Source organism: Strix uralensis, chromosome 11, assembly GCF_047716275.1.
Source record: "Strix uralensis isolate ZFMK-TIS-50842 chromosome 11, bStrUra1, whole genome shotgun sequence".
Lineage (NCBI taxonomy): Eukaryota > Metazoa > Chordata > Aves > Strigiformes > Strigidae > Strix > Strix uralensis.
In genome coordinates, this window is record NC_133982.1 from 24,750,496 (window position 1) to 25,035,810 (window position 285,315).

Here is a 285,315-nt window from a genome sequence, read left to right on the forward strand (position 1 = left end):
TTTGCTTAGGTCTGGGGCTGCTGTGCTTTGGCATATGCAATTGCAATCCTTCTTTTTTAGTCCGATTACTTTGAGTTTCCTGCCCATGTGACTTTTCCCCACGGGCTGTATTTATTTCACTGAAGACAGCTTTTTCCTGGCAGAGTACTGTATTGTGAAGTCTTTGGTGGCTTCTACAATTTAAACACTGTGGATTACAGACTGTCACCAACGCCTCCAGCAGACAGATGGGATGTGAGAGCACAGTGATACTACAAGCATTTACAATTGGATTTTTTTTCCCCCTCCCTCCTTTTTTTCATATCAAGGCACTAATCTCTTCAAGTATAAGCCATCATGTTGTGGACTTGAAGTGCTTATTCCTGACCTAAAAGGCAATATAGATTGAAGGTTGCTGGAGCCAGAACCCAGATTAATTATCAAAAAAGAGTATGTACTTCTACTCCATTAACAGTTATTCACAGACAGAATTAGGTATCCAGCTGAACTGCCTCACTGGAAGAGGTTTTGCAGCAAACTGAGTGGCTCATTTATTTGATTTTTGACAGAAATCACCACAGCAAGAATTGTTTCACCAAACATCTCAACTCAGTATCTTAAACTCATAGCAAATCTCTGGCCTGCAAATATTTACATACTTGTCCAAGTTTCCTAACAGAAGTAAAAGAACTCTCATATACAGTCATATAAAAGAACTGTCAGGCATGTGCACTTGCAGGATCAGGTTCCCAGAGCATATAATCATTTTGGTTGGAAGACACTTCTGGAGGTCATCTAGACTGAAGTCCTGCTCAAAGCAGGACAAATTAACACCAGGTGGCTCAGGGCCACATCTAGTTGAGTTTTTAGTGTCTTCAAGGATGGAGATTCCATAACCCTCCTCAGCTCCTGACTACTTGTACAGTGACAATTTTTTCCTAATATATAATCACAATTTTCTATACACCAACTCTTCTCTGCTGCCTCTTTCCTATCCCTGTGCCCAGCTCCATCTTCTGTATACCCACCCATTAGACAGTTCAAGGCAGCAGAAAGGTCTCCCTTAGCTTTCTCTTCTTAAAGCTAAGCAAACCCAGTTCTCTCTCCTCCCACCCCTTGTGCTCCAGCCCTCTCATCTTAGTAACATCTGCTGGACTCACTCCAGTATGTCAATGTCTTTCTTCTACTGGGGCGTCCAAAACAGGACACAGAACTCCAGATGTGGTCTTATAATTACTGAATGTAAGGGAAGCTTCCTCAACCTGCTGGCTTCATTTTACTAATACAGCCCCAGATGCAGTTGGCTGCCTTTGCCACAAGGGCACACTTCTGGTTCCTGGTCAACCTGCTTTTGAAGAGGATGCCCATCCCCTTTTCTGCAAAATGTTTTTTGAGCCAGTACTACTGCACGGGGTTATTCTAACCTAGATGGAATACTCAGTCACACTTGCCCTTGTTAATGAGGTTTAGTTCCGTTCACTTCTCTTGCCTGTCAAGGAACCTCTGAAGAGCAGCTGTGTCCTCCAGCATATCATAACCTACCTGGTAATCTACACTGCTCTTGATGGAATCAGCTGTTCTGAAAAATTAGGCTCCTTACCTTTGTAGAGCAATAGATTTTACAAAATGTACTGCTTGATTCCCTTTGTTCTGAACATGCTACACGTGCACATTAGCAGCTTTGAGAATATCTTATGAATACAGAAGTGTTGCCTCTATTTTCTTCTATGGGTTTGAGTTCCTTGTGGCATCACCCAGGATGCATCAGGCCTCCAGCTGACTGGTTCAGTCGGTGCAAGAGGGGAAAATCAAGTACGACCTAGGTCACAGAAGAGAACTTTAGATGCATTTGAACTAAAAAAACCACAACACGTAGGGACAGTGCAGAAGGACACAGACTGATATTGAACTAAGACAACAGGAAATGTTACAATTCAGTTCAACAAATGCTGACGAGGTTCAGATCAGGAATGTTTAACTATTTTATATTAAAAAGAAATCCTGGGATAAATCATCATAATGGAAATCCTTTCCACAACTTTGTTCCATTACAGATCAACATTTTAATCTGACACTGTATGGGAACAACTTTTCTTGAAATAACAGTATCTTACCACATAAGAATTCTTTGGTTGTTTGTTTTTTAAAGACACTGCTAGACTAGTGAGAATAGTGTAATTCACTGACAAGAAACATTTATCATGACTGGGATGAGAGTTAAAAAGGGAACAAAAGTTGTCACAGAATAATTCAACCAGATAAATCTTACGGCACATTTCAAAGGCTGACATCAAAGCAATTTTATGTAGACACTCTTTATACGGTAAATAATTGCATATAATATGCATGACAAATATATGACAGTTTCAGTATTTAATATTTAATATCCAATATCCAATTTAAACATAAGTATTCAAAAGAAAATATTTTTACACCATTTCAGTAGTCACTTAGCTCAGTAGTTGATTGCAATAATCTTTAATATTTTCAGGAACTAGATGGAGCTGTAAGCACAAAAACTCCCGTTAAAGTTAATGCATGACAAAGTTCCACTGCAACCCTCTGAAAAGCAAAGAGTTACATTAAAAGAAATTCGGACACTGAAGTATATTGAAAAGTATTGTGTCCTACAGTAGAGTTTGATACTCTACTGGTCAGAAACATGATGGTAACTTCAAAAGGCACTCTGAGTTAAACTACAGTAACTTGGGTCCACAAGCATTTTAGAATCTTGTTATTGTATAGTAGAAAAAAACTCCTATATTTATTCAATATAAATTGCTTTCATCTCTGTCCTAGCCCTAGAGCAGTCAAATTATATTGCACTTTTAAAATATTCTGTGTAGGCTGTGATAAAAATCTAATATTTACATGTTGTGTTTGTTAAAGAACAATGCATTACTTTGTAAAATATTTTAAGAACCAAGTTTTAACACTTGTATTATTAATATAATCAGAGGCTACATTTTTTTTTTTATTAGCTCCTATTCTAGGAACATTTTTGGTCCTTCAAAAAATTTGTTATGCTGCAGTTCATCTTCACAACTGGTATCAATGCTTGCCTGAAATTGCAGTAGTTAGAATGTTTAATTAAATAAATACATAATTTCTAAAGGAGTAATAACTTTGGAGTTTTGTAAACAAACTGCTGTGGAAAGTCTGTATCAAGACTCTATTTGGCATCTTATGACTTTAAGTGGCAATACTTTACACTTATACCACCTCTGCCAGGGTAGAAAACAGTTTAGTAGGCACATCTTATAAATCAGTCTGGAAAATGACCCCAAAAATACTGATTGTTCCTTAGGTTGTATGAATAAATAAAAATGATCAAAAAGCAACTCTATTCTTTTTTAAAGACAACCTAAAAGATATTAACAAGACATAAGTGAATATATGATAACCAAGATGTACAGGACACAAAGGCTGGCAGAATAAAGTGAGCATTATAGATTTATAGAAGTACTAATCTAGACAGAACTGATATCTTAGCTGCATCTCACCAGAAGAAAATCATAATTCATTTTTCAATCCAAATTTGAAGAAACATTCCAAATGTGTTTGGTAAAACAAATTCAGTGCAAAGCACTAGCTCTGATGAAGTTTTGCTGACAACTAGGTTGCCCTACATTCCTGTTAAAACATGAGTGGTGAAAAGAAACGTAACAGATGTACAGTTATGCCATTTACATATAAATATATGTATATGCATGTTCTAGAAATTCAAATGACGTCAGGAGGTCTCATAGCCTGCGTTGAATATATTTTATATAGTACAGTTGTAGTTTACATGTTCAATTTCATGACATACCCAAAGTGCTCTACATATGCACTCCTGTGCTTCTCTGTAGTTTTTTGTTCTATACAGAATAGCTTTCTTTGGGTTTTCATCACTAAAAACTGATGGTTTGAGAGAGCAAGGAAAAGCCACTTGCAGGTTCTTGTGGAAAACACAGGATTTGCTCTTTAAGATTGTTATTGATTGATGAAAAGATTAAGTGATTCTGTTCAAAACCAAGAACCATGTTGCTAAGCTTGCTGTTAGTAGAGACTAAGAGCTATCACAGTACCTAATCTAAATGCCTAGTCTGTGTAGATAATAGAGTCTTCAGAGGGCAGTTGAAAATCCGTCAATTCAGAAAGCTACCCTTTCTCACTGCCCATACAGAGGGATGTTTCTAAATTTGGTAAAGAAAATTCCTCTCCTTCCCTCCCCTCCAAAGTAGAGACTTAAAGGAATATCCAGTGCTACACCAAATTAAACCTCTGTCCTATCAAACTGCATACCTCGCAAGCAAAGCTCAATGTTGTTTGAGAGGAAAAAAACCAAAAATTAGTATCAAGAATTAATATAACTAAATAACTACACAGTGTGATTTGTCCATAAGTTAAACACTTAAGCTGCAACTGTACTATATCATATGCATTGAAGTTGATTGTAACTGAATTAACAGCCACATTTGCCTTTTTCTTGCTCCTCGTTCAGTTGTTCTGTAGAGCTGTGCCCATTGGAGCGCACTACCCCTTCTGGGATCCAGGATTTATCCACACACCGTTCCATGCGCTTCATAATGAGGTCAAGCAGAGTTTCAATGGCTTTGCTTACATTATTCCCATTAGCTGCGCTGGTTTCAAAGTACGGTATTCTGTAGAAGACAAAAAACACAAGCTTACATCACAGAGTTTATATTCATAGGAGAAAAACCAATACACGATTATTGCCACATACTTAAAAATCACACAAATGCTGTTACTGCTACTCCATAGCAGAAAGACACTAAGTATTCAGTGGTCTGAAATGCAAAAGAAATTAATGAAATAGCTGGCTCTGTAAGTAGGGCAGAAGCATAAGCTTTAATTTACATCATGGAGTCCACAATTTACAGAGGCACTGGTCAGTATGAGTTCCCAAAGTTATGCTCCAGAGGTCCAGCTTTTTCAGCTCTGTTCCCCACAAGAGATGCAATTACTTTATATGGCCTTGTGTGCATAAGTCTTCTCCTTACATATTTCTATCTACATCATCTAGGGAGTTGTTGCAAGAGAGAGAATACTAGCATGGACGCTCCCCTGCAGGCAAGGCAGTAAAGACTCCTAATGTGGTACTCTTATCACTACAGAAGGGTTTCTTCTGCTGACACCTCAACTCTAAACTCTTACATGAAAAAAATAAATTAGAAAACCCATAATCTCAGTGCTCAGACTACCTATGTCTTTGTTAACAAAAGTTTCTGGGCACCTTGGTATTGAAAATACATTGCTAGTTTTCATTATTGTTGTGGATCAGGATGTTTCAATGGTGGGTCTGTAGGCTTCGACCTTCTGTGCTCGCTGGTCTCCACAGGGTGGTGCTACATTAGTGCTACTCCTCAAGTGACTGATACAATCACTTCATAACTTTAAGATTTCTTACTTAACTTGCAAGATTCAATGAGCTGTCAAAATATTAACTTTCTGTCTCAGTGTGTAGGTCTCCTGCAATCATTTTCAAAATACATCACTTACCAGTACAAGGCCTTTCCACAGAAAGAGGATATTCACTATCTCACGCTCTTCACTCCACTAGGATTTATCTTGCTTCCTCTCAGGAGCAAGTGACCCCTATCAGCTATCCTGTCTCATCTCTACAGGGCAGAGAACTTTGTAACCACCTATAGACTGAACGTGATCTATTACTTTGACTTTTAGCTCCCTATTCCTAAATTAAGTTAGTGTTTTCAGCCACAAAGATGAATATTTCATGAATTATTTCCAGAAGTCACATACAGAGATCTCTTTCAGATCTTTTAAGAAATGACTACATGCCATCTGCTGCTGTTTAGAAGTTTTTGCTCCTTCACAAGCAGCTACCATATGCACTTGCTGTTGTCTGTGTGACATGGACTTCAAGCAAGCATTTTCACAGGAGAAGGAAAAAGAAAGAAGGTAATATTGCACTAAACCAGTTTGTCTCTAATAGACAGATTGCTTCTGATTTGCCTCCAATGATTCCCTGAGGTCAAGGAAAGCTAATTTGTGACTATGTGATAAGAAACAGCACAGCACAACAGGACTAGACCTGCAGAACAGGGCAGTTAGCACTGAGGGCCTCGTGTTCACACTGTGCATGTTTTATGGGCTTTCCTTTGGACCAGCACTAATCTCTTCCCCCGGACTGAATGCAGATTACTGGCTGGAACACATCATCTAGTTTAGTTTTCAACTGAGAAGGAATCCAGTTCACATGCTAGAAAGTTGCTCCACTATGTGAATCAACTCCAATAAATGGTTCAGAAGATTTGCTTCAGAAGTGCACTTCTGATCCACACTGAAATGCAAATGTAATCCAGAGATGAGACCCACTGAAGAGTTAAAGGGGTCTAAGAGTACTATGGGATTAACTAGTGTCTGATAGGAATAAAGATTTCACACAGTTCCTTTAGGGACACATGACCTGTGACTGCAGGGAGGGGTGAAGGGCAAGGCTGCGCTGTCTGTCTGCTGGTCTGACTCGGTTTTCAGACTCCCTGGGAGTCTGTGAGAGTCCAGATGCCTGCAAGAAAACACAGCTGATGCCTTTGAGGCTAAGTCACTATGAATTCACCTAAGGTACAGTCCTAACAAAACTGCTGGAACAGTTGAGGGAAGAGTGAATGGGGAGGGGACAGAGAACTGGGGAACTGTGGTCTGGACCAGAACTGCTCTTCTGCAGGAACCCAGCACTCTCTACGCAGACTCTCTGAACGCTGGTGAATGGGTCCCAAAGCTCTCAAAGAAACTGAGGCCGCATGTTTCCATGGCCAAGCCAGAGACAGGTTGTAGGCTGCCCTACAACAAACTTCTGTAAAACAACTCAGCTTATAAATTAGGGCATTATTGTGTGGTGATATTTTTGTTTCCCCTGAAATCTGATGTGACACTCATCACCTCACCAAATGCTCTTCTGGATTTCACTTTGTAAGTGACCTGGGTTTTCTCTGCCCTACAGAAAGCCTCAGCACAGGCAAGAGCAAGGAATTAGACCCCCCTCATTCACCTGCCTCTCCAGCTTCATTCTATCTCTTTTCCAGAATGTTTATGAAAATTTATTTGTTTACTGCCAAGGAAAGAAGAAGATTAACCAGTCTCCAGTGCAACATTATTGCAATACTAAGTATGAGTTTTTAGGCAATGCAGAAAACATTAATCTCTGACAGAAAAAAAGATGCCGGGCAGTTAAGCATTCTACAATGCTCACACAATAACCTTTCAGTATACAGAAAAGCCATTACAGACATTTCATTCTGCTTTAAACACAGCACTAACTGGAAGGAAGTTACTTACCCATATTTTTCTGCAAGTTCCTTAGCCTCTTCTTCTTTCACCATTCTTTGGTCTTCTAGATCACTCTTGTTTCCACATAATACAATGTCAGGGTTTTCACAATATGCATGCATTTGTAGCTGACCTAACCGCAACAACATGAATAGGGGTTACAACTTACTGTCACACACAAAGCTTAGTAAGAACACTACCACATTTCAGGGTCACAAAGCCCTTCAGGAAAATGACTCTTTGAAAGACAGAAAACAGGTATGTTCTCTGTTATCTCACAGGACTTCTGCTATGACACTGAGGAGCCAGAGAACAGTTGGACATCCACTACCATGTACCCAGTGAAAAAGCCAAGGAACAAGTCGGGGGAGCAGAAGCCTGACAAAGTAAACACAGAAGCTGTGTATTTGTAGCTTGAATCATGCTCACCAAGCATCTTCAGTGAGCTGCCAGTAAAAGATATACTTCCCTCCCCTGATAGATGATGCAGTTTGGGAACTCCTTCACCTAGATATACCAGCCTAGTAACATCTGCCTTCCCTTAAGTTTTGCTGACAAAGCTTCAGATGAGTCAGAATAGAGTTTTGCATTGGCTTTCACACACTTAAATTACTGAAGATCACCAGAGCCAGGGATATGACGTTCTCCCAGCTTGCTTTTATGTAGGCTAAGATTCAAGTTCAGTAGCAAAGCTGAATTTCAGGTAGAACGCTAGAAGCTACCACTACCAGCTCTTACAATTATGAATGCAACATTTACTTTCTTTTACTGAAAGCTATAAAACAAGTATTTTCAGTTCTATTCTCAGTGAGACTCCATATTTACAAACACAGCCCCCTTCCCACCCATGGGAGAAAGAAAGAAAAAAAGAAAAAACAAAGAAAAGCCATACTTATCCAGTTCCTGACATTCAGAAAGCTTTGCTCATTTGTCAGATCAAATAGCAGAAGAAACCCCATGGCGTCTCTGAAGAAAGCTGTTGTCAAGCTACGAAACCTGGACCAGCAAAGTGAAATTAGTTGGCTGACAAGTTACTTTGAAAATATAATTGCATACAGTCATAAAACTGAGGTAACTTAAGACTGAATTAACTAGAATGAAATACTCATCATAAATGTTTTGCTGATGTAGGGACTGCAACAGGAATTGCTAACATTACTATGGTCTAATCAAGGCCTAAAGAAGGAGACAGTTCACTTGACTGTGAGAGCTTTAGATAAAGTCTTCTACTATAAAGCATGACTTGATCAAGATTCAGAAATTAGAATAAGAATGAAGTTCAATCCTTGAACAGAAATTTGCCCCCTATACACACCAGTGCTTGATTTTAAGACTTTCAACCACTAGGATGCTAGTCTTTTGATAGACAAATAGAAAAGAATCCTTTGAGGTGATTTCACCTGTCTGACTTTCCCAAGACCTCAACATATTTACAGAAATTTAAGGAAAAGGGGGGGAAAAAAAAAAAGCTTTAAAAGCATCTATATGCGTGGACCACAAAAAAATAAACCGAGAGTTTCCAAAAGACAAAAAGCAACAATTACAGTCTTAATGGTCTACATCTGTAAATTACAGTTGTAATTTAATGGGTATTCATAGGAAAGTTTCCATCACTGCTAAAATCGAGGTAAGTGCACTTTCACATCTTGAGTCCTACAATTAAAATGTAACAATCAATAAAGGGAATTAATGTACTTGGTTCCATTTGCATCTAGCTTGATGACAACTGCCTTACTTGCTAGGTGGGGGGGTGGAACATACCTTTCCTGCCCTGCAGTATCCCAGAGCTGAAGATGTATCCTCTGTCCTCTGCCACCAATGCCATCTGGCCCATTGGGTCTATACACCTGTAAAAGGTAAAAATTTGCAAGACTGAGTGTTAGCAGTCCAGCCTCTACAGAACACAATATAACTGACATTTAAAGTCATTAAATGCAGCAAAACTAGCATTGCTGATGAAAAGATCCCAACTACAACTCAACCCCTCTGTTTCATAAGACAAAAGTAATATGGGTTGCAGTTTAATTTTTCATCCAATTGAATATTTAAAAATAAGGGAAAAAGTGAAACTGGAAAAACATTATCCAATAGACCAGGGACTCCACACAGATATTTAGAGTGGCCATTACGTTTCATTAGACAAGCTTAATTTTAGTATTTTGATTTTCTCTTTTTTGCGATTATCTTGTACCCTGTTCAAATTAAAATGTAATTATAAGAAAGCAACAATAAAATCATGCAATCTGGCAGTACATTTGTACCACTAACAGAACGCTGTTAGCAAAACAGAATATACTTATAATGACATCTCTTCTTAGCTGCCAAAAGATTGCTGAAAAAGAGCCGAGGGTAGATCTTATCATATCATAGCTTAAAAAGCAGAAATTGGATGATAACAATAAAAGCTGAAAAGTTTATTCAACATGAAAATATAAATAAGGGCATCTGTTAGCTTTGTAAGGATCAGATAAAAATAGACTCATTTCCTGTTTAGAACACTCCACATTAGGTTGTCTTCTTTACCTTCAACTGTCGTTGTACCTAAGATTACCAGAGTTACAAAGATATCTTTAGAGACACATAAATCTGCTGAATTTGTGGATTATATGAATCAGGTTGTGAAACCTAAATCTTATCCTGAGTTATCAAATATGCTGATCAAGTTAACCCACCATGTTTACTACACCACAGAAGGAATACTAACATTCAGGAGACCAGTTTCACATTCATTAAGATATTTACTCCTTACATTACTGTGGTGCATGTCATTCATCAAAAGCCAGCCTGCACAATGCCTATTACACCATCCAGACTGATGGACACTTGGGAAATCATCAGACTACACTGAAAGGCATTTAATACTTCTACGTAAGAATGAAAAAAAAAAAAACCCCAAACTTATGCCAACTCAATTTCTCAGTACAGTAAGGACTAGCATCAATTGGTTATTGTAACGCAGCTTCATATCAAAAGTACGTTTGCCTAATTTAATAACAATTCAGGGGTTAAAAATCCCCAAACCCACCTACCTTATTTCTTCACAATTCTTCTCTGATAGAGAAGCCAGATCAGCTCCATGTACCATGCTATCCAATTTCATTCACGTTTTAAAACAATTTTAAAATCAACATTGCAGTCTTTGTTCACTAGCCATTTCAGCTCACAAACAGCAAAACCATTTTTACTACAGCCCAATCCTTGATCAGAGTTCAACAATAAAAGTCCTACTCCAGGTACTATGTGCACAACTCACAAAGTAGATACACTCATCAATATTTGCTGAGCAGTGAAGAAGTAGTTCCTTAGAATCAGCTCTTCTTACTTTAACTTTGGGTGAAGTGGGGGGGACAACACACAACAACAAAAATAACCAGGTAAAATGAGATCACTTCCCTGTCACAAGATTAAGTGCACAGTAACTACTGATTGCATGCCTACACGTAAGGATCGGCAGGTCACATTTTTAAAAAACAGATTTTAGCCATCACCAAGACAGATGCCATTTAAAGCAACACACTCTTTGTGAAAACTCACCACTCTCTTTTCCCGAAAGTCAATGCCCACCGTTGTGATAAATTTGGAATTAAATTTGCCATCCGTATATTGGTAAAGAAGGCTGGTCTTTCCTACTCCAGAATCACCAAGTGCTAGAAATTTTATGAGGTAATCATAGTCTCCATCAGACATAGTGATAATTCAGGAGACACCTTAAAAAGCAAAGCAAAAAGGATTCGTTAGTCAACAACTCTGCCTAGGCTTCTTTTGACAAGTGCTTAAATACAAATCACTATCTGAACTACAAAGCATCCAGCAGTGAGACCAGTTCTGTATGCTTCTACACTGGTTTCACCTTAAACTCTCAATTATGCTAATTATCAATATGGAATTCAACTGTACCTGAAAAAGTGCATAATTAATTTTGCTACATTCCTCTTACTAGAAAAAGAAGGCAACACAATTTTAACTTCTTCAGAAAAGACTGAAAATCAAGGTCAAAGTATTCAAGACATCTGGAACATAAACTGCAGAACTGTTTTTAATCTGCATGGAAGCTGGCAAAAGTTATGTCAACACACCAGCAATGCAGTTCTGACCTCACAGTCATTGTGACATTATTAACATATGCAAAAAAATTTTTTTGGAGACTGTCCACTATATTTAAATAAAAATGACAATCATTTTCTATCGTAATAGTTATTTTTAAGTCCTGAAAAAGTTTTTTTCATATGAGGAGAAAAAATAACCAAGCAGCATTTTGTGGTTGGGGTTGGGTTTTTTTTGTTTAGAGAACCAATTTTCAAAGTTTTTAAAGTTTTTATCATGATGCTAGTTAATCATTTAAACTAAATCTTGATCCTGAATTGCCATTAACCAACACACATGTTTTCCTGTGGCCCATACACATGTAAGAAATTTCTCTCTATCCTTTTTGTTGCCTTTGAAAAAATAACCATATTAGATATAGTCTGATCAAAGTGCAGGAACAGCTACAACATATAACAAAAGTCCCTGGCAAATTTCATATATACTAGAAAGACTGATATAAGTGCACTAGTACTTTTCTGTTGAGTAGCTACTGAGCCTCTCTTCCCCCAAAACAAACAGTAGAGAGCTGCCTTATGTTGTGTTCAAAGACATGAACATGAAAAGATAAGCCCAAAATAGCCATTCTAAAAGCAACATAAAACTGGCATTAAATTGCCTCTTATGAAGGAGGGAAATAAGATACCGAAATACAAAAAATATTGATGTTGAAATAAAATACCAAAAAAAATTAAAACCTGCTGTTTCAATTGTAAATAAGTATTTTTGGGACTATTTGTTGCTTGAACTAGATAAAATTATTCACTTCAAGTCAAACAGTGCAGTAGTTTGCATCAATGGCAAAACACCAATTCATTTCTTGAATATCAACTCACAGCTTGAGGTTTGGAAGAAACTCCCTATCTCAAGTATGTGAATGTCAATCACCACCATTAAGCTAAAGCCATAACAATCTTTAGAGCTTCAACTTTATGTTAATACTGCTCTTGGTTAAAAGACAGAACTGTGATTAGTCGACTTAGCCATGACTGGACTTACCACGATCAAACACAGACTATGGTCAGATTTATACCCAGATACTCTCCAACTGAAAAGTCAGTGAAAAGCATCTGATACTTTTTTGCCATTTCCAGTTTTGAAGTCTCCCTTTCCCTAGACAAGGCATATTTTACATTATGCCATCAACGACAGTGAAACCTTGCAGGAAGGCGTTTTAGGTGACAGAGTTCACACTCACTACAACACCACAGCCAGCTCATTCACTTGCCCCTGTTGTGTTCCAATGCAAAGTTTTGCAATAGAGTAAAAGATTGAAACAAAAAAACCCCACAGTAATAGTTACCAGTGAGCTTTTTACATAAATACACCACAGCTGCAGGCCTGCAACCACCACACAGGTCTGAAAGAACAGCGTATTCAAGTAAGCAAGTTGAACAGGCAGCCACACACTGATGTAAGAACATTTTTAAAAGAAATTAAAAGCCCCGATCCATTAGACACACTCATACATACCAGCAAGAGGGGTTTGGGTGTTTTTGTTTTTTAAATCCTCTCTCCTGCTGGGGGGAAAAAAAGAAAAAAGTAAAATCAGATTGCCTACCTTGTAGCTCTACAAAGTCATTTCATTGAAATGCACTAGAAGAAAGGGAAAAATATTTTTAAAAGCAAACAAGGAGGTTTTTACGAAAGACTGGATTGGATTTAGACTTCCATCTTGTATATAGTGTTTCTTTTACCCTCAGATGTTCTCCAAGGGCAAAGGGCTGTGTAGGCTCCCCCTCTGCTCAAGTACAAGTTCTTTCAGCTTCAATACTCCTAAATAAATTGTTGCTTTGGAAGGCTTAAATGCAAATCTAAGGGCCAGTATTTTATACAAAGACAAGCTAGCTTCATGTCTTTTACTATGCATTCCACCCATACAGAAGTATTTGCCTTGTTTTGTTGGTATTTTATTAACTAGCTATAGACACCTAGAACATATTTTAATAACAGATACAAATGATAGTGCCACCTAATCACTGCTAATTTATGTTGTAAGAAAGCTAATTTATCATGTGCCCTGTGCGAGACCTTACAGAAGAAGAAAGGGCACTACAGCTCTTACTTGGAGCTATAAGGAGCTGTTACAGTTCAGCTGCACTCTTCCACTGGACAGAGCTGGGTGAAAGCTCTGGTTAAAACAGAAAGGTCAAGGTAAGACCTTGGGGAAGTAAAACCTAAAGTCATTGCTAGTGTCATATCTGATCTGTATAGTATCTGTTTGGACAAACAATCCACATCACTCCGACCACTTAAACCTCAATTCTCCATAAGGCTGGTAACAAATACCATTTGCAAATAGAAGACTAGGAGTCCTTCACAGGAAGGCCATAAAAACGCCTTCTAAAGGATTTGCTTGAGAAGGAAATTTCTCCTTAGGGTTTTGAAATGCACACACCTTTCACTGCACCCCATAATGTCAATCTATTATTCAAATATCTCCAGGGAGTGGTTCCTGTGAAACCCTGCACAGTTAACCTATCCTGGGAGACATGCAAAGAGCTATTTTCATAGCAGTTTCAAGCCTTGTCCTCCTCCCTGTACAAATATTTAAAAAGTGATCTCCACCCTCTACTTCTGAGACCTGCAGTCCTAGTGCCCAGACACATCCAACTCCACATAACAGAAATAAGAATATAGTCACAGCAAAGCATATTCATAGCTAAAACTGCTGTGGAGTTTTAAAAGTCATGGCCCTGTTACTAAAAACCCATCCCATTTTTTCCTTCCAATTTTGCTTTTTTTAAAATTAGGCTTTATAGCTTCGCACCTTCCAGTCCTTCCTTCCATATTTCTATACCTCATATATCAGGACAGTGGGAGGTAGAAAAGAAAGAATCAGAAAAAAATTGATGATACAGTTAGAATTCATCAGGTCATCAAAAGAAAAAAGAAATCTAATTCATTTTAGAATGATCATTCCCAAATCTTGCTTCTAAGAGTAAGAACCCGTTGGCTGAAAAAAATTCACTGATGGACACAGTTTTAGGCTCCAGATCAAGCCCACCAGGGTTTTGCCTTTTGTAAACCCCTCCTTAAATCCCCGTCAGCTCTGGCTTTGCACTTTGCCTAGCATGCGGATGGACAGGGGCTATGAGCAAGTGCTGGGAAAACTCCACGGGCCTTTTCCATTGCTGACAGGAACACCACAGCCATCACTTAAGCTGAGCCTGTACAGCTGCCACTCTGGAGCCTCCACATACACACATGTCCAGATCGTGGATTGCTAAGAAGGGATGCTCTGCAAAGCAAGTGCTGCTCTTGTTCTGTGGATTTTTTAGTCCAAGGTACTGTCACATTAACAGGCATCAATGCTAACAGGCTCATATTTTTGCCTCCAGGACACAGATATCACAACCCTATTGTGTGATAAAACATTCAAGACTACAGCAGTGTTGCTCCTGTATAAATTAAGAAAATTGGCTTGGCATGCAGGGTTTCCCCTGTGCAGTATGGGGACAGGAAATATGCTTTCTTAACTGGCCTTGCACAAAACATGCAACTCCTGGGCTGCTACAGAACCAATGGAGGGGAGAAAGAAAGAGGAAGAAGGCACAAAGAGATGAATAAATGAAAACACAAGCCAAAAAAAAAAAACCACCACATTGAGCTGCAAATCAAAATGTGTACACACACACACAGAGTGTAAAATTCAGGAAATCTGAACATGCTCTTAATCAGACAGTCCTCAAGCACATCAATTTAAAGTAAGTATACCACTTACCCCAAACACTGCTAAAGGAATAGTTAGGCCACACTGGAGATAGTACTTCCAGCAGGAGTATTTTTCTAGCACCACCTTTTTAGCACACAGCCAAGAGGCTTACGTGTCACCTGTTTGCATTCATGTTGATGGGTGCTCAGAGATAAAGAGGTGTGCCTCATGTCTCCATGTTTAAGGAGGGTGCTGCCTGACAGCATGGCTGGGAAGCAATTATATAGTTCACATCCCATTTATTCCTAGAGGCAAACAGCATTTCAGAAGAGATTTGTGCATGACCTACCCAGGAGCAGATCTAAAGTATCTGCCAAATCACCCACACGCCCTAACACAATTACATTGTTCCTAACAAGTGTTTTCATGCAAAAATGTATTAACGATGGAGTATATGGATCACAGCTGTTCAGTTCCATTTCTTCTCTCTCCAGTTTGAGGAGGATACAGCAGTCTCTAACGTAAATTGCTGTTTTCTTTCTTTCTTGTACAGACTGGAAGACACTGCGTTGCCCCATGGGTACCACAGTGAAAGCCATCTTTACCACAGATTGCTAAAGAAGAGAAAAATTATTTTTTGGCAAAGACTGGAACATAAGGTATTATTACATGTGACACGACTTCAGACCACACCTGCAACACTACCCCATTTTGCAGAGAAGCAGCTTTGGGGCAGGGGGGGTTGCCCTCCCCACACTATACCACCTAGCCAGCCCTCCCAAGAGCAACAAAGCCACTATTTTCTATGGAACTACTCAAAACCATTTGTTTGACTCAACTTGCTCTTCCCCCTCATACCAAGTGAAATGACTCTCTGTATAACTCGGACATCACCTCAGCATCCCAGACCTGCAGTCTAGCCAGCCATAAAGCCAGTGACTAACATGGTACCATACCACACAATTATACAGAGGCATACTAATTCAAGTTTGCCAAAATACAGCTATTAGACCAATAATTAATTCATATTTTAAGATACCACAGGATTTCGTCACATCGTCCTTTTGGGGATGGACAGCAGACACTCAAGGGTTACAGCTTTTAACAGGGTCCACCTTCTGAAAGTGTCACTCAGCTTTCAGGTAGATCTGACAGACAAAGACAGATGAGTTGTGTCTTGGCCTTGTCTTCTTTGCTTGGGAAAACCAGAGTTTTGGTCCAGTCCCACTGGAATAGTGGGACATTCACTAGGCTGTGTCCTAGAGGTAGCAGTGAAGTCTGCATATTCCTCCTGCGATGGAGATCCAGCCCTCAACAGACAGAGCAAGCACAGTGAAGGGGTGACATCTCCTGGCATCTGTCACAGCAAGAGCAGTGCACAACAGGCGAAAAAGTAGCAGTCTACTTAAGAAGGTTCCACTGTATTCATATATAATAGAGCCATATTTTTAAATACACCATGAAAACATCAATGCTATTTAGAGTTCAAAAACGCTTTGCAAATGAAGGATTCCACAAATATGGCTTTATCCTTGAAAAGCAAGTGAGGCTGCATGATTAAAAGGAGTTGACATGGGCATTGGGGGAAGAGGAGTCCAAATCCCACACAGACAGAAAAGGAAGATACTGCAGGTCTCTTGATGGACAATGTGTAAATACAAGTACAAGGGAATAATGCATTTGTACAAGTTTAGTCATTATGCAAGTGCAAGTAAATTCATAATAAAAACGCTCATTTGGGTACTACACAGACCTAACCTCAATAGCTGTTTCATACATCACCTGATCTGTTACAGCAGAAGCACTGAGAAAGTGATCTGGACCTCAAAGAAATAAGTTCACTAATGCTGTCATACCAGCACTCCCATCACACTCCAGCAAAGCAATAACCACATTCTTGCCTAGCGTGGGTGAAGCGTAGTGAACGGCCTCACCCTGCTCTAAGGCTTCAGCAGCACCTTAGTGCTTGCAGAACTGGTCACCATCAGACACTTGCCAGCTCTGTCGAAAAAAGGGACAGAGAGTTAAACAACGTGCCTGTCTAGTCAAAACTTTATTAGAAGTGCCTTTGGCTAAAAGCTGCCAGATAGGTACAAATGTAATATAAACAAATTACTACAACAATTTTTTATAAACTCAAGTAACTGCTACGCTGGGGGAAGAGCGTTAATAAATAAGCACTTTAATGAAATATTATGAGCTGCACTATTTTTTTCTTAGGAAAATGCATGACCTGTCTTGCTTTAATTTTGGCCAAAATGACACTTTATGCAACTTCTGGGACTTTTCTGTAACATAAAAAGAAGGAAATCAGAGGAGGAGATTCAGTTGCTCTGAGCATTTATCTTTTGGTTACTCTCAATTGCTTTACTTACATTTTACCATTATGACCTTTTTAGTTTCAACTATAGAGGAACTCTAAGGAATTGTAGGGTCAATGTCTAAGGATTGTCTCTTTCTTGGAAGGATCTAAGTCACTTTAAAGGTGCTCAGGATACATATAGGAGTCTGTAAAAATACATTAAAAAAAAAAATAGGCTGCGAGGCTTTAGCTTCCAAATGCTGATGTCACTTCTATCAGCTGTAGGTGCTCTACGACACTCCATCAGCTGTCAGCATTGCTAGAAGTGCAGAATTTTGCACGTTAAGAATTGACAGGCACACAAAGCACTCTGAGAATGTTATAATGGGAGATGCCAGCATAAAATCATACCCAGAAAGGGGGCACAAAAAGGATAAGTGAAGCAACACAGGTCTGCAGATGTGGTGAGAACCTTGCACAACAGGCCAGGCAAGGAAACAGCAGATTCTGGATTTCATTTCTAGAAAACCAGGGGAAACCGGGAATGGAGAAGCCAGGAAAGGAAACAACAGTTAGTTTTGCAACTACATCTGCATTTCAGCATAACCAAACCAACAAAAGGAGGCTGAATTTCAAAGAATGGCTCAGTTACATAAAGGAGTGGAAGGCAGCATGGAACTGGAAAAAAATGGAAAACAAAACTAGGAATGTGGCAGGTGATACTCTAACATCATCCATATGGAAGTATCTCCATGCAGTTTCAACTTCTCTCCAAAGAGCACAGCACCATCTCTGTTCCCTCATCAGTTACTAACATTTTCATGCTTCATGGTTAAGAAAATACTGTAGATAAATAAAGATTTGCAACAGTAGCTGATGAAAATAGTTTAACTCTCTCAGAGGACCTGTCCCCCTCCTGGCAACGAGAGCTTTTGCCTCCCAAGTTACCTCTTTGAACTCTCATCAGAAGCTGCTTTCAAGTTGTAGCAGTGAAGCAAACATCTCTACCATGTGAATAAACTCCAGAGTAGTCTGGGAAAAATAAAGCAAAGATTTTTTTTTTTTTTTTTTTAAAACAGCTCCATACTACTTATTCCCTCCTCAGCCATTCAACTGTTTCTCTAATAAATACATTAAGTCACAATGCCTTACAAGTTAATGTGCTATGCTTTTTCACTAACTTACAAACAGGAAATTCAGAGCAATGCCCAGCATCCTTCCTTGATGTGACAATTCTGACCGCTTTGGGACCCAGCCCATAGCTTACCCACAGCCTGACCTTACATTTGTAACACATCACTACACTGTACCTGCTCTTGAGAGTATCAAGGAACTAGGAATGACAGTCTTACACAGATTTACAGAGTTTCCAACTCTTTCAGTCAACACAGCAGCCACCAGAATTTTACCCACAAAGCTGGTTGTATTCATGGAAGGAGGGAAATATCCAGAAGTTTGCCCATCCACTCATTCAGCAACACTTACAACTCCAGAAGGGTAAGGAAAAAGAGTACACCTCTATTTCTGCCCTCAGAAATAGCCACTGAAAGATAAAAGAGAAGATAGTAAGAATCACACAGGATCATAAGAATTGTGCATTTCTTTAAGGAATGGTTTGGTTTTCCTGTAGATAACAAAAATCTCCAGTAGACAGCTAGCATAAGCAGACACATGAAAAAGCAGAATAAAAGGACTAAGAAAAGGCAAAAAATCTAAAAACTGAAAAGGAAGCAATTTAATATGCGCAGTTAGAATATGAATGAAGAGACACAGGAAAACCATGCGCGTGCACTCATGATAAAGAAAGCATTGTATTTTTATGCTCTGCCTATGTGGGTGATTCAGTAGGCTGCAATACACATTAGTCAGGCCAGGCTCTTAGCCTGTTAAAGCACACACTGTAAACAGCCAGAAGAAAATATTTGAAGCTTTTTTTTCTCCTCCAGGGCAGGGAAGTTGTCAGCTGCCTTCCACCTTGTTTTGTAGGACAGATACCTGGAATACAGATAATGATCCTCCAAAAGGTCACACCGCCAAGTTTATGAAGGATATAAGATATATGCTGCATTAGAGGGAAATAATCTGGCAAAAATAAATTATCATGATTAGGTCAATTAAAAGTCTGTGGAGAAGGTCAGGCAACAGACAACCTGAAGATACCTCTTAGTCACTGTTATAAAAAAGCGAAACCCTCAAAAATATGATACAAATGGGACTATAAAACTGTATCATTCATCCAACATGATGTGGGGAAGCATAAAAAGGGGTGAGGCAAGAAAGAATTTCAGTGCAGAATTCAATCCACCTTTCCATCCTTTGGATTGTGAAATATCTGCTTCTCTTGGTTTTCATAGGAGGTAAACTCTGTTCCTTGCTACTTGATGGGAAGATGCAACAAAAGTTACTTTTTTTTGCAGCTTCTGTCATTCTTTAGTATTATTGCTTTTCTAGAATATTGTCCTTATTTTTGATGCAAGTTACTTGATTTAGTTCAGCAATAACTAACAGGGAAACACAGTATATACAGCATTTCCTACGTTTTGTTCTGGCTGTTTATTCCTCAGGAAGTTAAAAGTTTTCTCATTACTTAGATGACATTGAAATATCCAAAGATTTTTAAGCTCATCAGAAATTAGTCTGTCTACACCTGCCAAATGGAAAGAGCTAACCACAAGGCATCGTGGCCTTTTGGAGCAGGACTGATGTGTCAGATCACACTTCCAGCCACCAGTGAAAACATCTTGTTCCTCAGAAAACTTACTGGTTATGAAAGTTATTGACTGAACAACTAATCAATATCCATTTCTAGTGAGCTGGAAAATCTCTATTACCTATGAATATCAGGCATGACATTAGGAATAATAAGTTATTTGTGGAAATATTTAATCAGAAGGGTTTTTTAAATGGATCTAGCAAAAAGGGCAAACTAATGTATAGCTATCTGGGGGAAAGCAAGGGAAACTGTCAGTTGAGAAAATCCCTGTCCAGTAACTAGAAAAGGTTATTCCTTCTACTCCTTAATCTCAAATCCAATGTGCTTGGACTTGAAATGCAAGGGACAGTCAGAGATGCTAAGCAGGAAAGTGGTGTACATGGACAAAGATGGAAGGATGTATCTACATTGATAAAACTGAGGCTCACAGCTATCACTCACTTCTCCCAAACTTTTAAAAATCATAAAATCTTGACAGAAGCATCCCTGCAGGTACCAAGCTCACTGGGCCTACTCCAGATCATGCTGGCAACCACTGCAATGTGGAGACAGTCAGAACAGTGCAGGCTGGCAGCATGACACTTCAAAGAAATTGAGAGATAGGTCAGTTGTGAATAATCTGCTCTTAAGAGGTCTCAAAAAGGAACTGAGCCTTTGATTTCAGAGCCTGTAATAGTTACAGTCTGAGAGAGAGATTTTCAGCCAGTACTGGGCAGGATTTTTTAGTAAACATGTCTGGAAATAGTAAGCCTATGTGATGCTTCCATGTTTCATAAATGCTACGAAAAGGTGAGAAATAACTTAACTTGTCCATTACATAATGAAACACCACTTCTGCCTGAAATAGAGCCAGGCGGTATTCAATAGGCCATGACCTGTTCTCTTCAGGAAATTACTAATGTGCGACAGTAAAGCAGAAATCTTGATCTGTGACAGCAAGACACAGTCATTTTGGAGCACGCTTGTGGCTCAAAATTATCACTCTTCAACTCTTCTAACAAAGCAAAGCTAAAACTACAGGTTGGGGTTTTTTCACTGCAAGAATTGAAAAATAAGACCATACTTTCAACAAGTCAACAAATCTTTCACTTGAACAGCTCCAGAACTGCAGCATGTATTAACTCTGTCCAAACTTTCTACTGAGGCTCTGCAGTCTGCCAAAATATTCAGACGCTGCCTTGGCAAAATATTTGCTTCAATTCGTATCCTAGCACAGCTTCTTTTCTAGAGCCTCAGGGAAGGGATAATTCAAAAGAAGCACTGATTAAGCAGGCTGAACTGCACAACACAAAGCTTCCATTCACAAAGCCTGCTGTTTTCCAATCTGAGTTGCCAACACTATTTATCTTACCGCTCTGATCAGAATCCCATATTACAGCGTGAATTATAGTTAGATCTTGATATACAGCAAAGCCTGCTCAGATGAATGGCACAGCAAACTAGAATTCCTTACACTAATTCTTGTCATGGAGATATGCATGAGCCCTGCAAGGAAAGCAAAAAGAACCACAAGTCTAATGCCATAGTTTGCCCATACTATTTATTTTAGTTATTCCCTGATTGAGGGAGGGCCCAAGATGCCTGCAGAGCAACCCGACTGCAACCTGACAGCTTTTGCCAGCTTTTCATCCTGTAGATGCCCTCCTGCAGAATTCTTTCGTAACATTTCATGCAGACATACAGTGTCCTCAACTTTGACTTTAACTGACCTACAGTAGGCAATTTCCTACCACTCCCCCCAGAAGTCTTCAATTAAAGTTATTTTTCAGAATGTTTATGCTATAGCTAATAAATGACTTAGCAGCACTGAGCTTACAGAACAACCACCTCCATAACCCAAGTTCCAGAAAAAGATATATAGTTATTCTAGGAAAATAAGTTGCCAGTCAGACTGCTCTAATTGATCCAAGCAGCACAAGTTCGCTGTAGAAAACTGCCTCAAGGAAATGCGTATGCAGTTTTCATACCACAGAGGATTCGGACTGTGTTTTCTTAATTTAACACTAAGTATAAAACTTTGCATACTTATGAAGAATCCAAAAAGCTCATGCAAACTGACAAACCAACTTCATATAACAAGTTGCAATTTTTTACATTCTGCATTATGACTGAGAAAGGCATCAAACCTCCAAAATGATAAACAGGATATAAAGAGTAAGTAGATATGATATAAAGAGTAAGTAGGTATGAAAGAATCTATTCAGCTACACACTTCTGTGCACAAGTCACAAGAAACTGGGAGTATGCAATGGTACTGTGTAACAGAGGTTCTGTGTGAAACGACTCATTAAAGTAGGTGCTGTTGTTTAATCTTCTATTAAAAGACTGACTTTGGCTTGCAGTGTTTGCTTTGATTTTAAACCAGCGCATACGATTTCCTATAAAAGGAAATAAAAATCCAATTACGACATTCTAGTAAAAACAAATTCAGTATGTGAAAAAAGAAAATCTCAGTGCTAATCAGTACAGCTGCAGTACCTATAGTGGAGCTAACATACACCAATCCGCTCACTCCCAAAGAATTCCCACCTCACCAAGATCTGTTCTGCTTCAGTTTATACTAACAGTTGCACCATAATGAATCAAAACTGAATTTTTGTAAAGAAACTTTATCCCTATGACACAATATTTAAACAAAATTCAGAAACAGCAGCTGTATTATTTCCTAGTTATGAAGTCAAACATTTTAGACCAAAGAAAAAGTTACTCCTAACTTTTTCTCCTTAAAAAGTTATTTCTACTTCCCTTTGACTAGCGATTATTTCCCTCATTCCACTAGGATACGTTCCATATCTTCTTCCAGGAATTCATTCATTAATTTTGTATAGTTTCAGAATTTTTGTTGATATTTTTTCAATTTTTTTGGAGACAAATTACAATTTCTCTTTGATGCCATTCTTAGTGGCATGTTTAAAGAATTCCAGCTGAATTAGACTCCTAGTTTGTCTTTACCAAGCTTAATTACTAAGGATGCTTTGTTTAAGATAGTGCTGTAAATGAAAAAATAGCAAATATACTGAAACCCACTTGGAGTATGGCGAGGGCCCCATGTGCTAGAATATTCTTTTGCTCTATACAACATAATCCCAACATTATCAAAATTTAATCCTCAAATAACTTAGACTATTAGAAATCACCACCCTAAAACATGCTAGAAATTTTCTGTAACACACATTCAAAATGTACATGCAATGCAATAATTGAAAAGCATTATATAACAGTAAATTACAATGAAGCAACTATGACAACCAACCCATCCAGCAAAGAAAAAAAAGGTACTAAGTCAAGCATCAATGTTTATAAAAATCCTTCCTCCCAGTTATTTTATATAAGCTTTTCAAACACTGAGGATGTCTATAAGGAAACAGCAAGGAAACATATTTATTTAACTGCATTTATGAATTTGTCACTTCATTCTCATAAACACAAGTCAAGGGGTGATGATCGGGACTAGAAAAATCATCTTGAAATACTCTGTGCTAGACAATAATTAAAACCCTGGGAAAGCCTTGTGACATTCCCACAGAAATAGAGGAGAATATTGTTTTCTGTTCTCTGAACAACTCCTTGGTTATCTGCAGCCAAACTCCAAGCTGGAGTTTTGGTTCATGATTAGAAAAACACTGTCTGTCAAACACATGGTCTAGATGGGATGCCTGATTACAAATTCATGCCTGGGGTGGCAAGGAATGACCTAGTCAGATGGGCAAATACATTTGGAGTTTCTTCCAGAGAAGATACAAAACACAGTAATAACAGCCCACCCCCATACTGCCTTTACCATAATTAAAGACTGAAACCATTACTATCTGATTGAACAAGCAATGTGAAATAGATGGACTCTCATGGTTCCTTCCAGTGCAACTGCTTTTGATAATCAACTGTGCAACACACCATTTTTATTCCTTTTATCATCAATACATTTAGTATGCATGAGAATAAACATGCTGGTGCGGAACCCAGTTAAAAAACCACCATTCTAAAGGACTGTTTTATTAAGTATAATTTATCTTTATACGTTAATGAGAACACAGGAATAAATAGAGGGGGAAAAAAGTTCAAGCAGTACAACATGTAAAAACACTGAGTTACTTTGTTCTGTATTATGAAATGTTATTTGCACAGTACACTTTATTATCAAAGCTCTAATTCCACCTCCCAACGTAGAACAAGTTTGACTTAACACAGAAGAAAATGTAGGCTGATGACTTGGGACCAGAAAGGGCATCTTATGGCTACTGAACCCACACACTGGTCACTGCAGTCATTTATTTTAATCTTATTAACTTGCCTAGGTTTGTCATTAAATCTGACTGATTCCTTTGTGAAAAGCAATGACCAAAGACATACCAAAGAGCTGCAGTTTTGTCATTTAAACCCAAAGCCTATGTTTTACATAAGCCAGCGTAATTCCCAGTTTTAAGTTAACTTTTCCCTCTAGAACATGAGGATGCAGCAATGCTAAACTGTCTCCCAAAATCAAAGTATTTCAGGCAGTTTGTCAAAAGTACAGCAGCTCTTAACAGAGGAACAGTTGGCCTACAACAACTGTCAGCTCAAGGAAAACAACGGAATAAGTCTTATGAAAATAAATAAAAAAGAGAAAGTGTTTACATACCTATGCTTAACACCTGCAAATGGATCTGTAGTTTTCCAAGGGTACTTCAGTGACGAGTTTCCTGACACAGTTCAGATCTCTTGAATACCATAGTCATGCAAAAAGAGCCATTTCTCATCTACGGGTAGTATCAGCAGAGAAAGAAAATAAAAACAAAATAGTGTAGTTCAGAATAACAACTCTAAAATTCACACTGACATGCAAAGCTGCCAGCCCCACACAACCACCCTACCCACGTAATTACATTCAGCTGCTTGTCATGTGGTCTTGCTGACAGATCAAGTGATCTCTTTTCCTCCCTTTAAAACTAAGCAACATAGCTAGATCTCTCTAAACCAGGTAACAAACATTGAGCCTTTGCATAAACTACTGACCCTCCTCCTTCTTGTCATAAGGAAAGGAAGTTGCAGTTACAAAAAAATAAAATAAAATACAGCAAACACAGTAGTCTACTATAATGAAACACAGCGAGTACTAAAAGCTCCCAAAATTAATGGAGAATTTGTATTTTGAGCCTGGTTTTATTTTATGCCTTTACAGATGGGAGAAAAAGTTACTGATAACAAAATTGGCACAGACACCAGAGTGAGACCACGTGAGGAGGAGGTGGAAGGATTTGGGAGGGCAGTGGCACCAGTACTACAGGGCTTTGTGGGCATCCATGTCCAGCCACTTCTGCGGCACCACTTCTGACAGGAACAGGCTCCAACAGAACACCACAGTTGAGATGTTGACAGAAACTTTCTGAACCACTGCAACTAGATCTGCAAGTGTGTCTGTCCCCCCCGTCCAATCCTGACACACATGCAAACGTTTTAAACATTTAAATAATTTCAAGGAAATAAAGTTATTGATTTAACATGTAAACCAACTCTTCCTCACCAACCAGTCCCTTCATTGGGGCCTATGAACACAGACACCCAACAGGCAAGATTCACATTGTCTGCGCCAAGGCACTCGCTGGACAGAGGTCCCTGAGCTGGGTCCAAGGGATGAGAGAGGAACTACACAGCCACCTGCAGCCACCACCACGCCTCGTCCCCTCTCACAAACACCCCTGACATTACAGATGCTAACAGGCGTGAACAAAGCAAGTTTTGCACTCACCATGTAAGATTTAGCAGATGTGAGCTTTTACAGAGGACGGGCCACCTTGCACAACCCTTTCTTGTCTCAGTTTCTTTCCTCACAGTGTTTCAAGAGCAGAGAAGTAAGAAAGCAAATTAAGGTTTCTAAGACCACTCTCCAGTCTTACCATTTAAGAAGTGCTGCAGACAGCCTGCTACAACATTTAACATATCCTTAATGCATTCACCTATCAGTCCCTTTTTTGCTTCCACATACAATAAAAAAGTTTGTGTTCAATTTTCAGCAACGTGAACATTTTTAATCTTCACCGCTTTCCTGATCAATACCAGCACATTTGCTTACTGTGAAGAAATATTCAGACCACAAGCACCCAAGAATTTCTGGTAACTGCTCCAGAGTGCAGAAGGAGGAACAGGATAAGAAGTGTTGACAGACAAAGCAACAACTCTTCTGCCGTGTTGCAAACAGCCCTGGGGGGTGGCTACACAAACTCCCTGTCTGGAAGTCTCAACCAGCAATGGAAATGGAGTTCAAACGCTTCCACACAGTAAGATTTTTGCCATCTTTAAGGGGAAAACAATTAATAAATAATTCCCAGACTTCAGCTTTTGATTTCAGGACAAAACGAGGCTGCTTAACTTTCCTCCTACCAACTTGGTGTGAGGAATACCAACTAATTTTCCCTTCCCCCTTCCAGGAAAGGGTTTTATCTGAAACAGGAAGACTTTGCTAGGAAGGTACAGCTGAAATAAAGCTTATTTTCCGAGGGTGAAGTTACATTGATTTCAAACTGCAGAGTTAGTACCAAAACAGAAGGCCTCAGTTTACAAACCGATGGACATCAGTGTTTGGTTACTTAAAGTCTCTATTTTTAAACAAACACATTTCCAGTCTCAGCAAATGCTGCACAAACAGCTGAGCCAACCCTACTTCAGTGGCAGGAAGCGCCTGCAAACGGTACGGCAGCAGCTGGAACAGGAACCACTGCAGCCAGCCCAAGGTAAGCCTTCCTCCTGCTGCTGTCTGGGGGTTGTAAGAGCTTGGACATTTTCTAAGTTTATGCAGGGGATCAAAATTACATCAGTTAAGTCCTGGAACTGTGCTTTGAAACTGTGTAGTTTTGAAGCTACAGCTCTACAAAGGAATGGCCAGCTATTTAGTTACTAAATCTTCCCGTCGATTTTACAAACAAGTTTTATGAACAGGTTGTATGAACAAGATGACCTGAGTGCATGGAATTTATGGCCTTCTTGTAAAAATGATCTACGCTATACAGGCCTAGGAAATTTGAGGAGAGTCAAACACAGTGGACATTGTGGAGCATTCTTCATCACAAGCATCAGAGTATTTGCCTTCACACATTCCATGCTCTTGAGAAAAGCTTCAAGTGTCTGAACTGTCCTGTAGCAGGTGTTTCCCCTAGAAGAAAATGCTGGGTTGTTACCTGTCTTGACCACGGTTCTTGCAGGAATTAAGACATCTGCCACTGGAGACGGAAATAGAGGAAGAAAACCATCTAGCAACAGTCCATTTCAGGTAATACCACAGAATAACTCATCTCTCTTTTCAAAGCCAAAAGCTGTGCCTGACATCAGTGCCAACTGCCTCTACTCTCTCCACTCCTCAATTACCCAGTTCTGTCGGAGGTCTCATCTTCAGCACTCTGACCGGTTAATGGCTTCTCCAACATGCACTAAAAACTCACCATGCCCTTACCAACAGCCATAGCTTTCACACGTGCGTTCAAGAGATGACCTGCAAGCCTATGGAATGAAAACCAACCAGCAGGCAGCCAAGGGTAATGTTATTTGTTAACGTCCACAAATCTTGTCTGTGCCACAAAACCTCCACTGGCAATCAAAGAGGAAACTTAAAAAATGCAAGAGGGGGAAAAGCAGCCACTGGGACACGCTGCCCATGAACTGTTTTGCATATACAGTGGCAAACTTCAAGAAGAGCCAGAGCACATGCTATCCAGCAATTATTTCACAGTGAAACAAACACCCTACAAAATACAAAAAGAGATGAGAAAAAAGTAAATAGGAAAAATATGACTATTAATTGGTACAGGCAGATTCCTACAACTGTAAAACAGAACTATAGTTGTTTCCTGGGAAGAAAGTCAGCTGCACACAAAAAGACACTGGAAAAAATTAAGACAGGCTGATGGGATGCTTGCAAAGGAAAACTGACCCATTGTCATGTGAATGAGCTTGCTACTTACTGCTGCAACAGTCCATAAATGCAGCAACATGCCAATATCTCAACACAGAACTAAAAAGACCTGAAGGGAGGAGACAAAATCCTTTACACAGACTTTTTTCTGTTTTCCACTCACCAATATCCTTCCAAAAAAAACCCCAAAACCGACAACCCACACTCAGATGATCAGCTTGCACACCAGAAATGTAATAGCTGAACTTTGCCAGCATCAAATCATGAAATACCCCTTCAGTGATTAAAATGAAAGTAGGTCAGGCAGGCCTTCCTGCTACCCAAAAGGCACATCTGCTAAATATTTAGTAATACTACAGATTAAAATAAAACTTTCATGTTTTGTTCTTTCAACTATAAGCTGATCTAGGCAGTTTCTAGTAATGGTGACAGCTTTCTTTTAGCACTGCAAGAGATAAAGTATTGGTATGTTTAAGGTCAGTAGCATTTTACACAGAAAAGAGCTTCTTCAAAATAGTCCCCACTCCAAGACAGGCTCTAGATGACTAACTTCCAAGAGTTATCAGGGTCTCTTCAAGAATAAAAAATGTTAACACTCAAATAATTGACAAATTAAAAGCATCAGTTTTGTTTTCACGGAACATCCTGCTGCCGACAGACAGAAAACCTTCCCAGCAATTGGGCACTTAACATCAGCACTTTGGAAAACTTTAGACCAAACTCTTCACAGGAAAAACATCAAAAGATTTTTCCCAAAAATAAAATCTGGTTATATTTGAAGAACCTGTTAGTATCTCCAAAAAGACTAGTAAAATTATCCCAAACAAGCAAATTAATTGATTTCTCAATTCTGTTGAACTACAAGTTTACTGCCTCCACATCACTTTCTATTAATGTCAGCGTAGGCACAGTTTATCCTGAGGCAAAGCCAAGAGTGTAGGTGCTTGCTTCAGATCTGAATGAAAAGGGAAGGAAAAAAAATTTAAATCAGGTTCTCTCTTATTACAGTTCTGCAATATTAGAAAGAAAATAATAGAAGAAAATACAGTGTTCATGTACGAGGTGTTAAGACACCAAGAAATGGTGAATAAAAAGTTGTGTACTTAAACCAGCAATAAAATGTATTAGTGTAAGAACAAATGTGATTCTTCATTTTGACTGAATTAACAAATTTCATCCGTTTGCATGTAGGAAATGGTATTTTGGCAATATTCACATTACTCAGATTACATCATCTTTACTTAAAAGAGGAATATTTAACCTAAAGATGAATTACTTGACATGCTACAGCTCTTCTGTGAGACTTATGTTGGTTCCACATTTTGTAAAACTTACGAAGTGAGTGCTTGATTGCATGAACAGAGCACCTAGAACAGTAATGCATGCAGACAGAAGTGTCCCTGCGTTCTGGTAAGGAGCTGTAAAAGCACACTAATAATCTCATGTCTCTATCTTCAGTCTGAAGAGTTACAAACCTCATTGTAGATCAATGACCTTTATCTATGTATTAAAAGGGTTGATGACTAAGTGTTATTTTTTTAATTAAAAAACATAGTGGCTTTACAGGAAGCTGTTGTACCAATGTAAAGGAACATGTGCATTACAGCTTCCTTTGAAAGGATTTTCAATGTTTTACAATCCTATATTAATACAGTTTTGAAAATTGTATTTTTATTCATGCTTAAGCTTAATCAATATGCATTTGTGCTTTGCACTACCTGATCAAATATGTCATTGCCAAGTAAAAGACACTGCTTTTCAAAACTTATCTCAGCAGAGTTCCAATTTGGACACAGCTGGGTTTTCTTTCCAGCACAAGAAGACCCTGTTCGCATCTTTTGTAAATCTACTTAATAGGGCAAGTGGTTCTTCATTCTCTTAATTCAAGCTGACAACAGTGTCTTTTACACTTTAAATTTGCTCTCAGGAGGAAAAATTAAAAGGTTAGTTATTAGCAGTATTTGACAGATACAGAAGTATGCCTCTTGTGAGCTACAGCGAAGTATTTCTTTTGTCCTATAGTACTGTTTGATCTTCCACGCAATGAAGCATATGAAACCTAACTAAACACCTGTGGTGCCTACTCTTCTCCTCTACTATTTCTTAAACCATGAACACCATTAACATTAGAGCACCTTCATTTTCACATTTATTCAGTGAGTCCCTAAGTTAACTAACCTGACTGGTTGATCTTATTTCCTTCAGAGTGTGCTAGAGGACTGGGTGGGCTCGTAAAGGCAGTGATTCTGGAGCACATTACCAAAGTAGGTCTTTCAGTTCCGTTGGCCCTATTCCACTCCCTGCGCGACTCCCAATTATGAAAAATGTTGCTGCTCTCATTCCTCGTGATCCCTCAGGATGCCAGGCTGAAGAAAAAAATCCCTAAGGCTCAACACACCACACTAGAAATTACAAATGCAATAAGGACTTCTTGGAGCAAAGCTCCAAATTAGCAATGCAGAAAACAAAACTGAAATGAGGACATGCCTCTGAGCCTGGTTTCCTATGGAAACAAAGCTATTAGAGAGAGGGGCGGAGACACTGAATTTCTGTCATTTCTGCCTTCTCCCCCAACATTTGAATCTGTTCATCAGTTCTAACGCTCATTCAGAGGGGAAGAAGCCACAAAGATAGGAAGTTCCTTTATACTTTGTGAAAAATTGGCAGCTGGATAAAGGAAAGAGTCCGACGCACACCTCTACTGAAAGCTGACAGTTACTGGTTTTCAGTTCTATAAGGGGCACCCACTAGCTGACCAAGTTATACAGGCATTGCTCCAGACCAGCTGCAGCACATACTGTGACAATGATTCAATTTTACATTTACTTTCAATTTGGATTTAAAGACAACTTCTATTTAAAAACAAATTAAATTTAAGCACATCTATTATTAAAAATAAAAAGTTGAGTTTCAACTGTATTAACAGTTCAAATTTTTTTGGTTTTTTTGTGTTGTTTTTTTTTTTTCATTTTTAAACCTACTAGAAAGCATGATTCTACTTTTGCAGCACATTCTTTTCATAGGTCCTCCAAAGCCTGCTCTCCAGCTTCTACTGACACATAGCAGGATCTCAGGCCCTGTCCTGTGCACTGGGTACTATATCCGAACTGACAATTCTAGAAAACTATCAAATAAAGATTTATAGTCACCTCTTCTACTCCATAGCTAAAGAACATTGAAAAAACTACTTTAACAACTCTGACTTAGGGCTACATTTATCCAAACTAAAATGATGGGAGTTTTGCTATCAAATTCAGAAGAAATACAATCAAATACAGACAGTATAGTCTTCAAACTTGGATATCACCATCTCGGTACAGAGATGTCTACCCTGACACCATTCTCATGCAAGAAAGAATATGGAAAAATTAAGTAGAGCCAGACAGTTCATGCCCCAGCAGAAAAGGCCTGTCAAGTTAAATCATTGTTAGAGGAGAAAGTCAGAGAAGCATTTGCTGTTACGCACAGGATCTTAAAGCGCTGGATGAGAAACACTCTGTTGCAGATGGATACTAGCAGGTCTAGAACCCAACCCGCTACCTGTATTTTGGGTCACATTCACTCATGCATAAAGTTTGGTCTGGAACCAAAGAAGTGGGGGGAGGGGAATTATGATTAACATCTGCAATTACCAAAAAAACCCCAAACCACCTATCCTGCTTTTTGCTATAATTCACATTCTGAGTGTTAGCTAGGCTTTAAAGTAGACTTGGAAAACACCACCCATGGGCAGTAACTGTAACAGCAATTCATCCCTCATGCAAACCTTGCATACAACAGTTTCACAGCATAAGCAGCTCCCACAGCTGCTAGCTTTGAGTGATATCCTGAAGTTTTCAAAATGTATCACACTCTTTGTTAATTATGCAGTTATCAGCAGGGATTTCCACAAGGAATGTAATTTCCCTCAGCAACTACTAATATGAAACATTATACTTGCAAGACTGGCAGAGACACACAAGAAAACCAGAAAGCTGACATTTTTTATCATAAAAATGAATCCACTTTTCTCTTCCTCCTCCCCAATATACATGCTTTATTAGTCCTTATCACTAAGAGCAGCCTTCAGTCTAGTTCAATTATTCCCATTCCCCAAGGATGTTACTGGAAATAATTTTTTTCTTCCTTTTCAGTTCGTAGAGCAACCTTTTTCCTTATAGTTCTTTGACTGAACAGCTCAGAGAGCAAAATAAAATATCCAACAGTTATGAAAATAATGAGATAGGCCCTCAGAATGAAACTTCATTGACTTTGGAGAGCACATGCTGTTCGCTTTCACGGTTGTATAGCAGCTACGGTGAAAGCACTGCCATTCTGACGTGTTTAATTAGAAATGGGAGGATGCCTTTAAAACAGTAGTACTAATGCAAGAGAACCTTCATCACCTTGTAATGACATCTGCTGCCTCATGGGTTCATATGCTTAACAGAAGTACTATAAAAATCATGTATCAATTGTTTTCAACTTTATTTTGCATTCTGCTGTTTTCAATTCAAACCTGAAAGAGGTTTACATACCCAAAAGCTCAGCTACCCTTTCCAACCAATTAAGGTGTCTATTAAAAGGCATCACTTCTAACCACGGAGCTCACCTTACCTGAAAGGAAAAAATCTGAACCTTGAGTAATATTTAACCTTTTGCTATTTATTCCTTTATCCTTTTATCACCTTTTCAGCTGATAGATGTACACACAAGCAGCAAGATGGCCAGCTGCAAAACTGCAAACACAAACTCCAAAATTATTCTGGAATCAGCTACTTGATTTGGGTAGCAGTTGTCCTTATAACCACCCAGTGTTTTATTTGCATATAAAATATTTCAGTTAGGTATACTCTTTACAGTCCTTTCATTCACGTAACTCTTTTACACAAATAATCAAGGCAGAAGCATAGAGTGATTTTCAAAATACTATTTGCAAGTGCCCAAAAATTTAACTTTTAATTTAAAAGCACTGCTCATGTCCTTTTTTCCACTGCAAACCACAAATTTCTAGAAAAGCTGTACTCCTCCTACTAAGCTTCTATCTTCATTGCTGCTTCCTGCCCCTTTCCTACCTTAGTACCAGTCTTCACACTGTCTTCCAAAAGTGCTTTTATCTAACATGGTTCAGTCTTACCCATTTCTCATCACTGAAAGTATCAGAGAGAAAGGGAACAGCTATGGGAAACGGGTTTGCAAACTCAGGAAAATAGCACTGCATTGGTTTACGCTTTGATATTATCTTCAGAGCCGTAAAAGCAAGGACATTTGCTTTTTTTTTTTCTTCCCCCTGCAATAGTTTAAAATACTGAAGAACTTGTCGGGTCAGCTCCAAAGTGCTGGCCAGTACATGAAAAGGATTCCAACGCCCAGTACTATGCAAAACTGTCATACCTATATCAGAGTATTTTCAACCCCTTGAAGCCACAGCAACATCACAGGAAAAAATTATGCTGGTTATATGTCATATTTTAATCTATATGCCATAATTTAATCTTCAAAGTTTACTAGATTGGAAAATAAATCACAGACGTTGCGACTACTAATTACAATAATCAAAAGTAAATTCTCTTGTATTATGTATGAAAACAAAACAATATAAGGACGCTCCAGGAGAGAAATTAGGAGCTAGGACTTCTTATTCACTAGGGTTTTACCTCCACTGGAGATAAAAGGGTATGATCTCATGTGATTTAACTTGCTTCAAGTTAGTCCTGCCTCCTGACAGGGATGCAGTTTTCAGACTAAGAAGACCAAAAAAGAAATGAGGAAATGAAATCTCACAACCAGATGCTATTCCCAGAGGAAGACTGGGAATATAGTTGTATGAACAGAAGAAAAAAAATCTGTTTCTCCTATAAAAAGCTGCCTTTTAGATAAGTATTTCTTAAACTATGTGGTATTTAAGCAAGTTTTCAGCCATGTTTGAAGTCAGTTCTGTAAACATGATATTATCTTCAGCACAAGTGGTATCTGCAAGACAAGCGGAGCGAAAGCAAGTCCTTGAGCAGTTGACATGCCCAGCCCAGCAAACGCTTAGATATAAATATGTAAGTAACCCTCTGAATTTACTGAAGAACAAACTTAACTACCTGCAGGACCAGCTCACATGTGCAGTGGAGTACAATAACACAGCTTTAATACAGAAGAGAGCATCTGATGATTAACTAATTAAATCATAAGCTTAATACATTCTAAATGCACCCTGTTATAATTATTTGCTGAGACATTAACAGGGGAAAAAGAGTTGTAATTCTTTATATTCCATCTCTAGTTCCAATTTTGCCTAAATGAAATTCCTACTAGCCCTCTGTTGACTATGAGACTGGTCTTCCTAATGGTGTTGATCTGCAATTCCAGGGTTATGCTGAAAACTGACAAGACTACTCAATGGTCATTATGCCAGCACAGTGGATACCTGGCAGTAACAGAAAAAACAAGAATCCAAAGAAGACAAACAGGGATTATTGCTCATAATACTTGTTTCTGTAAATGTCAAAAACTACTTAAAAATTCTTTTATCTCAGCAATCTTCTCTTTGAAAGAAAAGGAAATGTGTAGTCAAGTGATAAAATAATGTGTTCCCATGTTTAATGATAGAGATGAAAACAAACTTACTAGTTTTAGATATCTGGTTGCAGATGAGAAATTTTATTAACTGTAAAAATAAAACAGTCTTAAGTTGTAGCACATTCCCCCCACCCAGAACTCCTTTGTGCAAGAGATTAAGTAGAGATAAAATTAGAACCCTGAACTAGACATACAGGAACGTGCTGTTCTTTTTCCCATCTTTCTAACCATGCTTTTGAGACATCCATTTAGCATCACAAATACTATTCCTACAATTATGTATCAACGTTTGAAATGCATATTGTACTATATGCTTTTCCCTGGCTGGAAAATACTTGGAACAGTCACAAAAGTAGTATAAGTCTATGAAAAGAAACAAGGGCTGAGAAGACAAGCCTACATAAGAATAAATTTCCAAGAAAAGGCAGACAATAGATTTTAGAAACTGATTAGTGCCACTAATGCATTTTGTAGAGTTTCAATAAAAACTGTAAGTACAAAGAAACACCAATAACACCTAGCAGAACTCCTAACTCCAAACAGCATATGTGTTATCCTGATGAAAAACTCACAAGCACGAATAATTAGGGAAAGTTTTTGAGGAATCATATGATCAGACAGCTCAAAATAGACCTGATTCATCTCCAAGGAGAGATAAAAATTAAAGTTGGGTGTTTTTAACAGTTCTAGGCATGTCCTTTATACTTTGCTAGCACCATAAAAAAATACCACTTATATATTAATATAATCTAGTCACTTACAGAGCTAGAAAAACCAAGACATTTTTCTGATGGATTTAGCTTTCTTTAGATCCAAGATCATCAAAGTGTTAGGTGAGCCCAAGCATTGCAAATGAGAAGAGATCCCCTGAACCCTCTCAGCAAGCAGACTGTGTCAGACAAACACGCAGCGTTCAGAGAGAAGCAACAGATCTGCTGATACTCAAATACAGAATTTAAGTTCTGGCTAAACAGATAAAGCACACTTGTACTGCTCCCTCGACAACTTACCATTTTTAAAGGCTTTTTTTTTTTTTTAAATCAGACATGCAATCCACCTGTCCTTTTTACAAAAGAAATGCACGGCCCGAGCTGTGGGAAACTTGCAGTTCCTACAGGTGCTCCATGCGAAGGCCTGAGCGGGCCCGTTGGCGGAGCCGTGCTCGCGGCAGCAGTTGTAGAGTGAAGCACAGGCACGGACAGCCGAGGGGCCGAGGCTTCAGGCTTGTTCCTTCACCCTCACGAACGAGCCCCCCCTGTGAAGCCCCTCGTCGGTTCAGCGAGCGGCAGGCGCGGGGCCGGGGCGCTCCCGCTGGTTCGGACTCGAGTCCCCGCGGCACAGGGAAATCACCTTTTTTCTCCCCAGTATTTCGAGCTCCTGCCCAAACCACTCGTCCAGAGATTATTTATTAACTCCTCTTGCAGCGGAAGCGTTTCTCTGGAGCCCTCCGCCCCCCGTGCCTCCTGCAGCTGCCCCTTAGGAGGGCGACGGGGCGGCGAGAGCGCCGTGCCCCTCCCCGGCCCCGCCACCCCTCAGCCCGGCTCGCCGCCCTCCTACCTGCTCGCCTCACACGGCCACCGGGGCTCCCGCAGCGCCGCGTCCCTCCGCACCTGCCCTTTTTTGGGCTGCAAGCGTGCCTTTTCCGTCAAGGCAACATCACTTCCCGTAAGGCCCGAGGTAGGGGCGGGAACGGCTGGGCTGGGCTGGGCAGCACCGCCCCGGCTCAGCTCGATCCCCCCCGCCCCGGGCGCCCGGTCCGGCGAGCACGGCCCGAGGGCTGCACCGTACCGCAACGATGCGATTTTGCTCAAATCCCGAAGGCCATTTTTAATGGAACAGGCTGGCCCCCCAGTCTGGTTGTCCTCCTCACTTTTCTGGAAGATCACACGCCGTTTCATAACAATGCATGAGAGGCAAAACAGGTTTTGAAGAGAAAATACGTGGTGCCAGGTCATGTCCATCACTGCAGATTAAGTGAGTTTTTTCTGCCGCCTGCTGGCTACCTTCCCTCACCAGAGGAACGCACTTTCTCTGCTCTCTCGGCAGCTGCTCAATAAGCACACTTTAAATCCAGCAGTCTCAAGATTTCAGCAACCCGTCTTAAGCTGTTGCATCAATCCCCTTCTGTCTGCATCAGCTCAGGCATCCCCTTTCGTGAGACTTCTCGAAATCAACTGCCATCTTTATGGACGAACTTCCAGCAATTATGCTTACAAAGGAAGTGCCTGCTAGACTTCAGTTACGCCTTTTCAAAATAGCCTTTTCAAGATATAATGGCCTTGTAAACAAAGGAAGCTGCTGGAGTCACCACAGTAGCTCTTCTGCCTTTGCACTCATCACAGACTTGGGGCATTTCCTCATGTCCAAACCAGATTTATCACGCACTCAACTGCGCCTCCCAGGCCACCTTCTCCTGCTATCCTCCCACCTTAGCTTCTGTAAAGTCCACCCACTGCCTCCAGCTGTCACATCATTCCTGGCTTTAAATAAAAGCACATCCAGGGAAAGGATTTCTTCCCTCACGCAGTCCACAGACTCAAGGGTTAAAACCCGAATCTGACAGAAGTTCCTCCCGAGGTCTGCAGGTTTTAGTTTCTTTTTAGTTTTCTGAAGTCTTGAAATATCTACTGCTCTAGTTTCCCTGAGTCTCAGATTTTCTTTGTCAGACTGATCCACACCTATTGCAAGATTAATGCCGACCTACTGAGCTACACGCTGAAGCACTTCTCCGCCACATCATCTATTAAAGCCACTCTAGTCTCATTCTGTCAGGAATGAAAGATGCGTGTATGCCTGTGTGGAACACGTGTGTATGTGTGTGTGTATATATACGGGTATGAATGTAAGCCAAGGACACCAAAGTTGGGTGCAGTTCCCTTCTCGGCCACCAGTACAACTGCATTCCCCACAGAACTGAAGTATTAAGAACTGAAACTGTGACAAGTACGTAAAAATGGTATTTATCGCTCGGAGGATCAGATCAGAGGCAATCCAGAAAGAAACCATTAAGTGTAACCGTACAACTGCGGCTTTCTTTTTCCACTTCCCTGGTGGTTATTTAGACTTAGTCGTGAAGACGTACCTTTCAACATTCAGAATTTTATACATATCTCAACATTCACGTCCCTACAGGCTGGTACCACGAGCACACGCATGCGGTGACACCTTCGGCTGGCGGATGGCTTCAGGGCAGGGCCGGGCTGCCGAGGGGCCGCTGGGGACCGCCACGGCCGGCGCAGGGGGCACCTTCCCCGGCAGGCGACGAACGCTCCGGCTTCCTCAGCGGCTCGGGCGCCATTTCCTCCGCCGCGCGGCGCGGAGGGCCCGGCTGCCCGGCGGTCCCGGCGAAGGGCGCCAGGGCAGCGGCGCGGCTCACGCGACGCTCTCAGGGCCTCTTCTCCGGCGCGGCGTCCGCCGGCGGCCCCGCCGTGCCCTCGGGGGGCTGCCCGGGTGCGGGGGGCCGGAAGACGGGCCGGTAGATGTAGATGCCGCTGGTCACGCCGAGCGCCACGGCCAGCACCACCTGAGGCAGCGGCAGCCGCCCCCACATGCCGACAGGCGGCGTCGCCGCGCCCGCGGACACGCTCGTGAGGCGCCGCGGCCTCTCCGCGCTCCTCGGCGGCGCCTTCGCCCCCGGGCGGGGAAAGAGGAAAGCGGCCGGGGGCAGCGCGCTCGGCGATCCCCGCCTCGGGCGCGCTTGGCCCCGCGGGCAGAGCCGGCGCCCCTCACCGGACGGGAGAGCACAGAGCGCGGCCTCCTGCTCGCTAGCGGGACCGGAAGGAAGTGCCGGCCGCGTCCCCGCCGCCGTGAGGTCGCGCATGCGCCGCCGCAGGCCCGCCCCGGCGGATGGCGGCGCCCGGCGGGCTGCTGGCGCGGAGGCCGGCGGCGGTGCGGCTCCGCAAGCGGCGGTCGGTGCTGTACGGGGCCCCCGGCGGCGCCGCCGGGCAGCGAGGCGCCGGTAAGCGGGGCGGGGCGGGGGGGCGGGGCGGCGCCCCTGGGAGGGCCCCTTGACGGACACACGCTCCCCTCCCGCAGGCGCTGCCGGCGGGCCGGCGCCGCTGCTGGCGCTCACGGTGGCGCTGCGGGCGCTGAACTGCTCCCTCGTCCGGACCAGCTTCGTCCCGGACGAGTACTGGCAGTCGCTGGAGGTGGCGCACCGCATGGTCTTCAAATATCCTTCGCGGTGCCCGGCTCCCGCCGCCCCTCCCGGCCCGCTCGCTGTCCCCTCGCTTCCCGGGGCCCGCCCCTGCGGGAACGGGGGGTCCCGGCCGCCGTGTCGCCAGCGCGAGGCGCGGCCGGGCGGACAGTTCCCCGGCAGGAAGGCGTGAGCTTGGCCGGCAGCAAAACCCCCACCGCTTTTGGCCGCAAGGGTAAATGTCTCAACGCGCGCAACTCGGACAGTGACACAGCTCGAATGAAGCTTTTTGTTTCAGTTGTTCATGATTTATCCTTAATATTAATAATTATGGCTACTTAACTTGGGAATGGACGAATGGCTTAAGGGGCTATTCATACCCACTGATCTTTGCAAGCATCTACAAAGCGCTACAGCTGTTGGCCCAGGATGATGTTCAACTTCTGGTGAGTATAATCAAAAAATACCTCTGCTACTAAAATTCAATTAAAACAGTGTATTCTTGTCATTGGCCAGGTAAAATATAAAGCCTTGAATCTGGCAGTTAGAGATGTACGAGCACAGAGACTTCACTGAAGGGTTCTGCGAGGGTGCAGAACTCGTCCAAAGATCTCCAGTCACGGTACTGCTGCCTGTGACTGCAGAGGATTATTCCTGGCCTCCATCAATGTCCTTGAGTCTCATACTGGTATTGTTTGCCACTGCATCATAATTGCTCAGTGGTTCAGTTTTCCGGAGTGTTTAATAATGTGTATTATTACTGAGTTTAGTACAAACAGCTCCTTTTGACTTCTTCTGGAGATGAATGGCAAAGAATTCTTTCAATTTCTGAATACTTTCAGCTGAACTTTAGACTTTGTTTTGGCAGAAATACTAGTCTCACCAAAGGACCTTACTATTTAAAAAAAAAAAAAAGTCCACATCAAAAGCTATAGAGAATATTCACTAATTCACTATTTTCACATCTGAACAGTCATTCACTAATTCAGTAGTCTTCTCTTCAAACTTAGAATTTAACAGGTTTGCTGCAAGTAAAATTTTCTCTGCTATAGATATGGGTCCCTAGACTTGCACAGGCAGTGCTGGCAGCTTTTGCTGATGTGAAGCTTTACTCATTAGTGCAACACCTTGAAAATGCAGAAACAGCAAAGTGTGTGGTGAGTCTTAGCTTTTAAAAAATTTTTATGCATGTTAATAAACACTGTTGCTTGCAGTGTAAACAACAGCAAAATGATAGTAAGTCACACCTTGAAGAACTATCACCTTCATTTAAAACTACAGAATTTGTTCTAACATTTCTTCCTATGCATCCTGTTGTTTGTAATTATTTTCAGTACTTCTGCCAGCTGTGTTCCTGGTTTACGTGGTATTCCTGTACCAGAACTCTAACAAACACCATGGAAACTCTTCTTACCATTTTTGCTCTTTCCTACTATCCAATAAAAGGTTCCAAGATGGGGAGCAGGTGAGAAACTTTCTATTAACAGTACTGATAATATTTGGCTTGATATAACACCAATCTACTGATACAGTTTAAAATGCTAACTTCTATTTTAAGATAAAAGGCAACCAAAACTATCTCATTCATGCAGCAAGAGCTCTAGATCATGGAATGAACAGGAAGCGTGGTATTTCCTCTAAAAACACTATAGCTGGCATGTAAAATTACTATTCTCTAGTTCCCTTACACAAAGTATCACCTTAGCGGAAACTTCTAATTTAAAGGACTGAAATCTGTAGTAACTTGGGAAAAGATTAACAAAAGCTTGTTTGGGTTCAGATATAGGTGAATTTGTGGTCACAACTTTCTTTGCCAGCTATCTATTTTAAAGCAAGTACGTGCTTCTAGTTAGCAACTCCACTGCTAATAAAGCTATTATACAGCTGGCAGCCTCCCAAGCAAAACAGAGTATCTGCACTGAGAGAATCAAAGTTATCTACAATATGAAAAACTTCTGGTCAGAGACATGACAGTACTTACATTGTTGAAATGTCACTGTCTGCAAAAGAATTGACCAGACCTTTTAAAAAAACCAAACTTAGGGTTTTCTTATGTTCCCTCATTCTAGTTGCAAATATTTAGCTTTGGTAGCATTTGCAATTGTTATTCGTCCTACTGCTGTTATCCCATGGATACCTTTGGTCTTCAGTCATTTTTTGCAAGAACAGAGGAAAGCAGACCTTATCCTGCACAACTGCATTCCAATTGGGTAAGTTCTTACTAAATTTAAACTATGACTGTGCACAGCTATATCTTAAGATTGATTTTACCTCCACAAAGGCAAACAACCCAAAAAGCCAATTTAGTGTAAAAAAACCCAAGGAAAAGTCCTTTTGCAAAAGTTTAAATAAGGGACATGCTTCCTTTAAATTAATATATATGCTAAAAGAAAGCACTAGGAGAGATTTGATAAGGGTGAGATGTGAACAGCATTCCAGCTTTGTCTGGGATTGTGCCAAGGATACTGGGTAATGGCAACTGGTCCCTGTAAAATGGTCATAACTATGGATAATCTCAAAAAAAGATTAGGAATCGAGGAGTTTTGACAGCTATTTAGAGAACAGATACAAAAGCAATTCAGGCAATATCAGTGCAACCAACTTTCCATTTTTGCAGACTGGTCACAGTAGGAACGTCTTTAATAATTGACCGTGTGTTTTCTGGTGAGGTAAGTTGTTTTAAACTTGACTTATAAGAAAAAGGTTGGGTTTTAGCATTTTAACATGGACGGATGTTTCAGATGTCTCTAACTTCCATTATTTCTGTGACTGTGTCTGGCCTATGATCTCCAAATAGATCCTAAGCCATAAACCCTTAAACACTGACTTCTCAGTTATTTTAAATGACAGGCTGTTACTTAAAATCAGTATGCTCAGCTCTCAATAAATCAATAGTTATCAACAAACTACAAAACACTACCGTATTTAATTGCTAAATATAGGAAGTCTCTGACAAGTCTTAGTCGAAAAAAATGTAAGTATGAATGAAAAGGCACTATCATTTAAGGCCAGTGATAACTGTAATTCAATTTAGCTGTTGGTTTTCACTTTGGATTTGTATTTAACTTTCCGCTCCCCTGCCCCCCCCCCAAATCTCCCAGTGGGTACTGGTTCAGCTGAACTTCTTGAAATTCAACGTGCTGCAGAATTTGGGAACATTTTACGGATCTCATCCTTGGCATTGGTACTTCACTCAGGGACTACCAGTCATCTTGGGTACCCATCTGCCTTTCTTTATTCATGGCTGTGTGCTGGCAGCAAAAAGGTATCGCATCCTTCTAATGGCAGTGATTTGGACAGTGTTGGTATACAGGTAATTTTTCCTAAGTGTAACTACTATCTTTCACTGGTTGTGTTCTTTTCAGAGCTCATATCCTATCTAGAACAAAAAAGCACAGTATTCAGGTTAAGCGATGGAAAACTTTAAACTATTCAAGCACTCCAAGAAATGCAGTCAATTATACATAAAATTGTAGAAACTATTGTAATACTACTTGTATCATTACCAAACATGTATTTTTAGAATTTATTAGACCCTTAAAGAATAAAATAATTCAGCATAACTTTCAATGGAAAATAAAATAACCCACACTCAAATCACCTAACAGGTGTTTAAGCAACAACAGAAGTAGTTAGAAAACTGTGTTTACTAGACGCTTGTTAACGAAAATGTATTTGGTTCTTCAATACATCCCCAGTAAGATGGGAGGTTCTTAGGCCTCTAAAACTTACTCCATTCACAAGTCTACACACAGCTCTTAACATTTATCATATGACTGTATGTCTTATTTTGAGAAGTAGAAGAAAAGGTAAAGTGTTTCTAAAGCATCAGAATTAACTGTACATTAAACATGAGACACTTTCAGACAAGAAAAGATACAGCAAATTAATAAATACTAAGTAATAAGTTATGGTATTAGACTATAGTAGTAACAGAATACAGCAAAACGGTAGCGAGGCCACAAATGCCATCTCTTCTTTCCGTCCAACTCAAAACTGGATGTAGCTCTATTAGTTTTAGGCCTTTTTTATCTCCCTTAGTCTTTTCAGAACCTGTTTGGTTCCCATGACACCAGTCATGCAGTAATCTCCAAAAAAGCCCCTAAAATTGGCATGGGAAATTGTGTAGTTTTACTAGTAGAGGTGAATGTTACTTAACAGTGTGTGGTTGAGTCTTAGCTTCTCATCCACGCTTTTTATTGTGTTTTATTACAGAAAGCAAATTGGTGAAGTACTAGCTAAGTTCTATCTAGTAGTTACAGAATCAGACCACTTAATCACTAGAGTAGTAGCTAGGTACTTTTATTAGTGCTTGGTTTAAACTGACCAAATAATCTTAATTTGAATGTACTCATTAGGTTCTTAAAAAGCAACTATTTGGATTTTGACTCTAAACTGCTTCAATGCCGGAAGCTTTTTAGTACATGCAAGTGCTTTTCTTCCAGTCCTTCATGCTCTGAAACACATTCTGTCAACAGAACTGATGCATTTAACTTTCTTGCTGTAGTATTCTATCTGTTTTATTACAGCATGCTGAGTCACAAAGAATTCAGGTTCATCTACCCAATACTGCCATTTTGCATGGTTTTCTGTGGTAAGCAGTCATTTCAAATGTCTTGCAACCTTCCCTGTATATATTTTTTATCTAAAGAGAGACTGTTAAAAGTCAATGTAGGTATTTGACAAAGAATTCTTAGAATTAGCCTAACCTTTTCTTACAGTTAGGAAAAAAGAAAGAAGCGGGGGGGGAGGGGGGGGGGGGGGGGGGGAGATGAGGAACAGCAAGTGACTGAAACACAGGATGGGGAGTCCTTAGCAGGGCTGGAAGTACTTCCTGCAAAAAATACTAAAATTGCCTCAGTGACTCCTAATTTTTTAGCAATGCCACCCTTACACTGAATTTTGTTCCTTGGCTCCTCTGCAGTATTTTTCCACCCAGTTCTCTTGGATATTCCTGACAGATGCCTTTGAGTTAAGGAGATGATGCTTGTTTTCTGTCTGCTCTTGATCAACCACTAGGCTGGAGGCTACTTCCCACAAGTTTTAAAGCAGTTACTGCAATAGCTTTTTCCTTCAGGCATAGTAAGGTGAATTTGTTAAAACACGAATAAGGTCCCTAAACTAATGTGGTTAACTTTAATTTTTAAGAGAATCTGTCCACAGTTTAAACTGGAAAGCGCATTGCCTTTGCTAAAAAAGATTTTTCTGATACTTTAATAGAAACTTTTAAAGTATTCCTTTATATTTTTTCTTGTTTTGTGTGTGTTTTTTTTTTCTTATAAATACACAAAAGAGCCTAATAAGGAAGTGGTTTATATTTTACAAAATTAGGTATTACAGTAGTGTATCTATACGAACAGTAAAATCACAATGTAAAGTCTAATATGCTGAAAAGTTAGAAAGATTAGAACTTCGAAACATGAAGCTGTACAGCTTTAGCTTAAATACAAATTCAAAACAGATGAATTGATGAAAAACAACTTTCTTTAACCTGTTTTGCTAGCCTAAACAGAAGTAAATCTTACTTCAATAATTTTGATCTCAGCAGAGATCAAATATGTAATATGTCTTGACTTGATTCAATAGCAGATCTAGATTTAAGGTGAACTAGTTCTACCTCACATGCAGAAAAATTCCAGACCACTACTTTTTGTTAATATCCCTCAACTTTCATGTCTATAAGGGAATGAGGTCATTATGCAATTTATCAAGAGCTAATTATGATCTGTTTGGATACTTTAGTAAAGAAAAAAATGACAAAAGTTATTTCTGATAACTCAGTGGTTATGAAGAGGTCTTTAAATTACTCAAAACATTATAAATAAAAGCAGAAAAAACCCCACATGAATTTCAAAGTAATTTCCAAGCACACTTAAAGATAAGCTAAGAGCATTTCACAAAAGCAGTAAAAAAATGCCTGTAATAGAATGTTTCCACTCATGTTTAAACCACAGACTAATTAGTAGACTTTGTTTTCATCTGAGATAAAGATTTGCAATTTGACAGAACATACCAACTGAATACTAGTATAACTTGTTACTGACTTCTGAAACAGGCCTATTCAAACTTGATTCTTGTGATTCAGTCAACACGGTCACAGAGCTAGGCTGCATAAAATATTTTTATCTCTTAATACTGACAAGCACATGACTTAATAAGGGTTTCCATACTGGTTGCAACATCCTGTGCCAGGTTCATCTAAGTTGTGGTTGTGAGAAACAGGTTTATACAGCTATCTTCCATCAGGAGAAATGTCTCTTTCTGTTATTAGCTCCTTCAAGAAAAGTTGGGGGGAAGGAGCGGAGATGGGAAAAGATGGAGGAGTAAGCTTTTCCAAGGATAATAGCTCAAAAATGAACAACAAGGGAACGCTGTAGCTTTCAGCGTGTTGGGGAAAAAGCATACCACAGCCATTCCAAGGCACACGTTACCGTTTATTCTTGCTCTACTTGGACACGCGTGAATCGGAACGCATCAGTAAGCCGCCAACACACCGTTCATCTAAACTACTGAACAGACTGTTTTTCTCCACAAGCGGTTAAAATTAAGCCGTAAAGAGACAAAGCATTAGCTGTGAAATCGTACCTCTGTACTTCAAAAGATAGGTATTGGGCTTAACATTTACACCATTAAATCCAAGAGTTAATAAGGGCAAAGCCTAAGTTTTGAATTTCCATGCAAAGAGTAAAGACTAAAAGAACACTGTTAAAATATCCCAAAGCAAGGTACTGTTACCAAGTCAGTAATGCCTTTCCAGTAAGTTACGGTACTTTCTAAATTGCTGTGTGGAACTGTTAGTATCTGCTTATCTCTAAAACTCACTCAAATGTTTCCATAGGATATTCTTTGAAACACCTGAAAGCATGGAAGAAATCTGCAGCAAGTTTCCTGCTTTTATCAAACTTGCTCCCAGCCCTGTATACAGGCTTGATTCACCAGCGAGGTGCTCTTGATGTTATGAGTCACATACAGCAACTCTGTAATAACTCTCACCAGTCACAAGCTTTTGTCTTCATCATGATGCCATGCCACTCTACTCCATTTTACAGGTATTAAAATAGTTAAGAGTGTACTACATTCCATACACTTAAGCATAAATTAAGATTATTTTTTTCCCTAAGCTTAACAAATTGAGATGGATAAACATTACAGGAAAAGTTTGGATTTTTCATACAGTTAATACAGAATAGGAAAACAAGTCAAATACTTATACCACAGAATAAAATTCAGCATCTAAGCTTTATTCAGTTTTTGTAAAATAACTTTGTATGAGGATATGCACTAAGTCTTAGGACTTCTGAAAGTCATAGTGCTTCATTACGGTAACTTTTGTAGCAAAACTGAAGACTGATTGTTACAGTCAAACTATTAATTTTACCTTTACTTCTGCTGCTAGAGAGTAAAGAAATGTAATTTAACATATAATGACTAAGGTCACTATTCCCAAAAGTTTGCAATAGATCCTGGCACATAAACAAAACATAAAAGCAGATATAAACCATGAAGCTGATATGGAAAAGTACCTTTTTAAGAAACTGCTGTTGTGCATAAATCTGTTTTCTGTGAAAAGCTGACAACATACAGCAGTTTGGAGCTGAATCCACTTGTTCTACTTTTGCTTTCACATGAAGTACAGAAGGGAAAAAATAAGACTCTGAGGGAGAAAACCCAATATTCAATTTTGGTTTTGACTGAGGTATCTTTAAGTGATGAGTCATTTCAAATCTTAGATACTGGTCAGTTTATCCTGAAGTGTTTGTTTTGTTTTTCTCCCCAGTCATGTTCACTGTCCTCTGAAAATGAGATTCCTTCAGTGTCCCCCAGACCTAACTGGAAATGAGAGCTATATTGATGAAGCAGATGTATTTTACTCTAATCCCCTTGGCTGGCTTAATAAGGAGTTTTACAATGATTCGTTATTACCCACTCACTTGATCTTCTTCAGTGTGCTAGAACAGGTATGGTAACTGCACAATGAAACAAAGTAGTTTTGAGGTCAAGTTACAAAATAAGTTAGGGGAGAGTTATAGGTAAGATTTTTGAAAACTGTTGTTCACAGCTTTTAAAAACACAAATTAGAATTGAACCCTCTAGTCCATAATATAGTATAGATGCCATTCGAGTGATACATACTTAACATATGCCCTCTCCTCGTGTGTGAATTCTACATGCCATAAAGTAATCTTTTATGGAATTCTCCTCAAGCGACATTAAAACAAATGTTGTGGTCCATTCCCAGAACCATACACTTTTAAGTAAGCAACAAGGACAAGGAAAAATGCCTGCAGTCAAGAGTACCTTTCCCCCTCAATTCTTTTATGAAGTTCATGTACCCAAAACAACAGTGTCTGGTGGACATCCACTCCGGACAGGATCAAACAGGATAGGTACCTCTTTTTCTAGCAGTCTTTCCTAAAATAAAGGATAAAACTTCCAGGGGACAGTTGAACTGATAGTTTTCAGAAGACTTTGGAACACTGTTCTGATGCTCCCAACTGCACTTTCTGACTGGAAACTCATGTATGTTCATTTACAGGAAATATCATCATTTCTAGCTTTAAGGGGCTATGAGAAAACAGCTACTGTCTTTCACACTCATGTACCTCAAGGACGAGTTGGAAGCCACATCTACGTCTACAGGAAAGGAACTGAAATGAATCATACCTGAAGATCAGTTTCTAGACTAAATGAGATCATGATCTAGACCTAATGAGATCAGTTTTGCACAGCAGTACCAGACGATCCTGTACTGCAGACAGGAGAGCGTAGTGAGTCTGAAACTGGGGAAGTCAAATGGGGAGGTCTGATTAGGCAGCCACTGGCTGTCTGGGAACACTTCAGGCAACTTCAGTAGCAGTGTGGCAGGATGGGGGTGCTGACTTACCTTACAACACTAGAAAACATCAGGAAGACCAAAGTTACTATATGACTACTTAAACAGTAAGAAACTGGACAAGACTAGACCATTTTTATAGAACTGTACAGCTATACTAGGTTCGTTTTATAAATAAAGACTTTTACCCACAATGTCTCTTTATTTTTTTCTACAATATGCAGATATGCAAGACATTTCAAGTGCTTAAATCAGCAAGCTGATTAGAATGCAGCACAGCAAATTCTTCACAATTAACAGGCTCTCGAACCGCTCCCCCCCAAAGACAAGAAGCAAGTATAAGATTACAAAACACTAACAAATACATTACCATAATGTAGACCTTTTTGAAGGATGAGATGAAGTTAGTATATCAAACATTGGAGTTAATTATTGGTACATTATGCATGACTCAAGCTTGAACTATACTAATGGAATGCAGTTAAGCATATTTTTCATATACAGGTCATTCCATGCCTAGTTTCTGCAACAATACTGCTGGCACCCAAACTATGATAACTTCCAAAGAACAGTTAAAGCAACAGTACAGAATATGCAAATTAGAAAGCTCGACTTCTGCCTTTTAACAAAGGTGTGTAAAAATCAAATTATTTAGAGAAAAAACTTGCATCTTGCTGCTTTGTTGAAAAACAATTAGTTTCTGGAGAGGATGTGAATTCTAATCTTATTTTTACCATAAATTACTCAATATTTTGGATCAAAGGGTAATTGCCCCAATTCTATTTCAAGATTTGCCATGTGTCTTCCATTAGTGCGACCGTGTTTATGCCATTTACCTTCTCTTTTATTACGGTGGTGGTACTTCTGAGCTGGTTTTTCATATCTGGAATTTTCAGTTTGTGTAAAAGGCCTTTTAGGTCGACTGCAAGGAGTAAACAAAAGCTTATTACTACTCTTATGAAAGCATCTCTCTAAAAGCATTCTGAAACACAACTACATTGTCAAGAACAGCTTTTAACATCCCGAGGTTGACTGAAAAGAAAACAGAATTTGTATTAAGTAGTCCTTTCTCTTGTAAGCAAAACAGGGGGGGTGTGGTGTATTTAAGTCATCAATAAGATGGTGTATTTAAAAGAAATCCCTTCTAAAAATAAAAATGCTCTGCAACTGGTTGCCCAAAGTTCTTTTTAGAATAAAGCCAAGAAAACAGGCTGTTTGATTATCCCTGCTATGATGCCTGAGGTAGGTCTCAACCTATTTTTCAGTTATTCTATAAAAATAAAACTTTACAGACCCTTAGGAAATGCTTTGTGCAAACATGGGCACTTCAGAGGTTTTCATACACGATCCATTTATACAGAGAGGAGGCACTGACAAAACACTTGCTCACCTGTTGCAGTTTTTGATGCAAACAGTCCCATTATACTACATGCTGTTACCATACGACTAGTGTACCTTGCCTTCTGCTAAGCTAAGGCTATTTTCATCCTCAGTATCATACAAACTTCTGTATAATACTCTAAGTAAACGAATTTCAAATTCTCTTTCTGCAAACTGAATTAAAGTGCTCAAAAATTAAGTATTTAAATTAAAAATTAAAGTTCATTTAGTAAGAAGTATTTGAACTATAAATAAAAACATAAAACTTATGCCAAACCTACACATTAAAAAGGCTACTTGCTAACTGATAACAGGAGTATCATCCTCATGGTTCAACTTCTAATAAGAGAAAGTACTACCTCACATGGTATTTAGTAATCCCAAAGTAGTTAAGTATTCAGACTTCCTGCTGCAATAAAATGCACGAAATAATAAAAAAGTCCAAAAGAGAAACCTGACTGAAGAACTGCACCTTGATCTAAATATGCTTTGCACTGAATACCAGCACAGGGAAAAGTTCTATTATGACTACAAGGACAACTTCTTATATATTAACTAATTCATAATACACCACATTTTTTCCTTACCTGATCAGAATAAGCATTAGCACAAGAGACTATATTGCAAATCTTGTAATAGCAATGATATTAAAAGCCACATAAAATAAATACAGAAGTGTTCCAGAAAGAGCAAGTTTCACACATTAAGGCTGCTTGCTTCATTTTTGTTCATCAAAGTCAACGTGGTAGAAACAGTCCACCATATCTAGCTCCCTTGGGCCAGCCAGGCAGCATACCACAACTGCTCTGCAGAAGCCCTGAGAATACCATTAGGTACAGGAAAGTAATATAGGAAACAATTCATGCCAAAGACCTTGGTAAGCATGTCTGAACAAAGTTTAGTCAGGGTCGGGATCTGAACTAAGGCCCACCATTTGAGTATCTCTGATCTGGGCATACAGACTCACCAGTATACTAAGCTACGAGCGTAGTGAAGTTCCTGAAAAGCCAGCAGGGAACATACCTGCCAGGACAGGACTCAGACTGCTCAAACATACTCCAAAACCTTCTCGTTCAGGTAAGGACAACAAGGAAGTCCTAGGTAATGCTTCTTCTGAGATAGTTATTCATTCCATCAGATAGGCAATCAGAGCTGTTCACTCTAAAGTAATCCTACTTGCAGTTACCCGGTTTTCTAAAGAACTCTAGAAATATTAGATTGCATACACTGGATCTGTAGTGCCTCCCAAACTATTATCACACACACACAGAATTTATAAGGTACTACAGGTCCACTTTGTATAACACAATCTAGTATTTCCATGGAGTCCTTCAGAAAGTCTTTTAGCCTATATATATATATATATAAACACCTGTTCAAACAAGGACAGTAGTTGTCTTTACAAAGACTACTTCATTGTGTTAACAAGTTCAGGAAACATGGAAACAAACCTGGGTCCATATTGAGGTGAATTATCATAATGAAAGTAGTATCTATAGACGTATTTGTCCAAATCCTCAAAAACCTTTTCATTATTATTTTGGTATTCCTTCATATCTTCCAGGTAATCCTTGACATCATTAACAAAATCAGTGAACAGCATCTGGTCATGTATAAATACCCCATTATGAAAAAACTTATTGATGAAATTTTCTAGTTCTCTCCAGTGATGAAAGTTATGTACAACTTGTTGCAAATACTTTTTCATTAGCCGATTAAATTCATCCACCCTGATGGGATCCGATACTCTGTTAAAAAGACTAATGAATTCTTGATGAGCACATTCAAAAATACCAGAGCAGCCCTTTAGGACAAACTGATGTCTTCTATTACACAAAGGATCATTGAGACATTTTGGTGAATCTGTATCTTTTTCAAATGTTGTAAACTGGTGTTTTCTTCCATCTTTGAATTCTTTCGGCATGTTAGGTCCCCTGTAATGCATGTGCTTCAGATTCTCGTAAGAGTTATGTTCTCGGTAAAAAGTTCGAGCTTTCTTGTTTGCCTCACGTCTTTTATCATTTGACCTCTCCTTTTCATCAAAGATGGTTTTTGTGGTATCTTTGAAGTGTCTGAATGTAGACTTTACAGAATCAGAGAATTTTTTCAGGTTTTCTTTTACTGCTTCTTTAGCCTGCTTAATCTTTTCTTTATGGTGTCTTACAAACTCTTTTGTGGAATTTTTCATAGCATCAAAAGTTTCTTTAACTGAACCAAAAAATGATTCCTTTGATTTCTTTTTGGTCTTACTTTGCCCTTTAGCACCTTTCTTTTGTCCCTTTTCATTAATTTCTTGTTTTTCAGTTTGGTCTTTTGCTTCAACATACAGCTTCTCCCATAAGTCAGAGCGTTGTTGCTCAAAGTTTAGCTTTTTTTCTAGTTCTACTAGTCTTCCTCGCAGAGTTTCTATTTCTTGATTTCCTCTTAATGTATCATCATCATTAGCACTGTCAGCTGTTTGACGAGAACTTAACTGTTCCAGTTCTTTTTTTAGAGCTTCTGTAACATGACGTTCTTTGTCCAGTTCTCTCCTTAACATCTGTGCCTCTGCGAAGAGTGTTTCCTTTTGCCTAAGAAAGTTGTGGTTTCTTTGCTTTTCCTCTTCCAAATGTTCCCTTAGTTTCTGATTTTCCATTACAATAGACTCAGTGCTAGTACCTTTATCTTCTAAGTTTCTGATTTGTTGTCTTAGCTTCCTTAATTCTTCCTGAAGTGAGGCCAAAGCTTTCTCTTCCTTCTCTAAAGACTCTCTTAAGTGCTGATTTTCTGCAGCAAGACTTTTTTTTTGAGATTCAAAGGATTTCTTCTCCACCTCAGTAGAGGTCAAACATGTGGCAACATCTCCCTTGAGTGACTAATACAAACAAAAAGAAAACAAGCAAAAATACTACCATTAGAATTGTTACAATTTCACCTAGAAAGATGAAAGACCAAGGTAGTCCAGACAGAGCTTCCTTGTCATCCTGGATGCAGTGACACATGTTGCAGCAAGATGCAAAAATAGAGCTAGTTTGTTTATCTCAGATACACACAAACACTTTCTTGGCAACAAAGACCATGTGAGAGGCTCCCTCTTCCAACCAGAGGTCATCACCTCTTGCTTGTATTGGTTAAGCTAGCTGAACGATAGTAAACTGAGTACATGAATTGTAACATCTTAAAAGGAAATAAAAATATGCATGTTTGCTGTTGATTTACATTCAGCAAACTGGGTTTACAGATTACAAAATGAAATACATTAGCAGAAGCAAGGACATTCAACAGTCGGGGCAGAAATTCAGGAACTGATTTTGAACCAAATCTGTTGCTGAAAATACATGTTCATGTAACTATATCCTAACACAAAAGGATCTCCCCAGCCTCTTGGCATCCTTGACAAACTCTAGAACTAAACACATCAAATTATGTATAAGTGCTGCTATTGGCAACATAAAAGAAAACTTAAAAACAACCCTACAGACATGCACACACAAAGCACTCCCTAATGTTCTCTCTGAATGATCCAACAGTAACAAACTAAAAGTACAAGTACTTAAAAAATTAGTAACTGTTGACAATTTAGAAAGCAAATTCATAAGACCTGTATGTTCAACCTATAACAGGTTTTTACCAGCATGTTCTACTTCAGCTGTCTTCATTAATGACAACCTGGCATTATGTCACAGGAAAAGAGACCACCTCTGTTTCCAGATAACTCCTGGACTATATATACATAAAACCAGCATGTTTAAAGGCATTCCAATAACAAATTTGATCAAAATACAAGATTTTGATCAAGAATTCATGGGAAAGAAAAATTACATTCTCAGAACTTACTAAAGAAAAAAATGTAATGGATTTGTGTGATAAATTAATTTCACTTTGTGTAAGTTACACACATAATGACAGAATAACCGAATGACTCCAGCTAAACTCATACCTACCCCCACTTTATGATACACTTTATCTCCTTGCTCTTGTTGGCACTGGAAAAGGTCATCTTTCATATCTTTTAATTCACGCGTCTTTGTCACCAGCTGCTGACGTTTCTGGATCTGTATTGTACCTACAAAGATAAAAAACTTTCTTTTGATAGTCTGACTTACATTAGTAGTTACAGGAACAGATGAACCTAAACATCACCTTCGTTTTCCCTGCAAATTCAAAAGCATTCTTACCTTGCAATTTCTGTCCAGTATTTACTAGCAACTGTTTAGCTGTAACAAAATAAAGATTATAAAACCAGATTGCTACATGCAGATTTTGTTTCTTCCAGTGATAAACAATTTCTCAAACAGACCCAAAAATTTGCTATTACACTGTCTCTTATTTGATTATAACACATGAAGGAATTTTGAAACACTACCAAAACAACAAAAGTGATGCAGGAAAGGATATGTGTGACGACTTTGTCATTTTTTTTAGTAGCATGCAAGCCACTTTAGATCCTATAAGGGAGACCATTAGTCCATGCACTATCTATTTCAGAACTACAACTTTTATTGTTAAGTAAAGTTACATGAATAAGAGGATATTGGCACAATATTTAAACTTCCATGCAGAAACACCATTACTACACACTGCTCACAAAGCAGCAAGTATTTGCAGGCTCTATCTTGTCATTCTTATCCATGAGTAAAGGCTGAAGAGCAAGCAAATATCCTTTCAATTGTCAGATAACGGCTGAGACACACTTTCTGAAAAAAGTATCTTCATTGTACTAGACACCAATTTTTTGTAACAAGTAAAACTTCTTTACTGGTACTTCCCTACTTACACACATGTTCTGTAAATCCTAACACTGATGTAGTTTTTATTTCTCTGCTTTTAAGATTCTCTTGAACAGACTTTACAGCAGATAGCAACATCAAGTTTTAGGTGTTTCTTTCAAAACCAAGGCAGCATAGGCAGAGTTCTATTTCTGTATTTAAAGGAAGGGCAGATGTATTATTAAACAGAAGAAATTCTATAAATACTATTACACTGAGGAATTTTTTTGTGCTCTTAATTTCCATTTAATGTATTGTCGAGTATGAACTTAAAAACAGACAGTGCTCTATTAAACCAAGTTGAACCTCGATAGTTCAGTTCAGCTAAGGGAAAGCAAGGCTTTTACAGCAGTGATTTTAAGTTTGCATAGTCCTAATAAACACTTATTGGAAGCACAGATCCTTGCATAAGTGAATTTAAATATACCGACAGTAAATCTGTTTTCATATTTATATATATGTATAGATACTTTTGAAGAAGTCCATTGATCCTAAGGATCTGAACACTGCATCTGAAAAATCATCTGTTAGTGTAAATGGTTCATGAGGAACCTGAATTACAGAAAAACACTTAAAACTGTTTCCTCATCAAGAATCATAATTTAGATACAGGAAGCAGAAATTACATTTAACAACACAGAAAGGCTAGCAAAGACACTGAAAATGCACCTAATGAGGCACCATTTCTCAGTCAATAGTTTGTGTTTCCAGTTGGTACTCTAAGTCACAGTATCCTTCAGATTCTTTAAGTAATCTATCCAAATCCCTAGCATTACATCAATATCCCCTTTTGCAGATTCTGGTTAAAGAAAAAAGATACCTGAATGTCCATAAGGAGACATTCTTCTGGCAAGGACTTCCTAACTTCAGATTCTCCACTTACCTATTTTCCTGGAAAGCTTGCCCTCTTTCAGATCTCCTTCCTAGAGCATCATAAAGCCAGCTAACTCAGTTTAATACTGATTAGGATACAGTTATTGATTAAAATCTAATCCTAATCCTAGTTGCTTTCTACATCTTTAGAAGTCTTAGAGGTCCTGGAGCTCTATCTAAAGGGAAAACACAATATCCTGATATTGATACCCCCCCCAAAAAAAAAAGTAATTTCATAAAAAGTAACCCTTTCCAACCCTCTTACATGACAATTAGCCTAGCATTAAAAGACTGCTGTGGACAACATTCATTCCAAGCTGAATCACAAAAAATACAAAGTAGTCCTCTACGGAGATGGACTTCTCTTTGCCAGTTTTTGTTAAAAAAAAAAAAAAACACCACAAAAAAACCCAAAACAAAACAAAAAAACCCAGGAATATGGAAAGCAGGGTTTGATTTCCTTTCTAGTGGTAGAAAGATTAGTTATAAACATGAAGAACTTCCACTTTAAGAGGCAAAACGTAAAGCCACACAAGAGTAGCCTTCTTTCTGCTGAGAATACTGTCGTCCCTGTCATCAGCAATGACAATTTTTATTTAGAAGTACGGATTCAATAAATGAACAAGTCAAAGTGAATCCCTTAATAAAGATATGACCCTGAGTACATTTCCAAAATGTCTGTCTCATACAGAGACCTCAAAGTTCTTTAAAAGTAGAGTAGTTATCATTAACCCCAACTTAAACACAGTAAAATGATTAACAGAACTGAAACCTCAAGTTACCACCACAAAGCACTATCAAAGACTGGTCTAGTCATCGTGCACCTCTCTGCTTCTAGAATGCCAATATAGATCAATCAGTTTTTACATTGGCTACTACTAGCTGCAGCTGATAAATAAAAACTATTTTATACAACCAGATTAGTCGTTCCTGTAAACCCACATACACTAGTAATTCTTAAGACTTGATTAATTTTTTAATATAATTATGCATACATATATGGATGTGTGTGTACACATACACACAATTTAAAGCATAAATCTGAATGCAAGCACAGCATCCACAATACATCATCACTCATGACTTACCTTCAGGTTTCCCTAAGAACAAAAAAAAAAATAATCAGGGTCGAATGAAAATTACTATAATCTCAAAGTAAATGTCAAAATTTAGACCCCTAACAATTAGTCAAAAATTAAATCCAATTAGAATCATATTCCCAGTCTCAAACTGAACCACAAGTCATTTTATGCAGGCACATTTTCATATAAAACTAAAACTACTTAGGGAAAATTACTATTAAAAATACATGCCCTCTATAATTTTTATCACAACACGTGCATCTTCGTAGATCAGGACTGCACTATGTAGATTTAGATCTGGAATGAGTTCTGCTGTTAAATGCAGTAACAATCTGTGCAATGCTTAACTTTAGGCAATGCACTGAACACAGGAAAACTGCCATCCTGGATTCCCTAAACCACTTTGGAACTGCAAGGATAACTGCAGTGTATTCTTCTCCACCACAGAGAGAAAGATATTGATACTATGAACTCCTGTAAAAAAAAAAATGCCTTGCTCTTACACTTACCAGATGAGTACATGTGTGACAAAAGCCTGAAATAACTCTCTGAACAATGTTAGGAATGGTAAGCACTACCACAAATCTATTTCAAAAGAGAAGAGGTGAAAAATGAAGGGTACACATTGCATTGAGAACAACAAGAACTTTCTATCTGGAAGGGCAAGCAAAAACTAATTTCTTTTTATTTACTTTAAAGTAGCATATATTAAATACAACTGCACTGCTGAAGAGCCTCGCTGTATTATCCACGTATTAGCAGTTGCTTTTCCTCATTTTTAGGTTTAGATTGTTAGCAGAGAACAAGAAAAAATTTAGAGTCACAATAAAATGGTATTTATTATGGAAGATGCTAATTCTATGTATTTTGTTTTCTATAAACTCACCATAGAAGTGTCCAAAGCCCATGCTGATCGCAATCACCAAAGCTAGTACGATGCATCTGTTAAGGCCACTACTGAACTGGCGTTTGTGCTGCTCTTCTCTGGGAGGTTCAGATTCTGGTTCAGCAGGTGACCCACCCTCAACCTCAGAGCTAGAGATCAGCCTCTTCTTAGCCCGACGTTTTCGTACTGTAGGACTGGACTGATTGCTAGTTTCGTCACTACTTGACTCATCATTGCTAGCCTGAGATGAAAAAACTGAACACCAACATAGAACAGTCTTTAAAATGCACTAATTGTTGCTTTAAAAATCAAATTGAGTACCAAAATCCATCATATTTATGCAAAATATATTCAGTATTTAACTTAGAGAACATTAATAAAACAAAATAAAAATTCTAGATGTGATAAGTTTATGCTGGATATGCAAGGAATGCTTGATCTCCAAAGTTAAAAATTCATTTTTTAAAATGAAAAGATAGAGAATCAAGAAATGATCACCAAAAAACTATGGCACTTCTCTGTATCTTATCATTCACTCACTAGGAAACGTTTCTTTCAGATAATCCTGCGTCTTAAAGCATCTGCATGTACTGCCTCTGCAAATTATTGTGAAGTAGGAAGGTTAAGGATTCCGTTTTCCTTCTCTCACAGATACTGAGACTGAACTATTTATTAATAAAAGAGCAACATAAAGGCTTGCAAAAAGAAAGACCTCCTAAAAGACAGACATGGTTTTACTGTATTCTCTCAAAAAACTTCATTCTGTGATCTACACACAGCTGCAGACAAAATTCCATTAAAGTTCCATTAATGTAGGTATTATAAATTTGCAATGTAAAGCTTTAGATATTAAATATGTAATTTTGTTTACTCTTAATATCTACCATATATTACCTATTAACATCTTTATGCAACTTTCAAAAAAGCTATTTTCAATTCTATTTCCAAATTGCTTGTTGCTATTAGTGGTACAAATGCTTGCTGCATGTACTGCAAACTGATTTATATAATCCAGTATGTAAGTAATGATTATTTAATCTCCCTCCTTTGAAAGGATCATTTTCAAGTGTAAGGCAAGTATCAAGGGGAAGCAGTAGCAGGGTGAAAAAGCAGCTTTCAAATACTGGTGTTCGTGTACCTAATTTACATGCCTGAAATACATTCAGTGTGATCAATGAAGTCTCCAGTACGTGACAAAGTGCTCCTGCTTGGATACTAAATTTGATGCCCACAATTACACAATGCTAATGCCCCTTCTAGAAATATGGTTGTTCATTCTTGTATCAGATCATCACTCAAATGTAAAAATATAAATACTGAGCTGCTGCTCTTGAACATTTCACAACTGAAAACCATTTGAGCAGAGCCATGCACACATCACTGAATAGACAAGAATGTCAAGTAGTGCCAGCCATTATCTATAGAAAACATTACCAATTAAGATTCTTCACTTAAAATAAATTCCAACTTAATATAAGTGATTGCATCAACCCCAGAAAAGATTACCAATTAGTAACTGGAATATGTCTAATTTCTGACTGCACGGACAAGCAGCATGTCAGATAATGAAAGATAACTTCCCCTCTTACTAAAAAAAAAAATCCATTTTAGTCAATTAGTCAAACCAGACTGACCAAGCAGACATTGCAATAAAGACAAATCACTTAAACAGCTACTTGACATGTAGATTCTTAAATTAATTTATATAGCTTGGCAGAAAAGGACACTATTTTAGGATCAGTCATTTAAGCAGATGCACTCTTCCCCAATCCTGGACAATAAAGACAAGCATTCCGAAATTAGTCAGGCGAGAGGTATTTTTACTAGAATGCAGAGGTCAGACATTATAAAGGATTATACAGGACACACTTGAGACAGGTGTTATTATCACTTATTTGTGTTTTCTAGTGTTTTTTCAACAACCAAAGAAGCTTACACATACAAAATACAAAAGTGGTTAAGGAACAAGCTACTTCTAGCCAAGTGGAAAATTCTTTGATATACACTGGACAGCAAAGAATATGAAAGGAAAAAAAAAAATAGCCAAACAGAAAGCAAAGAGAAAAAACTGTAAGACACTTAAAGCCATTCATAAGCACGCACTGGCAAGCTGTCAACAGCATTACACTTTCAGGCAAGAATGACACTGCCTTACAGCTGCAGTAAGAATTCAGTACAAAGCTGTACTCTTAACATTCACGGGATGAAAAGGAGTATAAAAAATGTGACCACAACAGCAGTCCAAAATTCTAGCTTCTGCTAAGATTTTGAAGTGGCAGATCTACACTAGAAACCAGATGAAGTGACAACGTCAGTTAAGAATGTGATTTTCTTTGACGTTTCTGCACAGACATGACTCAAGCCTAGATGCAGTTTATCTCAGTATATGAATGCTTCTGCTAGTTAACTTCATTCATGAAGCAGTATTAAAACATTTCAGTTTGCATGGTGAAGACAGCCTAAGCAGGAATTGGTTTGTAAGTAAAAGTGGCAGAAAATCCTTGTAGAACATTTTAGTATCTACATTAGGAAAATCAGAAGCTCATCCTTTTCCAACACAATAGAAAACTTGACAAGAAGTGGATGGCAAAGATTTCCACTGCCAAAAAGTGGCATGAAAATTCTGACTGCTAAAACTTTGGCATTTGAAACAAATGCAAAAGTAGTCCAGACATTTTCTATAATACTTGTTCAATTAAATGCACAGCACCGAAGACCATGCTGAAATCCGCTCAAGTCAGAAAGAAGAAATTCTTTTTGCCAGTCACACATAGATTTGGAATCCAACAAGAACCATTAATTTAAACAGTCAAGCATACGTATTACAACGTATTACAAAGCTTACTGATGACCGTTTCAAACTTAAAAATGTAAGTTTAACATTTTTCAAATAAAACACTGACACCTTAGCCAAATTCTTCCGTGAGGACTGGCTTTCAGCATCTGTTTGGAATATCACTACTATAAGATCAAGTCAGATTGCTACTGGTAACTTTAAGAACACTCCATGCAAGCCATAAGAAATCAGCTTTACACAAGCTGATCAGATTTAATCACACCACCTTGGAAAGGAAGACTGCGAGACACATGCTCTTTCACCTCATTTCCCCATCCCCTTACACAATCAGGGATCTTCCTCAGCTTCTCCAGCCAACTGACTTTTGTGTACAAAAACATGAGGGGGGGAAAAGAAAAAAGCGTTTTTAGAACTCAGCCCTAAAAGAAAAAAGAAAGTCAACTAAATTTTAAATTAAAAATTAATTCAAGTCATCCAGAAGACTTAAAGAAAGCAACAGCTTTGTTATGAATCATCACTGGTCATAATTAGATGCTAAGCTGTCACTTTCTGATTCCAACAGATACTATACAGATACGTGAACAGTTAACGATGCTTTACTCCTAAGATAAAACAGTATTTTAAGAAAAATCCTGCTCTTGTAATAAGCTTACTTTGAAAGGTAAAAATCAGTAACACAAAAGTGTTAGAGAATAAAGAGAATAGTAAAGATTACAAATAAGCAGCCAAACAGAATTAAAATGAAGACTAGAGAACTAGAGAAGAGTAAGTTTTTTTGTTTGGGTTTGTTGGGGGCTTGTTTGTTTTAATTGGCCAGATATTCATACCCTTCCTCCTGAATACCATGCATTGCATATTTCTGACAAGTTCTGGGAGTATCTTAAAAATAAAAAAAAAAATTTTTTTTTTTTTCCCTACATGTCTATCTATGAAGGTAAGCAAAAAGTTTTTGTAATCATGCTGCTAATCAGTCCTCATGGCCCCAAAAATCAATTTTCTCCCAGTTGCTACTTATTTATGCCAACTTACAAAAGCCAAAAAAATTGCCAAGAGAAAACTTACAGTTATTCTATGAACTAAAAGTAATTTTAATTCTCCAAAATACACTAGAAATTTACTTTCTTTTTAAAATAGTGAACACTTAATGGAAGAGAACTCTTTCAAACGAAAAGATTGCAAACATGTATTTGGACAAAGTTTTAGAATTAGGACAACCAGAGTTGTCCTAGAGACTGCCAATACTTGGATATGTACTCAACAAGACCGTTTTTTTCCCTTTCCACACAAAGAAGGTTCCTTCAGCAAAGATTTCTTTTTGTTTTTTTTTTCCTGGTGACATTTTTGCACACAGTTGCTTAGTAATTTATCACTCTTACCAGTTTCTAGATGGGAAAACGCATATTGACTGCTAGAGGAGGAGCCCATGTTAAAATCCTCTGAACTTCGAGCTTCTTCACCATCAGCTGGAGCTTCCTCTTGACTTTGAGTTTCGTCTGGTTTTGGAGCTTCAAGTGTAACAATGTCAGAATCATCACTAACAGTTCCAATGCAGGACCCATCATCAGGGATTTTTTCTTTATTTCCCTAGTGAAATGGACAATGTAAAAATTATTCAGATACATACGATATAAAGTAATTTAAAAATAGCAAGAATTCTTAATGCTTTAAAGAAAAGGAAAAATCAGTATCTTTCTTTTAATGCCTTCAAAACATTGCCTGGCATTGTCAGATGGGGTTTATAGAAGCTTCTGAATAACGTAACATAATTTACCTCTGGAACTGTCCGAGTTTCCACAAAAGCAGAGAGAGTATTATCTACCACTGGTATCTCTCCATCATTGGTGCACTGAGCTATATAAATAAAAACAGTAAAAAACAAACAAACATGGGATTAAAACCAGTAACCACAAATTATGCCCACTCCCATATAATATTAAAATATGTATAATTGTGACATTCCTATTATCTAGTCATATCAGGGAAGGTTTTCTAAGGATACACTAAATCTCATTTTTAATATCTCTCTAACAAACACCAGAATCCTATCTGTCATTATGTAATACAATGTTTTGGAAGATATTTAAATTCAAATGCTTACATTGATCATAATGCAAGTAACCTATAAGTGAAAAGCACAGTTAGATAAAAACCAACACTATACTGTAAATTGATACCACAGTACATTTGTACTCTAGGATAATTAAAATATTTTCACTGGAGTTTAAGTGTCCAGTCCTGTTTCTACAGGAGAGGTTATGAATTTGGAAACATGGCCAAGCCCAAATTTAGTCCACTGCACACTGAACCTGTCACGTCTGTGTTCTCATATCAGTATTTACAAACTGAGAATTAAATCTAGTAATTAAAATAAGTGGATTTTCATTATATTAATATGCATCAGACTTACACTTCCAACTCAAGAAATGCTCACAGTGCCTTGATGTTATTTTTAGGTCTATAAGCACTGATGATTCCTTGCAAATTACTCTTATTTGACTTATGACATTATCAAGGAAGGAATATTTCTTTTATCAATAGCACTTCCATACACTATCTTCCAGCAACACCAGTGCCCAGTATTTTATAAACACATCCAAAGTACTGACAAAATTGAAGACATTCTCCTAATTTCATCTATTTCAAGAAAAAATACTTTTATAAAGTTGATGACTGAGTATTTTCCATATTCCGATACTGATGAAGCAAGTACTTTGACAGAGGCCTACAGAGTATACAAACTCTATTAAAAATACTGATTTTGTGCCAATGCCACAACAGATACCTACCTATTTTATGGAACTGCTCCTCTTTTAATATCTTACCTTGCGAATCAATTGGTTGCTCCTCTTCTTGCAAAGAAATGTATTCTTCTGAAACAAACTCATGGTTATCATTTGTGCTTCCATTTTCTGAAGTCACTGTCTCTATGTCAGAACCCTGGAGTTAAGAGTTTTAAATGAACATTACAGTTACTGGGGTTTCCATCAACAAAGGAGAAGGAAAGGGTCACAAGAAAACAGAACATTAATAATAAAAACAGAAGAGAAGAATAATAACCTTTAGAACTGAAGAAGAGTTTAAGCAAAGAAAAGCAAGAGAAATATCAAGTAATTAACTAGAGGGAAACAACTGTTAGCGTGTAATACTTATGACTACCATTGAAAAAAGGCAGAGAAGGACAATTCTAGGTAAAAAAAGAGGCAATTTAGGCATCAATTAACAATTATGCTAAATATTTTAAATAACTATTTTCTATTAGCTTTATTAGACCTATTTATTAAACAGAATTTAGAGAAACAGAGGAGGTTGTTAAATGAGTTTGGAATATGGCATCTAATTCTTGCACACATGTCCATGTATCGTATGTAAATACACACACCTGCCCCAAAACAGAACTTCGTACCACCACGAACGCTAATAAGTACTACTACTGCCAGGAAAAAATATGCATAGCTCTACTTCATCTCAATTCCTGTCCGCAAATTTGAATGGCTGTTCTAATAGTACATCTCCAACACTAGGAAAACAAATATTTATACAGTCTTCAAATCGGCTTGCTTTCTGTAATCCAGAAAGGAGACTTAGTTATTACTCAGCTGCCAGTCAGCAACAACCTCAGAGCAAAACAGGAACTGAAGATAAACAACACTCAGAGGTTGCAGGGCACTAAAGGCAAGCAATATGGTTGACAATTCTAAATATTTAATATATATATACATGTATGTATATATATATAAAATATATACACAAGTAAGGTTATTAGAAAACTATAAACATGCAAAACATAACTCAAAAATACAAAGTCACTCTGATCCATAAATAACTTGAGCTGTTTTTGTAAACAGAGATAGTTATTTCTGCAACAGCAGGTGTGAAATTACAGTAGTAGTAATACTTCCAGATCAGTTTCCCTCGATGCCTCATTTCAGGACTCAAGCAAACATGCATGTTTTTGTTTTTAAGAGAAGACTGTCTTCAGGAAGATTAGATACCTCAAGAAGAGTTGCATAAGATACATTCTACCATCACATTAGAAAGTTATGTTCCTTTTAAAACGCTGCAAAAATTAACTGCTTTAGTAATTTGACAAATAGTTTGTATTTTTTTTTCTTTTGACTACAAAAGTATCACAATTTTAATCTCAAATGTTTTTCAGAAATTCACCACTCAATTATAAGTAACTTATTAAAACCTGAGTGAAATCTTGGGAAAGAACATACAAAATTAACTGGTTTTTTTGGCTTGGTTGGGTTTTATAGATAGGTATACAGATTTATTATGTGACAATTGTTCTCTGGCATAACAGAACCATTACTTTCATTTCTTAAGTTGTGAAGAAGAAAAAAAAAAAAAACAATTTAGATTGCCCAGGCTCCACAAGAAGACAAACATCAGGAATATAGCTTAAAACAGATTACAATTTTAGCTAAAATACCAAGAAACTGGGCTAGCTGAGTACAAGGTAAGCCATCCTGTTTCAAACACACGCAGTCTGGTGTTGATGTCTGAACTCTCCAATTCACTTTATCTGTTGCTACACCTCTATCACCCTTCCATTTCATCAACAGCAAAGAGGCTGAGAAAGGATACTGTCTCCTCACTACACTCCTACAAAAATTAGCAAGTCCTTTCTTAAAAGTAGTCCAACAATACACAGCATCACTGCTCTGTTCAAAGCAGATATTAAATGCAGCATAGACAACTCAGTTCTCTGCAATCACCATCTAGTCAACGGCCGTTTCTTGCCCCTCTTAACCCAATGCCTTTGTAAATGGCAAAACAAATCCAGAAACTGATTCTGTTGTGTCATCATCAATACAAGTCACGATAATATGCAAGAAAGCAATACTAAAGTATTCCAAATTTGTCTAATCCTTAAATTCTAGCCCTTTCCTAAATATCATTTCCAGATCATTTTCCCAAAGTATACAGCAGTCCACATGTCACCCCCTCCCTGGATAACAAGTGTGTGAAGGGTATCTAGCTACCCCATTCATTATACTTTCTTCACACTCAGAATCAAAGCTGTCTTGCCAGCAGAACACCAATAATGGGAGCTCTTAAAACACCTGTGTTTTCCTACCCAAAGTGAATGATTTTATTTCTTTTAATCAGGGAATAACTGGGAACAGAAAATCTCTACACCGTAGAAATCTGTTCTGATTTGGCTAGACAAATTCCTGCCTTCTTGTACTATGTTAATTTATTTAGCCTGCATAATTCATTTTCAGTTACAGTGTAAAATAACCATTCCAAGTATGAAAATAAAGCCTGCGATTCACAGCTGAGTAACCCAACTGTTGTAGTCAACTACCAAATCCTTTCACTTTTATTAGAAGTCTGTGAAGTCCAGCAGCCTGTGCACTCCTGTATCCCATCCCACCTGCTCTTGCGGACTGGAGTGAGTTTTCTGTTTCTCTTTTGGTGACAGGATTCCCAACTTGTCATCCAACCCAAAAAAGGAAAAGTAGTTTTAACCATCTCTTAAATACCACCTTGCTGCCAACAGAAATGAAACCATGGCCCAACATTTATAAGCCACAAACCATATCTCTTGCCCTTTTGAAATTGAACTGATCTTTCAAAACTTGAGTACAATCACAAACTTGTAATGGCTTGCCTTTTGAATTACCAAGATTTTCATTATAATCAGCAAATAGAAGAGTGTGCAGTGAAGGAGAAACAGCTTATCCTTACTGTCCTGTCTACACCTGAGCAAATTATTGAAGGCACCTGTACAATCAATACAAGCAAGTCATTTGATCAAATGTAAGTGTTGACCTTCACATAAGAATTACCACACTCTGGACTCCATTGACTGCACTGATTTAATCTATACACTGAAAGCTTAGAAACCAACATCAGATTCAGACATCTACCCCATAGACACCTAGGCAACAACAAATCCGATCCCAACAGACCTTTAATTGCTTCTTTTTTTTTTTCTTTTGTCTCAAGCTTTATTCTTCTAGAGGCTAAAAATTACTTTTGCTTTAATAAACCCATTGTCACTTTATACAACTAGTCAAACATCAGAAGATAGGAAACACAAACACACAAATTAAAACAGGGCTACACAGACATAATAGTGACTTTGCAAATAGCTGTACCACATGACTTGATCAAAGAATGAGGGAATTCTAGCATTTCATCTCAAATAAAAGTATGCCTAACAAATGAAGCTATAGCAGAGATCAAAAGATGGGCAGAAGCACAACTGAAGCCATACAAATTTGGTTGAGCTCCACACATCAATTGAATATTCTAATTTTAACTTTATTCTAATATTCTATTCTACAATATTCTAATATTCTATCGTAATTCTAATATTCTCATCATTGAGCATAAACTTGTCCCTATCCTATTTTTTCATAGTAAGGAAGACAGAATGTAAGGACAGAGGGCTGTTCCTAAACAGAACTGCCAAAGCTAGGATCAGATACCTTAGAGGTAAAAAAGACTTGGAAAAATCATGGAATCATTCCCTTCTGCATGATAATTTTTGCCTGCCCATTATTCCCAACCTTTGGGGGGGGGGGGCGGGGATGGGGAACAGGGCAGGGTGGTGTGAATTTGGAAGGAAAAGAATACATTAGCAACAACAGACAAGTTACATAGAATGTCAATGTTTTCACGAAAGATGGAACAGAGGACAGCATCTCACTAAAATTCTAGCAATTCTTCAAAGTAAAACCTTTGTAGAAAAAAATTATTTTTAAATAACAAAATTTATGTCAGCTATAGTAAAGGATACACATTTTTAAACAGTACTTTTATGCTTTCTTATTTCTCTCTTCTATATTCTCTGTTGAAATGCAACATACACACAAAAACTACAAAGTTGAAATAATATTTTACTGCATATGGCTAGTCTTAAACTGAAAGAACTTTATTAATTTGAGATTGGGTACCTCATGATTGATGACAGTCCAGCCACAAGATGAATCACTGTCACTGGAATTTTCAGACATTTTCAAAGCACGCTGCAAGTAAAAGTAGGTTCTTTTAACGTGCAAGATATGCAATTTCACTATTGCCTTGAAAAACAATAAACAGAAGACTCCAAATCATGATGTTACAGAACCCTACACTAACTCAAAACTGTTATTCTGGAATTAAAAAAAAAGAAGATAGAATAAAAGCTTAGAAAGAAAATATATTCTTTTGTACATAGTTCATATTATCTTTTTTATACTTGGAGCAAATATGGCTTTGCTAGGTACCTACCTATTTTAGGCAGCCAAAAAGCTCTTAGACTAGCTAAACACACACAGTTAGCCAATAAATCAATAATCAAATTTAAAATTTGTCTGTAGCATCATTGTTTAAGACATGTTTCAGTAGACGAAGCCATTTCTGAATTCATACATGGCAAGGAATTCAAGGAAAACACTGCGGTATTTTTGAAAAAACACAAATTAGGCTCTTTTGGAAGTAATTCTCTTTAACTACTGGGCAAAACAAAGTTTTGTGTTTCTTTCACTCCTTTCAAATACTCTCAAATATAGTGATTCTGAAGAAAATTGAGAGAGTACCTGGAGAGTACAAAAACAGAATGAAAAAACCTGAAGTACAAATTGTTACAACAGTACTGGATGACTTTGGTAGTTATTTTCATAAGAGAGCCATCTGGCTGCAGCTGTCTGTTTATTCTCTCTCCTGTACCAGGAATACAGAGTATTCATTATTGTTACACATTCGGATTATTTTTTAAAGTTCTTAACTAACAGAAATTCTAACTTTAAAAAGAGATGTAATGCATTTCTCGTTCCTTAAAATAAAAACGTATCAACATGTTAAATAAAAATTTACTACAGATTTATCTTGGGGAAAAAAAACTTCTGAAAACCAGAATAATTTCCAATCGGTTGTGTGTTATTTTATGCATCCAATGTAATAAAACAACAAAAGAAATCATGGTTCAATAAGGCTTCTATAAAATGACAATATTGACAAAGCAGAGAGTTCTGAGAACTTCAGACATCTGCTTTATTTCCCATACTTTGTTACTTCCAGTAAGAACACAGAGAAAAGCACCTATTTGTTCAAATTTATTTACTCTCTACTTTATTATCAATCCTGCCTTTACTCCCAGTTTGTTAACACAGAAAATATACACAAACCTTGAATTAGAACATCTAAATACGTCAGTGTGGCTAGAAATTTGCACAGCAAAACACAAAATTTCCCATTCCATTTAGGTTTCTTACAAAATACAGTAAACATTTATCTCATATCTCTGCGTTACGGTAGTTATCATACTTTTTCTAATATAACACTTTTTCCTCATCAACTTCAACTAATACATTTGGGGTTACTCTGTAAAAAAAGGCAATGGTGACAATCACAACCACAGTTTATAAAGCAAAAATATTCACTAACAATCAACTTAGGTATCAAACTTACAGAGAAACTGGATTTCCTTTTATTATAAAGCCCTACTTTGAATATGGTTGTCATTTTCCTTTAAATTCTTTCTTCCTTCATTAGTGCTCTTCCTGGAATCTCAGCTGGGGAACATCAGGCAGGGAGTATTTTGTTTTGGGGTCATTTGGTTTGGGTTTTTTTTAATCATACTGTATTCAATCATCAAAATCATGATTTTTTTTTTTTAAATTATACTTCTTCAATCATCAAAATAACAAATGCCCAAATGGCAGAGACGGAGTTCCCCAATTCTCATAAGATGATAACATCTGCTTGCTGTCATTAAATTATTTTGACTTTGACCCGGCATTCAGCAGCAGTATTCCTTTCAGAGGAAGGTAACTACCAGCATCAGAACTTGCCACCTAACAGAAAGATCGCTGGCTACGTTGCAAAAACTGTACTGGTAATCTGAAATTATCTTTTAAGAATTCTCTTCAGTATGAAAACATTCCCATTTAATTATTCTACAGTTCAACAAACAGAGCAATCATAAGAGTACCACATTTACTGTCATTGAAAACCAGGCCTTTTGTGTAACCACAAACAACACTGTTTGGGGCAAATATAGTACAGGTGGCTACCCAGTCCTTACTAGTAAGTCTGATCTCCACTGTGGAAATTCAGGCTGTGGTTTCATAACATGGCAATTCCTGCTTTAGTGCACCTCAGTGCTAGATTAAGAACAGTGAAGTCACACAATTAAAATCCTTTAATACACAAAAAAAACCCCAACCTGTTGATACATGTGCATTTACAAATTTTGCAAGGGCAAGTTTTAACAGCAGACTGTACTGGACATGGTAAAGTATGTTTTCCTCTAGCTAGCTCAGCATTTCACTGTGGGCCCCAGCTAACTCAACATAAATGCTGGTGTGTTCTCCCTCTCCATCCAGATCACAGACTGACAGGTAACTGAGCACTGCATAAAACCAATTCTACTGAATACCTAACCATGGCCTCAGGTTCCATGGAGTACTAAACATCTGTCTTCCCCTCCTAACTGAAAGCTTCAGGACCTAACTAGGTGGGTATCGGCAGAATCAAAAAATATTAAAAAAAAGAGGAACAAGCAAACAAACAATCACTACTTTCTATTAGTTGCTGGCCTTGAATTAAGTTATTTATCTTGTGTTTAACCAGATTATTTTACATTATAATACTGCATATTTAACTGAATACAGGTAATCAATCTCCAAAATAGAAAAGTTTTTAGTATCAAGAAAAAGAATAGAATAAAAAAGAATAATTACAAAATCACTGAGATTTACAGGTAGAACCGCTAAATTTATCAAATATGATAGAGAACATGGCATCAGACTGAAGGTCATCTCTAGGGTCGCTATATTCCTACAAGCACATTCAGCAAACATACATGAGTAACACAGCTATCAAAAGTAAAGCATTATATTAATTATAATTAGTGCTAAAAGAGCAAAACAGCCTAAAAAGCCTTAATAAAAAAACACCTAACTACAGGGCTCATAAACTTCAATCAACACCTAGGGTTAACAGCTTATTTCTGTAAAAGATTAATAAAACATACCTAGTCATAAGTAAATCTAAGGTCAAATCCAGTCTCTTAAGGAAACTGAAATACAGAAGACTAATCTGAGCCCAATGGCTAAACTGACCAACTCACAAATTCTTCACCAGCTTGTATTCTCCACCACCAAATGACCAAGAATGACCAAGAACCAGTATGCTGTTCCTACCCACCCAAAGGTGCTGGATACAGTTACCACTGTCTTTCTGAATGCAAGCTATTAAAAAAAAAAAAAAGAAGTAGCTTTGGGCAGGAATTAAACAGACATGAAGCCTGCAAACTTCCTAACTAACCAAGATGATGCTAATGGGTTCTAGTCCAGTAACAGCAAGGATAACTGGAGGATACAGTGGAGTATTCCACATCTCCTGTACGTCAGGTCAAGCCAGAAGAAAAGTTTCAAAAAACAAAAAACAACTCACCCCATACGCACAGCTTCACTCACTTGGCTTCTCACTAAACACTTTTATTGCCACTATTTTTCAGAAGAAAGTTACAGCTCAAGTTGTTCTGTACTCTAGTCTAAACTGCAAAGCTGATTCTAGGCCTGCAAACGTCCTACACTCTCAGTGACATCACCTTTTAAATTTCTATCTAGACAAAATAAATATCTGTTATATTCAGAGTTCAACCTCTACATATTGTTGTTGGGGGAGTGGGGGAGGTGGGGGGGCGGGGGGGGGGAGGAGGGGTAAGGGAACCAGGAGTGTGAACTACTTTCCTAACCTTAGTGACATGCAAACCAGAAGCACAAGGTGTAGAAGTTTACAGTCATACGTAATGCAATACCAAGTTATTCCACATAAAAATGAGATACCACATCCTATTTATCCACTGGTGAAGAATAAATACCAGTCTCAGAAAGAATAACTATTCCAGTCTAAACAAACCCCTAAGTTCTTCTGTCTTCAAAGAGGATCTCCTAGGCTAAAAAAACCAGCTCGGTAAGTGTAGACAAAGGACAAGATGAATAACAAGGCACGGATAGAAATCGGCGTTCTTTAGAGTTTGTTGTGCTGTCATTCCAAGTAAAAACTCATGGTTCTCTTCTACAGCAGCTTCTCTGTCGCACAGCAGAAATAAAAACATGCTACAGTGGTATCACACTTCAGGGTTTTCATGCAAATCTATTATTTCTACTGAGCGGTGTAATTTCTTTCCTAAAGTAACATTCTTCTTCATGAATATATTTAGCAACCCATACCGACTATTCCATCGCTACGACTTCCAGCCAGACAAATGTGGCTTCTAGGAGCCAACCCACGCCAGGGCACTCGCTCCCTGCTGAGCGCTCACGACCTCTCTCCCACACACCTGACACAGAAACCGGCCCGGTACCGGAACAGTTCAGGGCACACCCCCCCACTGAGGAAACAGAACACCTTGCATCAGCCGGAGAGACAGAGGCAGATGATGAAAGAGAAGGAAGTTGGCAAACGCCATGGCCAGGGCCGGCACAGCGGGCAGTGCCGCGCGCCGAGCCCGCCCGGCCGCCGCGGAGAGGCGCGGCCGCCCCGCACCGCCCCGGTTGCTCGCTCCCTGCGGCCAACAGCGAGCGGCTGCCCCCGCCCCAGCGCCGCCGGGCTCTGCCCGCTCCAGGCAGCCCCTCACGCACCGCCGGCCGCCGCGCTCCCCGGGAGGCCGCGCACCGCGGCCAGGCCGAAGGCGGCAGCTCCCCCGCGGGCCGCTCCCACCGCCTCACCTAAGCGCGGCCCCCCGCGGGGCCCGGCACGGACGAGGGGACACCGACCGCGGCCGCCAGTGACGCCGTCAAAAACAACACCGACCCGGGCCGACCCGCCCGGGCCGGGCCGCGCCTGCGCAGGGGGGCGGCGCCCCGCAGCACCCTGGCGAGCGTAGTCCGAGCGTAGGCCGCGGCCCGGCGGCCCGCCCGCCCCGCCGACTGCAGCGCCCAGCGGGCACCGCGGCGGGAGGCCCGCCCCGCCCCCGCTGCTATGGCAACGCCGCGCCGCCGCGCTCGGACCGAGCGGCCGCCGCGCTCCCGGACAGCGGTAGCGGGTCTGGGCCGGGCCGGGCCCGCGGAGCTCGGGAGGGAGCGCGGCGCGGAGGAGCGCGAGGGCGGGCCTGCGGACCGGCCGCGGACAGCGAGCGCCGAGGCACCTGCGGCGCGGGGAGCGCCTCGCAGAGGCCATCCCGGGGTAGCCGGGCGAGGGCCAGCCGCTGCGAAGGGACGCGCTCCCTGACGGGCGAGTAGTGCTTGTGCTAAGGGCAAGGAAAAAACCCACAACGACAAAACCACAAAAAAGCCCCACCAAAGAAAAACCCACAAAAAAAAAAAAAAAAAGGCACAACAGACGGAGACTAGAAGTATTTGATCTTTCTGGTTTTGGACAGGTGGAAGAACTCTGATGACTGTGAATTAACGCATTTGGAAAGTTTCCCAACAGCACGGGCTTGGAACCAGACGGCTGCGGCCGTGCTGCCTCCGGAGAAGCTGTCCTTTCCCCGAGAGCCGCTCGCAGCTGGGGGTAAGGCAGCTCCTACACCACATCCCATCCACAATACACACAGAGCAGAGCCTAAAGCCCGGGGAATTGGGCCCCACCAGTGCTCTAATACTGGTGCAAAAACTAAACGGGAGACAACAACAGGCCTCATTAATAAACAAAGTAAAGGAAAAGCCAGGATTTCTTATGTGAGTTTTATCTAAGCTAGCAACTTGAATGTTTTCTTCATCTCTTACACGACTGAGGTACAAAGAAAAAAGATCTCATGGCACCTCTGAAGACCAGCAGGTTTTGAATGGCTTGCTCAGCAAAACTAAGGGAGGTGGCCTTTCAGGGCAGTTTTACTGCATGCTCACCAACACTGCGTTAGAGCACCTACCACCAACAGACTAAGGAGTATCTGTCATATGTTAATTCACTCCCTACAGAGGGAAAAAAAAAGTAAACTCATGCATGCAAACATGAGTGAAGAAGTACAGTCATTTGGACATTTCTTTAGGGCTCTATTTTAGCATACATACTTCTGTATATTAGAAAAGTCAAAACCAAAACAAACTATCCACAAAACCTCACTAGATTCTTACTCTCATTCCTATTTTTATTATCTATACTATTTCTACCACACATATTAAGATATTTTCTATGCTCAAGATTATCACTAATGCAGAAGTTGATGCAAATTCCAAATTTTTGCTGCTACTTCATAGTTAATGGACTAATTTATCACTGACCACAGTTTACTAAATAAGGTCAAAAGTCAGCAGTGTTAAGTTCCTCACTCTCCACCGTGCCTGTATTTCAATACACATCTTGAGCAACATTTGCTCTGACCACAATCATTTGACAAATTTGAAATGCTTTGCCCTGTTATTTGAAAGGCTGAATTAAAATATGTCTCCTGAATAGGGAAAGAAGATGACTTCTGCCGAGGAACTGCCATCAAGTCTGAACACTGAGCAAAACCAATCTCTTCATCTGCCCCTCTGCACAAATCCTGGCAACCCGGTGTTTTCCTGTATGCTGGACCCCAAAACACTCATGACCAACAGTTCTTTGACAAAGCCTCAGGTTTTACTGTTTAAAACAACTTCAAGTGAATATGGTGCTATACCACCTATCTCGCAGATGGTACCCTGTATTTATCATCCAGTGGATCAAACCTTTTCAAAACACTTACTGACTTGTGCGTCATTTCAAGATAGTTATTTAAACACTGCCATTGACAGAAGTAGGGTATATGACTACCCCAATTTCCAGCATACTCTATAAAAACGCATCTCCATCTTTTTTTCATAGACTTAGATGAGACACCTAGCTTTAAGAAAATAAATCTGTTATTTCAGTATTCTGGGAATAACTGTCAATATCTGATGTATTTTGATTTTGCTGTGTTGTCATGGTTTAACTAAACCAAATTAAACAGTTTCATTAAACTGTTTTCTAATTTTAAAACATAAAGTCAGTCTCCACATTCTTACATCTCAGGACCAGCATAACGCATATGACTTTGATACAGTACACACATCATCAGCTCAGGTATTGAAGTCAAAAGTGTAACATCCAACAATATAATCAGATGAAACAGGCAGATATTGTTCATGCCACCAATTTGCTTCCCTAACCTTTAAAGAGGGCACTGTTTCTATTTCATAGCAGTAGAAAAAGGTGCCTGCCCACATCAAAACCAGCCTTGAGCAGCTATAACAAATCACTGCAATACAAACAGCCTATACAGATGTATACAGAGTGTTCTAATAGGCTCTGGAACCAAAACAGAAAATCAGGAACTTACAACCAGCACCTACTCCATTGCATGTTCTTCTTCCCATTGCCAGCGTCTCTCCTCCTTAGCCCCCGCTTCTCCTCAGTAATTATACGAAATAGCCTTATTTTGGCAAGTATACCATTACACTCAACTGAGGCACTAAAGCTCCTGCATTGCTGTCCTTCCAACTGCTATAAAAAAGTATTTTCACCCCCTTCCATTGCAATGGAGTAGGTATCTGTAGGAAAGAAGAAACAGCAGCTACCCCAGACGTTTCTGACTCACCTCAGCACGCCTCTCAAGGCTCTAAGTAAAGCAACTGGAAACAACGCCTGCACCTTCTCCCTGTTCCTAGAGTATAAAATTTACACAGAATAACATATATCTGCATAAAAAATATTTTCTTCTAAAGACAGAAACCTGTCATAAATGGTATTCAGGAAACAGACTCGTGGAAAATTCAGAAGTCTGCTAAAACTGCTACTGAAAGGAGTGTAGTTGAAACAGTCACAATTTGGACAGAACGCCTAACAAAACAGAACCACTTCGAGTCCCGTGTTTCGGGTTGTCACGCTAATACAAATGCTAACATATATACAAACAATAAAATTCTGTATTACATTCTTCCGCTATCCAGAACAACAGGTGCAGGAATTCAAAGGACAGTGTCATGCTTCATGTCATTTTACACCACTTGTAACCTCACCAGGATGGTCCCTTTTTTGAGAATCTGTAATCACACCAGTATTCCTGAGATACCGGCCAGTGTCAACAGAGTATAAATTAAAACACTAGCTCAAGAAAAATATGTATTCTCATATAAATAACAACGGTTTTGATTTAGAATATGCTATTACAGCACTACACTGTAAGATTACTAATTGTAGTAGTATGGAGGAAGTCATATTCATTGATAGGACTATTTATCACACGATTCATTAACCACTACAATACAACACTACAGGTTTATAATTTTTCCAATTACCTTGTTTGGTCAGCCCAAACAAATGTTTCAAAATAGTCTGAAAATATTCAGTGTACATTCCTTAATGTCAAAAAGAATGTTCTGCAGGACGTAACATCTACCTCTATGCTAACAGGTGGAGGTTTTCCAAATTAGATGCCTGAATTACAGTATCTAAATTCACTTAGTTTCAGATGTGCCAAACACTATGAACAATAAGAAAAGAGGAAAGCATATAACCATAATGAAACACAACTCTTTCAGCTTTGGTGGTGAACAGAAAAACAAGAAGTTAACAGGTATTGACTACATGGAGCTACTGAAGTTGTTTGAAAACCAACTGTCTAGCTTCAGTAGATATTTCCAGACAAATGCTTAATTTAGTTATGAGTAACTTTAAATCAAGTACCAAAAGCATGTTTTAATATTCAGCCCACCAATATATCACAGAAAGCAAAAATATGACAACTTTGTATCAAAATGATATAAAATATATCTAATCATATTTGTTATAATACTACACTTTCCAAAAATAGTAATTCATATATCCAATCTTTTATCAATTCTGTAGGTGTTCTGAGTGAAACAGAAAAATGTCTAGTTAAGAACATACTGAAGAGAACTAAGATTCTTTCTGATGCCCTCAAAAGGTGTCCCTGTTAAAAAGTTCCTTTTTTTTTTTTTTCTATTAAGATTCTTGTGTTGTTTCTTGAATTAGGTGTCGAATCTTCTCAGCATCTTTTTCTATAGTTTTATTTTTAGGATCAATCTTGAGAGCTGCTTCATAATCCTGGAGACCTAATACAGATACATTTAAGAAGAAGGTCAATCAATAATGCAAGAGCATCCTCTTTAGCAACTAACTGGAAATAACTGCTCCCTAGTCATACGCATCATGTATTGATCTTGAGTTTTGCTATGGAGCAAGACGGAATCAGAATTACATTAGGCTTTGTCAGTAAATAAATTTATATTTTGTTTACATTATTTAAAAAACATTTTAGTGGAAACACTGTACTACATAAACATTTTCAGGTATTGAAACATGAAAACACATATATACACACATATATGCATATGTGCATAAGGGGAGTGTTCAAAAGTGTTCTGCAGATGAGTAAAATTGAAGAACAGAATGAAAGTGCATGAAAACAAGGAAAAAAAGACATGAACTGTGAATACTGGAGCTTGGGGAGAAAAAAGGCAAACCATGAGTACAGGAAATAAAATAAAATCTTGTTTAATTGTCTTTTTTATAAGGTTTCCAAGTGCAAATGGAGCTGTAAGGGAATGACAAAGTGATTCATAGGTAGAAAAAGGTAACCGATGAGAAAAGCTTAGTATTTCAACACTAACATTCTTTATATTCTTCGTTTTCTATTATCAACATTCACTTTTACAATTTTACAATTCACAATTACAAAACTAAACTGGTACTCTTAGAGAACTCAGTAGGGACACTGTTAATTCAGCTGTTTTCACACAAATCACATGTACTTGATGAAACATTTTGCTCATCAATACAGGTTTCATAAATCATTTTACAAAGATACATTACTAAGCACTTCACAAGCAAATATTTTAGAAGTATTTCAGGTTAATTTGTTCCACAGTTGAAAATACTGTAAATATAATCTCAAAACCAATAAAACATTGCTTCATGAACAGAAAAACTAGCGCAACCTAGTTTCATATCAGTTTGCATCCTACATTTGAATGCTTCCCAACACAAATATCTCATCTCCAACCTCTTATTCATTCCTCACTAATACCTTCTGTGGCCACCAAGCTGCCATGGTCAATAGCTGGCCACTACAGACAAGAAAGACTGACCCAATAGACCAAACAGAGGATACACACTTCCCTAAAGCCTTTTCTTCAATAGAAAAACTGCGTACTCCTGAAATTCGGAATACAATCATTTTTTTCTTAAAACTTGTAAAGATTTTTCAAGTGGAATTGCAATTATCCAGTAAATTAAATTAAAAAATTAGGGAATGTGGTATGAAGGCTCGTAACAAAAGAAACATAGGTTGTACAGGCCTCCTTTAACGTCCCTCTTGAAAAATTAAAGGTGTGAGCACTCTCATTGAGCTAAACAGAACTACCTGAATGTCAGTATAAATCCATGTGCATGTTTTCACAAAACCAAGGTCTCACCTTCAGTATATAATTCCAGCTGACAAAATGCTGTTCCACGTCTCACATATGCTTTTACTCGAGCATTCTCATTATCAGGAACAGGTGGTGTCAGCAGTTCTAGTGCCTTTACAAATGAAAACACACAAAATATTTAGAGGTAGATTTTCCATAATTTTGTTTTCTTCTCATTTACACACACTTCTCTCCCCTAATCCCTATTATTATGCAGTAACATAATAACTATTCAAAGAGAAATATAAAATAACTATTCAAATTTAGCTATATGGCTTGTGAATCTAGTCATTAAGATTTGTCACCCCACAGTTTGATAAATACAGTTTCATTGCCATGGCTAAAAACTGACAAATACTGGATTAAATGTTTATTACAGTCAAATAATGTATTCTATTTTCATACATGATATTCCATAGCATGCTACCAAAAAAAAAAAAAAAAAAAAAGCAGCCCTAAGAAAGCATGTGTTGCAGTAGTAATTACTAGAAAAAAAAATAGAAAAAATAAGTTTCAAGCCCCAAGTACTTATTAGTTCAAAAAATAATAACTCTGGGAAAACTTTCTCCAAATTATTTCAGGTGCCATTTGAGATAGCTCTTCTCTCATTGCACAAATAATGGCTTCTAAAACACCAAGATGATACAGCCCTTCTTTAAAAACATCTTGTTGGGGTTTTTTTAAGGTATCCTCCTCATCACCACCACCTTTTTTCTTCCCACCAAATGAACACCACAACATAATACAAAAGGTATCTGTGTATATGTTCTTTTCTTTTCTTTCCTGCTCAAAGTTGTCAGGTTTATATATTGCTACAATATTTCACCTGTAAAGAAACATGTACTGAATCTACTTATGGCCATTCCTCCCAAATGTCTGGAAGCATGGTTTAGGGTTTTTTTTGTTTCTTTGTTTTAAATTTCTGAAAGTTCATTAATTAATCACTGTCCAGTTTTAACCTTTCACCATGACTTCATTACATCAATTTTGAATTAAAAAATTTGGAATTGCACTAATAAGTATTTACAGATCTGCTTGAAACAGAAGCATCACAGTAATAAATCACAATCATGTATAAGCTGACAGAGAAGCTATGTATTTATACCTTAGAGGAATCTTCAATAGCTTTATGTAAATTTCTCAGTTTAAGGTGGCAAGCAGCACGATTGAGATACAGTAGGGGAAGTTTATTGTTTAGTCGCACTGCGAGGTTATATGCATTTACAGCCGCAAGATAGTTTCCCGTTGCAAACATTTTGCTAAGTATAAAACAAAAAGTGAGACACGCACTTTAAACAAGGTGATAAATCACAAAATAAATACCTAATTATTGTTAACAATTTCTTTTCAAAAATTTGAAGGTTTAGGAGCTTTTCCTTGGAAATGGCCATTTATAGCCCTTTCTGAGAACAACACGGCTGACAGCTCAGTCAGACTTGATGCTGACAATACAGCATATAGACACACAACTTAACAAAAACAGTCACTGCTTAAAAGCAATGCAGAACAGTAAGAGGCAGACACATCTATGCAGACACAGGACTAATTCTGAAAGCTATGTATCTGATTATGATTGCCTAATCAAACCTTTTTGTATAACACAGCTATATAAACATACCAATATTTTTATCAAATTCCTGAAGTTTTAGACAGATGTTTAACCTCTTAATAAAAAGTACAAATTCAAGGAAATCCACCTAAGTATAATATTGCATTGACTTAACTATCCTCATAGAAAATTATGCATTATATGTTCACAATTATTTTGTCCATCATGAGCTTCAGCAATTGCATCTCATGACTTTATCAGATTCAAACCCCATAAGCTGTCAATAAATTCTCTACTACGTAGACATTCACCATCTGTATCTAGGATAAATAGAAAATATCAAAACTAAACAATAGATATACACTATATAACTAATATTTAATTTTATATACACCTTCAAATGGAATCTAACTTACTTTCCTTTGTCCTTTAACCAATCTGGATTCTTCTCCTCTTCTTTTAAATCTTCCAGCTCAGACAAATCAGCACTTATTGTTCTTCGAGCTTCCGCTTGTTTACGTAGCCACTGTAGATATACAACGTGTAAGTATTATTTCTGAAGAAAAATTCAAATCCAAAAAAGGATTTTGCTTTGATCTCTTCACTCACTCCTATCAAAAGAATTCTATTTGCCACATATTTTGTACAGAGAGAAATATTTAATTATGTCAGATATGAAAAACTTTCAAGTTTCCCCACATATTTTATTACTGTGTGAGCAGTAAGGTTACTGCATCACTAAAACATTTTTGTTTGCTTGTTTTGGCATTTCTAAACTCTTTATGCTCATTTAATAGAGCTCAAAAGACCTAACTGTGAGCTTCTTTTTAAGAAGACAGAACTTAAAGAATCTGAAATGTAAGAGTAAAGACATTTCAAATTTTGTACTTCAAGGAATTAAAATAATATTGCTGCCTTTTTTTTTTTTTTGCTTCCCCAAAAAAGGAACATGCTATTTATTAATCTGCATAATCACATGCTTGGTGAAAATAATTTTTATATAGAAGTGTGTCTTTAAATCTTATGTAAATAAGACTGCATTCCTTGGAAGATAAGAATATTGCACAGGTAACATTTCTGGGCACAGGTAACATTTTTGTCAACTTACTGAATTCACGGTAAGTAATTTGCCATCTTGGAAGACAGTAGAAGCATCATACTAAAACAGAGAGCAAACCTTACCTCCTCCTCTTCTGCAATGCGAGATTCTCGCAGAGCTGTAGGAAAAACTCGTGATGTAAAGTTGATTTTAATTGTAGCAGCAGATCGAGGAGCTGGTAACTGTTCTTCCTTTAAATTTTCTGAAAACATACTACAGGAACCATGACCTATGAAAAGAATTGGAGTACTGGAAATGAAAAATGAAACAAAAAAGGTTTTTCTGATTTTCTACCAAAGTCCAAAGTACACCTAATTTAGAAATTCTGCACATTAGAATTAAACCTCTAATAGCTCCTCTCACACACTATCTCTGTTATTTATATGATTCTCTGACAGGGCAACTGCAAGAACTAACACTAACCTCACCAAAACACACAAACAAAACAAAAATGAAATATTTTCTGTTGGTTTAGTTTCCTGAATTGGCTCTCTGTGGGGCCAAGACACGGGATAGAGAGAATGAAAGAAGATTGTGTATTTCTATGAAAACCAGCAGTTACGTAACTTAGGGTAACATGAACTCCACCCTTACACTGTCAGAAAGGCTTTCTGTTTTACTTCTCTAAAGCTTAGAACAAACCTGCCCTTGTACTTCCAAAGACTTAAACGAGAGCTAAGAACTCACATGCTTTAGCTCAATAAATTGCCTGAAAATAACTGCAAACTAAAAGAATTAGTTCAGTAGAGAGAGAAAAAGATAAAAGATGAATTAGAAACATCTAGGAATAAAGTTATACCCATATTTTAAAGAAGGATAAAATGTATTTCAATAATACAACCTTTTGTAGGTTTGAGTGCAGTCTTAGAAATTCCTTCATTAGGAATCATAGTTTTGTTCACTTTTTCCTTTTTCTTCGCCTTTAATTTCTCTACTTCATGATGTAGTTCCTCTTCTTTTTGTACCCCCTTTTGTTTCTCAGCATCTTTTTGCTGTTTTTTCCATAACTCCAACTCCTTAGTGACCTTCTGCCGCTCCTTTTCTTTCAGATCTTCAATTCTTTTTCTTTCTTCTTCTTCCAACTGTTTGAATGATAAACCTATGAGATATGTAACATCTGATAACAGTAAGATGACTAAGTCACCATTATCTTCCCAGTTTCATATACCAGGCATAACATCATAATTAATGTGATTGTACAAACAGAGTTATAAAAGATGCTTTAAAAAGATTGGGAGAGTAAAGATTTCTGATTAGCTTTTAAAAGTCATATCTTTTAACTATGTTACTAAGGTTAACTATCATACTAAGGTATGATCCAGAAACATTCATAAATAAATATTACTTAAAAACAATGAAAATTCTAGCCATATTCCAATGCAGATCTCTGGAATATATAGAAATGTAAAATATATGGCTTCATTTTAATACACTATTTCTTATTTTGCCTCTTCTCTTTGAGATTATTACATAGGCAGAATAGGTACAGCGTTGCTACTAAGTCACTAACTGCAGTTCATTTTAGTCCAAATTGTACATGCAATCTTAAAATGGCACTGTATACCTTAAAAAATCCTTTTAAACACAAATGAAGTGACCAGAGTTTTTATATACATAAACATTTTGAAGAAAAGAAGGTACCTTAAAATATGCATAAAATGCAGAATGACAAAGATACACACAACAGACAATCAATAGCAAGTCTGATATAAAATATAATAATGAATAATTAAGATTTTTTTTAATCAGTATTTTTGACAGTGCTAATGCAAAGGCCCCAAAAGATTACAGTTTTACCACATTACCATAGTCTCCTTCCAACTGACAAAAATCTGAGCTCCTCACCAAAAGCTTTCACTCGTATTACTAATGGAAAATGGCAATGTCTAAGTATTTTTTCTGTATCATTTTCATATTTGGTAATAGATATGCTTTAAGCACAAAGAAATAACAAGGTTCTCCCACTACTGTAATAAAAATGAGTACTTTTCATATTTTTTAAGGTACATTTAACCAAGCAGCTGCCAGATTAGTTGGTAATTGTTTACATGTATATGTCTTGTAGGGTTCCTTCTAAGCTTACCTTCATTGTGGCCTCCAAAGCATATTTTCTGTGTTCCTGTTTTGTAACTTTTTTTGCTTCTGTCTCCTCTTTTGCCTTTTCATGGGCTTTTAGAACAGCATTCTCTCTTAAATACTGCAGTTTCTCCTTGTTAGCTTAAAAAACAAACAAAAACTACTGTTATGTACCATACTCATAAAACCAGGATTCCTTTTGCTACTTTGTCTAGGAAAACGCAACATGATTCAAATTCCACAAAGCAGTTATCAAGCACATCTCTAAAAAAAGTTAAGATTTGCTTACGTACAAAATGTAACTTTTACAATATTGTTTTGTTTTGTGTGCACTAGCCAGTAGATGTTCTTTGTCTGTTTTCATATACTTTCTGTTTTTAACAACGAACAACAAGGTTTAACCTAGCAGACATCTAGCAGCAGAAGTTTCACATTGCTTATTGTAAAGTTTTGGCACAAAACTTACCATTTGCTAGTGTCAGGGAATCCCACATAGCCACTTCTTTTTTATACAAAGTGAAGAAAATGATTCCATTTCCAATCTTTGCTGTGCTATTTGTGTCATCAATAGGAGCATATAAAATGGCTTCAAATAAAAAGGGAGGGATGCTTACCTATAAAAATATAATTGATTTGTACTAATATTTACAATTTTTAATTAAATCTCACATAATCAGAATACTCAGTACAAGCATTCAGTAAACCTCAAGAAACACATGCTATTGACAAAATTAATTTGCTTAGTATCCCATATGGAAGTTATGTATTTTATTAGACTAGATAAAAGAGATTGAGAAAGTTGGTTCTTCAGCACTGCAACAGAAGCCGTGGACCTCAAATTTAGAACAATTATTCATAATATAAGCAGATGTGTTTAATTCAGGCCATTTATAGAGAACGGGTAGTTGTCACCTATTGAGTAGCAAGAGCATTAGTACGGAGAATAATGAACAGTAGTAAAGCCATTAACCCTAGTGGGATATTTAACAGCCTGCAGCATATAAAGGGACATTACAGATTAATATAGAGGATTATAAATTTGACAGCGCTGCCATGGTGTATTAAGCGGGTGCTTCTTAACAGAGCTATAAAGTACGACCAAGCCCCAGGCCCACGGGCACAACACATCTCCAGGCGGCGATACCGCACGACGTGGGACGAGCGAGGGCGCGGGCGCGGCCGCCCCACCTTCAGGTACTGGTCCGTGCAGAAGATGTTGGCGGAGGTGGCCCGAACGCCGCGCAACGGCAGCGAGAGGTACACGGCGGAGCCGGTCTGCCGCCAGCTGTACTCCCGCAGCCACACCGGCATGGCCGCGGCCTGTTGCTACGGGCGCTCCGCCGCCGTTGCTAAGGACAGGGGAGCTTCCGGGGCTCCCCAAGAGCACTTCCGGGTCAACTCCCCCCCGCGCTGCCGCCGGAAGGTGCCTTGGCCAATGGCGCCCCGCGCGGGGCGGGCCGCGGTGCACGCCGGGAGCTGTGGGCCCCGGGGCGGCGGGGCCGCAGGCCGTACTCCCTCGCCTCTCCCCGGCACCGCGGCTCTGGAGCGGAGTCCCCGGGAGCCCGCGGGTCCCCTGCACCGCTGCTGCCGCCGAGGAACGCGGCGCCAGTAGCGCGATCCGCAAGGCGGCGCGGGAGCGGCGGCCTGGCGGTGCCGCGGAGGCCCCGCGAGCAGGAGCCCGCCCCGCCGCGGCCAGCCCCGCTGCTAAGAACGGCGGCACAGGGTGGCCGCGGCTCCCAGCGAGCCCGCCGCCGGCCCGGCCCGGCACGGAGCCAAGCGCCACCCAGGGCCGCCCCTCCCGCCGCGCCGCCCGTGCTGGGCGAGGAAGGCGGGGTGCAGGCTGCCTAAGGCAGGGGTGAGGCGCTCTTTGCTGCGGGTCCTGGACGGAGTTTAAAACAACGCAAACTGACCCGGGGCCTCAGAGTAACAGTGCAGGAAGTGAAGCAAACGGACAGTACTTTTGGCTTCCTAAAACTTAAGAGAAACCCTCCTGTAGGTACTGGCTCACTGACTTACCACAATCCAGTGAATGTAAGGCACGGTTCTGGTTTCCGTCACTCACACCTAAGCAGAGTAGGAAGGAATGCAGCTCTCATTATCCAAATACATTTCCATAGAGACAAACTGCTATTAGTTTGACAATTTCTGGTTAAAACTATTAAAAGCTGAGGACTGATTTAGCAATACACTGAAGCTTTCAGATGTCCTCTAAAAATAATTAGGTCATACTGGCAGCTCCATGCTACTGCCTCGCAGTATTGTCTATTTTACCGTCGTCTTTGCCAAAACCTCGGGAGGTAATTTGCACATTGTTACTCAACCTTCCTCAAACAGTAACACCGTATCTGCCAAAATAAAGTCTACTGTATAGAAAGTAACTGCTGCTGGGGAATATGGGTTGCAGGCAAGCCAAACACATTTGGATAAACATTCAGGTATGTTTAAGTTTCTCAAAAGTATACAATTACTTAGAACTATTTGGAAAAAATCCAGAACCAAGAAGTCCAGTTCTCCCCCTTTTCTTTCTTTTAAAATATGACCAAGAAAAACTGAGTTTAACATTGCACACATTAGTTAAGATTTCTTATGTGTATTGCTGAATATTTAATATTTATGTTCTATTATCTATATTCCAAAGCAATGTTCAAATGGTAGTGGTTACCCTTAAGTACTGTATATATATATAAAAGTAGATATCACAGAGGTTTAAAAATTTTTCAGAGCAAGAAATCCATTGTAATTAATATGATTTCTGGGTTATTCTCCACCCTCACCCCCATCTGTATCATCTGATGAATGCTTGCATGGACTGGAATCTGAGAACTGAATTAAATTCCTCATTCCAAGAGCATTCAGAAGTACAAGAGGAAAGACATTTAACTGAAAGTCAAAATGCTTTAGGTATTTTTGGCACATCTGATTTTTTATTTTTTTAAAACCTTGCATGATACATATTTTCAGCCATGGTAGGATCTGCACCATGGCATAAGGAGCCTTGCTGTCAGCTGCAGCAACAGCAGATGAGACTTCTGTGGTTTACAGTTCTGAGCCTAGACTTAAACCATGATGTCTCCATAAACAGACTGCTATCAGTCTAAGAAACTGTAAGAGAAAATAAATAAGTAAATAGAAGCTGAGGAAAGATTCTTCCCATGAGAACAAAACTCCTCCTGTTTGTTTTAAACCTTTATTTAATATCTTAGTTGTCTCTACTGCAAGACAAACTTCAGGCAAGTGCAGACAAGGATGAAACAAGGAAGTTCTAAACATCCCTTCTGTGCCATTCAGGTTTTTATATACTTTTCTCCACTCTAAGAGATGTTCTTTTTTCCTAGAAACACTCTCAGCTTACTTACATTTGTTTTACACAGCTTTATCTTCCTTGCTGACCTCCAAAGCTTTCCCAGGTCTACTATATTGAAAATGGAGAGGCCAAAACTGCACACAGTAGTCAAAATCCTATTTGCCTGCTTCCTAGATGAAGTAATGGAAGAGTTGGGAGTTGGAGGGGATGGTGTTTTGTTTTAAATAGGGTGTTCCAATAGAATGATTATAATGTGATAGTAACTCAAAATCTCCTGCCACTCCAGAAGGCAGCTGTAGTCATCCAGAACACATCCTTCAGTTTTGGAGAGTTCATTCACAGACAATAAAAGTTTGAGATTTGTTGTGTGCTGGTCTTCTGCCTTGGTCATCCAGGTGTCATTTTTAGCTTAATCACAGAGAATATACTGAAATGAAGCAGCTTATTATTTACTCCTGCCAGAAAGACCAGACTATGTATACACACTTTACAAGGCAGGTTATAGTTACCTGTATTTGGTGTTCTCAAGTTATACAGAATAGCTCCAATACTTTAACAAAAAAAGTCTTACTTAGAAGCTAGACCTCCAAGGCAAAGCTCTGTATTCACTCGTGGAAGACACAGCAAATGTCACTAACACATTTCTAAGTCAAAGTAGCAGATTTAGCTTCTAAAGGACACAAAAAGGACTGAAACAGGTCTTGAATCAACCTTAAAAGTCTTGTATTGTTGTGTATCTGCAGAAACACCACCTATGTCATACACATTCCACATTGCCAGCTTACTTGGACAAATGACCAAGTAACCAAGAGAAGTCTATTCAGGATCTTTCTTCTGTTGGTACTAAATTACCAGTCAAAAGTGCAAGAAACTGTGTAGTGAAAGGAGATAAAATTTTCCCTGGAAAACTTTAAATTCCCACCTCCTGTGCTATGAAGGATGGAGATTTATATTCCAGTCAAGTCTTAATACTACTACTAATACTTTGGACCTTCCAGTTGCCAATACATACATACATTCCAGGGGTTATTTCACTTCTAATGGCTTCAGAGGCTTCAGTATAAGGGGGGGGGGGGGGGGGGAATCCTTTAAATAGTTTACATTTTCTTATCTTTAATTTAATAAATAACCTTTTTCCCCTCCCATCCTTTCTAAATTTTCTCTCATTTCTCTCATCTCTCCATATTTTTTAAGAAGAGCAGGAACATTTTATGAGATGCAATTTATTCCAATGACCTGTTCTGCATGTGTGGCTTGGGACCACACCACCAAGATTCTTGGTAATGTACTGATTTGGTATGTGTTAGTTCTGGCATTTCAACAAACAGGAATAGCTTAGTAATAATTTTATAAATTAGAATAAATAATTCTTTGCATAATCTCTTCCCAAGTGCAGAAAGCTCTAAAGAATCTATTCAGTCAAATGGTGCCTGAGCCTTCCCTCCCATCCTGTGAGAAATAAATGGGGTTTATGGTGCAAGACTTCTTCTAATCTGCTTTGAAGTTACTTCAGATTAATGCCTCTACAGAACAGCAGACCTCTCCAAGAGAGGCAGAAGCTATCTTTTCTGATCAATATGACCTCATACTGTTTTCTTGCTGGATTATGCCTAATCCAAATGCATACTCACAGGCAATACATTAGAAGAGTTAATCTAGGCATTACATCATCTTCATAAAATCAACAGACAACTTCCCGGCAAAAATTATCTTTATTTTAAAAGAAACTGAAACCAGACAACAGAAAGCAACAAAGTTACATACAGTGCTGGACAAAATCTACCATATACATTTTCCAAGAACACTTGAATCAGATTCTGATATATGTTCTTCTAAAAGGTAAAATATCACATCATTTTTAACAAAACCCCCAAATGTCAACAATCTTAATCATTTTATATTTTGCACTGTTTGGATGGCAGTAGATTGGTAACTTGTTTTCTTCAATTTATCTTTAACACTGAAAGGAGGAGAATGTAGGGAAAAAAATTCGAAGTCAGAAGGCCCTAAAGAACACAGTGTCTGCTCTAAAGGCCATATACAAAAGCTTGGAGGAGAGACTGTCTTTTAAGTAAAAATCCCTCAACAACTCCATATGATTTCAAATTTCAGAAAAAACTATCAAGAAAGGCAAAAAAAAAAAAAAAAAGTAGTGTATTAAAAGCTTGTCCTCCTTAAATTATATGGAAGTTCAGATTTAGACCATCCTTTAGAAGAGGAGATGAGTGTCTAGGAATAGACACAACACCTCTCATGACTCCAATCCCAAACTGTCTCCAATACAGCAATTGCTGAATTACAGTGCACAAACCTCCAAGTAAAAAGGTGGGGTTGGATCAAAAATTATTTTGAGACAGACAGTTTGTTTGAACATGAAAAGGAAAACTAATCGCACATGGCAAACATTACAAAAATAGGTATCCCCTATGATGTTGGGATAAGACATTTCTGAACCAGGAAACTAAGGGTGACACTGAATACTTTAAGCTACAGGCAGCACCTCTAAGGGGCTGAACATCATTCAGAATTAATTACCTCAGAACTGATGACACAACACTAGGGTGCTAAAGGGACCCTTTATTTCCATATAAAGCATAAGCCAACAAGAAATCAGAGGAGCTCTATACAAAGAAGTGAATGTGCATAACTCAAGATGTAGTGTAGGAGAGTTATATTGCCTTAAGAGTTCTGCTAAGTACACTTAATTTTCCAATTTTAAGGAAGAGTCTATTCTAATATAGAAAGCTTCAGAAAAAACTTAATAATTGCAGAATAACTTTAAAATACATCCAGTTCTACATCCTCCTGCATATATCTAATCACATCCAATAGATAAAAAAATTACGTGTTTTGTAAACCAAGTAGTGTTAGAATAGAATTTTCACACCCATGAGCTTATTACCAAATGTTCACCCATTTGTCAGTGGATAATATTAAGAAATTCATACTAAGAGTTATGGCAACAAGATGACAATGCACATAAGTGCTGCGTGTTCTGAAAGGTAGTCAGTTTTAATTACCATGAATTGCTACCATCTATCATACCTCATTCTATGCAAGATACCACGCAAGCTACCAATCCATAAACAATAATGTTTCACATACTTCATAGAGTAGCTTAAAACACATCGTGATATGAAATAATTTGTATTACATAGTAATTTAATCCCTGGCCACAGGGTTAACGTTGGACAAAGTCTGGAAACCTTTTTCCAATTTGAATTACGTACATTAACTTTGCCACACACCACAGCACTAATGCATGTGTTACTTCAGACATGCTCTAATTTAAAATCGAAACAAAAAAGTTGCTGCAAAAATACATGTCACCAATGTGGAACACATTCAAGATTGTATAAAAAGTACTGAACTGATATCCCAAAACAGGTATATTTAAGCAGTACATAAGGAAAGATTAGTTTTAATATGAAACAGTCATTTAAGTCACATACAACATGATAAGAAGCATGACTCCTTTTTTAAAAACGTTACACCAAATACTTTTACCGCCAGGCAATGTTTATTTATAAAATGAAAGGGATATATTTAATGCAGATGTGTTATCGTATTAAGTTGGAATAAAGACAAACGTTAAAAAGGTGCTACATTTGTACACCACTGATTTTGTAAAAATCTCAAACCATAAAAAGCATTTCACTTGCAAATATCATAGGCCCGGACTGCAAACATTTTGAAACGTTCTTGACTGCGTGCATGCAGTTCCACTGACTTTGTTAATTCTCACATGCTTGAAGTTAAGCCTGAAAAAGGTGATTACAAAACTGCTTCTTAGATGAAAAACTTCAGAGGTCACAAAGTACCTTCTTCTTTGAGCAGCCCCCAAAATTATATTTTTGTTTCAGATAGAGCAAACTTTATTACTCTCCTCTAGTCTTTCATCTGAAGATCTCAACTAATAACTAGGCCTCTAAACACCCTTGAGAACTAAGCATCAGTCCTATCTTCTAAAAGAAGAGATTGAGGCACAAACAGTTAACCTGCCTGTCTCAAGTTTTAGAAGGGATCAGTAAAAAAGGCAGAAACAGGATTTTTGTTATCTACCCTCTAGCCTATATGGAACAGTGTCACTTACCCTAACACCAATAGAACAAGTATTTTAAAGAGCAGATTACACATTTTCTCATTTAAAACTGGTCTCTGGCAAAACCCCCTAAGTATTAAGGACAGTTCAACCCAGCCTATACATTTTTTTTTTTTTTGGGGGGGGGGGGGGGGGGGAACCACAACATTTTGGGCAATATAGGCTGCATTTCTATCATGACAAGGAGCTATTTAAAAAGGACACAGGCATTTCCCACAAAAATGTTAAGGTTTGTAAGATTTACAAAATCTTTGCGATATTTTTGGTGTGCAGCACCAGTACAGTCTAAATCACTAGTAATGAAAGAAGCACATGATAGTTCAATACAAATTGTTTCATGTAGAGTATTACAAAAAACCTCACCTATTCTAACCAGCCCTCCCTCCCACCCACCCTTCTATAACTAATTTCTAATTCTAAGCAGCTGACATTTTCCTAATACCTTACTAACAAAACATGATTGTTGTTTTTCCTGTGCATACTTGAACTACTCCTAGTCAACACATGCAGAGAAAAACAAAGTGTAACCCCCTCTCCAGATAAAGAGTCCAGGTATGCCAAGAGCATATCAGTAGGGCAAGCATATTGACTGGATGACTTTTGGAGATCCTAATCAGTTGTATCTCTACAATCAGTGTGATAACAAGGTTGGGTTTTTTGTTAATTTATTTTTATTTTATACAATTGGTATTTGCTAATGTCTTGTATTTGTCAGTTAACAAATGCAGAAAATTTACTGGGTTACAAACCCAACATAGTACCAGTTTACAAAAACTGAAATAAACCGTTAGAGTAAGTTTCACAAATACACAATTTAAGGCTTTACAAAATGATACTCCAGTTGATTTTAAGTCTGTAAGAACACTATATTTAAACTCTAATGTCTTGCTAGCTAATACAGAAAACACTTCATGTAGGGTTGAGGAAGAGATGGGTATTTTAAATGCAATGTCTGCTCTAAAATGTTAAAACATTAACTGGACTTCTGAGAACAAATGCCCCAAACATCTTCTCACAACAGGAATGGGGTGTGGGAGTGAGAAAGGTATTGTGAACAGCACGCTTGGGTAACAACAGCATAACTGGAGCTTTTGCTGAATTTTCACCAAGCAAAGTTTTTTCATTTACATTGCTGTAGGTCTGAACCAGCTCCACTACCTTCACAGTGCAAATTTTTGCAGAGATTAAACTGATTCACAGAGGAGCAAATCCATCTAAACAAGGTTTGGTTTAATTTCGACTATAGATATCAAAAGCAAGTTCTAACAGTTGGTCAGTCATTAGGAAAACTACCGAAGAATAAATCTCTCTAACAGAGGTTGTTGCTTGGTTGTATTTTTGTTCTTTGTTTTTAAATATTACTCTTCTAACAAAACAAGATTAAGTTTAGTCTCTGTACTAAATAAAGCAAACAGTGATGAAAACAGAAGCCCTGGATCTACCTCACACTTACTTTACATCTCCATACAGGAAATCCTCAAGATGTGAATTGTGTCATTTACACTTTAGACATAATTTCCTTTTTCCTGATGAGAGGCAAGACAAAAAAGGAGGGCAATACTGCACTTCTCCAGTAAAAGAATATATAAAACTTTTCACTTTTAAAATAAAACAAGGACAGTTATGTAGATCCACACAGCGTCTTCCAAGAAAGTACCACAGTAGAGCCCATTTAAAATCAAAAAATGGCGAACTATCAAACAGGGCTTACTTTTCACTCGCTGGCATAGCTTACCATAAAAATTACCTCTTTATATAGATGACTGTATTCTATATAGGCTCCTACATCACTCATCACTACAGACCTGAACAATTTATCACATTAAGGAATGTGACTAGTACCTGTAATGCTTGACATGATTTAATTGCTGACTTTACAAAAACTCTAAGTCTCCAGCAGAGTGGAATTACAAGCAGAGTCTGTTATTACAGTGCCACCTTTTATTAAGTTAAAACAACACTCCTCTCTAAGGAAACAGTCATTTTCAGTTGCATATGCAACTTTATCACACTGCTAAGGCTGAAGTCTTCAAGGCTAGATGTTTTCCCACATTAAAAAAAAAGGGGGGGGGGGCATTTTTGAGATCAAGAATAAGATCAAATTACCCATATTAAACCTGAATTCTTAGCATCACACATGAAGCTCTAATGCCATTCATAGTTGTCAGTAGAACATCAAGTTTAGCAAAGAAGCTAAACTTCTGTCTACTTGCTCCTGATGTGAGCTAAACTCACCTGATGTGAAAGCTGTTATTTTCCTTCACCCTAGATCTCCCACCCCCTCACTGCAAGACTGGCTGAGGCAGTGGTAGGAATTCAGTTTTAAGACTTTGCTGGCCAAACTAGCTTGCAATTCAGAGCCTGTGCGGAGCACACTCAATTGCCTCGCACTCTCCTTCATGCCAAGTGGACTGTGTAAGCTCAGGATGACCGAGCAGGCTCTAGTTGGAAGCCCTAGAAGATGGGCAGGACCTTCCCTGCACTAGTTAATTCACAATTCTCAGGCAGCACTGAGGCAGGAGCCTAGAACGATCAGTGAGAAAGGATGAGAGAGAGGTGCACGACTGCACAACCATAACAAATGAAGAGACTGTATCCTAATGTATGTGCTTAAGATAAATGAATTAAGGCTACATATGCAACCTTAGTTTTGGTATTCTCTAGATTTAAAGCATTGGACTTCATAACCTTGATGGGTTCTTTTTCCAATGTAATCATATTTTGTAACTATTTCCTAATACTGCAAGACCTAGCAAGAGTCTTCAGCAAGTATTTGCTGAGAAGTCAAAAAAGATCATTGCCTTTTCAGGGAAATATAAATGTTTAAGAGTTAGCGGGTTTCATTCTGTTACTAAGATGAAGTCATCGACTTTTGAATAGTGTGTTAATACTTTAATTCAAAAATAGGAAAAAGCACATAGGAAATTCTCTGTATTTTCCCTAAAATGAAAACTATTAGTACTGCACATTCCTCCATGTCATCCCCACTATATTCAAAGAAAGGATAGCAAGAACATCAGTAATGGACATTCACCCCAAAAAAATAAAATGTAATGAGTACTTGCTAATATAGTACCATTAAAACTGAGCACTATATGCTAGTGTTAGTTAAACACATTAACACTAGCAAATTACATACAGGCACAATTTTGCATTCAATAAAATTGTCAATGCACATCCTACTTCTGATCAGTTGTCAGTTAGGTTTTACAGTTTAATCAGAAACAAAAAAGTAAAAAAGTTTGCACATATAAAACTAAGAGTATAAAAGCTGAGATGGAAGTTTATGAATGAAAAGGGAAAAAACGATGACAGCAATTAAACACAACTGATTGTCTGCAGAAAGTGAAGTACCCAATTTGTAACCAAATCTTCATAGCAAGTATTTCAACCACTACCACCAATTCTGGTTGTTAGCCATCCGTATTCAGTGCAGGTGGTCCTGCAGTCTCTCTCGTACGCATTAACTGGACATCTTTGTCAGCCATGCAAGTATCACAACCCCATACTGCCGATGCTTCCGCTGTAAGAAGGCCATAAGCTGACTCAGTCATGCCTGTACAGATCCGATGAAACCATTTTTGACAAGAGGCTTCGCACAGGATGGCATCCTGGTCATCATTAACTTCATGTGTACAAATTCCACATGGATAGACGGGTTCAGAGGACGAGTGACCATGACGACTGGGATGAAGGGGTGTTTTGCTGCTCTTTTCAGAGTTGCATCCTTCAGCAGTACCTCGAGGCTGGCGGGACTTACTCTGAGTCCCATTTGAATGGCCAGCATTAGTGTTATCAGCACTATTAGAATGGCTATTATCCTGATTTACCACATTGTTTCGAGCAACATTTTTTAGGTCACTGTTACCTTGACTCACAATGTCCTCTGTCCTGTGATGATGCTGATGAGCAGCAGTGTTCTGGCTAGATGGTTTGCTTGCACCTTGACTAAAGTCTTGCTTTTGTGCTGATGATTTTGTCTGGGTGTAAGTGTTTGGTGGAGGAACAAAAGAATGGTTTGACTCTAGCTGAGAATTTGGGAAATTTGGGTTGTTGCCAGGACCAAAGTTAGACGGCACGTCTGGGTGAGGTATCTGACCAGAATGGCCAAAATTCTCACCAGGATTTGGTCTGAAATGCTGACCAGGCATACTGACATTTTGATTTATCTGACCACTACTGTAAGGTGGTTGATTCCCAAAACCTGGGTTATCATGTGGACCGAAGCTGAAAGAGTGGGGTCGACTAAAACCCATTCCCACAGGGTTTTGAGGAAGGGGATGTGGTTGGTTTCTGAGGGAGTAAGAACCACCATATGGCGAGGACACTCTGGGCAGCATGTGAGGTGGCATTCTGAAAGTGTTATAGCCTCCAAAGCCAGGATAACCAGGATTACTAAAATACGGATTTCCTGAAGGAAGTGGTTTGTAAGACACAGTGTTATAGTTGTCATCAAATGGATTTGCAGCTACAAGGTGGTCAGAGCTTGGATTCGGCGGTGGAGCATATTCAGATGGAGGAGGAAATGATGATCCCTAAAAATATTTTAAATACAACATTTAAATTAGTTTTAGTAGTTCCCTGCAAGACAGACCAACCACAAAGGTCCTGGATTAGCAGCACTACTGCTAAAAGAACAGTTCAGCTGTTGTGTAAAGCTCACCCACTGTACCCTGCCAGGCTGTCTGAAATTTCAGTACAGAGGCAAGAGAGGAGTTTGAGCTCAAGATAACATGGTGATTTATAGTAATCACAGTGTTTTAAATATTATGCAGTTGCACAACCATGCTTCTGAAAAACATTACTTGATATGTGACTTCTATTTCTTAATCTTTTACATAAGAAAAGCAACAATACACAAAGTCACGTGTCACTTAAACACATGCACAAAATACTTCCAAACGTTGAAGAGCAGATCTGAAGCGTTTCCTTAGTTTCGTTTTGGGTTCATTTTACTGAATATACATCTCTTAAGACAGCCCACTTCTATGAGGATATACAAACCTAATGTTACTATAACCCTAAAAAAGGTATATAGAATATAGGAGTCTGCATATAGGAAATTTCTATATTCTGTGTACCAGAGGTGTCTGAGCATTCAGTGATTGTGACAGTCTGCAAAGCACAGTCAGTAGGTATAAAATACAAGGATTTCTGGTTGCAGAGCATAATCAAGTGTTTAATGGAGCCCAGAGGCTGTTTAAATGTCATCAGAGCAGCTATACAATTGAATTTCATTTTAGACTAGCCTGTGGGGAACATCTAGCTGGTTCACCCTCAAGCTAACTGTGCTCACAGAAAGCATTTCCTCCTAAATACTAATAAAGTAAGACTGAACTTTTTTTTTTTTTTCCCAAAAAAAATTTCTGCTGTGCTGCAAGTTTTGAACCTGGTAAGAAAAGAGAGGAAACTAATCTGCATGCCCTCTACAATTATCACTATTCTAGAACATAAGGAAGGCTCCACCAGGAAAGAGGTCTGAAACCCTTAAGTTAACCAATTCTTTCTCAGAGCAGGTTTCACCATGACTACTTTAACACAAAACAAACAAAAATTAAGAAAAGAGATCCACATCTCGATGAATCTGTATAGGTCTAACAGAAAGTGATTGTTTGACCTACATAAATAAAATTACTCTCACTGGGCAGCACCAAATTAACAAATACTCTCACTCAAAGCTGAACAAACACACAAAGGAAAATTCTGCACTACAGATATCTAATTGCTTTACATGTTTTGTATTCAGGCTTCCTTTTCTGGAAACAGAAGCTGTATAGAAATGCCAAATTGCAGGGATTCACTGGAAAGGAGCCGAACCTGCCTCATAGCTTTTGCTTGAAAATCACTTGGGGAATATGCCAAGAGTTTGGTCAAAGCGTTAACAAACCGTACAGATCCATTAGCCCACAAACCTACACATACAGGAATAAAAGTAAGAAGAAAAGTAGTCTCATGGCAACTACTCATGCTGTACAGATTCTACCAATGGCTACAAAGTCATTAAAAGAAAGTCTGTCTCAGAATCAAATCCAGATGGTAAAATACAAGTTGTTGCAGTCTCACTGTGCTCCTCTCTTTATAGGTCTTTGGCAACCTACAGAGATTAAAATAACTTCAGTGAGAATAACTAGTAGTATGAAGATTTAAACTTCACAGTACAGCTGAAATATTTTGTATGTAACTGCTATTTGTGAGAATAGACTGATATTCTGAAAAATGTGAGGTAGTCGTACCAGCAAACAACATCTGAGTACACTATTTATTAGAAATCAAAAGAACCAAAGGGAATTTACCTGTGTATTTGCTTTGCGCTTTTTCTTATCAGGGCTTCCAAGTTGTACTCCTGGTCCTCCTAACCCATCCAATCCACTGTCACCACCTACAAAATTTCAATCAGTGCAACACTGCATTAGTTTTCTTACAGCCTGTATTTTAGGTTTGCCTCTGCAACTTAATATCTATGTTACAAAATACTGAACTTGCATTAATTCTGGTGCCTTACATTGCAAGTCCTTAAGGAGCAAACATCTGGAGGTAAAAGTCAGCATATCTCGTATACAGCTCTCTTACTCTATTACCACTTTAATGTCCAATTCATGCTCATTACAGTCGGGATAAACATTTCCATTTATTTTATGTTTATCTGTCCCTTGGTTCTTAACATCTCCACTTCAGCAGTTAGAAGTATTTCTTGTTTGCATAATGCATAAAACTTGCAAAAGAACTGCTTAAAACCATGCCTAAGATTCACCTCCTATTTAACTTACAGAGCCACAGCATTTCTCAAACTCCCTGTACCAACATACAACAGTACATTACAATACACCATGAAGGAAAAAGCAAACAGCAAAAGATGCATGAACGAAAACCACTGAAAACCTGCCATGCTGTTTAGACAGATCTCCACTTTATCAGATCTAAGTTTCACTAAATGCAAGACTTGATCAAACAAAGATACATCTGCCAAAAATGAGAGGGGCTCTAAGTGAACCTGCCCTGCTCTGCAGAAAACTCACAAAATAATTGAGCATGGCTGCCCTGGCACAAAAAGAAGTAAAAAATGTTACTTTTATTGATCACTCAATCAGACTTGACTCCGAGCAATAGAAAGAGATATCTGTACTTCACCTGGAATTCTTCTTCGCCTTTCATAACACTGGGGTGAGCTCTCAAAGTTGTATAAACTGTGGCTTTCATTTTTAAAACTCTAGTTAGACCATAGACAAAAAACAAATTCTAGCACACACATTATTCCATTCAGTCTGCCTTCATGGGGCTCAAGTGGATTTGCCATCATATGGGAATACAAAGAAAACCCTGAGCTGAAGCATGAAAATCACTTTTGGGTGATATGAGAGCAACACCTGTTAAGATACTAACATTGTTACATTAAGAAACTGTGTGTTAATTCATTTTTTCCCAGGCCCATTAAGATAATAGCTCATTTGCTCTTTAGAAAAGAAATATATATATATATATATATAGTTACAGTATAGAACAGTAAGAAGTGGACAATCCAACCTAAAAATTTTACTGTTATTTGTTTAAAACTCATATTCAGGACACAAGTCAAACTTTATCAAGACGCAGGCATACAGCTGAACACAGAGCTTTGTCTTTATTATCAAAGGCAACCTGAAGATAAGTGTGAACTATCAACAGTACTATGCAAAGAAGCATAATGTATGACATTACACCACTCTACGTTAGACAAGTATTCCCTGCAGACAGCTAAACCAGCTTTAGGACTATTCAGTAAAGTAACACAAAATTTCTTCTCACAGGGAAGCAGACCTACTGTATAGAGACTGAAATATCCAACAGTTATTTCAAATACTCCTGATCAAAGGAGGCCTGACAAATTTTCACTCCTAGCACTTCTTTCCTCTGCCCTCCCTTTTTTGAGGTTTCAGGGAATTTATCAGTCCCACCTCAAGTAAGAATCCAGTTCTGCCTCTGATTTAATAAGTTCCTTTTGGCTTCAGCTGTTGCTGTTGAAATTTAATTTCATTTTTCACTACACATAAGGAAGATACATGGACATCCAAAATCAACATCTATCAAATTTTAAGTCTGAATTTCAAAGACTAGGGCATGAAGTCACGATCACGTTCTCAAAATAAGCTCATGCGTATCACAGTATAACCTACCATCAGAGTGCCTAGGGATTACCCTTTAAGAAGAGAGTCCTTTTTGCCTTGATTTTGAATATAAAATAGTGTGCTATGAAGCACTGCCACTGCATTAATGTAGATAGTAAATAATCACAGCATGTTTTACATAAAGAATGATGACAAATCTCCCTTAAATTCCAACCCTATAAATTATCTTCTTGATAAACTATTTACTCAAAACCATCCCTATGCTTTCGACTAGCTTCCTCTCCAGCATTCCTATATGTTTATCATAAATTCAGTGGGAGATTGTACTATGAACACCATTCTTCACAACCGCATAAAATACACTCCTGTTCATGGTCCTGTAGTCTTAACACATAAATGACGTTAACCCCTGATAATAAAATATTACAAGTATCTAGATTTCTTTTAACAAATTTAACAACTAGCAGCACAGGTATTAGTAAATCTCTGATTGAGTAGAATACTGAGGATCGCATGCGAGTGCTGTTTTACAGCAGCGTAAGTTAAAACTTTATACAATTATGTATAAATTCCCTCTCTGGGATATCATTCTTCAAAAACATAAGCATATGAATATTAGAATTCCGGTAACAAGTCCCACCGATTTTTACGTGAATGAATTACATGGCTGAAGCCATTCACACACCCAGGTTTGCAGAACCGAGCCCTACATCTGGAAAGGTACAAAGCTTTTGTATTTTCAGTTCTCACTGTGTGAGGCCAATGATTTAATTTAGCCCTATGAATTTATATTTTCCCTGTGGATTTTATAATGATTTAATTTATACATGAAAGGAAACAGAATGTTAGTCCTAGCATACCTCCAAAAAAGTGTGAATAAGGATCATTTTCATGCAGCCAAAATAAACTTTCCAGAAAGTCACTTTTGGTACCTACCACACAGACTTTCATTAAAAGGTGTACCGAGCATTTTGGAACATTGCACTAAGGATGCAAAAAATTATTTCATTGTCCGAGACTAATTTTCCAGGAAAAAATACAATCCTTTTGACAGAGACATCATATATGTAATGGATCTAGAGACATAAATACATATCTGATATCTATTCCCTTATTAAAAAATGGATAAAATTTTTTTCAGCCATTTACATTTGGGAAAAGGAGAAGAAGTAAGTCCCATATTCTTTTTTACTCCATACATACGCAAGAGAGACATTTTCAGTGCCGGTCAGGAGAACTGCAACTTGGAGTTTTGCTTACATATTAAGAGATTATGACTTTGTATGTAATTTATATCATACTTAACATACTGCAAATACACTATGGAGTATTTCCATACTCACTGACAAACCTCTGTCTAGGTTTTTACAGGATGGGTGCCAGAGTCTTTTTAAACAGTAAGACTCAGTTATCTCCTAACGTTTTCCCAAGAAACATAAATGGCCAAATAAACTTTTCATTATAGACAGAAACCTAGAAAGAGTCTAATTTCAACCGGATTTAGTAAACCTATTCTGTGGCCCTGATACTGTAAACAGTTTTGATACGAAGTGGCAATTGCGTGGAACTCAGTGGGTAACTCAGATATGTGAAACTATGTACTTAAATATTTGCAGAATCAGGGCTTGAGTGAAGGAGTCTAATGAATCCCAGTCTCTTTTGTAACACTGCTGCATATTTTCATTCTCTCATTCTCAAGGTTGCAATCCAGCTGTTACTAGAACAGTTTTAGAAAAGCAAACTGTAAATCAATGACAACATGCATAGCAGAATCCACACCTTTCCCCACTTACCCAACCACAGAAAAGCTTAAAACATCAAGAACAATAGAATTCCGGGGCAAAACAGGAGGCGAGGAAAAGAGAAGTGATGGATTGCAGATCTTACCATTTTGCCATGATTTTCACCCAACTCGGTCACCCTACTGGCTTTCATGATTTCATTCAGAAACGCATTTCTGTTTTTAAGGACTATAAGGACACAACTACCGCTACGCAGACCGACGTGCTACTGCCATTAAAGTCAGTCGCACAGCTGAAGTCAGAAGGCACACCGTATTTCTACCCTTCTCCTTACCCGTTTCAAAGAAATGCATACTTCAGATCGCACTAGAACCGTACAACAGTGCAACTGATACAGAATAGTGTTTCGACAATGTTTTCGTTGCCCGAAAAGCGAAAACCAAAACCCCAACTGGAATCAAGCGCAAGCCCCGGGGTAGAAGAGCGAACACTCCGGTGTAATTTATGGGCTCTGCATCAACACTAACTCGGACATGTGGCACTGCCGACGTATTCCCTTGCACCAGCAGTATGCACGCTGCATACTAATGGGCAGCACAGCCAGAAAAACACGGGAGACAGAACCACGCACCCGCACGCCTCCCCTCGCGGGGCACATCGCGCGCAGAGGGAGCCCCGAGTTTTGCATTTCAAGGCCCGGAGGCTGCGGGGAGCCCGCGGGGCCCGGCCGGGCCCCACCGTGCAAACTTAGCGCGGCTCCCCAGCCGCCCGGCCCCGCCGCCGGCAGCCGCAGAGAGGGACCGCGGCGGGGGCGCGGGCGGCCCGGCCCGGCCCGGGCTGCGCGGCGGTCGGGGGGGAGCGCGGAGGGGAGCGCGGCGGGCAGCGGCGGCCGGGTCCGGCCGGGGCGCGCATCCCGCGGCGCCGCCAGCTCTCCCGCACGGGAGTTAGGCCCCAGCGGCGGCCGCCCCCCGGCCCGGCCCGTACCTCGGGATCTCTTCAGCGCGATGGGGTCCTTCTCCTGTTCCGCTGACATTACAGACCGCAGCGCATGGCTCCCAGGGCGGCAGGAATCGGGGCTCTTTGATGCTGCTGCCGCCGTCGCCGGCCCGCACCCCGCCCCCTCCGCCCCCGCCTCCTCCGCCGCCGCCGCCCCCGCCCGCTGCTGCCGTAGCCGCCGCCGCCGCCCCAGCGGCGGAGCTGCCAGACTTTGCAAAGTTTGGGCGCGGGAGGGCTCTGCGGCGGCCCGGGGCGGGGGCCGGGCGAGGCGGGCCCCGGCGAGCGGAGGGCCGCTGCCCGAGAGCTGCTCGGGGGTCCGCGGAGCGCCGAGCCGCGCCGGGCAGGGCCCCCGCGGGCTGCCCGCGCCCGCCTCGCTCGGCGCCCGCCGCCGGGGCTGCCAGGCCCCGCGGCCCCGCACAGCGCCCCCGCCGGCCACCAGCGCCGCTCACCGCGCCGTGCCCCGGCCGCCGTCGCCGGCCGGTTCCCGGGCCCCCAGGGGCAGCGGCGGCGGCGGGGCGCTGCGCGGGGCTCCCCCCGCTCCCGCCATCAGCGCGGCGGGGCGCGGCCCTTCCCGCGGGGCTGCCGGCCCCGGCCGCGCCCCCCCCCCCCCCCCCCCCCCGACCCGCTGGGGGGCTGCCGCTCGGAACAAAGGCGCCGGCGCCGGGGCGGGCTCCGCTGGCGCCGCCACCCTCCGCCGCGGGCCTGCGGCCGCCGGGCAACACGCCGGCCCCGGGGCGGGCTCGGGCCGGCGCCCAGCGCGCGGCGGCTGAAGGGCGGTGGGGCCGGCGCCCAGCGCGCGGCCGCCGGGACCGTTAGTGCGCGTGAGGGCGGGGGCCGGGGCAGGAGCGGGCGCTGCCCTGGCGAAGCGCCGGGGAGAGGCGGGAGCCGGGGCCGGGGCGGCGGCGGCTCTTTCAGGTCAGCGCTTGGCCGCAGCCAGCCGCGGGTAGCGGCGTCCCGGAGCTCGGCCGGGGCTGCGGCTCCGCGGGTGGTTTCCAATGGCGCCCGCACCCACCTCTCCCGCCACGCGTGCGGCGCGCGCGCTTCCCGCCTCCTGGCTGCAGCTCCAGGTCCCCCCGGGGCGGGCGGGCGTTTCTCTCCGGCGCCGAGGCACCGTGCTCCGGCCGCTCCCGGGCAGGTAGGTCCGCGCCGGCTGGAGGATCCGCTTCCAGGAGGGGCTCCCTCCATGCAGGTGCCACCCTCCGGTCTGGGCTCTGGCCTGAGGGTGGTACAGAGGAGACACCGGGCCCGACTAGTGGCCCTCACGGTGTGGGTAAACCTTTCCCGACCCTTGGAAAACACCCGAGGAGAGGTAAATCGCTGCCGGTGTCGCTGTGGAACGTACCTCTGTGAAAACTTACGTTCTGCAGCGGTTTTCCATCTTCTGAAGTGGCTGCATTTCAGAGGTGTTACAGATGGAATCCCCATCCTTGATCAAAACTGTTGATCAACTATATTAAAAATAATTATCTTTTGAATAAGCATTTATCCTCCCTTAACTGGGATTAAGATGTCCAGCTGTAAAGTATGGGGTTTGCTAATGTACCTTATCTCACAGTACCTAGCAGTGCTATTTCTTTACGTACCTTCTTGTCAGATGGATAGTTGGTACTTTGCCAGTATTTGGAACACTTTTTCTGAGGGAAAAAGAAGTGACATTTGTGTAAAGGTTAAGGTATTGGTATTACTATGGGTTTCCTTTATCGTTTTGCATGTCTGACTAAATAAAATGGAGAAAGTAATTCAATATTTTGTCGATTTCTGTCCTTCCCTAGACATCGTTTTTATTTGTCCACAGTCTCATACTTTGCAGCAATCCCCCAATGCACGTACCTTGAAGTATAGCATATTGCCAATATTCTTGTGGGATCGGCTGGCTAATTTTGTGTAATCTTGCTGAAGAGAAGTATAGCCTGTTATTAGCAAGGTGGGTGTGAGCTAGTCTATATTTCGAGGAAGATGTGTCTTATCTGTGAAGAGATTTGCATTTTCTGTGATGGAGCTTGCTGTAGGCCTAGATGATTCTCCCAGGACTGCATGAGCTTTTGTGCAAGGCTGCCTTGTAATAGCATGTAGACTGTAATTATGGATGCGCAGATTGATGTCACTGAGTCTATAAAGGTTCCTAGGGGGAGATTGTCTGCATCAGAAATGCGAGCAGGGAATTCAGATTTAACCCAGTGCTCTAGTTGCAAAAAAATTATGTCTGTTTTGCTGTTCATCCAAATTCAGCTTTAACTTGTACTCAGGTCCTTAGTGAGTGGTCTGCGAGAATCCTTTGGATTGATTTCACACTTATAAACCTACACTGGAAATGGCTGACACAGTGTCTGAAGGGAAGATAATTCACTTGCTCAGGTGCCTACATCAGCATCTCAAATATTCCCAAAAAGTCTATGAAAGTTCTCATTATCACACACCATTCACCACCTGATAGCCTCGCTGCTCATTGGTTGTCCTTAAAATTGCTCCAGCATTTCTTCCTCTCAAAAGTTTGCATTAATTAAGAAAGCTTAGGGGCACCTAGTAGCATCCTTCCAACACCTAAGTGGAGGTTACCAAGAAGAGAGTGACAGGCTCTTAACTGAAGTGCATAACAGGAAAATGAGACTCAGTGGCCATAATTTGAAACAAGGTTCCAACTGGCTATGAGGAGAGGGGAAAAATTGTTTTGCGGCTAAGCAAGCACTGGGCCAAGAGACTAAAGAAATTGTAGAATCTCCATCCTGGGAGGTTTTCAAGACCCAACGGGGGAAAGCCCAGAATAGCCTGGCCCAAGTTCAACATTAACCTTGTTTTGTGCAGGAGGTTGGACTCAAAGTTAAGACCTCCCAAGGTTCTTTTGCGGTGTAATGATTCTGTTGTTCTGAAATAATTTTCTTCTTTTTAACAGTAACCAACCACTCAGAAAGCTCTTGCTCCCTGCCAGAGTGCTCAGTTGTGAACAAATAACTATTTAATACTTTATAACTCATCCTGACTGTTGAAAGGGTGGCTGCAGTGAGATAACAGTAACTTCAATCATATGTGACATATCAGCCCTAAAAAAGTTACTAAGTATAGAACAGCTGGTTTTGGTAACTGCTAGGTTCCCATCCTTCTGAATTCAGGTTAAAAAGAAGGCTGCTACAAGAGCCTTTCTGTATGAACTACCTGTAGGTAGAGGAGGTTCTTTCACTGATCATTGTCACAGTGTCTGAACATGCAACACTGCATTACATTATCAAGAGAGAAGTATCAGTGAGACATGGATCCACAACAGATCCACAACCCGTTAACATTTAAAGGGTTTTTACTGCATCTTTCACTTGTATCCACTGCTGTGTATCTCAGGAGCAGGGAGGGGCACAGAAGCCCATTTTGACAACATATGAACATATGCAGATGCACTAATGGAAAAAATATAAACACCTCGGAGAAATTTACTGACATTTAAGGAATTCCAAAAAGGAAAAAGCAGAAGACTTGTTCTGTTTGATTTTACGGAAGCCAAGATTTCAGATCAGAGGAATAAAATTAGGAAAGAAAAGAGAAGCATGACATCAGAAGGAAAAAAGCTAAAAGCTGACTGAACTATGTAACTCTGCCACTTCCAGTACCAGGGAAAATACAAAAGTTCCTCTCATGTAAGCCATGTATGTTCTAAAATAAAGCACACACAGCTTTAACCTGTCAAGTTACTGTGATTTATCAATTTATCACAGAACATTTCCTACACAGCAAGACAGAAATGCACCCCTGTGCAATGGACATGGACCTGGGAGTCCAGCAGGCTCACGCGGAAGGGCGCTACGTCCAGCCCGTGGGGGCTCTGTCAAGGTATGGCATGTGCATGGCAAGAAACGGCAGCACCTCCACAGGTTTTCTGGCATGTGGACACAGAAGCCAAGCAGCCAGTAGTCTCTCTCCCACCTGGACAGAAAGCATTGAGCTGGAGAAAAGGGACACATTTAGAGAAATTTGGCTTGTGATAGCCTTAGCTCGTAACAGTCTTCCAGCATCAGTAGATTCGATTTCCCCACCTGCTAGGAGGGTAAAAAATAAAATCAGTAATTAATTTTTCTAAAAGGCCCTTTTTCATATTATACAAAACAAAGTGCTCGTTCTACAAACTTGTACGTGTTTCACAATACCACTGTGATAAATAGGACTATTTATCAAGGCTGGAGGGAGTTTCTGTCAGGCCTGAGACAACACTAAAAATCTGGTTTTGTTGTTACGATAGAGTTACACCTCTTCCTCCAGACTCATTTGTTCTCCTCCTCCACATCTCCCTTTTTCAGGGTAGTAAAACTAAACACATGCATGTTTATAAGTTACACAGAGATGTGGGTTTTATGCCTTATTAGTCTAGCTGGTTATGCAGCTGGTACTGCTCTAGGAAAATGTGTTAGCCAGGTCCCTGCTAGGTCTTATCACATGTAGAGCATCTCTCTGCCAATGTCAGGGATTGTAACTGTAACTGAAACAGTTTGAGCACAAGTCATTGGAGCTATTTTAGTGCAAATTGCTTGCCTACTGGTGAATGCTACATCTGTTATGGTGATGCAAACCAGGTCTCCTGAGCCCACGTCTGTTTCATTTCTGCTTTTAATCAACAAAAATTAAGACTATCTAAATTTCTGCATTAACCACTCATCCACATAATATAAAGTACAAACCAAAATCTAATTAATTGTCTGTTCATGTTTCAACTTTAATCTGAAATGAATACAAAACTGTTTGTAGTGAAGAAGTGCAGAACAGGTTGCTTTACGAGTTAGTCCATGAAAGAATGTAAGACTTTTTCTGTAGTCCATTGCATTAGTTTTCTTCCATATGATGCATGATATATCTTGAAATCAAGTAAAAAGCCTGAGAATGATCATGCCTTTGTGTAATCACATAGCAAATCATTGGCTGATGAAACACAGTTTTCTAAGCTTTGCAAGACAACTTAGTGGACTGATCAAAGTATGTCTCAGAAATGTGTACAAAGGGCACTCTAGTGTCATATCTATACTGGAACAAAATTTTTTAAGTTCAAAGCAAGCTCTTAGACAGTTTTGAAACTTAGCAAGACTGATTTATTTTTTTTGAGTGCACACTTACCTTTTCAACTTACACTTAAAATATAGCCATGCTCAAGTATTTCAGCAAAGACAACTTCAGTGCCCTGAGATACTCTTGCCAACAACACATACGACTTACAAAGTTAAAATGTACAATTCACCAACAGTTTTAAACTATAAAATTTTATAGCCGATATGTAAAAATTAATAAGTATACTACCTAAATATTTAAAATATGAAGACAAACATTGATTATCTAGGAACTTAAATTTCATTATTGTGTTTATTTATATACCAAAGTACAAAAGTTTTGACAAGAAATCCAGTGTGTGTGTGTATATATATGCATTAAAAAATATTATTTAAAAAAATCATTTGATCTTCAAGTCACCAAGGAACATAAGATTTCCTTCTCCTTTACCTCTAGAATAAGTAAAATGGAACTTTCAGTTTACCATGTTAACGTTACCAAGATAATAAATTTTAGAAAGGGAAAAATACATATTTTACAAACTTGTGGGCTCCTCTGTGCAGAAAGGCCTACTACCTACTCAAAGAAGTGGTCGCCTGTTGAGTAATGAATAGTGAAATGGGGACACTCTGTGGGGAAATGAAAGAAATGCAATTTCTTGTGCTTTCTGGATTATCATCTTTAATCCTTTACATTTTCCTGTTTATCATGATCTGATGAAAAGAGAGGCAAGCATTTAATTCCTGCACTTAACTCAGTTTCCTCAAGAGCCCTTTCTAGTTTTCTTGATTGTAAGCTTTTTAATTTTATTTTCTCCCCATTCTGTGGAGGAAGGGGAGTGAGAGAGCAGCTTGGTGGGCATCTGGCAGCCAGCCAAGGTTAACCCACCATAACGTTACAAACCTTCTTACAGTAAAACCTCATGATTTGCAGTAATTGCCAAGAATTTCCACAAAGAGCAAGTAACAAGGAAATGCAGTTAGTAGACAAAGGGACTGCTACATGACAGTATGTGCTTTATCTTTTTTTTTTTTTTATTGGCAACTATAGTTTAGTCTTAATTTTTAAGGAAAATATTTACTGGAATGCTGTAACAAAACCTCTGTTTTGAACAAGTAACTATAAGTAATAGGAGATCTGCTGGGAAGCAGGAACTAACTAGTGTCTGAACTGGGGGGTTTATAGACTATGAAAGGAAAATGCAGCTAAAGCAGCAAAATAAAAATTAAAATGAAAGAAAAGATATCACAAACATACCATCGTTAGAAAATGCAGTTAAAAAACGCCACTATGAAATCTCACAATTCTGCTATCCTTTAAGAGGAGATAATGAATCAAACTTAGTTGCCTCTTTTGTTTATTGTGCAACAGAAGCGAGGAAGAACACAAGAACAGATAACTAAATATGCCTAAGTACACTGTGACCTAGTTACATAGATGCTGCACTCACCCATTACATCCAAGAGCATCTTCCCTAATCCCCAGGCTAAAATTCACATGAAATCCAGGATTTCAAGAAAAGAATGTGGAACTAATTATTTAAAATATATGCACGATCTGTCCGCAAACACCACGCTGGATTAAATTGCTTGACATGTATTATGCCTAGTGGGTACAATTCAAAATCTAAAATTTACAGGCAGACATTTTAGGGTGCTGTACGTCTGTTCCGATGGGAATCCTGTCATTTAGTTATCTGCAACTGCAGGACTGGGCTATAAGTTTTGGCCCAGCTGAGCTACAGATGAGAAACACCATCACAAACTCTTAAAACCTTGTTGAACACTAAACCACGTGGAACGCTCCTATTAAAAGGCTGTTTCCAGTCAACCCAACTACAAATGGCAACCTCGTCACTTGGCCTGAGACTTCTAAATCACAGGATATGAGGCAAGCCAGCACACTCTGCTGGGGCCAGGGTGCTTATCCTATCTCTGGCCAGTGCTCAGAAGCTAATCACAGAGGTAGTCCAGGCTCAGGTAAACTTCTGAGCCTTTACAAAGGCAGAAGTGGACTCCTGGGTATTGACTGTGATTCTAGGCTGTGCTACAATGGCTTCTAATATGCAGACCACCTTCACTGATTTTATCTTACCGTATGTAGATTACAAAGCTAGAGATGCAGCATACAAAAAATAAGAGGGTGATTTCCTCTTTAATAGTAATTTTTCTGTAAAGTGTTGTAAAAGCCAGTATCAGAATTCTTTCCTATTATGAACTAGAGGTTGTCTTGCTTTTGATTTTGCAGAAGAATTTTAATTGAAATACTTAGAACTCAAGCTTAGAGTTAACTTATCCTTTGAAGTTGGAAATCTCGATCTCAGGGGATTCATTCTGCCTTGACTGTGGGTTTTGTGTAAAGCAAAGCCAGATTGTTTTATTTGGTAGAGACTGAGCAAGCTGTTACTGACTTTTAAATATTCAGGATCTATTCCAAAGCATGATGGTTGCTAACATGAATGATGTAATTTTTAATGGAAATTAATTTTTTTTTTTAATTTAACATTCTGTGCTGTAAACTATCTTACTTTCAACTTCAATTGTATGACCTAAAATAGGGAAGGCTATGAGCAAGTAGTTCAGTGGGATTGTTTCAAGCTAATATGACTGTAAACTGCAAAAAGTGAGGAGGCAGCATGTGTTAAGCTCTATCACTCATCCCCTGGTGATAGCTTTCAGCAAACCAGAGGGGTTAATTTCCTAGACCAGCACACCAAAATGAAAATTGTTGAAGGCTGTGGTGAGCTGTAGGGTGAGCAACCCTTTTCCTGCTTTCATGTGGTGCAACTGCCTGGCAGCATAGCCAGAAATCTGCTGCTTTACTCATTAAAATCTTTTTTTCCCAGTGTATTGCCATGCAGATAAAAGGATATTCAAAACAATCCTATTGACACAACCTCTGGGAAGTGCCCAGTCTACTTCCAGCTAAAGCAGAATCCAGTGGTTTGGGCACTGGTTTAAAACTTCACATGGAGCAGTATAATAGGAAACATACCTTCAGTCACCCACAGAAATTAATGTTCAACCTTCAAAACTGCAGATGATTACAGTATGTAGCATCCCCCCGACCCACCTGGAATTTTGGTCACTTTCCAGCGATGCTTGAGCCATCTCTCCAGAGGAACCCTGAGGAACTTGGACCACTTCACAGCCCTGCTGGAAAACTGTCTCAGCTGGTTCTTGTAGGCCAAGAGGGGCTTCATGCCCGACAGTAAGGGCAGAAGTCTCTCAGAGAGCAGCTGGCCAGACGTTTGCCAGCCCCCAAATCTCTATTGCCAGCCAAGGGAGATCCTATGGACTAGGGATATTCGTGCATTGTATAACTTTCACTGAGGCACAGCTAGATTCTTAATTATTTGTATTTTCTCTGTGTCTTAATGGTGCATTCCTGTGTAAATAGGATTTAAATTATGGGATTTAAATAAAGCTTACACTCCACTTTCATGTAGAAACAATACAGTATCTCTTTGTCAAATCTGAGCTTGTTTACCTGGGGCTCTAGCATGTAGGTATATGCAGAGGGTTCAAATTCCATCCTCTTCACTGTGTGGGGAGGAAAAGGTTAAGCCATGTCTTAATACACTAATTATAGAAAGAGGCCACAAACACAGACAGCAACAGTGTTAGCACTTACAGCTTCTCTCTTACTGACAGGGGATATGCTCTACTGTCCAACACCAGTCCTGAGACCATGACTGCAGATGAAGGAAAAAGAGGAGACACACTGGGCTGCACAGTGACAACAGGTATTAGAAATAAGATACGGCATAGGTTAATCCTACTGATAACAAGTGCTTATGCATCCCCAAACAGAAAACCCAACTGGATTTACTTGTAAATATTCAGAGAAATAACCTAAGGAATGCATGAAAGGCAGGCAGATGTCGTTTTTCATATATAACAAAATGCAAAGTCTGGCTTTAGGTGCAAAGGAGATTCCAAATCAGCAGTCACCAGAGCTCCATGTCTGGTGGAGAACTGGGCTGATTTTCGAGACACCCAGTTTAGACCTTGGGGCAGCCAGTTCCTTTAACACGTGTGGCTCTGCACAGTATTAGCAGCCAAAAACAGGCACAAACTCTGCTTCTTAACAGAGATGGCAATTTTACCTGCTGAGTGAAAGGATGAGGACAGGGAGAGAATTAACCCATAAAGAACTGCTGCTCACTTGTAGTGCAAGGCAGGTTTCACACACCACAATCCTGATGTGTTGCCACAACTGCAGGTAGAGACCTTTCCCTCCTTACTCCCTGCTTTCCCGCTTGCTGGGAGCCAAGCAACCTGCAAAGCATGGCAGAAAGCTGGCCTTCCTATTCCAAGGTATTGGTCCTTTTATCCAAAACCACAGATAAGCAAAGACTGTAGACTAATGTCACTGATAAACTAAACAAAGCAGCAGCAATGCTGTCATTTCAATTAATATGGCCATTCAATGTAAATGGCCCACAGCTCACCTCTGAAGCTCAGACATTCAGGCTGGGGGCAGACTGCAGGCAGGTAGCAGAGCATCAGCTCACAAATCAGGGCTGTTTTAAAACTTTATTATTTATTTATTGCTATTGAGAATGAGGATTCTGGACTGTAAAATGTACCTGTACGGCAATAACATCATCAGGAACCGCAGCTGGTTCCGGTTCTCGCCTGGAGAAAGAACAGAATTTCTGGTGGACTATACTGGTAGAGCTTTCATATCACTGGACAGTCCAAGACTGTCTGTTCCCTAGCTATTTGAAATTCTTTGTTATCTTTTAAAATTTAATTTATTTACTATATTTAAGATTTTTTCATGTTTTACAAATACTCTGTTAAAATACTTCTTTTTTTCAGCATTGGTCTCATTTTCTTAATTACCTCTGAATAACAGTATTTCAGTGTTCCTATACTTGAACATAAGGAATAAAGAATTTTGGATTAGAGTTTGTTTTATAAATAGTCACCACAGCTGGTACTCTAATACTCCCAGGGATAAATGTCGTATCAGCTACCCAACTAGGCAGAACTGTTCTATAAGCAGACTCTGCAGGTAAGAACAGCTGTGATTCATAAAGAAGTATGATGAGGCTTTTTGGATTTCCTTTGTCTTCTGAGAAATCAAAAGGAAAGCAAGACATCATGGTTCTACTGTAGAATCCAAGCAGCCCGACTCACCAGCACGAGATGCTGCCAGAGCAGAAAAGCTCTGTCTCCTAGGGGTGCAGCCAGCACGCCCTCTCTCTTAGGGGCAGCCAGAAGTGACAGGGCATATGCCTCTTAAAAGAGGGTCAAAATAAAAAGCATAAATAAATGTGTTCAGAAACAGTCATTTCCTGGACATAGAAGAAAGTTAGTGAACATTTATTTCAAATCTTCAATTCCCAATACTGTGATTTCAAAGCTTTGAAATACCCATGAAATATCTTTTCTTTCCCATTAAGTATATTCAGTGCCAGTCTTTTAGGGAACAACACAGATGAAAAGCCAAAGTCAAACCTACCTAAGTATTACAAGAGTTCCGATTCCACTGATTACTGTCATTTCATTTCCAGTAGTGTAAGATTTGCATGGGCACCATTACTCTAAATCCAACTCTGTACCCAACTCTCTAAACCGCCCAGCCAACTTTCCAGTTGCTTTCAAGTGGCAATCAGTAATCAACCTGCTAGCAATAGAAACCTTTTAATCCCTACAGAACATAATTTCCTTACTAATTTAACTTGACTGACTTTTGTCTGGGATGTAGTCCTTTGTAAAAATAGCAGTTTGCCTTCTGACCAACAGCAACTGCGTTTTTAATTTTGTCATATGTTGAAATACCAGGTTCAACAGTTGGCAGGTGTAAAAATGCTGAGAAAAACTCAGTACTGCAGCTTTGTCAGCAGCTTTCCAGACTTTTGAGAACAACTGTGCTGAGAACTACATCTTCCACACCCAATGAAAATAAACCAAAACTGAGATCTTGCATGGGCGTTTGACAGTACTGGGACACAGATGGAGTTTTTAGGTGGGAAATAATTCCAGGTACATAAATGATACATGAATACATTTGGGAAAGTTCTATGAATTTCAGTGATAAGGTATGTGCAGTCTACCCTCTACCTCTTTTTACGACTTCAAGTTCCAACATCTCCCTAGCCACTCAGCCTAACATAAGGCACTGTATTTGTATTGTCCTTGTTTTGAGCCACTCATCACAGATACTGATAATAAAATATTTATCAAGTAGCACTTTTACTAAGGAAAACTTTTATTTTAACTGTGCAATCAATCAGTATTTAGACAGCAGTTTCATAAACATTTGGCATTTAAACTTCTATTACTTTTTGGCATGACCTTGGGGTAGTATATAAACAACCCTGGAGGGGAAAAATGAACCAACACACTAGGTAACGTTGACTAGAATGCTAGAAAAAAAAAAATCCACATTATTAAACAAAATAGTTTTTAAAAGACATTAAAAAGTTACATTCAAATCAGGGCAAACATTAGCTTCCCTTATGCAATGGAATTCATAGAGCTGATCCCCTGAGACAAATATAAAATTAATACAATTCAGCTCCATCCTCCATTAACCAGTCAGCCATTGCTGCCCTTAGAAGAAAATGGCACACGGAGTGAAAGGATCCAGAACACCACAATATGAGATACATACCTGGCTCCTACACTGGCAATTCATTCACAACTTAAAAAAACCCAAAAGTCAAACAATCAAAAAGCAATGTTTGTGTAAGTCAGCTTTTCATATACAGTCAGTCTTTACTGAAAACACACCAGGCAGATGCGATGTGGGTATATGCAACCATGAAATGCTGAAAACTTCCAGGAGCACAGCTCGCAATGGAACCAGAGGGCCCAACACAGCAAAGCCTTAAGCATGTGTTTACATCCCTTTTGAGTCAATTAGGACCAGTCTCAGTGTAAATCTAGAGGAATTCCAAAGAAATAAACTTTCTCACATTTGAGCCAAATTGAATTTGTGTTCTTTTCACAGGGGCCGTTATTAACAGAACGTGATTTGGTTTTGGACTTGTACTGTAGTATTCTTTGAAACACATGTTCCAAAATATAGTTACATAAATATTTTTAACTTATGCTATTGTAGAAAGGCGCTCAATTTTTCCTGCAGACAGTCAAATTCCTCTGCTTTCCAAATTGCTTGCTCTTAGCAGAGCTGCAGTTGCAGCAACTAGTAAGCGTGTAACAATTGTTCAAGCTAAGAACTACCTCTTCAGCAGCTACTAGGTGTAATTCTGCTTTCAATTTTACCAGAATAACTTCAGTAAATTGATTTCTGTGAAATACCACCACAGTTACACCTGTGCAGCTCTCTCTTCAGTTGGTATGGATGATATTTTTGGCTAAACACGGAGTGCCCTAAAAACCTACCAACATTTCCCATGTTAGGCGATGGACTTTTCCCTACATGAATTTCATTCTATAATGAATAAAATGAGCAAGAGCTCCTGATCTTTGGGCTTACAAGTTTGCTCGGAGTAACATGTTACTGAGACCCTGCAGTCCATGGTAACTGTGTTTGTGTACACTCAGGTTGCAGCAAATGGTAAGTCACTCAAGTTGACTTAGTTTGCAACGTAAAAGAGGTAAACTGCCTTGAAATACTCAGTATTTACTACAGGCTAAGACTGGATGCATGGAGAGTTATGGTGGACCTCTCATGCATTGTAATGTTATCTTACAAAAATCCATTTGCCGATGGGAGTTTTAACCACGTAAGAATTCTGTCCTTTAAAAATAATAATACTGTGAAGATTTAAAAAACAAACAACAAGAAAGCTAATTTTGTCTGTCCAGACCATGCAAACTGAAATAAAAATTAACTTTCCCACTGACTTAAAAGAAACAGGATGAGGACCCTGCTTTGAATAAGGCAAACAAGATTTAGCTCACAGTCTAAAGCAAGGAAATAAAACCAGAGAGGGAGTGAACTAGGAAGAACGATTACAAACAGATAAAGAAACTTCTCAATTTCTATTTTCTGTTAAAATCTCGTGAGTGATACAGAAAATGGGCAGCTAATGTGGGAAATTATTAAAAGTGATATGTAGATTTTTCAAGTTTCTCCTACAAAAGCAGAGCTATAAAAAAAAAAAAAAAAAAAAAATCAACTGATAGGCCCTGTTCTACACACTATACACATTCCAATTCTCCTAGATAACTCCTGAAAGATGAGAATACTTTTTATTTGTCAATTATGAAGAAAATACACAAGTTTAACTGTGGGCAGATTGAGCATTTGGTTTTGGATCCAGGTCCTGCAGAACAGGCATTTCTGTTGCAATTGAAGGACAGAGTCCTCACTTGGAAACACAATTAGCATGGTTAGCCAGTTTCAAGATTTCCTCTATAACTTTTGATGCTTTTCAAGTCACATCAACTGTAACATTTCTGCTTTCTTTCTGAAGTACAAGGGTTGCATATACACTCATTACACCAGCCATGGCGCCTTAGTTCTTAATACACTTAAACAAAATCAATTGACATAGTGTAACACTAAATTCCACATTTATGTTCATCTTCCAGAACATATTTAGTAAAATTCATAATTAAAAAATGATAATTTTTTTCTCCAGGACCCAGTTTCTACAGACATAACCAAGAAAAAAAAATACTGGAAAACCTGAAACCATTCTGCCTGCTGTGTTCTGCCAGCTCTTTCTAGGAAAATGGAATAAACAAAGTTTACATATGAAAAACTGATTTCCTTAGACAGCCACAGGTATAAACTTTTAAGAAAATTAGTATCTCTAATATCATACCTATAATTACATGTGTTGACTTCAAGGATATGAAGCATTTAAACTGGGAGCCCTATTCTGCGCTGTTAGAATCATGAAGGATTCTGCTATTGAGTTCAGGGGAGAAAGTATCCATTTCTACACAATTTTTCTGGAGATTCCTTTGCTTTCATTGGTGGAGTTTTCAATCATAAGACAAATTCTCTCTCCCAGAATCTTGTGATATATTAGTAATAGGCTATGAATTTTGAGGAGAACATATTTTTTGTTCTGTAGGTATCATGACTATGTGACAAAGTGAAGGGAAGCACATGAATGTAGACTGGGTTCTGGAGAAACGTATTATATTTGGTTAACATAAAAATAAAGAAAAAGAATAATTAATGTCTAACTAAGCTTGCCTATATGCTGAGGTAACCTTAAATATCTTTGGTTTTCTTTATTTGCTGATAAAAAGTACCTTAATAAATGTTAAGTAATAAATAGTGTTCTGGATGCACTGCTCTAATACACTGAATATTTTCAACTCTTTGGCTATTGAAGTTAGAGCGTTTATATCACATTGATAAATTTTATATGAAGTCTGTTTCTCTCAAATTATCCATGGTTTAAACTACAGAGTGGGTCTCTGGAAGAAAAAGTTTAGGATTTAAAGTATTTACCTGTAATGAGGGTCATAAAATTGCATCAGATTATCAGTACTTACAGCAAACAAATCTTTGGAGAAGCAAACAGTTACCATCTGCATATCAGCTCTTTCTGAATGAAACTAACAAAAGAGGCTACTCTGAAAGATGAAGTGTGAAACTTCATGCTACAGTTACACATCCTTAATCTAGCTTTGATTAATTCACACTTTACCTAACTAGAAACAGTATTCTGCTGTACACTAAACATTCTGCCTGACAAAACCAAAAATAAATCTTTGGTGAAAAGGTTTTCTTTTTCTTCAGCAAGTAGATAAAAACCTGTTCAAAAATATTTTTTTTAATACTGTATTGTTGATCAACTACATGCTGGAGAAAAAAATTACACTTGCAAGTCTTTGGAGATATCTGCTGATATTATTATAACTTTCTTTAAAGGCTCTTGTAACAACAAGGTAGTTAAAATTGTAGAAGCATACAATTCATCTATGCAATCAACTACTACAATCAAGAAGCCCTATTGTTTTTTGTTAGTAACTACTTATACAATAAAATGTATTCAGCTCTTCAAAACTATAGCTTTTAACGAGTTCAATTATTTTTGGACAATATGTGGCTTCCTTCTCTTCTACAGAAAATCTTTGGTACAAGATTATTTTTAAAGCATTTGAATCAACACTGTTATGAAAAGGTGAATGTGTACTGTCTGGTTCAGAACTAGCAAACAGTTACAAGGTAAAGAACTACAGTAACTAGAGGCCGATTCACCAACACAAAACAGACAGAACAGTAGGGCTTATTGATGACTTCTGACCATCTTTTGATACATGAGGAACAATACAAAAGTCAGCCTGGCCTACCTTAAGGGTGATATCTTGGCCCCAGTAAAGTCAATGGGAGTTCTGACACACTTAAATAGAGCCAGGAGTTCCTATAGTTGCTTTCTCACAACAATACATTTTAAACATTTGTTTTTCAAAACATATGCCTAATTTTTTTTCTTTTCTTTCTTTTTTTTTTTTTTTTTATTCTCTAAAAGTAAAACAGAAGAAGAGAAGGAGTGGAGAAGAGGACTGGATATAGATACAGGCAAGTTTATAACATTGGATGATTCCAACCTCCTCGCTCTCTCTCCCTCTCTCCTTTTAAAAAACAAAACGTGATACCCTGTCAGTTTGCTCCACGTTTCCGTGAGGCAGCTCAAAAGTAACAAACTGTTCCCTGAGTACAGGAAAAAACAACAACAAAAAAACTCAAAAAACCTAGAATAACTTTTAAAGGAGGTAGTATAAAACAGGAATTGCATGGGTTCAAGGCAGTAGCAGTACTCACCTCTTTCAACAGACTCTTCAACTAAAGCTCTGGCTTTTTTATTTCTCATGGTAGCCTAATCAGAGTTTTAGATTGGCATGTGGGTAAAGTCACTCCCTGAGCTAAAATTCCTGGCTAACAGCACGCTAGGTGAAGGCAAGGAGCAGGGTTGCATCCTAACAACAGCTCTGAGACATACTATGATGCCAGCAGTGCTTATCAGCACTCAAAGCTGGGTAAAAATGAATGATAAACTCGTGATACTGTTTACTTAAAGCATCTAAGAAGCATTTAAGGCATCTTTCTGTACTCCAGAGCCACTTCATGAATACTAAAAAGGCATAAGGCAAATCAGTAATTTCATACTATATAATGCAAGGCACCATTGCTAAGAAGTAGTGTGATACTGGAATACTCAACATTATCTGTTCCACAACTGAGTCAAACTGTTTGGAAATGCTGCATACTTCTTCATTTTGGTATGCTTTTTAGCATTAACTGACAATAAAGGGGCACATTTGTCACTGTGGGGAACCCAACACGTCCCAGAGCCCTAAGGATATAGCATACATCCTGTCAGCAGTTGCTGGCACAAGTTTCTGGGGAAAAGGCACTGTCCTAGGCTTACTGGGGTTATGAGAAATTAAGAGGAACAAAAGATTTCATGTGGCTGTATACGTGGATGCACCAACTCCAGTTTTCCCAGTTTTTAACATCCTCTATGTCAACCACATGAAATCATTACATTTTATACTCTGAGGTTTCCTTCTTTTTAAAGACAGAGCTTCAGCTAAATAATCTTATTCACCTACCTAGACAACTCCCTGATCACTGAGCGCACACTTGTGCGCACGCACACACACACACACACATATTCTACACACAACTGAAAACAAACAAAAAAAAAGAAACCCAAAATAAAACAACACTACTAGGAAGTATAATCAGTTCCATAGCTGAGACCAACTAGAACACAAATGAGGTAAAGCAGTCGTCATTCAGAGTTCACCCCTCGGCAAACTGAGGTAGATAGTCAGCAAAAGGGCCAACAGCCTTCCCTTTGCTCCAGTGACATATTTTTAACTTTAGTCAGAAATCTTCACTGTCCTTTCACATTTGTTGACCACTGAACATTCAAAATGAGTGAGTTTTAAAAACAAACAACAAAAAAAAAAAAAAAGAAAAAACATTCAACAGAAATATAGGATCACCTGCTAGGTTAGTCAGGCTTTCCACAATATAAACCTTTGGCTCCCTGTTCATTGTCCTTCGAACAGACATACACTGCAAGAATGTCTGGCGTGGCCCTAAGGGTGTCAGTTCTGCACTGCAGAGTGTGTCTGAAGAGGTGAGGTAGGAGTCTGGTCAGCAGCGAACGGCAGAGGAGACTCTGTGCAGTTAGTTATGGCAGGGCTCATCATGTTCGTACCCAAGTCACTGCTTACGAAAGGACTGGTAGTGGGAGGGGTGGCACTTGTCACAGAGGAGAGATGTATCTCATCGTTGGACTCGTGAGAAAATCTTCCAGAGTCACCAGTCTCGTGGCTTCCTTCGCTGTTGGCCGAATGCTCTGTATCGGCAACAATACTGAACGGCACCTGGAAATTAGGCTGCTGGCCAGGAGAGCTGGGGGAGTCATCCTCACCGATCAGCACAGTGGGGCCTGGCTGATACAGACACACCGCCTGGACAAATCTTCTCTGAGGCTACATAAAAAGCAGAGAGAAAAAGATTGTCCAGCCTCTGAAAAGCTGATAATTTTAATAATTTTAATTTTCATTGCATTTCCTATCTCCTATTCTGCTGGATTGCCTCTAACAGCACTGGCTCAGAACAATCTGAGCTTTCCTACAGGAGGTTAAAAAGAATCAATCTCAAGTCTTGCTCATACTCTTCTCTTCCATAATAGATGAAATAATCCCTTCTAGCTAAGCATGACTAATCAAGAATGATTTCACTGGAGAGACCTGAATGGTATTTTAAAAACATACTTGGTAGTGCTCTCTCCCATCCCTTCATGCATATTCTTTAGGCATTACTCCTTGGGTGGTAGCAAATATTTTTCTTACAGGGGCATTAGAAATAGGCAGCTGCTTCTGGAAATATTTTAGAATATGAATTTACACCACAGATATCAGGATTTACTATTCCTTAAACATACAAGAGCACAATACAAGCTATAATTCAATAAATATTAGTTAGATGCCCCATAGGTGTGAATTTGCATGATAATATTCAGGATTTGGTTTAACACCTCAGTTTTAAACTGTTATTTTTCTCATCCAAACAGCAAATGTGTTCAGAGCAACAATTTCAGAAGCCAGACAGTTCTACTCAGATTCGCAATTTCTTCAGTACTTTGGGTAAATCATTTAACTTCCCTCTTTTGGTTTCTCTTCAGCAAACAAAGTTTTAGCTGTCAGGGTAGGAGGGGATTGTTTACAGTTTTTTGTATTATTTTTATTTATAAATACGAATTTAATTTGTATTTATATTTATACAAAGTCTCTGCAGATGCTATGCATAGACCCAGCATACAGAAATCCTTTTGCTCACAGATAAAAGAGCACAGGCAAGAAAGTAATCAGTTAACTGTAAAGAGTTACAGTATCTGACAACTTGGGACAGAAAATTAAACTTCTGTAAGACTTTACCACATGGTAAAACATCATCAACCTTAACACAACTGAAACTATCCAATTAAAACTTAGATCAGTAATTATGCTTCTTCATAAATAGAAAACTACCTATCTTCCTTTGTAAACACAGGATATTACACTAAAGATTGCACATCTCTGTCCATTAGACCAATTACCTCCTCAGTCTTCACCTTCTTAGTGTCCTGGAAGAACAGCCACCTTTTCTTGCAGTTAGCCTTTGTGACAGGCCCGTAGCTGTTAATAATCAGATCAGATCCCCCCTACAACAGAGGGAGACGCAGACATTTATTTTAACAAACTAAATTTCTAAGATATTTGAAAATATTTTTCTATTCCTACCTATTAGCTCCATACTGAAGAGAAAGATGAAGTCTTAGTGCTCAGTCACATGTTTGTGGTCTGGTATTCATCTACTACTCGAGACCAGATCCACTAAATCTGGCAATCCCACAGGCCAGACCCAACAGCTATAATAATGCAAACACACAGCAAAATCTTCCAGCCACTGCTCTTGCTCTACTACTCTGAATGTGACCATTTGTAGCCATAGTGTCTGTGCCTGTCCTGGGGTCCATTTCCGTTTCCCAGCTCTCGCACACATCCACGGGGAGCAGCTCCATTCAGGTTTGCAGTGTGTACAGAACAAGCCTTAAATCAGTATGTCTGCATGTGAAAGTAAGGCCAATGTGGTTTTGTCGCATTTTGTCACCGGACTCCTGCACTGTAAGATTCTACATATCCACTGATACATCCTGCAATCCAGATTAATTTATAATTTGACCAAATATGAGTTTATAAAATGTAACATTGTCTTACCAGTAAATATACAGAAAAATGTTTTCTTTAATACCTGCTTAGTGTCATACTTGACTAGATTGTGTGCAGGCACTTACTGAACTAGGTACTGACAAGGACTCTCTCACCTATCTCCTCGGACTAGCAGAGGCCACCAAACAGCCCTAAGTCTATGGACCTTTTATCCTTTGATGCTGTGCCAGAGCCAAACTCTGCAATCTGCAGAGTACAGTGTAAGACAAGTGTACTGAATCAGATTTCTAGCTGAACTTTAAGATGAGTCTTGAAAATCTGACCCTGGATTGCCAGACTTGTGCTTGTCCTATTAAAAAACCTCCTGTGGATTTGTAGCGTACATATTTTACTTTTGGTAAGGACTCTGATGCTATAGCAATGAGTTCTAAAGAAAGATTTCTGTTTTGGGAGTGAGCAAAGCTCACCATACCTTAGCATCGATGAAGCCGTTTCCCACTATCATTGGCAATAAGGATTCTTCATTCTCTGCAATTCCTTCAATACTCTTCTCCACCTCATTAGCACTGGCTAATGAGATGCTGTTATGTGACAGCTGGTCAGTGCTTTGCTGCCCAGGTTTAGGAGCAGATGTTTTCCTACACAACGTTAAGCAGAAATAAAATTGATCCACAGGAAGAAAATATAAAATAATCAAGGATAAACTTCAAAGCTATTATTAATCAAGTAATATTGGTATATTCTTGGCATTTACATTTTGTTATATGATACTCCTAACTCTCATGGAATTTAAATTTATTGCTTGTGATAAAAATAACATCTGCTTCCAGTTAATCATACACAGTACGCTACAAGCTTATACGCAGACAGGAATTATCATGATTAGTAATATTACTTGGAGGAAGTAACCACTAATGATACTAAGACCTTTCTACCATGCTACACAAAGACTGTCTCCAAATCCGTATTTTTTCCTGCATGTATGCTAAAAAGCCCTTGTTACTAAAATATACTTTCAGACAGTTTTTTAATTTATTATTTCAAGTAACTTATATTTGTTCTGATCCCAAAGTTATGGGCAGGGTCACTGGGCCAGTTTATGCCCCATAGCAGCTGATGACAAGACAGACAGATAGTGGCTTGCACCACTGCAAAGCAACTGCACCATGGAACTGCTTCATGTCAGAGTTCCTCTTGTTCAGCAACACCAGAGCATTAAAGCCTTGCAAACCAAGTCTGGGCAGGCTGGAGGGTTAAGCAGAAGGAGCAGATGATGTAAAGCAGCATGCTTATCTGACTCAAAAGGGGTTTTTTATTTGGAAACATGCCTCATACTTAGTTGTCACAGCACCACTGACTCACTCTGTGGGTTCTTCCTTCTTTTCATTGGAGAAGGTAAAGTAGGAAGAACCAACAAAGTGCTTTGTTTCCACTGCTGGTAGGAATAGGTGAAGAGACAGAGTACTTCAGAGAACTTAGCACTCTTGCAGAAGAAGGCATATCCCAAGAATCAGTGCATTGAGAAAGAGCTCAGTCATCAAGAACAAAAACATACCTGGCTTTACTGCGATAAATTAAGATCAGGATGCAGATAAGGATGCAGGTCAAGGCTATGCAAACCCCAACAACAATGCCAGTCATTGATTTCTGATCCAGATGATAATAGTCAGAATAAGCTATAGCAAAAAAGAATACAGAAGGGCTCAGTAAATAAGAAGAGTTACCCATTGATCCCTGTCGGGAAATTAATAGGGTTACTTACAGTCACAACCAGAGACACAAATGCTTCCTTTTAATGAGATTTCCAGACTTTCTCTGTCATACATTTTGACACTTTTGAAAATAAAACTTGTAGACCAAACAGAGGAGTGTACGCAGTCCTGGTGTGGGAGGGGAAGAAGGAACTGCCCCACACCAGAGCCTCTTCAGTGACCTACAACATGGAGCAGAGTAGCTATCTCCAACCCCTTCCTTACAGGGTGCTACTGGACAACAAAAGGAAAAGGCTTGGAGAATTCCAGGCTTGGAGAATTTCAGCCACTGTCACCTAGGACGCTTCACTTTGGTTTATGCTCTAACATCATATCTCTATTAACCTAATCCTGAGGGCGTGACTATTTGCTTACTCAGGCCCAAAATATAACTGAATTCCAGGAAGGGAGAAAGCCTGAGCAAGAAAAATCCCTATGTTTTAATCACAATTCAATGTGTAGCAACAAGGAAAGGTTAAAAGGCTCATGTACCTGAATAATTACTAGCTCATCTCCCCAGATAGCTCTAGAATCTGTAACAAGTCACCAAGATAAATCCTGTTCTATGTCAGACAAAGACAATGTGTTTTTCCATTCTTATATGGAGAAAGCACTGATGTTACCTTAATTTCTGCAAGGTAACGTATCACATTTTCCCCAAAGAGCTGCAGGTGAGGCTGACTACTTTGGTGAAAATATATGCTGGTATATCACTGACTGACAGGTTGATTTGGGTTGCTGGAATACCTGGAACCAGCAAATTCCAACAGATTTATTTGAGATGCCATCCTATCTCTGCTGGGCTGTCTGGTTCTAACTGACCCAGTGCTACTGGTATCTCAAGCCAAATAAAGGACTTACAAGTGCCGTAGAAGACCAGCTGCAAAGTTGATACTGATGTAAAATTCAAAACAGTTCTGTATTCTCATTTGAAAGGCAAACTTCCAACTTCTGAGCAAAAGAATTAAACCTGTTCTGAGTTGAACTGAGATAAAAATTCCAAAATGGTTTCATTTAGAAGGAAATGCTACACTGTTAGGACTGCCTCACATAAAACAGAACGGTCTACCCAGAAAGCGGTTACAAGCTAAAACAAACAGGGATCTTTCTTCCTGGTACTTGTGACAGCAGTAATCAAAACATTGCTACTGACTTGTGGAATCTCCCAAATCCAAGCGTTTAGGTCTCTGATTAGACTCTGATGTTGCCTTTGGCAGGACAGCAAGTTCTACTGCATTTGAGAAGGGTCCTTCTCCCACTTCATTGGAGGCTGCTATTTTGACCAAGTAGACATTTCCTGCTACGAGGTTCTCCAGCAAAGCCATGGTCATTGCTCCTATGAAAAGATTTGATAAACAGTTCCAGTTAGACAAAATCTGTGGGAACAGAGTAAGATTTAAATGCTGGGACCTACACCTTCTTTCTAATACCACCTCCAAATCTTGTTTGAGGACTGTGATCACTTTCATACATTCTAACCTGCATATACAGGGTACAGAATGAACACTGGGGCTGCCTGTTTGTCTCTTCTGTCCTTTCTCTCCATCCTGCTTGAACACAGCACACTGTGAAGTGCCAGTATAGTTCAAAACCAAGAGTCAAGTATTGGCTACGATACACAGCATACTAATCCTAAATCTAATGCTAGCTGCATTTCAGTGTGACAGGATTTATGTTGTGATCGCATCTGTGAGGAGATGCTTGAAGCATTAACTAGACTCACAGACAGAGAAAGCAGAATGTTAGACCTCTCTCATATATTAATCTATGTGCCTCTCCTAGATCCATTGTACCATCAATGTGAATGAAAATTGCCATAACAAAATAATTCAGGTTCAGTTTATCAAATTTCAGGTCTAGTTGGTAAAATGAACAAGACAGATTTGGAAGAGTACATTATACCATGCTTTTAAAATAAAATTAAACCCTATTTAGACCTGCACAGGCTTCCTTGATTACTGTGCATCTAAGCTGTGCTACTAAAAATATTACAGAAAAAGTCTCTCTCACATGTTAAGGATTCATTTCCTGAAGTCTCTTGAAGGCAGGAAAAACAGATTAAAAACATAAATAGGATTCTCTTGCATTGTCCTTAGACAGGCAAAACTCCTAAAGTCAATGAGAGCTTTGCTTGTCCAGGGACTGCAGACTGCCACTTAAAATTCCAATTCCTTTCTAAAATGCCTGTGTTTCTTCCCACCATAGAAATATATTGCTTTACTTTCCCTAAATAATGGCAGTTACAGGACCAAATCTATCCCTTGTTCTCTTTCACATATTCCATTTTCTTTCTCAGACTTAAGTCTAAATTTCAACCTTTCAAATCAGTTTCAGAAGTCAGAATTTATAGTATCACGGGAGTGTATAAAATATAAGGTTGTTTTGTTGACAGAAAAGATTATACATTTGGCAAAAGGGAAGCTACTTCAAAAGCTATTTCAGCTCTTCCATAAAAACACCCATTAGCTGAAAGCATTTGAAGTAAAATGTGAGGTATCTGTAACCAAAGGAGCTGTAATATTTAGCACCAGCAAGGGCGAAAGGTCACGTTTCAATATTACAGGCTCTTTCCCACCAGCTCCTTTCAAACCTGCTGCATTGCTAAAGCAAGTAAGCACTTTGTACTGATTTACTGCACACCAAGTGTGTAAAGGCTGTAACTTCTGATCCACTTGAAGAGAACTCAGGAGAAGGGGGGGGGTGGCTGGAAGATAGCCGACATCACGAATCAGCAACAAACTGCAGTTGTATTTTCTAATTCTGCCATGCCTAACACAAGCTCAATCAAATTAAAGGGTTTTGGTTTTTAAGTTGGTGGATTGGTAGAAATGTTCATATGTTAACTAAAGTCCATGCTAGGACTTTTACAGGGGGTAAGGCTGGTTTGGGTTTTTTTGTTTTGTTTTGGTGGTGGGTTTTAATTTTTTTTATTTAGGGGGGCATGCCTTTGGAGGTATGCAAAAGGAATGGGGCTAAGATTTCACAAATCTTCTGCTGAGCAAGTTTAGTGTCAAGACAAAACAATGCTATTTATTGCATAGGGCGAGCTGATCTTATCAGAATAAATGCATTAAAAAACCCAAACCCTGCTTCTACCTCAAACTACCTATGAAAGGACTGTCACGGGACTATGACAGTATTTGCCTAATCTTACATCTATATACTGATTTTCTTTCACAGACTTTTTCATCTGTACTTTAATGAAGAGCATTACAGATTGTCCTAATGTGTCAAGATGCCCAAATTCCATGCCATGCCTCAAACCCCAATATATCTGTCAAAATACAAAATTAGTGACTCTAACATTGATGGACATAGTAATACACTGAGATTTATAGCTCTCCTTTTGCTCATTCCCTCCAACACTTTCGGTATGGGAGCACATGAAAATGTTTACTGTTATTGCCATCCCCTGATCTGAAATGTCTGTGGTAAAATACTATTTGAGATGCTGTTCAGTCTCACAGCCATGGCTGAGCTGAAGTATATACCTGACAGCAATTCAGCCACTTTGCTGCACACAACAAATACAGCGTATCATCACTAGAATGACAAGATTTATTCTTCAAATATAAGCTGTCTGTGAATTTAAATCTGCTGGGGTTTTTATTGACTAAAAACTAATATTAAATTGGTCCTTTAATATGACAACTTTACATCACTGTTTCTTTCAACAATTTAATGGGACAACTTTATATCACTGTTTCTTTGAACTATTTTAATAGTGAAAAAACATGGGCTCAGTCTTCCCCCTATAGTTAGACCTCACTGATATTTCAGAGACTAGTTATTTTTCACAAATTTTGCTTAAGATTAATAGTCATCTTGCTGTTACTCTTCACAGCTGACCACTGCATTTGAGGCCAGCCTGACAAATACCATTCTGCTCCAGCAAAGACAAAGAGGCACTGCCACCTTTCAAAATGGCTGTTGGTCCTTCGTCCTCTCTTCAGGAGCAGCACAAAGGACAACCACATTCTTTGAACTAAAACAGTTCACTCTGATGGCAAAACAAATTGTCCTCTGAGTGCATACTCATCAAGTTTTATGAATTTTCTCCACAGAAAATTTAAAGCCTCACTCTCTGCTAACAGCTAAGCTGTCAGCCATGAAACAACACAGAACAACAAAATAGTAACTCTTCCTGGGCAATCCTCTTAAATAAGCTGCTCAAGTATATGACTTTACTCTGTAACACTGAGCTTCTCTCTCTGGTTTAATACATTATTAGAACATTATCTATTCTGAACTGTCTCTATTTTGAATACCAACTAAACAGTAAATGCTTTTTTTCTGGCTATAGTAGAAATCTGTTCTTGATGCAGCTCTTCAAATCATAGTATTATTCTGGAAAGTGCCTATAAAAATTTAGACTGTATCTACATCTAATCACAAAGATGTGACTGCAGTTCATATCACCATACCTGAGTTACTGTTAGATTAGCTAGCTGGAGCTCAGCAGTAGAATAGAGCCAGAGAGTTAAATTGAATTTGCAGAGCAATTTACTGGGAGTAGGGGAAAGTTCATTAAGCAAACTGAGCTAACTGGATTGGCAGTGATTGAAAGAAACGTATAAACCCACACAGCAATATTTATAAATTTATTTCTGGAGAATAAGGCATCTCAGAGACTTCAGATTTGAAAGACTGCATTTACAAAATGAAACCATCACAATCACGGTTACAACAGACTAAGATGGATGTAATTGGATTTATGAGACATTTTGGTTCACATGTACATACTGAGCTCCAAAGCAACAGACAACCCCTCTCCCCTCACCTTCTGAGTATTAATTGGTTTTTAATAAATTTTCATCACAACCATGGGAATAATTCTAACTTTTATGTGAACATTTACATGAATTTTTTTCTTACTGTAGTCCAAGTAGCTGAAAGTAACAAAGCATCTTATGAGTAGCATCACTGTTTGTCCAGTTCATAGGTTTATGATTTTAGTTTACCTTCTCTGTGCAACACTTGCCATTCCCCAGCAATCCAAGACTTCCTGGATGCATACAGGATAGTATATCGTGTAACAACTGTTTCAGGACCATCAGGTGGCTTCCAGGAAACCAAAGCAGTATCATCCTCTATCAAAGTCACCTTCACTCCTACTGGAGGGCCAGATGGTGCTGTGAGAACAGTAACACAATGCTATTAGGCTAACCTAATTTACATGCAATTAAATTGCTCAGAAAGAAACCCATGTGCAGACCTAATGGCTACTGCTACATCACAGATAAACAACATCTAAACAAACATATACTGCTCCTGAAGAGAAACTCTCCTGTTAGCTCTGATCTGGTCAATAGCTTAGATTTTGTAAAAACAAATTCTGTATCTTTCCTTCAACTCCAGAAGGAAACAGTTACTGACAAAAATCTACATCATTACCCTGTGAAGAGGTACTAGGCAAACACTGCAATGCTGAGAACATGAAACTGAAGCTTTTGATTTTCACTGATCAAGCTGACAGAAAAGCAAACCAGCAGCTAGGGCAGTAGCTGTGTAAAATGCTTAGTTTCTAAAACTTCTGGTTTTTAAAATGTTTCATAATGCCTATGAATAAGCCATGCCTCTTCAATACATTTTTTTTTTATTCCAGTTATTTCCATTCAGCGGTTGCTAAAGGTGTAAGTATATCACATTCTACATAAAAATTGTTGCTGATTTTAGGTAGATTTTGAAAAAGAATTTCACAGTTCCAAAAGAAGTATTTTCCTGACAGCATTTTTCTCTCTCTCACTGAGAAAAGCATTATCAGTATCTCACAGGAAAGTATTTCTCTCTCCTACAGACAGTTTAAAATTAATAACCAATTTTTCAGGCCATTTGGTTTACAGAGCTTTCTTTTAGGACTATGTGGTCCTCTCCTAGTGCCTTACCTTCTGGAAGGGTAGTATGGTAGACTACTGGACTCCAGGGACTGGAGAGCTGGTCCACATGCAGCCGAACTGCAAATTCATACATGGTTTTTGGCTCAAGACCTTGAACTAACATGTGAGTGTCTGACCTGAACAGATGAAGGAATAAAATAAATTTAACAGCAGCAGTTGACTTCAAGATCCCAAACTCAAATGGTATCTCTTAGACACCATGAGTAGATTCTCACTGTCAGTTCAACAAAAGACAAACCAGTTCAAGTTGAGACACACGGTCCATCTGTGCTGTCTACCTGAAAATGTTATTGTACTAACCCTGGAGCTCTCTGGAGGACATTATGTCTGCTGTCAGTTGACTTGAGCTCAAGTTTTTATAAAGGTTGTTTGGACAGCTGATGCACAAGCAAGTCAAACAATATGATTTCCCAGATCACCAGTAGGTATCCCAAACTCAGCTCTCCCCACATTTGTTCATAGGACACCATGCTTCAAGCTGGAGTAACAAACTACAACCAGCATCACAGCTGAAAAGGAACATGCTGTTGGCTCCATCAGCTATTCCTGGATCTGTTTCTCAGTTTACAGAACAGACACGGGCTATGTTTGCAACTTCCCCTTCCACTTACGGCCTCTATCACCTCATGTTTAGGGGATTTCTGTAGAATACAAATGTTCCCTAATCATTTTGTAGTCATATTTGGTAAAATTTGTAAAATTTAATTGTAAAATTGATTATATGAATTGTAATATTGCAGTTTACTATTTGATCACAAAGCCAATTGTAGAAATTCTGCTTTATTTTAGTTCTGCAGAAGGGGGGAAATCTTTCATATACACCAGGGTTAATTCTGGATGCTAAGACCCAAATCGAGGTTAAATCTCACTTTAAAATGGTGTTACTCTACAGATATTGCTTTATTAAATCTCATTTAATATTTTAATCTTCCATACTGCAAAGGCAGTCACCAATATTTGCAGTAGTCTCATCCTATCACAAAGAGCAGCATTCATTGCTATGCTCCATATTGCACACTAAGAATTTTACATGGTGATTATACTGTGTCTAATCGTTGTCAGGAGTTATACAGCAGGGGATGCGTTCTTTGAAGAGAAAACCATCCATATTAGGATGGAAACTATATTTTAAGATAGCATTTTTTTTATTTAGAAGGCTTCGGTAATCCCAGGTATTGAGGGAGCTACACACATACGGATTCCCTCAACAGCACCATGGCCCCCAGCAGAGTCAGCCACAATGGAGCAAAGTCTTCTGCTCCCTCCCATACCACCTGGGCAGAGAGTTGGGCACCAAGCCTAGGCAGAATTTCTTCCCTGCTCTGCCATTCTGTGGCTCATGAATTTCTTCTCTGAAAACCAAGCTGTAGTTCCTACTCAGCTTTCTCCTGGCAGGGTGCCACACACTCAGGAACATGGCATTCCCACAATAACATGCTCAGGCCCTCAAAACTCAAAAATTCTTGTTTCCAGTCTTAAAATCAGACACTGGACTAAGTACCATCTTTGCCGAGACAAGTATTCTTGTATTCAAATAAGTATTCAATTTTGTTTGGTTGAAGAAGAACTTAAAATTAAATTAAACTTAAGACAGCTAAAAAGCCATTAAAAATTCAGGAGTTCATCCAGGGATCCAACACAAGCATGACAGGTAGAGAATTAAGCTGTTCTATGAACACATCTTAAATAACCAAGAAACAGAACTAGCAACCACTGGGCAAAACACACAGTCCTCTAAGGGAAATGAAAGTTGTTACAGTAAAAGGCTATTAAGAGAGGGCAGGAAGAGTAGAAACTGAGTGGGAAGGATCTGGAAACAGGAAACCAAGACTCATTAGTAGCACTGCACTTACGTTTGAAGGTAGAGAACCAGAGAAGCATTCTGCAGCCCCACTGGGTTGCAGCGGATTGTGTAGTTAATGACTTGTGCAGATGTAAAGGCAGGCCTTCCCCAGTGAAGGTAGATAGAAGATGAAGTATTAGCTTTGGCATAGAGGTGGTGAGGAGGTGGTGGTGGTGGCACCATGCGATCACGGACAGCTGTTTAAAACAAAAAAGGAGCATGAATTATTTAATGAACTGTATACAAATACTGGCAAGATTAAGAGACAGGTCTGAGCCCACAGGTTTAGATTCAAATCTGCCTCTGCACAACACTACCTGGTATTCAGACCCAGGAATCTGGTTCAAGCTATTAAAGATCCTTCCTAACCCAACACATGTCATATATGACTCCTGTAGTCCCACTTGTTTAGTCAAAACCAAAGTCAAAACTATAAACAGAGACAAGGGAGAGAGACAGATCTCTCTCTCCTAAGATACATGATACGTCACTGGTTAGATGATGCAGACAATCCAACAGGGGAAGAAAACGTGCTTGGTAGCTATCTTGTTTCCTCAGCTGCAGTTCATGAACACAGGAGACTGCCACTGTTGCAGGATGACTAGGACAGTATTTGTCTCAGATATAATCTTTCTGGTTCTCTGTTTTACACCAAATTAATTGAATATTTATAGGTTAAAAACACAAGGCTGCTGGGTCCTTGAAACAGCTCAGCTCTTAACAAATTCTTCATGCACCTACAACACTTACAGACACATCCTGGAGTGCTGACTGTTTGGTCTGCCTGATAACCTTCTTCCATACTGTTATATGCCAGCAGCCTTACATGATACTTTCTTCTAGGATCTGCACAAAGAGAAAAGGAATAATTAGACTCAAGTGAAAAAATAAGGATTTTCAGACTTCTACAGGTAGCGACATAGCTTGATTTTCCTGCAAGTTTGGTTCAAAACCTCTCTGCTATAATCAGCAGACTGATGAACAGGCTGGATGCCTGGAAGCCTGTCTCTTCTCCAGCCCTGCAAATTTCCCTGAATCTTTGCCCAGAATCAGTCACTTATCTCCCAGTCTTGCTTCCGACAGCCTGAAACAGAAGTCTGTAACAGAAATCAGTGGGAGTAGGATAAATATCACATTTCTATCTGTAACAAAATCACACCTTCACAGCTACAGAGCTAGATTTAATAGTATGATTCAGCATACTGAAAGTGCTTTCAGTCTCTAATAAAGATTTGTAAAAACAAACAGCATGAGGTCCACAGAGACCAACATTTATTTCTGGATAAGCAGGCTGTAATGAAGCAGGACAATCAAAGCAAAGGGAGGAAGACAGGACTCAGCAAAGAGACAGGAAATGTTTTGGTTCCAGGTCTGAGAGGGGATATTCTGTGAAACAACAGTGATTGTTAATAATGCTTTTGACTATCAACTTCTGCTTCCATGTATTTTCTTGCAAGTTGGTTCTGGCATTCTTAGAGGGCCACTGTTCCTAGCTTGAAGGGTCTTCCTATTTCCCTTTCTCTGGCCACGTCCTTGGGTACCCACATTGCAGTTTGCTGCTTCTCTCAGTTCTGTTAATGAAACACTGGCCTTGATCTAAGTGAAAAATTACTACAGAGTTAGAAGGGGGCCTTAAGCTTTTTGTAAGTGGAGATGGCATGGGGTATCCTCAGGTGGTTAGGAGTGCACACCACCAGGACAGACATCACTCCCTTGTGATGGTATTTGCAACAAATCCCTTCCATACAATGACAACTTGCAAGGTGGTAGCGTTTGCTGCTAGTACATACAAGCTCTTCTGGGTTCAGCTAAACTTCACCCCAGTACTGATGTAGGTATTAGGACATTCTCCTCTTCTACTGTCGTGAACCTATTTCTTTCTATTAAAGAGTTTCAGAAGGTTCAGATGTTATATAACTGTGCCAATACTGATTATTTCTTTTTTCCTTGCCCTACAATACCATATTATCCCTTCTCAAAACAGGCTCTCCTCTTTCTCAATTTAGCTGAGATTTGACAGGCAGATTTTGACAGATTTTCTCGTGAAATAATCAGGAACACAAATCCCTGACATTTCTTCACCACAGACAGGACTTCTGTTTACATCAGATCATTAGCTCCCTCTGCAGTCTCTGCACCAGCAATACAATCTTAACAACTCTTGATTCGATGTTTCCGTAAAGAGAACATAGTAATTTCATAACAATGCATTTGTAAAATCTCCTCATATTTATTTTGAAATATACAATCTTTTTGTGCTGTAGTTACCAACATCAGCTTTAAATGAGATATTGCTAGGTAGAGTTCACATCTCTATGTATGTTTATTTTTAAAAGACTATTTTACCAAAATCCAAATATACGTGTGAAAGAAAAGAAGCTCTTAAATTTGGATTAAAGTATTTCTTTGATGTGTTTAATACCAATGGTAGAATAGGCAAGAAAAGCCCATTCCCATTTTTCAAATAGGCTTTAACATCACAAATAGACAATATAAATAATAAAATGTCAAAAAATTATTTTTTTTTTTAACTAGAGCAAAATTCTCTCTTTTTTTGGAGGTTTTTTTCACTTTACAATGTCACTTTAGCAACAGATGATGTCAGTTGTTCCTAGCCAACAAACTGCAATCAGAGAAAAGGAGATGGACACAAACACACAGAATAACTTTAAGCATGTGTTAAAAAAAGAATTTTAATATTGAAAATTCAGAAAGATAGTAAGATATTATATGTAAATCATTGCAATCTCTTAAAAATTTGCAAAAAACAAAAGACACGGGAACCAAAAAGATAACTGAGCATAACCAAAAAGATAACTGCACTTCAGAAGTACCAAGTTATACTAATACACCAAAATCAAGTTATGGTGACTTATTGAGGTGAATTACAGCACACATCTCAGAAAAACAGAAATATATACCTTCCCAGGCTTCTTGACCTGCGGTGGGAATACATATATTTAGCGTGTAACTGAAACATTCAAAAACAATGACAAAATTTTAAAAAGAGGCCATCAAGACATCTTTAAGATCTCATTAGGATTATACTTTGGAGGTTGTCATAATAATCGATTCTCCCATCCATTCTTAGAAAAAACTTGCATTTGGGTACTATTTAACAGGCCCTCGAACAGATTCCACATAAACAGGCGGCATCCAGCCAGCCAAGTGTCACAGTCTATCTTTTTCTTTACAAGTTCCTGCAGAAGAGACCCCTGCTGCATTTCCGCAAGGCACAGGATGACAGACACGACAATTTATCATCCTGCCGAGCACCTTCAAAAACTCTGTGCCCTTTGAAAGTGGTCACCCAGAACTGATCATCTTCACTGTGAAATGAAGAATAGCTAAGGTCTAGTGCCCTGCTGAGCTGAATGAGGAGCCTGTGAGGTCTGTTTATCCTCACTGCCTTTTTTTTTTTTTAAAAAAAAAAACCCTGAATTCCTCATTAACACTTGATCGGGGAGGAGAGGAAGAATAATGGGATGTGGAAGAAAGGCAAAACTGTAACTCCCACCAAAAAAATTCAAATGTTGAGAAAAACACATTCTTTTAATCTTATTTTTAAGTGTCTTTAATGCTCTACATTTAGAAAAAGCAGAGTGTTGAATACCATTCATCTTACTCTTGTATAATGCAAGTTTCAAAAATAATTATCTTTATATAGAAGAGTCTGTTTAAAAATAAAGTCTCTCAACTAGTCTCTGCCATCTAATAAGCAAGGTTGTTTCCACTTCTGGGCATCATGGTTCAACTGGTAGGAAGACTAGTTCAATCCAAAAGCGATGTCAGAATTTTTCAGCTGTCACATATTACTGCTTCTACGGTTGAAAAACCATCTGCTGGTATCTGTAACTGAAACAGCAATTGAGGAGGGCTGCATTACGTACTAGCCTAGCAAAGCCTCAATGTTATAGTAATCTAAAAAGGAGAATATAAAAGAATTTTAAAGACAGTGCACTGGGCAGCAAAAAACCTGATGTGAAACTTGCTTCACAGGTTACATGTATAACATTAGCAAAGACCAAAGCGACTGCTGAGATGCTGTTCCATGCTGATCACAGCTTCACCATATGCAGAACAAGATAAACAACAGCCAAAGGTCTGCCTCCAGTTCCAACAGATACTTGCACACTATTTGTTTTATGAAGTGCTGGAAAATATTTTTTTGTCTGAAGTAGCCTCTGTTTAGAATATCTGTAACAATTTTTAGTTTCATTTACAGTCCTATTATATGATTCACTCCTCAATGGCAATTCCAGTACAAATTTGGCATAAACACTTTAATCTAGCAGTTCATCAGGTGGATCAAACATTCAAAGCCAGACATATCCTTAGAGAGAAAACAAACTTCAGGAGCTTTCTTATCTTTAGCCAGCATAGGTATCCTGAATAGTTTACACATAAATCATTGATAAAAGATTGGGGATAGCATGGCCACCTGGGGGGCTGACAGTCTCAAATTTAGTGTATGCCATCCATGCACATTACACAGCAACGGGAGGCTTGAGAGGATCAGAAAACAGAGAAGTGAGTCCTGAGGCCATCAGCCATGCTCATAACAGACCCAGAAGTAATGCCATCTTTCCACAGAAGATCACTGCTATTCAGAAACAAATTAGGTGCAGTGATTTACTCAACCCATTCAACACATAATTTACACAGTTTAAGTAAAAAAAAAAAAAGTCTCACATCAAGATTTCACCTCTGCATTTTCAAAATTTCTCTGAACAGCTGGTAACACTGAGTCATTTCAATTAATTCTCTTGCACTTGCAATTGCCAGCATTTGTGTAGTGGTTGAAGCCTTGTTCCCAGACCTAAGGTGAACAGGAACAATTCTGCAGCCTGGTTAACCACTGGCTGAATTTTTTAAAGTTAATTTGTTTCTGTTGAATACGGTTTGGGTTGGGTTTTTTAGTGCTGCTAGCATTAGGTTGTTGTAACATTAAGTGTCACAGCACCTACAGCTTTTTAATAGGCATTTTTATTATTACTTGAATCCGCTGGTGGAAAGGATGCAAAAACTACACTGTACAAATCAAGAGGCCAGCACCGGTGTGGATATAAACATGCTAGAGCTAATTCATAAATTTTATTACAAGAGCGCCTCTGGAGTACACAGAGACTGTCTTAAACAACACTATAGGCTGGATGCAATAAACTGGCATAGCTTCATACAGTAAAATAGTAAAATAGATCTGCCTCACACACCCTTTTTATATAACCAAAACCTGTGAGTATTAAAAACACATGAATAATAGTCCAACCAGAGGCACCAATTTCGCTTCTGGTAATAATACTCCTATGAAGAGTAGGAAAAAGCTAAATACACCTTACATTGGTTAATTTCAAACTACTGAAATAGAGACTGTCTCAAAAATCACTGTTTTACAATTTATGTAGGATCAGCTGGATTCTCCTACGGCAGTTTTTGTAGGTAACTCACTGCTCCCTGGTGATACTCCTCTGAAATCCCATATCCTGTCATTCAGTCTCCCATAAAAATCTGCAGTGAGCCCTGCAGATTCAACCCTGATAGGTCTTTCAGCAGCAAGACACATGGGGGAGCCTTCTCTGTTTTCTAGTCTATGAAAGGTTCTACACCTTATAATAAAACTGTGGCAAAGCTAAATACTGCAAGTATGAGCAAAAAAATTAAGTTGAATATCATTTAAAACATGGATTGTAACTTGGAAAAAACATTAAACATTACAGTAGCTGAAGCTTGGTTAGAGTCCGGATGACAATGGTTTACTTGTGTATTTTACTGTTTTATTACATCCCTGAGATATAATCTTGGAGATTACGTTCAGCTTCTCAGAAAGCAGACAGGAAGCTCATAGCAGTTACTGGTGTTAATGCTGTAAAAATGGATTCTTCAAGAAAAATACTACAGTGCACTCAGATGTTCCAACACTGTTTTTGTGACAAGTCGTTTCATTTCCCAGCATGGAGGGAGAACCACAGCTGCCTATCTGTCTGGACACAAGACACTGAGAGAAACTGCAAAAGTATCATGAAGATTTGAGACTTGATTTATTGGCAGTTCTATTGCTCTACAGTTCATTGGAACATCCACGTTTTATCGCACCAGCTCAAAGTTATTCAGTATTCTTTACTACTGCCATCAGCTTTGCCTCCACGTAAATCTTCCTTCACTCTCTCAGTAGGGGGAGAAGTTGCTACTACAAATCAGCTGTCAATCAGAAATACTCATATTCAGATTTTCCCCTTTTCTCTCCCAAAACTTAAGATTTTAATATGTTCAAATTATATATATTAGTTAAACATGGATTAAACGTACAGATCCCAGTTTTCAAAGCTTAGGAAAATATAAATGGTCTAGTAAACACATACACTATGGTAGGCAAAAGAGTTGGTATCTTCTCATGCCAGAACTAGTTTTAGTGTATGTTGGTGAATTCCACTGAGTTACTGTCTCAACCTTAGTTCTTCAGTTCTTCTAAAACATTGAGGCAAATACACAAAAACATACAAAACAATCTGGCATTATTCCACAACAGAATAAATGATGCTTCTACTGACCCTTACTGGCCTCTGAAATACATGCACTGAAAACCTAGGTTTCGCTGGGATGACTGCTGTAGCAGCTACCATTATTTGGAGGAAGGGGAGCGGGGTGGGGGGGTGGGGGGGCAGTAGTCCTCTGTTTTGAAGACACTTCCCTAGCAATAAAGGTGACATGAGGAGAGGAAGGAGCATCTCTCCAACCAACGTGGATTAGCTCCATCTGGTTGAGTTATACCTCATTACTGCCAGATGGCGTCCTCATGCACTTCCAATGAACACAGCTGGAAAAACTAGAGGCATCAAAGATTAAACGTCTGTATTAGCAGTTAAACAACAAAAATGTGCTTCTAATCACTTTGCAGCTGGGGAAGTACTTTTTAATGCAACTATCTCAATTCTTAAATTACCAAGAATGCACAGACTGAACTTTTAGGAAAAGTTACTAAGAACAATAAAGTCACTTCCATGTTCACAGTGGAACAAAAATTCCATTCTCAACACATTGTATTACATAATTAAAACCCTCTAAAGCTTAAAGCAGCATGACACTAACAATGCAGCCAATGAAAAATCCTAATCCATATATCATTCCATCCTCCCTTCTCAAAAGAATACATAGAAATGCAAATGTTCTGATTACATTTTAACACTATCTTCAAAGCAGCTTTCTGCAGAAGACCAAACTGCATTTACCCCATTCAGATTTGGATAATTCGTCTTCCTACAATTCTTCTATTCCAGGTAAATTTATAGCATTAAAGATAAGTATAAAACCTGTAACAGCAGTTTCCATCACCACATTGTACACACGAGATGCTCTGGGTAACTTCATTCAGCTGAAGCTTATATTTGAATACATAACGAAGAGTCCTAAATCAAGAGTGTTAGAGCCATGTTTGCTGATATCAACACAGCCAAAATTTTGGCTTTCTGGCAAATACTTCATAGAAAGCATCTGTTTACAGGCTACTTAGCCAAGGTTACAAGAGAGTGTAATATTGCAACCCCTAAAAGCCCTGTCATTGTTTCCTTCAGCTGCTACATGTTTGTGAAGCTCCGAAGGCCTTGAAAGGAGCCAGAGCAGAGCCAACAGGTCAGGGCTAGATAAAATTAAGAAAGAATCTAAGGTCAGACCATGAAAGAACTTTCCCCCCCCCACCCCCACCCCTCCAGAACAGTGAGTCCACCTCCAGCAGCCTTTCATTCAGTCCTGATAAGAAGAGACAGCACTCCACAATCTGGATTTCAGACTTTTTAAGTCCTCTTTGGGGAGAGGAAAAAGATAAGGAAGCCCAAAGAAAATGGACGTTTTACTATCATTTACTGTTGACTCATTAAGTCTGAACACTGAACATACTTTCATACTGGTTTTGAACATCCCTGTTCTCAGCACTTTAAAAGGAAAATATTGATAGAAATAAAAGTATCAGAGACTTTATTCTTGCTTCTAAGAGAATTAAGATTGCACAGAATTTCTAGAGAAAAAAATCCGAAAAGATCAATGGCTTGATGTTCTGTGTCAAGTTCAGTGACTAGAAACCCAGAAATAACTTCTTAAGCTACACCCAGTATGGCAATTCCAACAGTTGGGGAAGGGGATAAATTTCAGTTTTATTTTAGCTTACATAGAAAATTTTAAGTAATACTTTTTTCCTTTCAATTAAAGGTATCAAAAACCACACTACACTCAGAAGGCTGAAAAAATGGTTGTTGTAAGGACAAAAATTCTGTGGCCAAATGTCCATTTTTAATTTAATCTTTTGTGCTGCTGAATTTTTTGTGTAACCTACAGGTCCATTGTTGGGTAGTGGTCCGGCTGGATAGCTCATTGGTCTGGCTTGCCAGGGTGACTGCGCTGCCCCCAAGCCCGTCCCTTCCAACACAATAAACTCCAGATAATTATTCAAAGAAGAGGCCAGCAGCATGGGCTGCTCTGACATCGGGTCGTGGCCTTTGACATCGAATCTGGGGCTAGCCAAAGTCTGCTTCAAGCAACAGAGGTCCAAGGGAATTATTAAGGGGGAAGGGTGGGAAAGGAAGAGCACTGAGAAATACTATCCCTAAAAATGTACTTTTGAAGCAAAGTAATGTAAATACAGCAGAAACTTATTAGGAAAATAAGCAAATACATTTCAAATATACTAGACGAAAGGGACAGAGAAAAGCGCATCAAGCCAAACAGTAACATAAAGCCGGGAAGTAGAAGGATGATACAGATTCGTGTCTGTTCCTCTCACAAGCAGGTATTCCCTCTCCGATTTTCAGTACTGGATTTTACTTCTCTTTTCTACAAAATGCTGTTTTACCTTGCTTGAGTACATATGATTAGGCAACCAACACGCAGTTTAGCAATCCTGTTCTGTTATGTTTTTTTAATTTTGTTGAGGCTCTGGGTATGTAATTTCTAAGCATTATTACTAGCTTCAGATAAAAATATTTAATTACTTCTTTTTTAAAAGGAGTTGGAATTTCAACTGATCATGCATTTTAAATAACAACCTTTTAATATCAGATTAAAAGTTTGAGAGGTTACAAATTGCCAACATTTTAAATCTTGTGGTTTCTTTTTCAATTTAAAGGTAACTTTAAACAGTTAGATGGAACAAAGACTGCCTGTGATACTCATGTTTTCCTTTGCAAACCAAATAACTGAAGTAGAAACTAAGCAATTTGTTCTTTGTACAACATTGTAAAAGTTTATTTTGGTAGAAACTAGAACATATGACATATGTGAATTGATCCAGCTAAACGGTCTGGCTTTCCACGGCTTTGGATGGCTCTCGCTTATTTGTCTAAATCTGAAAAGGGTCTGTATCCCTTTTGTAGCTTTGCACTATCCCCTTAGAGGGCCCCAGGACAAACAACACCTCACACCCCCTTGCAGTAAAAACATCACCTCTCCTACTGCCCACCATCAGCAATAGCAGCTTTATACAAAAAAAGTGTGGGGGGAGGGCTAGCAGGGCAGGATGGATTGCCAGCATACAGTATTTTAGCCTTTTGAAGACCACAGAAACAAGAGAACTATCTAAATGTCTCTAATCTTTTTAAAAGAAGTGAAGCAAATCTCAAGGATTTTAAGTTTGCTCCATTTCCTTAGGGGCATGGAACATTACCACCATGCCTGCAACGTTTTCAATCAGTTCCTATGTTTCTCTTGCGCTTCAGAGAACTGTTAAATTGCACAAGCAAAAAGCTCTCTTCCAATATTATTTTAACACCACACTCTAAAACTAGCAGACACCCTTATGTTAACTAGCCTGGCTCACCGTTTTCAAAGTGAGCCCTCAAAAGCTAACTTGAAAGCAATACCAGAGGCCTGGACAAACACCTAATTTTGATCTTTTGTGCTCGTCTTTTCTTCTGAGAGACCTTTTCTTTTGTTGCTGCCCAGTGGAAAGCACATAGCTCATTGGTCCTGCTTTGAAAGATGAGAGCACTGCCCCTCAGTCCACCCCTCAGAGCACAATCACTTTAATGGAATTATGTAGAGAGGCCATCTCTGGAAGAAGAAAGGGAGGGCGAGGGGGGAGGGAAAGACTGTCCAAGGAGCCAGCAGAGCCTTAATTACCCCCAGTCACTAACACAGATATGTCTACTGAGAATTCATGCAGCGGTCCAAATAGGATGTGCCACCCCATACAACAGGTTCCTTTACATACAGCAACTGACCCATGCACGAATGACACAAACAGTGAATCAAACATTAGAGGGTCGGGGGGGGGGAACAAACCACACAAATGCTGCTACAAGCACTCCTCAAAACAGGGGTGTGCTATAAAAGGTTCTCTTCCATAAGATGGAAGAAACTGAAAAGATCATCTCCTCAGTAAAGACCAACATTTCTGGGTTGCAGATAGGAAGGAAGTTCAGACAATTTGCGTGACCTTCACACTAAGAGGAATGCTGCCAGAAAATGCATCTAAACACAGTGCAATAAGCACTCTACCAAGTTTGGTTTAACATTTGCTTAGGTACCAAGCTCTATCATATATATGCACTGACCGCCTGACATCCAGCATCACCTTACAAGCAACACATTTTTACACAATGACAAAGGCAATCTGTTCACAGCACCCAAACTTTCCCCTGAAGCTATGAAATAAATTTTCTTTCAGAACCAACATTTTCTGCTGGTGTGTCATGGACTCCCCGTGCCATTTTGACCCTTTTGTGCAGCAAAATGAAAACACTATCTATCATTACTTGCTCCACAGTGACTTTCTAAGAGGTGCACAGTTTCATTGCAAAAACATCTGTGGTCTGGTGACTTCTCAGATCTCAAGCTTTAGGAGTTGTGCTGTTGCAAGCATGACTGCAAGATGCAAAAGTTTCAGGTAGGGCAACTAACAATCAGCCTGGCTCCCTCCTTCTTGAGAGGACAACAAGGAACTGCACTAAAACACATTCAAATTGCTAGATGTAAACCAAGTCAGTCATGACAGGAAAACAAACAAAATATATGCAAGTAGAAACCACCACTGTATTTTTCTTAAGGCAAATATTGGCTGCATGGCCTATATCCAGCTGCATCTATAATTAGGACCCAAATTTCAAGTGGGACATTCTGTTATTGCAGGTGTCAAGGGCCATGTGTGCTCCCGCTCACACAGCTCCCTTTTATTTGTCAGACACCAGGTTGTGGTGGTGCACCTACTAGACAGATACCATGGACGCTGCGTCCATGGGCTTGCTGGCAGGCACAGTTGTGTGAGCACTGAACTATTCTTATACAGACACTTTGTAGATGTAAATAAAGCAACTGCTTAACGAAGCTCAAAATCTGGCACTCATTTGTTGAATACAGTGTGGAGGGGCAAGTTAACCTAGAAGACAAGTTTTATAGTGAATTTGCTAAATCAACACATTTGTCAGACTGCCAGTGAGTCTGATACACACTTACTGCTTCTAATATGACAACTCTTACTTCATTTGCTGAAGTTAAACCCAGATGCATTTAAAAAGCTTAAAATAAAAGGCTGGCATCAAGCCTCCTTTGTACACTACTTCTAAGGCAAAGTATTCATTGAAAACTCAGCATATAACACTAAACATTTTCCAATTACACAGGTTAATAAATGAGGAAGCAGGGAAGACAACTAATAGCACTTGTAAGGAGTTCAACTTGAATGCCTTGGCTCAGCAGGTAATTTCATCAGAAGTGTGGTGGCACGAGGAAACAGGTCTCTCTCTCCTCAGCCATGAAATGCATTGCAGTATCTCTCTCCATACATGAACATGTCTGTTACTTTTCTCTCACTGTCTTCTTAGATACCTCATTCTCTACAGCCTCTCTGACTGGTTGCATATCTTTGACATTTAGCAAGGGTATTAATTTTAATTACATTTAGATTATGCTGAACTACCTCCTTAGTGGTTTGGCGCAGCAGTGTTATTTTTAGCCTTTACGTTTTCATACAGCACATCCCAGACTTCTAAAACATGCCCTGAAGAAAATTTCCATTTGTAATGATAATAAAAGCATCCAGGACCCTACAACGTCCTTGGCTCTAAGATGCACCACTGTGATATTCAATGGCACACTGGCATGAGCTATTCATAATAAGTTCTGTGGTAGGAATTTGCACAGTAAGGTTTATTAAAAGAACACAGTAAGTGACAGCTTGTCACCAGGCAATGAAGCCTGATATACCACATACTTATATTCCTTCTTGAATGCTTTCAGCAAGCTTAAATTTGGTACAAATACCCACCTAGAAGGCCAGGAGAATTTGCTTCTCTGTAAAAATTATACTAACTTTTCATCTCCACACTGATTCCACCTAAAACTGTATTTCAATGGTATCTTGTGTTCATCTTTTTCCAGGCCAGGACTCTGCTCTTCTAAGATAATTCACCAGAAGGATTATTCAGTCTGTATTAGTGGCAGCAGCTGTGCAAGTTAATGTTGTTGTTGCTTTTAGTTAAATAGTTGTTAATGGTTTATTTGAAGACTACTTAATTAAGACCAAATTTCTTGAACAGTATTCTTGAAAGCACCATAGACAGATCTTGCAGGTGGTGTAAAAGGAGTCAACATATGCAATCTGAATTTGGACCTAATATTCTCAGAAACTCAAATCCTTTACTCAGGGTAATTCTCTGAACTGTGTTCTGAGTATTAATACCCTTCTACAAAAGTGTTGTTTAATGTCTATACAAAGAAGCATCTAAAGAAGAAGAGTAACCTGAAAGATTTCAGGCTTCCTGAAACTTCTGAAAGTCTTTTGCTCTTCTGGCTGACAACACAGCATCCACTATTTCTTTTACACTTTGTGGTGTTTTGTAAAGACAAAAGTGTATTTTTCCACCACTTGGAAATGGATTACAACGTGTTTTTAAAGTAAATACTATTTACTACAGGTAAATACTACTGTACTTTAAAGGATGCTTAGAATAGCACAGAATACCAATAACAACATGGAAAAGTAAATGACAACTTTGCAGAATCTGGAACAGAATTTCACAGATTGTGTCCCTTTTTCCAAGAACGTTTTTTACGTGTGTAAAGTATTTTCCATAATTATATACATTGGAATTTGGCCTGGCTTAAACTTTTCCTTCAAAATGTTTTTCTTTAACTTTTTTTTCAATAAACAAAATCACTTCTCCTGGGAAACAATGCTGTTGTTGTCAAAAGGGTTTGACCACAGACCAGTGGTAATGTAAATCTTCTGCCATACCTGCTGCATTTTTTAATTAGTTACTTTTGTGAAGAACAAGCACTGAATACATGTCAAACATTGTATTAAGAAACTGAAAGGTACAGAGTAAAGGACTAGGAGACCACTCATAATCAAGGTTATTTTTGTCATCTTTCCTAATGCATTCAAGATTTAAATCAAGCTATATTACTATCTTGATTGAAAAAAGGAGAACAAAATTATCTTGATGTAATTCCTCTGCATATGAAGTTTATACAACACTTCGAAAATGGAAAGCAGGCTGACTGATTGATTACTTAAGTAAAATAAACACAGAGCTACTTAACTCTTAGCTATCTTCCTTTGTACAATTAAAAGGGTTTCCCATCATTAATTCAGTTTTACAAACGCTAAATCGAGCCTGCAGTTTGATGAGCATTTTAAACCAGCATTAGCCAACACTGCTGCTGAAAGAAGCCAGCCTGCTTCCCCTCACCCTTCAGCTACTCAGTCCTGCCACCACCTTCCTTTGCTGAGGTATTTTTCATTCAGGCCAACTTCCCACCCTGTCCCTGTACAACCACACGTGTGTTAATGCAAGCACAGTGAAGAGCAGCAGAAATTAGCACAGACAGGTACACAAGGAATATGGGGTGTTTTCTTTCAGAAGTGCCAGCTTTTGCTACTTTACTGTGTTCTGAGTTGCATTTTGATGAACTCTGAGAACTATGCAACATGCCAAGGCAACCGAGTGAGCCACTGGCGGAACCACCTCACTACTCCCAGCTGTGGCCAGATGGTTCGGACATGACACAGCCACCATGAGCCCGGTTCATCTTACACAGCCTGCTGAAGTCATGAGCCTCAAACCTATCCACACAAAAACTCCAATGATACAATAGCCATGTTAGGAATTGATTAATAAAAGAAGTTTCCCTCAAGGGGGAGCTGTTATCTAATAGACTGAATGCAAAGCTGGAAATCTGGAAATTTACAGTTCAGTTCTGTCACTCAGTTTAAACCATCAGCACCCGAGCAACTCCACTAAAATGGCCCTTCTCCTTGTGTTTCAGGCACCCAGTTTGTAAGGTGGGACAGTGAACATTCATCCACCTGTGAAACTCATTGGAATGGTTACAGAGTGCTGGAAGAACACAGCACGGGTTATTAGCAGAAATAACAAAGAAAAGTGGAAATATGCCTAACTGTCTAACGCAGATTTTCGTCACACGGCTTCAGGCAGCATGCTTCAGCTGCCTTGCAGGGGGCACAAGGGGCAACACGGGCTCTGGGGTCCCACAGGGGAGACTCCTCCTGGCTTCAACAAGGGGGAAGATGACCCTTCAGAGGCAGATCTTCCAACAGGGAGGCCCAAGCAAAAGAGGGAGGTGTAGGCACCAGGTGGGCCAGCTGGAGTACCCTGGACTCGTGCCTGCACTCTGAATCATGCTAAGTAATTCGCTTTTCTGTCCTACAACTTGACTGTGCTTTGGTGCTTTTCTTCAGGTATTTCACTGGGTTGACTGGAAGCATGATCTGGCTGTCATTTCTGAAGGAGACGGATGATTATCACTGCACATATGACAGGACTCTTCCAACCACAGCCCATGCCTACCTGTCTACTCTGCTTGGATAACATACAAAGACTTAATACATCCAAACCACCCCCTGAGCAAAGTTTTCCAGCACAAATAACTGTTAGCAAGTGCTACAGCTATGGGTTTTCCAAGACAAGTGGTTGTCACGGAGGCAACAAGAACTGACAGGAAACTAAGAGAAATTAGATAAAAGCAGGTGAGAAGCAGTAAGAATGTGGCCAAAAGATATGAATAGAGAAAAAAAAGCTAGGTTAGGACAACATTAACAACTATCATGAAAATAAAATCTAATACAAAGGACTAGTACAGGAAAAGGTATGCTTCTGATGGAGAAGTGCTGGACTAAACTAAGACAAAGAGGATCAGGAAGCCAGAAGATATCCTGGTTTTCTCCCAACAGTTTCTATATACACATGCAAATATAGACATGCAGATACAGAGCTAGGCAACAGGCTGTGAGCGCATCCCTCCCTGCGTCTTAAGTATACAAAGGAGAAAGTGAGAATTGATGGGTGAATGGACACAAGGCACAGCAGTGCAACACCTACCCATCTGCCTGGCTTCCCCCATCTACACCATCCTACCCTGCTGCTTCTAAACATCTCCAGTTCAACTGCCCTAAAAAAAAGCCCTGGGATCTGACATACAGACCACATTTTCAAGATGTATTTGCATACAGTATTTTATGTCTCCTCCTTTGTCTGAATATACAAACGTGTCAGCTGTACACAGAGTTGCAGCATGCACAACTGGATGCACACAAGAGGCAGAAAACGCAAGTCTTTAGCTGATCTACTAAACAGGATCAAGAATGTGTTTCCCTGTTCCAGCTTCTAGAAACACGTGCAGTAAGAAGTATTTTTGTTTTGTAATGATAACCAGCTTGAGTCGGGGTACAATATTCACCTATGGTAATAGTAAAAACACTGTGAAAGTGAGTATAAATGCTGAAATACACTTTTTAGTCAAAACTTATTTCTATTACACTTTTTTCCCAGATGCAAAAAAATCACAGAAATTTCACAGCAAGAACTGCTTCTTCCAACACAAGATTGGGGTTTTTTCCCACTTCCTGCATACCCTCCCTTCTTTTGCCACAAAAGTGTGACTCCAGGCAGCCTGGGGAAAAAAAAAAAAAAAAAACCAAAACCCAAAAAAACCCCACCAACAAACAACAACGCTGGCTTTTCCACAATTGCATCTTTTCTCAAAATAGAAAAATGCTTCTGTTAGCAATAATGCCTTCATGGCAAATACATAACCAAGGTGTTACTCAAGGCAGGAAAGCTACCAGAAAACATACTAGCTTAGCTTTAGAAGTGTGTTTACTTATCACTAACACAGAATTTGCAAAGAGCCCCTACTATTACTCTTCCCATACAACTATCACAAGTGGTAACATGACCCAAAAAAAGTTAGTGAAAAAAACCTCGGGAGAAATTAAGTTAACATTTGGATTACAACATCTGGATTGTTGTTTAACAAAGGAAGAATATAATAAATTTTTTAAAAGGGGGAAAAAAATTAAGAAATGTAACTAGCCCTGTACAGCAAATGTTTTCTTCTGTCCACTCTGAAGTCTCTTTCATGTGCTAATGGTGGCATTTTTTTAAACTCTTCCCCTTTGACTTACTCAGACCTTTAAGGACCTCACACATCTAATGGTTCCTCACATTCACCAAGAACAATCAAGAGAGGTCTGGGGGTTGACATGCAGTATGATTAATGGACAATGTTGATTTAATTTCCTATAACAGGAATTTTCTCTAAGCTTTCTCCAAGGAGCAGTTTCTTTGCAATCCAGGACTTAAGTATTTTACTAATGAAGTCCAATAAATAGCAAATTAAATAATGCTGTCTCCCAGAGACAAATCCTCTCATTTCGGGGGAAAAAAAAACCCCAACAACCACCGTATTTAAAGTTCTGTTTAAATCTAAAAAAGTTTGTATAGCAGGAATGTACACAGTTGTTGGGGGGGTTTTTTGTTTGGTTTGGTTTATTTTGTTGTTTTGTTTAAAAAGCGTGAACAGTTATCTGGTCATTCCTGCCATTGTTAACTGCTTGCTCTTTTTTCTCCTTAAACAGGGGTACACATTTAACTTAATTTCCAATTCCAATAAATTAGTCTTTATTTATTGGTCACTTTTACATTATAGCTATTAAAATGTATACTATTACTTATTCATTGTAATACTTAGAAATATTTCAAAAGCAACTTTAAGGGGTTTTATTTAAATTTACAACTTTCTTGATGTAAGGAGTGATCAATATGCCCTCTTCATGAAGCAAATTTTAACCTTCAGCTCCAGCAAATGAACAATGGAACACTATTTGCATATCCTAACTGTTACTCAATCAACATGACACAATTTCCCAACTGAATTCCCACACAGGTTTAGCTTTAAATGGTGGAATTTCTACCCCAAGAATGCAGAGCAGCAGAGAGCATTTCCTGCAAGATTCTAATCACTTTCCCACCACTGAAAATTTTACCTTTAAATACTTTGAAGACGACACATTTTGCTTTACATATAGGCTGCAAGTTATCTTGCCAAAGTGCAAAAAAATCTCCCCCTCCTATTTCCAAGGCTTTGCAGCACCCTCGATTCCAGTTCTTCGAGTTGTGACACAGTCTGACGTCCTGAGAGAAGCAACTGTGTGTGACTCAGTTATGGGGACAGTCGATAAAGAGACAGAAAGCCTCTCAAAAACAGGCAACAACTCTCCATGCTACTGGAGTGGGCCCATGGAACATAATCTCTCCTGTTGCCTTAGTAAAGCCTGTATCTTTACATTTTTGCCTTTAAAATTGCTACAAGGCATTGTCCCATGAAATAATGAAACTTCCCTCATCCTGACAGCTCCCACTATCTCTTTAGAGTCAGGCTTAACTGGTCTTAGCACACTATTTTGTTTTTTGAAGTACAGTGTATTCAATCTTTATTCTTCACTTGGGTATCTCTCCTCCCTCACCATGTCCTTCCCCTTTAAAGAGCCACTAGCTTGGGAATTAAAATGAATTACCGCAGAAGTGAAGGCATGTTTAAATAAGGATGTCAGGGCTATTTTCCCAGATAAATGTGTTTAAACTGAAACAGTTCAGAGAGCATGTTCGAGAAGGTTACATGAAAATATATTAGTCAATGCTTCCAACACACAATCTACCTATTTCTGAAAGATCTTAACTGTCTAAGAGAGCAAGAATGCATCTTTCTGACCTAAGATTAAATGCCTAGCATGTATACAAATTATTAATTTTCCATGAGTTTTAGAGCAGTTTCATGGCTCTGCAGTTAATTCAAAGAAAGCCTAGAGATTCCTCTTAATAAGTGTCTGTCATATGTAACATTTTAATCAACATCAAAACCAGTTATGCTGCTAATGCGGATGTTACAGATTTCAGTATTCCAGCGCCTACTGAAGTTGATTACTGGCTAAATCAGTAACCCATTGAGAGGCTTGATGATGTAATTTAAAATTGACAAATATATTAAACATTAATTGAAGCTTTCCATTACAAATTAACTGTATGAAAATAACGTTTATTAAAAAAAAACAAAACAAAACCATGGGCAGAAGTAACTGGGGTTTTTTTTAAAATCTGGGTTTTTTTTAAAAAAAAAAGATTTGATAAATCCAATTTCTTTAATAGAGGCAAACTTACAGTGCTGTCAAAGAATACATGACAAACTAATCTTTTTTTAAGAACAAAAAGTGTAAATATGTAATTATGATACAATTCTGAAATATTGCACATTGCAAGAGAAATAATGGCAGAACTACACAGGAAGGAAGGCACTACATCTTTACAGATGTGGCACTTGAACTGCATAATAGTATGTAGCATTAGCAGCTGATAGTTAACTGGCCTCTCCTCAGCAAATTTGCTCCAAACAAGCCGATATTTATCCAGTATTCCCGCTCAGTCGTAAGAGTGCTTAAATAAAGCTGAGCCAAAGACACAGTTGTTGTAATGGATGCCATGCCAAAAAGCTGCAACAAAGGGCCACACGGTTAAACATGAGCTTCAGTTTTGCTCAGTAAGAATTCAATTTACAACCTGAGTAAATCAATTTTTCATCTGAACAGAGCAGGATAGTATTTTTCTTCCATACGGGAGGCACGAACCAAGTGGTGAGTCTGTGAATCAGTTTGGTCATTTCATGTCAGTATATTTGTGCTGTGCAACCTCCTGATACTCCCTGCTCACTTGTCCTGGTACATGTCAAGCTGCACATGGACCAACAAGTACATAATCAGAAATGCTGCACAAGACAAAGATTTGATTTGTCCCCTCCCTCTGCCACCCAACCTAGCTCTTGCACAAGCAAGAACAGCAAATCTGAATCCAAAAGGAGCTCTCTGCTACAAACATATCTAGAGAAATCACTAGCACTGACACATTTGAAACAAAACATGATGTGACAGTATGTAAATTCCAACAACTAAACAGAACAAAACCCAGTTTGATCTCTATTTACGCTTACAGACTGTAAAATGCAATATGGTTCCTTATATAAAAGAGGTAAAAGCTTGTCAAAGCAGCATTTGCTTTGATATTTTGCAGATAAAAAAAGTTACAGAGTAATAAATCCCCCTCCCTTCTCTCTTTTAATCTATAAGGGTTTCTCCCTGCTCCTTTTAAACCCTGAAAGAAAAAAAAACAATGAAAAAAAATTATATGCAGATATGCCACGTCCACATTTGGAAGACAGGCTCATTTAGAGTGGTGACAGTCTGCCTTTCATGATTATGAAGTAAGGAATGTGCGTCTCTTGTTTATTGACATGTAGTAGAATTGCACTGTCATACCAGGACTAGGCAAGAGCTCGGGTTTGTTAAGTACAAATATATATAAACTGCCATGTCTGCGAAAGAGAAAGGTCACAGCTGAGGAAGAGGTTGCTTTTAAACATGCCCCATCTACTTATAGGGCTTTTGGTTTTATTACTGTGCAATATGACCAATTCCTTCTCCCCTCAGCAAATCCCTTATGTTTTAGTTGATAAGTAGTAGTAGCAAGCCTGTTACACACAATCAGGAGAATTGACAGATAAGAGGTTTAGTATAAGGATGTAATCAGCGTGAGTAAACACGAGACTGACCCAGCTGTAAACAGTGGAAATAAATGATAATATTTGTCCTGGTCACCTACTGAGCTATTAGACACTTTTCACTGTGTAACCATGTAAATATAATGGCTACAGTATATATAGCATACAGCCCTATCATCTGGTTTTCCAAGCAAGAAAACTTGAGTTTTAAGTTGATCTTTACTAAGAACTAAAGTAATTTCTGATTTTTTTTTAAAGAGCTGTAGTTTGTTCAAATCAACATTTCATTAACTGTGAATGTCTGATCTGATATAAAATACCTCAAGCAGAAATAAAGTTTATCTGTCATACTAGATTACATTTTACTGAATGACATTTGAGAACAGTTAATTATGAAGTAAAAAAATAAATTTAGTGCTGGGGGAGATGACCCGTGTTTCTTTCACATCATTTCATGACTGTAGGAATGCCTGGCTCCTTGAATTTCTATGGGAATCCCAAGCTAAATTTCCAGAGTAACTTATAACCAAAAAGCAGTGTCAATTCCCACATACACTATTTTGGATATCCCAGAATTTTCAGATACAAGTATGTAAGACTACATCTTGACCCCAACAAAACCTGGGATAAAATTGAAATTATAGCCCTAGCTATCAGAAATAACTACATTAACACATGTAATGCTCTTAGAGTAGTAGTTCTCAATATTACAGCATTTGCAGTTCTTAATGAGAAAGATGTCAAAGCTGTCAAAGATGTCATTAAGTCATTAAAATTTACATTTTTCTAGCACATCCACTTGTAATATGGTGCAAACAAAACCACTAAGTCATATCTGACCATCATATCAACTGCTTTATGAAACTTCAAAAGCACTTTTACAGCATTATTACACGAGACACTTGGGTGACATGCACCAGGCAGTTTAATTGGAGAAATTCTTTGCATTGACTCTTCTTACATACACACCTTATTCAATTTGTATAGACTGTAGAATCGCCTTGTCATCTCTGCTGCCCTGGACTAAAGCTTAGCTATAATCATGGTTGTAACATGATATAAATAGATCCAGGGGAAATTAAACAACTGAAGGCCAAGACTCTGGGGAAATGCTAAGTGTAGTAGGTAGTTGGCTAATTCTTCAACACAAACCCCCTTTTCAGAGGAGAGTGCTATGAAGGGTCACAAAATGTGTCTTTGTGTCATTTAGACTTTGACAAATTCTTCACTTGGAAATTTTGTCCAAGTCGAGGAGGGCAGGGAAATGCACTTTCCCTTATTTCTCCTCTCCGCAACTGGAAAGAGGTAGGACATAGAAGAGCTTTCAGGCAGGGAAGTTTTTCTGATTAAAACTTTCTGGAGTAAATCGCACATATGAATCTGACTGAATCTAATTTTTTTTCCAAGAGAACTAGATTGGGGCAGGGGAAAATGCCACTTGGTAATGTAAAACTGGAGTACCAGGAAAAGCAGCCAGGGGTTGTGATGTCCTTCATGTTAAACAGCTTAGATGACCCCAGTCAGCATAGAAGCAGCTTTCCCAGAAAGACAGCTTGCAGTCTCTCCAAGCCTCATTGGAATCACCAACCAGTTTTTTGTTTGTTTTTTTTTAAAGCGGATACACTCCATTTCATGGCCATCAAATCACTTGGCAGTTTCTGCCCCATCCCCTACAGCCCCCAAGCCCCGGGGAGCCAGCAGTGCTCCTGGGGGCTGCTGCTCCCAGCACAGACACTCCACTCCCCAGGCTCTCCTGGGGAGGGGCCTTCACCAGGGAAAGGCCAAGGTATGTGGGCTCCCACGCTCAAGGCATTTTCACCAAAGCTAACAGACCAGTTTTTCCATCGCCTAAGGTGTCTGTCTGAAAACGGTTATTTACTGCGATATCATCTTGTATGCAACAGAAACAAAAGAGCACCTAAGGTGAGCTCATCTCTACCACAACCAGCTTGCCTCAGGGTTTCGTGTGCATTCAGTGAGACCCTACATTAGCCTTGTCACCCAACTGCAACTTTCTAAAATCCTCACTGTAACTACCATCACTCAAGGGGATGGTCCCAGACAGCAACTACGGAAGAATGAATTAGCACTGTGAATACTTGCTTTCCTCCCTCTCTCGAAGCATAGAAGGCGTTAGTGGCACAAGAACATGTTACATTCGTTCTCCTACCCCCGGCATTCATTTAATTAATTACTACCATGATAAGAACTGAAAAATAAAAAAAGTTCAGAGAGGGAAACTTCCAGGCAGCTTGAAGAACAGTGTTCTTGTTACAGCATCAGAATTGATCATGCTTTCTTGAGTTTGTTAACCAAGAGGTTGAATTTGACTTTATTCTCCCTAGATGTAGGCTCCGGGATGAGATTCCTATTAGCATTACAACCTAGTTATGAAAAGTTCCTGGCTCCGATAAACCAGAGAAGCTTAAAATGGGTTCCGAGTCACTGCCCTTCTTGTACAGGCTCTACCTTCCTACCAGTCATATAGCTGCAACCACAGTGAGCTGTGACAGGCAAACAGTCCACCTAGCACAGTAGTGAGTACCAACAACACTGAGGTAGAGATGCACATGCACATGCTTAAAATACTCTTTGAAAAAAATAATTTGAAGATATTTAAAGGGGGAGATAAGCTGCTTTGGACAGTCCCTTTGTTTTAACTGTCAAGCTTTGCCAATCTCTCTCCCTGTTTCAGAGCAAGAAGGTTCCCAAACAAACTCTTCCACCAACAAAACTCACGTCAACTTCTGAACACACATTACAGAAACAGAACCCGTACCAGCAGACTCATCAAGTCTCACAATTAAAGACTTTCCGTTACGGAAAACTTTCTAGAACAGGAGGAAGCAAAGGAGGAATTAAAAATAGGGGCAAAAATGCATGGTATGCACCCAAGGGTCTGCTCTCCTGTGGCAAATTCAAGTAATAATGGAATTTTACACTGGACTAGGAAATGGCCTGCTATTGAAAAATAAGTGCAAAGACCTTTAACACAAACAAATGTCTATGTGAAACTGTGGATATTTATTTTGAGAATGGCAGCCCTGACTCTGATCAGATCATTTAATTCTATTCACATGGTAACTATCATGCTAAATAATCCAGTTTAAAAATACACAGAAGTAACTGGGTAGACCTACACTGGAGTAAGAGAGGTCAGTTATCAAAAACAAGATAGGAACCAACAAGAGATTAAAACATACAGCATAATATTTGTATTACTATATTTCATGTTATTTGTATTACTATATTTCATGTTCATTGTTACCTATTTTATACTAGCACTGCTGATTCTGCTTTACCTATCATGCTTGTCCCTCCATCAAGAGTCTTGAAGACATTTGCAAATCATTTACAGTAGTTGTATCAATGCTATCAACAATCAATGGAATCAACAGTCTTAACGTTCTCTTTGATTAGAGAGTATTATGAATTCTGATTTTGTAATGCACTTCAATTGCCACAGAGTAAATGAACCATTTTTTTTAAATACACAGATTTTGCACAGTTGGCTGTTGTACCAACATCTGCAGAAAGTTCCACGGAGACATGTATTGACATACTCCAAATGTCACTAGAAGTCTATCTGCAGTTTATTAACTACGCAAGAGAATAGGGAATGGTAGAGCAGCCTTAGGTCATGACAAACTAAGAAATGAAGAGGGGGTGTTTGGAAGCCACATAACTTCAGTGGCAACAGATAATGCATGAGAAAACACTCCATCTTTGCCACTGTGAAGCACCTATTACTATTAGCATATTCTTCCAATTGGGAATAATCTTTTCTTTTGACCATGTTATCCAACATATATGAAACCAAAACCTTAGAACACACCTTTCCCCTTCAGATTTCACACTTGCAGTATTCTACTAATTCCTGTAGCTCATAATGAAGACATTTATTTTAAAGAGGCTGTCAATAAATCAGTAGTTTAGTGTCCTCAGGAGAGGCAAATGGATGACAGAACATTAGTCCTCAAAGCCTCTGTCCAGTTCATGAAGATTCAGTTTACCATAGTCACAAAACCTAGAGTGGTGGCTTGCCTTGTTTTATCTCAAATTCTACCAGGTAGGACCACTTCCTAACAAGTAATATTTTAAATTTGAAATGCATAAATAAAATATCCTGGTCCAAATAACTCACATTATTCACAAAAATAAAAAGTCAGTCACTTCTTAATGTGTGGATATTGCTACAGTCTTTGTGGGTTTATATACTGCATATAATTTTACCTGCTATATTCTCCACATGTGCAGCTGCCACAGGCAGAAAAAGGTTGGTTTTGTACTGTTTTCTAAGAAATAATTTAACACGTGCAAGTATTTCAAAGAGGCAGCTTCTCAATGGGCAAATACAGTCGTCAGACAGGAACTGTCACTATGAGAAGTCTGTGTGAACTTTCCAAGCTTCAACATATGTAATCGTCTTAGGAATGGAAAATCATGACCTAGTCAAGTTTCCTGTGCCAAGTGAGCCTTTTGTAGCTGTAGCAATGAATGCATTTTTCCATAAATGCTACAAAGCGAACAAAAATAAGAAACCATTAAAGGAATTTACACAGGAAAACTTCCCGTATTTGATATACTCTTCAAATAACTCAATACATCCCATTAAAAATAATTTTAAAAGATTGCTTCTACTGAGGTTATTCGAAAAAAAAAAATACTCTTCAGTGTATCTAACCTATGGCAGCATAAATTACGCATATGTGAAAAATATAAACAATGGCAATCAGATTATACGGGATGTTTCATGTTTTGGTCACCATATTTACTTAGAATTACGATAAGGAATAAACACTCAACATATCATGTGCACTATGACTGAATGGTAAACTCAAGCACATGAATTCATCCATGCCCACACTTCCCGTAATTCAGTTAACAACATGACCATGTGAAAGTTGTAATTTCCTAAACTCACTTTGCTTTTTTTCTCCTCAGTCTACACACTTACTGGAAAGAAAAAACCAATAAAACCACACAGATAATAGACATTCTAACATAATTCTCTAAAATAATATTTTAATCTGAGGAGAAGTGTACTGAGAAAATCCATATGATGTGGATCACACAGTTAATAAGTTTGCATGTGTCCGAAATTACTGCTTTGTAACTGCATAATAATAAGACCACAAAAAAAAAAAAAAAAGCATTTATGTCCTAGGACACACACACACCCCACATCCTTTCAACCCACTGCTCTTTTGTCTCGCAGATCTGTTAAACAGTCAGCTGCTGCCAGATGCTCTGGCTAGAAATGGTCACAGATGGTCAGTTGTCCACTTAACAGACCAGAATGCTCTCCTCAAATCTCCCCTAAAATAGTATCTCAACTGTATGCAGCAGATGAGAATATCTGAGCATGGTCAAGAGGCCATTTGACCTAGTTAAGACTGCAGGTCAATTCTGATAATTTAGTCAAGATTAATTCTCCACACTACCCCTAAGTAAACTATCTCGACACACTTCAAACGCTAAGTGTCAAGTCCTATATTACTTTTGCTGATTACATTATAGACCACATCATAAAAAGAAAGAAATTCTCAGTTACATACGTAAACAGAAGCACCTTCCACCTAGGGATGATACCAACACATCTCACTAATACACATCGCAAGAGCTACAGGAGGAAACAGAGTCAGGTGATCAATGGAAAGACTCCAGTGGGACTCGGCAAGCACTGTGCCCTAATCTTTGTGCTCTGTCCTGCAAATATTTACCAGTATTCCTTAAAAAAATTAACAGGATAACATCATGCATGAGGGATACATGCTACTACAGTGAGCAAGCAGTGCTCGTTGTGCAGTATAGCTGTAACAAAGGCTACAAATAACAGAGAAATAGGCTAGACATACCAGAGAAACATCTTTGGTATTTTGTATTAATCTCTCACTGTTACTAGAGCAGGCACAAATACACAAAAGCTGAAAAAACTGCATATTAAACCGAATATTAAAAAGACATGTCATTTCCTAGCAGTATTTACTAACTGTAAGTTCTGTATCTTGTGATAAGTACTTGGGTGTCCTTCTTCCAACTTACACAAGATTTAACAGATCTGGTAATCTAAGTGTTGTGCAACACATATTTTGAGAGGATTATTCCACCGGCAGCATAACGCAAGTTTGCAAAGCTTAGTGTTGGGAAAATAGATGGCCAAACCTAATGTTGTTGCCTTACAGGTCTAATGATTTCAGCTCTCTAATATGTCCTTTGATTTCGCTGTCTTCCAGAACAGTTAAGAAATATTTTATATACTCACCTAAACCACTGACAGTATACTCAAGATCACTGGCATCCAACAGAATTGGTCCATTCTCCTGTTGGCCTTCCTCCTTGTAAAACAGCTTGTACCCTTGAATAGTTGCAGTGTCCTCAGAGTCCTGCTGCCACTGTACTGTAATAGTCGTACAGTTCATTGGCTCCAAACGCAGCTCAGGAGACTTTGGTGCTGGTTTTAGAGAAAAATATGTAATATTCTTGTATTCTAGAAACAATTAATTTTCATGCAAAAATCTGGGTGCCCATCAGTCCAAAGTTCACTCAAGACTTTGACTCTAGCTCATCTGTGTACTCTCAATTATTTCTTTATTATGACGTCCGACTCCCTATAAGCTAATCTAACAACTTAATTGAGGATAAATCAGAATAGAAAATATTAATTCTACCTCTTAATAAATATATAAATTTATATGGTCGCTATTTTCAAAGAAAAATGAAAACACCCGAAGGTAATTATAAAATTACCTCCTGTTTTAAAGTGAGCCAGAGCAAATGTGATTAACAATAACATCACACTTCATCAAGTGCTACTAATTTGCTACAGTAGTTAAAACTCAGTGAAATCCTAAGTGGATGGATGTGGACTACAGCAAAGAAATACACTTATAAATTCAAATCTACACCTATTTCAGGCTACTCATGCAAAGTTGAATGCTCTTCTGCATGACATTACTAAATAATAATAATGTAATCCAAAGCTCAATTATAGCAACTTAAATTAGACTTCAAATATCAAGTCAATTTGCATATTCAAAACATATGTGCATTTTGTTTGTAATACAGACATACATGCACCCACTCAAATCCTTTAACTACCCATACACACTGCTAATGTGTAATGTCCCAATTTGCAGAAAGGCATTTTACACTGAACAACAACAGGGTTTGGGGTCACTGGGGTTTTTTTATTCAAATTATATAAAACAGAAGAAAACTGTGTTGTCACTGGAAACAAGTCTACAAGCTAAAATATCTGGGCAGCTCACAAACATGAATTAAAGTCTCCTGCCACCATGTCAAATATATGAACATCAACATGTGGAAACAATCAAAGATTGACACCAAAATGATATATCAGCGTTTCCTTCTCCTGTCACATGTAAGGCCTTTCATGAGACAGATTAGTTCCTCTCCAACTTTTGATCCTGAAACTATGTATTAACTGCATTTAATTTATTAAAGGAATCAGAAGGTTTTGCAGATTATGCACAGAATCATGGTTACAACACTATTTTCTAGATCACCAGAACATGTAATGAGAAACGCTATTTCACATCCTTTCATTACCTGTCAGAAAAAATTATATCCTTAAGATGAAGCCTTCAACTGACCCCATCTCTAGGGTGCTGGTAACGTTAGGAATTACCTTTCACACTTGTAGCTTTGGGAGTCCGGTGGGAAGTCCACAAAGATGCCTCTCCCCAGCCAATCCTTGTTGCAGCAGTGATACGAACCAAGTACACACTGTCAGGCCTCAGGCCTTCGAGGAGATACTCATCTGAAGTCCCTGGGAGCTCCAAGACTTGGATTTTGGTCTCTGTGCTGAGGCGGAAGGACAGACGGTACAGGACCACCTGACCTCTCCTGTATTTTGCAGGAATTGGCAGCCAAGAGATGAGAATATCTGTAGGACTCCTGCTTGTCAAACTAATTTCAGGAGCTCTCAAGGGAACTAAAAAGGAAAAGACAGAGCTTTTGAGCTCAGGGAAAAGAGACAGAAAATTCTCACGAGACACCTTAGTCTATGATGAGGAGCCAATAACGTAAGAGTAAATAACTCAAGAAGTTTTGTAGATTCTTGTTTAAGGATAACTTGACACTGCTCACACTTCTCACCTTCTGCATGCAGAACAGCCTTAGCAAGCTCCTTTCTGTAAGGCCCTCAACATTTTCTTCTCTTATTGCTGCCAGTAGTAATCAAAGGCAATCAGCACCTTACTGTTCTGACAAACTGACTGTCAAGGTGAGATGCAGCAGCTTAAACTGAGAGTCTAGAAAACAACCTGTACTGTTGAAGACTCAGTGCATGATTTCTTCCACCAACCACGTAAGGAGTGAGTAACTCCTGGCAAAGAGACAGGCAGACAACTGGAACTGGCAATGTTCCATACTGCTGAAGCTTAACCCTGTCAGAATTTATTAATCAGTTCTAATGAACTCTACTAAACAGCTTGTTGTTGCAGTGATGTTCAGATTAGTTAAATCACTGCATAAAAGTCAGTCAGTAGGGTCTTTTATGAAATTCTGATTCTACTAACAAGCACATAAGACAAAAAAACCCACAAACAAAAAACGATAAATTTTTTTGGCATAGTAAATATTTATTCCAATTTTTCCTCCAAAATTTGCCAAAGATGCAGTGGGTGTGCAGTTTGATTCATGTTTCACGAGCCCAAGAGAGCGCCAAGAGAGAGCCAATAGAGACTAAACCCTAGGCTATCATCAAATTCTCATCACTGAGGAAAGGTCTTGAAGATCTAGAAAAGTTATTTATATGATTTAATGAAATGTCTTTCAATGCAGAAAAAGACACCATGTAATATACAATGTTGCCCTGTCAGAATGTTATTTTATTCTCATTCTTTTCATTAGCTGGCTCAGTCTTACACTGCACGTATCCAGAATTCTCACTGATGTCAATGGAAACTCAGGATCCTCAAGAGCCGTTAGCACTGGATTACACAATCCTATTCAGTGCAAATAGAAATGTTCACCTAAATCAGTGGTATTTGTCTTACCATCTTCAAGGGTGTGCTGAGTCACATGATCTGACATCTGACTGGCTCCCAGAGGCATATAAGCTACAATATAGAAAGTGTAGTTGCTGGCTGGTTCCAAGTCATCAATAATGTAATGGGTTGTATCATTTCCAATGACCACTTGGTACTCTTCATTATTTAAACCTGGCATAAAACAAGGGTTAGACAAACAAAAATTCCTGACAATCCCTAAACATTGCAGCACCTTGGCTTTAAGATCTTACCAAGTTATTTCACGTTCTTCCCCAGTCTACCTCTAGTTTTTCAACCTTACTAAGTAAAAGCTCTTTTATGCACAGGAGTAACTGTGTCTTGCTGTGGTGTAGATTATGGTGTTTCAGGATTTTCCTGAATAAGGGATGCTGAATGCAATTCTAAACCCTATTTAGAATTAGTCACAACAAACTGTGCCCAATGTACAGTAACACAACAGACAAGCTCTAATAGCCTTATCATTCATACCGAGCTTCTAAATCTATTTGTTTAGAGTCAGGGAGGTTTTTTTCAAAACCTATTTAGAGAGCCTTTCTATAGCAGACTACAAGGAATGCAAGGGCTCCACTCCATCAAAAACAAAACAAACACCACCACCCCCCCCCCAAAAGAAACAAACAGAAAGAATTTACTCAGCAAAAGGATCTCATTTTAGCCCTGTGAATTCTATTACATTTGATTGACACGGTTTTTTTCATTAATTTGGAGAAAGGCCAATAAGAACAGACCAGAATGAGCTTCAAAAATGTTTGGCTCCTTAGCGGGTTGTTAAAAAAAAAAAATTCTCAGCAATTCACATTAAAATATGCATAGCAACACATGCAGCAGTCCTTGTCTTTGTTGGGCTTTATTCCTATAGAGGAAGGGTATAAAGTGGAATAGGTGTGGTGAAAGCTGCTGTGTTAACGAACAATTCACACCAAGTGCATGTCAACTTAATCAAAACTCTGTAAGAGCCAGCTCCTCCTCTTCACAACTGAATTTATAAACAAAACGAAAGGCAAATTCCACCATTAAGTTTTCCCACATTTATGAATTAACTTGATAGCATTTTAATTAGACAAGATTACGAGCATCTCACAACAGACTAGTTAATGGCCTGTTAATTAGGAATTGCAAGGCACGATTTCTGACCTACTAAACAAGATCCTTGAGCTCAAATTAAAAGGACTTGTTCTCTCATTGAATGGATTGCTAGGCCTCATGCAGAGGCCCTAATGAAACAGCCATAATAGAGAACAAGGCTTGCCTTCCACCACAATCAGTGTTCCCTTTGTGCCTTTTCTAAATCACTAACAAGGAATTAACACACTCCAACATGCACGCTCATCAGACCCTTATTCCTCTTGCTACTATGACCCTGATTTGAATGTAAAATATTCTGCTTAAAGAAACAAAAAACAAAAATACAAAAAAACACCTGTTAGTTTCTTCAACTAATTTGATTAAAACACTAACTTTTTTTTTTTTTTTTTTTTTAAATAGGGAAGAGGACCTGAACCTGTTTTTACAGTGAAACATCAGAATACTCAAGTTGTGAAATTAAAGGACGAGTGACGGTATCTTTTGTATTCAAATACATAAACCACTGTGAAGTCTACAGAAAAAACTCTACAAATTAGTGTATTACCCAGTTTTCCTTTCTGTTTAAAGTTTATGGAATCATAAGCATCAGTACAACTCAGAAGACTTAACAAGCACTGTTCTTCTGCAATAAAATGTTCTTTACCCACACTGACAAATGTAGTTCGTAACTAAAACAAGAGCAATATATGAACATAAATGTAAAAAGTAACACATGGGAAGCTTTAAGCAAGTAAGATATACTCTAGTTAAGTCAGATACATCTGAGACAATTTTTAATCTTCAAGAAGGTCTGAAACAGGGTGTGAGGGCAGACTGGGGAAAGACAGGCTGAAAGGAATAATGAAAGCAATACATTAATACAAACTATTTACATTAATAGATAATTATCCAGAATTCTTAGACAGTAAATAAGGTGTTGATAATGTCAACAGTCTATGTTAGCACCTCTATGGCCTGGTATTGTGTGAATGTCATCAAAAGATTTTCCTTAATATTTGATCTGCATTTCTTTAAATATAGTTGCTTCTAAATTTACATTAGAGAGATGGCCGAGGTGATACTTTTTCACAAAGGCATTTTCTAGGTTTTTAATAATCCCTCTGATATACGGGCAACATCCTCACAAAGGTTTATAGACTCAGAAAGCAATTATTTTACAGAAATGCAGTCTACTAGCCTTTGAAGGTCAAAATTTTTTTTCTACAAAACAAGACAAAAGTGGGTTTATGGCCTGATGCAGATCTTCTGGTACTATACAATCATGTTAGCAAAGAAAAACGGCATGCAGGTCACCTACATTTTGATTCCCACCACTGTAATTAACACAGCCCGCCCCACTCACCCTGTGTGGATTTCTTTACTAATGCAAAAGGATGCACAACAGCATTATATTAAATAAAGTCAATATCACAAGACAGTCTGGAAAGATGAAAAAATGGGTATTTGAGAACACAAGTTCAAATAAATCAAGAGTTTTTTTGGTTGTTTGCTTGCTTTTGTTTGGCATTTGTTTTATTTTTTAAAACAAGTTACAAGTTACCACCTCATTTCACAAAGCAGGGATGGCAAAACACTTTTGCAGAAAACACGTTTCAGAAGATACCTCCTTTCACTACTGTGCAAGAGTATTTCCTGCACAAATACACACTTCCCTAAGGACAGTTTTCTGGTTTTCTTTGAAGTTACCCAGTCTCTGCCCTCTATACTGGCACCAGACATACAATTACCCAGAAAACTTATCTCGTGTGACTTCATTCATATTAGCTTTAAGAGGGGGGTGTGAGCACAATACCTCAGTGACTGAAAGTGTAGGGGGTAATTTCCCGCAACTCTTTCCTTCTTTCCTTCAGACAAAATTCTCTTGTGTCCTGAAATATCCCACTTGCAAAAGCAAAGGCAGCTATTCCTGTGTTAGTTTTAGAGTAATTAAGCTGTCCTTCCTGTCCTCTGCTTAGCAGATGGCATACTGGTATTCCACACAGAGCTGAGCATCTGCAGTCCTGTCCCTGAATAAACTACTTACTGAATAGAAATGGAAAAAGAAATAATTCCTAGAAAACTGAGCCACATCGCAGTTTAGTTTAATCCATGCACCTAACAAATTTTCAAGTCATTTGGCAATCCCTTCTGTTTATGAAAAATGCCTGTTTTCTACCACCTTAAAGATTACCTTAGCTTAAAGCAATTACATAATACAACGGGAATTTAAAGTGTCTAGCTGCTCATTTTTATTCCAGCTATCCATTCCTTTTTATATAGGAATTTATATATCATTTCAGAGACTAGGATAAACCGTTCATGGCTATTTAAGCATATTTTAGAGTTTTGAGTATACTTTTCTCATTGTAAGAGACCAAGGGGTGAAAAGAGAACAGATTTTACCATTCAGCCAATACTCATTCCAAGAAAAGATAGTCAAGCCAATAAAGTATCAAATATTCTACTCCAAAATATATGAAAGCCAGTAAAGTCACAAGAATTCAGGGATGCAGACAAAAGAGCTGTCTGTGGTGAAAAGGTCAACTCTGTAAGCCTCCAGGATTCTGTTGTATGCCAAGCACACACAGAGAAGAGAGCAGGCAGAAGCTCCCGCTGAGGACGGAGGGACACCCAGACAGCAGTAGGGAGGGCCCAGGTTTTAAAGTCCGTTCCTAACTTCAAAATCTGCTCATTGGAGCAGTCAGACAAGGGTGAGTTGGAAGAACATTCAGTCCCACAAAAGAGATAATGTGGCAAAAGCATTTCTTCCCAAGCATGCCTGTTGATTACCATATGTATTTATACGCTGGTATGCTCTGATGCAACCCTGGTTATGCACCATTCAGACCTGACAGTCTTTGCAAGGACATTCACGTTCTTACCACATACAAGTAGTTAAATAGTATTTAAATCAAACTGCTTACCTTCTGCTTTCATGTAATGCACGGAGTATGCTATCACTTTGTCGGAATTATACAGTGGTCTTTCCCATGCTAGCAGGATCGCTGAGCTTGACATCGTTTCAGCGTGGACATTGTAAGGTGCACTGGGTCTGTCTTCTGACATAACTACAGTAAGCCTGGCCCTGGAGAGAATAGATCCCTGGCTATTCTCAGCCATGCACTGATAAATGGCATCGTCCTCAGGAATGATCTGGTTAATCACCAATTTACTGAATCCAAAAGGAAGAAAAAGGGGGAAAAAAAGCTCACATCTTGGAAGAACTTGGCTCTACATAATGCAAACCCAGTTATGTTTGCCTCTGCTTCATGAGTTTAGTGTAATTGACTTATGCACCACAAACTCTTCTATGAGAAATGGATGTGCAGCTGTGAAATTTAGCAACTTGAAGTGTTCCTCAAAATCTGCCATGTTTACATTTATGTCTGCAAAGCCAGGCACAGTGAAAACAAACCTGTAAATCTATTCCCTGCCTGCAAAGAACAGAACTGTAGGGCTGTCATTTCTTAACCAACTCTTTAATATGAGCTGCTCACTCTACAGAAGTAGTGAAACAGAGCCTCAAACAGCTAGCAAGATTCTGGTCTCTGCTACACTAGCATCAATCTAGAGCAACTCTGTGGTGAAAACTCTTTCAGTTTCCCCCCCCCAGGTAAGGCAGTGATCACAAAAGCTTTGCTGAGGATTTTAGGTATTGACTAACGTGCATTCCTTCTGCCAAGAAAATGTCCATATAATGTCCAATTTCATGTTTACTTGAGTTATAACTTGCTTGGCTGTATTTAGTTACTGGAATTTCATCCTTTGGTAGCACATCACTAGCACAGCTCTCATACACCAATCGTAATCTTACCTGTTGTACATTTTTATTCTACCATTGGAGTGTATTCTCCTCCCATTTTTTAACCATGAAATTTTGGGAGCAGGATTTCCTTCTGCCTGACAAGCAAAACGAGCAGTACCAGCTCTAGGTCTTGTTAAACTTTCTGGCCATTCCACAAATGAAGGTGGAGCTACAAAGCAACAAAGGAAATAAATAAATCAAGCCCCCACAAAAGCAAGGACAGTCAGAATAATAATGAATTTTCCACATACAAACCTCTCTCCTCAGGCCACTCAAACACACATATACTCATGCAGACAGCACGTTCCATGTAAATAAAGCACATTTGTTTAAAAATACAGATTATCTGCACAGATAGCAACATTTCTACATATTCTTGTTCATGCATTTATGAATACAAACAAATCAAACTCCAGCCTGTAACGTACTGCTCACAAAGCATACATATACATTACATACTTCTACTTTGTTATGGGATTCTTTTCTGTGTTGAAAGCCTGTCTTCCCAGAGCAAACATTGCACCTGGGTATCATCAGGTGCAAATGAACTGATAGTCTGTAACTCAAACGTTGAGTATCTGACACTTCTCATCTAAGTCAACAGACAGAAGAAGGCAGCCACAGTTCTGTGAACTGTTTTATCTCTGCAGTCTCCCTGCAGCCCTTGGTGCACTATGTTTGAGATAAAAATTGAGCCCAGTACATAGCACAGCTCAAAACAGGCACAAGATATTAACACACACTGTGGAAGTCAAAGCAGGCTCACCCAGCACAGTAAGAGTTGCCATTGCTACCGTGAAGTTTCGTGTGCCTGGAATAGTGGCTCGACAGACATACACGCCTGCGTGCTGCACCTTTACATCAGAGATCATGAGGTTCCCATTTCCAAGGACACGGGTATTGAAGACATCAATGGACTTATGGTCTATTTGAGAGAGTGGGAGAAGTATGGTTACAAGGCTGTCCAGTGTAACTAAATAACTTACCTAAATAGGTTGCCTAGGCAGTAATGGCATAGATTAGAGTTTAAAAGTCAAAAGATGCAAAGGAAAATCACAGATGAACTTGCAGAGGTTTCCATTTTCCATCTGCTTTGCTCTTCACCCTAGTTATCTGACCATTCAATGACTGGGTCTCACCACTTGGTAAGTGGTTTATCTGAAATTCACCATCACAGCTAAAAAACTAATGCCATTTTCCCAGTTAGCCTCCCCAGCTGCCTTGCATTATGATTCAGTTCATTACCACCAACACCCACATCATCATTACAAGCAGGGATCATCTATCTCCTCCTGAATTATGCTGGGGATGAGTATATTCAATTACCATGTATTTTCTTCTACTTTCTACTTCACAGAGCAAATGCTCTGTGACTGTTAGGTAACTTTTCTCTCACTTGTTTGTCTATTAGAGCCACTGAATCAACCAGGAAAAATATGTTTATTTCTCTCACTTTTAGAAATAAAAACGTAGGAAAACTTTTCATGATTTGCTTCTACAGGTATAGTCCTGACTTTCACATTTAGGTACAGGTCAGAATAAAAACAGACGTAGTTTTCATAGAAAAATGTGATGCATTGATGAATGTTATTATTCTTATCGCATTCCCTCTCTTCTCCCCTTCCAGGCAGACTACTCAGGGTTTGACTATACCTATCCATAGTCCAAATGGCCCGTTAACTCAAGGTCCAAATCACATTCACACAGTGCTTCTAAGAAGAAGAGAGGGAGAAACATTTACAGGACTGTTCCATAGGATGCCACCACTCCAACCTGCCCTAACTCACCACTGATTCTACTCAGTCACAGATCCCTGAAGGTCACCACCCTACCCAGCACTTTGCCCACACTGTGCTGGAGGCAGTGTGGGATTGACAGCAGAAGTGGGGAGTCCAAAGCCTCAGAAAACCTCAGGGCTTTTTAACAGCAGTATGGAAGTACACAACTGAAAGTGTTTCACTTACCCTACCCTAACCTACTCATCGTTGCAGAATACAAGAAGCCTCAGAATGGTAACCTAATTGCTGAAATCCTTTCTTTCCAGTTTCACTTCCTCTTCACAGGCTGAAGGTCATACACTGTAATTTTAAGACCTACCTAACCGGCTCCATGAGATGATTGGCTTTGGATTCCCTGTGGCTACACACTCCAGTATGACAGTTTGATGAAGAGATGCCGTAATATTTTGAGGACCAGCTATTATAGATGGCTTGTGAAAAGGCTTCAAGTCTGAGGCTTTGGAGGTAAAAAAAAAAAACCAAAGAAAGTGAGAACAATTAAAAAAAAGCTCAATTAAATATGAAGTAAAACATTACTTTTTTTTAAGGATGCTTAGAATTAAATTTACACCAAAGCCTTATTTCAGTAACTGTGGAAATTTACACAGAACAATATTTTAGCCGCAAGATACAAGCAAGCAAAATTATTATTTGGGCGAGTGGTTCAGAAGACAGTACAGCTCTTCAACACATGTAAGTGCTTTTGCCACAATGTAAAAAATAACATAATGCCATTGAAAAAAATCTCACATGGTGAGTACCTGGAATAACACTCAGCACTGCTTCAGTGCTTTTACGTCTATTGGCTATTGTTGTGGCAACACATCGATAATTCCCAGCATCCTTCTGTTCAACACCATAGATTTGAAGAACTCCTGTAGGTAGAGCAGTTATCCTGTCACAGGAACAAAAAAAGAAATGTAGATGAACATTCAGCCAGTGAATGCCTCCATGGAATAAACTACTTGATTTACAAACAGGCATTGCTACACTGACCTGAGAACATCAGGATGGAGACTCAAAAACATTCTCTATACATGACTCACCTCCCTGCATTTCTGAACTACAGGCGAGATTCCCCCCAGCACCACAATGAGAGCAAAGGAATTTACTTTCAACAAGCAGATCTTTCTCACCCTCAGAAGGAAACATCCCAACCTTCTTTAGTCAGTTACTACATTCATACTATTCAGGTTGGCTGATTTTTGGCAGCACTTTCTGATATATTGGTGTAACGGGTATACAGCTCCCAGAAACCCACCTATGCTTTCAATTTTAATATTTGTCTTTTTACTTTTCTTTGCATGCTAGGTATCTTAGACATGTTCAACAAAAGTTACATGTTGAGAAGGATGGGAGTAGGTTCAACGAATAAATTCTGGACAGGAAAAGAATCTAGCAGGGAACAGGCTGTATGTTACACGTTAATCAACTCAGGAAAACTCTCCCTGCGCAGAATTTCCCTAGGATAAAGTGTTCTAACTCAACTTTCTGTACATATAATTCGTTATCGGCCCTCTAAAGAAAAACAGGTTCAGCATCAATTCTTCTGTGAAAGCAATCCCGCTAGTTCAAACCACTCCTACAGCCAAAGACCACCTATTCTGTATCCCACAGCAATTCCTGTTCCTGAGGATGACTCGCATACAAAGTTCACCAATAACAATTCACAGGTCAATGATTACTGTGTAGACAATAGCAGGTGATTCTGGTCTGCACTCATAACACCTATTTAAAATTAACAAAATAACTATTAATAGCTCTTTTAATAGTTGACATACTATACACATGGAACCTTTTTTATGTAATGGCACTGCAAGGATGGATAGTTTCTTCTTGTAGCAGGCTCAAAATTACCACAGAAAATAAATGACATTCTAAAATGTGTAACTCCGCATACCTGTCCATGATTAGAGGTAAAGTTGTTCGATTCACTTCCCATGTCACAGTGGCAGGAGGGTTTGCTGTTATTTTACAGGCAAAACGAGCTACACCACCTTCTTGGACCTCAGTTGAAAGTGGTTGGACTTCAAATGCAGAAATGGCTAAAAATAAGAGAACATTGAATTTAAAAATAAAAGAACATTGAATTTAAAGGACCAAAGCAAGGAAAAAATCCTGGCTAAACCAAACTCCATATCACAGCTCAACTTGCAGAAATACCCAGAAATGCTTCAAATAGTCCTCTTTTCTACATGCAAAGACAGACAGGACTAACTACCTTGTCAGCTTTTCTCAATAGCATGATTCCATTGGTTGAAGGTTTACTTAAAATAACTTTGCTTTAACCTAACTCAGTAAAAAAATGTTTCAATGAAAATGACACTCCCAAATAGAATTAAGTACACAAATTGACTGGCATGCAGCTGGAAAGCGTATCAATAATTAAACTAATGAAGTTCATGTCAATTCAACTAGTTTGGGACTGGCCCCGCTACACTTCAAGAAAAAAAAAATCTGACTGCAGTAGAAAATCTCCAAAACATTCAGTTCTTGACAGTCATATTTTAGTCCTTTAATAATACTCGCTTAGTAAAAGCATTTGCAGAGTTGTACAAGTTCATGTTTGATAAGCAAAAGAAATCAAAACCAAAGAAGATCTCAAAATAAGTTTAATAATGTAAGAACACTTTCATCCCAACAGTCTGAGCAGTCACCCAGCGCATGCCTGATGCACAGAGCACCAATATAATTTTGAGCATTTACAACTTAAGGAGCTCACAAAACTGAGTCAACTGAAGTGGCAGGTCAATAAATACCTTCCAGCTAACAGGCACCTAAGAAATTAATCGGCAGTTGGATTTCTTTGCTCAGAAAATAAAAGCCAAAGGGAAAGGAATACAAAATTCTCTAATTAATTGCTAATTTACTGCTACTTACAACATAATTAACAGAAAGAACAACTCTTCAGAGGCAACTCCTTTTGGATAACTCGCAACACAAATAATTTCACACACATTTCCACCCCTTGTAACTGCAGAGGGAACAATCTTTGCATGAACTTAACTGTACTCATTTACTTTTTTTAAAAAAAAAAAAAAGATTTCAAATACATTTCTACTCTTGTATAAATTATACAGAAACACGATTTCAATACATAAACCAATACTAGTAAGTTACCCATCTCTTAACATTCAAGTTTTATGTTGAAAGAATTCCTCCATTTTACTTGTTTATTAATTAAAATGGTTTTTCATCCTATTTACTCTAACACGTTCTCAATAATGTCCTTCTGCATAGAGGACACATACAGTACTGATGCACACCAAGCATTCTAACGAATGCTCCTCCACCCCATCATTTTAATTCTACCGCACAGCATCAATAGATTAATATTGGAGTGGGAAGGAAGCGTGACATCACCTGGTTGCTTTCCCCTCCGCACACAGATTAACTCCTAACAGGGGCCTAACTACGTAACTTAAAGAGTCCCATTACCAGTATACCTATTCCACTTCCTAGGTCAGAATAAATCCTTTTTTTGCACTGCATTCCTGTAGTGGCAGCAGCACTGCAGGAATGAGCATTCCTAATCATACCAGCAGCATCAAAGTGTTGCAGCTTTGTGAACAGCCCTCCCAAAGATTGCTATTAACAAAACAACCAAACCACCTTGTACAGCAAAATCACCTGAAAGCAGTTGCAGACTCACGATGCAAACACTGCAGCCACTGGAAACTAGGTCTGGCACCTTAAACAGGATTCAGACTCCCAGAAGGCAAGCAGAGATGCTCCTAGTAAGGACTTTTACAACCAGTGACACGCTTTTGGCAGCAGGTCCCCACAGTTCCAGCACACTCTGCAGTCTTGTTCCCTACCCACCTTCACCACAGACAGAACTAGCCTCTTCCACCAGCAGAATTTAACCCAGTTCCCTATGTTCCGCTTTTTGTTCTTCCTTTCACTTTTTAATAGCACCAGGTTCAAGAACAAACAAAAAAACCCCACAACTTGTATAAAGATGTTACAACAGCAGTTTTAAAGCCTCCTGGGGGGAGATGCGAAAACACTTCTTCTCTTCCGAAACAGATTTTCTTTTGATTACTAAGGAACCATCAGAAGAAAAAAAAGACTTAATAGTTCTTTGTCTACCTACAGAAGTTCAGCTTCACAGAACAGACTCAGTGTAAGTTAAATAACCTGCAAATACACCAGGTTGTTTCCATAACTCTAAACTTTCTGGATTTGCTTTCTGCTGAAATTGAGGTAGTTCAACTCCACTGTAGTTTTCCACCACAGAAGAAGGGGGGGGGAATAAAGCATCCAGGCTTGTCTTACTTCCTCTCTTCCCTCCTTCCCCTTTCTAATTCCTCCCTACACAGACAATGTGTGTTCACCTGGAGTCAGAGTATTTCCCTAGTGCTGTTCTTAACAGATTTTCTAACAGAAAAAGTAGTGCTTTACATTCTTCATTTATTTACTGGAAGTATGATGTAGTGAACTAGGCAAATCTGCTTAGCTTTCAAAATAAAATCTCTAGGAATGTAATAAAGGCATAGATAATAAGAACACCACAAATCAATGTAACATGAGTTTCAGAGCCATCACCTGCACCACACAGCCAGTGGCATAAGAAAGGACCATTTTAACAGGGCAGAAAGGTAATGATACAATCTTATCAACGCAAAGATAAACCTTTAAAAGTTTAATCTCCATAGGAACTATAAAATCACAGAGTCTTCTTATATTGGTACAATCATTTAAAGGGACAGAGTGAGACAACAGAAACACAATATTTGGTTTTAATTTATGTATATAAAAAGAATTGTTTATTTCCACACAGCCGGTATGTTACAGCTGAAGATTAAAGACAAAAGTGAGACTCTCAAGAACTACAAAAGAAATTGAGGAAAATTAGTATTTCACAAAACACAAAATGTCATCATCCTAGCAAGCAAGAACAAATTCAGCTATACTATTTAGAAAATCCAATGCAAGTTGTTAATTGAAGCTGGTATTTAAAGAATATTTTTCCACCTGAGCAGGAACAACGCGTTTCCTCAGAAAACTGATCTCTAAAGATAGCAAGTCAGAACTACAGAGAACTGCACAAAATCTTCAGAAAAACTCATTAATGTCACTAAATGTGGTTTTAGAAACAAAAAAATCCCCACTTATCTCCCATCTAAATTTATACATTATCAGTTTAGCTCAATACTTGCTCCTTCTGTATCTTGTTTCTTTACGCAAATCTCTGGTTTCTTCTTAATTCTGACTTTATTTGTTCCAGTAAAATCTGTTTTTACAAGTCTATTGCTGTCTCGTGAAACCTGACCTCTTTGTAACAGGCTTGTTTTCATGGCAAGCACTGATACCAACTCAGAACCCCAAGAACAAGTCATTAAAGCAGTGCTGTTAAGAGGCCAGAGCTCTATAAAATGGATAAGAAACAAAGTCTCAGGAGACATACGCTGTTCCCGAAAACAACCCTGCAAAATGCAATAAACATAAGTGCCTTTTTATTTGAGTTTTACCCCTCTTCTCCAGTCTATTTAATCATTTTCTTCCCAGATTTATAGCCAAAAGAAAACAATATTACTCCGAGAAGCTGATGCTCCCACCCTTTTTAATTTGCAAGATACCAAACGGTGCTTACAGAAGAAGAAAACAATAGTTAGAAACTGTATTTACTTTTATAAATTCCTGCAATTTACGTGATGGGAACATGTGTTTGTATAGTTACTTTTAAGTATGAATATCTTTGATGGCATAAACCACACAGTTCTGCCCAATAGCTATCTATGCAGAGAGAGATCAGTGTTCAGTTACGGTACGTGTTCCCTCATTTACCGCTGAGGCAAATATCCACAGGCTCAAAACCCAAATGCTCACTTGCTGTCACACACTGATTAAATACTAGAGAAACACTGCTGGTGTCTCCTGCACCATACACAGATTGAATACTGTCCTGCATGCATGCAAAAAAATTTTGTGTACCTAAACAGGTTTACATAGATTTAACTATTAAGGTATGAAAAAGCACAACTTAAGCAGCTCATCCCTCACACCTTTTTTGTTTGTTCAAATATAGCAGCAGTCCTTCACCCACTTTAAAAAAAGAAAACAACAAAATAGAAACACAATACACACCTACTTCGTTCACTCCTGAAATTAAGTCACAAAGCTCATTCAAACACAAGTCCAGGTGACTTGTTTCCTTACATGCTGCACCTTCTACTCACATGTTTGTGTCATTAAATGATTTTCTGAATGAGCTTTCTTAAGAGGCAAAAGAAATTTCAACAACATACATGTTTATTATTGTTAAAGCTTGCTGGTTTCATCACAGCTGACACTGGCCCAAGACAGGACTGTAACTGTGTAATAAAGAAACTGAAAGAATGGAAAATAAAACCTCTGAACTGAAACTACTCCCTGAACTGACACAGTAGCAGAATTGGGTTTCAGCTAACCAGAATGCAGCAAATATTGAGAAACTCTCCAGCACATGATACTGACCACTTAAGTGTTTCTCAAGAGATAATGGCCACTCAGATAGATGAACTGCTCAGGTGGAAAGAACAGAAGTGCATAATGCCATTTGTAGAACTTACCTGTTAATGCTATTGAGAATTACACAATAGCCCTAACCCTTCATATGAAACCAAGAATCTTTTCCTTTTTTTAATTCTTAGGTGAAGAGGCCTCACTTGAGAAAAATAAACTTGTATGCTAAAGAAAAGCTATGGCTTTTTCCAAAGAAATGGATTTCAGGACAGCACATGACAAATTTAATATTGAATTTTCTTGATCTAGGTTTTGTGATGTGCTCTCTCTCTGAAACAGTGTTTAAAAATGCAACAAATATACATGTGTATTAGATTTTAGTACCAAAGCCAACTTGCACATATCTTCCTGGAGTTTAGTGCGATTTCTCAGTCCTTGCAGGCTTGAGGCTTAAAACAGATTATGAACAGAGTTCTGCCATGCCTTTTGGCTATGTGGACACATATTTTGAAATGATTTGCTACTCAAATGGCACACACTGGTCTGGATCTGGATTGGGAATAACCTCTACATGAGTACTGACAGATCCAGACACGCAGCAAGGCTACAAACACATACCTATTCTCCCCATTTCTGATGAAGCAGTTGGGAGTACACAGAGCTGGAGCTGGTGGATCTTTGCTGAGTTTCCCAGGAGATGCTAGTAAAAATTAAATAAAGTATTTCGGAGCTCGAGTTCTGCTTAGTACATACAGTTCAGAGGTGAATGTCATAAAAATAGGGCAATATGCATAAAGTTTTTCATAACTGTAAATGAAAAGGGATTTCCGTGAAAGGGCGTTCTCTATGTGCTACCACAAGCACAGGGATTTCTTATACTCACCCTTTAAAATTTTAATCAAGTGTTGTTTGACCTAGAATTATTATTTTTAAAATGCAAGGCATAAAAATGAGAGATTTTGGGAGAAAACAGAACCTGACCTGTAAGGAAAGATTAAAAGAGCTGGGATGTGATTAGCCCTGGGAAAGGCAACTGAAGAGAGAAGGGACAGTCTTACAAATGTACAAAGGAGATATTAGAGAGGACAGGGAGCGATGACTTTCTTTAATCAGTAAGAACAGTAAAAGCAGGAAGAGGCTTTAGCTCTAGCAGGGGAAGTTCAGGTGAGGTTGCTAAAGGGAAATGTATTAGCAAGTTAGGGAGGTGATATAACTGCTAGCAAAAGGGGTGCTTGGGCTGTTACCTACTCAGCCGAGGGCAGTGACACTGCTCCTGCAACTTTCCTCATACCAAATGCTACAGTAAAGATCCTTTCACAAAGGAAATAATTTTGTCCTTCAGAAACATCCAGACTCTATTAGTGTTTTGGTTTTTTTTTTCCCCAAGCAAAAAGACAATTCAGAGTAGATTTGTATGAAGAGACTCTTCAGTTTTCCAGTCTCCCTCCACCCCCTTCTCTTTCATTCTTCTTTGCTCTTCAGAGCTTTACCAGCGCAGTACATGCTACATCGATAGGGTCTAAAAATCTGTGGAGATAAGATAATGAAGCTAGTACACAAACAAAAGGGTATCGAAGAAAGAGTCAGAGCCAGAAGCGTCCCTCGGTAGAACAGGAATGTCAGCAAACGATCCCCTAAGGCGTAATGGCCAGCTGAGGTGTGCCACCGCTCAGCCCCTGCTGGAACCGCTACTGCTAGACAACGCCTTGTACACTTGCTGTTCAACAGCTGATGCATTTGAGTAGCTTTATCAATATCCTTACACGCCTCCATTCTTCTCCAGGCAAGTAAGTCAATAAACTTATTTCAGAGAAAAAGGAGACAAGATGATCAACAGGTACAAAAGGTAGCCTCTGAAGCCTCAGCAGCTGTCCAACTACATTGAAAGAGGATAGCCCTACTGATTTTTAAAAACATCAACCTACTTATTTAAAATAATACATTCAGGATTTGAAAACAAGTTGGAGATAAGTTTTACAGCAACACAAATCCAAACTGTTCAGTGCAAAAACCCCCTATCTTTAATTAGTATAGGCTGCAGTCTATAAATGAGTGCTGCTTTTTTTTAGAAAGACAGCCATGCAAAGGGAACAAACACAAAGTGCACGGGGAAATCCAAACCTTTCAAAGTAAAATATTACTGGCTGTTTGGGTTTTTTTGGTTGTTTGGGTTTTTTTATTATGAAGCAGGTTATAACCTGTTGTGTTTCAATTTAAAATAAAAAATCCTAAAGCCAACTTTGGCATACAACATAAAATCATCATATCATAGTTCCATACTAAAGTATGGAATCCTAAACACACACGGAAAATCTCTCCAGATAGCTGTAAAGTCTCATAAAATAGGATTTCTAGGATGCAGGCAGATGACAGCTCTTGAGGCATTTAAAATGCCATGTTTTTAGTAAGCTGCTAAGGAAGCAGCTTATACATCAATTCATGCAGAAGCACATAGTCTGTAAATGTCATCTAAGAGGACGTGTATTTTGCTCTAGGAGTTGGGAACATACTGCTCCTAATTCACTAAGAAATGTGGCTACAGGTCCGATTTAAATTTAACTTACATTCTACATACAAGACAAACATCACCTTTGCGTTATTAAAGGCAATATAATATCCTCCCAATGAAGTCACCAAAGTACCACGAATCTCCCAACTGATTCTGAACATCTTCAATTACCCCTAAATATGACTATAAAGTAGTAGATATGCTCATATAAAGTGTGACCATCAGAGAACTCTAAATTCTAGCAGGGACTGCTTTAAGGTTCTTGATCTAACCTGTCCTTACAATTCAGTGTGTCATGATACACTCAAAAAAGTTCAGTAACTGTTAGGCTGCCAGACTAAGACCAAATACATGGACCACTATAATTTCCTTGTAGTCTCCTATCGGAACCTGTTTATTGTCTCTTTTTTCCTTCTTGAATTGTGAATTTCTTGGCACAGGGACTCAATGTCTGTAATTTGCTCAATTACAAGCAAATGCTGTTTTCTGCATGTCTAAGACTGTATCTCAGTTTACAACAATCTTAAATCCATTAACAAGAAAGCTGGATTTTTCCTTCCCTCAGGTTCCTGTTTTGTTTTTTGTTTTTTGTTTTTTTTTTTTTGCAAGTATCCTTTTCAAGTTTCTCTTCATTAATGCATGTATTATTCAGCAGGACTACCATATAACTGCCTTTCTTAACATTTCAAACAAGCTTTTCCAGACAATTTCACTTCCAAAGATAACATACATTGTGAAGGATTATTGAACCAGTTCATCACAAGTTTAAAATCCATATGGGGGGGGTGTGGGGTGTGTTTGTACATATACAGTATAACTGGGACAGTTAGAGATACCACAGCCTTTAAGCCATCCCACTTCACCTCACTGATACCTTGGGAATAGCTTCGCTGGAATGGCACCTTGTACCCCTCTAATCCAAAATTAAACTAAATCCTTTTAATGTGCAACAAGGAGATTGCTGCTATTAATCCCTGGATTTTAATGAGGTACTAACACTAAACTGTTAAGACATGACTTTAAAATCAGTACTCGCTTGAATTGTCTGGAAATGCGGTCATCTTTGTTAAAGGGCATTCATTTTACCTTTCTGGTTTGTTTTCCAGCTTCATATTTTAGCTTTGATTTCTGCCTCTCCTTTGTTCTATCAAGCTGGTTACTAAGAACTCACTCTTAGAAAGAAGACAGGATACAGACCTAAGATTACATGACAGAAACACACTAGTTTGCCATTAGCAACTATGACATTTAATTTCCCAATATGAAAAATATTTTTTCTGGAAAACCCAGAGGTTGCACATGAAAAATGAAAAATAATTTTTAAAAATATCTAATTCAGATATTACATAACAAAGTATTTTAAGGAAGAAAGAAAAAAAAACCCGTAAGAAAAAAGTGGAATCAAAAAGTAACGTTACATAAATAAAAGGACTCCTCAAACCACAGTATCCCGTCAGTTTAAAAGCCCTTATGGCCAGGTGTAGTTTTTTTCTACACACATTGCTACAAAGCCAGGCTTGGTTAGCACCTAAGTTAGTGTTTCTACATACAGAAACATTTCAGTACCTTTCAGATTCTCTGTTAATACCTTTCTCCACAAACATCAGAACATGCAGGTCAACAGCTAGCAGAGAGCCTTTTCACAAGACTAAAAGCCCATGTATCTACAGAACCACTGTGCTGGTAGGATGAAAATTCTACAGAAAAATCTAACTGCACATTTCGCCCTAAAACTATACTGCAAACACCCCAGAAAAATCAGGAGGTTTTCCTCAATAACAGTTTTGAAAAATGCCTCTATAATCACTCCAAGTGGCAGTGAAACTTCCTTAAAAGAAATGTTTATACCTTGATTTACTGAAATTAAATCTGAGGAAGAAAAACCTTCCCTTTAGCAACTAAGCAAAAGGTTTAAGTTTAAATTCATCAAAACTTTTTCCATGAAAAATTCTAGTTTGAGACAAAAATGTAAATCTGGGTATGGTAACAAGTCATGTTTCCTTTAGTCTGAGCTGAAAGGAAAAATAGTGACAGAAGTGCAAATAATTCTCCCTTTTTTTTAATAAACTCTCTCTACATTGTTCAGGAACCCACCGAACAAAAACCCCACAGCCTGCTGTGTATACTGGAAATATCAGCAAGCAGGATACCATGTAGCCTATCACATGCTATTTGTGAAACAGGTTACACTGAATTTTCACAGATATTTCTTGAGGTAAACATATTTCCAGGATAAACCTAATACATCAAGTTTCTCTTCCTAAAATGAAAACAAAAAGATAAAGACATGTTCCTGTATGACTTTACCAATATGAATAAATTCTTAGATTGTGAGAGTATGAACACCATAGCAGCAGTTTTGAAGATGACAGTTCAGAATCGTATTGAAAAGGGAGTCCGGTCTCAGGCTATTATTTTAGAGCACTGCAATTAAGTAATAGCAAGGTTAAATGAGACTGAAACTGCTGCATTGATTTGACACTATCAGTAATTGATACGGGACACCTATTAATCTGTCTATTCCAAAGATTATTTTTTTTTAAAAACCATTTGCCATTTAGAACCTCCCAGCAGGCATTTTAACATTTTAAAGAAGGTGGATTGGAATTACGACTTGTACAGAATGCAATCATACTCTACAGTGATCACCATTATTCTGATGCTTTGGAAAACCCTGCAGAGTGGGAAATTACAGAGCTGCATTTTGAGAACCCACTATCTTAGCACTACAACTTGGGTTCCTCTTCCCTTCCTAACATTTTTTTTTTCCTAAGTCAAAGGATAGATTTTATCAAAATGGGGTATTTCGGGAGCTACTGCCATAGTTTATTGGCATCCACGCACTTTATGTTCCCAAATCCAGAGAGTTTGAGAGCCAGATATTTGACTGCTGACACATATTTCTTCATTTTTTCTAACCTGTTGACCTGTAGGGGTCTTATCCTTGATTTCAAAAGGCTTTGAGTCAGGGCCTTAACTTAGAGAGATAAAAAGACCCTTTATTGAAAAAATACTGTGCCTCCTCAATTCTCTGCATGATGTGTGTATTACTCCAGAACTCTGGCATATATCGCTCTGCTGAGATCGGAAGGAGGGAAGAAGGAAGACTGGAAGGGAAGGGGAGTTGCTTTGGTTTGTTTTACTCATCTTTAAACAATTTTTTTTTTTTTATACGAGCGCAAAATACGCCAATACTTCTACTGAAAACACAAACCTAAACAATTAAAAAATTTAAGACGGTCCAAATATTGCAAAAAAACTAACAAGATTAGAAACCCATTTCTACAGTGTGAAAGACATGTAAGCACACAGAATGAGCTAGGTTTGGCCATGAAATCTGACAAAACTGGTCTTTCACATCATGTGATCCTCACATTTCAGTTCACAGAACAGTATTGGCAGGTTGTAGGCGAGGAGCAAATCCTTCTGAGGCATTAGCCTGTGAGACCCTCTCAAAATCACATTTTGAGTTTTGGAGGGACCAGAAACTGCTCTGCACATAGGAGTAATTACAGAAAGCTTTCACTTATAAGCACCAAGGAGACCCCAGATGAGGTAATGAGTGAGGATTTGGCCATCTGTCCTTTCTGCTATTCTCAATTCATTACCTCTGCTCTGGACAAATCTTCTCCAGCACCCTGACTGCTAAACTGAAGGGTGAGCTCCTCTGCAGAGCTTACTGTGGTTTCGCCAGTCAATCACATGTGGGAAACAGCCTGCTCTGCTAAAACTTATGGTCACCTTCTTGCAAAAACATTTACTTCTAGCCTACCATACATTTACTCCCACCACTAAAACTAAACAAAGAGAGGGATGTGCAATAGAGAAAGGAATGGAAAAAGGAAGAAACAACAGTATATTTTAATTTTTCCTTTCCTCTCTCATATCCTTGCCAACCTGCTGACAGATATTTAAGAAGTATTTTTAGACAATGATTTCCAAACTAAGACGCAGATCACTAGGAATTACTCTCCAATCTCTGCTAAGAAGGGAAAAAAGAAAAAAAAATCATTAGCTTTGTATATAAACCCCACACTTTTAAAATACAATGCAAAGCTGTTTCTTTGTGCATTAAAATCTTTGCACAGCAATGTCCATGATTGTTCCCCCCACCCCCCAAAAAAAAAAGGTAGCATATGCCCAATCACTAGCTACTCCTTTTCTGGTACTGAAGAATGCTATAATCTAAAGGCAATGAAATGGAGAAGCAAAGAGGTCAACAGCCTGAGCACCCTTGAACAAAAGTTCCCTTGGAGATGTCAGCTGCAATCTCATTTGTTTCCTCTAACACTTTCAGGTCCCCCTGATCCTTTCTTTAAAGCTCCTAATTCAGTGGCTGACAAATGATCACCTTAAAAATCTCTGTGCAGGAGTAACCAAGTCTGAGTATGTCCACCGAAGATCACTAAACTCTCCACCCTTTGGGTTGGGACTAGATTCTGTAAAAGTGTTTCTGGCCACACGCAGAAACACACACAGAGGCACAGCTTTCACCATCAGCTTCTCAAAGTTAATACCAGTCTGAAGTTTCATATGTAGTATTTTCTCTTCCTGAAAACTTGGAAGTCAAGTAAACTATTCTGGACTAGGTTTTTAGAGAACTGTACTCATTTCTTCTTTCTTTCATACAGTATCCTCTTATTCCTTCTTTCTTACAGTATCCTCAGAAAGTAGGAAAGTATATTGTCTTCTCCACATACAGAACAGAAACTACTGTGAGGAAGTTTCTGATCTATCCTTGTGCCCGACTCAAAAGGGTGCATGTTGAAAACAGTTGACAGGAAAGGAGAAAAAACTTGACAAGATAAGGAAAATTTTTCCCCCTGCAGAAAGAACTGAGAATAGCCTTTTCCTTGTATGTCCTGACTTTCCCAAGTTTCTTTTTGTTTCATTAAAAACAAAACAAAACTTTCTTCCCCTCTTGCAAGAGCTCTTTAGAAGTGCAAGGTCTAGAGACAGCGTCTCAAAGACAAAATATCATCTTTGGCTGCTCCAGAGAAAATAAACAAATGAGGCATGTGGTTCTGGAACAGTCTCCCTTTGGTGAGGCAGTTTTGGAAATGCAACCCCTTCCTACACACATGGACATCACTGAAGGCAGAAGCAAGCCCTACCACTGCCTTTTAACTACTGTCTCAGAAGTTTCAGTCCTGTAAATGTTGGTTTTCTGGGCACAGGACACTTCAAATGGCACACCAGACTCTCAACTTTTAAACATGTGGCTGGCTGTCTAAACTTTCCTTCTGGGGTAAAACTGTGAATTCAAAATTATTATATCAAGCATCACAATACACTAGAGGTCTTTATGATACTGATCCATTTTTTCAAGGATAAAAGCAATCACTTCATCTCAGGATATATTGTACTTTATGAAAGATGCTCTTCCCTTTTGCTAAATAGGCAGCATACGTCCACCATAAATTTTGGAAAGTGTTAACCTTAGCCATGGAAAGAGTTCATAATTAGCATGTCTGCTGTATGTTAAGAAAAACCATCAGAACAGTTAAAGAAAATTGGCTCCTCAGAAGTGGATAGCCACCCTTCAAAAAGTTTTCTTAAATGCAGAAACATGCACACAGGAACAGAAAAGTACAATTTGACAAAAGTGACTATTAGGCTGTACTGTTTCCTCCTCACTTCTTCAGACCACTGGAACAGACAGACACCTTGTTATTAATGACATATTAACATAAATGTGACGATAAATGGGATCCTAGGCAGCACCAATGTGCTAGAGAAGGTAAACAGGAGGATCCTAACTGACATACTACCAACACGAGTGCCTGATTTTACTGTTCGTTCTCTGGCCCATCAGGTGCTCTTAGAGCCACACTGAGATGACAATCCAGGAGAATTGTAATGCAGGGGCATGCATCAAAATTCCCAGTCTGTGAAGGAAGAAAGTCCAGAATAATACACCCAAGTGTTTCTGTTTTACCTTGGTAAAGCAGCTAATGATATTGCAACAACAGCACTTTCCACCTCTTGCAGCTATGTGTAAGCTATTCACATAACCATACATACTGCCTTACAACACCTCCATCACGTAAGTGGCAAAAAATATACCACTAGCACCCTTCCCAATGAAACCAGGCATATACAGCACCTCAGGAGGTATCACTAGCACTGTTCTAAAGGAAATAAAAGATTGAGGCTTAGAAATATGTGGTTCTATATATTCAATAGTTTATTGATGCTGTAACTGGCATAACCTACTGAATCATGTAAACAAGCATGAAAGATTTGATCTTTTCACTTTTGAAGGCATCCCAGCTGGGGTTTTCCCTTCTCACTCTATCTATCATCCAGGCAACAGTGTGTGGCCACAGAAGTGCACAATAAATGCTAATGCACTTATCAAGGAATTCCCCTCTGCTCTTCTGCAGACAAGAAATGTAGGAAATCGTACAGAAAAGGCAACAGTAAGCCACATTAACCAGCTTCAAAGCTTCTACTTGTGTGGCTGCATGCATTCAGGAGAAAGAACACACCACTTTCTGCCTTGCAAAGACTGCTTTCCTTCAGCAGTTTGCCAAGTGATTGCCTTCTAGTATCTATGCTTAATCCTACAGATGCCTTTCTTTGGAGTTGTTGCCATTCTGTGAAGAATTAGTTCTGCTTAATAGCCCAACTGTTGCATGGGGAACATCCAGCACAGTTTTGTACTTTATGACATCAAGAGAAGGATCAGAACACGAGCAGGATCATGCAACAAAAGACGTATCCTTTCACAATTATCCTGATTTGTCATCAAAAAAACCCCAACCACCCCACAAAGGAAAACAGAAATAGAAAATTAAAGAGCGACTACTATAATTCTATGGTTCCTCACAGAACAATCCCACAAAGAACAATGAAAACGTAATAATAATCACTCAGTGCAACACAGAAGAGACAATTTCAGCACTGTGCAACAAGAGCCTCCAGCACTGTAAGCACTAAAGCTGCCCCATTCTGATCAATGAATTTCACTGCAGATGCCAGCAGAAGGGTAAGACCTCTATTTAGCAGTCATGTACCTTTAAAAATAAATAAATGCTATTCCTGGCTAAAATAAAACAAGACCCTGAGCAGAATGCAATACCCGCTCTTCACCTCACCCTGCCCAGCTCATCAATCAGAGCGAGCACTGCAGAGCACATCCCAGGACAGGAGCAGGGCCCCACACATTCCTCCACCGCACCGCCCACCACTGCACCTCCGCCTTCCCTCACATCTGGGGGGAGGCAGAGGAAGAGGTTTCATTTCATACAGTGGCAAACTGACACCATCCACATACGAATGAGCGTAAGCTGATATGGCGGTGCTGTAAGTCTTCAGACTGTCAGAAGTGCTACCCCTGAGAGATATGAGCACTCTCCATTTTTCGTTTACAGTGTTTCAGAATCAGCATCCTAGGATGAAAGACACAATTTCACTGCAAAACGCTGAGGAGAGGCGCTGGGAATTCAAGCCCTTCAGCCCCCTCTCCAAATGTCAACATTTCGGCATTCCCGGGGGAAAGGAAAGAAGAGATGCCTCCACTCTCAAGGGCCAAACGCCTGCAGCTCATTTCCCTGTCACCAAATGCCCCCCGCTACTGCATTACACACCCCAGAGATCTCTCCGCAGTAACAGTCTTTCTACAGAGGGGACTAACAGTAAAATTCTGAATGTCTTAAAGTTTGAGAGCAGCAGGGAGAAAACCAGAAACAAACATCACACAAAAAAACAAGTAACAAAAGGCACTGTCAGTACTGCTTATTTATTGAAGTTACTTAAATCCTCTAACTAGATGTTTATCTGAAAATTTCTGGAGGTAGGGAAGGGGGAAGAGTTAACAACTCTTGCAATTTTCACATAAAAGAAATCGGAAGTATGGCTTCCAGATAAAAATCACATTGCCTTCAACATCATAGAAATCCCTGTATTTTTTCCCCAAGTATATTTCTCTCACTCCCTCATGTGTCTCGAAAATACCCTGCAAATTTGTTCTGAATGCACCACAAAAGCTCTCATATCAAAGGCAAACAGAAGAAACCAAAAAATTTTGTCTTCAGAGGAAGTCTCCTTGCTATGGCTGTTGACTGCTTAGGTGCGAGGCAATAGTTAATTTCCAGTTTGCCTAGTCATAGCGCAAGCAAATAACCATGTTCTTCTAAGTAGGTAATACCTCTTATATTCTCTAATACACAATGACAATCCATATTCCTTTTCCATGATTTTCAAAAGCTCATTTTTTTTATCTCCAGCTCAAGGCCACGAATCAAAGCCACCAGGAAGGCGCCCAAAGAAGTATTATCTGGAGCACACAGAAGCTGGTACTCCCGACTCAGACTTCAGGCTCCAGCTTGGAACAAGCAAACTCTGAGAAAGGGGACTCATCCCCAGGAAGTGCAACTGCAGACATGAAAGGAATACCACCAGGCTTCCATGAAAGAAGGAGGCCTAATTCAACAGGTGTTGTACTTATCCCAGATTTGACACATACACAGAGGTGTATAACAGAAGAGTTAAGCAAGGTTAGATTATCTCAGACTTCCTTCCTCTCCTGTGCTCTTAAAGATAGTTAAGCCACTCATTTATCTCAACGAATACAACATGCTCCCTTTCCCCTCAAAAAGAGGGAGAGAAAAGAATACAACAGACCAAGCCTCACTGTATTTTCTTCTAAATTATGCACTTATACTTCCATCAGCAAAAGTGTAACACCTTGGCCTGAAGCCAATCAGAAATCCCTCATAATGCGTTCAATAAGCCAAATCAAAACAATACATAGCTTATGAGAGTGGGGTAAAGAAACTGGAGGGTCATATTTCATCTGCTGCAGCTCACCATGTTCATTCAAACCGAGGCAGAAGGTTAACTGGCAGGATCTGCTCTTCAATGCCTGTTATTTCCAGTGGAAGGAGGCAAGCAACAATGTTCTTTCCTCAGTACTTCATGAAGAAGGTCAGCAAAAAAACCCTAATGCTAAGGGAACACAGCCCAGCTTGAAGGAAAGATAGACAGAAGAGCCTGGCAACACGATGAAAAGGGAACACACCTCTCTAGTGCAACTCAAAGTTGGTTTTTGGACACATTAATTAATAACATTGAAAACATGATTCAAGTTTCGTAAAGTATGGAAACACCTTCCTCTTGTTTTAAAAAAAGGGATTCTAAACTAGCAGACAAATGGACAGATAGCACTTGAGCATTTGGAAAATGCTGGGTTTATACAACAAACTTCTGTTCATCGGGTGAAAACAGGGACTGGATAGAAAATACCAGGTTCTACGCTCAGCTTTACAGCTGCCTGTGTTGTCTGTAGGAAAGTAATTTATTACTTTGTTCCTGTAGAATTTATTCTCTTCTCAGTTTTCTCCACTTCTAAACCAGAGGTAACATACTAATATTTTACTTACTCTAGGTAAAATTGCTTAACACCATATATGAGAGGTAGTAGGAGCATTAATGTTCATATACCATACACATTAAGAGTGAGATTAATAGAGAGTAATATTCTTAACCCTCCATCATATCAACTAACCACAAAAATCCACGGATTTGTTGGCAAAAAAATGGTGAGGTGGATGAATCATAGAACGGGGGGGAACAACAAAAAAACAACAAAACAAAACAGCCCTCTTGCACTGATGGAATTGAAATGATCTGTCCCTCTTCATGAGCACCACACTGCGCTCATAAACTAAATCTTTCTTTGATTGAAGGCCGAATTAAAACGGAGCAATGCAGGAACTCTTCTGACCCAAAAGTAATCCACTCAATCATATAATGCATCCCCTTCCTTTTAGTAAAATGAATAGCCCTCCATAGAACCTTTTTCTTCCTTGACAAGTCCTTGACAGAAGAATGTGAATCTGGACAGTTAAATGAATCAATCACCAGCTGCTAGTCTAGGGCCAAGATGGTGAGCCGAGGGGCCTGCCAGAGTTCACTGACCACTGGTCAAAGCAGGACAAAGGCTCTGCCTCTATGAATAGCCTGCTTCTGGGATCCAAAGGTCACTTAGCTGCCTTGGAAACCGTCCCCTTTGGTTATTTAAAGTTCTCAGGCTATTCTGCCGCAGATATTATTGTTTCAGGTGGTCACCATCTTTCCTCTTCACAAGTTCGTGAAAGGCCAGGCAACCATTATTTAGATAAACACAAAACAATGGCAAACATGGCAGCAACTAAATAGTGAGGAAAGGAACAATTAAAATAAGTACAAATAACATTTTACATTTCCTCACAATTCCATCTTCTGAACATGCCTGTGAAAAACATCCTCAGAGAAAGAAGGTCCCAGCACGCAAAGGGCCAAATCCCCAACAGGATGCAGGTGCATACCTTGCACTGAAGGCACGAGGTGTTGAATGCTTTGCTGCCTTTGAGGTTCTTTACATAAATGCGTCAGGAAAAAAGAACAAAAAAAAAGAGTATCAGGGCTTTTCTCTAGTCATGACTCCTGGGCTGTATTTCCAGAAAGCTGCCCTATGGCTCATGGTAAGACCTGTAGCCTAACAAGTAGGTGGTACTCTGGGCTACATGCTGGAGTAGAAGAGACACTAGTGGCTACGTGCTTGAGAGAAGAGACAGACCAGATGAAGGAAGAAGTGAAACCCACAGGTGCTAACTCTTCCATAGCACTGGAGCCCACAGTCCTCCTTGGTACTTACCTGATACCATGTGCCACAAAAAAGCTCTTCTCCCATACACCAGCAATAAACAAATTTCCTCTCAGTCAGGTCACAAAGAGAGTAAAGGTTGCACTGACAAACACCAGAGAGCATACAGGTAAGCACTCACCTAAGCCCTGTCCACACAAAAGCTTAAACTGTAGTCAAAAGTATAAATTACATGTGGGTTTTGTTAATACTGTGTTAAAATGGTTTCCTAAATCAGATTATGCTCCGATAAATAATACTACCAACAGGTTTATAAATGTTGCTGCAGACCTCTACGGTATCTTCACTGATCAGTAAACCTTTATATATTAAAAAAAATTATCTGAGGATTATTAAGTTAAAGCTATTGTTAAAGACATGCTTAGACACCAGCCCATGTTTTGGTTGAATCAAAAAGTTCTGATAAACTTATTTAACTTGCCTCAGAAGTTGTCACAGTGCCCCTCTGTTACAAGTCCTTTTTCCCTGACACCTTGCCTATATAAAACTCTAATACCTCCAAGCATTTTTGGTTTTTGCTGCATTACATACATCATGAGATAAATGAAGCTAACCCTTAAACTTTCCCATTAACACAGCATTGTACATCCACACACACAATATGAAAATTTCCAAACCCAAATGCTCAAAAGTTAGGAAACTGAAGAAATGAAGCTGCTTATGTAACTGGTTTGCCCTGTTTATATACATGCTTTCGGAAACAATCCAACTGCACAATCACACTTCCCCCACTATTCACAGCGCCAAATGAATGGCGCTCACATAATGAGCATCTATTCAATATTTTGTTTTCTCTTCTCTGTTCAGTGTGTGGCCTCATTCCTTATTTATTACACTCTATTAAGCACTGCCCTGAAGACAGAGTTATTAACTTCCCTATGGTCTTTTCTACAGGGCTCTGCACTACAGTTCTTCACAAATGTTAATGCATCTACTCTTACAACATCTCAAGGTGCCTTTCTATTATTATTTTAATTTCACTGTTGGGTATGGACAAACAGTTGGATAGTGGCCCCAAATATTCACTAAATTTAGGTGTCCAAGGTAAGACACTGATCCTTTACAGCACTCCATGTGTTGTGACCACAGCTCCCCCAACTTGCTGCAGCTCCAACTGATCAAACCTCAGAACCTTGTACCAAACACCGAGACCACAAGAAACATGTAATCACATATTTCCCATGAAAAGTAGGGACAAGATGACTTATGTTACATATTGTTGAAGCTTCTGGCTGAAGCAGTGAAGCACTTTAAATCCTCCAAAGCTCCCAAATGGGAGATTATTGTCTTTCTGAAGTTCCCAAGGGAAGTTCAGGACTCCTGGGTCCACATTCCGTGTCCTGAAAGATCAGCTCCTTCAATGGGCACACTCTCTTGAGTCAGTCTTCGCCAGCCCCTGAGTCCTCTCCCAGTCCCAACTTGTACCCATGGCAATCTCCAAACCAGGCCAACCTGAGGCCTCACTCCACAAGCTTTTCCTTAGTACTAGTCGCTTCCCACCGATGCATTTCTCTTACCCTTTCTGACCTCTAGACGCATGAGACCACTCACACCTCCACCTCACCCACTTCCCCCTCCAGGTAATTAAACCACTGTTTTCACTTAATTCAGCTTTCAATGCCAGCTGGTTTCTCCAGGCAGTGTTAGATCACACTTTAGCTGCTCATTAATTCAGAACAGGAAAAAAAGGCAAGTCCACAGCTGCCTAGGACTGCTTAGAGGGAAAGTCCAGCTCAGTGTTCACAAGCAATATGGTCATCACAAACAGCATCTTCTGCATCTCTAGCTAGTCAAGCTGAGTAAGTCTGTGCTGAACATGCACAAAAAAAAAAAAAAAGTTTGAGATTTTTCCTCAGAACTTAGAGACCAAATTTGCAAATATATTCATAGCAACAGCTAAAACTACTTCCAGACACAAAGACCACTTCTCCAACAAATCCCATGCCTCTGTTCCCTAACCAGACATTCCCATGCTATCCTAATAAAAAACAAAAATACAGAAAAAGCAGTTTCATCTTAGATTTGTTCAAGGTAACAGGATAAACAGTCCTGCAGAAGTATACTGTATTAAAAAAAAGTTAAAAGCAAAGAGTTGGATGCTGATATGGCAAATTTCTATCTAAAAGGTTATCGTCTCAGAAACTTAGCAATTACAGTGCTGCAATATAAATATTTGGTAAATTTAACAGCAGAGTCCCACCAGCCACCTTAGAACAAGATCATAATTTCCACAAAACAATAGAGCAGAAGAAAAGTCTACCAGTGGTATTTTTTGCGAGAGTCGTGATTAAAAGCATCAACAGGCTTTATCTCTACTATGCAAAAATAAAGTTTGGCAGCCAATTCTCCTTCTTGGGGTGAGTGATAGGAAGACTTTCTATGTCTTCTTAGAAAATCACGTTGGTTCTTTTTCCCATTGATACAACTCTAGGCTCTGCTATTCCTCCAGAAACAATCCTGCTAGGAGGACTATAGCCAGGCCCCCGGAGAACCATTCAAACCTATCCACCTTACCTAGTGCAAACATTTTGATGATTTTAAATCAAAGTAACACCTGAGTGAAGTTACCTTCAGCTAATCTACCAGTTAGTAGCTGCTAAAAAGTGAAAACAAACTCTTCCCAGAGAGTCCCAAACCCCCACTGCTCTTGCTTGCTTACCTCTAGCCAGCTCTAGCACTTGTCAGATAACACAGAAAGCCAGTTCAAATCATCACAGCTAATCACATTAGTTAGGTAACTATCTAGTTTTAAAAAAAGAGTATTTTTTCTGCCAGGCTATCAGTCAGATGAGCACCACAGACTGCACAAGGGATATGGCAATAACTGCATCCTAGTCTACATTTCCAAAATTTCAGAACCAGTGTAAGCCACTTTTTAAAACATGATTTATTGTTCTCTTTTTGCTAAGTAGTGGATTGATTAAACTTCTTTATATCCCATTGCAGTTTCTTCTTTAGTAGCTTCATGTTCATGTTGTCAGTGGACTTTCATATCTAGTACACATCAAATATCCCACAGGCTACTATTAATGAAGGGCATTAAAGAAAACGTCAACATGTCAACATAAACATTCATCTAAACACAAAGCACAGACTTTGAATGTGCTTCATTCTCTCAGTAGGATCTACTTCTAGTATCACCTCTGGTGCACAAAGTGTAACGTGCCTTTGACATGGCTCTAAAATGAAAGAAATACTGTTTCTAAACTGAAGTGTAATAAAATCCTTCTTGAGAAATGTTTATTATATTCTCAAAATTGACCATTTTCAATAAAATCTCTGACCATAAAAGAGGCTAATATACTACCATGTATCTCATAACGATACCTATTAGCAGATTAGTATGTCACCTTTTGTGCAGAGAAATAGTTTCTTGCAGTTATTTTACGACAGATAGCATAGGTTTTTTTAGTGCCTATTTTTTATTATTATTGCTTATTTATCTCAAATAAAGTAATGCAGAAACAATAATTATGTTGGGGGGGAAAGGGGGGAATAAAGCACTGTGTGGATTTCAGGGATTCACCATCTGAAAGCTTTTATTCTTCCACAGTGAAGGAAAGTTATGACCTTTGACATGTGGCCATGGTGCCAAAGAAACTGCTCATAAATGTGTGTCAGTAAAGAAGCAGAAATCAATAAATTCATTTAATCCAGTGAACTATTATGTAGTGAGACACAATATATTTTAAAGACCCAACTGCTCTACTCTTTCTCTCAAAAGACAAAAATTTTATGTAATGGATTTTTGGATATTCAATTTTTGGAAGGTCTAACAATCTGAACATTATCTTTGACCCATTAATAAATATTTTAGTCAGTTAGGCCACAATTTGTTAGTACATTCATTCCTGTTTGGAAGATCCCTGATACAGTTGGATTCAGGTAGCACAACAGGAACACTAGCAGGTAGGCAGATATCCGATTAACAACCTCTACCATTATTAGATAGCTATCCACAGGAATCAAACACGCACAGGTGTTAAAAGTGCATATTTTTTTCCACACTGGGTGCTCAAGAGCAGAACGAATGAGATATTGTTCATCATTCCAAACACAGCAATTTTAAAAGACCAAATGAAGCATTGCTCTACAACATACATTATAAAGGCTTTCAACAAAGCATTTGGTCATCTACCATCTATTTTATGAGAATCAGCAATAAGCAACATCAGGCAATGACAATGACCATTAAAAACAAGTACTAAATGCCATGTGATGGGAATGTCACAAAAATCCCATCAATGCTATCAAGAATTCCATAGTTAATTCTTGTATACTGTATCAATGCTTACCTCTTCTAGCGTTTAGTACATCCAAGAATTCCAAACACTATTTCTAACAATATTTATGTTTTCTAAAGTTCACAGGGGTGGGGTGAGAAAAAAGAAAAGAAAATTTACTAACTGGAATAAACAACAAATTCTACTAATGGGAAACAAAAACAAAACAAAAAAATCCCCATACCCAATTATATCTCTACTTCTTAAATAAATGAAATACTAATTTTAAGAGCATAGGCATCTGAATACAAATTCACATGTACCTGTTCCATGAGCCACTGGCGCAGAGCACTGTGGATCTGTATTATGATCATTTTTACAATAGTTTGGTCGTGTGATAAAATTGAGCTGCCTTCCTGGCACAGACTGGCTGAACTAACAAAAGCAGTATCCACTTTCAACCCCTATTGAAGATCAATGATAAATCTGCTTGCAAACTGTGAGGCACAGGGTTGCATGCATAAATAAGCATTAAAAGCAAGGTGAAAAAAAGTCATATACTCACCTACACTTTTGGGGAAGGGGTAGGGGAAGGAAGTTTCACCCTTGTAATTTGGGACAGGCTATGTACAAAGTTTCTCTCTCCTCAGGCAAAATGACAGAGTCGTGCCAGAACTCCCAGAGAATATTTCCAGTTACATCAATGTGTCGGATGTCACAGACAAGTTTAATGAACAAAATGATAAATGTCTGTGAATGGCTTCATAAAGTCAACGAATTCTCGTTACAAAGAACATACATAATGCACAGCTATGCCTAAGGCATGTGTTAGTTATTAGAGGTTTACTAGAGATCTTGATGTGGACAGTGAAATGGTAATTTAACAATTTACACTAGTTATTTTTCTGATAAGTTACCTAAACAATTATTACATTGAAGATTGCACAAGCAGGAGTAAGCAAAAAAAATATTTAAAACTCTTCTGCACGTACAAAGACCTTAATTTTAAAGTTTCTTTGAAAATATAATGGCTTATTTGATAACTTCCAGTTGTAACAAACGGCAAAACAAAAAACAATACTGTATAACGCTGAAGAGTTTTTATTGCACATTGTAAGGGCTATCAAAAGAGCTTTTTCTTAATCATAATTATTATCTGATTTTGAACTGACAGCCAAACCACTTGAGACAAGATATTACACTTCTGTCGAATCATTTTTACCTCGTCTAAATTTGGGGTCAAAACTGACCTCAAAGTATCTTATGACACTTCCCTCCTCTGCCACAGCTGTGAAAATAAGCTCCACTGGAAAGTACCTCCTTCCAGTCATCAGACAGGAATAAGAAAGCGGGGGTCGCCAGAAGCAGTTTTGCAAATCTAAAACAATGATATAGCATGTATGTGACAATTTATAAAGAGAAAAAGGGAAAAAACCCAACTGACTATGCAGCAAAATCAGCCTGCACCTGACATGAGAAAGAGTGGGAACATGGGAGAGGACACAAATGATGAAAAAAATCTGAATATTGGAACAGATCTACAAATATATTAAAAGCTTTTCCATTTGATACTTTTTCCTCTCCACTTAAGGTGTACAGGAAGTGAGTGTCTCAATACAGCTTAAAAAACCTGACAATTGCACTTTGTAAACAGGCCGATAGATGACTTTTATGATTTTAGTGGGAGAAGGCTGACCGTTGCTACTTTGCATGAGAAACTCATGCTGCAAAGGTTGAGGAGATATAGATAAGTAAGTTATTTTTCTAATCCTACTTCATCTTGTTTTGTCTTTAACCTGAAATGGCTCAAAGGAGAGCCAAAAAAACCCAACAAAAACCCCCAAAACCTCAAAACCCTCTTGACTGGAAGATTCAGAAAGATCTTAGGTGTAATGCAAGATCTTAAAAGTGAGTCATGTGTATCTCTCAGGGTGTCCAAAGATGAGCTAGTACACATGTGGTAAAATCACAATGAGCAATTAAAAACCCAACATTTTTTCCACTTTTATAGTTCTACCAATTTGCCAGTGATAACATTAAGGCATGAAGATTTTGCACAAGAAATTCTGATCTCCTGAAATGAGAAGAATCAATGAACAGGATTATTATCTGAAGACTCTAGAAATCAAATCTGAAGATACAGAGTTGCTTCTGTTCACAAAATCCCCTCCAGTTTCCAACATTCATGCATCACTATACACAAGATATACATCACAAGCTGTAAAGACTTAGTTTAACTGCCCCCTAGCTATGTATTAAAAGAACACCAGATGACATGTTTAATGCTTGTAATAACTTTCACGGACCCCTTACCCCTGGTCAATCAGGTGATTATTTCTTTCAAAACTGTCTCTTGTCCGCAAATCATTTCAAAATGGAACTACTGCACCTCAGAGCTAAAGAGCAAATTTCCATTACATATACTACTAAGACAAGGTAGATAGTTGCTATTATTAAATTCAAAAATCATAATTTTAGCATGTTCTGAGGCTAGAGGACTAGCACAAAGGAAGTTTTGCTGCTTTGCCATCCATATACCACTCAATGTAGCCTGGAGCTGTTTGTCCCACCTAAAGCTGTGATTCAGGAAAGCCTACCAATTTGGGACAGAACAGTAAACTTGCACAGAATGGACAGGCTTCTAGGAGCTGGGACAGAGTGCATCATGTGTTCTGTGATCCTCACAAGCCTCCACGCCCATAACTGCAGGAAAATCTACTTAATGAGTTTTCTACCTGATTTCTAGTTTTATAACAAAAGTTCTTGTCTGTTCTCAATTTTGCCAGAACTTTGCAATCAGTGCATTTCCAGCTATTTCATATTTCAGAAGCCATTCCTTTCCTCAAAACTTTGCCTATGTGCAGAAACAACCTCATAAAATAATTTTCAAATAATTGTGTATGCAAATAATTGTGTAATTCAAATAAGTGTGTATTCTTACTACTTTAGTCAGAAGAGGAAATCAGTTTATACAGGTATAAACCCCAGAACCATGATTACAGAAGATTAAATAGCTGCACTCCTTGATGACTTTCTCCCTCCCCAGTAGCTAAGACCCCAGTAACCCTTCCAGAGATGGCGAAGTAGTATCTTGGTACATTGCAACATTTGTCTCAAATTCATCATTAAATTCTGGTAACAGCTTTGGGTATAAAGCTTGTTGTCAGCATTCCTATGTCTTTTATAACATGTTCATTTTCAGTATTTCATTTGTCACATTGCATTCGACTGATCTGACATCAGTAAATGAGAATGTATTCACTGAATACTATCACAATTTCTACAATGAAGTGTTCAGGCTAGAAGCAAACATAACTTCCTCAAGCTTAACTACTGAAAAATATACATTTTCCCATTTACCAAACTCCGGCAATAGCCTGACCACAGCAGGAGTTTTAAAAGCTGTTTAGTGTGACGGTGGCACAAAACCACTGGGTAACCCTGAAATCTTTACCCCATAAAATACAAAGATTGCACATCCTGCCATTTTTGTGTTATCATAATAAGGATCTAAGTGAACTTCATGAGTACACAGCAGACTTATGTGCATCCAGGGGGAATGATACCTAGATCCTACTCCCCTAAGCTGCAGATGCAGTGATGGGTCAGAAACCTCCTACCAGAAGCCCAGAGACAGGCCATTGAGAAACAAGCACTTTGGAACAGGGCCTTGAGACGGTAACTGTATTATCCAGAGGCCACTTAGTTTATTTTGTCTTTGTGAGCATTCATGTTCATGAAGTGAAACTTCCACTCACCTAAGGAGATCAAATTCAGTTTCATTGAAAAAAACCTAACCAGAATTACAGTTGAGAGTTATGAAACAAAGTAAAAGCAGTAAAGAAAATCTGTCTATTACTTTACATTGTCTTCTAATATATTAGGAAGGCCATTTCCCCCCAAAACTTTTACACAGAGAAAAAACAACACAGAAGAGGAAGTTACAATAATTTCATAAAGTCACAGACAAACCTCCACACTCCAATGGTTTCACAACCATCTCCTTCCTATGTCTGCTGTTTACCTCCAGCTATTAAAAGTAACAATTTCATTCATACAAATAAAAAAATGTTTCTACTATAGATGTAGGTTTTGAAAGGCTGCCAGATGGATTTCTAACTCCCAACACAGATCATCTAGTGATTTTTTTTTTCACCTCTAACTCAATTGTTGAGACAATCAACTTTAAAATGTAGATGCTGCTAAAAATACTGCTGCTTAAAACCTACATAGAGGTTGACCCTAGTAACTAATGTTGACCATACAACCCACACTTACTCAACAAAATGTAGAGACTTGACATTGTTGATTATTTTTTCACTTAGGTGGTGATTACCAGTTATAAAGACTGGAAGTAATCAATCCCAATTTAACAGCTGGGCCTATTGATGAAACAGAAAGAAAAAAGCCCAATGCAAAACTCAGCAAAAGATTACGTCCACAGTTTTGGAGATAAGATATGGAAAAATATGGAATCCTGAGGAAAACACACAAAAACTAGACACAAATTTGTCCAACAATGGAAATTACCATATTTCTGCAGGAAAATGCTTAGTAACTTTTAAATTCTTCCTCCAAGATTCTCTTTTGTCATTGTCTTAAATTGTTCTGCACACCATCAATAGCCACAGCTGTTAAATTGTGAAGACGTGACAACAAGTCTCTAGGCAAACAACTGCTCAGAGCGAGATCCTTTTCTTTAGGATAATCAGAGCTGGCTGACAAAAGGGGGCCTTACTGAATGCCCTTTCAACAATTTCTACACCAAGAAATGCAGAGAGAGAGGGAGGGGGAAGAAAGGGAGCAGTGGGGGGGAGCACCACACTGCAAGAACAGAACAGTATCCTTTCCTGCCATACATTGCTTTGCAAGTAGAAAAGAGATCTCAGTAGTTTACCGCATATATCACACGTAGAACTTGCACCAGGTAAGAACTGAGTGCCTCTAGTCACAGCTTAGAACAACTCTAGCATGGTACCATGTTTTCCTTCAACATTTCTCATGTAGGTGAAGGTTTTATTAGCTACAGAGTACACTGCCAATAAGACTGAGCATGCCTTTAAAAAAAAAAAAAAAAAAAAAAAAAAAGCTGTTAAAAACTTTATACATTATAAAGTTACGGTGATAAAAACTAGTAAAAACCGTAACAGCTTTGGCCTTACTAGCTAGGAAGAAAAAGCAAGGGCATAAAATGTGGCATTATGCTTGACAAATTTGAAACTGAGGTGTTGAGGAAACCCATAAAACGCTCACTTCTCTAGTAATGTGGTAGTAGAAACCAACACTGTTCATGTGCACTAGGTAAAGTTTTATACATTTCTTGTCCTGGCAACAATATAAAAGCCCATCCCTTAGTCTGTGGAAGAGCTACAGATCAGTCATTGCTGAAAGAATAGGGAATGCCCTAGTGCCAAAAAACTCCCCAAAAAACCTGTAACAGTTATGTCTTAAAAGGATGTTGACAATTTCTTCCCGTAAAGGTGTTATAGAAGCTCCAGTCAAAAGATGTCTGGGGAGTTCTAGAGGAAAATCCTACAAGAAAAAGAGTTAAGAAGGAAAATACTTCCCAGTTTTCTTATTTCTTTGGTGTATCTCAGTTAAAGAACAAAAATCTTACTGCTCTTCTTCACTGTTATCAACTGACATTGCCAACTGAGACATTAAACATCCTCCTCCTGCCTTAAATACTGGAATTGAAATGCACTAAGGATCAGCCATGTGCACTCTCAGCTTGGAAATGGATTCTCCTCTTGGGACATTCCAATCAACTAATCTAAGCAATAGCAATAAGGCAGCACTTGTAAAAGCCTATAAGAAGAGCTTCCTCAAACTGTCTGTAACCACACCAGTTCTACAGCATTAAGACTTTGCTCTCTCTTTTAATACAAGACCATTGTCTACAACTGCCATTTGCCATTTCACTTCCACCACAGTCAAAAAACACTTCTGCCCCCTAACCCCCACCCTTCTATCTCAGAATTTGTTCCTCTCTCCATTACTATTGACAACAATTAAACATACCTTTGAGCTCTACATGCATTTGGAAGACACACAAAATGACAGATTCCAAACAATACGAAAACTATATCATTAGACCACAGCCACTAAATACCTGGATTTAAAGCAAGATATTAAAATTAATTTTTAAAAAAATTAATAGCAGAAGGGCAAAATGTTTGCCTACACACATGTTCCATAAAGGCCATAGTTTGATGAACATTTATTTTTGTGACAGTCTAAGTTTCAGCAGCCTTCCTCTGTCCCCACTAAGCCTTCCCACCTCCACATCGTTCCTCTCAGTTACGCCAGTGCAATCACTTGTGAGTGGCTCCATGACAAACTGCATCAGGGAACTCATTTGGGTGAAACATCATCTTTTGTTTTAATTCTATTATTTTAACCCAGATCAGTTCCCTGTTCACTTAGCCACACATGCAGCTGTGCCCACACAAGGGCGGGCACAATGCAAAAGTGGGAACAAACAGCTGGAACTGCTAAGAAAGCGTGATTGTCACAGTACAGAATAAGGCTCAGCTGGATGCACTCTTAAGTGCAAATCTTTAAAAGCAAAGCAAAAGATGTTATTAGGATATCAAAACATAAATATTGCCAATTATTGGCACGACAGTGGGACCAGAAGTCACATCACTGCCACAGCAGGTAAGCAAAATTACAAACCTTCCACAAATCATAGCCTGCTATGCGTAAAAGGCCCAGCGTCTCTCAAACCGCAGTGCAGCGTGCACACGCAGTTTCCCTCCAGGAGCACGTTCCCAGAAACATTCTGCTTGCATAACCTTTCACTCTTGTGAAATGTAGAAACCTGTACACGAAGAATTGGGCTTACATTTCCTGTAATTCACAAACATTAAAACCAATTCAGCCAATTTACAAGAGGAGAAAGGGTTATCCAGGAATGCTCCTACCCAGCTGTATATATCCCATCCAACCATCTTAAGACTTCAATTTTCACTTCTTGTGAAAAGGAAATAAACAATGACCGTCCTGTCCAATCACTGCCCAAAGCCCATGTTACTAGCTTCAGAACATGATCCACCTTCTCCATTTTTTTCTTACTGCTATCTTACTGGATGTCTACTTTTATTTTTAGACAGAATCTTAGTTAACTGTGATTAAACAGTCGTAATTTTAAAATGCAGGAAGACAAAAATCTCATCTTATTTTTGGCTGATTCAAAGTTGTACCAGAAGTGCTTTAGACTTTCTCCACAGCCTGCACTCGTTTTATATTCCGTTAAGAGAGACCTCTCTTAGTGGCAGTGGCAGCAGTAAGTTCAATTCTGAGTAAGACATTCTCTTTACTGCTAGCATTTTACCCCCACATGTTGCTTCACAAAGAACCACACAGGAACCTCCTCATCTCCCCCCCACATCAATTAACCTGCTTTGGAAGCAACTACAAGCATGTACTGAAACTAATATTTATTTTACCTAAGCAACACCTCAGCCCCACAGTTTCCTCTCAAAAAGTAGGGGGATCTCACCAAAAAAAAAGCCCTAAATCAGTCAAATTCTTTTGTGCACGGATGAACAACAGGAAAGCAAAGCCTTGGGGCCTCTGGGGAGGAACCCTGTCCCTGCAGACCTACTCTGATGTGCTCGGGAGATAAGGCTCCATAGTGACACTTAAGGAAAGGCCTGCTCACATTTGAATTTCTGCATTCCTCAAGAACAATTCATGGCAATCACTAACTTTGCAGAGGAGCTACATGAAAGCTTTGGCCAATGAATGAGGGTCATCTGCTCTTTATCACAAGGGTAAACCTCATCCTGGCCAGTTTCTAACCTTTTAACCCTGTGAATTCTTAATTTGCACATGAATAATGGAATTCTTGCCAAGAGTGCAACCTTCAGCTTCCAGTTCCTAACTTTAGAAACCAAGAGCTGATCTCCTTGTGTGTTCAAATCTTAAACTCTCGGACAGATTAAAGTTTTTGATTTCCAAATGCAACACTAAACATTACAATTCTGAAGCAAAAGATAAGCTTACTGGCAAAAGCTCTGACCAGGCAAAGTAAAAGAACATCCTCGCACCCTGCTGCTACCAGCAACTGAAGAGAGCATTTGCTTTTTTCCTCTAAAGAAAGAATGCCCATTTAATGCCTATTCTCCACCTGTTTAATATGTATAGTTCCTTCTGTACCCTGACCACAAGGTAATTTGCTTTCGCAACAACCGACAACTGCTTCTAAACAAAATTATAAGCCTACAAAATCCCCCACAAGACTTTAATTTATTTCACTTAAAACGTCTGCAAAGTTCAATCAACTCACAACAGCAGGCAGAAGAACTGTAAAAATGAGATAAAAAACTAATTTTGCACGTGTTTTATGGGCTTCAAAATATGACGATACAAATTACTGCCTTATTTCACAGCTTTACAGTAAAGTTGACATTCTGAAACTGGTCAGATTAGAATATGACTAATAAGAAGAGACTGCTACATAGGCTAACTTCATGTTTGGCCACTAGTTAACCACTTAATCACTAAGTCAACAACACCTACTGTGATCATTATGGATCCACTATCTCTTCCAGTTTTCTCCAACAGCCATAGGAAACCTTTCAAGTATTCAAAGAAGAAAAAGAAACCTTTTGTCACAGTCTTACAGGGGAGGGAAGAGGAAAAAAAATAAGAAAGAAAGAAAGAAAAAAAAAACGGGCTGCAAAACAAGAGTCTCACTCCACAGCATACAATCTATTGGTTCACAACTCTTTCTTGGTGAAAATCTTTCATTATCAAAAAAAAAAATATTAAACCATCTTTTTTGGTGAAATAATGTGCATGCGAGAAACAAACATTCATAGAAGTTCCCTACTGTCTGAATAAAACCAGATGCAAGTGTATTACTATGCTGTAGTACTTTCTGTAGTGCTCTGTACTATTCCAGAAGTTCTGATACTGAGCACAGAGCTCATCCTGCAACGTCTCAGATTTAAAATGGCCCTGAATTTTCCACAGTCCTACACACAGAATCCATCATTCACCGCTTTGCTTTGTGTTTGTTAACAACAACAAAAAATTCCTATCCTCTTAAGAAAGGTTTTCTTCAGTCTGTTTATTAACATTGCTGACACTCTGAAACCTAATGATGTGAATTTAAATGTCAACAGTATTAACACTTCCCTTTTCACCATTTTATCAAAAGTATCCAAGACCTGCTTGGTCTATTAATCCTGTATGTGAGTAAGATGCCATAGTACAAAGTAATACATAGCCAGGTTTTTGAAATCAAGATTTCACAGATCAGCCTCTTACAGCATGTGAAAAAATTATCACTTACTTGGGAGCCCCTCCTTCCAGGCTGATTTTCAACTGCCCAGTGCTCTGGCTCACTGAACAAAGTATTTGACACCTTCCTGGGGTATCTTATGGACAGTTTTTAGAATCACTTCAGAAGCACATAGGAAAAAAACTAACAAATGTTAACATTCACGTATTTTTTTACATAAGCTAATGTACCAATTGTATTAACTTGTTTCAGATTGAATTTAGTGAAACTTGCAATTACAAGTCACGTCAAGTTTCCATAGAGGTACCAGCACCACAGTTTTGTGCAACTTGCTGCTAAGAACAGGGTTGAAGAGGTCAAAGTAAGCCTTTTCCTATTAGATTAAGTTCATCAGTTAAGTCCTATTATAGAGGGAACATGAGAAGACTACATAAACTGTGCACTCTCTGTGTCATACTTTCTTTGAAATGACTCCATGTACTTTTCGGAAGTGTTGTAGGAGCAGTCTACTAGCACAGTTCTCAACACACATCTATACATTTAAAGACACTAGGAAAATGGAGGGCAACGCACACTCGGGGTCAGACAGACTGCTAAAGCCATAAAGGCACTTACACACAACTATTTCCTTCACCATTCATCCAGCAGTAGGGAGTCACCCTAGAAACACAGCTCTCACTTCCTAGTGGACCCACGTAACAGGCCCTTATGGTCGGTTCCAGAGGACCCTGAAGCAGTTCCAAAAGGGACAGCACCCACATCTGCTTGACTGAACACAGGTGTCAGAAAACCAAGGGCTTGGTCATATAATCTCACAGTTGCCCAGAAAACCTTTTCCCTCTTCCCTCTCCCAAAGACAGCCATCACTATTATCGTTCTGCCCTGCCCCAAGATGGCACAACACAACATCAAGTTATTGAACAAGGAATAATAATTTTATCAGATTTGTAGATAGCCCTTGTAAGGCTGCCTGAACATCACTTGAGAAAAAAGACCCAGGACTTTTGTAGCAGGTTGTCAGCAGAGCTCTGCATCACTACCTGCTCTGGAACCCGGCGACCCACATGAGCCACCCGCACAAGGCAGCGCTGCCCAAGAGGTCTCACAGGTGGCCGTGCCACTCCTGCTCCATCAGGGACTCAAAAAGGGGCCAGCACAAGTTTTGTTCGTTATCTTTAAACATTTAAAAAGAAACAAAGGTTCTGTGGAATTTACTTGCTCTTTGACTTTGTAATTTGTCTTTCCAGGTACGCAATCAAAACGATAGGTTGTTGTGCGCTGCTCAGTGAATTGCTGTCACAAACTCGGGGACAGGTTAACAAACAAGGGCTGGAACTTACTTGCTAGTGTGAGGTGGCTTTTTTGACTAAGTATGGCCCCGTATTTGTTCAGAGCTAAGCACTGGTAAAATCCTTCATCAGACAGCTCTCCTTTCTTTCCTTCCACCTCACTGATATATAACGAGCCATTAGATAAAGTGTAGATCCGTTCATTTTCAGATACTTTGCCTCCGTTTTTCAGCCATGTGATAGTTATAGGAGCTTCACCACGAGCCTGGCAGTCTAAAACCACTGGATCCTTCCTTGAGACAGTAACGTCCTGAGGCTCTTTCACAAAAAACAGTTCACTAAAGCACCACACTCCTAAGAGAGAAGAAAAAGATGTTGCCCGTAAGTATAAACGTGCACTTGCGAGTCATTTTGCTAAACCCACGGCACGAGGTAAAACTATCGGTGTTACAGGCTCCGAGGTCTCCGCGCCCTCCAAACTCGGGGAAAGCTGCGGTCCTCCCTTCAAGGGGAGCAAAGCCCTGGGGCTGGGAAACGCCCGGCCGTTTGCCTCCTGCTTCTCAGGCGGACTGTGTCAGGGAGCTGAAGAACCTTAAACACGGCGCGGCCACAGCCCGGGCTCGGCCCCGGAGGCGCAGGGTGCCGAGGGGACCCCCGCGGGGCGGGCGGCGGCCACACAGGTGCGACCGTTACCGCTGCCGGGGCAGCGCCGCCCGGGGAGCCGCGGCGCCCGCGCCGCTCGCTAATTTTACAAGCCTGGCCGCAGGAGCCGGAGCGGGATGAGTCGTAAAAGGCTGATTTTACAAGAAATCGTTAGCGAAACCCCCTCCCCGCCGAGCGGAGGGGCGGCAAACCGCCGGGCGCCCCTCAGGGCCCGCCCCGGGGCAGCCGCCCGGCCCTTCGCAGCCCCCCTCAGCTCGCGAGCGCGGGGCTGATGAACGGCCGCTCTGGCGAGAGGGGGGCAGCGCGCCCCCTGCCGGCGGGGCGGAGCGCCCGGGACCCCTCCGCGCCGCCCGCCCCGTCGCGAACAAAGCGCCCGGCCGCGGCCGGTTCCCGCTCCCGCGCCGGCCGGTACCACCGATGACCGGATAAATAAAGCCACGTGCGGCGGAGCGCGGGCGGACAATGGGCCTCCGGGGCGCGCGGACTCACCTGGCAGCGGGAGCAGCAGCGCCCGCAGCAGCGCCCGCAGCAGCGCCCGGCGGCGGAGCGGCGCCATTTAGCGCGAGGCGGCTGGCATGCCCCGCCGGCCGCCGCCACACAGCCCGGTCAGCGGGCGAGGGGAGGAGACAGGGGACGGACGGAGCGGCCCCGGCGCGCCCGTCCCGGCCCTACTCTCCGCATCTCGTCTCCATTGGCCTTTGGGGAGGAGAGGGGCGAGGGGCAGGGCCGGGCGGGGGGCGGAGGAGGGAGGGACGCCGCTGGACGGGGCGGGCCGCGGTGGACAATACCCCCGGCGGCAGGGTGGGGGGGGGGGGGGGGCGGAAGGCGGCAGGACCCGCCGGCCCCGCGCACGAGGGGCGACCGGCTCCGGCGCCATCTGTGCCGGCCGGGGGCAGGGGGGGGGCCGGGCTCGACCCCCCGCCCAGGTCAGCGCCGGCGCTGCCCCGGAGCCGCGGCCTCTCCCGGGCGGCGGCGCCTCGGACAGCGCCGGGACCCGACGGCAGCTTCCCCGCCCGCGCACCGGGACAGCCCCGAGCCTGGACGCTCTGCCGGCTCTGTAACATCACGGACAGGGGCTGCGCCCCTCCGAGCAGGGCAGGATCCGCCGGCCATGCCTTCCCCCAGGGCGCGGGCGGCTCCCGGGACACCACTAACCGGCATGGCAAGCATCGGCAAAACGTGCGCTTAGCCAGACCCGGCCTTACCCAAGACCTGTGCCAAACCTGGAGCTGCCCACCCGGGGCATCCAGCCCCTGGCAGGGCTCAGCCCAAGCCCCACACAGTGGATGGCCTAGGGCCCGGTGCAGGTGCAGTAACGTCCAGGTTTGGCAGAGCACCCCCAGCCCCCAGGGAAAGTGGCTTTCCCACACAATTTTGGATGGTGAGGATGGGAATTGATCAGAAACAGTGCCATTGCGTCAGTCATTCTCACTGACCCCTTCATGCAGCACCAGTAAAACCACTTCCCGAGGGCTGTGCAGGCCCCACCAGAAAGCAGCCATAAGTTTACATCTGCCTTCAGTTCAAACTGCAAACACAGGGCTTGAGAATCATGCTATCAACACCCCCCAGACGATGGGTATGGGAGACATCATCAAATCAAATGCTGCCACTACTATCTAAGCTTTCAACTTTACCCATGATTTTCCTCCATGCTTGCAGCCAGTGATTTCTAAGCTCTTTTTTGTCTGTTCAGAGTTCTAGTTTCTAAAGTTACCATGTAGGAAGGCATCTTCTTACTCAGCAGATTTGCTCCCTGTTTGCATTCATTGTGAGAGCTGCTGACTTCAGTGACCAGCAAGTTTTTACTGCTTTTTGTTCCTGCCAGCACTGCAAAGCTCACAGAGCCGGGAGCTGGCAGCCAAACTTGGTCCCTTCTGCTGCATCATCACCCGGACTGGCTACAGCCTCAGTCAGTGACTCCTCTGAAAACCTTCAGGAGAAAATCAGAGCTATCTAAACACAACATAAGCCCTAGTTTGACCTATATCACCATCCTTACTTATCAAAAATACACAAGCAGGAGAATTCAGAGAAACTTCACACAAGTTTTCAGGAAAGGTAATTAGGAAAGATTTGCTTTACATGCAAATCAGTTACCCAAAAGGCATCCAGGGAGTTTCACAGTGACTTTGCACACGCACCAGTTCAGCATCCAAATAGGAGCAAATACAGCAACGGGATCCACTTGACCCAATCTTTTTGAATTTTCCTCAGTGTTTTACTTTATCCACTCCTAAAAGCGTGAACTATGAAAAAAGTATCACAAGTAATTTTGTTTATATTATTTTTGAATATTAAACATATTCATTCTTTCTTGTGGCAAACTCATGGCACAAGACTTCCATGGCAGAAGCGGTTGGCTGTGCTGCACTGCCCAGCACTGGACACAATCCCACCCATCCCAGGAGGGAAACTTCCTTGCGCAATTCACCAACCCTTTTTGAAGCAGGAGTTGGTCCTTGTGGACCAGGGGACAAAAAAAGCCAACAGAGAGCAAGTTGTAGTCCTGCTTGTGGGATGGTTTCCATTAGCCATGTCATCTGTGCTCACTGCTGTGTTCTGCTGTGGCAGGGAAACAGCTTTACTGTCTCCCTGGACTACGCTGTGCCAGCAGGAGGTTTTGACTCTTGAGATCAAATGCAAGAGTTGTCTTAAATGACTTAACAAAGAAAAGTGCTTCCTGCTGGAGCACTCCTTGCGCCTGGGTCTAGGCAGCTGTGAACACCAATATTTCCATTTTCACATTTCTGTTGAGCCAAACAAATATTAAATTCCTTACTAGAATTAAGCAGTCCTATAACTAGATGGGCATAAATGCTCCCTCCTTAATTTGTCAGAAGTCATTATTTTAACACGTTTTCCAGTAATTAATTGGATTAGAAATAGTGCAGACTTGTGATAACATATCTAAATTCATACTTCACTGCAAGCTGATAAACCCATTGAACCACAGTTTAAAGTCACTGCCAGCCACAATTTTGTCAAATACAGCATGTTAGTAAACATGGACCCAATAAACAGTTATCTACTTGGCTAACCATCCCACAGAAGCATTATCTTGAGTAAGCCAGAACAGCAGTCCAGGATGACTACAAGACATTGCCAGCCAACACAAAACTATCCCTACTTTGCTGCAGGGCAGCAATTTTTCTTCTGTCACCAACACAGACTTTTTTACTTGACTCCATCTGCATTTTTGGCATGTGTGGGAAACTATGCAAACTTCCCCAGTTTTTGTGGTTCTTTTCAGACCTATATAAGCCCTTTTCTATGCTTTCTCTTAGGTTTTGGGGTCTGCAAACAAGCTGCACACATCATTCAAAGAAATAACTTGTAATACTCCAGCAGCCAGCTCCTCAATGCCTTAAAACCAAAGTCAGTAGTAAGAGCTCTCTTTGAAGTGTTACCAACAGCTGGAATAACAGCAAGTTGTCCAGGTTGTGGTCTGTAAATAACCTGATTTACCTTATGCTGCATTTCAGCCTCAGCCCTGGCAAGCCCAGTTTGTTGGTTCTTTTCCCCAAAAATAAAGTTTTTAAAAATCAGATTGACATGAACAGATCTAGCTCGGGGCTTTGCTCTACTGCTCTTCTGCATGTGAGGGCAGCTGTCAATCCATCCAGGACTGCTAAACTGGGCTGGGGCCATAAAATCCAGAATTCTGGTCCCGTTATGAACCAGCAAGGAGAGACACTTTACAGAGGTGAATGAAATCTCATGACCATGGTGTTTATACGCTTTGCTTGAAGCATTATCAACATCTCTAGAAAGGGAACTAATAGGCAGGACTCTTCCCTGGGATGGAACGTAGCAGCCTCAGGAAAATGGAAGCTGAAAATTCAACAGTAACTGGAGCTTTCCAAGGTGAACTCTGTATGAGATCTCTGCAGCCCCAAGCCCAGGATGGAAAATGCAGTTTCTTTTCAGGTTAGAGTAAGATTTTTCTGGTGTTAGACCATTCAAATATCTTTCAGCTTAAACCAGAAATAGCTCTGTTCAGTCTGTGGTCAGTTTTGCACTGAGCATTTCAGCTCTATCTAAGAAAAAGAATAGCATCACGTTAACTCTCTTATCCCCGTGGTCTGGGAAAAGCCATCACAGCAGCACAGATGGTGTTTGGCATGGCCACAAACTGCCCGAGCTGGGTGCCCACATGCCACCCTGTCCCACCTGACCGAAGAAGCTCAGAGGTGGGAAAGTGGCTTTGCCTACACAATCCGTTCCCCCTGTTTGGTTTCACACAGCTCTGCTCTAACACCATCACACTGTGGGACAGAAAAGAATAAGGAGGAGCACCCATGGGTGAGAAACAAGAGAGGTGGGGAGAGCGCTGCTTACAGCAGTTTAAGTGTCCCCATTGCCACACATGCAATCACAACACTATCCTCAATTAGCTGCAGCCTATGTGAGGTAGTAGTAGGGTCCTGGACCCCAAATCTATTTTTAAACCAACATATAATCATCATCCCTGCCCCCCCCCCCCACTGCTCCCAGCCCCACAGGCTCAACCCTTCCCTGCTACCAGTGCCAGGTCCCAGCTCATCCTCTGGCTCTGCCAGGAGGTCACGGCAGGAGCTGCCGTGTGTCACTCCTGGCATGAGGAGTAGCTACAGGCACCCAGAGGAGAGGGTACAATGACCATGGGCAGCTTAGCACAGCTGCAGCAGTATTAGAACTGTGGTCATTTTTCAGGGCAGGCTGAGAGCAGTGGTAATTGCTGGAGCCCTACTAACTGCAGGGGAATTATGGCAATTTGCACCAGCTCAGCTCTGCCTTCAGCTGGTGGAGCCCTCAAAACCCAGCTGATGGGCTGCCACTAAGCTGCACTCCCAGCAGCATGTCATTAACCCTTCTTCTCAGGAAAGCCCCTTTTTCCTTTACAGTTCTTGCTCCAAGTGGTTTTGATCTGGTGTCACTGTAGGCATGTTTGGACACTTCCTTGTTTCTCAATTACAACTGTATTCACAGATTTACAATATGTTAAGCTAACTCTATTAAGACCCACCATACAAATGTTTACTTTCAGCACATTTGGTCACTTAGCAGATTCTTGCTTTATTTTGAACCTGTGTAGAGTTACCATCTCCATTGCCTTCTCAAAGGAGATTCACTCCTTCCATGAGCAGATGGGCAAACACACCTTGGGCTGAGCCCTGGGAATGCTAATGAACTTTCTCTCTAGGGAGCCTTCCTGTACAGCAAAAACACACCTTCTTGACAAAGGGATTTAACACAGATCTCATCTGGTTATAAACTAACAAACACCAAAGAGGAAGGAATACAATGATTTGACACACTAGCAAATTTTTTTTTTTTTCCTCCTTCCAGCCACCTTCCACAACAGCGCTCTACTGGCCCAAATTCGTGGATGTACCTCAGCCAGGTTGTTTCACAGTGCCCCGGAGGCAGCCTCCAGATGTTTACTGCCACCCCTGAATGCTCATCACACCATAATGAAGGAGAATCCTGTCATGAATTTCAGCAGGAGAAAGAGAACACACCAACATCCTCCCCAGCTCCTGGAGGTAACCACAGGCAGTTTGGAGGCGTAACCTCACAGGGATCTGGCAAAATGCATTTCCTCGCTCTCCCATGCCTGTTTGCTGCTGCTGGAAGGTGGGAAAAAATACCTATTTTTTGTCAGTCACTCTGCTGTTTCCCAGATGCAAGCCATTAGGTCTTCTGGGTACTTTTAACAAACCACACAGCCATGGCTACAGAAACAGAGAGTACGCACCTGAGGGCATACCTGATCTCAGATGCGCTCTTTCCCTTACACACAGTGTAGGGCTCTTATGGTGTGGAGTTTGGGTTTACTGCAGCTCCACGCTCTCTCTTCTGGCCCTTATACCACAGCTGACGCTCCTCTGCCTGCAGTGAGCTCCTTGGGACACATAACGAGCCAGAAAACTCATCCTTTTTTTCAGTAGAGCTTGTTTTCTCCTGGTTTATCTCCCTAACTTGGCTCTTTGTGGTATAAAAGGAACGGTGAAACACCAAGGGTTGCAACATGCAGCTGAAGGTATGGCAATAGCATGGGACAGCGGCTGCCCTGACTCGGGTCCGCCAAACGGCCATGAACATTTCCCAGGCCATGGCTGCCTGCACCCCTCTGCCAAGCCACCTTGGGCTCTCACATAAGATGCTGAGCACTATTTACTTCCTCTGACCCCAGGGATGCAAGCCCTTGGTGATCGGCTGGCTTGGGACCAAAGTGACAGCAGACAGGCAGCCGCAGCTGGAATCTGTGCGCTGAAACACATGGAATAACTTCATTAAGGGTTTATACATATGTGGACATCACAGCAAGGAGTAGGAATGGTCAGCAGGTGGAGAAGAGCTGCCCCATAAACTGCATTTGCAATGTACATAGTTTTTAATTGGCTCAGTATGGTCCCTTCTCTCAACCCTTTCCCCAGTAAGAAAACAAAACAAAATTCTGGAAATGCTACAGTACTGTACTCTGATGTTATCGTCCATAAATCAAAGTGTTAATACACTGGGTCGATACAATAAGTATCAGACCAAGAATAACCCAACAGAAAGAAAATATCTCCTAGGTTACCACTTTCTATGTTTGAATCTACAACGGAATTTCTTGAACCTTCCAGACAGAGGCAGCTTTTTGTTAGTGTCTTTCTTGCTTATCATGACGACCCACTGTTCTGCAGCTATTTGTTTAGCAACAGGCATGAAATATGGTCTCCTTTCATCCCTGTATAAGTTACCTTCATTCTGCTGTTAGAACAGGAAATAGGCAAATCATTTCTGCCTCTTTTCCTCTACATGTTTGCAATCAAGAAACAATTACTGGAAATAAAAGAAATGAAAAACAAAGCAAGTCAGAGGCTGACTAGCAGTTGGACATACTGCTGAGTATACCATGCTACAGATACCTATTTATTTTTGCTGTGAAAGATTGCAGTCCTTTCCTTTGTCTTTGCCTTCTCAGCTTGTTAACAATGCAGTCTGTCCTCTTATCTCCAATTTATCCCAAGGAACTATTAAAAAGAAGGATTGGAGGAGGCTTCCTGCTGCTCTTGTCCCATTTCACCTCACAGAGACATAAGGAATTGCTGGTCAGGGAGAGGCCACTTGGCCAAAGCAGCCTGTGCCCCAGAGGTTTATCTCCTCGCTGCCAGCGCAGCTCCCTCCAGCGCACTGCCCTGTCACAGGAGAGCGATCGCCTCTCAGGAGTGTGAAGATAAACAGATTTGAAGCCTTCAAGGCATGTTCCTAGCACCTCCTCCCCCTCACACGCACACAGGCTCATCCTGCAAACGGCCCCACGCACAACATGGCTTTGGGGATGGACTCCGAGATATTTGAAGGGCCACGCGAAGCTGTGACTTACACCAGAACGGCTCTAACCAAGAATTCAGGCTGAACCACTAAAGGCAACACCCTGGTGAAAGGAGCAAGCCAAGGTGGGGGGACAAACTGAAGGGAGCCAAAAGCTGGACAGCACAGGGGTGATTACTTTTAATGCCAAAATTACTGCTTCCATCAGCTGCAGTCACTGGGATTTCATCTCAGCTGGGCTGCAGTAGTCACTTGGGAGCCCATGGGGATTTCTGGTATTTTAGAGGCTCTGGCAGAGCTGTCTGTCCCATGCAGGAGGCATGGCTGGATCTCAGTGCCCTGCACAGCCAGGGGAGAGGGGAAACAGGGCAGCCCACCCCAATTCCTCTTTCCCCCCCACATTGTTACCAACGTGGCTCAGGTCTCTATGTGGTCCCTGCCCAGGCACAGCAGGGCAGGAGGAGATTAGGGGCTCTGCTGGAAGCACATCCACAGGCACCCTCAGTTGTCTGATGCAATTCAGTGCTTTGCAACTTGCAGTGCCTATGTGAGGTTGGTGTAAGAGCTTGTGTGGCCAAACCACAAATCAGAGAACTGATCCTGATGGAAATAACTTCGAGGGGGGAGAAATACAAGTATTTTTTTTCTGGAATCAAGCCCCTGGTGCAGTTTAGTATGTAGCATACACAGGTGTGCCTGCGTAGTGCAGCAGGAGAGCAGCCATCAGTTAAGGCTGCTGAGAGTATAACTTGGTTTCAGCTGTGCTGCTCTCCAGTATCTAATCATTACCCCAGGATTATGTCTGACATTTTACTGTCATTTTTGTTCAGATACCTCTAGAAGGTCACAGTGGCCAAATGCTGGCACATGACAGAACTTGTATTGGGAAAATAATACATGTATGGAATAAATACCATGTGTATTCCAAAATGTTCATCCTAAGTAACTAGGGAAAAAAACATGTGTCACAGAGCGGGGGGAGTTTTATGACAAGTTAGTGAGTTAAACTGGCCTAATGTGCTCAGCTAAGGACCAGGCCAGTGCAAGTCACTGAGTGGAAATCTCATCTGGAGCAGCTGATGCCACAGGGGCATCCCATTCAGCATCAGCAAGCTGTTGCAGCACTGTAAGCATGATGCCTTAGCCTAACTAGAGAAAAGAAAACCTTCAACATGCAGAGAGCAGTCCAAATCCTCCCTTGAGTATTAAAACTCCTCCTGGCTTCAGGAGGGGCAGAGATGGACAAATGCCCTTTCCAAGGCACCCTGAGTAAGCTGCAGCCCCCTCCCTGTTAACACCTCCAGTGCAGGATACCCCGAGTCACATCCTGCAGCTCAGCTCCCCGTCATATTTCCATTCCTGCTGCAGGCCAGCCTACAGCCCCAGATCAACTGATTTAGCTCTTCAGTCTTCAAGTTAGATACAGCGTGATTAGGATTAATTTCTTTCTACAGTGAGATCTCAACTGATCCAGCCTGTTTGCACCTTAAGAATCAATTAAATAGCTAGACTTTTTCCAGTACAAAAAAGTATTTACGTGACTGAAGTGTTGTTTGCTTTCCTAATTCAGGTTTTACGCAAGCATGCAAAAAATTTCAACTTCACCTCTTTATCTTTAAAAAAAACTGTAGACATTTATATAAGCAAAAATTGGATCTTAAAATGGTTTACAGTCAGACTTTGAATTCTCGGTGTGGAGAACAGTATAAATGAATTATGTTGAAAACAAGCATAATTTTTAGCTACATGTTAATAGAGCTCAACTATATTTTAACTTTAAATTACATTAAGAGAAGAGCAGTTGTAACGTTCTGATATAACACAGAGAATTATCTTTTACTGACCTGTGAAGTAATTATTCTGTGAGTCCTCAGCACAGGATATACATGATTACTTAATACTTTTTGCACAGGATACCTATAATATACCAACATACGAATGAACAGCTTCTCAATCCCCTGGTTTTTGCTCCAGTTCTGTAAGACTATGTAGAAAGGAAGGCGTTTACTTAAAACTCTGCATTACAGCTAGCAGTAGTGCATTAACAACTAATTAGGAATAAATCTGTTAAGGATGGATGACTAATTGCTGGGCAGCAATTCACAAAATGAGGGGGACACTCACAACTCCACCAAACACTTTCCACAACTGAATTTAATATATAACATATCATAACTAGAAAATATTATAGCTATTCAAAGTAAAGAAAATATATTTACAGAAACCACAGCTTCAGCTAGAGAGTTATTTCTAAGTTCTTCAATATAGCAACGACCCAGAAACTCTATTACCTGGGCAAAGGAAGAAAGCAGGTTTTCAGGACAAAGGGATGGCATGGTATGTCCAGGGTAACCTCTATTAAAGTGGCATAGTTTGTCATATCTGACAACCCACTGAAGAAAGTTATCACTAGTTAAGGGCCTGACCCTGCATTCCTTAAGTAGACAAAAATCCCTTTGAAGTCAATGAAGCATCCTGCTCAGATAACTATATCAGGATTTAGCAATTAATGAAAACTTCTAATTTCTTAAGTAGATTATAAAAGGTTTTCCCTGAAAAACAACCATTACGTGTTACTCACAGCAACTCCACGGCAGTGTGGGTTTGTTTGGGGCAGCTCTTGCAGCACAGTAACTCTTTCTCACTAACTAGGAATTACCAAAAGTCAGAACCACATTGTTTTCTATTTCCATTGATCTGCCTTAAGTGTTCTTCTCTAGCTGATGTCTAGTTGAAGGTTTCGACAACTTTGCATTCAAAAGGTCAGTAAGCAGTCCTCAGGGCAATTTGATTTAAACCTTTTAGCATTTTGCATACTCCCAAGCAGCAGTGCATAGTAGGACATATGTGTTCACAGCCTCTGAAAGGTCATACTTCCCAGCCCTCAAAACAAAACCCCGAGTCAGAAATATTTCAGCTTGTAGAAAGTATCAGAAAAGCTATCAGACAATTATGAAAACATTTTCCATTAAATTAAACTCAAAAGGACTTAAGAAAAACAAATCATGATGTATGTTTTTAGACTGTGGTGTATTTCAACAGAAAGTTTTACATTCTGTCACATTTAGGAAGACTGCCTTATCTGTCTTTCCTCAAGAGGCATGCTCACTTACTTAATGTCTGTTCAGGTTTTCCAAGCAGCTTTGCCTCCCCTCTCCCTGAAATCCCAAGCCTCTCTCTGGGATGAAAACCTGAAACCTACAATGCAGAATTTGTTTGAAGTCTCATTAAGCAAGAAACCTCAAATTAAGGACAGCTCAGCAAAACAAAACATTTTTCTACAGTCACGTGGATGTAAACCAAGAATTACATGGAAGTTGTCCCTCATTATCCCCTTTGCAAGCTGTTTGTATTCTGATTAGTCTGCTAATGATATATGTTCCACATAGAAAAAGCAATTAAGTCTCCACTTCAAAGAAAAATGATTTAGTGTTCAGAGTACCAAAGCTTGTGCTTGCATCTCCTACTGATTTTGTGATGCAGCAGAGCAATACAGCAGCTGTTAAATGCTTAATTCCCATTTATAACAGTGGAAGATGGTAGGTGTTGGGTGCCTTTTAAACATGTCGATAAGGTGCTTCTATGGCACCAGAGGTATGGATTCTTGGTGGTGGTGGTGGTCTAACTGTAGATAAACAAGTGAGCTTCTCAGTTCACATAAGAACTGCACATTGATTCCTTTACAGAAATCATTCATTAGAAAGGGGAGATACTAAAATAAAGAGACTGCCCTAAAAAAGCAGAATCTCATACAAAGAAAATCATTTGATAAGATCCTATGTGAAGAACCGAAGCACTACAAACTAATTAATGAGAAACAGAAAGGAAAACACAAGTGAACAGACAACATGAAGAATGACAGACAGAAGAGCCTGGTCTCCTAACAACTGACATTCTTTTTGACCATGCAAGAAATGAGTAAAATAAAAAGAGTATTTAAAACTACACTTACTCAGTTTTATTTACTTCATATGTGTTTTAGCATGTTATCATCCCACTCTAGGGAACTGATAAAAGTATCGTGTATTTGCTAAGCAACACTGAAGTCGCACTGAAAAAAGTACACAAGAAAAAAAGCAAATCTGTGCTGATCCAGGACACATTTCACATTGAAACCCACAGATGCCTCTGGCATACTGTCAATGAGACACATGCAGATTTTTGTAAAGACACTGTCAATTAGTGAAATAGCACCAAACTGTGCTATGGATTTACAGAACAAATCAAATGCCAAGGTAGTAGGTAGCTTGCAAAGTAAATTTACGTATGAAACAACAAGGTTAGAGAAGGAAAAATAGGGTAGAGAAGGAAAATGAGTAGCCTATAGTCATCTATTTTGCATAAATTGATGCATAAATACTCAACCCTGTCTCTAGTAAAAGATAGTTTAATATGCTACAGATGTGACTTATTAATAGTAATTAAAAATAATTTTAAGTCATGTGTCCTTTGAGCAGCATTAAGTGAAGCCTCAGTGCCCTTAAAATAAATTATTTTAGCTTCCTACTAAGCCACAGCTCTGCCTCATGATATGACAAGAATGCTGAAGAATCACCTGTACCACCTTGAGAAGTGAAAGATTTGGTGCAAATAACATCCAGCCTAAAAATCTGTCAGTTGAGATAAATGAATTGTGAAGAAAAACCCCCACATCCCCCACTGCCCCAAACCTCCAAGTTATTGTTGAATGCTTCTTGTTTATACCTAACATCTCATTTCTGTAACACCAGACAGCAAAGCATTTCCACATACACGATAACCTTTGGAGTAAATGAGAAATTTTGAAGACAGACAATTTCAGTCCAAACCCCTTTCAGTCAATACAAATCAAATTATTGACAGGGATTGAAAAATCTAAGAAAACCTCACCCACAGCAGTCTAAGTAGACCTTTGCATTATAAATAGCTTATAGTGTAAGCCTTCATTGAGGTTAATGTATATAAATTACCTTTTTTAGGCTAAATAAATTCACTTCTTTGTCAGCACTGTATTTACTTATTAAGAAACAGAAACACCATTCACTATCATGGTAATAATACACAAATAAACGTCACCACCCTTATTAAAGATGAAACAGAAGTGGTTTAACTTCACCAGAAAAGTTAAGCCGCTGAAAAATGTCCAAATTTCCATTTCGTGTCCGTGGGTGGCGGGGATCGAACCCGGGTCCCGTGGCCCGGCGCAGCAGCGCCACCTGGCGGCCCGCCCCAGCAGCGCCGCTGAAACGCGGCCTCGAGCCGCCGAGATGGCGGCGGCCGGGAAGAGGCATGAGGGCCACGGTATCACGCTAAAAGACAGATGATTAAATCCAGGGCAGATTCTCAGGTGTATGTTTGAGGTTGAATCAGTATTTACCTGCCGAAGGCACAATCAGTGGCAGGGAAACGTTTTGCTTACAGCTCTCAGGCTTGGAGCAGCCCAAAAAACAACCAAACACACCCGTGAATTTTCAGTGCAATGTTTTTAAAGCTGAGAAAAGTGAAACTATTCCCATTGCAGCCATCTTCTCCTTCATGTGATGGTCCCCTCCCTGCTCTAGAAGTAGCATCTTGCTCAAGTCTCCCCTTAAAAGACAGTTTCTTCATAGATCTATACTTTTAAACTAGATATGCACAAAATCTCTTACAAGTGTCAACCCTATATACTTTTTTTTCAGCAGATTGGTACCTTTAGCTCTTACCTAACTGGGAAATTTTCTGCCTTACCCTTCATCTGGGACTGCTGAGTGGTAAGCATAATGAAATCACAGCATAACAGAGATGGTAATTAACACACAAGGAAGCAGCTGTTACACTCTCATCTGTAATGCCACAGTACCTGGTCTGCAGCTGGCACACAGACACATACTAGGAACAGTGTTTCTGGTGAAAAAAAAGAGGTAAGCATTCAGAGCAGCATCTTTGGAGTTGCCCCCCCACCATCTAAGTGTATATGTTTCAGGGAATATGGAGGTGTGATAGGCAGACAATAGAAGTACAAAGGGATATGCAGCAGATCCAGGAGAGCACCTCCCTGGGTGGCCAAGCCAGCACCCTTGTTAAGCTGTTTGTGACCCACAGATGTCAGGGAGCTTAGTCCCCTGCAAGAGCCAGGGTTTGCACTTTTGGAATTCCTTGGGATGCTTCAAAGACCACTCCGCCTGCTTCCTCATGACAAACAGGTGGTCTAGGACAAGTCTTCACCAGGATGTCTCCTCTGACCCACACCCACAAAGCTCTGTACCAGCCTGTCACCCCTCCCACATATCTCCCCACATCCGAGTGACTCCAGCCATACGAGCTGTGTCTCTTGCTCCTCCTGGTCTTTCCCTGGCTGCCTGTCAGTGCGTTCAGGCACACGAGGGTGGCATCCTTCACAAGGGTTGCCTCACTCCCACCACCCTGCCCCAGACTTGGCACCACTGACCTCTCTTCTCTTACTTAACCACAAGCTGTTATCACCATTCCCCAAGAAACCTAGTTTAAAGCTCACAGAAGGGACTCTCTGCACTCTATCACCTACCACTTCTCGGTGTCAACACTTGGTTCTGGCTGGTCTGGCTCTGAACCCTTCCCTTAATGCAACTTGTTCCTTTCTTTGTCTATTACAGCACCATAGCAATTTTGTAGATTCATACCCAAGGTTGGAGAAGCCTTTCTTCTGATGCTGGAAGTCAGAAGCTCCTGCAAGTAAGGCCAGACCTGTTCCAGCTCCAGGGAGAGGCACCAGATACTCCCTGCAGCCTGAGATGCAGCAGCATCCTCCTCCAGGAGCTTCCACCCACGTGCCAGGGCTGCTTCCCCCAGCTTGCACTGGGAACCAAGCCCTGTGGTGCATCCCCATCGCTGCCGGGCAGTCTGTGCTGCTTGGAGCAGAGTTTGGGGGCCCCTTTCACACCCCTGCCACACTCACCACTGAAGTCTGTCGGCTGCATGCCTGCTGACCAGCTGAGAAGGATGTTCCTACAGGAGGAACGATGAGCCTGACCCTCCCTCGGCAGCAGTCAGCTGGCATTTCTGTGGGGCGTCCACCTTTGCCTGTCTACCACGTAGCATTTCTAGGCTGGCCATACAGTGAAGGTTCACCGGGACCTAGAGCTTCTATAAAAACACGGTATTAATTTTTCAAAGACTGCATGTCTTGGAAACAGAACACTAGCAAACAGTGCTGCTGCACCTCAACACCCACACAAAAGTAGCAGCGTATTGTGGTAGAACTGCTGCCCTGGTCTACCTAGGAGTGCTAAAAAAATCACAGAATTCTTACTATTTCAAGACTAGCGATTTGCACTTCAAAAAAGTGAGTCACAACTTATTAGAATAAACTTTTATTTACTGCTCTCAGGATCCTTATTTTATACTTTAAAGTATGCAACAAAACCTGCTACATTCAAATCTATACAGATTTACTGATATATCATTCATGTTTTACAAAACTGCATATAGAATTTGGGAAATTTTTATAAGTTACCTTTATTTACATGTAATATTCTCAGCCCTAAACAACCTAGTCAAAGAATAAAACAAAGTGGGATTTTAAACATCCCTTAAGACCCATTACATTTGTTACATAATTTACATCTTTATAGAGAGATGTGCTACACTTACTTCTTGCATATTTATAAAGACTGTGACTAAACAGAAATTTGCTGGCCAAAGCTAGGTACTGTAATTTCCTCAGATCGTATTGGTAATAAAATGTTAAAATTAGAGCAAGCCAGATATATAAATCATTTTTTTTCTTTTAGAACCAACTTTGCTAGTCATTTTAACCAGTACTTGCTCAAAAAAAGTGTTAATACAAAAAATACCCACATTTACATAAGAAATCAAATTAATATTTATATGACAAGTTGATCTACAATAAATTGCACATTGTTGGTTATGACTTTGGTTATACTGTATTAACAAATTTGGTTTCTAGACTAACAGTGGAGAAAAAATATAAAAATGCACCTATAGAAACTAGCATAACCTGTAAACATATTACAGAACCAAATTCTGCACCTGGTTACATGTGCATAACCTCCGCGCAGTTCGGAGAAGTTAGCACATATCATATCAGACTGCTGAACTTGGCCCAGAAAACCCTGTAAACATGTTTTTTATTGTTATGTAGTGCAATACTGCAAGAATGGATAATAAAGGCCTCTAACTACCAGTAACTAATACTGAGTGATATCCATACAAATTTCACTTTAAGATTAATTTGTTGCAAAAGGCTGAATTGAAAATATTATCCATTGAACTACAAATTTATCAGAAAAAGTGATGAACACTCAATAAACCGACGACAGTATACAAATTCAGAGAAAAAAATGATATAATTTCTCATTATAATTCAGAATTACGTTGCTTGTCTGTTTTATATAAAAATCCTGGTTTTGTTACACTGTTTTAATAAAAGCAAGTTAGAAACAAAAATCTAACAAGTAAAATGTGTCAGCAAGTCAATGTTCTGCAAACTGATGGCTGATAATGCAAACAAATGCTTTCCAATGTTTTACCTAATATGCTGAATTATAAGGTGCTTTGGGCAGATCTGTAGCAAACAGCCTGAAGCAGCACAGATTATGATATTGCATTACATAAAGTTTGTTGGTTTTGTTGTTTGGTTGTTGTTTTTTTTTCTTTTTAAAAAAAAAACATATTAGCAATTTCAGTTGTTCCTCTTAAAGCAGCAATTCAAATTTACACCCTCTGCAAAGATTTCTTCACAGTTTTACTTCAGTAGTTTACTGCAAAACAGTCTGTCAAATACTGTAGAAGAGGCAACTGCTTAAAAACATTTTAGTTTTTGACTTACTTGGCACTGGCCCATCCAATGTGTATATTGTAGTTATTAACAAAGTACACAAAACTGTGGAAATGGCAAAATACATTTCAAAAGTTAGTGAATTTTTAATCCTTACTTATTTTACAAGTGATACTATGAAGATTCAATAGCCATGTGACTAAATACAATGGTAGTCCCTGGAAAATTCAAACTTGTTTGTAAACCCTTAAAATGAAATTGCAGCACTGGACCGATATAATTTATGTCTCTGTCTTAATCAACCCCATCAAAACCCTGAGTATTTTCAATCGCTAGAAGAAGCTTATCCCATAAATCTTCAAACGAGTCATATGGAGGCAAATCCAAGCGATTAAAGCTGAAAAACAGAGGAAGAACTCTTAAATATTTTATCACTCTTACTAAAGGTTGGAATTTACCTAAATTAAATACTCACCAGGTATGAGCTCTTGGCAGTTTTTCAGGGGTACCCCACTGTTCAACTGTAAACAACTGTGGTCCATTTGAACCTGCAGAAAAGAACACATCAATTTTCACCCCATTATGAGATTCTTTTATAATCAGAAATTTAAATTATGAAATATTTTCATTTTTTGTAATCCAATTCTGACATTAGTAGGATTCATATCTATATGAATCAGATACAGTCTATACTCAGTAATAGTCAAGAATCCCAATTCACTTGAATTTAATTATTTCTTGCTGTATCTTAATTTCAAGAGACTTTTACACCTTGAACTCAAAAGTCTAAGACCTAAATGCATAGTTGGCATTGAAAATTTTATGGAGAAGAGTTTTATACTGTATAAATTCTGCATGTAAAAATTTAGACATTTATCACATGTGCCAAGTTATATAAGCTGGCAGAAAGTGTTTAGTGTCCACCTTCACCTACACAACAGAGTAGAGTAACTGAGAACTTTTTAAAACATGGTGACCATATGTGTATTCTAGGGATGTACATATACACCTGAGAGCACTTTACGGGCTAGCAAGTGCAGCTGCAGCTACGCCTGTGCCTTCAGCAACTGTCTCGCAGCATATCATATCTGAAAGCTTCTTGGACCTCTCAACTCTCACCAAGGGGATGAAAAGGGCATTTTGTAACCATTTCCTTAAGCTGTTGAAAGCATTTGTGTACATCTGGAGAAGACAGTTTAGTTTAAAAAAACAAAACAAAACACCACACACTATCTTGTCAGAGAACAGAATGTGACATCTGATGGTGGGTGTCCTCTGACTATTCTACAAGGACACCATCAATACAGTTAGAGAATTGTATTTCAAGGCAGGTGGCTACCCAAGTACGAGTAGCCTTCTGCTTCTGAAATGGAAGATGTGAAACATGTTTCAGATTAAAGATGAGCAGCAGTAATGAGAACAGGCTTACACCTCAGCTGTATTTGTAGGTAAGTGCCATACAGAGTACCTTCAAAACTACGAAATGAATTTGGCTTTATAATGCAGGCAGTCACCTTCCCTTTTTTCCATGACTGCTCCAAAATGTTGGGGCTCTTTTTGACTACCCAAGTTAAAATTGTCAATTCAAAAAGATTTCATCTGTGGGTTTAACGGAGACATGAAAAAAATGTATACATATTCTTAATAAAATGAAATTATAACACATAATAATGCACATTGTAGAAGCAGATTTGGAAGATGTTAGTCAACTTACATACAGAAAAAAACTCAAGACAATTCATCCCAAACATGAAAATAAAACAAGAGGAGAAAACCCTTTCACAACTACTAACATATACAAAAAGGTAAGAAACACCAATCAATGCACAGAAACCATACTTCATACAAGTCTAGTGAATGAACTAGACAGATGAGAGCAAACACTGAGCACTTCATCCTAAAATATTATCAGTGAGACAGGTATGTCAGTAGTTGTGGGAACATTTCCAGCTCCTCTTCTTTACTTTCTTCTTTGGGTTACGTGTTTCTTCAACACAAAAGGCTAGTTAGAAAAGGTAACTAGTAAGAACGCCAGGAATAAGGATGAAGCAGAGAACTAGCTGTGCCTGACAGTGCATTCTACCATGTGACAAGATAAAACTCCCTTTTAATAGCTAGGTAAGAATAAGTCTGCATTTTAGCTATCCAACTAATTAACTAGAGGTTGACAAAGCAGCGTGGGAGAAAGACAAGAAATATAAGCAAGCCACATCTGTTCTCAGACTTGGGTGGATCTGCTCCCGGACATCAGCACTCCGTTTACGATCAGAAATGCCCCTCTGGGCCAGAAGAGGGAGATCTCCCGCTAGAAAGCCAGCTCAAGGGCTGCAGCCCGAAGGTGGGAAGGGAACAACCACAGGGGCAGCCCAGCAGCAGACCGCCACGTACCAACACGAAGCACTGAAGAACCACCTACAGTTCTTCAAATACAAGCAGGTGCTGGAAAAGTGATTGTGATCATTACTGGAGTTTAGTGAGGATGGCATGCTGGCCACAGTAAAGCAGAAATAACTGTAAGAGAAAGAAACAAAGCACCATGCAAGACAACTGCTAATTGAATTTTTCATTAACGAGTGAATAGAACTACAGAAACTGGGACTTGGCCAGAAGACTGCCCAAGGATATCCTAATCCCTAGGCAGAAGGGAGCCATGAGCTTCAACAGTTTCTTTCCTTATATCATTCTTTAGTTCTATCTCTGGTAGTGTTTTCAGACAAATAAAACAAAATCCAGAGGCAGCAGAATTCTGATTGGCTTCCACTGCGATGAGCATGGGCTGTAACTCCAGCAGTACAAGGTTCAGGTGCAACAGCAGACACATGGCTCAAGTCCACTGCAGGCACTGTTCTCCCCATTGGAACTCACAACTCAGTTTATTCTTTCCGTTCCATCAATGAGTATTTACAATTAAAATGAAGAGGGAGAAATGGGGACACATGGTGGGTGGTATTTGTTCGTGACTCTTGTGTTTTATAAACAAACTACTGTCTTGTTTACAAAGGAGGAAATGTTTATTCAAATATGCAAGTTAGGCTATTCAGTCATTTGCATAGGATCCCAAGCACTTTTAGGCTTAATAAAGTAGTCTAGCAGAAAACATAATAGCTGATGGCAGCTGAAAACAGACTTCCCATAAGCAAAACATCCCCACCCCTTGTGGGCTGTTCTATCCGCTTGCCTGCGGTCTTTCCACAGTGGGTTTTCTGGCTTTGGTATTATTGCAGTCTGCTCCCCACTGCCATCTGCTTGTTTCATCTCTGCGTTGTACGTTCACTACTCCTGGCATTATGTTTAACTAGTGTCATTTTAGCCGTCCTCTTTAAAGCATATGTATGTGTAGAACTGTGGCTTGTGAGCAGATAAAAGCAGTTGGGGAACTTAGGAGAATCTGAAGTTAACTGCTGATGCCAGCACGTCTTTGTAATCAGATCTTACATTACTGAGAATTTTCTTCAAGCTCAATCATGTGTTAAACAGGGATTTTTGCAGCTCTTTAGAACTTCAAGAATCCATATTCAATACGTCCTACACATTAAAAAACTTCCATATACACAATTAAAATGAAGTATTTACAGATCATGAGAAACGTGTGATCTAAGTGACTCTTCTTTAACTTTGCTTCTTATAATTGCCAGTATATATTAATTTTTAAAGCAAAATTTGAGTAATGTGCCTATGCTTGAAGTCAAATATCATGACAATGTTGGTATCATATTCTCTGTTACTTAATTGTGAACATAATTATAAGTACTCACCATACAGCTCAGCAAACCCATTCATAGGTACACGTGATGTGCCAGTAACAAATTGAAGTAATCTTATTCTCTTTTCAGAGTCCATCATTAAGACTGCCTATGTATGATAATTACAATTAAAGATTTATTTTTAAATTCAGGTTTTGTGCTAACAGACTTATACAACATTGTTTCTATTTCTAAATCATTATCCCTTATATATATGCATTTTTTTCAGTGACACACATAATTACTACTTCTGCCTATTGCTGAAAGCTATGAAATCAACAATTTTTTAATGGCACTGTAAAATCAGTACAGTTACTGGCTTAGCAGGCTGTTAAAAATACTTCCCTTGAAGATCTGGCCCCTACTTTCTTTGAAGTTTCCTGATGTTATGAACTAGCAGCCAAATTCCTGTAATTTATTAAACAGAGGAGTTTAACACCTCTTTACTGTAACCATGCCAGAAAAGCCTACACAAATATTTTTAACCCCAGTCAGACATGGATTTTTTAAAAAAAACAAGTATCAGTAGTGTATTTACCTTCTTACCATGCACCTCATCTTTAGTTTTCTTACTGTCTTTCTCAGGAGTTTTAACAGTCAAATATTTACCTACCTATTGATGAATCACATGATAAACTAGCATAGCTGAAAGGCAGCAACTTTTGAACAGGTTTTAAGTAAAAAAAATAATATTAGAACTTCATGATACCTTCCAGAACCACTGTATTACTTGATGGTTTATGTTGTAGCCATTTTTGTATTTTGTATGTAGTTTCCAATCAGCCACATCCACATCTCCCAGTCCACACATTAATAACTACACAGATTAAAAAAAAAAAAACAACACACCAAAGTTTAAGTCAGTAACATTAAGTTTCAATATAATTTGTTTTCTTTTCCCTGACACACTTACCTCTAGCTCATTTTCATCAAAAATTTTAATGAGATCCTGTGGTATTAGTTCAAAAAAGCCCTAAAAAGAAGAGTGAAGTTTTTAAAAATCAAGTCAACATTACTTAAGCATTTTTGTTCAGTGAGAATGATATTTGGATGCTTTACTAAACAAAGCCAAAACAATATATCAAATACAGATGTTTGGACACCAGTAGTCCCCAGTTTGGTTGTAGTATTTTTAATTCAGTCTTATCTCACATCTTTATTGTGCAAATCTGAATGCTAGATACATAAGTCTGAATATATGTAATATCATTTATACAAGTAAGGATAAACCAGCTAGTTTAGTTTAATTCTATTAGTTTGATTTAATTTTCATTTATGCAGAGTTCATTAAATAGTTTGCACTACAGCTAAAGCTGTCAGCCAGGATTGAGAAATTAGCAAATTTTTCTATATGAATTAAACAACTCAGTAAAAATACACCAAAAATATTTTTAAAGTCTGAAATAATTCAAAGCTGACACTACTGCCTTTTTTATACCTGTAACATAATCTGTGGGTCTTCAGGATGTCAAAAAAAGACTGTCTTAAGATTAGATGCAACAAATTATTAGAAGAATTTATTTTGTAACTAAAACTGTACCTCTTTAAAGGCTGCCATTTGTTTCTGTACTCTGCTCACAAATCTCCACTGAATTACAAGACTGTAAAAAACCAAAACAAAAACATGTAAAATAAAAGCAATTTATACACAAACAACAACTTTGTTTTGTTAAGACAACTAACACAGAGCCCCTATTATTAGGGGGCAATCCAGTGAGATACATTGCCCCCAGTGAGCCCTACTTACTGAATGTAGTCTCTCTTGTTCTTGTTGGTGACAACTATTTCTGATCCACCACTCTTCAGTTCATGCTGATGGGTCTAAACGCAATACACAGAATAGGTCTTAAATGAGGTAAGTATGTAACAGAATTCATATGTTATTTTTAGGTAATTTAGTTAATTCTTGAAGACTGCAGATTTTGAGAACTATGAGAAATAGAACCAGTTTCACAGGTCAGCTGAATAAATAGAATTTGATTGATCACTTTAAAAAAACCATATTATTCAGGGTTACCACACTGCAATGGGGCAACCTCCATTTTTTCTGACCTGTTACAAAAGATCACCTAAGTTTGCATACAAGTTCACAGCAATGTGGACTTCACTAACTGTACATTCAATGACCCATCCTTTTTTTCAAATCTCAAGGAAAAACACGTACAGAACCATTTTATACTACTAGAACGTCAGCAGACCAATATTTGATTTTCAGTTCATTAGGGATGTACATTTTCACGCTCCTACTTTGGATCACTTCAGTTACACAAGACCACAAAGGCCATTATCCCACTTAGATGTAGTTGGCATCTGTAATTTAGAATTTTCATTCAAGACCTGTGATATTTCTACAGGACTTATCTTGATAGCTTTCTACACAACAACAAACTTGTTTATTCCATAGTTTTCTAGTACATCTTAGGGAAAAAACCCTATCATTGCCTCCCAGTGAAATTTATGATTCCAACCATTTCCAGAAGAGCTCACCCTTTCCAGTCAATCACATAAAACCAATTTCTACTCCAGATTAAGTAATAGGACTATGGATATCTTAGTCTCAGTTGCATTCACAGCAACAGCTACATTTCAATACAAGTATTATTTAAGAAAAAAGCACGAGCTCTTATTTAAAGGTCTGCTTATTTCCAAGCCCTTTATCACATCACAGCCAGGCTAACAGAGCACTGCATGAGCATGTGCCAGCTAAAAGAAGCATCTGAGTGAACAAACACATGACTGTGAATGAAGAGTTTTTCTTATTACCACACAGATTAAAAAAGATCACATAATTTGACAGTTCAAATGTTTTCTTTCATGTTTTGTCTATTCTACTTTACATAAACATACTAACCTGACCAAAAAGTTCTTCATCAACTATAAATCTGAGGTCCAGTTCTGTTGGATCATTTTCAAGAATCCATCTCAAAGAATTGTAATATTCACTATCCTAAGAGAGAGAATTACAAGATAGTAAATTTTAAACTACAAGAGGATCCATTACAGCCCAGTGAATGCTGCTACCTAGGTTAATCCTGTATTGGATACAGAGACTCTGCAATTGTACAAAGCTACAAAGACCTTTAAAGATGTTTGGAACCTGAAGAGTCAGACATCTCTGGACTAAAAATCTCTCACGTAGCAAAAAGGTGATAAGATGTCACAGCGTTATCTGAAGTAATGTATTTTGGACTCTTCTCTCTCATCCTGTATTTATCTTCCCTTTATTGTTAGGCATTACTACAAAGAGCCTTAGGAAATGAAAATTAAGATAAAGCCAATGGCATCCTGGGCTGCATCAAAAGAAGTGTGGCCAGCAGGTTCAGGGAGGGGATTCTCCCCCTCTACTCCCCTCTCTTGAGCCCCCCCCTGCAGTGCTGTGTCCAGCTCTGGGGCCCTCAACATCAGAAGGGCATGGACCTGCTTGAGCGGGGCCAGAGGAAGCCACGAAGATGCTCGGGGGGCTGGAGCACCCCCCTGCGAGGACAGGCTGAGAGAGTTGGGGTTGTTCAGCCTGGAGAAGAGAAGGCTCCGGGGAGACCTTCTAGTGGCCTCCCAGTACTTAAAGGGGCTACAGGAAAGATGGGGAGGGACTCTTGATCAGGGAGTGTAGGGATAGGAGGAAGAGTAATGGTTTTAAACTGAGATGGTGGATTTAGATTAGATCTAAGGGAGAAATTTTTCCCCATGAGGGTGGTGAGGCCCTGGCACAGGTTGCCCAGAGAAGCTGTGGCTGCCCCCTCCCTGGCAGGGTTCAAGGCCAGGTTGGACGGGGCTTTGGGCAACCTGGGCTAGTGGAAGGTGTCCCTGCCCGGGGCAGGGGGGCTGGAACTAGATGATCTTTAAGATCCCTTCCAACCCAAAACATTCTGTGATTCTATAGTACTGAAAAAAAAAATACAAAAATCAGGACACATCTATAAGTCTATTACCCAGGAACAGGTAGGAACTATATTCTATATTCTTACAGAACAGCAAAACCATTAATAGATGAAAGAAATTTAATAAAAATCACTCTGCCCATGACTATGCTAGATAAGAACCATTATCAGGGAAACAAACAAGAAAATTGTAAGGACCATGTTTTGCTCTAAGAATGTTACATTGTGACACGCAATATTTTCAGTCTCTGAAAGGGTAAGAATATTTCTCTTTAATAATCAAAAGACACAAAATAATTTTGAAAAGAGGTTGAGACAGGGATCCCAAAGATTTTTGTATATAATTTTAAGAACCTTAGTGTCTATTTTAAGAAAACATCATAGAAAGTTCAGAGTCAAGTTTTCAATACAGCTTAACTGACTTAGAACAGAGTCTAGGAATCTGCTTTTCACTGAGTTTAAATTCCTATACAATTTACAGTAGCTAGCATGGGGCTATGTTTTGGATTTGTGCTGGAAACAGTGTTGATAACCCAGGGATGTGTGAGTTCCTGCTGAGCAGGGCTTACACAGCGTCAAGGCCTTTGCTGCTGCTCACACCTCCCCACCAGCGAGGAGGCTGGGGGTGCACGAGGAGCTGGGAGGGGACACAGCCGGGACAGCTGCCCCCAGCTGACCCCAGGGATGTTCCAGACCATATGGCGTCATGCTCAGCATAGAGAGCTGGGGGAAGAAGGAGGAAGGGGGGGATGTTGGGAGTGACGGCGTTTGTCTGCCCAAGTCACCGTTACGTGTGATGGAGCCCTGCTGTCCTGGAGGTGGCTGGACACCTGCCTGCCCATGGGAAGTGCCCAATGAATTCCTTGGTTTGCTCTGCTTGTGTGCGTGGCTTTTGCTTTACCTCTTAAACTGTCTTTATCTCAACCCATGAGTTTTCTCACTTTTACTCTTCTGATTCTCTCCCCCATCCCACTGTAGGGAAAATAAACAAGCTGCTGTATGGTGCCTGGTTGCTGGCTAACTACAACACAGACTTATAAAAGATGTAGCCAAAATTTCTTTGAATCATGCACTTTCAAACCTTCACAATGTCATTAAAGATATATAAAAGAAATTTAATATGAACATGAAATCCTAACATACATGATAAAGCAAATGACATACCACAGACTCCATATCATGAAGCGTTATTGGTTTCTGGAGCATCATCTTGTAAAAAGGACGAATAAAAAAGGCTTTAAAGAAGAACAAATAAATTGACCAGTATGTAACTTAAAATTCAAAATATGCACAATATTAATCTCAATATCATGTTACATAAAATAAATACTAACCATCCAAAAGTTTGCCATGGTAAACAGCCATTCCAGCTACACGACCTATAAACTTGAAATAAGAGAGATGATCTTCATTGCAAAGTCCAGAGTTTGGATTGATCTGCAGTGTATAGTTATCTCTGAAGTTGAGGGAGAGAGCAGGGAAGAGAAAGAAAAACAAAATGTACTATTGGAATAGTCCCACATTTGAAGATCTGAAAGACACTGGTTAAATCAGGTATTACTTTTCATTAAGTTGAAAAAATAATCATATTTGGATTAATAAATCACTAGTCTAATATTAAACAATACTCAACAGAAGATTCTATTAGCATAACAGAATTAACAGTTTTGAAACACCACGAACTACCTTTGTAAGTTAGAGATACACCAATGAGAAGGGATTAACTCCTACTAATTTTAAAGTAGTCAGAATAACATCCTCCTCCTTATCTGTTAAATACTGCCTCTTCTCTAAGTAGTAGATGGTTGCAAGCATATGCCTGTCTATGCAAAGATGACATGGCTTATGATAGACTGCTGAAAAAAAAAGATACAGGTACTTTCTCCACATTATTGTTTTGTCAAACAAAGGACTAGTTGCAGAATATTGCAGTTATTAACAACTAGACCCTCCTATACAGTTTGGGGGGGAAGTAATTCCATTCTTAAAGCAGGTACAAGAAATACAGTTGCTTTCCCTAACTAGTCTTCATGTCTTCTAGACCTGTGTTACTTACGTAGCTGAATATTCAAACAATCCATAATAAGGATTAAACATTTCTTTAGAGAGAAGGAAGAACCATTCCCTGGCCACTCCTCCATAGTCTAAACCTTTTTCACCATCAAATTCAATCCAAAGTCTTGCTTTAAGGAAATCTGCTCTCTTTACAGCTATAATCCTTCTATAAGAATCTTCAAGGATCGTTGTGCGATGAATTTTCATTTCAAATCTATTTGGAATATCACTCTGAAAAAAAAAAAAGCATTAAAACAGAATAACAGAACAAAACCCAGCATCTTTTCGTCTTGCAGAGCATGCAAATTCTGTAAACAGACAAAGAATGGCACACAAATCCTTTTCTTAAATAATTTGGAAACTTAACACAATATGATTGACAAGAGGCTCTACTTACAATTCAACTAGCATAGAGAGTTTCAGATAGTAAATTTTATTTCATATCAAGAAAATAGGTTTAAAATAAGTTCTTACTAGTAACAGCATATGCTCAGTTGTTCTGCATGCAGAAAGGCATGGATTCTTTTTTAACACTGAAAATTCATCATATTATATGCTTGATTAAGAAAAAAAACCTTAAGAGTTTATAAATAAAATTATTTTGGAACAATTTTACCTGACTTATTTCACCTTCTAGTTCAATATTCTAACTATAAGGCTAGATGTCCTGTTCTCTAACTTAAGACATACATGACAAACAAATATTCCTACAATATTAAAATAAGATTCAGTCCACTTCAAATTTTAAGGTACAGGAACAAGTCAAAGTTTATATTTAATATCATATAGGAAAATATGTAAATAAAAACATCCAAGAAGCTCGTATTTGCTGCTGAGCTTTGAGAGTAAGCCCCTAATAAACCAGCAATAAAACTTTGCTGAATCATTAAATCACTATATGAGAACAGAGTATTTTATTGATTTCACTTGTTTTCAGCCAGTTTATTTCAGCAATTACTTTGGGCAAAATTGAGAAATTTGGTGAAAGTGAGATCAGGAAATTTCAACCATGACTAGATTAGGATGATGCAATGAAACTCAATACATTTCAAATAACTAGTCACATACTGAGTAGAAATAATGAGTTTTCAAATGCAGAAATATTTAATAAAATAAATCACTCTGAAGAGCACATTCAGATATGCTTCCTTTTTATTTTCTTATACTCCTTAAATAATCTATCCTAAATGTCCCAAACAACAACAACAACAAAGAATGCTGCATTTAAATGTAATGCTTATTTATATCCAACAACAGCTTGATCTACACTACAAGCAAAAAATAATTACTTGAGGTGGGGGAGCACACTATTTGTCATTTTGCAAGTTGCAAAATATTGTACAATATTATATCTCTAATTTACATGGTGACTGAAATATATAGGTCTTTTTAATCACTTCAGAAAGAAATAAATATCCCTAATTTTTTTTTTTCAAAAATAAATATATTCCTGGTTTTAGTTGCAAACAGACTTTTCAGAAAAAAGTTCAAGCAGTAAAATCAATTCCTGAAACCAAACTTAGCTGATTAAAATAGTATTCAATAATTAAATCACAATAGAAATCAAACCATTACCTTAATTGTCTTTTAGGTATTTGCGAATGCTTAAAAGGCAATAGTAATGTATGTTTTAAAATCTACACCTGCATTTCATTCTTAAATTACTATGACTATATTGTGTGGCCCAGCTGTCTATCACTTCATCAAATTAGGATAATGACATCTGAAGGAATGCCAAGCTTGTTTGACTAAGAACACAAAAAATGAGGTGCATACATAATTGTGTACAATTCACATATCAGCTCACAAATGCATGTTTCAGAAAGGCCAGGAACAGACTTGGTAGACAGAAGTGAACTAGGGGTCTAAACTCAAAGGCTATTGCTATATATATAAAATATCTCCCAAGGATACCAAATGTGATTGCAGTTGTGCAAAGACTCATTGTTATCTGGATATCCCAATGCTATTTACAGTCTTTCATGCTATGTGTTATAAATATATCTGGCACTGCCACTTCAAACTAGAACTTGCAACTGAGATTCATAAACTTCAGATTTTAAGGCTATAACAATTCATTACAGGCATTACCCTGATCAAGGTGACAGTACAGATTTCTATCTGGACAGTCTAAAACCTATTCCGAGAACTTCTATTTTGATATTCTGAGTTCCAGAAACTATTATATGCTAGATCCATGATTTCCAGACTTTTCTGTTGCCAGCCTACTTCCATGTTCACAACTTTTTTAACCTTTTTGAATTTCTACTTTTTCAACTAGATTGCTTGCAGTTTCATCACTGCATAGTCACAAACCCTATTGTTAGATCAAATGCTAATGGCTACCAAGTTGCTGCTTCACAAATATATCCATGATCAGACAGTAATTTACCTTCCCTAAGCACATTACAAAGATCAATTTCCTTTCGCTGTAACTTAAGCTCTCCTTGTCTAGGGGCATAAGTTTCTTAACCTTCTGCTGAATTCCTACTGATTACTAACCTGTTTCTTCAGTTTCTTTCTGAAGAACTCATACTTCCGCTTATAGTCCCTGGAGTAAGGCACAGCCTTTGGAAGGAAAAAAAAAATAAAGTTGCTTGAGATGCTTGAACAATTAATATAAACTAGTCTATATTTGTGAAACAGACAATGCACTTAAGTTCTCAAACAGCAATACATGTTCTACTAAGTATCAGGGGAGACTTTCAGTTTATCAATATACAGATAGGTCAAAACATCTGGAATGAAAGGCACTTCTTTGTTCAGATCATTTGCTCTGATCAGTTCCACAGAATTTATCCTGCACTTTCCTATTAGCTGATGGGACTACGATCACTGACTGGCCCAGAGCAAAGTGATCAAAATGCCTTTGGTTACTTACATAACACATAGTCTTTCCTTGCTGTATCATGAGAGACCTGGCTACAAACACCTCTATTTTCCATGAACAGAGAAGGTTGTTTACATATGTGGGCTATTAATAAACACAGATATCAGCTGAACACTAAAACCCATCTATAATTATAATGTGTACCATCATTGCACTTAGTCCTGGTAATTTTGCACTTCAGATTAAGTATCAAGGTTAGATCATTATTTTTCAGTTGGAAGTTAATTTCATTCCTTTCAAAGCCATTTTGTTGTTATTGGGTTGGGGGTTTTTTTCAAGTTTACTTCATTAATTGAACTAGCTTTATTTGGGCACTGTGGATAAAAAAAAAATAAAGTTTCTTACCCACGTCAAATCCTCCCCCAGTCTATAAGGAAACTTTACTACTCTGGGAACTAATTTTTTCTTTCTGGCATTTAAAGACCATTTCCACAGAAACCTTTCTAAACAGTCTTTAAAAAGAAATAAAAATGTTTTGTTCAAACATCCTGGAAGCTTCATCTTCTAGACTAACTGATAAATGACAAGAGTTTGTTTTGATTCTAATAACATTATTGAAAAATATGTAAAGCTACATAAGGAAAGCTTACTGGTCCAGTTATTGCCACATTCTGCAGTCGAGGATCCTCCCATTGTGTTTTCTTTGTATCTGCAAGACATTTCTTAATTAGTTCCATTGAATTAGATAATGTTCAGAAATAAAATTGAGTGGGGGGAGAACACTACATTGTACATACTGTGGTTTATGAAGAATATTCTTCCATCTGTGTGAGTTCTCTCTTCCCACCCTGGCTGTAAGGAGACACTTTTATTACAAATTTCTAACTGTATAGTTTGCATAGAACTCAACATGATCTGCAGTTGGGGGCATTCCCCCCCCTCCATGTACTCACAGCACTGGAATTCAAAATAGAGTACTTTTTGTATTAAAAAACAGGCTGCATTTTCTCATGTACAAGTTTCAATAGTGCTAATTTAAGTATTTAAATTGTTGTATCTGCAAACAAAGATAAAACAGTTTACTTACTGGTAATGGGCCCAGGTCTACTGGATCTAAGGAAGTCTTTCTCCTTGGATGAGCAGAAATTTTCAGTCTTGGATCTTCCTTTGAAAACAAAACAAGCAGCATGTTAATTTTGTTATTTTGCTTTGCTTTTAATTTTTTCCTCTTTATTAATGATTGTGTAAGGAATACACCTAGTACCAACTAGATAATTGTTGCATATTCTGCAGCCAGGTAGTTCCTTGGGGATTCTCAGTCCTCCAGTAGATTACAATTTTCTTCTAATGATCTATCACTTTATTTATATATACAGACACATATACACACACACACATATATATATAAAAATTCCTCATTCAAATCAGGTTTAATGTAATTGAGTTGAATTAATCTCTTCACATGGCTTCTGGCATACCTTGCACTTTTTGGGTTTGGTGGTCAGGTTTTTTTGTTGTTTGGTTTGCATTTTTTTGGGGTGTAGGGAGAAGGTGTGTGTGTTAAGTAAGTTCTTTCCATAATCCTGAAGAAATGAATATTAATTTTCAATCAGTTTAATGCACTTCTGTTTCTCCTTCACCTGACAGTAACACTGACCTACTCTTTAAATGCTTAAGTCCACCTATTAGCACTGCCTAATGGTGTGCAGTGCCACTCTGTGGAACTGTAGCTGTACAACTCCCTCATCCATATTACAGGTGCACCTGGCCTGCTTTCTTAAGAATTCACAGAAATTTGTGTTGGGCGCTGTACCATGTGATAAATTCAAGGTAATGGATTTCCTGATGAAGGTCAGTTTATAAAACTGAGTTTTCTTAACAGTGCATATGAGCTAGGACAGTTTTACAATTATGACAGAAGTGTCCTTTAGGAGATGCTTTATATCTGTGAAGCAGATTCCTGTATACATCATTATTTTCCTCCTTCCAAGCTAAACCTTCCAGTCCCAACACAGTTTCTAAAATTCATAATGTTCTACTCATGGTAGATATTTTAAATGACTGCATTTTTATTACAGGTTCCTTATTTTTTTATGTTCCAGACATAACACAGCTATCTTGGCACTAAAGAAATCTACAGAAGCTTGCTGAAAGCAGCAAAGCTTTGACTTGAGAGGAACTAGAATTTCAGTCCATGAGAGCAGTTTTCCATTACCCATGTTGTAGTTTTGGTATTGTGGTCAATAAAGAATGGTCTCCCATTGGGTGCATGTCGGACTTCCCAGCCTTTAGGGAGAAATCCTTGCTCCATTTCAGGCTGCTGCTGAGAAGGCTGTTGTGATGAATCACTTGATGTTGCTTGTGGTTGTCTTCCTACAGAAATACTTTGGGCAGCTGAAAACTGACCTGTTTCCATAGTAATCTATAGTAAATGACAAAAAAAAAATCAAATCAAAGCCCTGGAGAGCAACATATTTTTTTCTATTACCTGTATTTTTGACTCATGAAAGCAGTTTCATAAAGCAAGTGTCAGACAGTACACAGATTTGTTTGGTTTAATATCAACAACATTGACTAACAACCACTGATTATGCTACCAAAGTTAAAAGAAGTTTTTCAGGATTCACATTCATCTATCACTCTCCATAAGGCTTCCTTGGTTCATTAATAGTAGAGTCACTTGCCACAAATATTACTGTTTCTAACTCTCCTTGCATTCTCTCAGATTATGCCTTTCGCATGTTCTATTTCAAAGAGGTCTCTAACCTTTACTTCTGTGAGATGTTTAATATGTTAAATGAATTAAAAACATTATTAGAAGACAGACAGTACCTGTACAACTGGCTTTATCCAGGTAGTGGTTCTAGAATTGTGATCTATATAATAGGACCTCCCTTTTTCATCTTGTCGTTCTTCCCAGCCTGGGGGTAATCCAGATGAAGTAGGCAGTAACTAAATATTAGTGATAACAAAAGAAAAACAGTTAGGAAAACTATGAAACTGACTGTGAAGAGGCACTCCTCTGCTAAATTAAAACAACAGAACAAAACTATAACCCAAAAGATTCACAATTTTCACAAACTGGATAAAATAGAAAAGCAGTATTTAAGTCCTTACTGAATAATATGAAGTGACAGAATTTTTGGTTTTGTTTTTAGTTTGTTTGTTGGCTTTTTTTTAAATTCAAGTTCCTTATCTAAAAGGATTCATTTATATACTTGGCTCAGGCATGGCTGATCCAGCCTGGTACTTCTGGCTATAACCTCATAGTCTGCAGTGTCATCATGAAAACATAATGTAAGGATGGTAGTACAGCTTTTAATTATAAAGCAAACAGTTTGAAAAACAAAGCTCTTCATGGGAGGACCACTTCCTTCTGCAGACTCTATCCATGCATTAAGCTAATGTTAAACCAAAACCACAAAGGTGGGACATGAAAGCTTTACAACTGAACTCCCATCTGGCTAAACTCATAACTGCAATTTTGTCTGGACAGCTGCCAGAAGCAGAAGGCCAAATCTCAATTGAAAATATCAGCACATAACACATAGTTAGAAGTTTTACATTAAGAAAATACTTCAGCTTCTCTGCTACACAAGCCTGTGGTTTTTGGAAAGTGACATACCACTGGATGTGCAGGCTGCTCTTCAACTCTGTATGTTTGCAGACTACCTCTTCTGCTGGAATGGTTCTTGAAGTAGTGAAGAAGAATGACATATTAGCTATTATTGCAGCTTTAAGGATGGCAGCAGTCAACAACGGTTATCACACTTCAAACTATTACAGTTTTCATCCTGAACAAAGTGTCTTGTTTGTTTTGAAACATCAATTTAATGTAATATTTTTGAAACTCCTGTTTTAACACTGCTAGAAACATTAAGTTCACAGTGTCTATTATAACCTTAAAACAGAACAATACAGAGGCTTGTGAAAGTTCTGAAAACCCTAACAACAGATGTTTTAGCACTTAAAACACTGGAGTTAACTGCAACCAGTTACACTACAATTGAATTTACAGTATAGAACTTACTCCATTATCTTGTCAGTAGACTAAAGCCTGTGATATATTAGAGCTAACCAACTTTTCAAAGAGTAGATCAAGTTAATAATGACAAGATATGAGAATCTGAGACATCCAGTTTGAGAAGAGTAATTCAATCTCTGGACTTTGCATAAGTATCCACCTTCCTGCCTAGAGCCATATTTAGATCTCATCTGCTACAATTAAGCAACTGTATTCCATCTTGCTCCAGGATTTCCCCAATTATTTCAAGGATTTTTTCACTACCTATGTGCCCTCATTGAACACTTAAAAGAAAAAGCATGATTAAGTTTTTAAATTTTGGGGGGTGGGTGATGGAGGTGAAGGGAGGCAAGACTGTCATTCTATCTGGCTCTTACAAATTATTTGAACATCTGCCTGTTCCTTTCCTTAGGCCACCCAAGCAAGCTGAAATAACAGTTTTCTTGCTATCCACAGGATTCTGAATAGCAGAGATCAAGTAAAGTCTTGTTACTCTCACTTTGCTGTTTCCTGCAACACTAGTGATGCCTTTGTACAAACTTGAAAAAACACAGTCAATTCCTAAATGTAAGTTTGTGCAAAATATTACAGATATTTCAGAACAATGAGAAAAATAATTTACAGTGTAGGCTGCTGACTGGCCAGTAGCTGAACTTCCAGAGGTAGTAAGTCTGCTATTCAGTTCTTCTGCAAGATGGGTCTGTATATCACAATTACTCTGTGAAGGAGGTATTTGAAGGTTCTGATTGCTATACATTGTTGCCTCATCTTCAGTTATAATTTCCCAGCTCTTTAAAAAGAAAATAAAGAAAAAACATTTTAGAAAAGTAGTTCCAAGTTACAAATAGTTAAGACAAGCTTTTTGACTAGATTGAAATGCAAGTAACTTTTTAGAAACATTTAGAGATTGTTTTTACCTCAGGGGAATCTCTGTTGTCTAGATTTTCCGTATCCTCTGATATCTGTCGCCGATGAGTGAACACATGCTGGGCCTCCAATTGCACACTACCAATATCTGCAACAGCTACGTTGTCCCTGTTGGGGATGGTGGGGCAGGTGGGGGAAAGTCAGCATACAGTAGCCATATGTTATCTTTCAACAGTAAGTTAGGCTAACAGCAAAAACATACATTAATAGTCATTTTGGTAGAAGAAAAAGAAACAGTCATGAGCTATAAAAATTAAACTGTTTAAAAATAATAAGCATTCATGTTAACATGAAGTGTAAATTAAACTGAAGAACCAGATAGCATTCCAGGTATTGCTTTTATAACTCACATGCTAAGGAAAAAGAAGAAACTGAAAAAAGCAAGGTAAATAATTTAATCCAGTCCCTGCTGGGAAGGAGGAATCTGGCTTAGGAGCTGGAAAATATTTTCCTTTCCATTACTATAGTTATTATCTCTTACAATTGCAACTAGTTCCTATTTGAATGCATACTTCCAGAGAACAGGAAGAGCACTATGCAGTTTAAATGACCACTAGCCAGTGACCATTACACATGGGCTTGAAGATTAAGCTATGGACAGCTCTCTACTAATTCTCAAGCTGTTCACTTTCTACTTCTCCTTGCTTTCGATGTAACTAGACTGAACTAGTTACACTAGACACTTGAATTTTCAGGCCAAAAGACATACTGAGCAGTTGGTCTTTTCCACTGTGTTCTTCTGAATTCATGATTGACATAGTAGGTCCTGCCGAGGATGTCTTGCCTTTCTTCCCAGCCTGAAGGCAGTGGAGGAGATTCCTGCTGCTGCTGTTGTGGCTGGCTAGCAGCATCTGGTTGGTCCAATATAATCCACCCAGGCTAAGAGATATAATATTAACTATCTTTAATACTGATTGTATTAAATACAATACAATAATATTGTGATAATACAATAACAACTGCTGATGTTGAATAAGTATTTCAATTTGTTAAGCCACCCCCCTTTTAACGTGCAGTTCCACTACATCTTAAGCCAGTAAGATTGGCTCTGGGTTTTATTGTATTTCTCAAGAAATGATAGGACAAATTATGCATGCAGAAATCTTATTTTTAACTCATGTTCCTTAAAAGATATTTATTAGCATCAAAAGTTTTTTATTCCAGGAAAATAAACAGCATTTACAGATTTTTAAAAGTAAATAAATTTCATTTCATACATATGCTGCAAATGTACTAGCCAGATAAGCATATCATTTTGTAACAAAAGTTTAATCACAGCAAAGGCAGTAATGCTGATAAGAGTTGTTTAAGTCTTCAAAAGAAATCCATTGATCTAAATTGGATGTGCTTACAAAAGATTACAAATGTAAAGCAGTTAAGATTAAAGTATCCCTATAAATTGGAGAGACTTGAAATTATAAGACCAGCAAGATGTCAGCATCTGGCTAGCTGGGGTCAAACAACGTTGGACAGCAGTAAAAGTACTGGGCAATGATACTGCCATTAATTCTAAACCAAGAAAAGTTACATAGACATATGGCAAGTCAGTACCAGAACAACACCAAAAGCCTGAAGTAGGTTTTATTTTTCAGATATACTGACAAAAGTCACTCCTTTAGTTCTAAAAACTGCTCCAAAATTTTTACAGACTTACAACTTATGTAAGATAAGTGGTTGCTTGTATAACTGGTTTGTTTCTAAAACTCTATTTATAGCTTAACGATTCCTAACCATTTTTACTGTAACTACCCCTAATAACTGAAGACATTTGCTAGGGTTTTCACCAATAAATACATCTTTTCTCACCTCTAATTCTTCAGCCTGTTCAGTGGTTTCTTCTTCAGACCCATTGCTTTTAGGTAAGTAAGTCATTTTTAATCTGAGGTGGCCTTTAACTCTTGATTTATGGCTGTAGAAGAGAAAACAAAATGTTCTCATTGTTCACTTGTGAAATTGTTACCTGGAAATTAAATAGCTGAAAAAGCACAGCTAGAGGATTGTTCTTAAGGTTCTCAACACAAACTTGGCTTTTTACAGTTTAAGTTAATGAAGTTCTCTAATGGTATTGAGTTTAGACTTCTGAATATACCTTGACATTATGCATCACAACTGGAAACCCTTCTTTCCAACTTACTCTTCTGAAAACTTCCCTGGTATCCAGTGCATTACAAAGAACAAGAAAATAAGAATAATGACAATTTAATTCATATAATTATAATAATTTAACTGTGTGCAGACAATCTGTCAAGCATTATCTCAACCTACAGGAACTCCTTTTCCTAAAACTTTAAGTTACAGCTCATTTACTCAGCATCAGCTTCTCTGTATTTAGCTTAATGCATCATTAGAAGCCTGCAATAGGATTTCCCCATGTTGACTTTATATAACATTTTTACCTGGTAAAGAAATCTGCCAAATTACCTCATCTGTTTGACTATTGCATAAGAAAATAAGAGTCCTGAAAATATCACTAGTGAGTCAGCTGGATACCTGTACATCATCTCATTAAAATAAAAAAAACCCAAACACACACACCCCCACCTCCCACCACTAAGGTCTAATGCTTTTGTTTGTTTTTTTTTTTTTTTGCCATGCAGAAAAAGTGAATTAGATTTTTTGATATCCAGAAAAATATTTCATGTTGGATTATAAACATGTTCATTCAGATCATACTTTGGTTTCAAAAAAAAGCCCACATCCTTTTGAAAGGGGAAGTAACGTACTATCTTAGTTTACAATACAACAGTTAAGGTAATTAATCTCAGGGTATTACCATGTTAACAATTCTTACTCTGCTTGAGCTATTGGGAAAGTAGTAACCTTATTATTAATATTCCCGTCTGAGTAAATGCAAATATGAGCAACACTGAAGAACATGCATTAACAATACTAAAGCATCTAAGAGTTACGGTAAGATTTCAAGGCAGAAGAATGCCTGAACCTGTGGCAGTATCTCTTACTACAATGCATTGCCAAATTCATGTGGTAGTCACTAGAAGAGGTCAGATCCTTGACTAACAAACAACAATTGAAGTCCATTTGTGTAGAGACAATAAATATTATTCTTCATTCATTTACAGGATGGGAAATGTTAAATTCAGAAAAATAGGAGAACAAAATGAAACTTACAGTCACTAACTCTTAAAACCACTGATCTGTTAAAAATCAAGAAGTGTAAAATACTTTTATAAAATACTTCTGCTACCAGCGTGGCCAAGAAAGATCTATAGAGCCCACATGTTCTGATGTTATTTCTAAACTGGAACCTATTATCTGACAAATGCTGACATGCATTTTATGTATTATTTCTAATAAAAGTTGCTGAAAAGTGCTCAGATTTAGGTTAAGAATCTACATTTTAAAAACAAGCATGAAAAGTGTAACACTAATATCAGTGTCAAAGTGTAATCTATAATTTAAAAAAAGTCCTTGGTTTCTTAACACAGGCCTTCCTAAATGTTAAGCAGCTTATCAGTGTAAGGTTTTTTTATGTTTATAACTATGGTCCCATGAAACTGCTTACTTGAAACAGGCAAACAAAATATAGGAAAGCAGGAAACAATTTCAAGTTAAAAAGCGATAAATGAGTTATGGCATAACATTGGTCACTGATTTCACTGTTCAGCAAAACAGTAAATTGTTCTGATGAAGTTATAATGCAAATTATATCATGGCCTGAAGAAGAATGGTTTATTCTTAACAAATAATTTATAAGTATTTAAACAAATGCTGACTTCTTAGTAGAACCACAAATACATTACTCCACTGATGCTCAGATTTCTTTGATAAAAAATTTAGACAGTATTTACATATGTAGAAGTAATTACATAACAGCATTGTTTAGATACAAAAGCTAGAATTTTTATGTGGCATTTACTAACCTTCTGGGATGAAGAACAAAATCCTTAAATGTATATGGTCTCTCCATACTTGGATTTTCTGTCTGGAATAAGAAAAGTTTTTTCAACAAAAATCTGTATCAAACACTAAGCAAAATTATCAGAAATTTACAATTAGTTTCTTTAAAGGCCTTATAACATTTTAAGATTTAAATTATAGGTTTAGGTACAGTAATAGCAATACCAGCTTTAATCTTAGTAGTAAGACTAATTCCCCAGTTCAAGAAAAAAATTACCTTTCAGTGTATACAGTTTCTAAAGTGCAGAAAAAAAAACTTATTTAGCTTGAAATCAAGAAACAGATTCTCAATTCTCACATTTAAAAGATCTACCATAACTCTTTTTCCCCTTGGTCAGTATTTTTCAAATATCTTTTACATAGAACACACATAAAAAGCCATTTCTAGCTTTATGACTTGAGGATTAAAAGAAAAAAAAAAATCACAGAAGAATCCATTCTAAGAATATCTCTGTTCTGATTCACAAAAGTGAAGTTGCTCAACAGAAAGAAGCACAGAGGTAACCAGACATAATTTTATAAATATACATCCCAGGTACAGGTAGAGAAATATACATGAAGGATCATTAAAGAAAAACAAAGATATTTATTTTTCTGATCAACATAAATATTTATAATCCATCTGAAGTTCTGCAATTCTTACAAAAACATTTGATTTTTTACTAATACTGTATGTTTAGGAACATTTGTAAATCTCTAAGTTTGGTGGTTTTTTTTCCTCCCCTAGCCATCTGTAAATTCTGGGGAGTAACTCCAGGCTCTTGTTAATGAATACATTTTAACTGTTTCAAGAAGTACTGTATAAGATGAGGAAAAACTTGCAACTGATATATTTGTAGGCCTTTTAATTAAGCACAATGGTACATGATGCAATCCTCAAAGGCTGAACTAACTCCATAACAGTATTTTCAAGAAATATCTAATCTGTGTCAACATTTGATTGGAAAGAAACAAAAAACAACTCCATAATCTAAAGGTTAGACACAATTAAGTTAGAGATTTTAGAATTTTACTTGCAACTGTTGAGCTTTCTTGTGAAAAAGTCCTAAGATTAAGCTGACTAGATTTTACTGAATGTGGTAACTATTACACCAAATCCCAGAAAGAGAAGTGTTCCCTTGTATTTCAGACATCTCAGTGTAAGCTCTTATTAATACAATTTAGAAATACTACACTCAAGTTGAAGTGTTCCACCTTCACTGAATTAAAATGCAGATCTTCTATCCTATGATGATATGTGTGTTACAATGGTGTTATCTGGAAGATCAGGTTCTATACTTATAAAATTAATTGTCTTTCAACTATGGTAAATACCTCTTTGAAATTAAAATGAAATTAAGCTTAGGGTTTGGTTTTGTGGGGTTTTGGGTTTTCCCCCCCTCCCCAACATTATTTCTGCCAACACACACACTGTGGAAATACATCACAGAGAAAAAGCAAGAGATTATCTTCTTAATCTAAATTTTATAATTATTTGTCTGACTTTCCAAAAACAGCAGTTGCCTCATATTCAATGCTAGATTACACTTCGATTAATACATTTTGGTTTTGGAAAGAGCAAATTTTTATCTGCCAACTGGCTTACCTTGCAGATGATTTGCCCTTTTAACATGTCCCTGATTACCAGCTCTTTTTAGTTTTGAACAGTCTGCATTTGCATAGTATCAAGAAAAATCAAAACTGCATGTAATAAAGAATTTATAAATTCATTTTATTTATCCAATATGTATTTACTTATGTAAATGAGAGACTTTCAAAAAATCCACCTATATTTGGGGCAATAATGTACAATGGATATAGATGGTAAGACGAAGTAATTGAGAACAAGGAACCAGGAAGCAGAAACAAAGAGGAGACAGGGAAAAGTTGATGTCTGAGGAAGGTAAGAAAATAGTCATGAAAATAGTCAAGTGAGGCTCTGTAACTCAAAAAAGAAAGGAAATGCACCAGTATCTCCAAAAGACTCCAGATATTGCTGTCCAGCTTATTAGTGGGAAGTGAAAACAGTCTTCTCCAGAGGGGCGTTGCAGCCAGCCTTTCCAACCCACCTGACTGAGGGAGAGGAGTTAGTGTGATCTTGATCCCAGTTATAGGTGGGAAACGGGACATGTCTGTAACTACTCCTGACACGGTTCTCATCAGAATGAAGGAAGAACTGCTATTAGAGAGGTTTGCCACAGTTGTTATCCTGTCTACCTATCCTATCAGTTGCTGATAAATCTGTTAGTATTTGCTAATGTTTTGAGACCTCAAAAGAAAATGAAAAGGCTTACTTATTTCACGTTCTTGCTGATATTTCTTTAAAACGATGTGCTTTGCACAAGGAATACAAAATCTAAAAACCAAAAAAGTACAAAGCAGCACTAGCTCTATTTCCCACTTACCCTCTTCTGTATCTGTTTATGGGAATAAGGAATAGTAGAAGTAAAGTTGTAGACTTTAACAAAAATATTTCAAGAAATGTGACAATAATTACAATTTCTTCTTGTCTTTAACCCTGTTTCAAACCTTGCATTTTTATTCTTGAAAAAGCTAAAAGGACTCAACTCTCACAGCAGCAGAAAGCAATATCTAAACACAAGGTAACCTACTTAAAATAAATATCAGCACTTAAAAATCCTCTAGCAAATCCACAAAACAAAACAAAAACAAAAAAACCTAGAGAGCAGGAGAATTTAATCACATATTATCAGTATAGTTAGCTTCCTTAAATGACTAATACAGTTGCATACAGAATAATCTTTTCCCTTTCACAGTCTTAAAACAAAAACAAACAAACAAAAAATACAAACCGGTAACTGATAAAGAGGAATATCCACTTGCCCAAGAAAATCATCTCGAGTCTACAGAAAATAAAAAACAAATAAAAAAACACAGAAAGTTTAAAGTTGCAAAGTGATTTAAAAACATTGTTCCAAAGCCCTGATAGCATAGTAATGCTTTTTAAGAACTTAAATTATAAACAATAAAACTTGTTCTGTACAGAACGAGTTCTGATTGACCCAACATTCAGAGCCTTGGACAGCTCTGCCTTCCTCAAAATAAATGAAGTTTGAGGGAGCTGGGGGGGGTGATTTGGTTTTTAAATCATATAGACTAATGCTAATCAAACAGAAGAGAGTTCTTCAGCATCAGGGCTAAGACTGTCAGCATTTCCAGTAGAAACATCATCCTAAAGGGCAAAGAGTAAAGACACTTTTCCCTTGGCTGTTTCAGTAGAATAATTGTCTGGGTATACATGTTTAAGCAGCTAAACATTTATCACAAATTAACACAGAACTAAAGACCTTCCTCCTAGGAACGCCTACAATTTCTATAAACCTAGACAGCTGTTTAAAACAGGAATAAATATTTTTTTCTTTTCAAAGTAATACAGCTACTATCAAAAATAAGATGAAGCAAAGTAAGTTTCATGTGTGATAAATGCTTCGGAAGTTCCAGCAATTCCAGTGGTCCCAAGCCTGGCAGCAGGAGCTTCAAGTTTGGCATCTCCCCTACCCCTGCCTGACATTCCCGTTGATATATGAACATGTGTTAAAATTCATTATAACTATGAAAAAATACCATTTGCCTACAGTCATCGTGGAGTTTAGTTTTATCAACTATAATCTATAAGATTCTGCCCTGACTTGCATGTCTGGACCGTCCAACTACAACCAGACTACGAATGCAGCAACTTTGCAGCCCAATCCCATCCAGCCTATGCTGTAGTACCAGGGGAGGGACTGACAACACATGGTATCATTATATAGTTTGCTTTTGATCACCAATTTTTGGCTGCCAAAAGAAATTAAGATTTTAGTAATTTACGTAGGTAATTTCAGTGTTTGCCAATAGTCACAGCCAACAGTCAAAGCACCTTACTTGACTTCTTACTGGAGCATATGCTGAGTTGTTTCAAATTCATTTGCGATTTGAAAGCCTTTGCGAACCTCCACAAAAGCAGGAAAATGTATTATATGGGTCATTTAACATGAAGATTTTAGCACACTGCCTGCATACTAAAATCGAGAGAGCATGAAATTTTTAAAAGGTATGTATAAGCCTATGGCATTTTTCAAAAATCTACACTATAACAAGACCACACTTTTTTGCACAGACAGGGTAAGGAAAGTCTTAACACTGTAGTCTGTGCAGCCTCTGGATTTCTAGTCTTCCTGATTTTTCCAGCTAACAAAAGATTTGGTGCCTATTCTTTCCTAAATCTGTTGGTGTACCACAAGCTTTTATTCAAACTCATCACCCAAGGATTTTGGTGGCCTTCATCCATAAAACGTTCCCCTATGAGGCTCCACATCTCACTTACATCTATTCCCTTCACCTCAGAGCAAAGCCGTGTGTTTCACCTTTCTTCTAGCACGACCGTATTTTTGATTTTCAGTGCCAATGTTTTACAGTATTAAGATTCCAGTCCAATTCTACTCATTTTTTTGTACCATTGACAGCATTCTTCATTCAAACAGCTCTGGCACTAAAGGCTACAGGTATTTCTTGAAGCAGTTCTTTTTCCCTTAATAATTCCAGTACCTTTTTTCTTTAGGTCTGTTGTCCTGTTTGTCCATTTCATCTTTCAATTATACATGTACATGGAGAACCAGAGCCTCACATTTGTATAAGCTCTAATTTTTATACCTCCAAAAAAGCACAGCTAGACTGCAGAGCTTGTCATAGATGATAACATGCTAGAAATCTAGAGATATATAATTAAATTGAATTTGTGGTTTGTATGTGTTATATTCAGATTGGAAGGGGAGGATGGAAATAAAAACAAAACACCCATACTTCTCCTTCACAAACTCATTTGAGATAGAAAGCTACAACAGGTTTTCATACCTGAAGAGTCTGAAGCTTCTCTGAACTACTGAATGAAAACTTTCTGCATTATTATAGACCACAAGCTTCTGGAAAAATCTAACTATCATTTTTGCCTATGAGGTTCTTTTTAAAATGGCACAGCACATACCTTAGACATGTTAAAAGGCTTAGTATTTGTAAAGTTCTTGGCAATCCTCAAATGGAACATGCCTTTCAAATAATTTACTGGAATGTGGGACAAAAGTCTGCTGTATTTTAGAAAACCTCAGAACTTTGTGTTTGTTACCAGCATTATTTTAGTACAGGCTCCTGTTATTCACTTTATTATTCTGCTGTCTTTCCTGCTATTTTTAGCAGAGCTAGCCTTGATAACCAACCTTTAACAGTACTTTCTCCTCCAGCTAAAGAGTAAAATCCTCCAGTGGAGATTTTTGTTGACCTCCAAACAACTAATACGTAGATCAGATAGCAGGAATGCTCTTTAGCAATGTGCCTCACTATGACAAGCTGACTAACTGCCTTCAAAGAAGTGCCAAAGACACTTTGAAACAGACATCACAAACATTAACAATTAAATGCCAATGGAGTTGAAACTGTTTGGATCTCTGTTTCATGAGAGCACGCATCCAGTTTTTTCAAGGCAGACAAGTGGGTCAGTTGTTCTTGTTAACTTTTAATTTCTTAACAGCCAGAGAACTCAAAGTGCTGCTTGCCAAACCGTAAGTGCATAAACCTCAATTAATGATACAGTACTAACAAAGAGGCCTTTTGTTTTACTGATTCATTGGTTTAGTCTATAGAAAGTTATTAAAAACATGTGAGGACAGACAGCTGCCGTATACAATACATTCAAAGAACTCTATTGCAATGCCAAAGTGAGTGCTCAAAGAGGAAAAGCACTGAAAGAATGTAATCCAGTCCAAAACTCATTTTCATCTGTTTTATGATTATACAGTTAATAAGCCTTAACAGTTAAGATTGGGGATTTTCTTCTGCAATTCCCATCAGAAACTGGCTAGAAATAGATTTTAAACAGACATGCTTATCTGAGTCACACACTTAAGAGCGGTACTGAGAACATTACCTGTAATTTATCAGGTTTGAAGACAGTTAACTGAATTTAATGCCCTTCTTAATTGCTGGATTCACCATATTGCCTTTTGAAGCAGCTCTTTTATAAGACCAGGGTGTTGAAATAACAGACATTTTCTCTACTAGCTTTTGTAACTAATTTTTGTTGGTGTACTATCCCAGGAATTAGAAGATAAGTATAGTCAGAAAAAGACTGGAAATAAACACACAGCTAGTTGTGCATAAGTCGGTCTTCACACAGAAATCCACAGCTGTATGGCAAAACGAGAAGCATACAGCTTTTATTGGAGGGAATATAAAGTATCAATTCAAATTGAAAAAACAAACAGTGATACTATCGCTGCTTAAGAAAACAGGAGCTCAACAGATCCCTTATGAAACCAACATTCTTCTTGCTTAAACACCCAAACATCGACATTAGTTACAAGCTTGATGAGAATAAAAAAAAACAACCAACCTTTCCTGAGCTACACTAGCAACTTAAAGTATTTTTCTTTTCATGCTGTGCTAGGTATATTATTTGGTTCTCTTGAACTCTAAATCAAGAAAAGTGAGCTCTTTCTCTTCCATAAAATGCTGCCAGCATATGCTATTCATCACAGGAAAATAACAGTTTCAAACCAACAAAATTCAATTATCATGTGAAGATGTTATGAATTTCATGGATTCTAAAAGTAAAGTTTTCTCTACCATGCAAAGCAATAAATACTTAGTTGCATGGAATTCATTACAGTCACAGTCTCCTGCATTTTTAAGGGAGAGAGATACATTGTGAGGAGATTTTTTTTTTTGTGTGACATGTAGGCATTTCTTTTTAGTTGGCATCTATGATCAACTGTCTGTGATACTGAAATATAAGAACCTATCAGCATTTTCAAAATAGAGAAAATATGCACTGTTAGATCAATGGTTATTATGCAACATATGTTTCTGCAGGACCTTCAGCCCTGCTGGCTGCTTCAACAGCAAGGTGTCAGCATAACATGCCTCAGCAGTTTTACCATCTGTTTAACAGACAGCATTTAGAAATGACACCTAAGTTATTTTCACTAATTCTCCCTCACTTCCACAGGTACTTGCAGAGAACTGCTTCTCTAAAAAGACCAGAGCAAAAGTGTTGTCTTGTTTCTCCATTTATAGCTTACACTTTTTATATAGAACCAGAATCTTATAGATAGCTTCCTTAAAAGTTATTTAGTCTACAGTGATTTTGTAATAACATTCATATATTTCTTTACTCAAGGTTTGCTACTTTGAGAACTTCAGCTTAAAAGTTCATTAACAAAGCAATTTAAGAAAGCTTTTTTTTTTTTGCATATGAGAACTCATTTTCACATTGGTCACAGGAATACAAGAAGTCATCTAATTTAACTGAAGCATACCTAAGCACAACATAAACAGAGAACTAGTCAAAAGTTAGTAACATGTACATTTTATTCCTCAGGAATCTGAGTTCCTTTGGGTTTATGGACAAATGTGCCAAATAAGCTACTATATAAAAAGCAGGAGTATTATATTTTATGAAAAGTCAGGAGCCAATCCAGATTTGGCCTCCTGTGTTACACCAGCCAACATCAAAAAAATTCAGAAAACACTACCAAATATTGAATTTGGTACTATTTCGACAAGTCACTCCTGACATCGCGACAGTTAACTTCATAACAGTATAAAAATATAAGACTTTTACATCTATTTGTGGAAGGTTTTGTGCCAAATCTTAAGACTTCAAATAAAGTTTGAAAAACAAACTCTTGTGGTAACAATTCTAGGTGCACTTTTGCCTTCACCAATTAACACTGTAAAGCTTAAAACACTCAAAAAATTTAAAACCCTATCAAACATTAAACTGCACATGTAATTTGCTCCCTGAAATGAGCAACAGATATACTAGATATGACAGATGTTAACCACACTGGCTAATTAATACACTGGGCAGGAGGACCCAAAACAATCAACTTTTTGTTATTCAGCACAAGAGGAAACAGATTTTTTTTTTTTAAAAAAAAAAAAAAATCAAACTATTTGCCTCCAAAAGGCAGATAGGCAATTGGAGCATCTCTGCATCCTAGTCTCACTCCTGGAAAGTTCATTAGGTCCAGTACAGTGCCATACAGAAGCACAAAATCAGGTTGAGCTCAGAAGCTGCTTTTTCCAGCCCTAAATATAATCTTGAACAATCAGCCCAGGCTGTACAAGTAACTGATGCCTTCTAAGAAATTTCTGTGAACAGAGACCTACAGCAGGGCTGGATGCAGGCTGAATGGCCTCAGCCCACTCCAAAGTTAGTCCAGCAGTTTTCAAAAGCATACAGTCTACTGTTCTCAGCTACTGCTGATCCAAATTCAACATGAAGTCAGGAAGTCCCCATGCCTTTGCATGAGTGCAGAGCTAGCAGCCGCTGCCATCCACACTGCAGTTTTCCATGCTCTTCTGCACTCCGCATTAGTCCTCAGCATTAGTCCTCAGCCACCGATGATCTGAATGAGAGCTCCAAGCCCTACCTATTAACCCCTCCCTAAAACTACTGCTGCCAGTCCTAAATGTAGGCAGATGACCTAGCTATAGCAGAACTTAATGGTTTGTCTTAAGCTGTGCTATGCTGAAGTTATAAATCCTATCTGTCCAAAACCAGTCTGCATGAACTCACCTTAGATGCCTCAACCTCTATGACACAAGGCAACTACAACACAAATAATCCACCCACAATTACTTTTACAACAAAAGCAGTATTACAATTCATTTCAGATAAGCTCAACATTTCTTAAAGCTACATTACACTTCCCACATTAGACATGGATTTCATTGGCCTATTATTTGCCAGATGTTAACCACTTCAGATTTAATCTTTGTAATCTGAATATTTGTCCCAAATCAAACTTACCAGAAAGAATCATTACTACAACAACTGGCTAAGGTAGAAACTCTATTAAAAAATAAGTAACATTCACAATAAGCTCTGGAAACCTTTTTATTCAAAAAGCCCTTGTGCTTTCACATTACTGAACAAGGCCTTCTCCCTTATGCTAGGAAAATCACAGATAGCCAGAGAAATCATCTAGGTCTAAAAGAATCCAGTTCTATGTTTCTTCCCACATTCCTTACTGAGTAGCCAAGTGTCCCATTTGCATTTTAATATGCCCTAACTTCAATGACTCCAATTCAAGTTTGTATGTAATTTCAGCCAGGAACTTGCTGATGTCCTTCTGAAATTCTGTTTGCTTATGTTACAGTTGATACAGCTGAGAGCAGCCCAAGGTCTCAAACAATAATTGCATCTATCCGTAGACTTTTCAGTTTACCGTAAACTGCCACGAAAAAAAAAAAGTTATGTACTCTCTTGAAACAGAGGTGATTGTAGATCCATAAACTAACACTGAAAGGAGCTACAAATATTCTGCTGGCTGCATTCCCAAATCAGCATGTTCTGTTTGTCATAGGGAGTGAGGAAAAAAGTTCACTTGAAACAGAGACACTTAACAGAAATGCAGGGCAGTCCCCTTCAGACAAGGGCAGAAGTCAGTCATAAGCAAATGACTCGCCTGAAAAGGCCAGTCAGTTTTGCTTGCTTGTTCAATCTGTGAAATTCATCTGCTTCTGGAAGATGAGAAAACACGTGTTGGAACACAAAAGAACACTCTCAGCCCAGGGTGAAGGGAGAACTTGAAAGAGCATTTCCACCATTTAATCCTAGGTGGCTGCAAGGGCTGCGCAGACACCAAAGAGCCTAGTAGTCAGATTAACGCTCTGTGTAGCCTTGTGTCCTTTCCCTAGTAATGGCCAAGAGCAGATGCTTAAGGAAATAATAAAAGCAGCAGTTAAGAATAGTACTTCCTCTGATACATCCCCCAGTTTTTAAATGAGTAAGTGGTCATGGACTTTTTCATCCTGACTTTAAAATACATATTGAGAATGTAATACTTTGATGAATCTTTCTTCAACTTACCCAACCTCATCTTGAAATCCATTTCTACTTTTGGTATGCACAACTCCTTGCAACAGTGAGCTCAGCAACACATAAGAGAACATATTTGTTTTGTAAGAGTAGATTAAGTTCACCTCCCTTGAACTATAGTTTTATAAAACTCCCTTTATGCCACTTTTTTTTTTTCCCCCCAAAGCTGAAAAGCCCTTGGTCTACTTAGTGTCTCCTCACATAAAACTTACCCCAATCTTGTGACCTTTCTTGCTCTTTTTCTAGTTTTGTTATACATGCTTCCTGAAAAAGGATGACTAGAAATATGCATGCCATGCACATATGTGGATTTGTGCAACTCCATAACAGTGTTTTAAATTTTGTCAGTTTGTTCGTTTTATAATAAATCCTAACCTTCTCTTTGCCTTTCAACTGTCAACAAGATTTGAGCTGACATTTTCAGAGAGTCACCATGACATAAACTATTTCCTGACCAGTATGGTAGACCATTACCACGCATGCATCATTAGCTGTTTTTCCTCTGTGTGCAGTACTTGGCATTTATCAACACTGATTTTCAAAGTGTCCATTCTACTGTCTAGTCACTATCATGAGATTTTCTGCAACTTCTGAGGTGACAATTTAATTCTCACTTTTGCTTCTTATCTTTTAATTAGTTGTCATCAATGAGGAAGCTTTTTTTTTTTGCACTTATATATTGAGAGCATTTTTCAGAACTTCTGCTCAGGGTTCTTGTCAAATATTTTGAAAAGCTCAGTGTCCTGCATTAACCAGCTCACCCATCTTTGTATGTCATTGCTTAGTTTGATTTACATAACAAAACTTTTTATGAAAGTACTGCTCAGTCTCCCTCCTTGTAAACACAAAGTATGTCGTATGTCTACTAATTCTATGTACTCTTTCTTCCAGACTAGCCTGTTGCAGTAGCCTGTAGGTCCCCTTTTGGTCATTTTATGCTACTTACCATCTTCCTTCAGTAAGGGAATCTAATAGATTAAAAATATAATTCATTATAGTTAGTATTTCAACAATTTTATAGCTGAGCTTCTTGGCTATTTTGGGGAGAATAGCTGTAGGTACTATTAGTTTTGTTAAGGGCTTCTGTCTTATGCTATAATGCTTACAAAGACTATGATTTCTACATCACCACAACATTTTCCAATAAATGTTTTTAACCCGAAGTGTTGACCTAGTTTCTCACAGAAAGCAAAGAGGATGTACCATTCAAAACAAGAATTATGGCAATGATCGTAGTATTGTATCTGAAAGCCTGCAAGTTATTTGGCTTGTCAGGAGTAAAGGGAAGAGTATTTCTATCTTGCCTTGAGAACAAGTTTTACTTCAAGACATTCTCAGATGTATACTAAGCCTTAAAAGACAGAATAACTATAGCTTGTGGCTATGTTAAAGCAGCCACACCATCAATGCTTCCTACTCTCTCATGGTAGATTAAAAGGACATGAATCAACCTGAAGGCTGGATAATTAAATATTTATATAAGGTGTTTCAGGAGCCCTGCTCTGCATCATTTCACAGTTTTAGTTCCCCCTTTCATTGGCATGATAAACACACCCAAACTCAGTTCAGCTGTAGACTATAAACAGAATGAGGTTAATCATAATTTGTGCAGAGCACGACCAGATAAAACTCCTCCTTAATGTGTACGTGTAGTGCTTGCTTATGACTACAAAGTGCTAGAGCTCCGATATACAGGATTATTCAAGTATTCTGCTGCAGCCCAGACACTGTTGCTTACAGCATGATCCTATTTTGAAAGTTACACACAGTTCACTGTTGCCAAATACAGCTTGCAAAAGTGACAAAGAAACTTTTAGGGATGGAGATGATACCAAATAATATTAATTCATTGCTGCCTTTGCTAATGCTTCCTCGTAGCAACCCTTCACAGCTAGTCTTGGCTGCAAGGGTTATCACATCCTTTGTGTGTAAACTTTTTCCCCCTGAAAAAGATTGCTAATCAAAAGCTAAAGGCATGAAGAAAGGTAGAGAAGAAGCTGTAACAAAACTCTGCATTTAAGCAAGATGGAAAATAGAAGAAATCAATACAAATTATCAAAGCACTACAGGTCACTTTATATAAAGGATGAAAGTAGGAGATCACCTACAACTAATTATAAATTGTTAATTACTGTGATTAACAGATCATTTCCACTGTCTTCCCTTTAATGCTTTGATGTATACCTCAACTTCTAAAATCTGTCTGGCACAATACAAATAGTATTATGTGATTTAAGTCTAATGTAGTTGTCACCATGATTCCTCAGAAACACACCACCTTCCCTTCAACCCCAGTTCTCTGTGACTGAACTCTCCGTGACACAGCAATGTGCCACAGACAACCCTGTAACACGATCCTTCAAGATATGCAATACTGAACAATATGAAATTATTAGGCGATGAGGTTATTGTAGCACAAGAGCAGAGAGATGTCAATTTGTGCTTTGCCTTGCATTGCCTCTATAATATTTTGCCTCATTTGCCCCTTTTCTACCTCATTTCCTTGCACAGATGTGGGACACTGATACCCCTGCAGCCCCTTTGCTCAATATGCAAAGATAGAGATGGCTGGAGATAAGCCACAGTTGTCTTCCCCTTCTCTTGGCACTTCTCCCAGGCTGGACCATTATCTGCTATGAAGGAGTTTGGCTAAGACAGAAGCTCTATACTTAAAGAGGACGTAAGAGAGAAGACAACTTCAGGCTATTCAGTGCTAACTTGTGGTGCAGCATTTATCAAGGCAATCAAGATCTTACAGGCACAGGTTCTGGTCCCCCCAGCATGTTCAGATCAGCTGGGAAGTTAGTGAAGACAGACACCCTCATGCGCAGCCCCCTCAAATTACTGTTCGCCCAAAATTTAAATTTAGTACTGGAAGATTCAAATAGCATCTCCTTTTACAAATACAAAAGGCAGAGTTCCAGAACCTGGTGAAAAAAGCTTGGAGAGTTCCAGCTAAAGGTTTTCTTCACACAAACCTGACAGCAGAAAAATGTTTTGGTTCTTTTACACCACCCCCGAAGTTTTTTTGCTTCAAAACATCTATTTCATTCACTAGAGAACAAACTTGAGCAAAATTACTTGCAAACAAAAGGACAACACAATAATTCCCTAAGGGTATAAAAAATTATTGTTAAGGTATACAGTTGCTGAAACAGATTTGCAAGTACATTTAAGATATTCACATTAATTAATCAGCAGTGATACTGATGGGGAAGGAACAGCTAATGTCAACAGGGACGTCAGCATAATATTATTCTTGTGGAAGAGATTACCATAGCTTTTTTTTAAAAATAGTTTGTTTATGAACTACAAGAAATGGAACTGCAGTCACTCCTGACTTTCTCTGTACGTCTTAAAGTTTACACACGTAAGATGACATGTAAACTGTTCCCTTACTCCTAGCCTCCCAATTCACACCTGTGATGTCCAAGTGCTTTAGTTGCAGATTTATTTCTACCCTAAGCAAGATAGATGCACTGAAAAAAACATTAAAACATAAATACAAAGTCAAGGACAACCTTCAGTGCTGCAACCATGGACTACCCTCTTCCTCCTGCTTCACATAAATGAAATTCCACTATCTACTGCAGAACCTATTCAATGTTTCCAGTAAAGATCAGCAGTGGTATGTGGGTCATAACCATTCCACATTTTTAAACTTAATTAAAAATAATCCAAGGCCAGTTGTCACAGAAATGGTGTTTTGATTTTTTTTTTTTTAAAGTCACCCTTTAACAAGCTGTTGATTATGGAAAGCAGGAAATCTGATACGAGGTGGCTGAAGGCTAGTAGCTAGGCACGTAAGAAAAGAATGCATAGACCTTTCGCTGCTTCAGACTCTGGAGTCTCTGACCAAAGCACTGATTTGATTTCATGACTGCTCTGTACAGATAGCTGACATTACTAAATGCTACTCCAGTATCAACTTGTTAAATTTGAACCCAGACTCAGCATATCAATATACTAGGCCAGACTAACTGGAGTCAAGAGAAATATTTTGGGAGTTGTTTATTTTTAAATGAGTCACAATACACCACGATAATTAACTGGACTATATAATTAAATGATTGCCATAGAATCTATTAGATTTGTCACAGACTAATAACAAGTATATTGGTATTTATTTTATTCTAGTGAATTGCTGAATTGCCATAAAGTCAACTATGGTTTTTGCTTGGTTTGGTAGGGGAAGCTTTTAATATTTTTTTTTAATAACATGTTTTATAGGATATTCTATAAAAAATGATTTTACATGAAGACTGAAAGGGCCGTTTCAGGACTAAAGGCTCCTGTGCCTGTTGTTGCATAAAGCAATCTGAAACAAGGATACTGTCATAAACCCTTTAGTGTCCAGTTTTCTGATGTCAAGAGATCTTTTTAGTTTGTACATAGACACAGCACACATCTAAATATTTACAAATACATGAAAAGTACAAGATAACTACACCATTTTGGGATTCACACTCTTTTTTTCTATCTTTTATTTTTTAACTTGTCTCTGTCATCTTCTAGTCAGAGAATGAAGTCTTAAGAATTCAGGAAGCTTAAAACATGGTGTCACATTAACACAGTAGAAATGCTGAACTACCCCAGAAACATGCTATCAAGTGGCTTTAAAAGGTTAAGTCTCCTTAGATTTTATGTCAATCCACTGTAAACACTGCTCCCCAGGAACTGAAACAAACTACAGTCAGTCCCGTGTCCTATGAGGTTTTCTGGAAATGTCCGCTAACAATCTAACCCTGAACTTGGATTCTATCTAAACTGAATTTATTAAAATTTACTCAGTATTAAAATGTAAAATATCTTGCATATCAACTGCCGTAAACACAGAGGCTAGCAGCGCAAATTGACAAAAACTGTACTTGAACTGCATGACTCAACATGTTTTCCTTTTTACAATATACTTATAAAAAATAACTAGATCCAGACTACTTAAAACATGTCATAATCTGTTTATGCTTACTGTGGACTTTACCATCAACTTTACAGTTTGATTTTGGGATGAGGAATCACCAAAATATATGCATGGTGATTACCTGTGATCCACTGTGAGTTTTACAATTAATCTTGAACATAGATCACAGTTTTACAAGAAGGAAAGTGCATTTTTCTTCAAAGCTTTTTAAACCAAAAAGCAAAGCAATACAAAAATTCAAAGAAGTCAAAAAGCATAGAATCATCAGGCACTATTCTAAGGACAACAGAATGAAAAACTACAGGCCAATTATACTATTAGTTTAGAAAGGGACTGTCATAACTATAGATCTTTGACATAAAGCCTTTTGCTTAAACAAGCATGTTAGTTAAATAGTAATAGTGTCAATTCATAGAGAATGCTTTTATCAGCATTCACAACTAAAATGAATATATAATAATCAGATCATTCAAGCCTTCACAGTGTTATTTAAAGAAGTCTTAAAATCCACATTTCATGTGGCTTATGCCTTACTAACAATGTAAACTGCCTTAAGAGTTAATAAGAGCAAACACACTTCAGCAGTTTAGTTGGACATGAGTTTCATTACCAAAAAAAATATATTTAATATAAGCCTTCTAGACCCAAGTACTATAATTTGAACAGCAATGTTGTTGGGAGAGGTATTAAGTTACAGTGTACTGCTCAGGCTGAAGTAGTGGTTGGAAGGAAGGAAAAAAAAGAGAGAGGAAACTCTGAAAATTCCTGTGGTTCAGGGTGTATACAGAAACAAATGGTATTTACAGTTTCTCTGCTCAAATATGACTTATCTTTAATTCTACATACAGCAAACTGTTCTGTAAAATAAAGCCTATATGAAATAAACCTCAAAGACTCACTCACTTTAAGCTGTTTTATATGCAATTTTAGTAATTACTATTAATTTACTGAGAAGCTGTGTATTTGAAGCTACACAACTTCATCCACAGTTTAATTAATTCCCACGTCTAGATAACTAGACAAGAAAATACCTTTGACTTCGTGTAAATCATTGTTTTTAACATATTAAATACAGGTATTTCACTGTAAAACCTATTCACCTCTGCTACTGTATGCACCACATTCTAAGAAACAAGTCCAAAAACCAAATGTTACAGATAATATAAAAATTAACTTCCTAACTGTGACAGTTTGACACCACTAGGAAATTCTGAAATCACTGCATTTAAGTCGTGATTGCAAATTTTGTTATTTTTCCAGTTAAATTTCAGCTGTAAAATACTGACAAATTTTTCTGTAAACAAGAACGCTCACCTTATGGGGCCTCCATAAAGAAGTGCTACACATTTCCCTTTTAGAGGTTCCATATCTTTTCTTAACAGCAGTTGTTTTTCCTTCATTCCCAGGTTTGAACTGTATGTGCAACTGAGACGTCCTTGCACTATGACACTTGTATTTAAGGCTGGATAAACAGCAAGAAACTTTTTGGCATGATCCTTCCAACGAAACACTTCTTTGCAAAACATGGTGGGTTTTGCTCATCTGTGCTTTGGGTCTTTCTAGTTCATTTATGTTAATCTGATATTCTGAATCTATTTTTGAAGGTAAACATGCAGATGTGCTACGTGCCAGTTTTAAATGAGGGTATTTTGCACTGGAGTTCAGATTTAACTCCGGACTGCAACAACCATTAACCACTTCACTGCTCGATGCAAATGCTCTTTGAGCAAGATGAACTGAAACACATGAGAAGCCATCAGACACTTCTTCAGAAGTTGCCTGCTCAGAACTATTCAAAATTTGACTTTTGTCCTGTAATGATGTGTTCAAGTAAAGCGGTCGAATGTCTCTGACTTCGCCAGAAGAGCAAACTGTTTTAGACAGTCGAAGTCCATTGACTGCTGTTGAAAGGAATCCCTTGGAAATAGTTTGATCTTCTTTTTGTGCCAGCTCACTAGGAGAAATAACTAGTTTATGGGATGTTTGATAGGCGCCTCTATTTGGTAGTTGACCTGAGCTTACTGGAGAAGCTGGAGGAGTACTGGAAGGACTCCTGGGGAAAATAACCAGTGATGAACAGCGTCGCAGTGGAATTTTAGTTTTCTTCCTCACTGACAAAGCATCTTGGTCAAAAGTAGTATTACTTCTACACAGAGCTTCCTGAGATGAGTTGTTCCTACAGGGATTACATTTGTTTGCAGTGCTTCTAGATGAAGAATCACCATGTACAACACTACTACAGAAAGTACCATCACTTGTTGAAAGAGTGCCACTACCACTGTCACTGATGACACTATTGCTATATGAACCTCCATCACTTGTGGTACTTGCACATGATCCATAATCACTGCCAGCACTGCTGAACGATCCACTGTCACTGGCTGCAATACTGCTAAGGCTGCTATTGCACAGAAGGCTATCATTAGATCGATGATCAACCACAATTCTAGCGCCACAACTTCCTTCGTTACCAATACCAATGAATGAAGTGTCTTCACCAGTAGCTACAGCATCATCAGACCGAAAACATCCACTGTACTTTCTAGACTGTAAGGAAATGTGCAGTGAGGTGCTCCTTTTTATTCCCAATGAAGTAGTTGCATTTTCCTCTTGATTAATTACTTGTTGCATCACAGGTGCATAAGCAACTTGTCTAGGAGTCAGTTTCATTTGTGTAACATTAGGTGCAGAATTCTGCAATTTTTGGAAGTACGTACAACTGTTACTATCCAAAACATCTTCAGAGGTTTCCGATAACGGATCTGTGTTGCTTCTTTGGGTAGCAAAATGCAATCTTAACCGTCGTGCCATTTGTTCTCATTTCCACACATGTTAGCAAATGAAAGCCACAAAGATCCTTCAGCAGAAAGGCTACAGGCAGCTGCACAGAAGCTAGAGCTAGTACATCACAACAGTAAAAGCCCATAAAAGTTGCAGTCTTTGTCCTAATTTCTACAAGATACTAGTGTTAGAAAAGAACTGTACCTCTTGAAATAAGTCAGCCATTCACTGAACCGCAGTTTCTGGACGTCTTTGATTGCTTGCAGTCAGAAAGCATTCATTCACAAAGCACTTACATTCCAACGACCTCAGCTGCAACACACTGACAGACTACTGACCTTGTTTCAATTATACCTTCTGTAATTTGCATAAGCGAATACAATAATAAACTTCCAGTACTTCCAAGTTTAAAACAGCAACTCCTGCTGCAGCCGCACTAGCTGAGTCAATGTGTCCGTACTTTCCTCAGCAGCGTATGACTACTAATATTTTTACCCATAGGTTTAGAATTACAGGAAGTTGGTAGGAATGAAGTCCCATATAATTGAGTATCAAGTCTAGGATTGAATTTCCAAATAGTAACCATGCTAGCAAACTGCTGAGGTCTGAATTATGCATAAACCAGTGAAATAAGCCTCCTCCACCTTAAAAAAAAAGTCTGAAATGTTTAAATAAAACTTGAAAGAAATCTGGCATTATCTTGCCATCTACACTGTTAAGCAATCACACTTCCTCAAGATTTGTACACAGAAGAAACCTCTCCTGCCAATTAAATCATAATTTTCAGTGAGGTGCAACCAAATTAGAACTACAAAAAGTTATTCTGATTAATAATGTGGCATTTATTTGCAGCCTACCATGTTAACCCTTTGTTTTATATTTTAACCCTTCCCAATTTACAGCTGTTAAAGGTACAAAGAAACAAGCCATTCTTACAAACTGAACTACCTCATCTTGTCTGCTGGAAGCCCACAATAAGCAGACATTCATTAGAGTTCAATATGGCATGGAAGTCTATGACCAACTACGCAAGCTTTAGAACACTGAGCTAAGTATGCACAGGAATAAATAGGATTACCAGGCACAATTACAAAAGAAAGCTATTCTGTATAATTATATACAGTCTCATACATTCACAGCTAAGTAATTTTTTTTTAATAAAATGATCAGCTTGTCAAGAAGTTAATATACTGTCAACTCTTACAAGAGTAATGGGATTGAGAATTCCTACAAAATGTTTCATATTGTCCCAAAAGGTCCTTTGCTGGCACCTAGTGGGACTTTCGAAAAAAGACAATCTTGAATCTTGCTGTTGAGTGTGGTTTTTTGTTGTTGGTCTTTTTTTTTTTTTTAAACAAACATTTGGCTATGAATGTACTTCTGAATACAGAAGCTGTATGATGCAGTACTCAATGCTACCACACTAACGTGAAATTACTTAGTGCTGCTGAAAAAGTGCAAACAGAAGAGAACACTAGGCCATTTATACTTTTATAGGTCATACTACTAGTTTTTTTTTTTCTGCTCCATATTTGTTTAACCTTTACTGTATTTTAAGCTAGAAGGCAGTAAAATTAACATTTATACCTCCTTCCCAAAAAAGAGTCAAGAATCAAATTCACAGTACCCTGTTTGCAAGCAACAGATTTGTTTTCTAATTATACTCCAGGGCTTACTTAACCTCTGTTAACTGAATTCCACAATTAGAATGCAGCAGTAAATGAATACTAGCTTATTCATAAAAAGCCAACAAATACAATAGTTCATTTATTTCATTATGCTTTACCAACTGGACTCTTAATGTTATTTGTTGGAGAAGGACTGGGATAGGGGGAGAAGAGGAAAGGAAAATACCATTAAAGATTCACAGTTTTAAAGTGTTATAGTTGAACTTCAAGCAATATATTAAAAAAACAAAAAAAACCACCCAAAACCCACCCTCAGATATGCAAGTGAAGAGTAAAAAATGCATTTCTTAAAGCATTTCATTCCAACAACTAATTTATTAGTAGCAGTTTATAACATGTTAGTGTGATACAAATTTAATTGCAAGCACTTTATTATACTGCTTTTAGTAAAAGAAAGCAACACTTTCTCCCCCAACAGATGATCTGAAATGTGTTCCCAATTTTACTAAAGAAGCCTCTAAAAAAATAAGATGACATAATTTGGTAATTTAGGCTTAAGATTTAAGTGAAATTTCTCAACTTGTCACTCTTCCTTAGCTGTAACTGTATAGGTATAGCCAGCCAACTACAGCTTCCTTAGTCAACATAAAATGGCTTTTAAAATGCAAAATTCTATCTTGCTGAATTAAGAGTTGACAAAAAATAAATTTAAAATAATAATTTTTTTAAAGTACCAATAGCTCCATTCAAATCTTAACATGATTGGCTTCTTCAGTATCAGTAACAGATTCTGGCACTTCATTTGAAACGTACATTAATTGTGACAAGTTATTGTGAGACAGGAAGAGATAGCAAAAAGACATCTAGTCCCTTCAGTGGTCCATCTCTTAAATGATCTCATTTTCCTCCTTGACAGATCTTTCAATGTGTTTTTAAAGACAACCATAACTGAGGACTCCACAAACTGCTCAAGCCCTTTCTTCTGCCAATGGTTTGCAACAAGTCAGGAGAACAAAATAGGATTTGGTAACGGAACACTAAATCAAGACAAACGATCTTTGAAAAATTTTGAAACTATTACAAAAATATTTTAAAATTGCAGTTGTTGGTGATATAACCAATGCAGCAGGACTTTGAATTCACGCCTAACACTGAAGACGATAAGTTTTGAGCCAGGTTTTCCAGAAAGCAACACTTCTTAAAAACAGAGATTTCAGGCTTCAATTTATCCCCAAAAGTTACAGGGAATAAAAGCACTTGGGATAAGTTTTTATAAAGAAGAAGTTATCCATTGGGAGGACAGTTTGACAAATGTAAACGAATTTCAGTTTTATCAGCTTGCTCACAACATCTAGAAGAAAGAAAGGCTGATTAACAGTGAAGCCTACTAATATAATGGAGGGTGAAACACCCTCCGATCATAGCTGCATATCTTAGTGAAAGAGTGCAAGGCACCTATGATTTCTGACATGTGAAGATGAATTAATAAAAGTGGGGGAGCTTGTCAATGCTAACAACAATCCCAGCTAAGGCAACAATTTGACATAATTAAAACAGCTCAAGACACCTGGGATAGAAAGTTAGTGTTTCTGAGAGCCAGATAAAGAGAAATAGCCTTTTCCATTCACCAAATGAGGAGTCAGAAAAAATGAAAAATATTGGGATTATTGTAGAACTATACAGTGACTGATGAGGTCATGATGCTTTGATCTCTAAATAAAATTGTACATAGGAAACAAAGCATCATTTCCAAGCTAATGCCAATAAAATGTTTTATTGGTTCCTCTCCCAAAAGCAAACAGGCCAAACAACTTATCTACTCTAGATTAGAAGAAGAATGCTAAGGAATTCTCTTGGTGGAAACAAAAAAAACCCAACAAACCAACCCAAAAACCATTGGCCTTCTCCCCCCAAAAAATCAGGGATCTGACTTTCTAATCATGCCTCCCGGCTTCCAGGGGGTGGCAGTAATGTTCTGACTAATAGACAAAGTACTTTTGACCTGATGAACACACTGTAGCCCGTAACATCATGTTGAGACAAATACGATTTTTCAGGATGCTCAGATGTTCAGCCTGCCATGTAAGCCACAAATGCTGGTGATTCCCTTGAAAAATGCTTTAAAAAAAATTGAAAAGAGACACGATATTTGAAATATTTGGGACAGGTAATACAAGTAGTAAATTGTTTGGGGACTGTGTAAGTCTGTAACCAAGAAACAAGCGTCTTCTTTCTTAAATCTAATTATTCTAGGCAGTTTGTACCTTATTTATGTACATTTTCACTCTTCCCAACTTTAGCAGAGCAGCACCTATTACAATCCAGTTACAATGGATTACTGAATATATGCAGAAATCATTCAGAAGAAGTAAGTTTTTCATAGACAGCACAATATTCAAGCACAAAAGGAACCATTATAATGGCTATCAGAATGAAACTGTGTTTGGAGTACAAACTAAAGAGCACTCAGTCCCTCCTACGAGTTTCAAACTACTGCAGAAGGAAAAAGTATATATTCCAGTGATAAAAAAAATGGCTGAAGTGGCCTGAGGATGCAAGTGTCATAACTGTACTGCTACCAGCCTTACTCATTTACAATAAAAGTTACAGACAGGAAGATAGGTAAGTAGACATCTTCATACGTAAAATGAGAGCATGGTCAGAGGAGGAGTTTTGATTTCACTGAGAAAATAAATGCACAAGCTATCCCCATCTTACTTATGACCTGCCATATGGAGTGTGACACCTAGCTACAAGATCACAACCCACTATCCACTTGTTAACATTTCCAAAGAAACACACATGCTTTCTTTCATGCTACTCTTCAAACACCGAAGAAGGTTCTCACACCGTGTACAGAGATACCTACACTGTCAATACTACTTTGTTTGTGGGAAAAATAAACATTCACTGCAGAGCTTTCAGTATCACCAAAGAATTTGGCCATATCATTTGAAAAGCACTATAAAAGAATGATACTTTTATGAATTAAAGCACATTAGAAGTTAAGAATAGTAACATAACTGCTTCAGAGCATCACAAAGCATGGTACTGTCAGATAAGTAAACTAATCAGGTCTGCCTTTAGCTTTAGGTTTCATTATAGAAGTTAAGGGTGTTTGGTGTCATTTTTTAATCCACGTTGAATCCAGATGAAATTACTTTCGTTCAAGTCTTTAATACATTGCAATATTAAACACAAAAGGACCTACCAAACGGTTTTCATCAAATACTTCAAAAAGGAGCCTGTGTTTCTGAGGATTAACCTAGGGAAAAGAAATATGTTAACAGTTAAAATATATGCTGAATTCTAGCATTTGTTTTCAGCAAAGGCTGTTTACGCAGGAGGAAAGAAATACTTAAGACCTAAATTAAACAGCAAATCTACACCTTGCAGCCATTTCACTATGTAACACGTTTCTATTGGAACCAATGAGCCAAGACTGGTACTATCCCAAACCAGTTTTAGATTCATGTTCATGTTTTTAAACATTCACAGCATAAAGATAACATCAAGACTAAAAGTTTAACTCTGGCACAAGTAAAAACGTTAACAAACGTATTTCTAAGGAAAGAAGTTTGTGAGCCTTTTTGAACATTAATAATAGATGTATTTCTGATTTTAAGCTGAAGTAGTGGGAAAACATCTTTCCTAACATGTTAATGTAATATTCAACAGAGATAACAAGGCTGTAAAAAACACTTACTCTAAATAAGAGTTCTTCATTCCACTTTGGGTTTAAGGACTATATGCGAGGTGGGAAAAAAAAAAAAGACAGCATTGGTTATAGTGACAATTCTGTATCGGTGTCTTTTCTGATGTTTTACATCTGTTTTATCCCATGTAACGACCAACTTAAGAAGAAAGTACAAAATGTTTAATTTTGCTATTGCAGGTAGAAGTCATGGGAGTCTTAAACTGTTTAATACAATGCAGAATTAAGACAATTTACTCAAGTATTCTCAGACTTTGGCTAACGCCGTGGATACAAAGAAGGGATCATTATATAGTCCAAATCAGTTAACTTATGATGTGTCTTTAGTAGTAATTACTGCCTTCTTCTCCGTCCACTATCCACATTGCTTACATGCAAACATATGTTAATCCTGAAATGATGTACGCTTAGCAAATGCCAAATCTCTCAACAACATAATCTAGACAGACCAGGCACAGGTGGGACAAACACAATATAACCTGCTCAACTAAACACATATTTCAGTTGTGGCTTTTTTCAAAAATACTAGAGATACTTTGAACTCTCATTATAGCTAAACTAACAATTGTTCATGTGAAGAGAAAATGCATGAGTGATCTCAATGTAAATCACAGCCACTATCTGCGAACAATGATTTGGAAGAGTACTTTCCCTCTCATGTACACCGTTTTCCATTTTTAGTTTATCTAATGCAAGTTACCAGTACTAAGACTGACTTCTTCCTGCAAGTATTCTAGAGAAACAAGTACTATCATGATTCAGGTGAACTGCGCAGTTTGATGTTGAAACACAACAAATTGTGTTTGTGTTTCAAACAAAAAAAGAAAGAGTTGTGCAACAAGGAAGAGAGTAAAAGGTTTTATGGCAAGAAAGAGATTATTATATTATTAAAGATCCCAGAAAATCAGAACAATCCAGTATTTCCATGAATGATGTAGTTTTGAATCAGTATTCACCTTATATTCCTTAGTGTTTCTCTACCTTTCACTAAAATTATTGAAGAGAAAATACCAAAATAATGCCATGAACAGAGAAACAGTAGGTTATGGAACATTCCTTTCCCCTTACCTGTTCAATCAAGTGATGTGTTAGTTTTCATATTTTCTGCAGTATTAACTTTTCCTCTAGAATCTGATCAACAAACCAAACAAAACCACCACAACCCACAAAGATAAGACAGCTAACCTTTTTAATAGTTTTTGTCTGAACACTTGTAAGGACTCCGTTCACCGGATCATACACTGTCACTTTCACATAAGGGTCACTGGGAGGGGAAAAGAAAGAGATAAGCATGTTGCTATATATCCTTTTTTTGTCAGCATTATTAGCAGTTGAGTTTTAAAAGGCTTAAATTAATAGGTGTGAAGCTAGGAGTTACAATTACATTATGAACACCATACACATTTGTATTTACAATCATTTGCTAAATAGTTTTAGAGATAAAACTAATCTCAACATTGGTACTGATTATGACCACACTAGTATGGCCATTTTATATTTTGTATATTACTACAACTTAATTCTCTCTCCTCTTTCACAGTTCTTATTTCATGAGAACAGATTTAATGAATCCTCATGCATTTCAACAAGACATACATGAAAAAAATCAGTTGTGATTGAAAAAGCTTGAAGTATTAAATCTCTTGGTTTTAACATTTTAAAACACTCAGAATTTGAGGTACTTCCTTAGACATAGCATTTTTACTAAATGTTCTATCAGTTTCAGAGTCTCAGTTTAACCTGAATTTGTCTTTTAATGAAGGTGTCCTAATATGGTTGCTTAAAATGGCCTACTGCCTCAGATTTTTTTTTCCTTCCTGCAGTACAGTAAACAGATTATATGAATATCACTTTTCATGAACAGAGTCTGAGCAATTGAATGCCTTGACTAGTAACAAAAGGTGACCAAGACTGTCTGCCATATGGCAAAAGGGCATATGGTATTCACATATTTAAGTTATTATGAGAAACACTGCCCTATTTTTGTTTAAAGCAAAAAAATTGCACAGGAGAAAAATTGAAGAGAGACTGCCTGGCTTTAGGGAAAACATGAGCATCACAAAGAAATTTTGCTAATGCTTAACTGATGTCACATGTAACAATTTTGCTAGTGCTAAAATAACAGCATTCCTATACATATGCCAAAGCAGCTGTCAGCAGAACTAGTACTAAACCCATCAGTACTTTTCTAGACCCTCTGTACACAGACCAAAAGAAAAAGTAGCTTTAGCACAAGCTGCATACTGCCACTTGCCAATTCTACGTGGTATTACAAAGGATTTCAATTATCAATTCAAAAGTCTGATCTTTCCTGGGGTTAATGTTAAGCCACTTTGATTGTTTCTTCCCTTATACAGATTTTTAACTTTTAAATTTGTATGTACCCAGAGCCTGCAGCCACTGGCATGGGTCTACCCTATCTATAGAATTGGTGGGTGCTGTTCCTCTGCATATAATCCGAGTTGAAATAGTCTTGTTGCTACCAGTGTTTAGTGTTGTGTTCATTCCAAGTCTTTAAGGCACAGATGAGACAATTTTGATTATAACTGAACTCGTGTTATTTTAGCTGCAGTCTACCTTAACTAAAATATATACATGTATCTATCTCCATTGCAGAACTATTTTACCATGCAGAGAATTAAACATTCCCACACATTGTCTTGCCAATGCTAAGCTCTGTCCAAGTGACTCCTGGGCAAGAAAACAAGTATCTTCATGTTTGTCTCTGATCATTTTATAATGTTACCAGTTAAAACAGTTCTGATTTTTTTTGGAAAGAGGCACAGCAGTATTTACTAAGATCTAAACAGCTGTGGGGAGAAAAAAAAAAAAAGAAGCAGTTGTCCCTTAATACATTAACAACATATATTCTTACCTGGCTCCTAAGATATCCTTCTTGGCCAGGCCAATTCCAGCTATAACCTTCACCCTGACAATACGTGTGTTCTCCTAAAATGCAAAATAACATAATCAAGATACATTCAGATTTATTTTTCAGATCTATTTTTAATGTATAAAGCTAAAAGCAATTATTAGCATAATTTTTAATTTACACTGAAAACTGTAGACCAAGTAATGCAGTTACTCTGTCTGATGGAAAGAGCTCTAAGTTTCAGTAGCAAATTTATTTTACCTTTACCCCTTTTAAAGTTTATCACCGTCGTATCCACATATGATGGTAGACACAGATTCCAAAAAATTGGATAAATCAACACAGTAAGGTTTGTATTTTTTAAAACTCATTTTACTTTGTTTCTCGGCATTCTAAAGGAATGGGATTTTGTTCTGAGTTAGAGTGCTTAATCCCACAGGACAGGATTGTTAGCCTGGCATACAACTGTTCCCGCCAGCCTTCTTTCCCAAATTCCAAATTGTTCTGGCAGCGGCAGTCCCCCCTTTCCCCCCAGCAAGCCTTGCAATACACTCGTATCAGATTGGATGCAGTATGCACACGCTGCACACACGTGAAGATCATTTCCTAAGGCAATGGCAAGGGCAAGCTGTGATTGCCACAATTCATACAGCCCAGTGACTTCCACTGGTCCCAACTGCTCCCAGGAAGACAAGCATCTGGGAGCAGTTTCCATGAGCAGTTCCCATGTTTCTCGTCAGGTAATTCCTGGTCATCTTTTCTACAGAGAAGGCAAGAATCTCTGTGAGAACATGCTCTGAACAGCATAACAATTTTTGGTGCACATGGGCATGATCTGTTCGGACACAAGGAATGGGCTGCTATTTACATCTCGCTAGCCATTCAAGCAAGTTGCATTAAACACTTGGACAAACGAGCATGGTCCGAGCAAGTTTTCACCTAATAGTATCTCAGTATTTATCAGAGTGTGGGAAATAGACTCTGACCACAAATTTACCCCTTTCATTCCCCCCAGGAAGTATCAAATTTATCAGAACAGATTAATAAAGCAGTAAAGAACTCTAGAAAAAGGCAAGAACAAAGAATTCTTGCATCTATTTTTGTTTTACAGCACAGAGAGGCCACGCTCAAAATATTGGGATTTCTGACATGACCTGTCAGAGGGTATGAGATTTTTAAAAACCAAAAAATTATTTCAGTTACATATTATTCAAATTACAGCTTCACAGGAGCGACATAAGTGATTGCTCTCCTCCTGTTAATTAATATAGCTGTGCAGAGTGTTACATGGCTCATCTGATAAGCCACTGAATTCAAGAGAGGAAAAAAATCCCAACAGCTGCAGCCATGTCAGAGCAAGAAGACAAATGAGCACTGTTTCTCTGGAAAGCACAAAGCTTTGCAGATGAAGGACTGTTTGTAGGCAATGGCTAGTCAGAGACACTTGTGAGGAAAGCTGATCCGATCTAGGTGGTCAAAGAGTTAAACAGATACAAAGAGTAATGGGTGAAGCAGCAGATGTTGTCCCTGGGGCCTTCCTGAATTCCACATATGACTAAACATGCTTTCAAAAGGAGACTTGTAGGAAGCACTCAAAGTTTGTTTTATCATTGGTCTCCCACATAACCACAGGGCTGGACTCCCTAACCAATACCAACTGGAGGAGTTTGTAAAGGTAACCAAGAGAATTGCAGGCTAATCCTGAGGCAGAGAAGACTGGCTAACAAGGTAAAGCTGAAAACAAGCTACTAAATAAAATTTTTAAGAAGTTTCTCTCACCCTCTATAGTCAGAGGTGTTTGCCACAGGACTGAGATGAACATCTACAATACCCACTTACTGACAAAACAGTCAAGTGGCCAAGACAATTCCAGCCAAATCACAAGTCCATCTTCTATCTTCAAAGAAAATTGTCTCCTACTAGGAAATCTAATAGTTCAGAAAAGAAAGACCTAATAACCAACCACACCCAGCACTGACCACTAGTAGGCATCCTAAACTTTCAAAATTCTTAGTCATGACCAGGCTTTAAGGCCCATAATATTACCAATGTTTTATGACAGCAACAGAACTAATCAAGTTTAGGAACAAGTAATACAAAACTATGTTGGCATCAAATTAAGAAGAGCCATATTTATATATATATATATACACACACACATACCACAAATATCCTAAAATATCCACCTTTATCTTACATTCCAAAAAAAGCATCCAATTTATCTTCTATCCATTACTTGGCTTCAGTTACATTCAACATGAGTGAGTTTTGGAGACTACTCAAGCTGAAGAGTACCATGTGTGCACTTCCACTCTCACCGGGCGCTTCTGCACCTCACTTGGTACACCACCACCCTCTCTCCCAGCAAGAGGAGGGTCCTCAGTCCCAGCCCATGGGACCCAACTGACAGAATCCAATTTGAGAAACGATCTCACCCCCTCCTTCTCAGAAAAAGGACCAAGAGTAGATGTTGGTATAGGATACACTGCCCTAAAAGACAAATACCTTCTCTTGCATCTGTATTTGGTTACTTAAGCCACAAGCTTTTCTCACTTTTTCAAGCATGAGAAAAGTAAAGGCAATTTGATGGTTTTGGGTACAGGCATCTCAGAGCCAGGCTTAACAGGGCATCAACGCAGTCCACACAGAGGAGATCCCAGAAACAGGATCCACACTCTCAGATTTTCAAGTTGGCTTAATCACGTGGTTTGTTTACTTGTATCATAGCAGAGATCTGAATTTATCTGAATGCTATTTTTCAAAAAGACAAATTGCTTTGTATGTGACCTCAAGAAACTAGAAGCAACAAACCCAAGGCTGGCATGCTGAAGGTTGATTTAAACATGCCTTGCTGAAAGAGAGAGGATTATTTGTTTGGGATCAGTGCCAAACTAGGACAGGTACAGGATTTTAGTTAGACCAGCAGAACAACTAAGCAAACTGACATCTGCTTATGAACTGCCATGTAGAAATATCTTTCTCGATTAAAGAAGTTTTTAAAAAAATTCTGAATTTTTCACAACAATCTTCCCCACAGATCTCCTTTTTCACTTTCACTTTTTTCACTAGCTGCTCTCACCCTCCAAAAACTCACCACACACCTTTTTGTGTATCTGTTAAACTGATAGATGATACTGAAAGGTCCTATTCTTCCTTTTCCAAGACTAGAAACTTCAGGAAGACACCCATGTTAACACGTAAGTGCAAGACTTATTCATGAGAGATTACGTTCCCCATTCTCTGGTCACACTAGTGCACAAGGCAGATCAGGAGAAGTTCAGACAGCTTGATCCAAATGCAGTCAGAAGTGTGTTACACTGGAAGGACTCATTATGCTACAACACCGCACATCCTGAAGAGGCAGAAGCCTGCTGACAGGACACCACTCTGTGCTGTGACCAGATGACCTTTTCTCCCCACTCACTGATGACAGGCAGAATTGCTAAAGAACTGCTGCTACAGCTCACAAAAGCTGCCCTAAACACGATGATCCCAGAAAGTAGTGAACAGCTGAAGAGTTCCAGAACTGTTCGAAGCTAATTTCACACAGCCAAAAATTAAGTGATGAAAGCTCTGCACAGAGACAAAGATACTTCATTCTGGTATCCACAGGGAACAGGTTCAAAACCAAAGTTTCATGGTTTCAAAGGCCATTTTGAACCTTTTCTTCTTCATTCACCTTGCTCAGGAGATCCTTATTTGACACCTTCATAGACATACATACAAGAAACGGTGGATCGTAATGGCTTCTGTAAGTCCACAGGCAGCTGCAACCCAAGAGTGTTTCTGTGGTCCAAGAAACACACAGGCTGCAGTCTGTACCTCTTCTATATTGGCTGTAGACACTCTCAAGCTCACCCCGCTACTCTTTTCCACCACTGTGGTGCTTCCAGTGGTTCTGGTGGCATAGGAAGGAATAGGCACCTAGTCAGTAACCAGGAACGCACCAGCTATGTCTAGCAGCACTGAAGCTTGTCAGGGAAACTGCTCTCAGAGCAATTTATCTCCCCAAGAGTCCCTTCCTGGCCATAAATGCCTACCCACACTTTTGTGGTCCTGACATTAACTTGCAGGGGTCAGTCTGAATTTACTCCGTCTGTACAGCTAAAGAGACAGAGTATTCGCTTCTGCTTTGAACACACCAGGAGTCTTAGAGGTTTAATGCCCTAGTACCCAGCTGCTCTGTAACGGAGACATGCACTTCTGAGACACATGCACACACAACAGCCCATCAAAGGCAGCAGCTCTGGGCACAGAGTTCTACAGGGTTGTTTGTATAGATGAGGCAAGGATGTTCAGGTGGTTGACAACATTTGACTGCCAGACACTTTGAAGGCTGGAGGAAGAAGGGGTGGGGTTGGAGAAGGGAACACAATAATGGCCCACAACACAGCATCATATACAAAATACAAGCCGATCATTTCGCCACTAAAACTGTGAACTGTTAAGCTGTTTCCTCTGAGAATACAAGTACCCCGACATGCAGCGTGGGAAAAGAAATATTTGTTAAACTACTGAATCTGCCGGGGAGCAGCTGCATAGAAATGAAGTCCAAATGACACTGAGTGTTTGCATCAGTCTGCTTCTATACAAATTCAAGGATAAATTATTTTTAGGGCTTATATAGTATTTTTAAAGCTGAGGGGTGGGGTATGTGGGGGGGTAAGGCTACCACATATTACAGACACTGAACTGTCTAAAAATTCTTTGTCTGATTAAGTCAGACAAATCATCCTTTACAGAGCTGACTCAGCAAGCTAGTTACCTTATTATGAACTTCCAGGTTTTATCATTATTCTATTGTTAGTCGTATTAGCATATTCTAAAGAAGATGTTCAAGATCAACTGGTCAAAATAGCCAGGACTGCTAACACCTGCCATTTTCATAATCTCTAACAATGCATCTATTTACTAACAGATAGTATGTAACAAGATGATGAAATAGAAGGTTTCTGAGTGACATGTAGACAACCAATAACTTTAAAGCTTTAAAGGCAATGCCTGCCAGCCTGCTGTACTTTGAACTGATCATAACACAGAAATCCTTTTTATGTATGCCTATTAAAATAGTTTTAAAATGTGTTCTCTACTGTCATAGTTTAACCCCAGCCAGCAACTAAGCACCACACAGCCACTTGCTCACTCCTCCCCTCTCCCAGTGGGATGAGGAGAATCAGAAAAAAGTAGAACTTGTGGGTTGAGATAAGAACAGTTTAAAAACTAAAATAAAACAACAACAACGACAAAAAGTAATACAATAAAAAGAGAGACAAATAAAACCCAAGAAAAGACAAGTGATGCACAATGTAGTTGCTTACCACCTATTGAGCGATGCCGAGCAGCGATCCGCCCCTCCCGGCCAACTCTACCCCCGTTTATATACCGAGCATGATGTTCTATGGTATGGAATATCCCTATGGCTAGTTCGGGTCAGCTGTCCTGACCATGCTCCCTCACAGCTTCTTGTACACCTGCTCGCTGGCAGAGTACGGGAAACTGAAAAATCCTTAAGAATTAGGCAGCAACAACTAAAACATTGGTGTGTTATCAATATTATTCTCACACTGAATCCAAAACACAGCACTGTACTAGCTACTAGAAAGAAAATTAACTTTATCCCAGCCAAAACCAGAACATCTACAGAGCAAAGCAAGAGTCAAACTAATTAAGCAGCACTTGCAGAAGTGGATAGCATTTCATTTCCACAAATGTCACTATGAATCTACCTAACTAACATATATTAAGGTGATACTTTCTTGAACTGTTCATTTTGGGCAAGAAAACAACATTTGGAAAGAAATTTCAAGTTTTGTGAGCAAGTTTTAAACTCCTCAAACTTTCAGAATAGAATGATCTTGCCTGGATTACAGCTGTTCATAGTCAATGACTATAAAGGACAAGTATTAATACTGTCCACTCTCAACCCCATCCTTCCCAGATTCACATGGTAGGAAAATAATGCTAATGCAGCTGGAAGAGTGATTCCTACTTTAGTGGTAGAAGTCCAAAACAGAGCAGAAAAGAGAAGAAAAGGCATATGCAGAAAGAAAGGGTGAGAAAGAAGGCACAAACTAAGAAAAGGTGACATGGTGATGACTATAGAACAATACACTGAACAAACCAGAGAACGACGATTAAGTGTGATCCTTGTCTGAGTCCCTGAAGGTAGACTCCAGCTTACGAGTGTGTGCAAATGCGTGTGTACATATGCACCTATGTGTGTGCAGGGCGTGCACTGCCAGTTCCACAGACTGTAAGTGATAAAATATATCCTACACAATCTAAATGTAATCACAAGATTACAACGAAGAGTTGTAACTCAGCACCTTACAACTGTCTTTTAGCTGCTGCCTATACCTGAGCCAGGGGATGGGGGGAAAAAAAGCTCAAAATTTTTCATTTTGTGCATTGAAACACTATGTTACACCAGCAAGGGGCATTTACCTTTGCCAGTCATTAATGTCTGCAACATCCAATAATTCAATTATGAACATATTACACTATTAACAGTTCTCCTTTGCTTGAAGCAGTAAAACAAAACATGCAACATGTTATTATCTAATTCAGTGGCTATAAAGGCTCTCTCTGTTGTTAATGTAAACACCTCAAGTTCAAACAATTTTGCAGGGGTTTTCAGCAAGTTGCAATCCATTTCTCAGGTTGAACAATGATTCCTCACCCATCCCAAACCACCAGCAGGTGACTTCTTGGGAGTCTAGACTGAGATGTACAACTACCATACAGAAAAAGCAGTTTGATATGTGTAAGATACATACAAAATTCTGATAAATTAGAATAACCATATAGCAACAGAAGAGAAAGGCTTTTAATTCGGAGAAGGGTTCTTCAGAGCACGTATTTTATTAGTATTGAAAAATTAATTTTATTGGTTTTCCTATTTTAATATTTGGTTCAAGTTTTGGTTTTGCTTTTTCAATATACTTCTACAGAAAAAACTGACACAGGATGTAAGGAAACACCAAAACCAGGATGGTTAATCTAATGCAAAACATAAAATAGTAGTATCTGCTGGAATAGACAGCTTTTTTTGAGGAAGCCAATATAAATATGTCAGAGTAGTCTAACAGAGAGCACACTTTGTAGTAAACAATTGCTCTAGGCAATAACATCCTGTTATTCTTTTGTTCCAGCTAGATAGGTCAAAAATCAACTACCACTAAAGCAAGCCAAGAAAAGAACATTAAAGGATATTACAATGATAAAACACTACAGCAGCATCACCTTTTAAGATTCTGGTAATATCAGGAATTATATATTAAGGCTTTCTTCAGCTTCATACCATCTCTGCATATAGTGCACAGATAAAAAGAGAACAGAAAATTCAGATTTGGGGATGTGCAGATAAGGGAAGCTGAAATAAACATACCAATAGTTTGGAAGTTCAAAACTGAAGACAGTAAACAGCCTGGCCCAGTGAAAGAGCATAAAAAGGAAGGGATGTTCAATGGGCTGAAAGTGTTCTACATCTGATGTAGAGGGATCCCTCCCATCCCATGTACTGAGGTCCAGAAAGTCAGTAGAGAGTAAGAAAAAAAAAAAATTATCAACTACTATAGAGTGTTCTCCAGTGCACATCTACACAGACTGCTGACCTCATTAAGGAATATTGTTGCTATGAACAGCAAGAAAAGTTAGGACACTTGCAGGGGTAGAAGTGCACTAAAGCCAAGACCCCATTAAAGAATAAGTACTAGCGTAAGAGATACACACCATGCATCTATAGTTTCTTTTATACCATCCTTCTCAAATCTGTGAGACATCTTACTCAAGGTATCCAGCTTTACCAACTAGTAGCTTCTATTTAAAGCACAAATCACTGATTAAAGACAAACATAATCACATAAAAGGCTCCGAAGCCTAGGAGCAGCTCAGAAACAATGCTGAAAGATTACTTACTGCTAAAGTGACTATATATTCCAGTTGAATAGATAGCTTCTTGCATCTGCCAATTTTAGCAGATAACCTACAGAAACACGTCAGTGTTAAAACCCCTGTATCTTAGCAAGTTTCCTAGTATGTATCTCCCATCCAAGAGCACCCTACTTATTTCAAATTGCATTAAAAGTCTGGGTTTTGTTTTGGGTTTTTTTGCCTCGAGATCATTAGCGACCATAAAAGTTATGTTTTCATTGTGAAACACTCAAACATACTCCTTAATGGCATTTACTGGAGCAATAAGCAGTCTTTTAATCTCAAAGAAACTTTTCAGAGACTGAATAATTAAGGATTTAGCTCTTCCGTTACCTACACTGAGATTAGCACAGAATGTTTTCTCTTAAGTGGTCCAGAAGATACTGACATTCTTCACCTGCCTAACATTAAAAACAACGTGAAAGAGCAGACCTTCCTCATATTATAAAGAAAGGGGTACTAAGAATTTTAAATAAAATTCTTTAGATCTTAAACAAAAAACTCCAACATATAATTCTAAGATCGGGTTAGCTAAGAGGACTTATATATGCTATATTCAGCTTGAGGAACTCCAGCAGGAGATAGATACAAAGTTGACAGCATGAGAAAGAGGCCCAATGAAGATACTGTTAGAACTTACCATCTCATTTGAAAGAGAGCGTTTCCCAAGGAATGGTGAGCCTTAGCTGAAGGAAAGTAGTTCCTGCAATATTCAGATCTTGCAAGTGAAGCAGACATATATGTTAGGTGACCTCTAAATGATAGTAAGTTCTGTTAGCATCACCAGTTCATTTTACAAGGAGATGGAAAGCAGGAAGAAGACTTTGCCATCTTGACCATTCCTTCACAACCCAGAGAGCAGTCTCTTCCTCCTCTGTGGCAACCAACAGAGCTGAACCACTTTTCTTTGAACAAATTATCTCCAAGTAAGCAAAGCAAGTTTTAGATTCAGGAAGATTCCCATTATAGAACTACATTAATCAATCTTGTAAACATAATGAAAGTCATTAACTTCCACCAGTCCAGTCTTACTAACTCCCTAAAAGAACTTAAACATTAATTGTACCATAGGAGTATTTTGTGTTCATAAATAAAGAAGTCTCATCCTTCAAGAAACGCTGGCTGTTGCTACAGATTATATTTAACACTACCATTCAATTGCAAATTAAGGAAAAGATTCAAGAAGACAAGTGTCACTAATAGAGTTATCCCTTTGGCAACAGAATTTTACTTAGAGAAAAACCAAAAAACCCCAAACCAAAAAAAACAACAACCAGCAAACCACTTTTCAACATGTGCAACCAGTATCCACAAACAGTCACAGTCAGTGTTTGTTAGTTCTGTGTGAAAAAAAGGCTTTAAAAACCAAAACAAACCCAGGTACATAAGATAGCTTCTTGAAACCATCAGATCTACACAAATTATACTGCTGTTCAAAAAAAACCCCAAAACATCAAAAACAAACCAACCCAAAACAAAAACAAAAAGCCTCCCCAAACCAGCAAGCATCGCCATTTCTACAAGTGCCTAAACTATTCCAGACACACTGGATTTCAGATCATGCCTTGCAATGGGAAAGTCCCTCACAGCCTAGAATAAATTCAAAGCATTTCTGAAGCAGAGACATGAACATCTATTTTTTTTTTTTTTCTATTTGAGTGCCCCATATAACAGAGTCAGATGGAGCAGACATCTAGTACAGAAATGCTGAGGAAGCCAGAGGGTTTGAACAGGAACAGAAGCACTTGGCTGCCTCAAGCTCAGGCACAAATGAGCCAAACAATACTGGTTTTGTCATAAGCCATCCAGAGGAAGACTAGTCCATGCCAGTCTCCGAAGTAATGTCTGAAATATTTCTGGTCATCAGCATTGTCTCCAAAATACAGTAACACAAGAAGGGTTTGGGGCAAGGTGAGCAGAAGTAAAGACAAACAACATATCAAAGGCACACGGTTAGGTCACCAGCAGCAAGCTAAATAACCATGAACAACCGACTCCAGTAGTACATCCTAAAGAAAAATAAAAATATACCTAAAGCTTTCCAGAATGAAATACCATATGCTTATGAGAAATCTTACGTGACCTGCAGAAATCAAGAACACTGGTTCTACATAGAACAGCTCTCAAGTGACTGAGAAACCTGAAATGGCAAATACATGCAAGCAGGAAGTGTATTTTTGCCTGTGAGAAGTTCCCATTACTAGTTTGATCCCTGAAACAGATCAAACTCAATAGACACAACAGACCAAAAAAGCTAGCTAACTTATGTTATTTAGGCAATATAAAAAGAGACAAGCAAAATAAGAAAGTTCTTAATTCAGGCTGGAAGCGTAAGAACTCTGATATACAGAAATGTTTAAGTTAAACTGGGCACTGAGATACATGTATATAGATAAGTGATGTCATTTTATTAACTGCCATTTCAAAGCCCTACAGCGCAAGCAGGTATTTTAATAGAAAACAGAAATAAATACACTGTCATTCTGGACAGTTCTTTTAACAATTATATTTTTAACCCAGCAAACCACTGAAAAATGTAATTCCTTCTGTAACCAAAGAAACAACTGAGGGTTAGCTGAGGTATCAACAATTCTTCCTCAGATCTTTGAAAGATCATTCCACAATTACTGTTAGAAAATGCTGTACTTCGTATTGCAGTCAATTGTCACAGAAACACAGTAACTGGAAGCGAGTAGCTCAGTGTCAGAAAATGCTTGATCAAAGTGTTTAATCTAAGAAATCCAAGTCTTAGCAACCTGAAAGTTTCGTATTAAGAAGTTCCTCAGCCAAAAACCCTGTAGCTATGGACACCCCACCTCAACAAGTACATTTAAGAGCACCAGCAAAGTTACCACTGCTATGACAGAGAAAAGCAGCAGCAGCTTTGTCAGTCCGCTCCTTTGGATCCAAACCAACACTTTCAACTATATTCAAAGGTAGATGTATCCCAAGTACACAACGGGCAGTCACCCACTTCACAGGTCAAAGATGTCTACAGCAGTTAATACTCCCGCCTAATTTTTTTTAAGCAGTCTGAGGCAAAGAGCACTGTGAGAGAAAGTCTGATCCGGAGGTGGGAAGTTTACTTTAAGGCATTTCTTTCCTCTTTAAAAAGAAGTTGAGAGAATAAAAAGTAATTTTGAAAAATATTAGAGCTTTTCATTTTTCTACATTGAGATCAGCTGTAATAGGGTGTATAATCTGTTCATTTGCCTTTTTTCTATATACTATCCTGTAATGTAAAATAACTCACAAGGAAAAAATAATTCAGAAACGTGATCAGCATTCAGTTTTAGTCTAACATTGTTCCTAGATTATATTCAATTTAGCTTGTTATTGCATATTTATCTCGTTAGAACTTATGATAGGATTAAACTACTTCTAAGAGACTGGCACCTAAGTAAGCAAAATAAGTATTGCTCAAACAAACTATTTTGTAATCCCTCCTGTCTTCATTTTTCAGCATGTGACCCCAGACCTCATTTTCCACACACTGCTAAGACCCTGCTCTGAATACAAAATTCTGAGGTTTTCCCATTGACCTTTCTAGTGCTCATTATTTCAATATCCAGCTAAGTCATAAGAAGTCCTATGGGTGACAGAAGGATACTATATCCACGTTACAGAAGAGAAAGCGAACCAGAGAAATCAAGGACAACTGCATCTGCTAGATGCAGGCACTGAAATCCCGATAAATACAGCATATACAATAACCCACTATATACACAACAACCTCAGCCATGGCTTCCTTTTCATCCCAGCTTCTTCATCATTTTCTTCATCATCATTCTTCATCATATTAGCAATCCTTTATTAAATCCAATTGAATAATACACCATTAACCAAGAAATCTGAAATAAATGTATAACTTGTAGGGAGGGGGGGAGAGGGATAAAAAAATTCACACTCAAATACTGCATTCAACTGCCTCAACAATTAGACCAACTTCTCCTCACCTTCATTATTTTATTTACAATTATTTACCACATAATCATATGCAAAAGCTGCAACAAGAGGTTTTGCAGATAACACCACTTTCTTTTACCAGACAATTTTGATTCATACCTCAAGCAAATCCATCTTGCAGAATAGATCACAGAGCAGCCCTGGGGAAGCAGCAGTATGCAGACATAAACTATGACAAGCCTGCAAAATGAGGGCAGGGGAGGCTTTTACAGAAAACTCCTTGATGCTACTTTCAATTATTTGAGTTTATGAGTTTGTGTTTTTGTTGTGATTCTGTGTATGCAATCTTCCAGATTTAAACTCTGGGAAGACAAAAAAAGTCAATCTAGAGAGACAGAACTCTAGTTTCATTCCAGTACCCTAGGCAAAAGCAGCTGGTACCAGTTTTCCTATAACCCTAAGATCATTTGTTTTGTCATTTGTGCATGAAGAATCACACGTAAAAACTATGAACTGAGCAAGTTCTTTACATGTGAATCAGTAAGCATCAACTGAAGTTTGGCTAAGCTTTTGAATTATGGAAAAAGTTGGATCTGATAGACTTGTCACATACTCAAATTTTCTCCTCCTCCCTCCAGCTGTTCCAAAGAGAACATGTTCATGTTCAAAAGGATAGAGGGACGATCAGGATTGTTCAATTCTGATCAGATTTCAAAATTCTTTCCCCATAGCAAGGGAGGCTAAGAAACAACTAAACTTTCTATTAACAAAGTTAAAAGAGATAGCCTGAGGCATGGAGTGTTTTAGTCCAACTAGATAGCCTCAAAAAGTTACTAGCAACTGAAAATAGAATCCTGCAATGGGAAGTGCTATGGAACCCTTGCAGCATGCTGTGCTAATTTTCTCTTAGAACTCCCATGCAATTCAAATATTAAGATGAAGGAAGAAGAAAATGAGAGCTTTATAGTTACTCCTCCAGAAATAAAGCAGACCTTGAGAAAGAGCACCACACGAACAGACTAGGAACAATATTTGATAGTTTTAATCAAGATAATTCCTGCTAAGGATGCAACAAGTGTGCATTGACACAGAAATCATCACTGCCTGGACACAAAAAGAGCTGATCAAAGACTGTCTTGCTAAAATATCCTGTTGGCTCAATGACAACACTACTGACATTTCACACAGGTCACCAAACAGCTTTCAGATGCATACAGCTTTTAGTCTTCCTGTACCTGCAATCAAAAAAAGTGACCTTTTGTCTTCTTCATGAAGTTAACTAATCCATCAACGTTCTGCCCTATGCTTAAGCCCCAGTTAGGATGCAAAAGCCCACCACACCTGTCTACCACTTAAGCACAGCAGCAGGTACATCCGTGTCGGGCACCTTCCAAGGATCCAGGTGCTCAGGAACTACGACCTCATGAAAGAAGTGGCTGCAGAAGTCACTTTCAGTTACCCACGAGTTTATTGCAAAAAAACCCACTGAAAACGCACCCAAGATTTCATACTCTCGCTAATGGCAATGCAGAGAAAAGCACCATCGCTCAGGCTCCAAACTACCTTTTGTAAAATTTTAGTCCACGCACCGCTTCATTGGTTCAAATACTGTTCGTGACAAAGCCTGAAACAAAGACTTTTTTCTTCAGTACTGGGGGAAGGAGCGGGGGGAGAAGAAATCCCGCTTCAGCCATCTAGCTCCGTCACGAGGAAGTTGCCCAACGCACGCGAATTTCTCCGTCTATAGGGGGAGGCTCGCACAGCTTTCAAAAAGCAGCCTAGAGACAAGAATGCCGGTGCTAGGAAACACGGCAGCCGCCAGCTTACCACGCTCCCCGCAGCCGGCCAGGGCTGCCGGGGCGGCCCAGCAGCCGGTGTGGAGGGGAGCCGGCCGGCTCAGCGTTGCCCCCGGCCCGGGCGGGCCCGCCGGGGCCCCCACCTCCCCCCGCCCCACCGCCACGCCAGACCGCGGCGGGCCCGCAGGAAACCCCCGCCCTCAGGGGAGACCCGCCCGGCCCGGCCCCGCGGGGAAGCCGCCGCCCGCCCTCCACGGAGACAAGGAGCGGAAAGCGCAGCGCGGGGGGGTGGTCACGGGCCTCACCTCCTCACCCGGCAGCCCAAACACCTCAACAGGAGAAGCCGCCATGGCCGAGCGGCGCGCGCTCCCCGCCGCCCCGCCGCCGTGTTTACCCGCCGCCACCGCCCCGCCCGCCGCCGCCCCACCCATAGCCACGCCCACAGCCCCGCGAGCGCGCGCCCCCCACCTCCCTCCAGCCTCCCGCCTCGTCTGATTGGTGCAGAAGAACGCGTCACCGCCCACCCGGGGGCGGGCAGAGCCTCCTGATTGGCTCTTCCCCGCGCGCCCCGCCCGGAGACACGCGCCGCGCGGGCAGCCCCAGGGGGCGCGCGCGGCCCCGGGCGGTTGAGGCGGGCTGGCCCAGCTCGGGTCCGCCGCCCGTCAGGGCGCCGCGCGCTTCCCGCCCGCCCCGGCGGGGACCACAGGGGCAGCACCGTGCCTCCTCCCCGCCCTACTCGAGAGGCACCCCATAGCTAGGTCATGGGGTGAATAAAATAGTTTTTCTAAAAATCTTCCCTGTGGTTTACATCGCCAGGGTCTTTTCCGCATCTCCGAGGCACAAGCTGTGGGAGTTCTGGCCCAAGCCCCTCACATCCAGGGAACCTTCTGGAATTGCAAAAAATTGGGGAAAACTGAGAGGAAAAAATAATCATTATCAACGTGCAGAAAGGACCTTGCCTGCCAGGACGAGGTAGTGGTGTCTTCCAGGGTACTGGGAGGAAGGAAGTCCCCGCTGTGTAAGGAGCTGACGTAACATAACACCCAAGCAAGGAGGATCCCAGAGGAGAGAGAAGGATCATCTGTAAAAGTCCTGTCTGAAATCAAAGCAACAATGTGGTAAACACTTTCCATTTTCTCAAAAGAAAAATCTGCCCCCCTGCCTCCTGTTCAAGCTTAGAAGTGGTACAGCAACAGGTGAGTAAGGGAGAATGACAACATTTTGACTGAAGGCTTGACCCGTTGGAAGGACCTGGTTCCATGATGGGTTTGTAAATGGTTTGAATTCATGCTCCCTTCAACACATGCCTGTGAATCACTCAGGAGTTCCTCCCTGCCCACTGGCCTTTCCAGGTGGTAGAGAAGAGGAAGAGCGGTGCTAAAATAACTAAAGTTGGGTGTTTTAGTCTGGGCTTTGTAGCCGTAAGCCTTTCTACAAGCCTGAGCCAAACTCCCAGGCACTGCACAGCCTGCAAGTGCAGAGAACGTACCTTTGTTTTAGGATGACATGTGGAAAATCACATGTGTTGCTAACAATGAACAAATGTAGCAACACCTGTAGTGGCAGGGAACCAGTGTCTTTCGTGATCTTTCAGCCCATTCAGCCTGGCCCCTCATGACCTGAGTGACCTCCTTCCCTCATCATCTGATGAGAAACTCTACCCTTTCCAAAACAAACACAGACCCAGGCTCAGCTCTTTGGACTGTGCCCTAAGCAGACCACAAAACACCCAGGTAACTAAAGCTTCCACAGCAGGGCTCAGGCAAGACTGTGCCAGTTATCATACACACTTGTGCTCTCCTCCCAGGGCTAGCAGGAGGCTCTGAGGAAAGGCAATCTCAACAGCAGCATCAGTTGGTGCATGTCCCCGAATAAATGTAGGGCATTATCTATGAAGGATCAGGTGAGTGTCTGAGAAACTAAGTGCCATTCGGGCAAGTGTCTTCATAGTCATGTTCATCTATGAACGTGAACAGATAGATTTACATGAGGAAACAATGTCTTTTATTAGACCAACTGACTAAGTTTGGAAAAAAGAGCCAGATAAGCTTTTGGGTAATTCAAAATAAACAGTCCCCTTCTGTTTCTGGATGGAGCCTCTGGACACCCAGTGTTTCTCTCCAGTTCCCTTCACCCAGCCTTCCCTACAGCACTCTCCCAGCACGAGTTTGGAGGCTCATCCAAATTTAAGTGGGAAGTTCCTGGGTGACAGCCAAGCAAGGAAAACCCGTCTAAGTTACAGCAGGCACAATTTCCAGGTCCAGTTACTTTGTGAAGCACTTGTTTCTGTGATTGAGCCTAACGTTGATTAGTAAATTGTTCTTACAACTTGCTAGAAAAAGCATGTGGGTTTGTGGCTGTTGAGCATGAGTATCTGGTTTTGCAGTGCTGCCTCTTACACTCCGCTAGCATGTACAAAACATGTCAGACAAAGCATCAGACCCCCAAATGCCTATGTTAGGTTTTTTTACAAAATTGTATTTGTTAGTCTGATAAATGATACTGGTTTATTTCTCCCTATAAATCTCTTACTACAACATTACTGTCACTTGCCTGAACTCAGCTCATCTTTTTTTCCTCAGTCTCAGCTTTTCTATACACTAGAAGACTATGAGAAGAAGCACTCTCAAGCATCCTGAAGTCCTGTTTAACAAAGGTTTTGTTTGTGAATATTTTATTATCACATTACTTATTGGGCTTTTTTGTAAGACATCATAACTCAAATATTAAATTCTGAGTAATATGTCACTTCAATAATTTTGAAATTTGAAATAATGCACTTTGAAATTTACAACAGGGCAATAGCATACTCAATTTGTCATATTACATTTTTTGAGTAGCAGGGTGTAACGTAGCCCCAAATAAGATCTCACTGATTAATTTTTTGTGTGGGAAGACCACTGATTGTCCAGAACAGGAGTTACAACACAGTCAAATCCCAAATCCATAAGTAGGTGACCTGCTATCAACAAGGCTTGTGTTTCTGGGTTTGTTACCCAGAGGCATCCATACGCTAAGATGAAGTCTATGTGCATTTTCAGTTGGATCAATAATTATCTTCAATATTCCAACAAGACATCTAGCAGTTCACTCAAAATAGAAGAATTTTAAATTAAAGTATTATTTTACTTAAAAACAGGGGGAAATAAACCACAATCTGTTTGTTAACAACCATTCAGTTCTTACGTAAGATATATATCTCCAGCACTTAATATTTTATGGTCTTACACAATTACAGACTAATAGCAGAAGAGAGCTCTTCAAGAGCTCTTCCTCTTTCTGCAAATAATTGATTTTCAGTTGCAGAGAATAACCTGCATTTGAATCATCTGAGTGCAGTGGAACACTCTAACTGTATATCAAGACCATTAAAAACATATTAATATTTTATCTCATTACTCTATCCCAATTGTGAGTTCTCATCTGGTAACAAAGAGGTTTGACTTCTCTTGCCATGTAAATCAACCTTCAGTCCCATGAAAGATGGGAAAATTACAAATGTTAAAAATATTTTCCATCTCTTAGATGATGGTGTGCAGCCTGATAGACTCAATTTGTGGTCTGAATTGTATATACATTTACAATATTTGGTTTGCGTCTTTATCATAAATGTTTTACAAGCTGAAGAGAATTCATACACTATAATATTGAGCTGCTTTGAAAAAAAACAAAGTCATCTTTGTTCTTAAAGGAGAAAATAATGTGGAAAAGGGGGATTTGTTTCAGAATTCCAAGGGGTTATCATAATAAAATAATCTTCATCTTAAGAATAGATATTAACTACAGTAATAGTTAAGTTACAAAAGCTAGCACATCAAGTGACATCAAAGTATGCTTTATCTTATTAAATATAGGATACACTTTTGCTACAGAGGATTTTAAATCAAATTGGATAAATTATCTTCACTGCTCTTCCTTTAAACCAAAGGAGTCAGAAGTCATTTTAACTGAAATTAAACAAAAAATCTGGATGCAAATGACACCAAAAAGATTTTTGTCCTATTGTCTTCTGTTCTACTGAGTCATACAACAGAAAATGTTATGATGAACCACTCACAGTGTCACAGTGGCAGGTAAATGGAAAACTACTCACAAAAGAGAATTAATAGAAAAAAATTATATTGCTAGTGAGTCATTGCTATGACTAAGAGAAGTAAATACCTATTGATAGCCTAGTAATCTCATTTCTCTACTACCATGGCAATGACTCACTAATGAAACTAATGCCAGAGATACAGCTAAGAGCCCAAGACTCAACACTCTGCTTGGCTCTGCAGTTACGTGCAAATACATACTAGATCCTGGCGCTTAATACTGGATTTCAAACACCACAATAACAAGATGCAAAATTGATACAAAGATGACAGTTTACATTCTGCTGGTAAAAGTCACCCCAGACTGACTCTTGTCTGCATTGCATTGCAACTGGACAATCGTTTGCTCACACGCAGGTTTTCGCCAGTCCCTTACTGCTCCTTTTCTTTCTCAGTTCTCTAAAGTCACTGGTTCTTTTTCCCTCAAATTTTCTTCTTTTCCTGAAAAGCGTCATGTCTTCTGGACACGTGTTGCTTTCTGCATTACCTGCTGCCAAGCCTCTGCCTTCAGCTGTCTCAAGCCTTGCAGCCCTACTTGTCCCTGTGGGATGACAGCAAGGCGTGACCATCACCCAGGGACAGACCAGGTGTGAACCGCTGAAGTAGCTCTTTTCAGGGCAGCCTGCAGATAAAATTTAACACTGCTCTCGAAGTGTGGGTGCCTGTTCCCCAGGCACTAACACCTGTCCCTGGGCCAGCTCCCTCTGCCCCTTGCTCTATAGAGATCCCTATCCCCCAGGAAAGCTGCTGAGATCTCCAGCTCTCACAGGGGGAAGTTGTGAGTAGGGAAAGATGCAAGAAATGTTTTTGCTAATTTCTGTGACTAGTATAAGAGTTTACAAGCAATTTCTTTTGGAAATCTCTTTGGCTTGATGAGCAAACCTGCATAGTAAGAAGAGCAACTGTGGTGGAGGTGGAGAATCACACTCATTTTGTGCATATGCATTTGAATGAAGTGGTAAACACTTGACTGAATCACCACCACTCAGATGTCATCTTTCTTTCCCTATTTTCAGCTTGAGGGGGAGGAGAGCTGCCAGAACTGAGATTCGGAGATGCTGAGCTCCAGTCAACTGCTGTCACGCTATTCCCAGCTTAATTCACCATCAGTGATCCCATGGTTAACACAGTCATTGTGGAGATCTCTGCTAACAGCTCAACCCATCGCAATATTACAGTCGTAAGATCTTTCCGAGAATAATGTTTCTCGGCTTCTCTTCTTTAAATACCTTGAGATTATCATTCTCCATATATGTATGAAGTAGTATGTGCTATATGCTCTTTGCCAGTGCCTAAAACATTGCTAAGGCCAGAGGAAGCTACTGCTCTGACTCGGTGTGTGACTTAGCAACACTCATGCACTCCTGTCTTTACGCCTCTCATTTTCACACAGGACCCTCCTACTCATAACATATTATCCCTTATTCCGATAGGAAAATGGGAATAGTAAGTAATTGCCATTTTAAACTGGTTTTAGTTACTTGTGAGGTTTTTTCAGTGTTCAATTACTTTTGAGTACAGAGATTTTCAGTGTGTTGTCCTTGGACTGCTGATTGGTTTCCAAAGAACTTGAAAGTGTTGCCACTGGGAATTAATTACCAATAAAGCCAAGCTAGACATAATAGCACACCATCCAAGAAGTGTCCACACATCTTCAGATCTGGCTGGCATAGAAAGTAATCCCACAACAAAGTACTCCTAAAAAGCAGGATGACTGACAAGGATGTAGAGCTTTGTGCATGCTGTAAAGGGATATCTGTTAGGGAGAAGACTATTACCTCTGCCAAACAAAGGGAAACGCAAATCTCCTGTATTACATGGCTACCTTTTGTAAACGTTATTTATAAAAAAATGCGACTTCAGATAATTCCTAAAGCAGCAAAACATTTCTGAATTTTTGTGCAGCATAACAGGTCTTCAGCAATTCCTTATTAGTAAGCACTGGGATGCCCTATTTTGTTCCTGCAGAGACAGCCATTTTAGGCCCCAGCATTAGTTTTGCTTTCCACAAGTAATCCTTGTCAGAGTAGATTTTAGTTATGCCACTGGCACAAGAACCTCTGAACAGGGCCTCTTGCACACAGGCACTTCATCTCCCCTCTCATCTATACATACATAGCAGGAGAGATTGTTCTGATTTTCAAAGCAGTTTGAAATAGAATCAAATAGCATTTTGTTCCAGCCTGAAATAATCATTGCTTATACACAGCTTTTTAAACAGCACATTTCAAAATGCCTCTTCTTGTCTCAGAGCAAGGAGGAATTGGGCTGGATCTCTCTGGAAACTGATTATCACAGCCCTTGGAACAAGCGTCCTGTTGAAGTACTGATATGGAGCAGGCAAATTGAACACTCAAGGGTATTTTTGATAGAGAAGGGAGATGAGTGAGTCCTAATCAGTTAGTTTATAATGTAATACAGTTATACAGCTGTGTTTTCTCATCCATACTAAAAACTGGAGAAGAGGGAGCCCAATAGCTCTCTAAAGTAAGGATGTGGAGAAGCACAGATTTGTAGTGATGTGTAGGTCTGCAACTTGAGGATTCCTGATTCCTACTAGCCACCCAACTCCATATAGCGCTCAGAAATCCTGAGGCTACAGCTGGACTCAGCCACAGCAGCAGCCAGGAAATGCCCTGTTGAATTTAGTCTTCATGAAAATCCACTAGCACCAAGTTAATAACTGGATATAAAGCTATCAACTCCTGAATAAATTAAGATGTGTTTTCAACTTCCTATGCATCTCCTTTTTCCTATCTTTAAGGTACATGAAGGCTTTAAAAACAAGTTTAGAATATTTGGTATAATTTCTGTACTACTTTGAAAATATTTCTATCAAAAATGTATGTGTAGGTAGGTTAAAATGGAGCCTTCTCACAAGCTCTGAGACTCATTTCCATCCTTGGACCAATTTTCCAAGTACATTTTTAACATTTGTGTCAAAAAACCCCACATATGCAACGGAGTATGCTCCAGATCAGTGGCATACTGATAAGATAATTTGAATATTATTTGAAACAGCAGTTTGAGATCCACTGAAAATTTGATTCTATTAGGCATCATCTAATTAGATAGTGTGGATAGGCAAAGTTCCAATGATACGCAACTTATCATCATCCATATGAAAGCAGTTTATTAAAAGGAAGCTGACAACAGAGGAAAGATGAGCCACAGGGACAAAAATGGACCTTTTTAATGATTGCAGAGCTGAGGCATTACCAGATATAGAAAACTGGTAGGCAGGCCCAGGAAGAACAGACTCAGGAGGAGCCACGACAAAGCCGCTGGAGAATAGATATGCAAATGTTCCAAAGCAACACATCTCAAGTATTTACATCACTAGTAGGGTAGCTCCTACATATTCAAAGCACATAGCAGTAATGTTATGATCCATCAGGAACAAAAATCACTTGGTTATATATTCTGCATTGTATCAAGGTGGTCTTCTGTTTCGGGTGTTTGAACACTGCAATCTGCAGAATGAAACTGTCATCTCTTTAGCACTGTATGTTTTCTAAGCAAATTTCTCCATGTTCTCAGTTCACTTTTGACTTGATTGATCTGGCCTTGCTTAGTTCATATTCTACCCTTTTTTCTTTTTTTAAGAGGTTGAGCAGAAAAAGCAAAAGAGACTAAAATATTTGAAATTTTATTAGGTAACGTTAATTATACACTAGGAGGTGCTGGCTTGTTATGATAGCAGTAACAAAGGCACTCAGATTCTATGAAGTACTGCTTAAAAAGCCATTTGCTAGAGCTAACACTAAAGAGAGGACAGTACAGTCAGTCTTACATCCTTTCAGATCCCTCACCTTCTGAAGCTTCTGAAGCTTCTGAAGCACATGCAGATCCTGCCAGGGGAAAGGTCACCTCATTTTGGTTATTTCAGCTATCGTAGGATTTTCTTACAAGTAAACAACTCTGTTCAACATTTCTACTGTTAAGCAGAAAGGACATTCACATGAGAACTTCTTGCTGCACTTTCAGATAAAGGCAAGGCCACACCGGTGGCATAATCGCCGGCACTGAGCGGGAGCTGCCTGCAGGCTCCTGGCCAACTTTACCCTGCAGCCAGGGGATAAGCACAGAACAACACAGGGACAGCTGTGCAGGCCTGGACCTATTCAGGTTAATTGTTAACTGTTTTGTGGATCACTAACTCCTGGATGCTTAACGGTCTTCTGGTCTGGGTGACTGCAGGTAACTATTAGAAATGCTATGCAGATTAAAAGTTTTACATGAACCACTAAGTTTGCAAGTTTTATTGCACTCGCTTATAAGCATTACTCAAACATCTTAAGTGTACCATCAGGTCACTGCTCATTTCTTAAGTTTGGAATCACTTTCCAGAGCTATTCCACAATTTGTAAGCCTCACTATACATTTTTCTTGTATTTCCTCTCCTTATCCAAGCTTAACTTGCGCTGTTTGTAAGAGGGGGAGGAGGGCAGCAAAATCCAAGCATTGGTTATCTCTGACTTACTATCAGAGGAGGCCTAGATAATTAAAAATTTGCTGTCAGATGAATTTGATGATTATCAAATACTATCCATAAACTTTACCTGAGTGAGAGCAGCCATGCTACACAGTCAGATCCAGTTAGGTTACTCAACTCTCCAGCCTTGATGCACATGCTGACAAAGTGAGGTTGGAAGGGAGCTCCAGAGGTCACCTAGTCCACCCCCCCAGCTCTAATGCCTTGGGTTCAGATTGATCTTCCAGCTCTTCCATCTAGGAGAGTAGCTTTTGCAGAGGCAGTTTATTCTGCAACCACCTAATAATGCAGGGCTTTTTCCTCTGGAGAAGACGGCAGTTATCTGTCTCCAGAGACACTGTATAGACTACACGAACCACTGGCTAATTCAACACAGCAATCCTTATGACCCTAGAGGGGGAATTGTTTACCAGAATACCAGCTGCATTCACACATGCTGATTTATATTTCTGAAGATGTAAAAACATTTCTAAGCAGTTGTTTAGAATTTACACTTGATGTCTTTATTAAACATATAAGCACCTAGTCTTTTTGAAACCTACAAAGCTCACGGCTTCCACATTTTGAGGTATTTTGATCATGCATTTAGTTTCGACATTTCCACCTTCTTAAGTCTTTCTTGTTAGGTCATTTCCATTAAGTCAGATTTGTTTGTTCTTATGACCCTTTTTATTAACCATTAAGGCCAATTCTTTCCAGTCTACAGCTGAAAGGTTCCGATTAAACCCATTATTACTTCAGATGAACTATCGATTTCTAAAATAGCCTTCTATATCTCCTACATTATATTCCATCTCATTCCTTGGGAATTTTTAATTTGCATTTTTTATGACTGTGGAACATGGAGAAAGCTTGTCTGTAAATAGTTCACCGAGAACTCTTTTTTGAGCACCTGAACTTAGAATCCAGTGAGATACATTAATAGCATTCCCTCCAATGTCATGTTACAATTTATCTGTCTTTCTGATGCGCTTTCATTCGTTTTGTCTCATTTATATCTCCCCAATGATTCTTTTTCTTTGTTGATGAACGTAAGTGATTTTATACCACCATCAAATCTTGCCACCTGCCAGCTCATCTCAGCACCTCTGTAGTCTGGGATGGAGTCTGTTAACCAGTGCTATCTTTCTGGCATGAAAACCTGAGTATTTTCTCGTAGCCAGTTTCTGCTTTGTGGCAATACTTTTCCATCATGTTCACATAGACTGTGCTGGGAACACTGCTGGGTTTACATACAATT

At 39.1% G+C, this 285,315-nt stretch overlaps 8 protein-coding genes across 20 annotated transcripts; 2 read left to right on the forward strand and 6 right to left on the reverse strand.

Moving 5' to 3' along the window:
- Positions 1–1,856: 1,856 nt before the first annotated feature.
- Positions 1,857–10,959, reverse strand: RAB27A (RAB27A, member RAS oncogene family). Its single transcript, XM_074881108.1, has 5 exons — positions 10,807–10,959; positions 9,034–9,119; positions 8,165–8,268; positions 7,282–7,405; positions 1,857–4,625 (listed from the first exon to the last, which is right to left on the reverse strand). The coding sequence occupies exons 1-5, from the start codon at positions 10,957–10,959 to the stop codon at positions 4,427–4,429; spliced, it is 666 nt and encodes a 221-aa protein (XP_074737209.1). The 3' UTR covers positions 1,857–4,426.
- A 27,315-nt stretch (positions 10,960–38,274) lies between these two features.
- Positions 38,275–47,618, forward strand: PIGB (phosphatidylinositol glycan anchor biosynthesis class B). Of its 2 annotated transcripts, XM_074881105.1 has the most exons (12): positions 38,275–38,414; positions 38,492–38,627; positions 38,924–39,037; positions 39,644–39,748; positions 39,926–40,056; positions 40,661–40,801; positions 41,209–41,260; positions 41,693–41,904; positions 43,121–43,185; positions 45,430–45,640; positions 46,369–46,549; positions 47,128–47,618. In XM_074881105.1, exons 1-12 carry the CDS (start codon positions 38,275–38,277, stop codon positions 47,257–47,259), a joined length of 1,620 nt encoding a protein of 539 aa, XP_074737206.1. In that variant the 3' UTR covers positions 47,260–47,618. The 2 variants fall into 2 exon arrangements, with proteins under 2 accessions (XP_074737206.1, XP_074737208.1); XM_074881107.1 differs by lacking the exons at positions 38,275–38,414; positions 38,492–38,627; positions 38,924–39,037 and adding an exon at positions 39,045–39,279.
- CCPG1 (cell cycle progression 1) lies at positions 41,833–71,067 on the reverse strand. Of its 8 annotated transcripts, none has more exons than XM_074881102.1 (12): positions 70,866–71,067; positions 66,102–66,173; positions 62,013–62,127; positions 60,962–61,041; positions 60,567–60,774; positions 59,456–59,551; positions 56,394–56,648; positions 55,514–55,525; positions 52,728–52,849; positions 50,256–51,658; positions 48,261–48,346; positions 41,833–41,970 (listed from the first exon to the last, which is right to left on the reverse strand). In XM_074881102.1, exons 2-12 carry the CDS (start codon positions 66,159–66,161, stop codon positions 41,960–41,962), a joined length of 2,448 nt encoding a protein of 815 aa, XP_074737203.1. In that variant the 5' UTR covers positions 66,162–66,173; positions 70,866–71,067; the 3' UTR covers positions 41,833–41,959. The 8 variants fall into 8 exon arrangements, with proteins under 8 accessions (XP_074737203.1, XP_074737202.1, XP_074737198.1 ...); XM_074881101.1 differs by lacking the exon at positions 41,833–41,970 and adding an exon at positions 46,936–47,003; XM_074881097.1 differs by lacking the exon at positions 41,833–41,970 and having other exon boundaries at positions 47,607–48,346.
- Positions 71,068–71,132: 65 nt separating this feature from the next.
- On the forward strand, positions 71,133–74,188 carry PIERCE2 (piercer of microtubule wall 2). The gene is made up of 2 exons (XM_074879888.1): positions 71,133–71,652; positions 72,538–74,188. The coding sequence occupies exon 2, from the start codon at positions 72,547–72,549 to the stop codon at positions 72,898–72,900; it is 354 nt and encodes a 117-aa protein (XP_074735989.1). The 5' UTR covers positions 71,133–71,652; positions 72,538–72,546; the 3' UTR covers positions 72,901–74,188.
- Positions 74,189–74,302: 114 nt separating this feature from the next.
- On the reverse strand, positions 74,303–83,013 carry DNAAF4 (dynein axonemal assembly factor 4). Its single transcript, XM_074879886.1, has 9 exons — positions 82,427–83,013; positions 81,705–81,852; positions 81,246–81,379; positions 80,004–80,244; positions 79,246–79,391; positions 78,480–78,589; positions 77,620–77,773; positions 76,521–76,626; positions 74,303–75,158 (listed from the first exon to the last, which is right to left on the reverse strand). The coding sequence occupies exons 1-9, from the start codon at positions 82,547–82,549 to the stop codon at positions 75,049–75,051; spliced, it is 1,272 nt and encodes a 423-aa protein (XP_074735987.1). The 5' UTR covers positions 82,550–83,013; the 3' UTR covers positions 74,303–75,048.
- A 3,222-nt stretch (positions 83,014–86,235) lies between these two features.
- On the reverse strand, positions 86,236–99,704 carry PYGO1 (pygopus family PHD finger 1). The gene is made up of 3 exons (XM_074879887.1): positions 99,473–99,704; positions 94,938–95,023; positions 86,236–93,179 (listed from the first exon to the last, which is right to left on the reverse strand). The coding sequence occupies exons 1-3, from the start codon at positions 99,519–99,521 to the stop codon at positions 92,058–92,060; spliced, it is 1,257 nt and encodes a 418-aa protein (XP_074735988.1). The 5' UTR covers positions 99,522–99,704; the 3' UTR covers positions 86,236–92,057.
- A 16,804-nt stretch (positions 99,705–116,508) lies between these two features.
- Positions 116,509–199,239, reverse strand: PRTG (protogenin). Its single transcript, XM_074880761.1, is given in 20 exon segments — positions 116,509–116,898; positions 118,008–118,112; positions 119,093–119,258; positions 120,176–120,296; positions 121,525–121,707; positions 125,333–125,503; positions 126,257–126,384; positions 128,122–128,308; positions 128,862–128,957; positions 154,207–154,395; positions 155,593–155,898; positions 156,965–157,129; positions 160,969–161,216; positions 161,859–162,018; positions 162,616–162,774; positions 163,947–164,084; positions 164,389–164,522; positions 165,528–165,672; positions 198,051–198,353; positions 199,152–199,239. Coding segments are annotated over 20 exon segments (3,582 nt in total).
- Positions 199,240–213,258: 14,019 nt separating this feature from the next.
- NEDD4 (NEDD4 E3 ubiquitin protein ligase) lies at positions 213,259–275,885 on the reverse strand. Of its 5 annotated transcripts, XM_074880103.1 has the most exons (30): positions 275,792–275,885; positions 275,254–275,468; positions 261,856–261,929; positions 260,166–260,244; positions 258,972–259,010; positions 258,477–258,530; positions 238,869–238,919; positions 236,040–236,101; positions 233,965–234,067; positions 232,868–233,037; positions 232,149–232,266; positions 231,854–232,021; positions 230,833–230,898; positions 230,040–230,159; positions 229,423–229,629; positions 228,295–228,372; positions 228,005–228,059; positions 227,858–227,916; positions 226,880–226,945; positions 224,379–224,608; positions 223,657–223,778; positions 223,487–223,557; positions 221,296–221,391; positions 220,192–220,265; positions 219,985–220,045; positions 219,358–219,417; positions 219,154–219,261; positions 218,457–218,553; positions 215,177–215,249; positions 213,259–215,098 (listed from the first exon to the last, which is right to left on the reverse strand). In XM_074880103.1, exons 8-30 carry the CDS (start codon positions 236,084–236,086, stop codon positions 214,996–214,998), a joined length of 2,352 nt encoding a protein of 783 aa, XP_074736204.1. In that variant the 5' UTR covers positions 236,087–236,101; positions 238,869–238,919; positions 258,477–258,530; positions 258,972–259,010; positions 260,166–260,244; positions 261,856–261,929; positions 275,254–275,468; positions 275,792–275,885; the 3' UTR covers positions 213,259–214,995. The 5 variants fall into 5 exon arrangements, with proteins under 5 accessions (XP_074736204.1, XP_074736201.1, XP_074736202.1 ...); XM_074880100.1 differs by lacking the exon at positions 275,254–275,468; XM_074880101.1 differs by lacking the exons at positions 275,254–275,468; positions 275,792–275,885 and adding an exon at positions 270,425–270,445.
- Between the last annotated feature and the right edge of the window lie 9,430 nt (positions 275,886–285,315).

Bases quoted from the DNA above. Each gene is read 5' to 3' on its own strand.
- RAB27A (XM_074881108.1), bottom strand. From the start codon at position 10,959: ATGTCTGATGGAGACTATGATTACCTCATAAAATTTCTAGCACTTGGT. The intron at 7,406-8,164 runs GTATGGCTTTTC...TGTTGCGGTTAG, and splicing joins GAATGTCAGGAACTGGATAA to GTCAGCTACAAATGCATGCA. The intron at 4,626-7,281 runs GTAAGTAACTTC...TGTCTTCTACAG, and splicing joins GAACTTGCAGAAAAATATGG to AATACCGTACTTTGAAACCA.
- PIGB (XM_074881105.1), top strand. From the start codon at position 38,275: ATGCGCCGCCGCAGGCCCGCCCCGGCGGATGGCGGCGCCCGGCGGGCT. The intron at 40,802-41,208 runs GTAAGTTCTTAC...CCATTTTTGCAG, and splicing joins CACAACTGCATTCCAATTGG to ACTGGTCACAGTAGGAACGT. The intron at 43,186-45,429 runs GTAAGCAGTCAT...ATGTTTCCATAG, and splicing joins ATTTTGCATGGTTTTCTGTG to GATATTCTTTGAAACACCTG.
- CCPG1 (XM_074881097.1), bottom strand. From the start codon at position 66,161: ATGTCTGAAAATTCCAGTGACAGTGATTCATCTTGTGGCTGGACTGTC. The intron at 59,552-60,566 runs GTAAGAGTGATA...TGTACACAAAAG, and splicing joins GTTTTCCCATCTAGAAACTG to TCAGTTGGCTGGAGAAGCTG. The intron at 48,347-50,255 runs GTTTGTTTCCAT...TACTCCTTGCAG, and splicing joins TCACCTCAATATGGACCCAG to TCGACCTAAAAGGCCTTTTA.
- PIERCE2 (XM_074879888.1), top strand. From the start codon at position 72,547: ATGACTTCTGCCGAGGAACTGCCATCAAGTCTGAACACTGAGCAAAAC.
- DNAAF4 (XM_074879886.1), bottom strand. From the start codon at position 82,549: ATGCCGGTGTGGCTGCGGGAGTACAGCTGGCGGCAGACCGGCTCCGCC. The intron at 80,245-81,245 runs GTAAGCTTAGAA...TCATTCAAACAG, and splicing joins CTTTGGAGGCCACAATGAAG to TTGGAAGAAGAAGAAAGAAA. The intron at 79,392-80,003 runs GTTGTATTATTG...TTCTTTTCATAG, and splicing joins TGCACTCAAACCTACAAAAG to GTCATGGTTCCTGTAGTATG.
- PYGO1 (XM_074879887.1), bottom strand. From the start codon at position 99,521: ATGTCAGCGGAACAGGAGAAGGACCCCATCGCGCTGAAGAGATCCCGA. The intron at 95,024-99,472 runs GTACGGGCCGGG...GAAATTTTGTAG, and splicing joins CGCGCTGAAGAGATCCCGAG to GTGGTGACAGTGGATTGGAT. The intron at 93,180-94,937 runs GTAAATTCCCTT...AAATATTTTTAG, and splicing joins AGCGCAAAGCAAATACACAG to GGATCATCATTTCCTCCTCC.
- NEDD4 (XM_074880104.1), bottom strand. From the start codon at position 253,667: ATGGCACGACGGTTAAGATTGCATTTTGCTACCCAAAGAAGCAACACA. The intron at 234,068-236,039 runs GTTAGTAAATGC...TCTCTTCTACAG, and splicing joins TTTGTTCTTCATCCCAGAAG to CCATAAATCAAGAGTTAAAG. The intron at 219,418-219,984 runs GTACAGTTTTAG...TCTTCTTTTTAG, and splicing joins AAATGGCAGCCTTTAAAGAG to GGCTTTTTTGAACTAATACC.